At 32.7% G+C, this 288,358-nt stretch overlaps 1 pseudogene; it reads right to left on the minus strand.

Moving 5' to 3' along the window:
* Positions 1-1,802: 1,802 nt before the first annotated feature.
* LOC149528520 (uncharacterized) lies at positions 1,803-3,820 on the minus strand (annotated as a pseudogene).
* Between the last annotated feature and the right edge of the window lie 284,538 nt (positions 3,821-288,358).

Genomic DNA, 288,358 nt, shown 5'->3' on the forward strand with positions numbered 1-288,358 from the left:
GTCATATGATTCTTGCCTGGAAATTGAGAAGCTTTTTCTTTTGATAATCTAGGAACTAAGTAAAGAGGCAAGCAAGTGAGACTTGTATCAATTTGTTTGGTTGTTTAAGCATAGATTAACTAGTGCAATTGATGACAAATCTGGCATACTTTTATACAAAGTTCTTATGCTATGAATCAATAACCAAAGGCATAGTAGAATCTATGTGCCAGGACATGATTAAAAAGCCTGCTGCCTTGGACCTAAGGCTAACTTAGTAATTACTAATTATTAGATAATGAGTACTACATCATGAAAAAAGATAAAGATATGCATCATGTGGTTAAATCTATAATCAAAGATAGTTTTTAACTGGAATAACAAGCCCTTTTACATGAATCTGCCTTCGCATGAACTGCTTTTTGACAGAGCTGTGAGTTCCTCGCGTATTTATTGGCTGGAATTTGGATGTTTGATTGGATTTTCTTAGTTATTCTACTTGGATACACTCTTTCTTTAACACATTTGAACCCTAAATTTACCACAGAAAAGCTTATTGCATAGCCTAATATATAGTTTTATTATTATAATGACAAGGAGTTGGTATAGTTTGGCCAGGAGTTTTCTTTCACAATCAAAATGAATTACGCATCAGCCATGCTAACAACGAACTTTGAACTTGAAATTTATGTATGAAACTGAGATTATATTCAATACTATTGTGTGCCACTATCTTAGGCTTCTTAAAATTAATCACATCTTAATAGTCAAACCATTACATTAGATTCTCAATAGAATCCAACATAAAAAACACTACATAAACTAACTAGATATAAGTGGTAGGTGCTCCAACTACAAACAACTCTTGTTTCGTAAAGCTTTTGTAATATAGGCAACATCAAATTGTGCTACAAAGGTTATTAAGTAGCCTTAGCAAATTGTAATGAAGATGACAGGGAAGCAAATTTAGGTGCAGAGTGTATTTGATTCCTCCTCAAATCCACATCAAGAGTCGAAAAAATGTTAAACTCTAGCGACAATAACTAATGGATGGATGACTAGTATAATTTTGATTTAGTGTTTAAAATGCTCTGTCATGTCTTCTTGACATTCTCTTCTCTCACTCTGTTGACCTTTTTCTTTCAAATTTTAAATTCAACAGGCCGAGTTATCCCCTCTGGTCACTTTTATATATCAGAAGAAGAAATGTAAAAAGTATTGGATAGTAGGGATTCTCAACCATCACATGGAAATAAAAATTCATGCGCAAGCTTTCATCCAATTAAAAATCCATTGAATCAAATAAGTGTTACAATAGAATTATTTTATCCTTTGAAGGAAAGGGAATTGAACAACTAGAGCAAATGGATGTACAACCCTGGAAACTTGATCTTGAATGAGGAAAAACATTTGACGTTTTTTAGATGAATGTTCAACAGTGAGAAACTAAAATTTAGAAACACGTGATATTTGATTGAACAATATTTTTTTTTCACATTATCTGAATAGGCAAAAAATTGCATTTCCCTCCTACATGTGTTCAGAAAGGTGGAGATACCAAGGTATCATCCCAACCAGAAGAATATAGCGAGAAACCATCTGGACCAGAAATAGATTCCTATACACAATGTTATACATTAATAGCAATCAAACAGTTGTATTCAAATGATGTGTTAGAAGCAATAAGAATTTTTCTAGAGCGTTAATCACTGATTTTCTTTTGCAAACTTGCACCATAATATTTTGAATGATGGTAAATGCTAAAAAGAATAAGATACTTGAAATTTACCTCTGAAATCTTCAGGAGCTATAAAAGTATCCCTTCACAAAGTCGTATTCTCCGTCCATGGGAAACAAAATTTCAAGATTGTATCAATTTTCTCAAAGTATATTCTTCTCCAATCCACTCTTACTAAGACCAATGCCAGTATCCCTCCAAAAGCTATTCCATATGCCAATCCCATTGCTATCTCATACCAAGGATATGAGATGCCTTTCTTTCCCTTGTTAATTGAAATCGGAGGAGGAGCAAATTGCCGCCAAGAACACTTTTTTGGTAGGGAACATCCAAATAAATTTGGATTTCTTGAAAAAGAGGATGCTTCAAATGTGCCAGATATATATCATCCTTGTGGTATACTCCCTGAAAGATTATTATTGGATACATTCAATGAGCCTAAATAGCTCAGAAGTTTAAGCTCTGTGGAGATTGTTCCTGAAAATTTGTTTGTTGAAATGTCTAATGACTCTAGCTGCCTTATTTCTTCCAAACTTTTAGGAATGGTTCCATTCAAATTGTTCATTGAAATGTTTAATAGTCTCAACCCCTTTAAGTTCCCAATGTTAGGAGTAAGTAGTCCATCCAACTTGTTGTTTGAGAGATCTATGCATGTGAGGTTGGAAAGGATATATGGGTAGTGCTCATCATTGCCTTTAAGAGTCATATCCAATCCATATTGATATTGTAGCCCACCAGAGAACTCAAAATTGGATAATATAAAACCATCTTGATTTTCTATTGCCATTGCTTGCAATGATGAAATTGTATGTGGAATTGAACCTGGAATATGATTTGAAGAAAGAAGCAAGATCTGAAGGTTCTTTAGGTGACCAATCTCTCAAGGAATACCACCACTAAAATTATTGTTCTTTATAACCAAAACTCTTAGTGCTGAAATATTTGGAATCAACTTTGGTACTTCACCTTCAAACAAGTTGTTCCCAATATCAAGAACTTGCAACTACGAGCAATTTGCTATCGAGCTAGGGAATGGTCCAATCAAATTGTTATTATGAACAACTAATGAATACAATTCACTTAACTTACTGAACTGATGTGGTAATCTTCCTTTCAAACTATTACTTCCCAAATTTAGGACAAGGAGGGAACAACATTTGGACAAGTTGACACGAATCACTCCTGTCAAATTGTTATTTGCAAGATTTAGTAGCTGAAGATTATTTAACTTTCCCAAGCTTGGAGGGATACTGCCATTGAACAAATTGTCATTGAGTAGCAACACTTGTAAATTAGGGGACCAAATTGATGGCACATGCTCGCTCAATGCATTTCTAGACACATCTAGTGTTATCAATTCCATCCATTAAAGCATTTGACAATTAGTTTCCTTCAAGATGATTTCCTAAAAGATTTAGAGATTGCAACAGAGGATTGATTTCCCACAACCAAGAGGGGATCTCACCCACTAGACCACAGTTTACTAAATCAAGTGTATCAAGTGATAATTGGGTTGAAATCCAAGATGGAATTTCACTATCAATCCCACATGACACTAGTCTTAGCTCAGTTAACTGAAAGGACAGAATCCAACATGTGCTAGTATTTATCACAAAATTGTATAAATACAAGAACCTCATGTTAGTAAGGTTTTGAAAAAAGGTTTCTAAAAGCAACTAATGATGGTTTACAGTCAGGGAGAGAAAATATAACGAAGGTGGAAGTGATGATGAAGCGATGGTTTCATGGAAACGATTGCGTCCAACATGTAAATGAGTGAGGGAGGAAAGATGAGCAAATGAAGGCGGAATGGACCCAGACGGTTATTTATAAGATTCAAGTCCACTAGTGAAGTGAGATTGCCCAAGGAATCTGGAATATTACCACTCAGTTGGTTGTCTCGAAGGTATAAGCTCCTCAACAAGGAGAGACTTCCAAGAGAAATTGGTATGCTCCTTGTTAATTGGTTATTCACAAGATTCAACTCCTCTAGAGAACAAATATTACCAAGAGAAGCTGGTATGCTTCCACTAAGTTGGTTGTTAGCAAGATGAAACTCACCTAACAAAGAAAGATTGGCTAAATAGGAAGGTATGCTTCCATTGAAATTATTTCCACTAAGATCAAGGTATGTAAGGTGGGTCAACAAACAAATGAAAGAAGGAACCATTCCTCTCAACTAATTTCTAGATAAGTCTAGAAAATCAATATATGAGAGATTGTCCAAGCAGTGAGGCAAAGTGGTGCTACCTTGTCCTCTAGTTATGCTTAGATATGTGAGAAAATGAAGTTGGCACAAGGTGTCAAAGATCACACCATGGAAGGAGTACACATCAAGAGAGACAACATGGTTGGTTTGATTGTCATAGGATATGCCCTCCTAGTCAGTGCAACAATCTCTTTCCTTCACCCATGAACTGAGAGAGCGCTCAGAGTCATTAAGGCTCGCTTTGAAGTAGAGAAAAGTTTTAGATTTGAGGGAAGAACATTGATGAGAAAGGGAAGGATGCAAAGAGAGGAAGAAGACAAAAAAAACTGAAATCAAAGCTAAAAAGAGCTTCGATAAAGACATGGCCATTTGGGATGCAGGAGAAGAGGGAAATTACATAGGATAATCTTCGGATGGATTATTTTATATAGCCAGCCCATCAATGGTCAATGATTTTTTATTTTCCATATTTGAAATTGGATGGTCATTTGTGAAAGCCTTAAAAAAGGTACAACTTTGTAGAAGCATGTATTGCAAAATGCAACTCCATTGGTTGATTTCACCCAGAAACAACGCAAGAAATAGAAAATTCATTAGCCGATAGGTTTCCTTGTGAGGTTACTTGAAACTGGGAGTTGTCTCACACCTGTAAACAAGAGTACCAAAATGGTTTCTAGATCAAGGTTTTCAGATACTCCAGCTCGTGTTTGGAGCCTTAAATGCAAACACAATAAATTTTAAGGATGCTACTTATTATTGTTTTTTTATGGTTGAATGTGTGCATGGGGTGGACCTACAATAGTAGGTTACACTTTTTTGTCTGAAAAGACATTGGAATATACATTGCGAAAGAAAAAAGAACTTTGAGATACATAAGGCTAGTAAATCATAAGAAGATGAAAGATGAAGTAAATTAGAGTCTTTTAAGATTTTGCATCTAGATTAGAAAATATAGTTTTTAAGAAATTGAAATAAATTTGAATCAATTTTTCTCTCTCCCATGAAAACTATTAAGCTAGTACAAAAAACATTTATAAAGAGCGATATTCATTAAATAGAACATAACTTTCTGCTAAAATAGATATCAATGTGATTCTTTTGAATTTAGTTTCTTAACATCCATATTTAAAATTTGGAATTTGTTTCATGCTTTATCTTTACTATTTCATATTTTATGCTGCTTATTTCACCAAAAGCTAGAATTAGCATTTGACCTTGCTGAATTCATGAATTATAATATTTTAGTAATGTGAAAGATGAGATATTAAATAGCAGCTTGCTAATTTTATTTGATATGGGATGAAATAGGGAAAACAGTTGATGAAAGAGATAAAATGTAGCTTCAACTTGATAAAGTGTTCAGAGGTGTACACACACAAAGTGGATCAAGGACCCAACTTCATCGAATTGTGAAGCATAGGTTGCTTCCATAATTTCAACTTTCGATATCACCTATTGCTCAAGAAGGGTCAATAATAATTTGTTATGAGATTTAGTAAAATTTTCCTTTGTATTTATTATAGGAAAACAATCTTTTAAACATATTATGTGAGATTCTTTAGAGTACTCTAGCTTAGTGGAATTTACAAGTAATTTTATTATTGTTTTTGGTACTAACTTAAATAGAGGAATCCATGCACACACAATGACTATGTAGGGGAAAGAAGGCCATACAACTTTAAGGAATAACTTGTAGTTTTTACTCATCACTTCGAATAAATGTGATGGAGTCAAGAAGACCAGATTAAACAATTTCTAGATGTTAAGACACAAATTCAAAAAAAAAAGAGATGAATTTGTAATAAGCTTTAAAGATGTTAGAGGTCACTCCAAATCACTCCAAATGGGTCTATGTACTTGTGTCTCAATTGAAATAAACTTTTATCTTTTATTTGGTTGCTAATTGTTGGAGACAAAGTAATCATCAATCTTCCAAAAGTGATTCCTATTCCTAATTTACTGCCCGATAAAGCCATAATTTAGGAGAAGTTATTCTTGGTCAAAGCTTTAGAATTTTCATCTTTATCTTTCTATGTTTCTCTTCCATTCTTTAGATGTGTAAAAGGGGCATGTAATAAGATATGGCATGACTAATCTTCAAATTTGTTTTTCATTGGAAAATGTAAAGATTTAAGAAACTCAGTGGTTGTTGTAGCATTGTAGAATTCAAAAGACAACCATCATGAGAAAATGATTGAAGGGAAATCTCCATAACTTTTGGCACAACACTATTGTAACTCACCAAAATCCTCTGAAGGATAACACTTACTATCACTTTTATGGTCACTAACAAATAGTTGACCTTGTTGCCCTTTATTTGCAATTACAATCACAATCTAGCATGTTTGATAAAGATTTGGAGTTGAGTATATGCTATAAACACTAATCATTTACCAATATTATCTATTTTCATTCAATAAGAATATGTATGTATTCAAAATTCTCTTGGAAGAGTATTCTAGTAGAGTTTTATAGTTTTTTGACATAATATATTTAAAAGAGAATTGTATATGTAGGTGCATTTTTTAGTTATGCATGCATGTTTTGTTCTAGTAAGATGTGCACTCATATATATTTGATATTAATTTGCATACAATTTATCTATCTAATCTAAAATGATTTAATTAAAATTGAAAATGATAAAATATTTCGAGAGAACTTGTACAATGATTTTTTCAAGTTAATTTCCATCTTATTCAAAAAGAATTTTGGGTTTGCAACTTAATCTCTTATACATGTTCTGATTATGACATTGTTTAATGTGTTGGAATTAATTGAAACAAGCCACCATTTCACAATTTCACAATTTTTAACACTTTTTCTTACAACTACACCTATTGGCTAGCTCCCTACACCTTCTTCTGCTGCAAGTGCTAGTAATATCATTGACTTCTAGTGGAAACACTTAGAAGCTTATTTTGTGAGACAAAAGTACCTACCATGGCATGAAAAACAATAATAAATGGTATTGTTGTTTTTCAAGTTAAAACATCTTCATTGATTAATTATAATTAGCTGCAAACAACTTGCAATGAAAAATGTTGTGTTTTTCAAATAGAGGCCCCATTACCTACCGCTTTTTCCATATTATAACTTGTTTAGGAATTTTCTCCATCCAAAATTGATGTCATACTAAAAAAGACATGCATGGTGATTAGGTGATAAAATTCCACATATCAGTTAGCTTTCCTCAAATACGTTTTTTTCTCATTTTTCAATTTCAAATGTTCAACGCATTAGAACACCAAAATTAATAATATCAAAGGGAAAGGGACCATTAAAACATTCACTTATAGTTAAGTTCAAACAGAGGGCCCAATCTCCATATTTATTTATCTAAACATTTTACTACTATAGGAAAATCATGTGGCAATGGCCAAGGTCAATAAAAAAGATGCCACATTTCTTTATATCTCTTACATTTCTACCTAGTCAAATGGATATGTTTGAGAAGTTATATACAATTATAATCATTCTTGTGTATGAGATAAGGAAGAGATATTATATAATATAATTATATGTAATAATAATTATTTTTATTGGTTTATTTGATGTTAATTTTCTATTTTGATAAGTAATAGGGGAAGTTTAGATTATTCATTATTATTAGTTGAAATTAATTATTATTATGTATTGAATTTGAGTAGAAGGTCACAATTTACTATTGTATTATATTGTAAGTTCATGCCTAATGTAATAGAATTTATTACTTATTACATATCAATTCTTATTTATATACATTTTTATTAAAACAATTTAATTTTAAGGTAATCATTTTGTTATTAAGTTTAATCTCATCTTATGTGAAATTATTTTGAAGGCACTATATTGAATTCATAATGTTTTTACTCTTGTATGCATTCATTGTTGTCATTAGTGCAAAAAGGTATGCTGGTGAATGAAGTTACTTAATCACAATATCAACCAAGTCAAGGCAGAACATAAGAACAAGTATGAGGCAGTGATAACCAAGTTCTATGTACACCAATCAATTATATATGTATCAAGCATAGAGTTACCTAAACCAAACAAGCTTTATTGAGTCATGAGATTACCAAATGACAACATTTCTGCTTAGCATGAATAGAGTATTTACTGAGTTACATAAGAAACACATACAAGTTTGAAATGGTATAGACTACTGTGTATTTCAATTCCACCATGCAAAAAAAGTATTTGTATAGATAAAGGAAAGTATTTGGTAAGATTTTTTGGGAATAGAGAAATGGTTGTTTATGATTCCAAGGCATATCAAGACCAATGAAAAATGAAAGAAGAAGAATGTGATGATAAGAATTATTTTAGATCATTGATTAATATCAAGAGTGAATTCTAGAAAATTCCTAAACCCTAATTATGTCAAGGATCAAAAGAGACAAAAAAATCATATATAAAGGACCTATAAAGAATAGTTTAAGGTTGTTGATGAAGTTATTGATGCTTCTATTATTGAAGTTATGAGAGGGATGTATTAGAAGATTCAAAAGTTAGTTCTACCAAAAATCAAAGATTCAAGCACGTTGAATAAAAGAGAGATCTGAACAACAAAGTTACAAATACACATATTAGTTTCACTACTATTTTCTTGCCATTGTAGTAGTTAAATCCTTTAACAAGGTAGACTTAATAGTGTGATTGTAAATCTCTTAACTAAGTGCACGCATTATATCATGTTATAAAATCCTTGAGAAAGTTAGATCTTTATAGATTTATTGTATTACTCCTAACAAAGTAAGTCACTAGAATCAAAAAACTATTGTAGCCCTAACAAGGCAACCTCTTACTGCAATAGTGAAGGATTTATGGGTATCATCCCCATCATAGTTTTCCCTCTAACCAAGGGCTTCTATGTGACCAAATCACTATCTCATGTGTTGTGATGTTATGATTTATGTTTACAAGTATATGTTGAAGTATATTAGTTACATTTACTTCTATTTCAATATATGTGCATGTCTATAAAATAGATAAATTGTAAAGGCATAATCCAATTAGAAAGGGTACAATTTTTTTAAAGGATACTGATGCAGGAGAATCCTGGGTTGCCTTGTTATCGTGCTCATTTTTGTTCATTTTTCAAGTTGGTACTGAGTTACTATAGCACTTAGTTGGTGTTGAGTTACTATAGCACTTAGTTGGTGCCAAGTTACTATAGCACTTAGTTGGTGCCGAGTTACTGCAGCACTCCTTCATGTGCTAAGTTACTGTAGCACTTAGTTGGTGTCAAGTTACTATAGCACTACTTCATGTGCCGAGTTACCCAATGTATGCCAAGTGGCTCTTCATGTGTTGAGTTACCTAGTGTATACCGAGTGACCCTTCATGTGCTGAGTTTTCCTACTTATGTCGAGTGTCAGCATTTGCATGTGATTTCTGTGAGCCAACTTATGGGATTTATTTTGATTGTGACATTATGTTAAGATCTTTTTTTGGTATGTGTCCAGACCATTGTTGGGTCAGCCCTCCTCTTATGTAATGTTCTAGAATGATTAGTAAGCCATTTTGGAAAGTATATATATACAGTGTTTAGGCTTAGAGTTAGGCAAGTTTTTGGAAGAGGACAAGAGAGAAAAACTAAAAGTGTGAATTTGCAATTGGATCTTTGAATGTGAGTGTATTTGTAATTGGTCCTAACCTAGAAGGCCTTATAGGTGGGCATGTATGAAGATTTTTTGACGAATCAATAAAAGTATTTCACTCTTCTTCCTCCTTTGGTTGTTGTTCTTGGTGTTTGCTTCTATTGTGTTAACTCTTGCAAGGTGGTTTGGATAGTTGGGTGAGCCTTTGGCCCTAGTTATCCCTTTCCTATGTCATATACTGACTCCCCCCATCTCCCCCTCCCCTCTCCCAACATCCCGCCTTTCCTAACTATTCCAACAATTGGTGTTAGAGCTAGTTCTTTTATTAAGGGGTTTTACCACCTTAGAGAAAATATTTGAGATATGGAAAGGTATAGGCCTGATAAGACTATTAAGAATTAGAAATTGTCTAATTGAAGATGACCCCAAATCATATTAATGAGATGAGTGAAAAGTTGAAGTAGTCACTAAATAGAAGGAAGGAAATCACACACCAAATGAATAACACAACCTATTAGGAAGAAGTGATTGAGGAACTCTATGATGGAAACATATCCAATGAATTTGAGGCTACCACATCATATCTAATGGAAAAGAACCAAAACCTAATCAAGTAAAACTACTGAAGAAAGATCAAGACATCGAGTCTGTATGGTATTGTAAACTGTTGGAACATAAGATACAAGTTGAGGATGAGAAAATAATGATTAAAGATGATAAGAGACAAAATACTACTAGATTAGATGTGAAGGATGAAGAAATCATGAGTTTGACCCAAAATCACTATGTTTTGGTAAATGAGCTACTCGGTGCTAACCATGAAATCTATAGGAAGATGGAAGAAATTGTTTAGCTAAGAACTGAGAATGAAAAATTGAAGAGTGAACTAACATCAGAGAAGCACATCAATAAAAGGCTAAAGAGATCAAATGACAGCATAAGAAAATTGGATGAGTGACTAAGAGGACAAAGATGATCGAGAGATATTTTTGAACAAGGCTATACCGAGCACTCTAGTATTGAGAATCAATACCTAAGGATGAAGATACCAAATGAAAGGGAAAAGTTAATGTTAATGAGATTTATGATCATATGGGAAAGACCTTGAAGAGGAAGACAAAAGAGAGTGGATCATCAAATGCTATTGTCAATGGCACCTCATCCAATAGATTAGATGAAACCTCAACTACCAACAAAATCATGCAAAGAGGTATGGATTTGCATTAGTATTGTCATATCTTACATTAGTTTCTTGAATCAATGAAATGAAGTCCATATCAACATCTATAATATGAAATAGGAAAATTGATGTGATACTAGAATTTAGTGCAGTCAGTGAGTCACACCGAGCACTGTAGTTAGTGAAAGTTGAATGTTTAGTGAGCAAGTAAAGTGGATGGTGTGTTTACCATGTTAAACAAGTTGGTGATAAAAGTGTTTCTTAGCCAAGCATCCTATGCCAATCGAGTGAAGATTGAAAAGGTTAGTATGTTAACCAAGGTCTTGATAAAAAGCATTAATTATGCCTTACATAACATTGAAAAGTTACTTTTCATATAAATTGGGTTTGAACTATTCATTTGTTCACCCAATGCTTTTGAGTTTGCAAAGCTATTTGTGGGAAATTGAGTGATTTGTATGTGGTGTTGAAATCGAGAGCTTGATCTAGTGAATTTGGCATGAAGAAGAACAAAAAAAAACTTGTTTTTGTTACATTCATCAAAACCCTAGTTTTTGAAATGTCATCAAGGTTTGCATCAATGAAGAAAAAAGGGTTGGTAAGGTTAAGTTAATTTGAAATGAAGATTGTGAGGAACCTAAATACCATTTACATCCCAATTTTTCTACTCAAATTGATAAGACTAGAGCACTATTGTCAATTCTCCCAAAGATTTTATTAGTTTATGATGTCGAGCTTTCTACCATTACAAAATTGGTGAAGTGGGTAACTATGAGTTGCAAGAGAGTTACAAGAAATTATGTGTTGATGGGAAATTGAAAGACACAAACAAGAATTTAGAAATGAAGGATTTAACACATCTCCTACATTTTTCCAAATGATTCAAACTTGAATGGATACACATTGTCTTGAGTAGGGTGCATTACATTATAATGTGGTTAAAAAAACAAGTTAAAATCACTGGAGACACAATTCACATGGTGACCTAGTATCCCATCATAGAGAAAGTAAAAAAAATTAAGGATACATAAAAAAGAAAATTGATGATAATACTAGAGCTAAATGGGATGGAAGATCTTTGCAAGTTGCAATGATTACCAATCCAAAGACATGTTTCAACTCATATGTGTTTGTGTACAAGATTTATCAATCTAGTAGGCCAAATAATGTACCATGTGGAGCTACAAACTTAGCCTACAAGATTGTAAAGAAAGGATTCAAACTAGACCTCACTAAGCTACAACTGAAGCAATTGACAGAGAACATGAAGACCATCTGAGTGCAAAGACCAATACTTTTAAATTTGGTTCATTATTGGTATGCAAATTTTTCTATATGTAGAACTATTTCTCCACAATTGGAAATATAAATTAGGCTGTGAAGAGACTTGTTATTCACTAGATAAATGAATAGATTGAGAGGTTAGGAGAGAATTCTAAAAGCATTATGTCTACTTATTTCAATGAGTTTAAAGAGAGAACCCACAAGAGGTACACAAGTTCACCTCGATTGGTTGAGAAATATCATGCTGATATATGTTTTCATGTTGACATCAATTCTACACTTGTCCAAGTCATTGAAGCAAGGGTTGCTTGGCTAGAAACTATGGAATATGAGGTAACATTGATCAAGCTACTAAATCTCTAGAAGCAATACTGAATAAACTTGTGAACAAGTTGGCCAAACCTTTTGGCACCTATGAGAAAGCAAAGGAGAAAATCAAGAGAAACATTACAACCCACAAGATAGAAAGGAAAACAAGGAAGATGATAGATACTATAGAGGGAACACACGATGATAGAAAGGAGGAGCAAGTACCAATGCTTAGCAAGGGAAAAGGTGAAGGCACTGAAGAACAAGAGGTTAAAAGTAAAAAACATTGCTCTTGTTATGGATGAAGATAAGAGCGGTAAGATGAAGTAGCCTACTACACCTGAAGGCCCCAAAGCTACAAGGTCTAGGACCAAAGTTGCATCTATAGTCACTCCACCTCTGAAGAAAGGAGTTTCTAGAGCAATCAAACGTACACAATCCCAAGTCAAGAATTATTAGAAGGGGAAGGATGTTCCTACATCCTCAAGTAAAAAAAATAAGAAGAGAAGAAAGATAATAGTTGAAGAGAAGGATATTGAGAAAATAGAGTCTAATGACGTTAATCATCTTAGAGTGCAAGTAAACTTGAAGAACATAACTATTGATGAAATTGATAATTCACTTAGAGAATTTGGTGGATTAGGAGCTTTCAAATATATTAAGTATTCTAAATTAGAAGATGATGACATATGAACTCTACAATAAGATAGATAAAATATGGAAGTATGCTTTTAAAATTGAGTACCAAATGAGGGAGAGAGCCCTAGCTATTATTATGCTAGAATTTTATTCTACATAAATCAATCATGCAATGAAAATACACAAGAAAATATTGTGAAGAAGTGGAGGGAACTACAAGTTTTAACTAGAATATTCCAAATAGTAAATACAAATGGTCAAAAATTGTGGAAGCAAATCTTCAAAATTAAGGACTCCACGAAAGTCTCATGAGCAATAGATGTTGAGTCAGAACAACATATTGAAATTTATAATCAAGAATATGAATTTGAAAATGTTTCAATTTGGGATTTTGTGAATGAAGTACACAATATGGTTAAAGATATAATTGAAAAAAGATGATAAGGTAATCATTGGAGATCTTACTCAAGAGGACTTGAGAGATAAATTGAAGAAGGATGAAGATGTGATGGTAGACACTGAGCATAACTTTATTGAAGAACCACTTACCTTGTCAACATATGCACATATACTAGGCTATGTACCTCTCATTGCACAAATTAAGGAGTATGAGAAGCTCAAGACACAAAATACTAATCCTATTTATTCTTTCAAAATAGAACTTCCATATAACTTTGTGCTCATCCTTATCCTTCTTTAATCTCCATCATCAAATCATCATTGAATTTTCTTAGTTTTTGATGTTCTAACAAACTTTTATTCATGCCGGGTATGTGCAGGACCATGGTGTGCCAAAAAGTGGCAATCTGAAAAATTTGTAGTTCTGAAATATCTCAAACCATTTCAAAATCTATTCCAACTTTTTTCCCACCCACCCTGATACTAAATGAAAACAATTAATATATTTATAAGGTCTACTATATCTTTTGATACCAAACCTATATGGTCAACTTAAAAACATCCTAAAAATGTGCTTTTGGCCTGTTTTTATGTGATTTTTACTTCAAACATGTAGCTGGTGACCTTTTTTTCACCAAAATTTGATGAAATGAAAAGGGTTTCTTAAGAATGTTCTTATGTTTCCATAAATGTAAGGTTTGTCAAATTACGAGTTTAGTAAGTAATTATTACTTAATTTCTAATGAAGTTACGTATAAAGTGTTGACTAACAGTATACTTGAAAAACAACTATAACTTTCAAATGGTACAATATTTTTTAAATCCAAAAGATCCATCACATTCTTTGTTTCTTCTACTATAAGGAAAAGAAATGAAAAATTGAATTTTGTAGAGTTTTGAATTAGTTAAGGTGGTCAGACACGAGAGTTTTTTAATTCCAAAAATACTAAAGTCAAAAAATAAATAATTATTATTTATTTAGAATTAAAATACTCAAAAATATGTGTCACATATAGGCATGAGTCTACTACTTATATCTATAATATTATTAAAAAAATATTATCATTTGATTTTGATTAAGGTGGTCAGACATACATCTACTTCTTATTTTTGTTCTAAAATTTTTGTAATATTGTATTAAAATTCAAAATTTTGACCAATCAATTTTTTTTTTGAGATAAGTCCTAGTAATTTAGAAACTAGATTCAATTTTCTAGAGATTCTTTTCTTCAACTTTTTGATATAAAGTTAATAACAAGTAGAAAATTGCACATCAATTTGACATAACCCTGATTTTCTAATTTTTTATTGCCACTTAAGAGCATAGTTTGGTTGACCATGATCTTGCACATACCCTGCCTTAGACCATCTTGAACATTCAATCAAAAGTCAGCCTCAGATTCCATCTTTACAATTTTGTTCTTCTTTTTATTACTTAGTAAAAACAAAATTTCACTTGGGGAATATAGTACTCGGTCAATACTAAACTATCTTGGGAAATAATAAGCTTCCAACTTAACTTTTCCAACTTCTCGACTAACACTATTGTCACTTGACAAATATTGTCTTCCTTGTTTAATCTTGTCACTTTTTTCAGCTTGTATACCTCAATGCATTAAAATACTACATGATTATAAAACAATCAAACCAACATTACATTATCACTGTCCAACTTAGTTAGGTGCTCATTGAATACCATACTTATAAATTTTTTTTTCAACATACTTTCTTCAAATTCTCTTCATCAATGAGATCCTCTTCATCAATCTAATGATATGTCACTCTACTGAATTAACATGATGTCTAGCCAACTAAGACTTGACATCAATAACATCATAACAACTGATATGACTTTTTTACATACATTCATATCATTACCAATTATGTTATCACTTGGGGCTAACAATATCCCCCTTTGGCATTGATGAAAATAGAAAGCATATAATTTTACATTAAAAAACATCACATAAGATAATCAAATGTGTGCATTGTCAACAATATAAATTTGTAGCTCCTTGGCTTCATCAACAAGCTCTCTATAACTTGGTTTGTATCTTCAACCAAAAAAAACTTCATCAACATATATCCACCTTAGGATATGATCTTGTTCTATTTAGAAAAATTCTTCTAATAATCACCTCACACACTCTCTTTAATGTACATCTCTTTAATCATCTTGGTAGCCTTCTCCCTCTTTGCATTCTCATAGATTTCTCTTTACATTTTCTCTTCTCCTTTTAGTAATCTTCTCCCCATTTGATAATCTTCTCTCTTAAGTAGTCTTCTCCCCCTTTGACAACAATGTCAAAAGTCATTATAAATTTCAATATGGAACTTCTAAAATCATGTAGTTATCCTTGTACCTTACATGTACACTATACATCAATTTCATCATAGTCATTTTCACATGTTTAGAAATGTTTCTAAAGTGTTAACTCTTGCATCAACTCCACTAAGATAATATAATTCATCCATGAGTTGATGCAATATACATCTTCACTTAGTGAATTTTGGATAGGGGCAGGACCCCCAATTTACCTCTAAAATACTTAGAAGCATCCTTAGACAATAGATTAGTAAATATTTTTGCAATTTCTCTTTAGACTTCACATATTCAAGCCTCACTTGTTTCTCTTGTACTTCCTAAAATAATGATGATTGATATATGATTTGTTTTTTCATGAATCATCATATTTTTTAAATATTTGTTGTACTAGTATTATCATAATAAATAACAACAGACTTAGTCATCTCTTCTTGCACACCTTCCAACAATTGCATAATCCATATAATATTTGAACAATTTATTGTAGCAAAAATATATTTAGCTACAATAGTAGATTGTGAAATACAACTTCATTTCTTGCTTTTACATGTTATCAATCTTCCTCCTCAAAGAAAGCTCCCCCCACTTGTGCTTTTTCTATCATCAACATTACCAACCCAATTAGCATGTGTGTACACTCTAAGAATAAGTTCATTGTCTTGTTTATACCATAAATGATAGTCTTCAATTCCTTTAAGATATCTAAATATTATTTTGACATCATTTATGTGTGTCTCCTTAGTACTAGATGAAAACCTTGCAACTATACGAACATTTGTAATATTTGGTCTACTATGTACAACATGTATACTATAACTTACCAATTATAGATCTTTATTGAGTCTCATTCACCTCTCTAGCAATGTCTCCTTTTGATAATTTTGCTCTAATCACCATAGGTGTACCAACTAGCTTAGAGTCATCCATTGCAAATGTCTTCAAGACTTTTTTTACATTGTTAGACTGAGTCACATATTTACCTTATTTTATGAACTTATAATCCAATGAAAATTTTGAATTTGACCAAACAATGAAATTTCAAATCTTGTACTAATTTTATCAATAAATCTCTTGCATAACATGCCATTTCTTCCTAAAATTAGGTCATTGATAAATATCTCAACAATCAAGACCATACTTTTAGATTCACATTTCAAATATCAAATGTTTAGGGGGGAAAAGGAGACACTTTAATAGGACTTCAGATCTCCTTATTTTTGGGCCACTAAGTCATTAAAATATGTATGTGAGGGAAAGAAGGAAATTTCCAAATATGATTCCACTTATGACCCAAATTAGACTAGTTAGGACCCAAAGGAAGAAGGGGTCTATTGCTAAATGCAAATTATAAAGGAGAATGAAATACAAAGAAATATACCATTTGGCCCTTGATAACATAGTGTGAATATGTAGTTGAACTAATTGCTCATATAATCTAAATCTAGATGCATATCATCTAGATTTAGATTCTTTAAGAAAATCATCTAGATTTAAATAATCTAAATCTAGATGCTTAAATAATCTAAATCTAAAACTAGAAGATAATATACTAATATGATCAAAAGGGTAAAAAAGAGACACCTAGAAGACCATGTTATAAGGAGAGATGTTGAAGAAGAATGAAATAGAAGGGGAGACGAGAAAAATAGACATCAAACTCAAGTCCATCCATGGTTAGAGAAATGAATTATGGAAAGGGTGCTAAATTTCTTAAAATAAAAGTACATCCATTTTAATATGATACATTTAGCCTCCACTTTAGCGGGAGTATGAGTTGCCTCATACTCATAGTAAAGTAGATCAAAATAAAAAGACAATCTTATCACAAGTTAGGAGACATAAATCATCAATTTAAGAACAATACATAGATTTGAAGATAACCTAGAAATCCTACCAAGCCAGAAAAGATAAAGTACTCCAAGCCATACTTAGAATTTTTATTTTTCCCTAAGGAAATTGAGTCATCCTCATATCTCAAAATTATAATAAGAGAGATGTCATTGAAAACAAATAAAGAGATAAAGGGGGGTGTGATAAGCTTTCCTAATAAGGTTTGTATTATGTATTGTGAACCACACAAAAGTGGACAAGGTTGAATAGTCTAGTGGGTTTGTGTGCCTAATAGTCAATCCCATAGAAAAAAGAGGTAGGATCAAATGGTCTAACAAGTTTGTGTGCCTGATAGTCAATCCTACAAAGAAAAGGAAAGGGTGAGATTGGATTGTCTAGCTAGTTTGTGTTCCCAATAGTTAATCTCACAAATTTGCACCTTGTAGTGGTATAGTAATCCTATATCACAAGACTGGTTTATGTATGTTCTTGGATAGGTCAAATGGTCTAGCAAGTGTGTGTGGAATGCTAGTAAACCAATCCAAAAAAAATAAAGAAAGACTAGCTATCCCTAGCAAGTTTTTTCATGCTAGTGTACTCTATAAATAATGTTTTTGAAACATTAAAAAGACATATGAAAAGGATAAGGGGGCCATGTATTCTCTTCCCACCATAAGATGAATTTTTTTTTATTGTTTTAGCATCTTAAGGAAGTGATGAAGAAGGATACAACAATTTCAACATCAAGATAATATCCAAAAGAAGTAGCCAATCTAAACCAAATAGGTCATAGCTCCTATGAGGTCATGGCATGGAAGGGTAGAGTGCAAAGACACCATGCAAGAAGTGAAAAGGAAATCCAATTTGAGATAAGTTATGCTCACCAAAATGTTTAGGTGGAAAAGGGAGACACTTTAATATGTATGTGAGGGAAAAATGGGAGTTTCCAAATATGATTCCATGTATGATTCAAATTATATTAGCTAGAACTCAAAGGTAGAAGGGTGTTAATACTAAATTCAAATCATAAAGGAGAATGCAATACAAGGGAATGTACTCTTTGGCCCTTGATAAGATAGTGTGAAAATGTAATTGAACTAATTGTTTAAATAATGTAAATCTAGATGCTATGTGTATAAAATTACTCAAATTAAGATATAGATCTAGGGTAAAGATATGAGATGAAATAAAATATGAAAGAGTCACCTTAAAATTCATAGAGGAAGATGTATTTTAGCTCCAAAACTCATAGATCTAAACTATTTCTAAATATCTGTCTATGGATCTTATAATAAAATGACAAATGTAACAAAACCCAAAAATCTTCCTTAAAAAGGACAATAAAGGACTAGGTCAAATTGGATAGACATCCTACAATCAGGTTGATGTATTAAGGGGACATGAAATTGACTTCTACAAAAAGCTCCCAAAAAGTAGGTTATAGATCTGTAAGCTTTGATCGATATCTTGCAAATAAACACAAAAAAGAAGGGCTTTGGAGGTTTTGTTGGGGGAGGGATTTACTTGGTCAAACCCTAGGTTAATGAATTAACTGTAAATGATAAATGTAAATATAAAGGAAACAAGATAAATGTAAATATTCATCTTTTTTGTTAAAAACCCTTTTCAATAAGGATTTGTCATATGTATGTTGTAGATCTTGAATTCGATATGAAATATCTAGGATATCTCCACAATTTTAGTGGATCTACCATAAAAACATCATGGACCATGGATGAAAATCCAAATGAATGAAGAAAATAATGAATTCTTCAATGTAGATCTTGTCCCTTAATGGCCAAAAAAGTGCTAGATCTTGAGAAATAAATGCTAACAAAAGATTTTTGAATGCTTGAAGAAATTTGCTTGCTTGAATGCTTAGATGCCTTGAGAACTTATGATATGTGAATTTTTAATGTGTTTTGATGTGAAAATTAAACCCCTTAGCCTCCTTTTATACTATTTTTCTATGGGAAAATTGTTAAAGGCCAACTTAAGGTAAACTATTAAACAAAGAGTTAACTGTAGGGTGATTGTTAAGCAGAGAGTTAACTGTCGGCCGTGTGTTGAGAAAATAGTTTACTACAGGGTGACTATTAAGGGGAAAGTTAACTTTAGGTTGAATTTTAAGTAGAGAGTTGACTGTAGATTGACTATTAAGTGAAGAGTTAACTACAAGATGACAACAAAGAGAGATACGTTATTTGGTAAACTTGAGACCTTTTGAGCCCTAAAACTTGTACTCATTAGGGACTAGGTCAACCTGGGTCGACCTTGTCCTTGACCAAGTAGACATTGACCTAGAAGATGGAGAAAAAGGGCTTAAAAAGTAATAGGTTGACCTAGGTTGACCTAGTCTTGGTCTAGGTTGACTTGGGTCAACCTAGTGCTAGAGATTGGAAACAAAAGGCCCCGAGAAGGCCTAGAAGGATATGTAAATGAAACTAGAAGTTAACAAACTAATATGGTCAAAAGGGTAGCAAAGAGACACCTAGAAGACCATGCTAGAAGGATAGAGATAATGAAGAAGAATGAAATAGAAGGGGAGAGGAGAAAAAGATAAGTTGAGCACAGGTCCATCTATGGTGTAAGAAAAGAATTATGGAATGGGTGCTAAAAATATTTGAAAATATAAGTGCATCCATTTTAAGATGGTACATAGATTAATTTTCTCACTTATCCTAGAAAATCTAATTTTAATCAAATAATAACATGACCTTTCATACCATGCTTTTGATTCTTGTTTCAATCCATACAATTCCTTCTTTAGTTGAGAAACCATGTTCTTTTGATAACGTTCAATGAATCCTTCAGGGTGTTCAATATATACTTCTCTTCATATATTCCATTCAAAACTTTAGGTTCAACATTTATTTGATATAATTTAAACTTCTTCTATGTAGCATAGGCCGACAATTCTCTTACTCCTTCCAATCTTTCATAGGTGAAAAGGTCTCGCAATAATCTATTTCTTCTTCTTCTTGTGCATAACCTTTGCAAACTAGTCCTGACTTGTGTCTTACCACTTCTTCATTTTCATTCAGCTTGTTATTACAAATACATTTGGTTCCTACCACATTCTTGTCCTTAGGTCTTAGCAATGGTGTCGAAGAATTATTCTTCTGAATCTCTTCATTCATAGCATTTAACCAATATTTATTATCTAATGCAATCTTTACTTTTCTTGGTTCAAAATCAACAATAAAACATGTACTATCTCTTAACTTAATTCTTGTTTATACTTTGACACTTCTATCAACAATAATTTGTTTAAGGGAATGATTCTTTTTCACACAATTTTCTAACAAAGGTTCATTTTTTTGATTGTCAATGTTTTCTCCATTCAGTAGGGGTTCAACATTTTCTTGTATCAGGTGACTCTTTGTAGACATATACAAACTTGTTTCTAATCTTCAGGTTCCTTCTTTTTTTCCACATCATTCCTCTCTACAAACTCATCAAACCTTACATTTTCACTTTCAATCATCTTGTTAGTAGCTTTGTTCAAACATTTATAAGCTTTTCTCTTATATGAATAACCAAGGAATATACCTTCATTTTCTTTAACATCAAACTTACCATTCCTGGCATCCTTGTGAATATAACACCTACTTCTAAAGATTTTGAAATAACTTACATTTGATGTATGACTATAGCAAAGTTCATAGGATGCCTTTTTTTTTCCTTTCTTTAATTGATCTTAGTTGAGAGTCTAAAGAAAAATACTAATTGCTTCTCTCCAAAATATTTGAGCAACCTCTTCTTCAACCATCAACATCCCTGCACAATCCATAATTGATATATTTATTCATTCCACAATCCCATTTTTTTGTGGTGTCATTGATGCAAATAATTGTCTTTTAATACCATTCTCAACACAAAAGTTAGTGAATTCAATAGACATAAACTCACCACCTTTATTAGACCTTAAACATTTAATGATTTACTAGTTTCTTTCTCAAATCTATCTTTATACTATTTGAACGTACCAAAAGCATGTAATTTTACCTTCACGAACTTAATAGTCATCATTTTAGAAGAGTCATCAATAGACAATATGAAATATCTATTACCATAGAAACTGTCAACATCTATTGGAGCACATAAATTAGTATGCACTGATTCTAGGATATCATTTGAAGTGTGTTTTTTTCTTGAAAAATTATATTTTGTCATCTGATTGAGTTGACATTCTCTATACATAATATTCTCTAGTTTTTGTAGATTTGATAAGCCTCTTACTTGCTTCTTTATACTGATTTTTACCATGTCTTTAAAGTTTACATGACACAACCTTTTATGCCATAATCATGCATCCTCAACTTTAGAAAATAAGCATGTCTCAATAGTAGGATCAAGATAAAACATGTTACCTCTTGTTTGCATTCTTGTCCCAATTATGTTACCTTCATCATCAAAGATCTAGACCTTTCTATTTTAAAATTCTAGCTTATGACATGAGTTATTGAACTGAGCAGCACTCAAAATAGTATACTTCAATCCTTGTACCTAATAAGCATCATCACATGTGATCTTATCATTTAAAATTACTGATACTTTACCTTTCACTATACATATATCATCATTACCTAGGTTAACAATTTTTCCATCATCAATTTCTTCTAATTTGTCAAATTTACTTAGATAACCAATCATGTGGTCTAAACATCCACTATCTACGATCCATAAATCATTCTTGCTAACATGTAAAATAAGAGTAGTTTCACATTCATACCTTTCTCCATTCGGATTTTCTTTGATTGCAACATAAACCATCTCAGCTACTTGTCATCATAAGAATTGGACTTGGTGTTCTCTTCTTGAGAAATGTAGCATGATTTCTTCCCTTTGTATTTTTAATCCCTATACCTTCTGCACTTGAAATCTTTCTAGTCATTTCTATCACTCTTACTTTTGTTAGAAAATTTAGCATTAGAGTGATCAACCTCATTACATTTGAAACACATTAGGAGAAATTTACTTGTACATTTACCTTTACCTTTTAACAACTTTCTTGCAAAAAATGTTTCAAGTTCATCTAGGTCATCATCAGAGTCAGATTCACTTTCTTTCTTGGAACTTCCAATGGTTACTAGAGATTTAAAGACATTTCCAATTGTAATGATACTATTGTCACAATTTCTCAATTCAAATGTAGTCAACTGATCAACTAAGTTGTCAAGTGTTAATACAATACTAGGCATTTCTCTCACTTATTGAATTTCATAAAATTTGATATCATAAATAGGGGGGAGAGTCCTCATAACTTTACTCACAATTTTAGAGTAATTGATAGCACCTCCAACAATTTTGATTGTACTCACAATTTCTTTGATTGTATTTACAAATTGTGTAGTATTCTCATCTTCTTCATTCTCATGTCATCATACTTTCTTCTAAGAATTTCAGCTTTAGTTATGCTTTCATTATCATCTTCTCCATGTACAAGTGTGAAATTGTCCCACATTTGTTTGGTAGTAGTGAAATCCTTGATATCATCTAACTCGACATCATTGAGTGTAGATGAAATCCCAATCATTAGGCTATTGTGATTCCTCTTCTCATTCATTTTCTCCATAGTAAGAGGACCAAAAGGGGCCATAGTGTATTCATGTTCCAACTAATGTGTGACATTATCTCCAATTTCATATAGATGCAACTTCATTCTTTCTTTCCATGATGAGAAATCCTCTTTGTTTAGTCTTGATACCTCTTAAATACATCTTGTGATCTTTAGCTCAAGTTACTTTAAACTTCTTCCTCCAAGCATTACTCTTTGATACCAATTATTACATAATTGAGAGGGGGGAAAGGGTGGGGGTGGGGGTGGGGTGGGGGTGAATTAGTGATGTCTAGTTATCCTATCATCCCTACGGGTAATTTTAGTACAAAAAAATAACATAACCTTCATAAATAATCACTCGGTGTTATCATTCAACTTCTAAATTAACTATTTCAATCACTTAATTCAAAACTATCCATTCGTTGTTATGTTTTAACTGACTAACAATAATAAAACTTAGTTATTATTGATCATTAACTTAGTTGTTATTGAGTTGCAATAAAATAAAAGCAAACTTGCAACATAACACCATTCACACAATTTGACTCTAATTTTTTTAATGTGAAAACTTTGTAAAGGGAAAAACCACCTGGCACTAGCAACCCAAAACTTTCCCTCTTTTGAAGTGAGCTTGGTTAAGAGCCAACCTTGTTACACATTACATGCACATTTTTAATGTAACCTTGTTAGAGGATTTAAACCAAAAGATCATCTCTACCTTATCACTCCTTGATCCTATTTAAATAGTGGATTTTGTAAAGGACTTACAAATATGACTAATCAATGTTACCATATAGGATTTCATAGAATTGTTAGATCCACTCAGTCTACAAGATTTTTTGCTATGATGGTTAGAAATTAATAGTATAAAAATGACCTATTTAGGTATAAAACTACCTTTCTTGTTCATATCTACTTTATGATCTTGTCCCTATTTGATCTCTCATTGGTTGATTCACTCCTTCAATTCAATCATTTCTTCTTGGTTCATGTGGCATTTCAATCTACTTTCACCTTCTAAAACTTTGCATTCACAACAACCTTATCATCACGTGATCAACTTCCAACCAACAACCTTTTAGCATCATTCAACTAGAAAAAACCAACAACCTAAAATTGTCTTGAACTTATCCTTATATAGTCATCTCTATGCTTCTAGATTCTTTCATTTATTGTCACTTAATCATAATCAACGGTCTCAAAATTTACCAAATACAATCTATCTAGTTGTTGGAATTTACAATTGGGATGATTTACTTTTGAGAGGAGGGGTGAATCAGAAATAACTAATTTTAACTTCTTTAAAATATTTAAACTGAAATCATTCACATGCATCTAATCCATCTAATAAACATGAAAGTAAAAGACATGCATGAAAATAGATAACACAAGATTTGCTAACCCAGAAACCCTCCAAAATGAGAAGGTAAAACTGGGGTGGGGATGACACCCATAAAGTATCACTACAACAATATGTAACTTGTTCAAGGTTACATATTAAAGGACTTTAGTACATTCACTTGGAATGCTACCATGTTCAAGGATTTACAAATGGCTGCTAAGCCAACCTAAGTCCATAGGATTTCCATACCTAATAAATTTTTTAGAAAGTATTAGAAGATCTTTGAATTGATAACTTGCAATCCTCAATTGCTGATTATAGATCCTTGTTCTACTCTAACCGATCTAACTGTTTCTTGATCTGATATGTCACTCTTCATGGTTTTGATACTTTATTCTCAATCAACTGGATTCTGCAATACTACTCTGTTCTTCACTAAGTCTTTTCACCCTTCTGCACTTTTCTATAATTCAGTGATACACTTCTCTCTCACACATATACAATGGGGTTTCATCTTCTTTTTAAAGATTTCAAAGACTTAGGGTTAGGTATGAATCTACAATCCATATTCGCTCTTCATTTCTCGCTTAATTGTTGTACTTTTCCTATTGGTTGCATGCCTTCTCCATTTTCTTATTGCTTACATGCAGATTACATAGGTAATGCAAAATATTTGATCTTATCTTCAAGATCCTTCAAGATTCATCCTATGTTAGCTCCAAAAATGGTTTACATATGAGTTTGTGAAGATACAAACTCATATGTTAATTCTGTGTTACTCAACACTTACTATTTTCTGATCCTCCACACATATAGGAAAATTGGCTCACTTGGCTCCTATAGTAGTTATGTTTCATTCAACATCTATAGTGACTCAACATCTATACTTTGCTCAACACCTAAAGATTGCTTGATACCTGAAGTTCACTCAGCACCTATTGAATTCTCTAGCTCGACATACAATGTAGCTTGGCTTCTGTTTTATACTTGACATAATCTTGAGAATTTGGTTAAGTGTGTTGAAACTCAAATGTCAAAACCAATCTGAGACTAATAATCTCCCCCTTTGACATGAGTGGCAAAATCACTTAACTGAACATTATGCATCTCATCTCTATGAGTATACTACATATTATTTTCGGCATATGTACAAAACTTTAAAACTTGTTCAAAATTTTGTAGTAGACTATATACCTTAAAAAATTTGTTACTCCCCCTGAGCTAATGTGCCAAATCTGTAACCAAAACTCTTGTGTTGAATTTGTCTCATGTTGATGTATCTGATACTCTTTGCCTTGTCTTCCTTTGTTTCTATATCTGTGTACCCTATTTTTTCTTCCTAAACTCTGTATCTATCTCCCTTTCACATCTTATTGTAGTTGTGCATCCTTTTTTATTTGTATTCACTTATTACTTCCTCAAAATGTGAATTGGAATATCTCCCCCTTTGAATATTCATTAACATCTCTCCCTCACTTATTTACATAATGCAATCTACAATATCTCCCCCTTTCTATTTATACACTATATGTCCCCCTTTTTGACACTTACGTCAAAGGGTCCTAAGGATGAATAGAATACTTTTCCAAAAAAAAAATTATTTACCTCCATCTTGAGAGAAGAATCCCAATTATCTAAACCAGTTTCCAATGACTTGTGTTGGATGGCTGTCTCTATTGCAAGATGAACAAGGCCTTCTAGTGTAGAAAGATTAGGGTCTTTCTTTAGAACATTCTTTGCATAGGCTTGTTCCTTATGGAGTACTTCTAGATGTGGGGTAATGGAAGATTGAATTTGCATCAATTTGGCCTTGATATTGCCCTCTTCTACTATCAATACAACTAACTCTTTCCATGTGTGAAGCATACCTGCAAAATGATTCTCACTTTGAGCTGGATCTTTGGGTAGCTGAGTGCTAGAAATCTTGGGATTTTGCTCCAAGATCATTATTCTTTGGCTAGTTTCTTGTGTGAAGTAAGATGAATCGCACAAATTGGTGTGCAATGAGAATACATTCTCTGAAAGTACTTTCTTTACTTTTTCAATCTTCTTAGCCAATTCTACTTGGGAAAGTGCTATTTCACTTGATATTTTCTCATTCACTTTCATCTAAAACTATTTTTTTGACCATTCTAATAATTTAACATTAGTGTCAAGGTCCTCATTCTGTACCTAGTCCCCTATGTTGGACAATTGACCCATGATGGGCTAGGTTTCATCAGGTACTTGTAGGCTGAAAGCATCAAGAAATATATCTTTAATTTCCACCAGTACTTGCTTCTACTTATACTTATTTCTAAGTATCTCTTGTTTCTTCCTTCTCTCTAGCACCTCTTGCACTTCATTTATTTGTGCTAAATTCATAGTCCTTGAGTCATAACTAGGTATGATTATCTCCTCATCAAGTGTAGGGTCTTCATAGTGAAGTACCCTTGAAACTTTGGTGGAGCTTGAGCCTAGTGTTGAAACCTACAATGGTACTACAATAGTACTTGACTTCTTAGTAGGAGTCCTTGAAATAGGCAAGTTCACCAATGTTTGTATTACCTCTTGATCCTTAAGGGTTTTCTCCTCTTCCTTCTCCTCTTCTCTACTGCATTGGTCAATAATGATGATTTGAGGATGTGCACCTTGTGTCTGTGTTGTAGGAACATCCTGTCCTATTTGTTCCTTTGCTGGCTCCTCGAAAGTTGTTGTCACTTTTGCTGTATCATCAACCTTGGAAATTTTATCATGTGCTTCTTACTCTTTAGGTTGATCTATTATAGCCATGGGAGATGGTGAAGGTGGCTCTTGTGTGTTTTCCTTCTCCCTTGTGATTTTTGCTACAACCTTCTACAACTCATCCACACTCACCAAAACTGGATTAGTACATAATTGAGATTACAGTGTAGTTTGGTGAAGAATCTTCTTGAGATCCTCTACAATGAGTGGATTGATATTTTATCCTGAAGTGTCAGGAACATCCTATACAATTACTATTTCTACAGGTGTTTTATGTGGAGGACTTGGTGGTGGCAATTGGGTGTCTTGGACACTTTGTTCAGTCTATTGCTCTTCAACTGTTGCCTCTTCACCCCATGCCTTCTCCACTATCTCCTATTCTATCTCTTTTTCCTCTTCATCTTTTTGTTTCTCTTCTTCCTCATCTTTCTCTTTTTCTTCTTCTTCTTCATCATTTCTCCCCTCAAAGGGGTCTTCTTTCCCTTCCTTTATAGTTGTCAATCCATAAATCAGTTTCCACATTTGAGTGGCCTTTTGAACAACATTTTCTATTTGGTTCTGCAAAATTCTAAAGTCTCTATATTTGGGTGCAAATTTGCTTCCATGGTTCTTGCTAGCCTTTTCTATTTGACTCTTAGTAAGGTCTGGCATTACATGAGCTAGTGTAGACTCATTTCTTTTTCCATCTAAAGATAGTAATGCCATTTATTCTCAACCAATGAGTTTAGCTCCTTAGGCATTGAGTTTTCTAGTTCAAACGGAGTGGTCTTGAACTTAGTCATCATAGTGTAGATGGATTCTTCCACTATGTTTTGTTGTTCACTTGACAACTTATTGAAATCAATGTTCTTCAAGCCAGTTAAATAAACATTATCTCTAATATTATTGCAAACACTTTCCAATTTAGATGTGGTAGAACGACTTACTAATCTAAATTGATCTTCATCAGACTCTATCCTTTCTTCGTCTGATTCAAGAGGTGCAACATACTTTCTTCTCTTCTTTGGTTCTATAGGCCCTCCTTGCTCTATTTCCTTTTGCTTCTCCTATTCTATTGCTACCTAAGTTTTAGCTCTAGTGTCATCCCTTGTAGTTGTCTTGGTTGGGCTTGGCTTTGTAGCCATCTTCTTTCCCTTGGGCTATGCAACTAACTATTTTTGAGCTTTTCTTTTCTTGGGCTCAGCCTTGGGTGCTTCCTATTTGGCACCTTACTCCTCTTTAGCATCCTCCCCCATACCTTAGGTTAAAGAAAGTGCTCCTTGACCTTGTTCCTCTTCATCATCCTCAACTTCTTCACCTTCTTCCTTTACTGCTTCTGTAGTGCCTTCACCAAATTTTGCCTTTAGCTTGTTGACAATCTTATCCTTCTTTTTCAAGGTGGAGGAATTCTTCAAATCCATATCCACTTTTGATCTCACCATGTCATAGGTTCCAAAATGAGGTGCTTCCTTGTCTATTTCCTTTGCTAATAATGTAGTTATTGTTGCTGATGCTCATCTATATTTATTTCATACCCAAGAGGTCTTAACCATCTCACTCTTGGTATGGCAGCTTGAATGTATGTATAGACAATATTTACAACAGAACATACATCATTTACATGTTTCTCTACTAGGGAAACTGGTATTCTTAGCCTTTGCTTCATTGTCTTCTTGAATTCCTCAAAATAGCTAGTCATTAGGGTCTCAAAAATAACTCCCATCTGCTCTATGTATTCATTGACTTGAGCTATGATTGATCTATTAGTTTTCCATGCTACTTTTCCAAAAGAAGGAAACTCATTCTACACATAGAAGAAAATAAAAATCTAAATAGCACCAAATTTGCATTGGGCTCCCTTGGTTCTCTTGATAGTTGCTATATTTTCTTTAATGTGTTGTAGTTGTAGTTTTGCAAGATCATAGGTATGATCCTTTTTCACCAATTTATAGCCTACATCCACTGCAATATAGGGCACACTATTAAGTCTACTGGATAGGTAGAATTTATGTGGAATCACCCTAACATCAAAACCAAATAGAGGGTCTTGAATGGTATCAATTGTCATCCCTCTCTTAATCCACTTAGCACCAACATTTTTCTCAATTGCTTCCTTTGCATCACTCCTAAGTGTCTTTGGCCAATCTAGGTTTGGGTACCCTATCACTCTATGAACAATTCTCTTTGTGATTTTTATTGGGCCATCCTCCAACCATAAGCTTCCATCATGTATTCTACTTAGCACTAGTCTGATCTATTCAATCTTGAACACTATAGGGAATTCTAGGGCACATGTTAAACCCTTGTTTTCAACAATTTTATATTCTTCCTTTAATAGTCCATTATCACACAGTTTCTCATAGGCTTCCCTCATTTCCATGTCTCCTATGGATCCAATTTTGCAATTGTGGCATCTCCTTACATCTTGAACCATAACAACTTTGGGGGGTATGATAGATAGGGCTCCAACTAGGTTATTCTTATATGCTACCTCTAGTATTGGGTGGAAATTAGGTTGTTTCACCTCATTAGAAACTAGTTGGACCTCAAATGGTTCCTTCTTCTAAGTTTTCCTAGAGCTAGAAACCATTTTTGCAATCTAGGGTTTGTACGCAAAGAAAATATGAAACTATGTAGCTCGACACAAATGTAAATACCTTAAGATCGATGAAATCATGCTAAAATGTTGTTGCAATCTACTTAAACGTTGGATTCTCTCCTTTGGACTCATTCAACACTCTTTCTCATTTTTTCTCTTTGTTCATGATGAAGAAAAATGAATGAAAATGTGATAATATACCCTATTTTTACTGCATTTAATGCTTAGTGCAGTTACAGTTGCCCACTAAGCTTATGAAGGATTCTACATTACTTGGTTTCCACAGGAGTATAACTTACTTGGCTTCAACTAATCATTCAAATCCTTCAATCAACTCGACATGTACTAGATTTTTACTTGGCATCTAATGGCAACTCAGAAACACTTGGAAAATCTTGAAATTTTAATTTTGCATCTTTTTTCATGATGATTTATTCCTTTCAATACTTACTTTTTTAGGAATTGATGTATGCTAAAACTTTGTAAATCAGTCCCTCATGCCCTTTTGTTTGCTTAGTTTGATGAAGTGTGATCACTTGACCTATTAGGTGAAGTGATCCCTTCATTTGATGTGCTACACCCATCTTTCTTCTTCCATGTCTCATTCATTTCTCCTTTGATGTGTTCAACATCTACCTTCTCTTTATCTTTATTATTCTTTGGTGCCTTTGACCTTGTAGGGCAATTCCTGCTAATATGACTAGTCTTCAAGCAACTGAAATATGTGGTTTGACTCAACCATCTATTGCAGTTTGCTCTGAAATGTGTTCTTATGCAATTTTCAAGAATGTGGCCATATTCTTGACAGTAATGATAGCTATACCTGGTGTTATAGTCCCAATTGTAGTGATATCCATGATTATTTCCTCTTGTTGGTTGATTAGGTGTCCACATAGGCTTTGATCTTCACTCAAAAGCTCTATGTCTATACTTCTTGTAATTGTAGTAGTGACCTTCAAATCTTGGTGTTCTGATAGTCCTAGTCCTGTAGTTGTGTGCTTGATGTCCTTACTTTTTGCACTTATGATAGTAACCCACATTATTAGGTTTCTCATGCTAATGGGCATTCTTACTGTTTCATACATTAGAGGTATGTCCCTTTTTAGCATATAAATGACAAGTAGGTTTAATGTTCTTACCTTTGTTACTCCTTTCTTCTACAGTCTTGGATGACTCTCCTTGTTTAGTGCTGGTGAATCCTAATCTTGAATTATCATTGATAGCCTTTGGTAATTTCAGTAGCTGCTCAAAGCACTTGATTTCCTCATTGGGTTTGATGAAGCTTTCTACAATCTCCTTTTCTCTTTTCAGATCATTTTGCAGTTGATCATTTTACATCTTCAGTGTAGAGATCTCAATGTCTTTAACATTCAGTTCATGATGTGCATTCATCATCTGGCTTAGGGTGTCTAGTTGCATGTTTGAGATTCTTGCAAGCTCAATTAATTTTCTTCTAGTATGTTGGCAAGGTTTCTCTTGTCTTCTTCTAGCATAGCCTTGTCTGCAATGGCTCTTTTCTTTTGTTCAGTCACCTTACAAAGAATCATGGCTTGTGACTCTTGTTCAAGCTTGAGTGTTATGATTTATTTTGCTTGAGCTCTATTCTTCTCCATTAGGTATGCTATTGCTGTATCAAACTCTTTGCAATCTCCATTTGAGAATAATATTGTGGTATCAATCACGTTGTATTGTGTATCATTCATAGCTATGCAATGTCTCTTCTTCTCTTTAAGGATTTCATATGTTCTCTTTGACTTCTTCCAAAGTATGTAGAGCAAGTTGTATATCAATTGCCTAATTCTCTATGATCTTCCCAAGTTTGTGGACTTCCAATTCCATATCTTTTCTCCAAGTTGTAAGGCTCCTTCTTGAGAGAACTTGGCTTTGATACCAATTTTTGGAATTTAGAAGTGGGAAGATTTACTTTTGAGAGGGGGGTGAATCAGAAGTAATTAATTTAAACTTCTTAAAAATATTAAATTGAAATCATTCACATGCATCTAATCCATCTAATAAACATGAAAGTAAAAGACATGCATGAAAATAGATAACACAAGATTTGGTAACCTAGAAACTCTCCAAAATGAGAAGGTAAAATTGGGTTGGGGATGACTCCCACAAAGTATCACTATAGCAATATGTAACTTGTTCAAGGTTACAAGGTTTGACCACTTCCAATGGTCTACCCTGTGAAAAGCTTATCCTCTAAAGACTTTACACCCTATTAAAAGTGACCTAGTTAAAGGATTTAACTACCCTGCTAAAAGTAGGCCTGATTAAAGGACTTTAGTACATTCACTTGGAATTCCACCTTGTTAAAAGATTTACAAATGGCTACTAAGCCAACCTAAGTCCATAGGATTTCCATACCTAATACAATTGCTAGAAAGTATTAGAATATTTTTGACCTGATAACTTGCAATCCTCAATTGCTGATTATAGATCCTTGTTTTGCTCTGACTGATTTGACCCTTGCTTGATCTGATATGTCACTCTTTGTGGTTCTGATACTCTATTCCTAATCATTTGGATTCTACAATGCTTCTCTATTCTTCACTAAGTCTTTTCACCCTTCTATACTTTGCTATAATTAACCTATACACTTCTCTCTCACACATATACAATGGAGTTTCATCTTCCTTTTAAAGATTTTGAAGACTTAGGGTGAGGTATGAATCTACAATCCATATTCACTCTTCATTTCCTGCTTAATTCTTGCACTTTTCCTATTGGTTGCATGCCTTCTCCATTTTCTTATTAGCTGCATGTAGATTACATAGGTAATGCAAAAGATTCGATCTTATCTTCAAGATCCTTCTAGATTCATCCTATGTTGGCTCCAAAATTGGTTTACATCTGAGTTTGTGATGATACAAACTCATATGCTGATTCTGTATTACTCGACACTTACAATTTGTTGATGCTTGACACATGGGAAAACTAGCTCACTCGGCTCTGTAGTAGTTCTATTTCACTTAGGATCTATAGTGATTTGACATCTATACTTTGCTTGGCATTTGAACTTCACTCAGCACCTAATGATTGCTCGAAACCTAAAGTTCACTTGACACCTATTGAATTATCTAGCTCGGCATACACTATAGCTTGGCTTTTATATTATACATCATCTTGATAATTTGGTTAAGTGTGTTGACACTCAAATGTCAAAACCAATTTGAGACTAACACTAGTCACTTAGAAAATAGAACTTTCAAAGAACTTTGTGCTCATCCTTATCCTTCTTCAATCTCCATCATTAGATCTTCATTAAATTTTCTCAATCATTGATGTTGTAACAAACTTTGGCTCATACCTTAAACCATCTCAAACATTCTATATTTTCATTAAAATTTGGCCTTAGATTCCATCTTTACAATTTTGTTCTTCCAACTGTTACTCAATAAATCTAACATCTCACTTGGGTAATATAGTACTCATCCAATACTAACTTTTCTTGGGTAATACTAAACTTCCAACTTAACTTTTCCAACTTCTCAACTAATATTGTAGTCACTCGATGAATACAATCTTCCTTCTTTAACCTTGACACTCAGTTAATCTTGTGTACATCAATGTATTACAATTTTACATGATTATAGGGTAAAAGCACAAAGTTGTGTCACACTTTAGGAGATATGATAGGGTTATGCCAAAAATTCTTTTGGCTGAACCCATGTGGCACCAAGTGGTGTCAACATAGTGCAGAGGTGGAAAAATGGTTTTGACTAAAAACATTTTAGTTGTAACACTTTTTGATGATAATATTATTTGAAAAATAATAAAAAGAAGTGTTACTCTTATATGAGGTCATGAAATTGGTTAAATAAGTTAGCCTAAGTTTCGATTGAAACCTTTATAGCCGTAACACTTTCGACCTTAATAGTTTCAACCAAGATTGTCTACGTGGTATCCTATGTGGTAGCCACAGAAGTAAAAAATACAATTTTTGAAAGCTTCTCACTTCCAAGGCTATATTCCCCATAAAAAATGAAGTTTCTTCACAAACTAAAAATACCCTATTATAGATCTTGGAGTGAATATTATGGTCATATAAATATTTATAGTATTTTGAGTAGATATAATATGTTATAATTTTAAAATATTACAAGTACATATTTTAATATTCAAGAAGATTTCACTTCAAAAAAGGAAAATAAATAATGAATCATGTTCAAATAATTAAAATTTAATATTTACCTCTAGAGGAGAGAGTTTTTGGCAATATGACTAGGTTTCCTAGTATGATGTTGTTTGTAATGCCCCACTCAGTGATCCTTGGATCAAGGATTAAAAAAGGCTATTTTTTTAGGGTAAGGCATAACAACAACAAGAACTTACACTAGAAAGCAATGAAAGACTAATCATAATTTTTGGCCATTTCACCCCCCATTCAACCCATCATTGATATCCAATTAGAGAAACCTTCAATTGGCTAAGTTCTTTGTAGTGGTCATCACGCTAAGTTTGGCGGCTAACATTTCATCTTCACTCACTTTCTTCATTGACCAAGATGGCTTGGCTATTCTTGGTTGGGTTGACTCATGCTATGAGATTTGATGACTCTCATGATTTTGTGAGCTATTTACCCATCTTCCCAAAAGTGTGAGATGCTACCAAGTGTTACCATTCCAACATATCTTCATATCATAGTGTCTCCATAAGACTTCAAAGCCTAGAATTCTTTGGGATGTTATCACATGTTACCATTGCAATTTTTCTTCATATGCCAAGGTTTCCTCAATGCTTTGAATCCTAAAATTGCATCATGGTGCTAGCTCATTTTTTGTGGGTCTACAGATGACAAAATTTTGTTGTCTACAATTGGTCCATGCACTTCCATGCAAACAATTGGTAGGGTCTAGGGTTACATAGACATGCAAATGAAATCGACATTTTTCTCTTCTTCATGTTTGGCTTAGTGAGGTTTCATGAAGATACAAGATGCTGCCACATGTTGCCATTCTGACATTTCTTCACTCTACAATACTTTCTCAAGGCTTTGAAACCCAAAATTGTACCATATGGTGGAGGGTCCCATCTCTGATGCTTATGCTAGCTCAATATACGCATGCAAAAATTGATGATGGAGATTCAAAAAAGATTAAAACATCGCCATCTGATCTATCAAATGGAAAAACATGCAGTGTTACCGTGTATCGCCATTCCAACATTTCTTCATACTATGGAGTCTCTACGAGGCTTCAAATCCTGGGATTTCATGATAATTTTTGGATCTAGCACATCTTGGGACTCTCCTCACAATATCTCAACTGTTCATTTTGAGGATAGAATCCATGTCAACAACCCACATTTTTTTCTGAGATGGTTTTCTCATCTCACAAAAGAGTGAGATATTACCAAGTGTCACCATTCTTGTGTTTCTTCATACCATAGTGTCTCAACAAAGCTCTATAATCTAGAATTGTGCTATGTGGTGGAGGGTTCTATTTTCTCATTACATCTTAGTCATCCACTAGAAATAAAACTCGTCTACATTGACAATTGTGTTTTAATCCTTTGTTTGGGAGATTTTGACGACATCTAGAATGCCTATTTCAAAGAGATGACTTTCATAAAAAACAAAGATTTTTTTCAGGGAAATTAGATTCTCCCCCTTGTGGTCAATCCTACATGTTGCAAGTGGATAACATGTCCTATTATTCCTCCCCACATTTTTTTCCAGTGACATGAATTAAATATATGTGGTCATTAAATACCATCAGGACCAGTTCTTCAATGCCTGATGACTTCTTGGGCCTTGTTTCCATGATACCAATTCCCTTCATGCCTCTTTAATGAATGAAATGATCAATTTTTTGATGATTTGATCCCTTTTATGGTTGGATGCATTATTTTTTCCCTGCCTGTCACTTCTAGCATTAGATTGCACTTCATGATCAGATTTCTTATGGTATTCAGTTATTGATTTCCTCTGCAACTTGACTCCACCCTGGTCAGGGTTTTTAGTCAATGTAAACACCTAATTTATGTAGGAACTCTATAAAGGAAAGTTGCAAATATTTTCTTAAGGGTTCTTCTCTATTTGAATTTTGCAGTGGTATTATGCCATGCAACTTTTTCCTTTCCATTAATGAAATCTTTGTTCCTTACCTTCTCTTTCCATTTTGTTGTCTAGTGCATGTATGTGCCTTGTGGTGAATGTTTCTTTTCTTGTTTTCTTGACTTAGATGTTGTGTTAAGTTTGATAACAATTAAAACATATTGAAATATCTTTCCTTTCAACACTTCAAATTAGTTCCAAACCTGCATGTGATTCCTTGTGAAATAGAATAGAGTCAAGACTAGTGTATTTTGGTCATTTCATTAATTTTTGTGTGTATCTATAGGAAGAGTTGTAACCATATTTCTATCTCAGTGCATCACATACCTTTCCCTTTTTGCATTTTAATTTTTGTATTCCTTCTCCCTTTTCCTCTCAAGTAGTAGTTTAGGTGCATCCTAATATTGAGGAAACCAACCTTCTTTAGAGATTTAACCTTAGATTGCAAGTCCCACACTTGGAGGTTGTTTCCATGTTACACAAGGTCACTTAAGAGTCATCCCTTAGGAAAGGGTGCATAATTTTGTTTCAAAATGTTTTGGCATGCCTGATGGGATACATAATTTAGGTTCATAAGTCCATTGGCTAGATAGGTGATCTCTATCCATTACAAATTTGGGTGATATTCTTAGTGAAATCATCCTTTAGAGGCATTTCATCTAACACCATGTCAACTCTATGCGTTCACTAGTTTCAATAGACCAAGTGGTTATTGTGTAAAAAAAAACATTTGTTATTTTTTGTCTCTCAGAATTTTTATGAAGTTTCTAGTTTAAATGCTTCAACATGGACCCACTTCATAGAGATCCCTTTTTTTGCCCTCCATATTATGAGAATGAAAATGAGTTTGTGGATCTTGTCCACTCTCCTAAGTGGAAGGTGAAAGTGGCCCAATTTGAGGAGGAGATCATAAGAAAGTTGGCTATCATAGTGGAGGAGACAAGACTCAAACTTTCTTAGTTACAAGTAGTTGAAGTGTAAAACCCCTGAACGCAAAAATTTGCTCACTTTAAATAGAGAAGTGATTTGGAGGTTGTAGAGCACAACATGGTCAAAGATGATTCCTTGGACCTAGTGCCATCAAAAGGATGCACCCAATCAAGCATCTAGCTCTACAAAAATGCAAGTTGCCCTAGGTCATGCTCATTCTAGAGCATGAGGATGAAGATAACAAGAAGGAGCAAGTATGTCTTGCATAACAAGACAATGCCCATGTTGACATTCCAGTCATGTTTGTTATTAGTGACATACACTTATTTAGACTGTAAGCTTATATTGAGCATATTGTACATAGTTAATAGTGTTAACCAAAAATTTTAGTTATTATTGAGTTCTATAGTTGCTACCAAGTCCTTTGGACATATTTCAAATTGCACTAAACAATTACTATAGAGTTGATGATCAATAGTGTAAATCAAGCATCTTAGTGTATGCCAAGTTTACTAGTGCAAACTAAGTTGTGCAGTGCTTATTGAGTTTGAAGTTGATATAATGTGAGTCTAATGTTAATCAAGATACTTAGTATTAACTAGGAGACTTAGTTTATATTGAGCTCAAAGTGATAGCATTGACCAAGCTATGCAATGTGAATCATGCGATTCAGTTTATATGCCGAGTTTCATAGTATTTGTCGAGTCACCAGTGCAGATCGAGTTCAAGACTACTTTGAAGTGATTAGTATGGACTGAGCTTCTATGTCTACTGAGTGCATGGTGATGCTAAGCATTGATAGTGGATTTTGAGTATCAAAACCTCATTGAGTCGATCTTCAGGACTTGACTTTCTACACTCGCTGACTTTGTAATATTTGTGTAAACTTGTATTGTGGCCGACTTTGTAATTATGTAATTAGATTGATATATATGTAATGTATTGTATCACATCCATTTCTTTGAAGAGAAGTAATGTAATCATTAGAGAAGAGAAGAAGAGTGAATCTCATTCAGCAAACCAAGTTGTAGATCAGAGATCAGTTACTGCTTCATCCTAACAGTTGGATCAGTCAAATCCTTTAACAAGGTAGACCTAACAATCTTATGTTAATCTCTTTACCAAGTGCATACTTCATTGTATGTTTGTAAATCCTTTTACAAGGTGGACCTAGTAGTCTTTATTGCTCCTAATAGGGAAGATCATCAGAAGTGATCATTGTACACCTTAATAGGCCAACTTTATATTATAGTACTAAAGCTTGTGGGTATCATCCCCACCCCAATTTTACTTTCTATTTGGAAGGTTTTTGGGTCACCAAATCTTGTGTTAATGTATTGTGTATGCTTTCATAGTTTTTAGTTTTTCATGCATGCAATTAGATCAGAATATACATAAGCATTATGTGCTAATCAAGGATAAAAGTTTTAATGGTTACTAATTCACCCCTCCCCTCTTAGTAACCTAGCCTATCATAATATTTCCAAAAATTGTTAGAGCTTTTTTTTTCTTAGTGAAAAGTTTAACATCTTAATCAAAGATCAAAGGCAATGAAGGTATTCAAACTTGACAACGCTATTGACAATGAGAAGCTAGATTTGGAACTGGCTATTGGACAACTCAAGAAATCAAAAGAACAACTCTCACAATCCCTAAAAAGAAGAAAATGATTTTGCAATCTAGATGAATGATTCACTCTACATTGAAGAAAGAATTGAAGACATCCATTCGAACAAATCAGATGAAGCTAATGAAGCAATCAAAGAACTATTGGAAAAGAATAACACTCTTTAAGAAGAAGTAAGAAAATTGAGAAGAGAGCAAGAAATTCAGTTAGTAAGATTGTGTGAAGTCATGGAAGAGAAAAAAAAGATAAGATAAGAGATAGAAGGAAAGAAAAATGAAATTAGTATCTATCCCTTTAGCAAGCAAACTCCATTGATTAGCTCACTAATGCAAATGAAGAAATCATGAATCTAAGATTAGAAAATGAAATATTGTAGAGTGATCTAAACATTGAAAAGAAAACCAATGAAAGAATGATGAAATCCCAAGCAAACATAAATTACTTGAATGAGCAAAGTCACTTTAGGCAAAAATGGAAAGCATGAATTGTATATACAGAAGAAGGTGAAACATCCAAGCAAGGAGCTCAAAAGAATAAACCTACTTGCAGTCACTATGGTAAGATAGGTCATATATCAAGCAACTATTGGAGCAATGAGAAAGCACGGTTCAATGGGAAATGCTACAATTGTAATGAGCATGGTCATAGAGCAAATGAATGCAAAGAGAAACTAAAATTTGAAGGCAAATGTCACAATAGTAAGAAGCATGGGCACAAGTCATTAGAATGCAAAACCAAGATATTGCATATAGTAGATCAAATTGTAAAAGCTATATTTGGTTGTGACTATAACACTTTGTGTAGATGTCATTACTATGGAGAATTTGGACACATTGGAATGAATTGTGTAAAGCATCATATGAGAAAAAGAGATTTTACCAAAATATGTTTTATTTGTATAGAACTTGGTCATCTTGCCAAGAACTATATGAATACTAGAAGAATAGAAGATGAAAAGAAGGAAAAACCTAATGACATCAAAAAGCAGATGAGACAACAATGGGTTCCAAAGTCTACTGAGAATGCAAGTCTAAGAAATTATGATCAAGTCAATATTGAATTGGGTGACTCCACCATTTCCACTTGATTTCTCAGAGGAGAACTAGAACTAGGCTACTAAAGAAGAAATCTAAAATCAGTTCCAGTTGATTGGACAAAAGATCCATATCAGTATTCAAGATGCAAAGAGATCACCTTGTAAGGAGTACCAATTACTACCAAGTTACGTTCCTTACTGAGTGAGGTCAGGTCACAAACTCTATTGAGCAAGGTTAGGAGTAACTAAGTCTTATGTGGTTACTGATTCATGAAAGACTCCGCCAAGTAATCAATGCTAGTGAAGTGGATGACAGTCTATCAATTTGATCTAACATTCATACTTTGAATTTAAGGTGAAAATCTAATAAAAGGAATGCAATCAAAGTCATTTTTACTGTGAAATTTCAAGAGCTACTTGTGTAGAGCGATCTTCAAGAGCATTTAAATGATTTCAGTGAATTGTTACCAAAAGTTTTTTGAATTATCTTAAACCTTACCGAGTGAAGATGGTAGCTATCAATAGCAAACTGAAATGAGGTTCAAAAATGTTGGTTTTTTGGTGTAGAATGGAAGGCACCAAATTTCAAGCTAATACCTACCATTACAAAAACCCTAGATCCAAGTGGAGCACAGTCTCAAATCCCTCCTAAGGCATTGTTGATTAATGATATCTATTCTCATTTAAAATGTGCAATTCAAGATATTGGTACAATAGAAATGGATGAATGTTTAAAGGAGTTATGCATTGATTGTGTATTGAAACCTGAGCATTAATATCTCAAGGAAAAATGTTTAACTCATATTCCTCACATGCCATAGGATTTCCAAGTGAAATGGATTAGGTTTATCCTCAGTCATGTGCATAGCGGTCAGTTGTAGCTAGAGCAACCAATAATGATAATGAAGAAAATGATCCATAGGATCACCATTCTACCAATGTTGGCAAAACCTAAAATGACCAAAGCCCTAGGTTGGGTTGAACTGGAGAAGAAAACAATAGCCGAGTGGGATGGAAGGGGAATGAAAATAAGAATTGTGACTAACATGGAATTTAAGTTTGGTATTCATGTCATTGCACACAAAATCTATAGCTCAAATAGATTGAATAGTGTGTCATGTGAAGATATAGACTTGGCTTACAAGGTAGTCAAGAATAACCTATCTCTTGACCTTGCTGAGTTACTATTGAATTAGTTAAACAAAAACATAGAGAGTATCAGCACATCAAAGAATAATCCATGGAAGTTTGGCTCACTTTTGACATGTTTATTCTTCTATGTTCAAAAATTCTTTCCATCAAAAGGTACTATTGTTTGGAGGAAAGATGTGCTAGTACTTTATTAGATAAATGAATACATTACTAAAATGGGCAAAAACTATACTATTATCATGGACAATTATTTTGATACATTCAAGGAGAAAATGAATAATAGATTCTAAATCCCCAAGAAACTAGTTGAGGACTATAAAGATGATGTTTGTTTTTTTGTGGATAGTGACAAGGTGTACATTGAAGTAGTTAGGCCTAGAATTGCATGGGTAAAACCTCTAGGATATGAGGTCAACATTGATGAAACAAAGGACATAATTGTGGCACTGATAAATGAACTAGTTGATCCTAAAGCAACCTATTTTGGCACATATGATGAGGCTAAGGCTAGGATATAATTGGAGATTAAGCTTCCTCAGGTGGTTAACAAAGGCAAGATGAGGATTACCAAATTGAAAACAAGTTCCTCTCTCCTATTGACCAATAGAAAAGGTGAGGATGAAGAAGTAGAGGAAGAAGAATCAGAGGAAGAGGAGCCATTGAAGAAAAATGGTAAGGTAATAATTACCAAACCTGCCAAGACTTCCACTACTCTATTCAGTAGGAGATCCTCTAGGATGAAAGTAGATAAAGAAGAAGGAGATATAATTTTGAAGAGCTCTCCACCCACATTTGAGGAGAGAATGAAGGAATTTGAATCAGGTTCTAGAATAAAAAACTCCAAAGCATTGAAATATGAGATCACAACTACTAATGAGTAGAATTAGATTGAAGATATACTGATATCCAAGATGGGTAAGTGGAAATACTCACCTGACTAGCTCACTCAAAAAATTCCTAATGCTTTAATGGGTAAGATTAAGCCAAAATGGGAGCATGCAATGCAAACTACAAAGGATATACAAGAGAAAACCCTGAGGAAACTTATGCCAAATCTAAATGACAAGGGATTGAATGAATCTTTGAAGAAAAAATGAAGAAAAGTTCACATCAAGATTCAATACTTGTCTCGTTTTGTTGAATGATATAGAGCACGTTATGAAGAATGCCACAAATAGATGGAAGAATTTCCATCTTCTTCACAAACTGAGTGATTTTCCAGTTAGTATAAGTGACAAGGATGATGATGATGATCAAGAAAAAGATGAAGCGAAAGATGATGAAAAAGTAACCAATTTTGATAATGTAGATGATGAAGAGGAACATGAGCAAGAGGCTACTAAGGAAGACACACAAGATGTTGAGGAAACTGATTGAGTTTAGATTGCTGCAGTAGTTATAGCATCACTTCCTTATTCTCCAAGAAAAAACTTTGATAACTTCAAGCACAGAGACAGCCTCAATAGGATTGACTATGACCAACACTGCAAGCATAGTCATTCAATCAATCTCTGCAATAGTCCAGCTTAGTACTCCACTAATAATAGTGCCTAGCACTTCATCTATTGAGCTGCAAGTTCTACCCTCTACATCAATTTTGGCTACAATAGTTATTCCTACCACCAGTATATCAATGAGTGTAGTATCCATTTTTGTAGCAAGTCCTACTATTTCAGCTGCTATTTCCATTCCTATTACACAAGAAATAAGTGAAAGGACATGAGACTAAGCCTCAACCGAGCACAAATTTTTTGACTAAAGGCAAAGAAAAGAAGGAAGATATAGATCTTGACAAGGAGATTGTCATTCCAAAATGGGACATCTCTAATATAACTCTAGATTAGATGCAAACCTTTGGTGAACTTCTTCAAAAGAAAGCCAAGTAACAAGAACTAAGAGAAGAAAGGAACAAAGAGTTCAAGATGATTGAGGATGCAAAGAACATTCTAGCAGAGGCCCTAGGCATAGAGGTTGACACTTCTCAACCAATTTTGTATTAGTTGGTAGAGGTAGTCTAGAAATGCAATGAATATTTGGATGGATAGGATAAATTGTTATAAAAAGCTAAGAAAAATTTTGAGAATAAATTTTTAAAACTTATTGCTCAACATATTTCCATTCATCAAGTAGAGTTATCTACTATTTTGGGCTCTCTAGAAACTTCTTGTATTAATGTATCGTTACTTTTTGGCAAGTTATGTGCCACATCAATTTTCACAAAAGAAATCAAAGAAAAATTGTCTAAATTTGATAAATATATGAAGGAAAGTGCACAATAATTGTAGCTTGACCCAATTTCTAGCTCTGCTCACTTCAATAGGATTAGATTTCTAACAGATATGCAGGTAGAACTGCTTAGAGAAGAAGTTAGAATTATATCAACTTTGATAGATATCCATAACATGATTCTCCCTAACATGCATGCACTGTAGAAGCATATTTCCCATTAATAAATGCTCATCCATGACAATAATTTCTCTATTTTAGACAACATGATTGAACTATCAGTAGAAGTGCAAGTGGCATTGCACACATGCAGGGTCTTGCAAGAGAATTGGGACAAGACTTTGGCACTCATACTGAAGGTATATTCACAATTCTTGTCACATTTTGGCATTACTATATAAATACATATAGATTTGGCATTAATATAAAAAAGGAGAAGAAGCTATAAGGAGATTGTTGGTAAACAAATTTTTTCTTTTAGATTATAACTCTTAAATGCCCAAATTGGAACAATATCTTATTACAAATAGTTGAAAAGCCACTTATGGATAGGTTGGCTTCTCTCTAAATTGGTAGGTATAGCTCCCTAAAGTAGAGCTCCCTAAAGTAGATTTGTAATGAATTATGTTTTCTTCCTAAATTAATTTTGGGGTATGTTCTTGACCCGAGAACAAAAGAGGTATAACCAAGCTAGACCTAAATAGAATCTAACTCAAGCGAATAGAAGTTTCTAAATACCAAAATGATTTTATGCATTCACACATCTTATGAATTCATAAAACTTATCTAAATAATAGCTAATACTGAACTAATCGAATTTGAATCTGAATTGTGATTAATAAATTGAAAAATGTTGAAGGGATTTCTCTTGGAATGAATAATGACAACACCTATTACATTCATTCATTTCTTCAAAATAGGGGAGGTGAAACTTTGTTTTTCCCTCGTTCTGACTCAAACAAAAGAGAAAACATAAAATAAATATAGCAACAACTAGAACAAATGATTGACATAAAATACCATTCAATTGTCTTTGCAACAAAAAGTACTTCACACCAAATTTTTTTCAATCTTTCATTAATCTTTCAATTTCATACATATAGAGTTTTGAGATGACCAATACAATGGAAGTTTAATTGGTTCATCTTCTAAAGACGACAAATGACAAGATGCCAATTTTTCATATTACAAGATTACAAAAGAAAATAAAAAGGGGGCATAATATGAATCATTTAGACTTCTTCCCCTTTTCTATTTTAGCCCTATATGCCTTAGTAGCAACTATTATTGGAATTAGCTCTTCATGACTAGGTACGTGGATGTTGGTATACCTTAAGATCCATTTAGAATGTTCTCTAGCTAATTCCTTCACAATATTGGACTGATTTGGCAGTTCCTCTCTAGCCATATGTATACATCCACTTAGTGCCTATAGTTTAATGACCCTACCTTGACTATGGAAGTTTATATCTGACAAACTATCTAGGAATATGGAAAATTTATCCTTCATGAAATTGACTCCAATAAGTGCTTTCCCTTGGCCACTAGTTTGAGAGTTTGTATGTAATCCTCTCATAAGTTCAAATCCTCTATCCTGTGTCTTCTTCACCTTTTCCTCTATTTCTTTGAGCCCTTTTTCTGTAGACTGAATCATTTCAGTTTTAAATTGCATGCTTTGAAGCCACTCGAATAGAGGCTCATCTGCCTTTGGTAAGATTTTAGCTTCCACCACTTCTTTAGCTTCCATTTAGATGATCGTCTTCAAGAGGGAGATACAATCTTTGCATTTCACCCTTTCTCTAGCCAGAGTATTGCTATTTGATATAATGTTATCCTTTTCTATTTCCAATCTTAAGATAACATTACCAATCTACTACATGATTGTGACTCATTCCAATTTGAGTTTCTTGATCCATTCTTTACCAATCTGGCCATAATGCCTATCTTCTTGGAGTTGGAAATTGAGGGCTTGCACGTCAACTCTAGTAGGAGTATAGGTTATAGACACACCAAAGATAGTTGCTCATGGAATGACTAGTTGCCTGATGAATTTGTTGAATTCTTTTATCTCAGCTTTCATCCTGATCTTTGATAACTTATGACTTTCTAATTGTCCTTCTATTACTTCATTACTTGACCTCCACAAGCCAACTTTTGTGTTATGTCTGACCTCTCTAAGATCAATTGAATGCAAAGTGAAATCATCAGGTGTCATGTCCTTGATTCCCCCTCCTTTGTTTGGCTTGGATATTTCCATTTTCAAGTGCCCTATTTCCAGATCTTGCCCAAGTATTAACAAAGTCTTTTTCTTCTTAACTTTTGTCAATGCAGCCCCGGAATGAACTATGAGAGATACAATATCTTTTGTGGAAACACTTTCATCCTTTCTCATTCTCTTCCTTTCCAAAGTATCTTCCAACTAGGAATCTATTCCTATCACTTTGGAAGCTATTCCAAGTGATTCAATACTAAACATCTTTTTCTTAATTAGAGTTATTGTTACAACAATTGAAGAGAAACGATTTTTTGAATGTTTAGAGATGAAGCTGGAAGAAGTCTAGCCCTTCTCCACTTTTGAAGTTTTCTTTGCCACCTCATCTAACTTAGTAGACTAACTATTGGTACTCTTTCCATCCCCTAAGTCTACTATATCTATAGGGGAACCACTTGGCCTCAAAAGTGAAGCACTTATTGATGGTACAGGGCTATGATGAGGAGATGGAACTAGAGTGGTATGAGGGGAAGGAATTGTGGTAGTTTGAGGAGATGGAGCTTGAGTAGTATGAGGGAGGGACTAGAGTGGAGGCACTATCCTTTGGCTCTTTAATCTTCTTCTCTTCAGTATCAGCCTAGGTTCCTATGACTAGGAGAGAATTATTATGATAGGTCTTAGCTATAGGGATATTCTTGTCTAAAGGTTTATCTCCTCCTCCTAAAGGTTGAGCTAGCCCTTGAGTGGAAGCTATGGTCACACCTAGTGTGTCACTCTGAGATGAAGTATACATTGTAGCTACTAGAGAAGCTTGGGTGGCTACACTTTTACCTCGGCTCTTCCTGGTTGTCCACTCAACCCATTTTCTTGTTCTCTTGATGATCCTAGCCATCATGATATCAAGATTCTCTTCCACATCTACATATGGCTTAGAACTGATGGAAATCCCCTTTAACTTAGTCAAATAGGTATTTCTCTACATATTTTGGCCATCATCCTCTAATCCTTCGACATTGATATCAATACCATATGTATTTACTTGTTCCACTGTGAGCTTGACAAAAGCACGATCTTGGCTCTCCAACTCATCTTTGTAATCTGCCCAATAATCTTCTATAGTGGTAACATGCTTGATAACACTCCCAATTTGTAGCACCTCTCTTTCATATCCATTTGGATTGAACATGGGTCTTACAACCTTGTATTCTTCTAACTTGTACTTAGTCTCGAATGCCTTGAGCATGTTTTTGGCATCAGATCGAGACTCACAACTGTAAGCTCCTACCTTCATAGGGAATTTAAACCCTTTCTTCTTCAAGCTTGAGCTCAGCACATTCACCTGGATTGCTTCCCTCACAATCTCTATCAACACAATTAGATCACTTGGGTATCTAGGAAACTTTAGAGGAAATCAGTTGAAACCTACAAGATGCAAATATGAAAAGGATGAGAACTAAATAAAATAGCTATCAAACTAATTGATGTATGTCATTGCTTTCATGCTGAACCTCCTCTCTAGGCATCCTTGGAGTTCTCTACAAATCCTCATTATAATAGAGTCATTAACTCTGACATATTTTGCATAGCTATTCTGTAATTGCAAGCATGGATAAAATTCATAACTTTTCACGTTATCAAGGAAGTTCTCTATTCTGGGAAGACCTAGCCACAATTGTAGAGAAGGTAAAATATAAATCAGGAAAGAAGACATGTAGAAGGTATTGTAAAACTTTGTGGTACTAAGGGCTCTAGATAGATGCTCACTTATCTCATATGCCTAATCAACATAATATGTATCTAAACTGATGATTTGTACCAAAAAGAAATACTGTTCAAGAATATTGAGTGCTTCTACCTCACCTTTAAATCAATGTAAAAGAACCAAAATTTCTATGATCTTGGGCTTGAGATCGGTGCCAAATAGAGTCTTAGGAACCTTACTTTTAGCTCTACATGGCTTTTGGAAACAAGACCTCATAATTTCCTTTCACCACACCATTTTCTTCAAAGAGAACTTAGACATGGCTCCTCCTACTATCAACTCAAAAAATTCTTCTTGCTCTGGAACTTGGAGGCAATTTACTATAGTTTTCCTATCAATCAAGATTAAAACTATATGGGTAGGCAACAAAATTTGTCTGGTGTTTGGGTTGTAGTGATTTATACATTCGACAATAAGTTTGGGAGCTTGAACTGCTACTGAAAATCTAGCTGCTTTCACTAGCACACTTCCTCAGAGTTTCTCTATTAGCCTTCTTTGAAAATCTTGCATGTCAAAGAAATGGAGTGAGGTGTCTATAACATTCTACAATTTTGACTTAATTCCTTTTAGCCCATCAAAACCAATAAATCTAGTTGCCATTTTATCTGAGATAGAGATGAATTGAAACCTTAAAATTGGAAACAATGCAGAGAATAAAATTTTTCAACTATAAGAGCTTTTAAAATGCTATTCAATTCAATAGCATAATAGTTCAATAATGAAAGCGATAATTTGAAAATCTATTATGTTCATCTCTATATAGAAATCCTAATTCACCCGTTAATCTTCAAGATCTGTGCCACACGAGTAAATTAAAGGATAAATCTATTAGATTAGTAAATGCATGGGTTTCTAACAGATTTTTCCATGTCCTTTCACTATTTTCATTGGACCAATGGTAACTTTCTTTTATTATGTGCTTACTTTCCTATTTTTCACCAAGTTTTAGAGAATTAAGAATGGAATACTCCGTAAGGAAACATCTGCTCAAGATACCTTTCAAAATGTGTTAACTTGTTTGTATTACCATTTTTTAAGTATCTTGTGATCAATTTATGTGCCTGACATGCTTGCAAAATTGATTTTTCAATAGATACAGAAAATCGCCTTCCAAGGTTGGAAACCTACCGAGGAGAAAGAAAATTCTATTTTTCCACCCTTGCCTTTATTTTCACTTTACCCTTTAAGTCAATGTGCCTCTAAGATTTGAAAAATCTCAAAAGGGCTATGAAAGTGAAAGAGAAATCCACTTGCTTTTCTCTCTCACAAATTCCTTTATCGAAAAACTAACTTCATGGGTCGAAAGCCCATCGTAGAGAAGTTACTTTAGAGTTTTTTGCTAGATGTGATTCTGAGCACTATAATGAATCCCAAGTGACTCCCAAATTGGAATACTATAATGTAGGAATGATCTATCCATAAAAAAACTCATTTCCTTCTTTCTTTAGCCTATAAACCTCATTTGTTGATCTCTGCGGAAAATCACCCTCATAGGTCAAAAATCTGCTGAGGAGAAGGCAATGTTGGATTGTTCGCAAGCTTCATTTTATTTATGTGCAAACTATGATAAGCCTTGAACAAGTTCATCCTCAAAAATAAATTTGTGAAAATCATTATAAAACACAAGAATCTCTATCAAATTAGGTTCTAGACTACCCAAAAACTCATGACAACAAGGAAAACCCACCCAATTATGTAATGTAGGAGAAGAGAAAAGGCGAAAAACCCAATGGAGAAACTTTTCACTTGAGGGGAAAGAACTAGAATTGGACATACCCAGACCAAACTAAGACACAATATCATTTTCCACTTTGCAGAATGGGTATAGGATGAAAAGTTAGGCAATAGAGATATAAGGTTAGAAGATGTAAAATGATTGGATAAGATATAAAAAGGGGAGAAAATTGCATATTGTAGAGAAAATGTACATGATGCATAGTATATTGTATATTATGTATGGGGGAGCATTACCATGTATAGAAATGTATCCTTTTACAAAGCCAATTTTGAAAAATCTCAAAAATAGTATACTGTACCAAGTTGGAGACATAAGGTGATGAATAATTCAGTTTTGGCTGATAAGTGTTTTTGTCACTAATGCTAGAGGGGGAGATTGTTGACATTCAAGTCATGTTTAATATTAGTGACATACACTTATTCAGATTGTAAGCTTATACCAAGAATATTGTATAGTTAAGAGTGTTAACCAAGCATTTCAATTGTTACCGAGTTCTACAGTTGCTATTGAGTCCTTTGGATAGATTTTAGTTTGCACCAAGCAGATACTATAGTGTTGATGATCAACAGTGTAAATTGAGCATCACAGTGTATGCTGAGTTTACTAGTGCAAACTGATTTGTGCAGTTCTTACCAAGTTTGCAGTTGATGTGATGTGATTCTAGTCTTAACTTAGCTACTTAATATTAACTAAGAGACTTAGTTTATACTGATCTCAAAGTGGTAGCATTGACTGAGCTATGTGGTGTGAATCAAGTGACTCAGTTTATATGCCAAGTTTCATAGTATTCACCGAGTCACTAGTGCAGACTGAGTTCAAGACTACTTGGAAGAGATCAATATGGACCGAGCTTCTATGTCTATCGAGTGCATGATGATGTTGAGCATTGATAGTGGATGTCAAGTATCAGAACCTCACCAAGTTAGTCTTTAGGACCTAAGTTTCTACACTTTGGCTAACTTTATCATATTTGTGTAAACTTGTATTGTGGCCAACTTTGTAATTATGTAATTGGATTGATATATATGTAATGTATTGTATCTCATCCAAATCATTGAAGAGAAGTAATGTAATCATAAAAGAGGAGCATAAGAGAAAATTACAAAGGCTATAATATTATAAGGAGAAAAAAAGATATACCTATCACAACAAGGTGATTTGTACACTCAAAGGAATTTCATTCAGCAAACCAAGTTGTAGATTAGAGATTAGCTATTGCTTCATCCTAACTAGTGGATCAGTCAAATCTTTTAACAAGGTAGACCTAATAGACTTATGTAAATCTCTTTACTGAGTGCACACTTCATTGTATGTTTGTAAATCCTTTTACAAGGTGGACCTAGTAGTCCTTATCACTCCTAATAGGGAAAATCATCAGAAGTGATCATTATAAGCCTTAGCAGACCAACTTTATATTGCAATACTAAAGCTAGTGGGTATCATCCCCACCCCAGTTTTACTTTCTATTTGGAAGGTTTTTGGGTCACCAAATCTTCTATTAAAGTATTGTGTATTCTTTCATATTTTTTAGTTTCTCATGCATGTAATTAAATCAGAATATACGTAAGGATTAATTACTAATTAAGGATTAAAAATTTAATGGTTACTGATTTGCACCTCCCCTCTTAGTAACCTAGCCTGTCATAATATTTACAACAGCCCCAATGCTAGAGATTTTCATTTTTCTCAACACTGGGGAGGTGCTCCATGCAGTAGTATGCTTGTCATACTTGTTGATTCACTTGACTTCCCTTATGCATGGAACAAGAATTTAACTTTTAAGGAAGGGAAGCTACTTCAATAAGCTAGTACATGACCTTGTTTTCTTTTTTGCATTGTAAATACCTATAAATATTAGATTATGTGTTTTCAATCTTTTCAAGAAGTGCATGAGCACAACTATTGCCTCCTAGATATAGAAAATTTTCTAGTTTGTTGTTTGTAGAGGCCAATTTTGTGAATTTATAGGTGGAATGATGTCTTATTCTTTTGGTGACTCCATGTCTAATGGATTTCTTAAGGCCACTAATCTATGCTTAGTAGGCAAGCATCCCCTATGAGTCAACAAGAATGTTGGCCATTTTGTCCTTGATTTAGCCAATCACTGATATCTGATAAGAGAAACCTTCAATGGGCTAAGTTCTTTGTAGTGGGTCATTACATTAAGCTTGCTAGCTATCATTTCATGTTGGCTCGATTTCTTCATTAATTGAGTTGGCTTGGTTGTTCTTGGTTGGGTTGACTCATGCTACAAGATCTGATAGCTCTTTTGTTTTCACGAACTAACTACCCATCTTCCTAAAAGTACAAGATGCTATCAAGTGTCACCATTCTAACTTTTCTTCATACCATAGTGTCTCTACAAGACTTTGAATCCCATAATTGTGTGAGTTACTACCACACATTTCCATTCTCATATTTCTTCATACACCAAGGTTCCCTCAATGCTCTGGAGCCTAGAATCATGTCACGGTGCCAACTCAACTTCTATGGTCCACATATGACATAACTTTTTTGTCTACGATTGGTCCATGTATTTCCATGCTAGAAGTTGGTGGGGTCCAAGTTTTCATACACATGGAGATGAAATCAATGGTTTTTGCATCTTCATGTTTGGCTTAGTGAGGTTTCATGAAGATACGAGATGTTGCCACACATCACCATTCTAACATTTCCTCACTCTAAAATTCTTTTTCAACACTCCAAAACCTAGAATTGTGCCATGTACTAGAGGGTCCCATCTCTAGCATTTAAGCCAACCTAATATACACATGCACAGATTGATGATAAATATTCAACAAAAGACTAAAATATCATCGTTCGATCTATCAAATAGAAAAACATGAGATGTTGCCACATATCACCATTCTTATGTTTCTTCATACTACGAAGTCTCCACGAGCCTTTGAAGACCATAATGATGATAATTATTGGATTGGGTGCAACTTAGGAGTCTCCTTGCTGCATCTTAGCCTTCCATTTTGAGGGGACAATCTATATCTATGACCCATGTGTTTTTGTGAGATGGTATGCTCATCTCATGAAAGAGCTAGATGGTGCTAAGTGTCTCAAGATTTCTAACATTTCTTCATACTTTTGTGCCTCCACAGGGCTCCAAAATCTAGAATATTGCCACATGGTGGAGGGTTCCATTTCCTCACTACATCTTAGTCATCCACTAGAAATAAAGCTCATCTATGTTGATGGCTATATTTTAATGCTTTGTTGGGGAGATTCCTGTGGCATTTGGACCATCTATTTCAAAGAGATGACATCCATTGACAAGCACCATTTTTTTTCAAGGTGATCAAATTCCCCCTCCCCCCCCCCCTTGTGTGGTCAACCCTGCATGTTGCAGGAAGATAACACAACCTATTATCTCTCCCCACATTTTTTGTCAGTGACATCCATCAACTTCATGCAGCCATGGCATGCCATGAAGGCATGTTCTTCAATGCCTAGTAACTTCTTGCGCCTTGTTTCCATATCGCCAATGCCCTCCATGCTTCTTTAATTCATGAAATGATCAAATTTTTGGTGATTTGATCTCTTTTATGATATGATACATTGTTTTTTCCCTACCTGTCACTTACAATATCAGATTGCACTTCATGACAAGATTTCTTCTGATATTCAGTTATTGTTTTCCTCTACAACTTGACTTCACCCTAGTTGAGGTTTTTACTAAATGTAAATGTGAGAGTTATGCTTGATCTCTTTAAAGGAAATTTGTAAATATATTCTTAAGGGTTCTTCTTTATTTTATTTTGCAGTGGCATTATGCTCTACAACTTTTTCCTTTCTATTAATGAAATCTCTATTCCTTACCTTCTCTTGCCATTTTTTTGTCTAGTGCATGTATGTTCCTTGTGGTGAATGTTTCGTTTCTACTTTTCTTGATTCAGATGTTGTGTAAAGTCTACTAGCAGTTTCTGCATAGTGAAATATCTTTCCTTTGAACAATTCAAACCAATTCCAAACCTGCATGTGATTCCTTGGGAAATAGAAAAGAGTTAAGACTAGTGTATTTTTTTCATTTCATTGATGTTTTGTGCAGTTATAGGAAAAGTTGTAACCATATTTCTATCTCGATGCATCACCCCCCTTTCCCTTTTTGCATTTTTATTTCTACATTCCTTCTCCCTATTCCTCTCAAGTAGTAGTTTAGGTGCATCCTAATAGTGAGGAAACTAGCCTTTTCTAGAGATTCAACCTCAGAGTGCAAGTCCCAAACTTGGTAGTTTTTTCCACGTTACACAAGGTTTCTTGAGGATCATACCTCAAGAAAGGGTTCAAATTTTTTGTCAACAAACCAACACACAAGATTCCCAAGCATTACTACTTACAAAAGAAAAAAACATAGATCTCATGAAACATAAGTATACCCAAAGAATATGTTATTTTTAAACCCAAAGCAAAAATTCCTACAATGGTTAAGCATACATGTCCATCTCCAACTAATAATAACAGAATCCAAAATAATAGGTAGAGAGTATCAATTATCATACAAAATATAGAAGCTCAAGGTTACAACTATTTAACTACTAAACACCATGCTGAAAGAAAAATGTTGAACCCTAAACTTTGGCTAATTCCAAATTCCTGAAGCCCTAAAATTTTATGGAATCTTCATCTTTATATATAGGAAGAAAGGAATCCTAAAAGGGTATTCAAATCACCTTCTAGGACCATCTTGACAAGTCAGAAAGTGCCCACTATTGCTCAAGAAGGTCTTCCACAAGACTTGGTATGATAGTTTACCAGTATCATATGATACTACATATAGTACCCATACATACTTTACCAATATCGTATGATAGTACATATAGTACTCATGATAATTTACCAATATTGTATGATAGTACATATAGTACCATGAGATACTTCACTAGTATTGTACGATACTCTTCAATGTTGTGGTGTGATACTTTACCAATATCACAAAATTCTAAGGAAATTTCACCCAAATTTAGAACATAAGGCCAATTGGCCAACTAATAAGCAAAGTAAGGTTACGACCTCCACATCAGGGAGCAGTACAACCATTAAAGTTGAGGAATAGTCACTCAAACACATGAAATGAGATCAATTAACCCTAACATACTTGAATGAATGATTAAAAGCATATATCCATCTAAACCATAACATCGCAAGAAAAAAATAAATGCAAGAAACATCATAGTAGAAGGGAATGAGGAACCAAAAGATACTATCTCAAATTATGATAACAAAGGAACATAAATCACTAGGAAACATACTCTAGAAAACATTGAGAAACCAAAAGAAGCATCAAGCTCTAAAACTAACTAGAAGAAGGCCAAATTTGAATGTCAATCTCCAGTAGTGATATAGGTAGGTACACCGCCCAACCACTTGGAACCCATAGGCCCATTGCTAGCATGATGATGAGAGAGTGGTCCAACCCCAATCACAAAGTATAATTATCCAAAGCTAACACTCATGCCAAGAGAAATAAGTGACTGAAACCAAGACCATGAGACAATGCAATACAATGGGTCCTAGTTAGATACTCTATGGGATAACTATGTAGGGACTCTAGTGGATTTTAGTTTTCTTGTCATCAGAAAGCCCAAGTATGTAGTGCAAAAATATATCCCTCAGAAGGCTAGAACACCATTCTCTCACAATGACTTCTATAGAAGGATGTAGAATGTATAGACACCACACACACTAATGCATAAGAGAATGTTTAGGTGTGCCCTTATCTTGAATAAGTTTTATTACCCATTAGATTATTTTGGCTATCACTTATTTAAACTTCCTTGTGATAACTTTTCAGCCCTAGTCTAGAGTTTCAAGAGAAGTGACTCCATACTTCTACTCTATATACCCATACTCATCACACTAAGTTTTCGTAGGGAATACATTTTTCAAACCCAACTCTAAATGGACAAGCTCTTAACCAACCTCAATCCAAGAGTTCAGGTTATTAGTTTCTGGTGACTGATTAAGGAAGTACTATACTATATCATCTTAAAATGGAAGCACTTCCATGTTAAGAGTGTTTAGCCCTTCGCGTAAGTGGTCTAGGGTCATGTCAAGTACCTTGAATGGGTCTTTGCATGGATTTAGGTATTTTACCCTATTCTACTTCTCTCTCTCTCTCTCTCTCTCTCTATATATATATATATATATATATATATATATATATATATATATATATATATATATCCAACCTATTTATGATAAACTCTCTATGAAACTAAGGACTTCTGCATCAAGGTCAAGGTCAACCCTGACCTAGGTCATGAATGACCTCGACGCTAACCTATGGTAGGGTTGACCTCATCCCTAAACCTACGTCCCATTTTCAATTTTTGGAAGTATTGGGATCTTGGGCTTCAGAAAGTTTCTTTTCTTGGATTCAGGTCAACTATTTTAGGTCTCAGAATGGTAGACCCTTAAATTACATTTAATCTAGGTCTATTCCTAGGGGTTAAGGTTAAATGGGATTAATACTACTATGTCAGCATTTTCTAGAAGTTAGTACCCTACATCTCTATATAAGGAAGCCTTCTTCCCTCATTTTGACATTTACAATCCATTATGCATGCATATATACAAGTTATCTATTATTCATGACCTATGATCAAAAATTCTATCAAGCATTCAAGTTCTCCATTGAAGATCAAGGATTGAAGCATTCAAGATTCATCATTCAAAACCCTACATCTAGCCATTATGGTGGTGTGACCTTCCTTCAAGATCTATTCATTCTTCTTTCAAGGTGGATTCTAAGTATACAATCATGGAGGTTTTGATTTACATTTGTTAATGTTATGTTCAAGCTTCATATCAATATACTTGTTTACATTTCAAATACAATTACATATCTATGAGTATCATAGCTTCATTGTTTGATTTACTTCTACCACTTGTTAGCATTCCTTATTTCAATTCAATTATTAAGGTTGATTCCAAATCAGGGTTTGACCAAGGAAAACCCCTCATCCAAAATACAAAACCATTTTTCCTGTAGATACAAAAGTGGAACAACAAATTGAAGAGCAGATTCATAAACCCTTTTCATCTAGCTTGCAAGATTTGTGAACATAAATTTCATCAGAGCAATACAGGTCAAGGTTAACTTTTTAGGGTACAATTGTGCCCCAAGATAAGATTGTGGCTCATCAATAGGGTCAAGGTAGAACTCCCTTCAAAAAGAAAAAAGATTTCTAGGTTTTCTCAATCTCAACATTTCTAGTCCAAAACAGGTTGCATATTTTATAGGAGATTACATACAGACATAAAAAAATAACATTTTCTAGTTTAGTATTTATCTTTTATCTATTTTAAGATTTAAGCATATACTACCCCATAATAGAAATATCATATAAGCTCCTTTCTCCCTATTTTCCATCACTAGATCCATTTCTACATTGATCACTCTCTTGTGCTTAATTGATTTCGACCATTCCTTTTAAAAATTAGGGTTGATTTGGGTTACCATTTTCTTTCTATTCATTTTGGTGAACCCATGATGGATAACTTTTTACTTTTGGTGTTAGATTTCCATCTTGTGTTGTATCTTGCATGTTAACTAGATTTTGTTCATTTATATATCTCAAAAATACAAAAATCCTCTTTCAAATTATTTCTTGCATTTTGTTTATTATGAGTATTCTGAAGATTCTTTGGTGTGTGGTTATGTTTCTTATTACCCTTCTTTTAGCATCTCTTTGTTGTAGTTGAGAGTATCATTCATTTTATTATGTTCATGATCTTTCATTTTATTCTCACTTATGTTTTTGTGAATTTAACTAATACTACTTTACCTACATTGAAAACTTGCATTAAGAATTCATGTGGTAGACTTATTGTTCTTTTGGATTATGTGAAGGATTTGGTAGATGATACACCATCTCCTAATCTTCCTTATCTAAATCCTACTATTCTTGATACAATGCCTAGATCTCCATCTGCTAATCCTTGTCCTACTTATGATGGAATTCAAGCTATAGTTTAGGATGAAGATGTGCAAGACTTCTTTGATTTACCTTCTCCTTTGATTCATGATTATATTAAAAGGTAAAGGGTAAAGAAACTTCTTTAAAACCTATTATTCCATTTTATACAACCTTTACTCATGAACATGATAGACAATCACATGTTGTAGAAGATTTACTTGATATGTACATTATAGGATATACGATGATCACTAAATAAGGCTATAAAGGTTTAGGTCTTAGAGTTAATGAGCATGGTTTTAAGTATCTTGTTCATATACCCTCTAAACTAGATTTGCATGGTGTTGGTTTTTTGAAATCTCAAGTTAAGGAAGGTGATGATAATAATCATCCTCCTCTTCATAAACTTCTTCCTACACCTACCTTGGATAACTCTGATGTTCATCAAGAGGTGGCTAAATAGGTGCATGCTGAATTAATGAATTCCAAAAAGGAAATATTTAAACCTATATTGAAAGATTCCTTATCCAAGTATAGATATCCTTTTCATTATCGTAACACGCACTTACTTGCTAATTGTAGACATTTTTAATTGCATGTTCATGAATGAGCTGCTTTAGGAATTATATCTCATTCTCATGCAGCTTTACAATTCCTTCATAATTTTGATATAGGGGATTCTCCTCCTGTCCATATAATATAGATCTATTCTCCTCTTATCTCTAGACTAGGGGCCATGAGGTGTATAAAATTTTCATCCAGTCTCTTAGGATCCATTAGGCTTTTAGCATATTTTATGCCTTGAGCTTAATTGGTATTATTTTTATTCTATCTTTCTATTGTTTTGTATTATGTTTGTAATCATCCATAGAATCTATTCAAAAAATATTTTCTATGACATTTGTTTTGCAAAGGATGTCCCTTGTCTTCCTCCCTTGGGGCAAGGTTTTCTCTTCTTTTTCTTTGTCTGAGGAACTACTTTCCTTAGATTGGTGACATTTGTTTATATCATAATATTATTTCTTCATAATTGACATATGTCTTGACTATGGATAATATTTTTATAAGACGTTGTTATCCTAGGTCATCATATCTTCTTTATGTTGCAAATTTTGTTCTTTTAAAACTCTTATCCTTGTTTTGGTGTTAGAGTTGTTTTTCTATTCTAAAGGTTCCTTTTCCTCTTTCTTGGCTAGGGCTTGGTGATTGAATCTTTTTTCTTGCTTGGTTTATCTTTGAAATCTGATATTTTATCTAAAAGCACCCCTATATTATGGGCATCTTGTTAATAAGATCTCTTTCTTTGAGAATCCTTTTTTCCATAAGTGGCATATCCCTTTTCATGATTATCTATACTCTTGAATGTAGGGGTCACTATCCCTTGTTAAGAATATGGTGTACATTGTTGCTAATAGGATATCTCCTTGTTTTGTGAAGTAGGTATCCTCTTCCTCTTCATTATCATGTCTCACAGACAACCATGATAAGGAGGGGGCATATATAGGGTCTCCCTTGTACTATATATTTTATTTTATATGCTAAATCTTGGTAGGTAACACACACAATTTGCTAAATCCTAAAGAGATACACATTTTTCATTTTTATTTTATATGCTAAATCCTCTAAAGGTAATGTACATAATTGATAAATCCTAAAGGGAAACACATTTCTAAATCCTCTGAGGGCAATGCACATAAGTTGTTAAAACTTTCAAAGGTAACACACATAAGTTACTAAATCCTAAGAAGACATGCATTTCATATTCATAGTGATACAAGAAGGTGGATCTATGAATATTCTAGAAGCCATCAGAAGATGCATTTACAATTGCAAACATAGTTTATGGGTGAACTATTAGGTTTGGCCACCTGTTTAGCTCTACCTCTCTTTTTATCATTCATGGTAAGGTGGGCATCTTACTGGGTGAGGTAATCACTTTTTTCTTTTTCTTTTTCGCTTTCATGCTAGTAGGTTTGGATCATGAAACTATGTTACTTATAGATTTTCTCTTGTCTTTCTTATGTAACCACTTATGTTTTTTGATAGTTTTCCAAATATGATATTAGTGTGAGAAATATTTCTTAGTAAGGTTTCTTTTTCTAGTTGATTTGGGTTTGTTTGTACTAACCCTTTTATGTTTATTTGTTTTGTTTTCACACCATCATTCATGTATGTTGAGTTAGAATCCTTAGCCTAGGGGCTTATATTCTTATTTAAGTGTAATTTTATCTTATTATAAATCCACTTGGATCTATTTTTTCTTCTCTTCCTTTACCAAGAGTTTGCATAGAGTCCATACTCTTGTTAAAGTGAGGGTTCAATGTATCATCTTAAAATGGAAGCACTTCCATGTTAAAAGTGTTTAGCCCTTCAAGTAAGTGGTCTCATGTCATGTCAAGCACCTAAATGGGTCTTTGCATGGATCTAAATGTTTTCCTTTGTTTTGCATCTCTCTATCTATTTCCAGCCTATTTCTGATAAACTACTCTTTGAAACTAAGGACTTTGGCATCTAGGTCAAGGTCGACCTCATCCTTGACCCCAGGTCCCATTTTCAATTTTGAAAAGTTTTGAGATCTTGAGCTTCAAAAAGTTTCTTTTCTTGCTTTTGGGTTGGTTGTTTCAAGTTTCAAAATGGTAGACTCTTAAACTAAATTTAGTCTAGGTATATTCCTAGGGGTTAACCTTAAATGGGATTTAATTCTCTTATGTCAGCCTTCTCTAGGAGTTAGTTCCCTAGATCTATATATAAGGTAGCCTTCTTCCCTCATTTTGACATCTACAATCCATTATCCACACATATCTACAAGTTATCCATTATTCATGAGCACATTCATGATCTATGAGCAAGCATTCTATCAAGCATTCAAGTTCTACATTGAAGATCAAAGATTGAAGCATTCAAGCCTTTGAAGGGATTTTGTTCAAGCATTCAAGATTAATCATTCAAAACCTTAGATCTAGCCATCATGGTGGTGGGATCTTCCATCAATATCCTTTGTTCATCTTCAAGATCTATTCATACTTCTTTCAAGGTGTGTTCTAAGCATGCAATCATGGAGGTTTCAATTTACAATTGTTAATGTTATGTTCAAACTTTCATATCAATATACTTGTTTACATTTCAAATACAATTGCATATCTATTGATTATCATAGCTTCATTTTTAGATTTACTTCTACCACTTGTTAGCATTCCTTATGATTCAATTATTAAGGTTGATTCCAAACCAAGGTTTGACCAAGGCAAACCCCTCATCCAAAAGACAAAACCATTTTCCTTGCAGATATAAGTGTGGAAAAATGAATTGAAGAGCAGATTTAGATACCCTTTTTGTTGAACTTGTGAGATCCAAGAACATAAATTTTGTCAGAGCAATGCAGGTCAAGGTTGACTTTTTGAGCTATAATTGTGCCCCAAGGTAAGATTGTGCCCCACGAATAGAGTCAAGGTTGACCTCCTTTCAAAAAGATAAAATATTTCTAGGTTTTCTTTGTCTTGACATTTCCAGTTTAGATTAGGTTACAGATTTTCCAGAGATTACATGCAAACATCAAAAAAACAACATTTTCTAAATTCAAGGTTAGTATTTGTCTTTTATCTATTTTAGGATTTAAGCATATACTCCCCCCATAATAGAAATATCATATAACCTCCTTTCTCCCTATTTTTCGTCATTGTATCCCTTTCTACATTGATCACTCTCTCATGCTTAATCAATTTGAATCATTCCTTTTGGAAATCAGGATTGATTTGGGTTACCATTTTCTTTCTATTCATGTACATACTTTGTATTTATTTGGGATTTGGGCCCCATTTTATTGGGAATTTTGGGATGACATGTTATAATTAATTATAACCCTAAAGCAACAACAATATTGTATAAAAGGGGCTTATGGTTAGGGATTTCATAGTGTGTGATGCGAAAAATTGCTTCTTGTAGCCATATTAAGCTATAAGTGATTACAGATTGTAACCATGTTGTAATAATTGGATTGTAATAATATTGTCCACTTATTGTTTGGTGAGCATAGCCTAGGGTTTGGGTGAACCACATTAAATCTTGGTGTCTTATGTTCTCTTTATGTGATTTATTATTTTTTGATATTGGTTATATTTGCATGTAATTGTTATTTCTATCTATGGTTTATCATAACATGGGTTTCACAAGATCCTGTTAACACACACACACACACACACACACACACACACACACACACACACACACATGTGCTCATGTGTGGGCATAAAATTCCACACCAAAATAAGGTAAACAAGGGTTGGATGAGAAAACAAGACACCAAGTGTAAAAAATTTCTCAACCAAGCATATTGTTAGGAGTACGAGTTTGACACAAATACCAATGAAGTTAGGAAAAAGAAAAATTGTTGGATTAAAAACTTAGAAAATAACCAAATCCATGACCAAAATTTTGGTACCAAGAAATGTTGAAGAAACTGGACGACATGAAAAATGATGTGATGTGAAATCACTCAACAATGAAGGTTGTCAAAACTTGACAAAATTAAAACCCATTGTCATAATGGAACCCAAACTTCCAAAAGTCTAATAAAATTTGAGTTCCAGATTCATATGCAAAAAAAACCTATAGAATGACTCAAAACTTATAAAATCTAGAAAATGAAAACCCCAGTTGCTCACATACATCGAATTAGGTCAAATAGAAAAAAGAAAATAGAGGGGAACAATAGTTCTCAAACTTTGACCATAAAGAAATAAAGAATTGAAGCTAAAATATACCAAATCCAATTAAATATAAATCCCTACCTCACAACCAAAAGGGTCAAAATAGAGAATGACACTTAAAAAAAACCAAAGTGCCTATACTGATAAAAAACTCAATATGGGAAGAGTTTCCCACTCCAAATCCAATGCACCTATCCTCCCAAAAACACCATGATCACAACTCACCCAAAAAGCAAAACACTGGAAACACACATGGGGGTTTGGAGGATTTTCTCCAAATTCCTTTGTTTTCAAATGTGAGAAGTGAAGTCTTTTATTCACTTTTGAGCCATATATGCACTTTTTAAAAAAGTGACAAATATAGGAAAATAAAATAACATAATAAAAAATAAATCCCCTTTCAATTCCAGATAAATAATGCATTTCCAATATAAATGAAATTCAATGATGAAAATATTTTTTGGTAATATAAAATAGTTTAAATCAAATATAAAATTCCCTTAAACACAAAACATAATATTTAATAACTTCCACAACCATTGTTGATTCCTAAATGCATAATGAATCTAGATTTACCAATTAACTAGACGGTTTATTAGTTTTAATTAAACATGACATGTCATCCAAATAGGAATTACATTATGGCCAAACCACTAACTCCACATGCCACTCTCAGGGATATAAGTCATGTGCAATGAAAAATGCAATCAAGCATATATGCACAATAATACTATAGTTGAAGCAACAATGTGCAAAATTATGTAAATAATTTTTTAATTAACTCCATTAAAATAACCTATTTAAATCATTCATTTGCACCATAATAAAAGCTGTTAGAATTATATTAATATTTGTAACACAAACACATCAACCATAATTTGATGGAGTTCATCATATATCCATAAACAAAGTCTATATCCAAATACAAAAATAACCAAATATCATCATAAGGCATCATGTCATATCACTAGCATTATCATGCAGATATGATCAAATTGAATAGCGTAGCATCTTAGATCTATTAGTTATGATACTAATAATAGAAAATAATGTCAAATCATCAAAGCATCTCAAATGTACATAAACATGAATTTCATAATTTGTCACCAAACAAAATAGATTAAGTTACAATATGCAAATACGGGAGGCAATACATTGCTATTTATGGAAACATATAGTTAAGATTAAGTCAACATACCTTGGAGATAAAGTTTTGTGACAAAGATTTAGAAAATTGTCTAAGTACAACAAAATTTATTTGTCAACACAAGAACAATTTTGCTTAACATAGTTCACAGAAGAATTTTTGGCATCTGTGCACTTACTCAAAGGAAGTACAAAATATCAAGATGATTTATGCATGAGTGTAAGGCAGTACAATTAGTATAGAGGGTGACCACAAGAAGTTGGGTTGCAATTTCGTGGAAGTCAGATCCGCGAAATTGTACTTCTCAAAAATGGGTACCCGATTTTTTAAAAATCAGGTACCCATTTCTAAAATTAAGCTTTAGGCACCTGAGCCAAATTTTAAAAATTGGGTAGTCAATATTGAAAATCGGATCGGGTGCCCGAGCCACTCAAATATCGGGCGCTCGTCTTTTTACAAATCGGGTACCCGATTACTTACAAATCGGTTACCCAATTTGTAAAAGTTTATTTAACTGCTTTTTTGGCATTTTTGAGGTCATTTTCATGATCTCAAAAATGGGAGCCCGATTAGAGACACATGCGAGAGCTCAATTTTCAGCCCTACCGACTACCCCCTTGCTACTAGTTTTCGATACACCAGGTATTTTAATATGTTTTATACTATTTTACTTTTTTTTTTTCAATTTTCAATTTAATATGTATGTTAATTTATTGTTTTTTCACTTGTAATATGTGTTAGAGTAAATAATTAATTATTTATTCTATTACTTAAGCTTACTTAGGTAAATGCATTTATTTAATATTTTGTATTTAATGCATGTAGTGGTTAATTGTTGACAACACGGGAGTTTGTTCCCTTCTAGCATGTTCCACTTTTTGTGGATGTGTGTTGGGCTGTCATCCTTATCTTCTACCACCTTCTAGCTTGTTGTAAAAGCTTCCATGAGCTCTTTATAAGTGGGCTCCCTCATTGTATCTCACATCACTTATTGTACATTGTAAATACATTTTTATTGTGTTTGCATACTTGTGGTCTCTCATGTCTATTCAGGGTTTTTCCCTTGCTCCACGCTCTTCCTTCCTTGGCTACTCTTTGATAGATTTTCGCATGCAAGTGATCTTGGGCATCTTCGAAGTTGGATTTCATCAACTCCAACATGGTATTAGAGCCTCCTTGCTGCTTCTTATTCGAAGAATTTTTGAAGTCGTGATTTGAAGTCACAAACCATAATTTATTTGTGCATTTTTTCTTCCAATCAAGGGATCAGCAATTTTTTGGAGCATATTGGGGCCAAACGAACATCACCATTGGATCTGAAAGGTCACTTGCAGTTAGGATTCATATAAAACTTTTCAATTTTGGAGATAGAGCTTCGGGAGGCAAATTTTTTTTAGCCCTACAGGCTGCTATATGGACTGTATAGATGCAGGGTCAAATTTTTTTAAAAATAAATTTAAAAATGTGTCGTCGCCAGCTTGCTGTTGGGCAGCCACTCACACACTGCTTGTTGGCCACCACAGCCAGCTGAGCAGCCGCTGGGCAACCCCGACCCAGTCACTGTCGGTCGGCCACCCCCGCTCTGCGCACCGCAACGACACCACTTCAGTTTGCCACCCATGTAGCCACTGCAGCCAAAAGTTGCCACCTACCAGCTCTACGCCACCCAGTCAACATCAGTAGTCTATGTCAAAATTTTTAGCACAGTCAGTAGTTTTTGCAACCATACAACGCCTGACACATGGCAGGCTTGCCATGTGGCACATTGCCACGTAGCCCTTGCTACACCATCTGATCTGCCACGTGGCACTGCCACTTGGTAGCCACGTGGTTTTTTTTTTGTCGTGACGACTGATGGGATGTCAAATTTTTTCTAGCAATTTGCTGACATCAGCATGATGTCATCAGACCTTCTTGCACATCTCCTTCTAGGTCCTTTTTGACCTACTTGTAGTTTTTTGGCCATAACTTGAGCATACAGAGGTATTTTTCTGATCCGAAAGAAGCGTTAAAAAGCTGGTTCCAAGATAAAGACATTGGTGTAGGTATTTTTAGGTTTTGATGCCTTTTTTATTTCCTATTTTTTATTCAAAGTTTGAAGTCCTATTTTTGACTTTGGCAAGCATATCTTTTGTGTCCCATGCCTATTTTTTGAAAACTTTATATTTTTGGAAAGCTGGTTCTATCACCTTTTCAGAAATGTGTTCATTTTTCTTAGTTTTTGGCTCATGCTCTTTCTATCATAGTTTTATCATTTTTGCTATATGGTGGCTATTTTGAGTGTTTTAGGCCCGAGGATCATTTTTTTAAGCATGGTTTCTTTGTTTTAGGCTGTACTTTCTTTTGTTAAAGCTTGTTTTCAGTTTTGATCATTGTAGCTATCATTTTGAAGCACTTTTTTATATCGCACTGAGATAAAGTGCCACTTTTGCATTCCAAGGGTCATGAACGTTGTTTTGAGTTAGTTGTACATGCACTATTTTCATAAAGCACCATGGGGGGGATAGTTGTTTTCTATTTTGGGCCTTCTCCGTTTGTCAAGTGAGTGTCCCTTCCACGACATTAGCCCATGTAGAATCAGTTTGACTGTGTCTTTATAGGTGTCTATACCTCTTTTCCTCTCTTGTCATTCTTGGTTTGTCTGCAGGAGACTTTGACCCACCTTCTTAGTTGCCTATCATCACACCCTGTCTACATTAAGGGGAGGTTATGCTATTTTTCTAATGCATCCATGGTTTGATGGTTCGATATTGTAAACTATGTATTCAGTGGTTGATCCTATGTACAAGGCAATGGTAGTGGCTGGCTACCTATGCATTTTGGTGAGATGGATCATCTACCATATAGACATGCTCGGTTCATGCATTCTTCTTTCATGGTGGTTCTTCAGATCAGTAGTTTGGCAGATTTGTGGCTTCTTCATGCTTCAGTGATGCTCTTTCATGATCACTCCTTGTTCCTATTTTAGGGGACATTTCCCTAGTTGGAGGCTTCTGTTGAGATAATGGGTGTTGCACACATTGCATAATATTGTTATTTTATTATTTTATTTTGTTATGTAATGTTGTACCTAGATGGACGTGCAACATGTAAAGATTCCCATGGAATATTCTTGATGAGCTGTATTGTAACATTGTGAAAATATTTCATGTAATTATTTAATATCGGGGAAAAATAATTAAATGCCCAATATTAAATGTGGGGTTAGTGGGTTAGGTAGCACATGGTTTTAGCACATGGTTTATGTAATACCACTTAGTGGTTTTGTGGGACTTGCTATTATATAAGCAGCCACAAGGGTAGTTGTTGTAGAGAGAGAGTGACAAGGAGAAGACAAAAGGCAAGAGTCGAGCAGGACAAGGCTTGACAGGTTAGCCAAGGGAACATTTGTGAAGGTTGAAAGCATGGAATGGGATGTGTGGATTCATGCTTGTTCACATAGTTTGCTCGGTTGTGGCTATGGCCATGAAGGCTTTCATGGTTGTGTGGCAATGGTATTTTTACTGAATAATACATGGTGATGGATGCTTTTGGAGGCTGGGTTTTTCCCTCAATTAGGGTTTCCCAGGGTATATCTTGTGTCACATTTTGTGGGTATGTTGTCTATTCTCTTACATGTGGATTTTTAATTTCGTATTTATTTCAAATTTATGATGGGTTATGTGGAAATGGTTATATTCTTTATTGCCAAGTTTCCTTACAAGTGGTATCAGAGCTATAGTTTTATTATTTTAACCCTAGATTGAATCTATGGGAATGCATGAGAGGATAAAAGAAAAGGGCAAGATATATGAATGATTTATTGCAAATTTGAGGGTTTTGAGTTTGTTGTTATGATGGATGTTAAAAGATTTGGGCATGTGAAATTGTTGGACAAAAAGATTTTTTCGGATGTTTCATTTAAATGAGGGTTTTGGGGAGTAGCTTGCATAAATGACCTCCTGGGTAAAAACATACCTCACCATTGGATCCGGATTGACATTTTCATAAAATTTGATATATAATATGCCCTAGTTTGGCCATGTTCAGAGGAAATGAAAGAGTTTTTTGGTTTCAGCCCATGATGGCCATCAAATTTAATCCCGTCGGAATTTTCGTCACCGAAAAAAAATGAAAAATGAAAAATCGTACTAAAAATGGTAAAAAGACTGTCTTAGTAAAATGGCCATAACTTTCTCTCAGAATATCAAATTTTAGAGTTCTTATAGGTGTTGGAAAGCTAATTTAGAGCACTACAACATGGTATAGGTTTGGTTCTGTGATTTTGAAATTTTTTAAGGTTTTAAGAGCCCTAAAGTCAGATGTTATTTATTTTGAGCACGAATTAGGGCATAACTTGGGCATACAGAGTCGGATTTTGGACTTCGAGTAGTCAACAGAAAGCTCTTGGAGAGCTCTACACATTGGTTTAGATTTGGTGCAGGTTTAGCATGATTTATTTGGTAATATATTTATCTGAATAGCTTATAGATATATTTTGACTATGGTAACATTGTGAGTTTATGGCATTGGAGATTTAAGTTTTGATGTCATTGTATACTCAGTTCATATTTCAGATTGGTCTCATGATGATATGGTTATCAGTGTTTTGTTTGGATATGCATGATAACTTGTTGGATCTACAAGTTGTGCAGTGTTGTAAGCGGTCTATACTTACAGGTTGCATTTATGACTTGGTTATGGGTTGTCTTTGCCCATTGATCTTTCATTTTTTAAGCATATTCAGATTGGTGACTTGGATTTGGGTTGTCTATGCCCTAAGTCACATGATTTACTATTTTCTTCATGTAGAAGGGATGAGATGTTGTTACCAGGGACAGTCATGGTGGAGGATTGTGGTTGACTATTTTATGCTGATAGGTTGGACATATTGAGAGACAGATGCTTGGTTCATGGATGTGATCATGGTGTCATGGATTTTTTGGCATGACATGATTGGTTATACAGGTACATCCTTGATGTTCATTAGCTTGGATTTTCTGATTTGGTTATGGTGGTATATCTTCTTGGTTGAGGATCATGGCTATTTGGTTTCTTTTGAGGAGCTCATGATGTGCACTTTGAGTTCTTTAATGGTTTGATGCCTTGGTTGGTTCTCATGGTTAGAAGATAGTTTTTTTCATCATGATGTCATCGATAGCTTGGATACACAGTTTAGTGGGAGCTTGTGACAATGATGGGGTGACAGTGCAGGATTAGTTCCAGGTTTGGTTTATATCTTCTTGGTTCGGAGACGATGGATTTTATGATGCCATAAGTGACTTGGTACCACGGTTGAGTGGGAGTTGTTGGCATTGATATATTTATTGAGTGTTTGCAGATGTTGGAAGTTTTTCTTAGATCCTGTTGCTGCAGGAGCGTCTTTGACATTTGCATGGTGCACTTCTTATCTTCATGGTGTTTGAAGATGGTTAGATCTTGAGGACTCATGGAGTTCTTGGTTATCTTCATGGTGTGTGGAGATGGTTCTTCCTGGTATGTGGAGATGGTTTTCTTCATGGTGTGTGGAGATGGTTGCATCTTGAGGACTCACAAGGTTCTTGGCAAAGGTGTGGTTTATGCTTTTATTTGGCATGTTGTCCTTGGTATGAGGATGGTTTCATTATTATGTCATGGTATACTCTTGATACACATTTAGATTTGTGACATGTTATGGTGATTTCATGTGGAGCATGTTATCTCTTTAGTTGAGATGGTAAGATCATGTTGTCATGTTTATGTTCCTGAGGCCATGGTTGGAACTTTGACGTTGATCTTGGTTTAGTTTCTTGGTATTGAGTACACTGATCATAAGCTGGATACTCCATGATATTTATATGTTGCATTTGGAGTTGGCATGGATTGATTTGTTACAGGTGCTCATGGATACTTAGAGACGGTGGTGATACTGATTTCTCTTGGATTAGAGAAGTATTTGTTGGGACGGTTTCAGTAGGAAGTCCAAGAGGCAGTCACTTGATATGGACTTGAGAGGAGATTATTCTTAGATGAGTCTTGGTTGGAGACTTGGGTATCTTGATGAGCATTCTCATTCCCCACTCTTGGTCTACTTGGCGGTTTGCTACTTGAGAGGTATAGCCCATTGTTTCTCTCAGTTGCATTATATTTATGCTTGTCTTTCATGGATATGGATCTTGAGCTATGGTACATGAGTTAGTTTTGGAGGGTTCATTTGAGAGATGGTTTAGCATTGGTTATCTCCATGTGCATATGTTGTTATGTTGGTTGATTTGGGAGATGGTTTTATATTAGGCATTTTCCTTGGATTAGGAATGGTTATTCCTTGGTTTAGGAATGGTTTTATTGAGTTTGATCTTCTTGTGAGAGGCTTACATCCATGATGAGTTATGTGGTATGGTTTGGGTGTTGTTGAGGCTTCTTGTTGGGCTTTTATGGAGGAGATCATACTTGCACAGTTTACATCTAGAGGTGTGTGTAGAAGGACATGATACAGGTTATGATTTGCATGGTTTCTCTGGTCTTGGTTATCTTCCTAGATGTTCAATTTTTCCTACATTGGATTTGAGATTGGTTAGAGATTGTGATCACTAATTTGTGCTCATGTATGTCATGTGAGAGATGACATGGTTATTTCTTTCTCTTTCCTCTGTTGGTTGTGGTGAACTTGGGAGAGCATTGGAGACTTGTTATGATAGTTGTTCTTATAGGATATCAGTTTATGTATTGTGGATGTCCTTGATGCTACATGGATTCACTTCTTTGAGATGTTGTGAGTGGATTGGTTATAGATTTGACATTATCTTTTGCAGTGGGAGCTTCTTGGTATATATGTGGCAGGTATTGCTCTTGAGGCTTATGATTTTAGGTTGTAGATTGGATATGTCAGTGATATGAGATTCACTTGTTATACCTTTGAGGTATGGATAGTTGGATGGGTTTGGCACTTGTTGTGGGTGCTATTTCAGCTATGGATATTTTGACAACTACGGATAAATGTGATTACCTTTGGATTAGGTTTTTTTTTGTTCTTGGAATTTCAGTTGGTACAAGATTTTATGATCTTCTAATGCGACAGGTTGGGTGGTTTTCTCTTTGGATGGCTTCTATGTATGTCCAGTGGGAGTGGCATAATAGGAGGTGAGATCATTCATGTTTGAGATACTGGATACTTTGATTTTGTCGTGGGTACCAGGATGGAGCACTAAGTGTATTTTGATCCATGATGGTGGATGTGCTGGGAGGGATTGTTCCCTTGTTCATTTATGTGGCTACGGATTGACCCTATGCAATGTATACAACAAGTGGGAGATTGTTGAGATAATGGGTGTTGCAAACATTGCATAATATTGCTATTTTATTATTTTATTTTGTTATGTAATGTTGTACCTAGATGGACGTGCAATATGTAAAGATTCCCATGGAATATTCTTGATGAGTTGTATTGTAACATTGTGAAAATATTTCATGTAATTATTTAATATTGGGAAAAAAAAATTAAATGCCCAATATTAAATGTGGGGTCAGTGGGTTAGGTAGCACATGGTTTTAGCACATGGTTTATGTAATACCACTTAGTGGTTTTGTGGGACTTGCTATTATATAAGCAGCCACAAGGGTAGTTGTTGTAGAGAGAGAGTGACAAGGAGAAGACAAAAGGCAAGAGTCAAGTAGGACAAGACTTGATAGGTTAGCCAAGGGACCATTTGTGAAGGTTGAAAGCATGGCATGGGATGTGTGGATTCATGCTTGTTCACATAGTTTTCTCGGTTGTGGCTATGGCCATGAAGGCTTCCATGGTTGTGTGGAAATGGTATTTTTGTTGAATAATACATGGTGATGGATGCTTTTGGAGGCTGGGTTTTTCCCTCAATGAGGGTTTCCCAGGGTATATCTTGTGTCACATTTTGTGGGTATGTTGTCTATTCTCTTGCATGTGGATTTTTAATTTCGTATTTATTTCAAATTTATGATGGGTTATGTGAAAATGGTTATATTCTTTATTGCCAAGTTTCCTTACAGCTTCTTCAATTCTTTACTAGGTTACCTCTTTTTGGGGGAGGGTTTTTCCCATGTGGTTTTCTCTCTTTCCCCATTTATAGAGGTTGCATTTTCTTGCATTGTACTTGGGTACCTAACATGGCCTCGTTGTTGGGACCCATTCTACATTCATCTTAGTTTTGTGAGCTTAAGGCATTTCCCTAAGTTGAACTTAAGGGGGGGTATTAGAGTAAATAATTAATTATTTATTAATTATTTATTCTATTACTTAAGCTTACTTAGGTAACTGCATTTATTTAATATTTTTTATTTAATGCATATAGTGGTTGATTGTTGACAACACAAGAGTTTGTTCCCTTCTAGCATGTTCCACCTTTTTTGGATGTGTGATGGGTTTTCATCCTTATCTTCTACCATGTTCTAGCTTTTTCTACAAGCTTCCATGAGCTCTTTATAAGCAGGCTCCCTCATTGTATTTCACATCACTTATTGTACATTGTAAATACATTTTCATTGTGTTTGCATACTTGTGGTCTCTCATGTCTATTTAGAGTTTTTCCCTTGCTCCACGCTCTTCCTTCCTTGGCTTCTCTTTGATAGGTTTTCGCATGCAAGTGATCTTGGGCGTCTTCGAAGTTGACTTTCATCAACTCCAACAATATGTATGTAAAAATGTAAATTTACATTGTTAATAAACTTAGATGTTTAAATTTTTGTATTTGTTAATTAAAATATAGTTTCGTAAATGTTTATTTTAAAAATTATTATTTTAGATGTTTTCAAATGCATTTAATTTATGTATTTATTACAATGTTAAATGATTAGATCAGATGTAAATTCATTGTTTAAACATGTAATTTTACAAATAAAACCTTAATCTTAATTTGCTAAAACCTACACTGGGTAATATATAAATAATTAAATAACTTTCCTATCTTACCTTGAATATTAATTTTATAAATGTCAAACCTTAAGATTGAGAGGTAACCTTGGCCCTTAACTAATTAATATTATACTTATAAACCAAATTGAATTAAACCATGATCATAAACCTAATTATATATCCCAACTTAAGAGTAGAAACCTTGAATTTACCTTAAAAATCCTTTCCCCAACCATTAACCAAATTGAACCATTACCCTAGAAGATTGAACCAAGTTAAACGTTGAGCTTAAGACTAAACCAAATCACCCTAAACTAGAACTCAATAATATATTGAACACTTTAAAACAAAATCTAAACCCAACTTTTTTGAATAAATGTTGGTTTTTAATCTAAAAGGTCTAACTATAATTCTATACCTAAAACCAAATTTAGCACTTTAAAAATTAATTCAATTTATTAACTCTTGTCCTAATTGAAACCTAAGCATGTAAACCTAATCAAATAGTACAAACCAAATTGAACCCTAATCCTAAAACTAATTAAACATTGATATCAAGGTCTCAAAATGATACATCATAAAAAAATTAGAAGAGACTTGAACGAATTAGGCATCTAATTAAGTAACCCTCCCTGACCATCAAGAGGTGGAGGTGTCCACATCAGTGCAAGTAGTAGCCCAGACTAGACCCTTGGATGCTTAAAATATATATCTAAAGAAGTGAATTACTTGTCTTTCCACTAGATGCCTAAACCTTTATATCCTAAGTGAGTATTCATCATGTAATATCTAATTAGGAGGGTATTGAAGCACTCTAATGTGAGGCCTCGCCTCGACCCATCCTAGCCTCGATGATACTCTATTTTTATTTTTATTTTTATTTTTATTTTTGTGATACTTATGGCTCGATATGTCAGAGCATTATTTGTGGCACTGAACATTATTTTGCTGATTATGATGTATGATGCTTTATTTCAGATATTTGATTTCTGTAGTTTAATGTTTTATAACGTATATGCTGATAAAATGAATGAATGCAAACTAACACTTTGAATCTCTAATTTTAATGAGTAGAATGAGATGAATGAATAGATTATAGAAGAATGGATGTTTTAAATTTCATGAAATTTTTGATGCGTATTTTTATATATATATGTACATGTGCTTCTCGAATTACTGACGTGTGCAATGAGTGTGCAGGAAATTTAGCCGGGAAATCCAATGGGAAGACAAAAGCTGAACCCCATGTTTATTTTGTGCTATATTCTTTTTTTTACCTAGTCCATCTTTAAGGTGTATTTTCTTTTGGTAGTTTTTTTCCCCTAGTTTTATTGTCCATATTAAATCCTTAAGTCTTAAAAACTTCAAAATTAAGTACCCTAGGGGTAAGGGTATGGGTTGGGAGTGTTTTCCACTCCCCAAGTCTCCTTGGTTGACCTTTATGGTCACTCAAACACTCCATCTTTGCTTGAATTCGAAATTGGTTGTCACTTCATAGGTTGGTGACCTTGACTCCACCAAGGGGTTTACCTTAAGCCTAGTTAAGTAGATTCTTATTTAGAGGCATTTTGGAGGTAGTGGAGGGTTGTTACCCAATCTCTAGTTTTAGAGAGCAAGCTTGAAGATTGAAGGAAGGAGAAAGGAAAGAAGCTCTTCTCAAACTTCCATTGTTGCCATAACACTTGTGGAGGTAGGAATTCCTCTCTCATGGGCTTAGCTTTCATTCTATTGATCATGTTTGAATCTTGTTTATAGTGTTGTGAAGGTTCTTGTCTTTATATGTTTGTGTGTATTGGGAGGATATTGGAGGGAATTTTATCTTGTTTTGGATTTCATTTCTTGCTTTGTTGAGACCTTGTTCTTTGAGTTTTCATGGGGATTGTGAGGGCATTACTCACCCTTGGATAGGGAAGAAGTGGCCATGTACGGGGGTAGGGCTTTAGTTGGACCTCATTGGTGAGAGTCTCCTTTCATGGTGAGAGGAGGGAAAAAGGGTAGGGTGTATGGGCCCCTACTTGTCATCACCTTCCTTATTGATGTTGTGAAATCATGTGTATGAAGAGAAAATGAATACCCTTGTGATTGGAGCCCCGAAAGGGCCTTATAATAGAATGGAAATTCTCAAAATTGAAGCCCCGAAAGGGCTATGTAATGGAATGGTGATTGACTTCTCCCATTAGGAAAATCCACCTCCCCCCTATTTTGATTCCATGTATGGATCTATTGTGTAAACCGGGTTGGGGGGTATGTTTGAATTGTTTCATGTTGTGATTATCCACCTTGATTTAGTTTTGTCTTCCCCATTATTCTTTATTGTAATTTGAAGTTATTTGGAAGATAGCACATGTTGGAAGTTTGTAGAGATTTATTTGAGTTGTAAAATGATGTAAAATGGATTGGATACTTGGAAGTATTGGGCAATGACCTCGGGTTTTCTTACTGGTTCTTTCTCGAGTGGAGCCTTTGAACCAGGATGAATAATAAGAGAAAGAAAAAAAAGAGATTATGAGAATTTCCTTGCATTGCTCCCATGTTTCTTTGGAAATTTGCGTAATGTATGTTAAATGGTCTTCTCATTGTGTGAAATTTGTTATAGCCAATTCCACCATCTTTCTGTTCATGCATGTTATTGTGATGAAAGTAAAAAAATTGGAAGGGATATGTGAGAGAGAATTTTGGTTGTGTTGAGACTATATTATTTACTCTCAAGCCTTGGAATGTATTGAAGAAAGAAAGGAAAAGTGTATTGAGTTATCACATATCTTGTATGATGTATTGAGAGTGTTGAATGATAATCTTGAATATGGAGGAATATGTTAGGAAAGGCTGAGTTCAAATAGACATTAGAATGGTATGGAGAAAATATATGCATATGAATTTATAGAGAATTTAAACATCCATTGCAATCCTTCTATTTTTCCATTCTCATAAAATAATTAGTTGCATTATGTATAAACTTGGATTCATATACAGTTGTTGCATTTGTATGTGAAAGAAAGTAGAATTGTATTGATCCAACAACAAAGGAAGAGAAACTAAAGTAAGTTTATAAAAATGTTATGAGCAAATCATTTGATAAATTTATGGTTGTGTTCAAGATGTAATATGCAATGTATAGACTCACCAATCTATTGACACCCATGTCTCAAGATCAATGGAGAAATTTGATAAAGACTTAAACTCCAACACAAAAAAAAATAGAGGCCTGTAGGTGCTCAAACTTGCTGGAAAATGTATGGGCAAACAAAAAAAAAAAAAACCCCTCTATTACAGTCAATAAAATATAGAAAATCACCCTTTTAATATAGGTATTCAATGGGTGGGGCGACCTACCATATTAATTGCACTCAACAAAAGAAATTTTTTTTTTTTATAAAATATTGAATTTCGGGCAGAGCCTGCGGCTCGTACCCGGCGGCCCCAAAACCCGTATGCGTGGATGTCCCCACGCATACACATGCGTGAGGACCACACATTTTAATGCGTGGGATCCCCACGCATGTGTATGCGTGAGGCCCACGCATATATTGCGTGGTAGCCTCACGCATATCAATGCGTGGGGCAGCGCATTTTATTTTATTTTTAAATTTTTTTTTTAGTTAGAATTAAATTTTGTTTAATATAGTTTAGTTAAAATAGTTGTTATTATTTTTTTTATTTATATTTAATTATTAGTTTAATTTATAATATGTATTAGTGAAGTTCATTAACAACTCATTATTATTTATAAATTTAATAATACTTACTTAACGAATTTAATAATTAATGAATATTATTAATTAAAGATTCTTTCTAAATAGTTTTATCTGTTTAATTATTAATTGTTAATTTGTAACGTTAATTATTAATTTATGTGAATGCAAATATAATAATTATTTAATGTAATTAAGGATAACTTAATTAAGTTTAATTATTCGTTTAGCAATTCTTTAATGAGAAGTTTATTTTCGGGGTTAGTAAAATGTAGTTTAAATTTATATGTCTTAAACATTATAATTATATAGTTTAAAATTTGATCTATATCAATTGTAGGGACATGCAATCCAGATTAACTCATAGATTGAATGATAATTTTATTTTTACTCCTTTGTCGAAGTTGATGACTAATTCATATGCAAAATTGAAATAAATTGTATTTAAGGAATTTATTAATGTTCTAAGAATGTAAATCTTTTAAAGGGGTTTGTTAAATCTATTAATTAATTGGGCCTTCTAATTAAATAAGATTAGTTGTTAACTGAATCAATTGAATTGTTAAGAGTTCGTGTAATCGTCTTCTTGGAATCCTTGTTTCATGTGAACTTAACCGTGTCAACTTAGTGCACTTAAGTTTAAAAATAAAAATAAAAATAAATAAAAAAAATTTGGTGTGTTTTTTTGGCCATAATTTTTTGGGCATGACATTTTGGTATCAGAGCCTAGTTTCAACACTAGGAACCTAAACCATTATGCTTCTGAAATTAATTAAAAACTTTCGTTGTGTAGGATGCCTCCTGTTACTCGAAACAACCGCCGAGGTAGAGGTCGTAGGGCGAGAGGTAGTGGAGTCAGACAGGAGGATGGACCACCACCTCCACCACCACCACCACCTCAGAACCTGAATCAGGACATTTTGGATGCCCTTCAGACACTGATTGGTGTAGTTCAGCAGAGACTACCCCCACCTGTAGCACAACTAGTTCAGCAGATTCCCGAAGGGGAAGCACAGGATCCCGGTGGTAGAGAGAGGAGTAGGAGTCCCCCACTGAGGCAGGTTGAGGGGCAAGGTGAGCATGAGGGGGAATCCATTCATCAGAGAGTACCACCACCCGAGAGACCTCCTAGACACATAGGAGATGACATCAGAGAGCTGATACGTCTTGGACCCCCAGTCTTTGCCGGTTCCACAGAGGGGACAGTGGCAGAGGCTTGGTTGCAGAGCCTCCAGCGGTGCTTTGGATTACGTCCCTATGGGAGTAATCTGAAGGCACGTGTTGTAGTCCATCAGTTGAGAGGAGATGCCTCCAATTGGTGGCATCAGGAGGAGACGATCGGAGGGATGAGCATGGATACTCTCACATGGAAGACATTTTTGGAGAGATTCAGAGAGAGATTCCTGTCTGAGCATTTCAGGCAGAAGCAGATAAAGGAGTTTCATTCTCTTCATCAGAGAGGTCTCACTGTAGCTCAGTATGAGAGCAGGTTTCTCGAGCTCCTTCCATATGTCGAGTACATGAAGGACGAGAAATAGCGTGTGCATAGATTTATGATGGGCCTAAATTTCTCTCTTCAGGGTCCAGTGCGTATGGCTTTTCCTACTACTTTCAGACAACTAGTTGAGATGGCCTTGGTTGCAGAGGATACTCGGAGTAGACAGGAGTCACGAGATCGGTCTCAGAACCGAAACTCTACCCAGCAGAAACCCCCTTGGAAAGGGAATCAGAACTACACAGCAGGGTCCTCTAAGGGCCAACAGTCTCAGCAATAGAAACCTCAGCAGCAGCAGCAGCAAAAATCCTCATAGGGTTATCAGGGCTCCAAGCCCAAGCAGTGGTACTCACAGGGTCTGAAGCAGGATCAGAAAGTACAGGCCCCACAGTCTTAGCCAGCGAAGTCTCAGCAGTCTTCTAGGGGTGGTTTCAGTGGGTCTAGCAGGTCAGGAGGGCCACAGCAGACTGGTTCACAGGGTGCACGACCTTATACACAGGGACCATGCTACACTTGTGGTGGCATGGGTCACATAGCTAGAGAGTGTCCACAGGGACAATCATCCAGTGGTCAAGGAGGGGCATTTTCAGAGCCGACAGTTGGTGATGTAGGTAGATCACACAAAGTATTTGCAGCGGCTAACAACCGCCAGGCTGAGCATCAGGCTACAGTTATTGAGGCTACAGGTATCATACAGGGTAGCATGGTTACAGTTTTATTTGATTCAGGAGCTACTGACTCCTTTATATCTCCTTTTGCTATGGAGCGTTGCGGGCTAGTGGCAGTTAGACAGGATGTCGGTTGGGAGGTAGAGTTAGCCTCAGGAGCTAGAGTGTCAGTTAGTTCCATGGTGCATAGTTGCCCGATTCAGATGGGAGCCACGTTCACGGTGTCTGATCTACGCATTACCCCACTAGGTTCTTATGATGTTGTTCTTGGCATAGATTGGCTTTATGCCCATGGCACCAAGATGGATTGTCGACAGAAGACGGTGGAATGTGTGGATGATGATGGTATCAGTAGAGTGATTCTTGGGGTTAAGAGACCCATATCCCTTCGTATGATATCCACTATGCAGCTTAGACGGTGCATGCGAAAGGGGTGTCAGTTGTTCGCAATCACCATTAGTGATAGAGAGGAAGACTCAGAAGGGGAACCATCCCTTGATAACTTTCCTATATTGCAAGAGTTTGCAGATGTTTTTCCTTCAGAGCTCCTTGGTAGACCCCCACCTAGGGCAGTAGACTTTCATATTGATCTTGTACCAGGCGCGGAGCCAGTATCGAGAGCACCATACAGGATGACTACACATGAGCTTAGTGAACTAAAGATTCAGTTGGAGGAACTCCTAGAGAAGGGGCATATTCGACCTAGTGTGTCACCTTGGGGTGCACCAGTGATCTTTGTTAAGAAGAAGGATGGATCACTAAGATTATGCATTGATTATCGACAATTGAACAAAGTAACCATCAAGAACCGATATCCCCTTCCCAGAATTGATGACCTATTTGATCAGTTGCAGGGTGCTCGTGTATTTTCAAAGATTGATCTTAAGTCAGGTTACCACCAGTTGAGGATTGTGGGAAGTGATATCCCTAAGACCGCTTTCCGTACTAGGTATGGACACTATGAGTTCACTGTGGTGCCATTTGGTCTCACAAATGCTCTAGCTGTATTCATGAGCCTCATGAATGGAGTATTTCGTACCTTCTTGGATAAGTTTGTAGTTGTGTTCCTGGTTGACATCCTGATATATTCTCATGATGAGGAGGAGCACGAGGAACACCTGAGGCAGGTGTTGCAGAATTTGAGAGAGAATCAGTTGTTTGGTAGCTTATCGAAGTGTGCATTCTTCAGATCAGAGATCCATTATTTGGGCCATATCATATCAGGCGATGGTATCTTAGTAGACCCATCGAAGATTAGAGCCATCATGGATTGGCCTGCACCTACTAGTGTCACTAAGGTGAGGAGCTTTATGGGATTAGCAGGCTATTATCGACGCTTCATTGCAGGATTTTCTAGATTGGCACATCCCATTACATCGCTGTAGAGGAAGGGAAAGAAGTTTGAATGGACAGAGAAGTGCGCAAGAGCTTTTCTAGAGCTCAAGAGGGCCCTCACGAGTGCACCTATTCTTGCAGTACCAGACCCATCGGCGAACTTTGTGGTGTGCACTGATGCATCTATGGATGGCATTGGGGCAGTGCTTATGCAGGATGGCCGACCTATTTCCTTCGAGTCTAGGAAGTTGAAGACTCATGAACTCAACTACCCTACTCACGACCTAGAGCTTGCAGCTATGGTTCATGCATTAGTGAAGTGGCGACACTTCCTACTAGGTCACAGATTTGAACTTCATTTTGATCATCAGAGCTTGCAGTACCTATTCACGCAGCCAAACCTGAATTCTAGACAGAGAAGGTGGATGGAGTTCCTTTGTGAGTACGATTTTGATGTACATTACATCAAGGGAAAGGAGAATGTAGTTGCAGATGCCTTAAGTAGAAGGTGCCATGAGCTCTCATCTATGACTATGGGCACCGATTTGAGAGAGCAAATTTTACAGCACTTGCCAGCAGATGAGCTTTATACAGAGGTTAGTCAGGTTGTGCATTCTCAGAGACCCTTGGAGGGGAAGTATTCAGAGTATTCCTTGGAGTCCGATGGACTCTTGCGTCATAGAGGACGTGTGTATGTACCTTCCATAGGGGGTTTGCGCGAGCTCATCATACTTGAGGCTCACAGAGCACCTTATGCGGCACACCCTGGTGTTAAGAAGTTGCATGCAAATTTGAGGCAGTTGTACCATTGACCAGGCATGAGAGCGCAGATTGCCGACATAGTGGCGAGATGCCTCGAGTGTCAGAGGGTGAAGGCAGAACATCGTCATCCCGGTGGGCTCCTTCAGCCTCATGAGATTCCAGAGTGGAAGTGGGATGTTATATCTATGGACTTTATTGTTGGTCTTCCTTTGTCTTCTCGTCGTCATGATGCCATTATGTTGACAGTTGACACATTGACCAAGGTTGCTCACTTCTCACCTGTGCGTACTACATACACAGCACGGGACATAGCTCAGGTGTTTTTGTGAGACATTGTCAGACTTCATGGCATTCCCCGTAAGATTATCTCTGATAGGGACTCACTGTTCACCTCATCCTTTTGGAGAGAGTTGCAGTCAACTTTGGGCACTAGGCTCGATTTTAGTACAACATACCACCCTCAGACTGATGGTCAGACTGAGCGAGTGAATCAAGTGTTGGAGGACATGTTACGTATGTACGTGATGGATCATCAGGTCAAGTGGGAGGAATACCTCCACCTAGTTGAGTTTGCCTATAACAATGGGCACCATTCCTCCATAGGTATGCCGCCTTATGAGGCCTTTTATGGGAGACCTTGCAGGACGCCTTTGAGTTGGGATAGGATCGAGGATTGAGTTTCTATTGGACCTCAGTTAGTTAAAGATATGGAGCAGCAGGTGATTCTGATTAGACAGCGCCTGAAAGAGGCACATGATCGGCAAAAGAAGTATGCTGATGCGAATAGGATGGATCGAGAGTATCAGGTTGGGGATAGAGTTTTCTTGAGGGTGCGGCCACACAAGAGTCTGATTCAATTCGGAAAGGGCTCTAAGTTGGCACTCCGTTTCGTTGGGCCATTCGAGATCCTAGAGAGGATAGGACCAGTTGCCTACCATCTAGCTTTGCCACCTAGCCTGTCACGCATTCACGATGTGTTTCACATTTCAGTACTTAGAAGATATATCTATGATGAGTCTCATATTATAGATTGGGATGCTTTGCAGGTGGAGTCGGACGGCCAGTTAGCGCTGGAGCCCATCCGTATTATTGCTCGACGGACCCTAGCACTTCGAGGTCGAGAGCTGGACTAGGTTAGGGTCCAGTGGGATAACTACGATGAGGTCACGGCCACATGGGAGGATACGACACAGATGCGATCTCAGTACCCATACCTTTTTGATGAACTCTAGGAGGAAGTTCATGCCTAGTGGGGGAGGATGTGAGGCCTCGCCTCGACCCATCCTAGCCTCGATGATACTCTATTTTTATTTTTATTTTTATTTTTATTTTTGTGATACTTATGGCTCGATATGTCAGAGCATTATTTGTGGCACTGAACATTATTTTGCTGATTATGATGTATGATGCTTTATTTCAGATATTTGATTTCTGTAGTTTAATGTTTTATAACGTATATGCTGATAAAATGAATGAATGCAAACTAACACTTTGAATCTCTAATTTTAATGAGTAGAATGAGATGAATGAATAGATTATAGAAGAATGGATGTTTTAAATTTCATGAAATTGTTGATGCGTATTTTTATATATATATGTACATGTGCTTCTCGAATTACTGACGTGTGCAATGAGTGTGCAGGAAATTTAGCCGGGAAATCCAATGGGAAGACAAAAGCTGAACCCCATGTTTATTTTGTGCTATATTCTTTTTTTTACCTAGTCCATCTTTAAGGTGTATTTTCTTTTGGTAGTTTGTTTCCCCTAGTTTTATTGTCCATATTAAATCCTTAAGTCTTAAAAACTTCAAAATTAAGTACCCTAGGGGTAAGGGTATGGGTTGGGAGTGTTTTCCACTCCCCAAGTCTCCTTGGTTGACCTTTATGGTCACTCAAACACTCCATCTTTGCTTGAATTCGAAATTGGTTGTCACTTCATAGGTTGGTGACCTTGACTCCACCAAGGGGTTTACCTTAAGCCTAGTTAAGTAGATTCTTATTTAGAGGCATTTTGGAGGTAGTGGAGGATTGTTACCCAATCTCTAGTTTTAGAGAGCAAGCTTGAAGATTGAAGGAAGGAGAAAGGAAAGAAGCTCTTCTCAAACTTCCATTGTTGCCATAACACTTGTGGAGGTAGGAATTCCTCTCTCATGGGCTTAGCTTTCATTCTATTGATCATGTTTGAATCTTGTTTATAGTGTTGTGAAGGTTCTTGTCTTTATATGTTTGTGTGTATTGGGAGGATATTGGAGGGAATTTTATCTTGTTTTGGATTTCATTTCTTGCTTTGTTGAGACCTTGTTCTTTGAGTTTTCATGGGGATTGTGAGGGCATTACTCACCCTTGGATAGGGAAGAAGTGGCCATGTACGGGGGTAGGGCTTTAGTTGGACCTCATTGGTGAGAGTCTCCTTTCATGGTGAGAGGAGGGAAAAAGGGTAGGGTGTATGGGCCCCTACTTGTCATCACCTTCCTTATTGATGTTGTGAAATCATGTGTATGAAGAGAAAATGAATACCCTTGTGATTGGAGCCCCGAAAGGGCCTTATAATAGAATGGAAATTCTCAAAATTGAAGCCCCGAAAGGGCTATGTAATGGAATGGTGATTGACTTCTCCCATTGGGAAAATCCACCTCCCCCCTATTTTGATTCCATGTATGGATCTATTGTGTAAACCGGGTTGGGGGGTATGTTTGAATTGTTTCATGTTGTGATTATCCACCTTGATTCAGTTTTGTCTTCCCCATTATTCTTTATTGTTATTTGAAGTTATTTGGAAGATAGCACATGTTGGAAGTTTGTAGAGATTTATTTGAGTTGTAAAATGATGTAAAATGGATTGGATACTTGGAAGTATTGGGCAATGACCTCGGGTTTTCTTACTGGTTCTTTCTCGAGTGGAGCCTTTGAACCAGGATGAATAATAAGAGAAAGAAAAAAAAAAGATTATGAGAATTTCCTTGCATTGCTCCCATGTTTCTTTGGAAATTTGCGTAATGTATGTTAAATGATCTTCTCATTGTGTGAAATTTGTTATAGCCAATTCCACCATCTTTCTGTTCATGCATGTTATTGTGATGAAAGTAAAAAAATTGGAAGGGATATGTGAGAGAGAATTTTGGTTGTGTTGAGACTATATTATTTACTCTCAAGCCTTGGAATGTATTGAAGAAAGAAAGGAAAAATGTATTGAGTTATCACATATCTTGTATGATGTATTGAGAGTGTTGAATGATAATCTTGAATATGGAGGAATATGTTAGGAAAGGCTAAGTTCAAATAGACATTAGAATGGTATGGAGAAAATATATGCATATGAATTTATAGAGAATTTAAACATCCATTGCAATCCTTCTATTTTTCCATTCTCATAAAATAATTAGTTGCATTATGTATAAACTTGGATTCATATACAGTTGTTGCATTTGTATGTGAAAGAAAGTAGAATTGTATTGATCCAACAACAAAGGAAGAGAAACTAAAGTAAGTTTATAAAAATGTTATGAGAAAATCATTTGATAAATTTATGGTTGTGTTCAAGATGTAATATGCAATGTATAGACTAACCAATCTATTGACACCCATGTCTCAAGATCAATGGAGAAATTTGATAAAGACTTAAACTCCAACACAAAAAAAAATAGAGGCCTGTAGGTGCTCAAACTTGCTGGAAAATGTATGGGCAAACAAAAAAAAAAAAAACCCCTCTATTACAGTCAATAAAATATAGAAAATCACCCTTTTAATATAGGTATTCAATGGGTGGGGCGACCTACCATATTAATTGCACTCAACAAAAGAAATTTTTTTTTTTTATAAAATATTGAATTTCGGGCAGAGCCTGCGGCTCGTACCCGGCGGCCCCAGAACCCGTATGCGTGGATGTCCCCACGCATACACATGCGTGAGGACCACACATTTTAATGCGTGGGATCCCCATGCATGTGTATGCGTGAGGCCCACGCATATATTGCGTGGAAGCCTCACGCATATCAATGCGTGGGGCAGCGCATTTTATTTTTTTTTTAAATTTTTTTTTTAGTTAGAATTAAATTTTGTTTAATATAGTTTAGTTAAAATAGTTGTTATTAGTTTTTTTATTTATATTTAATTATTAGTTTAATTTATAATATGTATTAGTGAAGTTCATTAACAACTCATTATTATTTATAAATTTAATAATACTTACTTAACGAATTTAATAATTAATGAATATTATTAATTAAAGATTCTTTCTAAATAGTTTTATCTGTTTAATTATTAATTGTTAATTTGTAACGTTAATTATTAATTTATGTGAATGCAAATATAATAATTATTTAATGTAATTAAGGATAACTTAATTAAGTTTAATTATTTGTTTAGAAATTCTTTAATGAGAAGTTTATTTTCGGGGTTAGTAAAATGTAGTTTAAATTTATATGTCTTAAACATTAGAATTATATAGTTTAAAATTTGATCTATATCAATTGTAGGGACATGCAATCCAGATTAACTCATAGATTGAATGATAATTTTATTTTTACTCCTTTGTCGAAGTTGATGACTAATTCATATGAAAAATTGAAATAAATTGTATTTAAGGAATTTATTAATGTTCTAAGAATGTAAATCTTTTAAAGGGGTTTGTTAAATCTATTAATTAATTGGGCCTTCTAATTAAATAAGATTAGTTGTTAACTGAATCAATTGAATTGTTAAGAGTTCGTGTAATCGTCTTCTTGGCATCCTTGTTTCATGTGAACTTAACCGTGTCAACTTAGTGCACTTAAGTTTAAAAAATAAAAAATAAAAAAAAATAAAAAAATTGGTGTGTTTTTTTGGCCATAATTTTTTGGGCATGACATCTAACACCCCAATCCCTAACTAGATAATTATGTTAGGGTGGACTAATTTCTATTTATCTTGGGTTGGAAGTGCCTAAAAGTTTTTTTTGGAGACTAGAGATTCCCCTATTTGTTTCCTATTTTCCTGTATGGGCAGCCTAAATGTTTATTACCTTTGTAGAATGGAAGGCCACATAACAAAATATTGCCTTATTCTATAAAAAGAAATACCCACCTCCTAGTGATATACATAGTAAGATCTTTTTCCTAATTTTACTATCAATTTTTTTGGTTAGAAGATGATGATAGTTCAAAATGATTTAGAAGATAGGGATAAAATGAGAACCATCATTCCTAGAATGAAGATGCATTATTCCAAGTGATAAACCCATTTCTATCATAAATCAACTCCTCCATCCAAAAAATTAGCAATGAGAAATCCCTACGTCAAGTAATCAATTGAGGGCTCATAAAATTGATCAAGTGATCAACAGAGGGCTCATAAAATCCCTAGGTCAAGTAATCAATTGATCCCTACGGGGAGATAAGAATCTCATTAAAAATTAGAGACAGGACACTCCTAAATACATATCATACAAAAAATTATTGCTAAGGTATTAGCCTCTAGACTAGAAGATATCCTACCCAAGATCATTAACCCTACACAAAAGTGTTTTGTTAAGGATATTTATGCATATTGGAGAACTTGATAACCTATTGGAAGACTTTGGATTGAGAAACATTTCTAGGATAGAGTGTAGGCATGCTCAAGTAATTGATTATGAAAATTTCTACAAAAGGGTGGAATGGAGTTTCACTATGATGATGTTGCAAGCCCTCCATCCAATATTAAATTTCAAATGGTGTCCTCTCTTATGATTGGTGTTAGGATTTTAGTAAAGAAATTATGGGGTTAAATCATAATTTTTAGGACTTTCTAGATCAATTATGAAAGGGTGTCCTCTTGCATCCTCTTTATTTTTTATTGTTGAACATTGACTCATTACATTATCTCCTTAGAGATAACCATTTGTTTCTAAAAGTTAGAGGATCTACTCTCCAAATAATTAATAAGTATCCAACGTACATAGTTTGTTGATAATATATTTGTATTCTTTTTAAGCTAGAAGAGTGCAACACGAGTCATTTAATGATCAAATTGGACCTCTTTTCTTTGTATCGGGTAGTAAGATTTATGTCTCTACATCTATCTTATTGGGGCTAAATATTGAGTCCCCTACCTTGTGTAGTAAATATGTTATTGGATGGAGATTTCATAATTAAGTGGTTAGGTACCTAGGGATTCCATTTGTAGCAAACCCTAACATATAAATGAAATGTGTCTTTATATCAACAAGAAAATCTTTGGAAAACTCAACAACCGAAACTCTAATTATCTCACTTTGGTTGGTAGAATTCAAGTATGTTAAAAGATTCTCTCCTTGAATATTGGGTGTAAGTTTCTCTTCTTCCTGCTCATTTTATTTAAATCAATTTGGTCTTCTATATAAATCTATTAGGAACATTTTGTGGATAGCCAAGGGATTACTCTGGTAATAAAATGGATAGCCAAAGCTTCATAAGGTAATGAATTATGGATTATGATTAGAATTAGGATTATTATATGGTTAGGGATAGGGTTCACATGTATTAGTTCATTACCTAACATGATCTACACTTATAGTTTGCATTAAAAAGTGGATAATAGTTAGGATTCAAACTACAATCATAAATATTTTTTAATCAAATCATAATTCTATCTCTAAGCTTTCATTAGATAATTGTAACCTTAACTCTCGTCTTAACTCCATCTATTATATATCCTATACACAATACGACCATAATAAATATCCAAAACCTAAATATAATTTTAACTAAAACCATAATCCTAGGTAAGTTCCCTAACATTAAAGGATCACAATCATTATAATAATCTTAAGCTTAGCCATCATGAAAACTATTAACATAACAAAATTGTAAACCATAACCTTGTCATAAGAAAAGAAACCTTGAACTAACCTAGATATATTTTTTTGGACTATTATTTTATGATTAGACTTAAAAATTTAGTATTTAATGTTTAATTTGACTTAAGTGTTTAACTTTATTTATTTAATTGATATGATTTTAATAAAGATATGCACATTTATATAGATCTAGTTGATAAATTTTAGATTTAAATTTTATTAAATAGTAATTTTGTCATATATTATGTTGTGATGTATTTTTGTCATGTTTTATGTTTTATGTTGTTTAAATATATATGCAAATTATATTTGATGGACCCACCGCCACCCCCTCCCCCTCCCATACCCCCACCTCCACCCCCTCCATATCCACCTCCACCTCCACCTCCACCCATACCTCCACCACCCACCGCAGATGAGCTTTGTGAGACCATGAGGTGTAACCTCAATGACCTCATGAGTGATATAGAGGCTATCCGACATGAGAGGCAATCCCCCCCCCCTCACCTACTAGGTCTTGTAGATAGCATGCAAGGCATGGTTGACTCCATACATCATTTTGATTTAGACATTGATTCATTTAGATTATGGAGGGAAAGCATGAGTGCCTTCTACTTTGACAACTTATCATACAGAGAGGTTTATAACCTACATATAAGTAAAGGGAATTTTCAACATTATTTTGTAAACCCTAAGATGGGTGAACCAATTAGTGATAAGAAGCCTCACATTTCCATTAGGTGGTGTACACATCCATGCATAGCAACACATTTTTGGGAGTGGTGGTGGATGGTATTTGACCATCCACCACACACTAACCATGAGGTGCCCATGTACTTCCTTACGAATTTATGGGCTGAGTCTGAGTTGGGTTTGAAACCCAAGTATTTTGATATGAAAACATTTCAGGGGGTTGGTAGAGGGATGCCTCAGGATAGGCCTGGGGCAAAGCTGAGTGACAGAATGAGAAATCGCAGGTGAGCTGAGCCCCTTGTACCTCTTCCTATGTATGTTGTGCCTGCTCCTCACCATCATCATGTAGTTTCATCTACTTTTACCCATTTGAGTGCCCTTTTGGGCAATTTAGTACAGCAGTGGACGTAGGCGGTACATGCTCCTCCACTTGGACATGTTTGTACTAGCTGTGGAGGCATATGCACAGGCCCCCAGAGTGATCCTGGTGCAGCACACGATGGCCATTATGCTGAGGGTGCAGATTTTGGCAACGTCTATACAGCCACGAAAATGCATTTCCATATGAAGGAGAGGACTTAGTCAATTTTTAAAAAGTTAGAAAAAGAAATGTAAAAGAGGTGCATTTTTGTGGCTGTATAGCCACAGGCGCAGATTTTGATGATGATGTATATGCTGCCTGTGGTGATGGTAGTAACAAGATAGACGTGTTAGCACCTCATGCAGCAAGGAGAGCCTGGAGAGAGTCAAGAGCAGTAGGTAAAATTTTAATTTCAATATAAATATAAAGTGCACATAATTATTTACTTTCTACATACATGTGTAATTGTATTAACTATATTAATTTGTACTTTTCAAATAACAGAGGATAGATGATACCGTTCCTCCTAGGAGGCAGTATAGTCTTTTTTCGAAACCTACAGACGTTGGCATTCCTTATACGGTATGCACTTTGAATTACACTGTAAAAATGTACATTCAAATTCGAATTTAATAACATGTGCGCATATGTTCTTTTTATTTGATTTTGTAGGGATTGTCTGCATCTACACATATTGATGTTAGTACAAGTCCTACTCCAGTTACCACTGAGGCACAACCTCAAATACATGCAGTATGAACTTTTGACTGAAGACAAATAATTTGTATTATTTTTATGTATGTACATTATTATTAACTTATAATCTGAACATTTTTGACTCACATGTATATATATTTTATGTGTTTTGATTTTATGAATAGGAGCCATATCATACTCATCCATACAGGCCTCAGTATAGTCTATTTTCGACTCCATCTTATGATTATCGTGCTAGCTTACCTATAGACACATCTGTGACATTGGCTACCACTCAAGTATGATATATACATTATATATACATGTTAAATTTATAGTGTATAAAAAATGTAGTGTACAAATTATGTACTTTATAATTATTCATGTATATTTAATTTTGACTAAACATTTATGTATCCATAATTTTAGGACTACGTCACCACGAGTGTTGCTGAGAGCACATGACTTAGCTAGATGGAGGTACCTACATCATTATTTGAGGTCAGTATTGTGATTTATGTACATAATGTATAGTTCATTATGCTCTAAAATCAAATTAAAAAAATGTATGTATTGTAAATTAAAGGACCTCACCATTGCTGCATTTGGTAGTTTTTATAGTGTGCCTTCTCTTGTTATTGAGGGACACCCATCTCATGTGGTATAATTTATTTTATTATATAGTGAATATTTAATTTATTTGCATGCTAGATTTTGAGACCCATTTCAATTAAGCATGTACATGATGAGACGTGCCTCATGTTACACATGGTGATACATCTACCTCATAGGGTGTCTGACATGACGAGACGACTCATATTACACATGATGATCCATCTAAGTCCTCTTCACGTGAAGAAAAGAGGACATTCAATCAGATAGATTAGGTCTTGTTGGCACCTATAGATTGTGTTTTTATGATGTATATTATTTATGATGTATACACTTTGTGTTAGAATAGTTAAAACTGTATGTTAGACCATGTACTATTTTTTTACAACTTCTTATCATGCTTGTGTATGTATTACATATATTACTACATTTCACTATGTTTTAGGTATATTCTTGAACCATTTTCTTTATTCAGACATATTTTATTCATGAACATATGACACATTTTGTAAGTATATATGCAAGATGAACAATAATTTTAACAATCTATGGAGCATTATTGGATAAATATCACATCAAATTTATGCATTGAGATTCATACAAATAAAATTGACCTACTAGATTAAAAAATGTATTGATAATGTACCTAACAATGTATCATAAGTGATCTTAATGTGTTGTTTGGTAATGTAAGACTCATTATCACCTAATAAGACCTATTATGTGGTAGTAAACATATGAATACCTATCATAACCTATAATAGACATAATGACCTATTCGGACTCCCATGACCCCTTAAGACACACATGTATGGATAACGTACCTAACAATGTATCATAAGTGATTTTAATGTGTTGTTTGGTAATGTAAGATATAATCAATACAATGAGTAATGATCTTTAAATTATCATGTGCAAGTGACTTGATTTTAATATTACAATCAATAGTAATTTGAAACTTCAAACAAACATTAATTTAAACATGCTTGAATGTAAAAGTAATCGAATAAAATAGGAGGTCATTACTTAAATTGACAATTAACTTATAATTTATCAAGTGTACATACCTTTAACTTTCAAATAGAAGTAAACTCTTATTTTTGAATTAGTTTGTACAACATATTTCACAATATATGTAAGGCAATGTCAATGATATATTTATAGTTCACTGAACTCATTTGAAACATAAAATTGGTTGAACACATCTCTTCAAATGAGGTCTTGTAAAATAAAAATGTAAAACAAAAACACACATGTTAATAAACACATAAATTAATATTCAAGGTATCTGAACTATGTAAATATATGTGTAATTTGTATGTACTTACTGTGTGAAATTGCACAAGATGTTGATGTTTGATGCACTTTAACATTTAAATTTGCATAAATTATAATTCAGACTTGAATAAGAGGTATATAAGTTCTCTAAATTGGTATTGACAACACAAACATACATGTAATTAAATTATATAATTACATCTATATAAAAATAATACAAAAATGAAAAAACTTACATGTGTTTGATTTAAATGTAGTCATCCCACTGTACCATCTGCCTTCTCTCTCTTTTGCAATGCATCTATGATTGTCTCATGCTCGTCCATTGAAATTGTCCATGATACCTTATTGGAAGGTCTCCCTTTGTGTCTTTCTAATTTGATATTTGTTTCCACAACCAAATGAGAATAGTGTAAAATCTTCTTTTCGGTTTGGTAGTCTTCAAATGCTGGCAAACCATTTTTTTTGTTAGGTATCTATGTAGCCAGGTGCCAGCTACAACAACAGACCCGATTGGATACTTTAAACCATCATCGTCTACTTGATGACATGTCAATTTTTTCTTAGGTTTCACACATCTAGCTAGCCAATACTCAGTCTATTCATCATTATCACTAGGTGCAATAACAACATAAACATGTCCTACAAGATAAGATAAAGTATAGAAACACTTTAATCACATGAGTTTACATATGCAAATTATATAAATTGAAGCATGAGATCGCAAAAAAATCTAATTAAATTGTGCATACCAGGTTCTATGAGGTCTGCAATATGATCATAGTCTTTTGATGCAAAAGTAACATTCTGGCCTTCATTTACTATATCATCTTCAAAATGCATGTCAGTAGGTGCTAATGATCTTTGTTGCCAATCTTCAACCCATTATATATTGGCACATTCTTCCCATTCACCTACAAGACAAAATTGACAAAAAGAAGCAAGCTCCCTAATCCATATAGTCCAAGTGTTAGAATCTGAACTCCTAAATGAATGCCATTTAGCTGACCCACTAATTGTATCACAATCATATCTTGAAGGGATATTATTTTCTTCAACTAGGTAGAAGAAATGTTTGATTGTAGAGTTTTGAATTGATCCCGTGTATAAATATTTGTTACACCATTTGACAATCTCATGTGCATTTTTGAATTTATCTTTTTCCTCAAATTTTAATTTCTCTCTACTAATGGCTCTCTTCACACATGCACCAGCACCATCATGTTCTCTTTTACCATGTCCAGCCTCAAAAAAACTCCACACATGTTGGATGTTAGTTTGCTTATGTGTCCTACTCAACCAATAGAACATTCTAGCATTCTTGAATTGTCTTGTAAAATTATCTGAACATATCCAATGTAGAGTCATTTGAATTTGTCTCTCTTTTAAATTATCATAAAAGACCTTGAAACAATATTGGACAAACTCATATGAATGGCGTTTATTATCACTTAAATTACAATGGTACTCTCTCAATATTTTTCAATCCTCCTCTATACTATCAGGTGCATGCCTATAAACTATATGAACATAAATTGTTACTTGCACTGAATTGTAATATTTTGGTTGTACCTCTTCTTGTGGTGCAAGCGTGTAGTTATCTGCAAAGTCAACAACTGAAAGTATAGTACCAATTGGAAATGTATTCTTACATATGTGAAATTGTCCATCAAGCCATCTAGAATATTGAGAGTGTTTAACATATTTTGGTATGATCACACTCTTAAACTCATCCATAAATGCATGACAACTAACTTTATCTATAACTAGATCACACCTTCTTCCAATCTTCCCTTCCTTCAATGGATATTCAATAGTTTTGAATCTTTTTACCTCAACTAATTGTTGTCCAAAAGTAGTCAAAGAATTTTCATGCAAACATTCATCTAACAAAGAAAGATTGCCACACATATCACATGTACTAGAAAGACATGCATTGAAAAGAAAGTATTGATCATTAGCTGGCTTACAAAATAAACCTAATATGAAATCTTTTATAGTTTGAGGTGGTATTTTTATACCACATTCTTGCAACATTTCTTTACTATGCATGGTACCACATATAGATTGAAATATATCATAATGGTAACGAAATTGAATATAAGTTTGACAACAACATATGATTCTTTCCTTGTTAATTCTTACATACCATGTTTTACACTTTTCTAAAGATCTTTGACTAATGATAATATTTAATACCTTACCATCTACAAATTTTTTAAACAATTCAGTTTGAGTCATGTCCAAAAGGTGTTTAGGATGTGGATCACGTATTTTTGACCCAATTCTCAATTTAAGAACATCTCTTGAATTAGGTGATACTCTTGTATTATCATGCCAAAAATTTTCAATCAAACTTCTGATTTCACTAGTAAGTTTCATATCACATCTTGGGAGTCTACCACTAGAAGTCCATAAAATATTTGCTAGATCACATTAAAAGTTAACCCTTCTCTTTACAACTCTTTCTAAATTCTTACGATTCACATTAAGATATCCACTTATGTTGGTAATCAATCTTTTGTCAGATGTTGATTTGTTAACTAAAGTTGTTGTTATTGCTTGTCGTGCTGCATTCTTATCTTTAGACCAACTTCTCTTTCCGATAACATCAAAGACACTAGCAATAGTGGATACAACTTGTTTTAAAGACTCATTTTTATTTTTGGATTTTGTATACATTGCCAACCTTCTCATTAATTTTTGCATTTTAGAGATTTTAATTAGTTGCAACATTAGCTGACATTGAAACCCAAATTTCTTATTATAAAAAAAATGCCTATACAATCTATTAGCATGTGTCCTAATTTGTCTCCATGAAACCAATCCCTCAAGATTATCTAACACATCATTAGGAATATGAAAATTATGTTCAGACACTTTACTATCATCCTGACATGTTCGTTCAGTAGTTAGTGTTTGTATGTCTACATTCATGCAATTTTTATTTTCAGACACTTTACTATTTTCACTGTTGTTTGGGATTTGAATATCATTTTCAAATTTTCTTGGTATTTCTTTCGGGGTAAGAATTTCAATTGGAGTGTTTTGTGCATGATCGTTTGACAATTGCTTCTCATGAAGAAAATTTAAATCCTTTAAATCGTAACCTGCTTCTAAAAAATCACCAATTTCATCACGAGAGAAAATTTGAGGGTTTGGAGACACACCTGTATTGAACACATGATTAGAATGTGCACCTGAATTTTTTTGTATTGGGTTCTCTTCTTTGACCTCTTCATTCATCATGGTATCCTCAATGTCTTTCTCCTTTGAAACATTGTTCAAGTCTCTAATTCTTTGTCTTCTCTCTCGTTGACATTGTGTTTCATTCTCTTTATTTGCTGCAATTTCCTCATCTGTCAGAACTCTTGCTTTCTTCTTTCTTTGTTCTTTTGATCCCATGTTTGCACCAATTTTGAATTTGAATCAGTAGCCTACAAATTGTATAAAAGGACAATAAAATAGAATAAGTGTGACGAAATTCAGTGTTGCAAGTCAAAACTATTGTTCAATCATTTCAATCATTGAAATTGGGTTGGTGGGGTAGCTTTTGGGGACCAACGGATACATTAGAAATGGCTACCTGATTTGTTAAAAATTGAGCACTCAATTCTTTAAAAATCGAGTACCCATTTATAAATCGGGTACTCGATTTTTAAAAGAATCAGGTACCTAATTTTCAAAAAGTTGAGTACAATGATTCAAAGCAATTAGGCACCCGATTTTTGAATTACAAATCAGGTGCCCGATTCGTGAGACATGAGCAGGAATTTGGTATGGCTCTCGACTTTTGCATGGGGTTTTGCCTTAGGAAAAGGCATGGCATAGGCTTGGTCCGACCAAGCCATGCCTTTGTGATCCTTTTTTTTTCTAAGGCATTTAATCGACAATTTCTGGTATTGTCACAATTTTTTTTTATAGTAATTCCTATTGAATTTTTTGACGAGACAAAAACCCGTTATAGGTCTTACTATTCTGATTTCAAAAATGTAAATTTTATTGTGTTATTAGTTTATTTTCTATTTTTCCATTATTTATTAATCAAAACTATCTCCTAAACGTTAAAAAGTGACATTCACTAAAACTTTAATAACTTTTTTATTTTATAATTTTTCTTAAATTAATTTATATGTCATCAATCTACATACAATTCGTTTGATGTTAAAATTTTCTTTGAAAAAAGTGAGATTTTGATCAAATTATGTTGTCCGTACATGAGAGGTTTTAAAATTTACCTTTATAGCCAATTAATAATTAATAATAAAAAAATTATTCAATAAAAAATTAAGAAAAAATATTGTCATCAATCTTAGGTGTATTAGGTAACTCTCTTTAAAAGGATTTGCAAAAAAATATTTATTTGTGTCAAATTATGGTGTCCGTACACGAGCATGGTATGGTCCTAAAACAAGCATTTTGAAAAAGTGGTTTTTAAAGATCCATACCAAAACAAAATCTATCATATGGGTGCACAAATAAATTACATATTCAAAAACTAGATTCCAAACACTAAAAAATTTATTTATGGAGTTTTTTAATATTCAATCTCTAAATACTTCAAATTTTGACATCAATTGACAAAAAATTTCAAAAATAGGAAAAATACTTCCACTTTTTGGCCAAAAGTGAGACCCAACTTCTTGCACTGACCCTAGACAAAGATATTTTAGTTTTACAGTGATAGTGCTGAGTCATCATAATAGTGTAAAAGATATGAAATCAGATTTTTTTATTTCATAACATTTTTTTTATCAAAATATTTACTTTAACTAATTAGGGATGATGTCTTGGATGTTAACTCTAAGTGAGAAAAAGTTTATTTTGTAATTTGGCAAGCATGTGAAGTAATGAAGGCCGACAGTTAAAGTAGAGAAAAGTTGTGAACATGAAGTTAAGTAAGGTTTGTGTGATGAATATATAATTTTTTTGAGATCCAAATTTTGATGTAAGATCATAGAAGTGTGGTTTTTTCTTTTTTTTGTGAAGAGTAGCAAAAGGAAAAACCATATATTGAAGATATCATTAGTAGTAAGCGGGTTTTGTATCTATCTCATGTATTGAATAACTTCATTGTATGTCACATGTTTGGGCAGTGGGTTCATCTTGCATACTTTATTTATCATAATAAAAACTCTTAATAGGGTTGAGGCTTCTAACAATGACTGAGACACTATACATATGTAATAGACTCCTAATAGGGTCAATATATTTCATAAGATACTTTTGATTAGTGGATCATTTTGTGGATACCATCACCACCAATGTTTTCCCTTTGCTAGGGTTTCCTTAGCTAAAAAAATATGGTATTACGTGTTGCATTACTTTATGGTTATGTTTACTATTCAACACAATTAATTTATTTTCTTATGCAAGCTATAAGTTTGTTGATGATATCCATAAGTGGGAAAACAATTTGTTGAATACTGATTCACCCCACCCTCTTAGTATTTCCTATTTCTAACAATTGGTATTAGAGAATAGTTATTCAAAGAAGGCATAACAACTTGAGTAAGATACCTATGGATATGGAATAGTTACATAATAACCTAGAAGAAGCTCTTGAGCATATTGATATTCTTATTGAAGAAAGACATTCATTGAAAGACAAGTATGAAGACGGAAAAGATTACATTAAGAAGCTAAAAGATAAGATAAATTATCTTAAATCCAAGAAAGAGCCTAAAAATTAGAGCAAGGATAGTAATGAAGTTTCAAGCCTAAAGAAAGAAAATAAGGTCATAAAGCATGAACCAAAGATTACAAATCTAAATTGGAGCTTGATGGATGATGATAGTAAAATTGAGTCAAATTTGAAATCTATAAATGCAGATTTGAGATCTAACCTTACCAAAGTTAGTTCTTAGCTCGAGCCTACAAAACTACAATATGCATAACTTGAGAAGTATAGCACTATTGGAAAAGGAGAGCTAACTCGGTCTAAGAAACATCTTGAGAAGCTATATTTCAATAGTGAAAATCTTGATGAACAAATATTTATATAGAGATTGTCTTATGATAAGATAAGTCTTGGATATCTTGGAGAAAAGTCAGCTAAGAAGTTTAAATCTAGAAAAGAACCAAATCCCATGATTCAACAACCGGAACATAAGGAAGATAATCAGAACAAGAGTGAGTCAAATTAATCTAAAGATGTACATTAAAAAGTTGAGCAAGTTAATCAACATGAGAAAATTGATGTACCTATACAGTTTGAGCGAATTGAATCACCTAAGGAAGTAGGAACAAATTCCAAGGTAGATGTTATACATGAAATAAACTTAGTCACATGAAAATGGATTGTATAGGTAAGTCATTTAAACCCCTTTTTGGTTACTATTATAATTGTCATGGTTTTGGTCATAGAGATATTGAATGTAGGAAACCTAGATTTAATAATTATAATAGTAGAATGTTTAGAGGAACTAACCTTACATGAAATATACCTACTTTAGGAACCAATGTTATAAGGAATGACATTATTTTTTATAAGTGCAACAACTTTTACACATTGCTAGAGATTGCAGAGCAAAAATTGTTAGTCAGGACCTAGATATGGAAACAATGTTATAATTTGTCAAATTTGCAATAACATGTTATACACAAGAAGATTTTATAAGATGAACATGCCAAAAAAAATGATAAACAATATAAGGAATCCTAGCTTTAGAAGAAACCTAAAAAATAATGTTAGAAGGAGTCAAAATAACAATGACAATAAAAAAGAAAATGTTAGAGATCATATAGAAGAATTCAATAAAGTGTTTCTCAAAGTTAAAGATCCAAAAAGTTCACAAGTTGTAGTGCAGAATCAGACACTAGGTAACAAATTGAAGTTAGTGATAGTTGGTAACCAATCATTAACTATTTGAGCAACTTATTCTATAAGAAAAACATTAGGATTCTAGAATCAAAAACTTAGTTAAAACCTTAGGAGAAGTCAGGAGACCTATGTAGTTAGTATAAGGTAGAGAAAGATGTAATGAAGCTATGGTTAAGTGTAAATAATATTTGGAGTTCACATGTGATTGTACAAAGAAAAATAAGTTTATTGGTAAACTATAACAACTTTTTGTTGATTGCACGTACTTGCATAATTAATGCAAAAATGAATAGAATCTGATTTAAAGGGTAAAATCAAGTTTTTGTGTACCATTTGACCTTATGATCAAGTAAGAAGCAAATTGAGATCATAGTAAAGGCTTTAAAAGAAAAAATGAAGAGTGTTCATTAGTAAACCATATTTTTGAGACAATTAAGGTATTTTACAAATTTGTGAAATTATGTTCATAATTTATAGTACAGATGGGTAAGTCTATGATTTATAATGTTGAAGATATTCCTAGAACTAAGTTGAAGTTAAATCCAATTCAACCCTTGGAAGATTACCTTGTGACCACATTTTTAGAAACCCCTAACAATGTTATTTACTTAGAGGATACTAGTAGTTACATCTAATGTAAAATTTAAATAGTGGGAGATAGAAATAATACAAAGGAATTTGACATTATCTACAAGCAATAGATGACTTTAAAGGAAGGTTGTGAACACTTAGAACATAATGAGCTAGTAAAATTTATGTTTAACTATGAATTTGAGAATGAAGAATGGAAAAAAATTATTCTAAGTAGGATTCATGATAGTAAACTCTAGATGGTAGCAAAAGTTGTGGATATATCAACCAATGTGATGCATGAAGTTACTATTTAAGGAAAGAGGGCTCTATTGCCTTAAATAAAAAGAATGTAAAGAAGGTTTTGCTTGAAAGCACCTATTCAACCTACAATAGAAAATGAATTATAATCAGTAGCAAGATGATGTGAGATATGTGAGAAAATTATGGAAAACAAGGTTTTTTCAAGCTCCAGGGAAGATGACATGGCAAAAGGTTTTATACATGCATCACATAAACATTATGTTGAAATATCCAAGGTGAATCATTGTGAAATTTTGAGACCACGGTTAATTGACAACTTGACCTAAGGATTAAAAAAGTGAGGAACAACCAATTTAGGTTTCAATCATTAGTCATCCACATATTCTTTCACCTATTGAAAAGATTGCTGCCCATTTCTAAATTGACTAGAATTGATAAGTCTACAATAAAAAATATAACAAATCTACACAAGAAACATCCAATTGATAAGATTCACAATAGTGTAGACCTAATTGTGAAAAAATTTCAAAATGAGATGAATTGAAGGTTTAGAATCCCACCATTTTTTGTGAGAAAATATAAAGAAGACATTTGTTTGATGATTGACATAGATTTCACATATATTGAAAGAGTGGAATAAAAAATATTATATGTAGACCCTCTAGGAAATGAGGTAATAGAGGATGAAGAATTTGACAGAATTGGAACCTATTATGAAATCATGAAGATGATTTATCAAACCAAAATTGAAAAAACAACTAAAAAAAAAGTTGATAATCTGATAAAAAAGAGTATGGAGGAATATCAAATGACTCCCAAGAGGTAAATATAGTAAGAAAGATAATTTGAATGATATGTAAAATAAATCCTTCAATGAGATAAAGATAAAGAATTTGACAAAATTGGAACCTATTATGAAATCATGAAAATGAAAAACCGCTAAAAGAAAAGTTGATAATTTGATAAAAAAGAGTATGGAGCAATATCAAATGACTCCCAAGAGGTAAATATAGTAAGAAAGATAATTTGACAAGAAGACATAATGTTTGTGCCACCATTAGCAACAACATGATCATCACCATCTGGCCAAACATTACCAGAAGGACTAATAGTAGTAGTGTCATATGCACAAACTTCTATAACACCATATACAATAGTTGTGCAAGTGCAACTATAGATTACGAAAATTATGTTGGTAATTTGATTGAATAGATTTTTATTGAAGAAGAGAGACTATTGAAAATATGTAATTGTTGATAAAGAATGTTTTCAATCATTGTTTTTTCATTGATGTCAAACCTGCTATTTACTGGAATGACAATTTCTTATAAGATCCAAGTACTATCACTTAGTTGATTGATGAAGAGGATTTATTTAACAAGATGTAACAAAAGCACCCAAGGGAAAGGTTGAGTTATTATTTTGTAATGAAGTACAAGGATTAGTTAAGACAATGGTAAAATGATGTATTGATAGTATACTTGAAGATACAAATGTTGGCTACACTTAGAAACACTAGAAGAATAAGTTGTAACAAGGCTATCTGCAAAGGTCAACTAAGTTCATTAGTGAGTGTCGAGCAAGCTAGTTCATGCTTAGCAAATTTTTAGCTAGTGCTAAGAAAATGTAAAATCTAGTGTGTGTTGAATGATATAGAAGGAGCCAAGCAAGTTTAGGTGCCGAGCAAAGTAATAGGTGTCAAGCATTAGAAGACTTAGTGGATGCCGAGTGAATCCACAATAGGTGTCGAGCATCAATAAAATGTAGTTGGTGTCGAGTAACATAGTATGTGTCGAGCACTAGAATGTCAATAGTGTTGAGCTACTACATTATTTGAAAAGAGAAAGATTTGCCAAATATGAGTCGACAAGGTTGTTAACTTGAATTTTGTAAACCAGATGGAGGATAAGGATGTTGAGTTGGAGGCACAAAATTTTAGATAAACTATTTTTCGGAAAATTCAAGAGGATTCTTCATGATGTTTCTAGAAGGAACAAGATATGGGTTAGATTCAATGAATCCTACTTAATCCATTTGAATTGAAATTAAAGGAGGGAAGAATCAAGTGGGAAAAGAAATTCTAAACATCTATTTAAGAAGTTATAGGCCAAGAAGATAGAGTTGCTGGTGTGCCAAATTGCATCAAGGAGAAGACATCAAGGAGAAGGAAGAACAAAGCATAGAGACTCTGCTTCGATAAGTGGTCATATAGAGATTGCACTGGTATATCGACCATAAAGACTCAAGGAGACAAAGCTTCAAAGAAGGACAAGCTGTCAGAGCTGCAGAGACTAAAAGCCAGGAAAAGTTATGATTTTAGATATCTAAAATCTGCAAGTTAAGTTGTGAGTTGTATCAAGTCAAAAGCCCTTGTTGTTACTCTTTAACAATTGTACCAGTTAGGGTAAAATCCCATGGAATTAGGTTGGTTTAATAGCCATTTGTAAATCCTTTAATAGGGCAGCATTCTTAGTGAATATTCTAAAGTCGTCTAACTTGGCCCACTTCTAACAAGGTGGTTCAATCCTTGAACTAGGTCACATTTAATAGTGTGTTGTAGCCTTTAACAGGGAAAACCTTTCACAAAGCATCACTTTAGAAGAGTGAGGATTGAGTAGCATGTTACTAGTGGTCTTTCCCAAATTGGGTTTCCACATAAATCACTATGTTATTCTTCATGTGTTATTCTTGCATGTTGTTTTATAGTAACATGCTAAGTAGGAAAGTTTAAACTTGGATGAATGAACAGTTTAATGGGCTCACTTTACTTGATGAAAAAGTTTTATTAGGATATTTGGACCTTGAATAAATGATTCTTTATACAAAACTTTCATAGAGACATACAAAAAATTGAGTATCATAAAACAAAAAAATATTTACCAGCAATTTCTTTCAGCCAACATAACCTTCATATTCCTTTTAAATGTTTTCCATCAAATTTTAGTCAATCTTCCACCATGACAAACCAAAAAATGAGTTTTTCATTTTAAGCAGAAAACCCTTACCAAATAGTTGAAAATACCCACCAAAATAACCATGTTGAATGAAACTTTCAAGTCCACCATAGAGATATGACAAATGGTGCCATAGTTTTTCAAGCACTGCATGTTATTTAATACCATGTACAATCATGCCTGCCTTTTACCTAGTTATTTTAAAAGATTTATAGATGCCTTTCCTTTTACCTATCTTGGTTGACACGTAGCCATTTACAATGTTGTGTTTTGACTACATTTTGCCAATGCCTTTTTAAACACTTTGCTATGCATTTGGCACCTTTTTAAAATGAAATGTTGTCATATAGACCTTGAAAATTTGGTCACATGATTTTCATCAATATAGCCAACAATCTCCCCCATTTTCCTTGAGGCAAAGAATTTAAATTTATCCAGAATGCTTGGTCTGATTTAAGATTGACCACTGACCAATGAAGACTTTCCAATGTTTGATTCAAAAGATGAAATGATGAAACAAAACCTGAAAGCTTGAATATCAAAAAGTTTGAAAGCTTGAATATCAAAACCCTAAATATGATATATTTCTGATTGATATATTTTTGAATAAAATTGTAAGAAATACCAATATGATAAGAGAATACTATAAAACTCTAAGAAATACCAATATGCCAAGAGAATACCTGTAAAACTGTAAGAAATTCCAATATGGCCAATATGCTAGGAGAATATCAAGAGAACATTGATCTCCCCCAAAAGTTTTGCATCAAAGAAAATACCAGTTTTTCTTTTGTTGTCTATTAAAATTGTCTATAAATAGGAGCAGAAACCTAACATAGAGTATTATTTTTAAAATTGTCTATGTTAGCATTGATTGAGAGAAAACCCCCAATCGAGTTCTTAACCTTTCAAAAGACTCCCTAGGTAGAGCTTTAGTGAAAATATCCACTACCTGTCCTTGATTTGGAACATAAACCAATTTAAATTCATTGTTAAGAACTTTATCATGTAGAAAATGTAGCTTGATAGCCACATGCTTAGTATGAGAGTGCAATACTGAATTTTTACTCAATTGGATAACACTCATATTATCACACATGATAGGAATAGGTTTTGAAACATGAATGCCTAAATTAGATAGTTGATAATTCATCCAAACCAAATGAGTACAACAAGCAATAGCTATGACATATTCAAATTCACAAGTAGATAAAGTAACACAATCTTGTTTCTTACTATGCCAAGCAACTAGACGATCACCAAGGAAAAATGCAGTATCACTAGCACTTTTCTTATCATCAGAGCCACCCCAATTTGCATCAGTATAACCAAAAAGTGTAAAATCATCATTGTGAGGATACCACAAGACAAAATCAAGAGTACCTTGAATGTACTTTAAAATTCAATTTATAGCATTAAGATGTGACTATTGTGGATCAGATTGAAATCAAGAAACCATAGAAATTACTTGCATTATATTAGGTCTAGATGTTGTGAGATATGGTAGACTCCCAATCATGGACCTGTATAGAGTTTGATTGACTAAAGGTTAATCGTCATCTTTGACTAATTTGCAACCTATTTCCATAGGAGTACTGACTGATTTACAATTAGTAATGTTGAACTTACTTAACATTTCTTTAGCATATTTTGTTTGAGAAAGAAAAAGACCATGTGCAAGTTGTGATACTTGCAAACCAAGAAAGAACATGAGTTCACCCAAAAGTGACATTTTAAATTCAGATTCCATGATGTTAGAAAAATGTTTTGCCAACTCATCATTAGTTGATCCAAAAATAATGTCATCCACATAAATTTCAATGGCTAAAATATCATCATTTATGACTTTAATATATAAAGTACTATCTGCACTATTGTGAGTGAATCCATTTGTAATCAAATGTTTATCCAACCTGGAATACCAAGCTCTAGGAGCTTGTTTTAGATCATATAACTCCTTTTTGAGTCTAAACACATAATCTGGTTTATTAGAAGATTAAAACCTTATGGTTGTTCCATGTATACTTCCTCTTCAAGATAGCCATTCAAAAATGTTGTTTTAATGTCCATTTGATAAACAGTGAACTTTTTATAACTAGCATATGTAAGAAAAATTCTAATAGATTCTATTCTTGCTACTAGTGCAAAAGATTCACCAAAATCAATCCCTTCCTGTTGAGCATAGCCTTTACATACAAATCTACCTTTATTTTTTTATTACTCCATCTTCATTCAATTTATTATGAAACACCCATTTTCCTCCTATAACATTCTTGTCACTAGGTCTAGGAACAAGTTCCCAAGTTTTATTTTTCTCAATCTAATTGATTTCCTCTTGCATAAGATTTAATTAGCAAGAATTTGATAAATCTTTAGTATTGTTTTAGGCTCAAAATCTGATATCAGACAGAAATGTTCAACAATATTTGCATGTTCATCTATTTTGGTTTTTCTTTTGGTTAGGATTCCGTTTTCAACATCTCCAATGACTTGAGATTCTGGATGTCTTTTAGCAATTATCCTAGATGGAGTCTTTGTCATTTTTAGACCAATATTTGTTATCTTAGAATTTGAACAATTTCCTTATTCAGTTTCATCAGTAATTTCATAATCATCATGTAAAATTTCTGATTTTTGAAACAAAATTTCTTCAAGATTGTCTTTATTATTGTTATAAGATAAAGAGGTTTCATCAAATACAAAATTTATGGCTTCTACTATCTTATTTAGCCTTTTATTGTAGCATTTAAAAACTTTACTATGTGTAGAATACTCGAAAAAAATTCCCTCATAGGAGCTTGAATTAAAATTCTCTAAAGAATCATCATTCTTTTTAATGAAGCATTCACAGCCAAATATTTTAAAATTCTTTACATTAGTTGTTTTACCATTCCACAATTCATAAGGAGTATAAGATGTTCTTATTCTTATTTGAGCTCTATTTAAAATGTATATAGCTATATGAATAGCTTCATTCCAAAATTTATTAGGTAATTTAGCTTCATTCAACATAGTTCTAGCCATCTCTTTAACAATTCTATTTTTTCTTTCCACAACACCATTTTGTTGTGGTGTACGAGTAGTTGAATATTGTCTTTTAATGCCACATTTTTCATAGTATTCAATAAATTCTTGAGTGGTGAATTATCAACCTCTATTCAATCTTAAACATTTCAATTTTAGATTAGTTTCTCTTTCCACCATTTTCCTAAAAATTTTGAAATGTTCAAAGGCTTCTGACTTGTGTTTCAAAAAAGTCACCCAAACCATTCTTGAATAATCATCAACAAATAGCATAAAATATTTTTCACCATTTAATGATGTAGTTTTAATAGGTACACACAAATGAATATGCACAAGTTCAAGTGGTTTGTTAAATAGGTATTCTTTTTTTTTGAAAGATATTCTTGTTTGTTTTACTTTAACACATTTTTCACATATGTTTGCAGGTTTTCTGACATGAGGTAGTCCTCTAACCCTTTTATTCTTACTAATTCTGGAAAGATTATCAAAACTAAGATGCCCCAACCTTTTATGCCATAGCCAATTTTCTTCTACTTGGCTCATAAAACAAGTTTAATTAGTGATGATTCTTGAATTGTAGAATCAATCATATTATTGAGATTACCACCTATCCTCAAGCCACTAGGAATTACCTTATTCCATTAATTTTTGATGGAACATCCTTTAGCATTAAAGGAGATTGAATATCCACTATCATAGATTTGACTAACACTTAGAAGGTTATGCTTCAAACCTTCTACAAAATACACATCATGAATAGGTGTATCTTTGTTTAAGATTAGTAAACCACATCTTGTTATATAGGTTCCTAAATTATCACCAAAAAGAACAAACCCTCCATCAAAATCTTCTAGGGTTTTGAATTTACTTTTACATCTAGTCATATGATGTGAACAACCATTGTCTAGAACCCAGGTTGCAGGTTTTTGGGAAAATAAAGGTTTTTTTTGTAATTAAAGTGTTCTCAAATGCCTTGGCAATAGGTTTCCATACCTTTTTAGGCTTTAAATTTAATTTGCACTGATTTGTGAAGTGACCATAATGAAAACATTTGAAGCATCTGATAATATTCTTCAAGACTAGTACTGTTTATATCACAATAAGATGCCTTATGCCCAAAGAAATTATAATTAAAATAATAACCCTTAAAGGAAAATTTAATTCTCTATTTTGGAAGCTCATTAGATAAATTTTGTAAAGAAGACAATTTTTTATCCTTTTCATCATGTTAAAGCTTTTGATTTTCCATAATTTGATTAACTTCTTCTAATTCTTCTTAAAGTCTTTTATTGACATTATCATGATTTGAAATCAATTTCTTTAACCTCTTTAGTTCTTTCAAAGATTTAAGAAGTTCTTCTTCAAGATCAACTTCTTCATTTAGATTTTTGAAACATTGACTATTTCAGCCATAAACAACCTTTCTCCTTCTTCATCAAGATCACTTAACTCTTCATTTGAGTCCTCTTTTGACAGAAGACTTTTCTTTTTAAAATCCTTGAATCTTTTATGTTGATTCCAAAGTTTCCTTTTTGAAAACTTCTCAATTTTCTCATCATTATCTTCTTGATCTATATTTGGACATTTTTCTACAAAGTGTCCTAATCAATCACAACTGAAACCTTTTTGGTTTTCCTTTGTACCTCTTTTTCATTCTTCTAACTAGTAATGCCTCTAAAACACTTTTTAGATCTGAGTCAATTTCTTCTTGTTTTTCAACCTTAAAGATTGTCTCTTTTGATGTAGAACCAACTTGATTACTAATTCTCATTTCATAAGTGGTTAAGGTTCCTTGTAGTTGATGTAAAGTCAATTGAGGAATGTTTTTCTTTTCTTCCAATGTAGAAATTTTAGTTTCAAAATTTGACAAAAGTGATCGTATAACTTTAGAGACCACATCATGTTCTTCAATTTTTTCTCCTAAACCTTTTCTAGTATTTACTACTTCATCAACTCTCAAAAAATAAGCAGATATGTTTGCATCTTCACTCATCTTAAAGTTATCAAATTGTGTTTTAAGAGTTAACAATTTTGACTCTTTAAACTTTTCATCTTCTTGATAAATAGTTTCCAATTTTACCCAAATATCATTTGTAGATTTACAATAGACAACTTTTACAAACACATCTTTAGTAAGCCCACACAAAAGAGCATATCTTTCCATTTTGTCTCATTCATATGTAAGTTTATCATTTGGATCAGTAGGTACTGTTTGTGGAACAGTATACTTCGTAATGACAACATCCCACATTCTAACATCTAAAGAGTGTATAAAAGCTTCCATCATAACTTTCCAAAACACATAGTCATTTCCATCAAATAATGGAGCCCGGTTAAGGGAATCTCCATTAGCCTATGCCATTTCACTTCCAAAAAATCCCTGGAACAATTTTTATAGGTAGACCTAAAATTAACCCTACACTCTTATACCACTTGTTGGAAGTAATTAAGGTTATGGGGGGGAAGGGAATCTCCATCAGCCTATGCCATTTCACTTCCAAAAAATCCCTAGAAAAATTCCTATAGGCAGACCTAAAAGTAACCCTAGGCTCTGATACCACTTGTTGGAAGTAATTAAAGTTTTGGGGGTGTGTGGGTGAATTAGAACTGGTTTTATTAAAATGAACAAGTGACAAATATCAATTTAACATTTCATAAAACTGAATGCATAATATTTTTCTATTCAACAATCAACATTTAACATGAAAGAGTAAGAAGATAATAACTCACAAAGGATAGAGATATGAGATTTGTGCCAAGTGGAAAACCCTCAAAAATCCTTATGGTTTCATAAGAGGAAAACCACTCCATGAACTTGTAATTTTATTGAGGTTCAACTCTTTACACTCAGTAGTTATTACAACTGCTCAGGGCTACAACCCTTTTTATCTCACTCTTGAATTTGAATTTCAAACACACGTACACATATAACTATATGTTATACACCTATACATGTAGGCAAGTATATAATAAACCTTTCAGATAACCTTTAAAACTTTCTCAACAAGTTTTTGTGTCTCTGCTTTGAACACACTAAATTGTGTTTACAAGTTTCAACATTCTCTTTAAATAGAGAAGCAATTTCATATAAGAGAAACATATGAGAATCAGTTTTTTGAAACAAATAGAACTAGTTAGGGTAGTTAAACAAGAGTTCCCTTTTAATATATCCATCACTAAGATATATTTTTAACAATAAAAAAAAACTTCAACTATCAAACTGCCGCAATCAGCATGATGGTTTTAATTCATTTTTCAAACCAACAAACAACCTATCAAGTCCTTTTAGAAATTTCACAGTATATGCCTTTCGATCCAAAACTGGTTTGGGTTTGTTTTTAGAAACCCTCATTCTTTAAAAAAAATGAAAATCACATTTACCTTTTCTTCAAAGAAAAACTCATGCTTTTAAAAAGCATAAACAAAATTTCAACAAAATCCTTTTGATGAAGAAACGGAATATGATTTATTGCAGTAAAAAAAAATTCTTTCAAAAAATTTCATTCAAACCATTCTTGTTCAACAAAGAATCGGTCAGACATACCTTCCTTGTGCATACCTGTGAAGAAGACACCTTTTCAATGTTTTATTTACCTCTTTCTCAGCAATAATCTTTTTGCCATTTTCATTTTCCTCTGTTCATAGCCATAACCTTTTTCATTTTTATTTACCTTTGTTCTCAGTTGTATGTCATCCATTTCTTTCTTTATACAAAACTTGCATAGAGACATATAAATAAAACAAATAAAATATTTACCAGCAACTTACCAGTAATTCCTTTAAGCTAACATTACCTTCATATTCATTTTAAATGTTTTCCATCAAATTTCAGTCAATCTTTTGCCATGATAGACCAAATTTTTTTTTTTTTCCATTTTAAGCAGAAAACCCTTACCAAACAGTTGAAAATACCCACCAAAATAACCATATTGAATGAAGCTTTCAAGTCCGCCATAGAGATATGACAAATGGAAAAATAGTTTTTCACGCACTGCATGTTATTTAATGCCATGTATAGGCGTGCTACCTTTTACCCAATTCTTTTAAAACATTTATGGATGCTTTTCCTTTTACCTATCTTGGTTGACACATAACCATTTAGAATGTCATGTTTTGACCACATTTTCCCATCGCCTTTTAAAACACTTTGCTATGCATTTGCCACCTTTTTAAAACAAAATGCTGTCACGTAGACCTTGGAAATTTGGTCTCGTAATTTTCATTAGTATACCCAATAGAAATATCAAAGTAGCAAAATTGGACTGCTTTAAATTAGCTAAAGAGAATTGTTTTACTGAAGCTTTAGATAACAACCAAAACATAAAGAAGAAAAATCATGTATTAGCATAGCAAACTAGGTATCTTAATCATAAGAGTTTTACAACTCTATAAATTACTGCAATAAGTTTCATCAGAGACTAAATACCTTCTTCTAGAATAAGTTTTAATGTAACAGGCTTATAATTTGCTATTCTTGACGTAAAAACCAAAACCTAAGCTTTCCTGGATGATGTAAGGAGCATCCATGTAAGTTTTCACCAAGAAAGCCATGTACAACAAGAACAGTTGGGATTTTGGGAGGCGATACTGCTAAATGATTGCCAATGATTCCTTCAAATTGCATGCAATTAGTTGATCAAATAGTCTAATATTTTACCACTTATTTTCTATTAATACTAACATTATTGAAATTTAAAAGAATATATATATATATATATATTTTTTTTTTTTAAAAATAATGTCTAGAATTTACCTCTACATTTTTGTGAGATCCATATTTCTTCATAGTGTCAAATTTCTCATCAATTCTGTTGAAATATGCCCTTTTCTAGCTGATCTTGATTAGTACCAATAATGACATCCCTCCAAAAGCTTCTCTAAAAGACACTACCACTAATATTTTATACCATGAAAATTTACTAACTTCTTTGTTCATTGAAAATCGAGTAGGAGGAGCAAATTGTGGCCAAGAACAGTTTTTAGGTAGAGGAAATCCCCATAGATGTGGATTGTCTAAATAGGAGGATTCTCCAAATGTGTTAAAGTAGGGTGTTTGTTGTATACTTCTAGAAAGGTTGTTGTAGAATAAATTTAATGAACCCAATCAATTTAGAAATCCAAACTCCACTGGTACTCTTCTTGAAAATTGATTTTGTGAAAGATCCAATGAATCCAGCTGACTTATATCTCCCAGACTATTTGGAATGGCCCCATTCAAATTGTTCATTGAAAGATTTAGAAACTTCAAACCCTTTAAATTTCCAAAATTAAAAGGAATTTCCCCCTTGAATTCATTGTTTGACAATTCTATAGATGTGAGAGTAGAAAGAATATATTCATAGTGTTGCATATTGCCTTTCAAATTCACATTGAACTCATCCTTAATAGAGTAGTTGTTAATAAAGTAATTTCCTAATAAGGTCACATCATGATGCCTATCCTTATTTGAGTAATAATATGACACTGATAATTCAAAAGCATCTCAACTTTCTAATGGCATTGCTTGTAATGATACAATTGTGTGTGGAATTAGACCTAAGAAATGATTGGAGGCTTCTTAGGTGACCAATCTCTAGAGGAATACGACCTCTGAAATTATTCTCCATTGCCACTAATATAGTTAACTATGAAAGATTTTTAATTGCATGTGGTATTTCACCTCCAACCAAATTATTCTCAATATCAAGAACTTGTAGCTTTGAACAACATACTATGGAAGTGGGAAATGATCCATTTAGTTTATTATTATGAATAACTAATGAATAAATCTCACTCAACTTACTGAACTTACCAAGTAAGCTTCCCTCCAAACTATTACTTCCGAGATTCAAAACATTGAGCAAAGAGCAATTGAACAAGCTCACAAGGATCACTCCAATTAAATTGTTGTTAGTAAGATTTAAAAGTCAGAATTGAGATAATCTTCCCAAAGATTATGTCACAACCCATTCCATCACATACCGAATAACTCGGTATTGGACTACCACCTGGACTAAAACATCTAAATTATTTGATTAAATTAGATTCAAACAAAATTAATGATGTATTCATTACAATAGATGATGGAAGTTTTAAAAAGAAAACAGTTACAAATATTGTTAAAAAATTTAAATGAAAAGATCTCTCAGACCGTTATAATGGGAGGTATTCACATTTAACAGAGGATATACAATGTTTATCCGTCGGAGGGAGGGGGAAGAGGCAAAGCTTCAAGAGCTTTCACAACATTATGGTCCTGAAAGATGAAAATTTATTGCAAACCATCTATAAGAAAGATCTGAGGTTATGGAATACTATCATGGGAAACAAATAGTTGGGAGCTGGAGAGTTGGAGAAGAAGGTAAAATGAACTTGAGCTATTGTTACCATCGGTCATACCAGGTTCCCATTTCTGACATTTTTACATTTTAAATTTATGCTCATCTCTGAAACTCCAATTGGATGTGAGGACCGATCTTGATACACTTGTTGGATTGAGTGGCATGCATTTATAAACTTTCTTCCTTTCATTTAATCTATCAACCTGTATGCAATTTCACCTATTCCTGGAGGAATTGATTCTAATGGCTGAAAAAACAATGCTCATATAAACCATAAAACTTCTAGAACGATGGGGCTTAAATGAACAACACACCCTGCCTTAGTAAAATTACAGTGAGCTCACTTAATGATAGGTGAGGCCAATTGATTCTCTTTGCCGCTACTTGTATGCAATAAACACCTATGCATTCCAAATGTTTAGGTCCTCATATAGCGGAAAATTATAAGCATTATTCTATGGCATAAACTAGAATACAAGTCTGGCCCTTTCAGATGTTCTAATTTAGTTATTGGTGTTGTGTCGGGTAAGGGTTGTTCTAATGATCTTTTGCAAACACTTTCATTCAATTGTTGATGAAATACCACTAGACGAATAGTGTCTCAATATTGTCGAACTGTCTGAAGCTCTCTCTGCTATGCTAAGAAGCAGTAAATTTAATGTATTTTTGACCATGACCTTTGGCATTGACTATTGTTTGGGGGCATCGATGCTGTGAAGGTGTCATGCCAAATACAATTTCCATGTAGAAAATAATTTTCTCAATGTTAATTTAAAGCTTACTTCTTAAAAGAAAAATGACAACCTTCAGTGCACAGGCTGATTCTCTGCTGGTGATGTTTCTACAGTAGAATGTAATACATGGCTATTTGGACTCTAGATATTACTAGCCGCCAATAAAGACAAAGAAGCTTATATTAAATAGAACCAATGTTTTGTTCTTCTTATGAGTATTATAGTCTGAGATTTTCTTCATATAAATAACATAAGAGTTAGGAACTCAAGTCATAGATGTTTTTAGAATAAATGTGAAGTTCTTCTATACAACGTGGTTTTTAAATTGAGATTCTCATGCAATGAATAAATCTATTACATATTGTATCCTACATATGGAAGGTTTACTTTCATTTTTGTGTGATGGGTATTTGGCTGAATTTTAATCAGTATATGCACATGATTTGTTGATACCATGATTGGTACTTGAATCGCTTATTGAATAATATGGTTGAGTCATATAATCTAATGGTTCTTGCACACTAGACTAGTCCCCAGTTCTTATAAATGGACGTCAATGCTTCCTATAAATGGAAGTCAATGCTTCTGGAGTAGTCCACCTGAGTGTGTATTCAATGAATTCTAAAGCATGGATCATTGAATGGGCATAATTATCTATCCTTAAATAATGTCTTTGGGAATAATTATAATAAGATCACTACATAGCATTCCAGAATTCACTAAGAAAAGTAGTGATTCTGTGTAGAAAATTATTGATGTTATACTTCGTACTAGATGATTTTTTTAAACTTATAGTTGTTTGAAAATAAGAGAATATGCTCATTGTTTTAGACTTTATACTGAATCATTCTTATGTGCAATTGAATGGCCATGCCAAATAGGTCTTGTCTACCATACCACTAGTTAAAATGTTTTCTTAATTCCTTTAATTAGATGCTTAAGATCAGTTACCATTAAATTATCTTCAAGAAGATGTTAAAAATGGTACCAGACTTAATGGCATAGATTTGAATGTATGCATTGAGCTATGCAATAAGTGTTTACTCTCTCAATATTATGAATTATTGAAGCTTAGTGAAATTAGAATCTAATGTTTTATCAAGACCCCCTAGAACTTATTGAATTTTGATTGTACTCTTTGGTGGTTTTGGCTAAGTATTTATGTTTACTTGAGTTGCTCACTAAATATAGTTTGGGCACTTAGGAGTTCCCTTGGAAAATAAGATTTACATGGCCATCTTTTCATATATGATTTGGGGGTTAGTTTTAGTCAACATTTCTTTTATCGTGACTTTATTAACTATGCTTAGGAATTGGTAACTCAATGAAGGATGTTGACCTTTAAATTATCATGTTGCACAGATGTGGTCATTTCATGATGCATATGTGACATTTAAAAAAATTACATTATTGCATTTTCCATTGCTTCGTACATTATATATAAAATCTATAAGTTGGGGGAAAGAATATGATCTCATGATGAATGGAAAGTAATGGTGTCATTCTTTTTGCTTAATATACACCTTGTGTATTTATGTTTTATGAGAGGAATTCAAAATATGATAACATATTAGGAATACTAATTGATGGAGAAATACTTTTATAGTTACCTATGTGATTGGTTTAATATATATATTTATAACATGTGTCAATAGAGAATTGATAGTAGTACTAGTATGCCCTTTTGGAAGTTGGACTAATTTTCTTGCGATAGACAAGCTAAGATCATGTAATTGATTGATGTATGTTGATGGGTATATGTAAATCAATGTTGGATAAACCTTGTTATGTTTTTTTATAAATGATGGAGATGGGACTGTGATATTGAAGTGATAACTAAGAAATTTTTTTTTTTGTTATCTTGTTGACTAATTAGTGTTCTTAACATTATGTGTGTAACATGATTCCATTACTCCTCTAAGTTTTACTTGTATATACTATCTCATTGTCGGGCTAGGTATCTTTCATGTCAAGAAAGATTTTGGGGAAGTTTAACAGCTTTGTGGTAGGGTGGTAAAACACTCCTACAATATTCTCACCCTGTGTTCTTGGATAGGTTCTTGAGCTTTTGTCAACAAGGTCAACATACTTGGTACATCTTGGTATTTTGGTAAAAAAAAAATGGTTTCTTTTAGATTTGAGGATATATGTATATGTATCATTTTCTCAAAGTTAATGATAGTTAATCAACTAATGTTAACTATTCAATATCCATAAGACTTTGACTCTCATTGAATTTTCTACATTTTATGGAGATTGGTGATGTGGCATTGGTTTTGTAGGGGTTCTTTACAGATGGAGGAATATGACCACTCAAAAGAAAAATTTCATGGAACAATAATAGTATCATATTGAGTGAGAAAATTGTTGGGATATGACAACTCAATACATTTTTAGAGACACCTAATATCTTCAATTGTGTCCAAGTTGAATTATTTGAAATCAAATTCCCTTCTAGATGGTTTCATGAAAGATTTAGATATGTAAATAGAGGTCTAGTTTCCCATAACCAAGAAGAATTTCACCCACAAGACCACTATTCACTAAATCTAGTCCATAAAGTGAGAATTGTGTCAAAATCCAAGGTGGAATTTCATCGTCAATCATACATGACACTATTATTATATCACTTAACTTGGAGGATGGAATCTAGGTTTTTGAAATGTTCAGAACATAGTTAGATAAATACAATTTGTAAAGGCTTGTAAGGTTGTGAAAGAAAGTTTTAGAAACTGTTTGGTTATGGTCTAATGAAAGGTGAAGGCCAATCAATGAAGGCAGAAGTGATGAAGAAGTGAAAAATTCATTGAATTGATTTCCATCAACATAGAGTGTAGTGAAGGAGGAAAGCTAAGAAAATGGAGGAGGAACGGTCCCTCTTAGTTGGGTGTCATCAAGGAATAGATCAGTCATTAAAAAGAGATTGCCTAGAGAATTTGGAATGGTACCATTCAATGGATTTCCTCCAAGAAGTAAAGCATTTATCAAAGAGAGGCTCCCAAGGGAAATTGGTAAGCTCTCACTTAATTGGTTATCAAAAAGCATCAGTCTAAAAAGAGAAGAGATATTACCCAGAGAATCTGGTATGCTCCCACTTAATTGATTATCAGAAAGATATACATATTCAAGAGAAGAAATGATGCCTAGAGAATCTAGTATGCTCCCATTTAATTAATTATTAGAAAGATATAGATATTCAAGAGAATAAATGATGCCTAGAGAATTTGGTATGTTCCCACTCAATTGGTTGTTAGAAAGCTCTAGAGACTCAAGAGAAGGAAGACTACCAAGAGAAGCCAATATGCTTCTAGTAAGCTTGTTCTTGTAAAAGTCCAATTATGTTAATGAAGAAAAATTTCCCACACAAGAAGGAATGCTTCCATTGAGTTAATTATAGCTAAGATCAAGGTATGTAAGGCAAGTGAGGGAACAAATCGAAGAGGGAATCATCCCACTCAATTCATTGCTTGATAAATCTAAAGTTTGAATATAAGTGAGATTATAGGAGTAGGTAGGAATAATACCTCTTGCTCCTATAGAAATGAAGAGTGGAGTGAAGTTGGCACAAGTTCTGCAACATCACTGCTACATCAATGGAGTTAACTTGAAGATCAACAATGTGGTTGGATTGATTATCGCAGATTATGCCACCCTTAAACATCACACATTAAGAGAAGAATTAAGTTTGGGAAAAAAAGTCAACTTTGACTATTTAACACTTTTGGTCTAGGAATTTAGTTTAGTGTGATGTTTAAGTTGTTCCCAGTTGATGCCAACCCATGTTGTGCAATAGACTGTTCCATTTGCCTGGTCACAAAAAATAAAATATTATCAGGGTCATTGAAATCTACATTGAAGTAGAGGAGTGCTTGGGATTCATGGGAATGACACTAGACTTGACAGTTGAGAGAAGGATGTGAAGAGAAGATGAAAAAAACAAAAACTAAACATACCTTATGTAAGGAGAAGGCCATTTGAGAATCTAGGAAGATAGAAATACAGACATTCATCTTCTTTTTTTATTAATAGTCTTTTTTTATTAGTAAATAATATACTAGTTACAATTCACAAAAAAGGGCCAAGGGATACAAGATCACCTCGCAAGAGTTCACATGGTCGAAGCTGAAATCAACAACTATTTATCAAAAAAATATAAGTAGCCCTTAGGCTGCCAAAGCAATGCTAGTTGAGGGAGGTGGCTCATCACAATCATGGAAATCCTAGTCATCCTTAGGATTGGCAAGTAGGCTGGGAATAGTTCAGCCATCAACATCATCATCAGGGTCCTGGTCTTTATCTTTTGTATCAACTCACTGGGGTGAAATAGCCAACTCCAAGCAAAAGGGCCATTTTCTAGAAACCACATGAGGACCACTATGAGGCGGAGCCATCAGATCTGGGGACTTGGGGACCAACCTGAGCCATGGCGAGGTGGAGAGGGTGAGAAGCATCACCAACCACCATCACCACCACTTGGAGAGAGGTGGTTGGAAGCCTACGAATGTGGTATGTGAGAGTAGCAGGAAGAAGAGTTATGCCCCCAATGGCAGCCCTTGGGCAGAGTGTGATCTATCAAGGCATCAAGAGGCACTCTAGCAACTATATAGAGAACATTACCCCAATTATTGAGTAGCTCCTAATGGTGGGCTACCTCCAGAGCCACCTTATTGGCTTGGACTTCAATATGCATCATTACATTATTACAAATGCATGCTTTAGTGTACATAGTAACATTTATGTCAAGAAAACGGTGAGTGAAAAGAACAACATTCTTATCTTTCCACAAAGTAATAAAAATCTCCATCTTGAAAGTATGCTAGATCTGGGTAAATTGCCTAGGAAACTTGGAGGAGTCACCCAATAGAACCAAATGCAAGAAAAAGGTTCTCACAAAAATGGCTTAAAAAAGTTATGAATCTAGTGCCAATAGTTTTGAGCATGTCTAAAGAAGGGTATGTGCATGATAATAGTGTGCCAAAAAGTGGCGACCTGAAAAATCTGTAGTTCTGAAAGATCTCAAACCATTTCAAAACTATTCCAACTTTTTTCTCACCCACCCTGATACTAAATGAAAACAATTAATATCTTTATGAGGTCTACTATATCTTTTGATACCAAATCTATATGGTCAACTTTAAAAACATCCTAAAAATGTGTGTTTGGCTTGTTTTTATGTGATTTTTACTTCAAACATGTAGCTAACGACTTTTTTTCACCAAAATTTGATGAAATGAAAAGGGTTTCTTAAGAATGTTCTTATATTTCCATAAATGTAAGGTTTGTCAAATTATGAGCTTAGTAAGTAATTATTACTTATTTTCTAATAGAGTTACATATAAAGTGCTGATGGACACACTATTTGAAATACAACTATAACTTTTGAATGGTACAACATATTTTAAATCCAAAAGATGCATCACATTCTATGTTTCTTCTACTATAAGGGAAAGAAATGAAAAATTGAATTTTGTAGAGTTTTGAATTAGTTAAGGTGGTCAGACAAAAGAGTTCTTTTATTCCGAAAATACTAAAGTAAAAAATTAATTATTAATTATTTATTTAGAATAAAAATACCCAAAAATATGTGTCACATCCAAGCCTGAGTCTATTACTTATATCTAGAATATTAATAAAAAATATTATCATTTGATTTTGATTAAGGTGGTCAGACTTATGTCTATTTCTTATTTTTTTTCTAAAATTTTTGTAATATTGCATTAAAATTCAAAATTTTGACCAATCAATTTTTATATTTTTGAGATAAGTCTCAGTAGTTTGGAAAGTAGATTCAATTTGCTAGAGATTATTTTCTCTCAATTTCTGATATAAAGATAATAACAAATAGAAAATTGCATGTCAAGTTGACATAACCCTGATTTTCTAATTTTTTATTGCCACTTAAGAGCATAGTTTGGTTGACCATGATCCTACACATACCCAAAACCAAAAAAGTGCAAAAATGACTTTGGCTACCCATTGAATGGACACCGAGGGTCCAGAACACTAATATGCTTGAGCTAAGGCCCAAGGGCTTCAAGACCTTGAAACACCATTCACCAAGAAAAATGGGCAATCTTAGGCTCAGTAATCACACTCCATAAAGTGTGAAAACAATTTCTCCACTAAGAAAGGGAAGACTGTAGATGTCAATGCTGATTGAGGGTATCCACCATCGGTAGATGGGGAGAATGCCATTGATACTCCAAACTTGGTTTGTAGCTAGTGAAGGGAGTGGTAGGATGCCACTTCCAGTCTATCCACAAAGGTTGAATAGACTAAATACCCACCTTGTGAATTAAGTGATCTAGAATTGTAGAAAGCAACAGATCAAAAGTCTACCAATTTGAATGGGCAAGATGAAACTGGAGTTGCATATCTTCCTAAGATTTGAGACTCATAGAGACTCTGGAAAAGAGCTTCATAGGTGTCTTGATGCCACATTTGGAAAAAGTAAAGCACTAGGACCTTGAGTCTTGGCTAGATGAACACCTTGGATGGAAAACAATGGAGACCACCAAATGTTCTGCTGATTCAAAGAGAGCCCATCACAGAACCCATCACTAGACCAATGAAGCCAAGGTTTGACAGCTTCCCAAGCTTTCCATATGCTCGTGATAGCAAAAGAGCCATATATGTGCACAAGTTCCTACATGATGAGAAGAGTTTGAAAGCTAATCCCCTTCCATGCAGGTCTATTAACAGGAAACCAAAAGGAAATGCAATGTCAAACCAAAACTTTTATCAGTCCCATAAGAATTTTTATATCATTTTATCTTCCATGAGATATTGCACAGAAAAGTAATTTTTGACACAACATTGTTTATATAAATCTCTTCTTAATAGCTCCATTATCAAGGCCACATAACTCATTTTTGCATGCCAAAAGGTTTCCCAAGTGCTCGTTTGCCTTTCCAATAGTTCACTAGTCCATAATTATACCTTGCTTAAATCATTGACCATGAAATAAAAATTAATGTAAAACATAATTATATTGAACCGTCAAAATTGAAATATTTTTGAAAGGTGTCATTATATATAACAACACTTACATACTAAGTTTACAAATTTAGATAATTTAAAAAAATGAAAGCATTTTAAATTAAAATAGTGTATAGTGTAAATTGAATTTATATTTTCCTCGAATGCAATGAAGTGTCTTGTACAATACTTGTCACATAGATTCAAAAGTGACATATTTCTTTTATAATCTATCTTTAATTTCCTACAAATATCTGCCCTAGTGCTACATGTCACTATATAAAAGCTATTGTATTATCTTAGTTAAATAATGCTATTCTACAAGAAGCTAAAACATAATAATACTGAGTTGTCAAATTTGATATATTTTTGAAAGGATGTGATTCTATATAACAACACTTACACATGTAGTTAAGAAATTTATATGAATAAAAATAAACACATTTTAAAATAGTATATATAGCATTAATTGAATTTATATTTTTCTACAACACAATCAAGCGTCTTGTACAATACTTTCACATAGATTCAAAATTGACATATTTATTTTATTACCTTTCTTTAATTTTCTACAAATCTCTGCCCTAACACTATGTGTCATTATATACAAGCTACTATATTATTGTAGTTAAATAATGTGATTCTACAAGAAGCTGATAAGTAACTTATGCAGATTTTTATTGGACATCGACACTATAGAATGCTTTCCAGTACATAATATGTTTAAATAGGAGACCAATTATCTTTTATAGTTGTAGCAATCGAATGTTATTGCATTTTATCAAGTATAAAATATAAATAATTGATTATTTAAAAAACTTGCTTAACTGAAGATAAAAACTGTATGTTCTAAATGTTGTTTTTAACTTTCTCAAGATTGAAAAATTACAACTAAATTATCCATTTCCATTACATTTATTCTTGTATTATGATTATCGATGTCCTCTTCTACGATTTTAAAAAAAAAAACAAAATCTCTAGCAATTATACCTTAGAGTGGATGTAACGAGTTGGTTGTTTCAAGCACTTGTATGACTCTCTTCAAATGGGGTTGGGCAACCATTTTGGGGTCACCTCCATGCTCCTGCAGGCTAAAGATTGATCGCAGTGGTGTGGGAACCGTGGATACAAAATCATACAGATACCTATCGAATTATTTTTATGACTCAAACTAACATTGTGAAACATAGAAAATCCCTGCAGTTTATAAACGAAACACAGTAAATGGCATCTCAAGAATCAAGAGATATACACATATATAATATAGAATAAACAATTTTCATATGGCCTCAAAATCTATCTAGTCTGATGGCCCATTTTAATAATTCTGAAATGTGTAATGTGCCTTATCATTAGTGTAACGACATCTTGTTAAAAGGACCAACAATCATTCTACACCCTGGACTAATGTAGTATACATTTCTTGGGCAAGTAAACAACCCTTCCTCTACTACAAGTAAATAAATCAGCATAGTACCATATGTGGAATTATTGGCTGGTCAAGCCTACAAATAGCTCTATAGGAAATAACTTAAAAATTTATATTTGAAAAACCAGTACAATAGCCAGAGCCGGTGTAGTTGTATCCACATTCTAACAATCTTTTATCTTCATCCAAACAACTAATAAACTTTTCAATCATAAAATGAGATATTGATCTTAGTTCGTGATTCAGAGGAAGACTATCTGTAGCTGTCGTTATTTCAAGTTCCTTGCCCTCTTTTCCCAGCACCGTAAATCTTTTTAATGGTTTAAGACTGCTAGCAAATCCAGACAATCCGGCCAATGTTCTCCAAGGAGAAGATCCTATTGGCCTAATAATTGATTCCCAATACATATGTGCAAGAAAACAAAGCACGGATTGCAATTAAAAGTCATCTTGATCAGGACAAAGAAAGTACCCCTTCATACAAAACAATCAGCGATAGAAATAACTAGAATTTTCCAATATTTTTCAGTGACATTTGAAACCACTTGTCACATAATATCTCATTAGGTTGACCAATTCAAGTGACTCTAGTATAACTGAAGGAAAAATAGAGGTTCTTAAAGAATATGAGTAGTGAGAAATATGGTTGATGTTGTCCAATTCGGTTAAAAAATTAGAAGATGCTCAATAAATAAAATGTAAAATTCATAGAAATATCATAGCAAAAAAGATGTAAGAAATATTTCATTTACTATAATGCACATCTTGATTTATTGACCACCATTCACATAATTGCAATAAGGATATAAACTTTACTATTTTTTACAAATCCATCTTACTAAAACATAAAACAAAAAACATAAATTTATTTTAAATGTTCCTAGCTCACAATTTTATGTTTGAACCTAGATGCATGTTATTTTAAGTTGATTTGTATACAAGCAATAAAAAACACAACTCTAATGATGAATATTGGAGATCAAAATACTGAAAACATGATAAATCTAAGAAGAACATATGTTATTTGTTAGGGGTCAATACATTTATAATATGAACTAATCTTCTTGTTTGGGTTTTACTATATAAGACAACAAATTTTTGTAGGAAATAATAAGTGAACATCTTTTGATTCTTAAGTTTTAGGGTTCTACATCCAAACAAGGATTACATGTAGGAATTAAATAACAAATCCCAGAGGAAATTTTTTTCTTGCTAGATTTAAACTTTATTTTGTTGTCATAAACAACATAGATAAACATGAAACCCTAAACATGGATACAATTTTGCAATTAGGAATGAAGTCAAAAACCTTACATTACTCAACTCAGAATTCGTCATCAATAAAAAACATCAATATGCATGTTAGGTTCATAATAGTAATATAGAAACAAAGTATGAAACTTACTCAAAGAATTTGATATTTTCAATATTTAACTTATTTTGAAGAATTTGATGCCTTCAATGTAGACTTGTTTCAAAAAGAAATAACAATATTACTGATGTGATTTTTAATTTTTGGATTTGATTGTGTAGATTTTTTTTGTTATCAATGTTTTAATCAAATTGCATGATCCATCATCAAGATGAAAGAGAATAAGAAGAGCATAAAGATAATTGAATGCAGATCTGGCAAACCATAAGAAGGAAATGAGGGGGTGGTTGGAAGAGAGAGAAAATAGGTACAACATTGACAAGACAAGACTCTAACCAAATAAAAAGAATTTAAAAAATTAAAAGAACAAGTAGAACAAAAAAGCTAAAAAATAACAAGATAAATCCAAGGAAAGAGTCTTGTCTTGTTAGTGTTGCACCAATCTTCTCTCTCTTGCAACCCCCTCCCCTCTTCTTATGGTTTGCTAGATCGACAATCTACTATCTTTATGTTCTTCTTGTTCTCTTGCATCCTGATGATGGACCATGTAGTTTGATCTGACATGTTGATGACAAAAAAACTCTGCACAATCAAATCCAGAAATTAATAATAACATATACATGGATTGTGGAAATCTAATAGATTTAATATTATTGATATGATTTATTTTGAATAGTGCAAAATATAATTTAAAAAATCATAATATAGAAGCGAATTATAGAACATAATCAAAGAACTTGATGTCTTGAATATTTAATTTATTAATGCCTTCAACATTTCAAACTCCAGATTTAGGAATTATGTAAAAGTAGTAATTTCTTGTAGATTTTAAGAACACAAAATTTAATCCCAACATTTACATTTTGATAATTTAAGATCTTAAAAGTAATCATAAAATATTGCATTAATGTTATAACTTCACAAATGAACTTAAATAAATATAATTTTATATATTAAAATATTTGTGTACTATGAATAATTAGATGAATAATATGTTACAACCATGCTAAATAGTTCAAGAGATGTATTTAAATCATTCTATATACTGGAAATTAATTGTATTATATTAGTAGCTCGAAATTATTTCCTATATGAAAAAGTTTATCACTTATTTTATTGGTAAAGGAGTTGCATTATTGTATTGAACAAGAGTCAAATTCTATTAAATTCTTTGATTTTAAGACATTATTATGTCAATGTATTAATAAGATTTTTTTATTCAATATAAAATTAATTATAAATAAATAAATAATATTTTTAAATATAGAAATTAGAAAGAATGCACTAAATGACAAAGAATTTTCTTATAGAAAAAATATACAAAATAATGAATACAATATGCAACATTAAATCACAACATTGTTTAGTTTCATTTGAAGAATTATATACATCAAGAATTAAAATTTAGAAAAATGTTCAAAACTCCAAATTATAGTTATATGATACCACATCTAGGCTCAGATCTATGACAATCACAACCACCATAGTTGTAAACATGTAGCCTCCTCCATTATAGTATTCAATAATGTTCATCATTATCTTCTCATTGCTAAAAGCCACAAAGCCATATCCATGGGACCTTCTAGCCTCACAATCACTTAGAATTTGTTAAAAAAGAAACCTTAAATCATATAGGTGCCATATTAAAATATTTAAATACAACCTTCAAATATAACACATGTAATAAAAAAAGTCTAACTCATATAATCTTATAATTAGTTTTCAAAATTAGCCAACAAGCACAATCGTATAATCTGTATAAATAAAATTATTAAAATTGAAAGTCTATGAACAAGCGTATAATCTCTATGTGTCTCTAGATTGAAAATATATAATCTCAAAACCTTGAGTTAAAGGGCACCATAATAACTCTCTTCAAAAATAGTCTCAAAATCCAAAGTCTTTGAAAATGAAACTATAATTCATTAGTATGTGTAATTAAAGCCTCTAATAATGATCTTAAAAAATAAGACCTCTACAGGTTTCAAATTCAAAATATTTTAAAATAAAACACTAATTCATAAGACCCCTCCATTACTCCATTGAAGAAGGATCTCCAAAATTTAAAAGATATTCTCTTGAAGAGTTGTCTCTCAAAGCATAATCCTAATAGTAAAAGTTTCTAAATTAAAAAACTCTAAAAAATAAACTCTAATCCATAAAAGAACTTAATGAAAAAAAGTCCCAAAATTAAGTAACCCAACTAATTTCACTCTTCTGAAGTGAGCTCTACTTACACTTCATTTTAAAAAAAATTATCTTACTTGCTTTTCATCCTTGTTTCCAAGAATCTCGAAGTGGGGCATTACAAAAAAATTCAAGAATCTGGTCAGGAGCCATAACAAAAAATTCAAGAATATAGCAAGGAGCCATAAGGAGTTGTGGATGATGTGGTAGTGTGAGCAAGTAATAGAAGGATGAGTGGCAACATGTGATTGATTAGAGGAAGGTTCACCAAATAAGTTAAGAATGTTGTCAGGAAAGTGAAGGATCCTAGTGGTAGCCATATCGCCACCAGAAAATGTGATGGTCTCATCAGTAGTGACATGGCAACCTCCTAGGAAATAAAAAATCTGACCCAGAAAATTTAAAATCCAGCAGAGTTTGGGATGTGATGGGACCACTCACTGGTTGACACATGGCATTGATTTATGACCAAGGGAGTTATAAGGAAAACAATTTAAAATAGTATAGTTTTTAGTTCTGGTCATTACTGAAATTTTTTATTTAAAAATATAATTTTCTATAGTTTTGATTGTAGAATTTAAAAAAAAAAATCATTTTTATTCTTTTAATGAGAAACACTAGTTTGGAGCTTGCAACTTCAAATGGCTGCTAGAGGCATGTTTTTGGCTCAAAATATAACCTCTAGTATACCGTCAAAATTGAGAAGAGATGAGATATCCATTTCTAAGGTTAGTTTCTACACAACTATTCACCAATTTGAGTTATAAGAAGATTTGTAATTTCTTGGGAATTCTCAGTAGAACAGGTATATTTCATCATGGAGTATCAAAATTGGCTAGGAGACAGATATAAAGGCTTGTTGAAGCCTAAATGTGGAAAAAACAATTTCAAAAAGATTATATTGCATTCTAGAGGCCATTTAATTGATTTTTACCATTGCCTTGATTTGAGAGCTGGTATCAAAAGTGGTTATTTTTCATCAAGCTTTTGAATCACTTTAAGCTTTTGGGAGGAAAAATGATCAAGGATTTGATATGAAATTGTAGAGAGAGAGTAGAGAGATTTTTTTCACTTCTTGAGGAGGTTTTTCATGTGGACACATGTCAAATGCAGAATAGATTTAGGAATTCCTTCCTGTATATCATTCTCTTTCTTTCTCATTGTAATGGTTCTAGCTTTTTGGAGAAAAATTATTCATTGCTGTGATACCATTTGGGGGTTCTAGTTTTTCACTATGAGATCATTGGTTCTAGTTTTTGATATGTTTTACCTACTATGACACCACATTCTTCAGCATATTCTCTCTTGTATGAACAGTACTAGTGAATAGAATAGATAAAGTTTAGATCTATTAGGTGTTTCTATGTTTTGATTTCATGCATTTGAATGTATTGTTTCAAAGAAATGAATACAAATGAGCCAAAATTTCTTTAGCTTCATTATGATTCTTGTCTCCTATCTTAGTAATATATAGTCTTATGTGATATAGGAACAAAGAGCTGAGATTAATTTGCATCCCTTTAAGATTGTATGTCATATATGTTTTGTTGTTGGAACAAAATAATTTTACTATTCTGAAGTGAGCAATTATTTTATGTTTTATTTCACTATGCTACCTAGTCACTATAGTTTCTAAATTAATCCTAACTTTTTAATCTAGTCACTATTCTTTGAAACAAGGATGAAAAGCAAGTAAGATACTGGTGCTCAACACATATTGAATATTCTACTTAGCTTGCATTATTTGACAACTTATGCTCAACATACACTACTTGGTCAACATGCACTTTATGAATATGACTAAGTGTGTAGTCACTCATATGTCAAAATCAATTTGAAATTAACAAAAATAACTAAACAAGCCTTTCTTGATAGAAGAAATTAAAGCGACCCTTTTTAGTATGAACCCAGATAAATTACCAAGTATAGATGGCTTCAAGCCCTTCTTTTTCCAAAAATATTGGCACATATTGGGCACTAATTTACAAAAAGCCATTGAAGAAACTAGGAACTCAAGCTCTATATTGTCAAAAATTAACAACACATTTCTAATGCCAATACACAAAAATGCAACTCTCAAAGGCCCTAGAGACTTTAGAAATATTGCTCTGTCTAACACTATCTATAAAATTCTATCTAAAGCATTAGAAAATAGGTTAAAACTATTGAAAAAGAATATTGTTGAAGTATAGAAATGGTGGAGATTGTAGAAACCTATCATGGAACAATCATTATTTTGTCACTGATGTCAAACCTACTACTTGCTAGTAAGAAAATTGCTAACTTTGGTCTAAATGCTATCATTTGATTGATTGATAAAGAGGATTTGAAAAGAAAGAATAACAAGAGTACCAAGAGAAAGGTTGAGTTATATAGTGTATATAAGAAGAATTAAGACCAAGTAAAACTTTGATGATATAGTGTATTTTTTATCTATTTAAGGCTACAATGAAAAGATACTTGAGTAGAGACAAGAAGAAGACTAAGCAAAAAGAATGTGTCTGCCAAGCCTAACCATGCAAATAATGGATGCTGAGAAATTTAGTTTAGGCCAAGAAGAAAGTTAGTTGTGACTAAGCAAAGAAAAATTCAATATGTGTTGAACAAAGGAAGTTTAGTATGTGCCAAGTGTCAGAGAATGATAGTAATGACCAAGTGAAGACTTAGTGTATGATGAACAATCTATTGTTGACCAAGCATCAGAAGATAGTTATTGTCAAGTAAACATGTTATTGTCAAGTGATAGTATAAAGAGTTTGACAAAGATTCGATGAATCTGAGTTGACAAAGTTGATTTCTTTAATTATGTGAAGTATGTTGAAGATAAGTATGATGAGCTAAATGACTAAAACAAAAGAAAACAACACAATCAAACAATGTTGGAGATTGCATCTGCCCTAAGCTATTCAGAGCTTGAAGACATCAAAGCATCTACTACTTGTAAATGAATGTGGGATTCCATACAAAAGATCTATGGAGGAGACAAGAATGTGCTGAGAGCCAAAGAAGAAAGTCTAAGAGGAAAATTTGATGAAATGATAATGCAAGAAGGTGAAACTATAGTCTAGTATTATACAAGAATCAAAGATGTTGTAAATGAAATCAGAGGAGAAATGGAATTATTGAAGATGAGACTATGATTAGAAAATATTTAAGAACCCTACTGCCTATCTATGCTATTAGAGTCTCTGCTATACAAGAACTAAGATGTACTCTTGGTAGTGATCTGATCCTTGAAGGACTGGTTGGTAGACTTACTGCTTTTGAACTTTCAAATTTTGATAATTTCAAATCTAAGAATATTGATTCTACTTTCAAAGCTAAACTAACACTCAAAGAACCTAAAGGAAAGAAAAAGGTCAAGCATGTTTCTAGTGGCAGTGAAACAAATGGTGAAGATCTAGAATAACTAGAAGTACTACTAGCTAGGAGATTTCATAGAGGAAAAGGTAAATACAAATGCAAGTTACCCATCATATATTTTAATTGTAATGAAGTTGGTCATATTGTAGCAAGATGTCCTCAGAAGACAAAAAAAGGAAATGAAGACAAATCTAGAAGTAGAAAAGATGAGAGTAACCAAGGCTATAAAAAAAAGGGAAACAAAGATTGTTACATTGCTAAAGAAGAATCTAATGATGAATGAGATGATCATGATGATGAAGTTGTCTATGTTATTATGAAAGATGATTCAAATTGTTAGAATTAATAATCTTTCCTTGGTTGTATTTATTTATTTATTGGGATAAACCAAGGTATCAGTTATGTATTATTTATTTTTCCTCTAGTCCACATGTAAAGAACATGTCATTCTTGTCATATTGTCCACTTGTGAGGACAACTCAGTTTTTTATTTCTTTTAATAAATAAAATAGATATTCCTCCTTAAGAGGAACTTGACACTTTGCACACACCTTTTATGAATGTAGCATTCATAGAAATGGGAGTTACACATGCAAAGACATGGAAATCCTTTCTCATCTCTTTAAAAGAGGTGCTTCTCTCTCTCTCTCATTTTTATCTAGTCTCCATTATTCACATCAAGTTTTTGATGCTATTGTAAATGAGCTATTTTGCTCCATTTCTTCTTCTTCTTCTTCTTCTCTCTCTCTCTCTCTCTCTCTCTCTCTCAGGCATTTTCCTCATTCATAATACTCACAAGGGATTTTCTTTGCTTTTCCTTTATCAAATCTTTGTCTCTTGTGTTGCTTCCTAATTGGTATTGCTCAATTGATCTTGTATCATTTGTATGGTAAAACTTTTCTTACTCTTTTGGATTAAATCTATTATTTCATGCTATTTTATTTTATTATATTTTATCATTTCAATCACTTTTTCTTACATGGTATCAGAGCTACTAATCCTTATTTTGAGCTTGTGTGAAGGGTTCATTAGAAGAGCTTGAAATTGTGAAGATCTTAAAGTTTGAAATATTGAAAGTTTTATCTTATTCTTTTGTAGATTTTCTTCTTTCTTATTTATTCTAACCCTCTTTGGAAGGTTTGTTGCCAAAGAGTTCATTTTTTATTTTTTCTAACCTCCTTTGGAAGGCTTGCCGCCAAAGGATTCTTTATTTTTTATTTTTTGTTATTGTATCTAACCCTATTTTTGTTGCAGGTTTTTTAAGTTTTTGAAATTCAATATTTTTATTTATTTATTTATTTTTTTCTATTTTTTGTTTTAGAAAGGAAAGTACAGCAGTTTGTATTTATTTTATATCTCATAATCTATGATCTGGGTTTGGTTGAAATTTTAACAGCATTTAGAAAATATAAAAATATAAAAAACTCTTTAAATTTCATTTGTATCAGAATAGTATTGCAAAATTTATTGTACTATATGTGTAGTATTATTTATTTTTTCAAGTTTTAAGATAGCAGATTATATTTTTATGATATCTCTCAATCAATGATCTGGGTTTGACTAAAATTTTCACAATGTTTAGAAGACATAAAAATGAAAAAACCCTTTAAATTTTATTGAACATAGAGTTAAATAGAAAAAATTTATCGTTCTCTATGTGTAACACTTTTTTTTTTAGATTTTCAAAATTTTATTTTTCCTGTTTCTTCAATCTAACCAGTGGCTTTGCAGGGAACATTTTAGTTTTTAATTTTGACTCTCTAAATCTCTTAATAATTATTTAACATTCTTATGGATAATAAGTATCACTTTTTTATTTCAAATCTATTATTTAAATTTTAAACATAATTTTTAAATCATGTCGGCTTTAGTTCCAGAAATCAAGTTAAATAACTCAAACTATCATGCTTGGAAAACTCATCTTTCATTTATATTCTGTTTTCAGCATATTTTAGATGTTGCTACTAACCCTTCTGTAGTTCCTGGTACCTCAGCTACATAAGATGAAAAAAATGCATGGAGTACTAAAAATGATGAAGCCCTTGGTCTCATTGGTATATCTCTTAACCTAGATTTATATGTTCTAATTTCTCATTGCACTAATACCCATGAAGCTTGGGATATTTTAAAGCAAACATATGATAGGCCATCTGAATCATGTAAGATTCAATTGCAAGACAATTTGGAAGACTTAAGGTATATTGATTTCAAATCCATGGATGATTTTTTACTTAAATTTGATTATATTAAAATTCAACTAATTAGATTAGGAGTTACTCTCACTGATATTAGATTAATTACCATTATTTTAAAGAAATGTCTTCTTAGACAATTTCAATAATTTATTACTAATGTTCATTCTCAACTTGCTATTCCTACTTTGTCTAATCAATTAATGCATAATATTTTTCAAAATTCGTTGCGTCAAGAGGAAGCTAAGTTATTGCAATTTGGTACTCTTATATCTAATGAACATGCATTCGTGTCTAAAACTCAAAATCAAAATCTTAGATCGTCTAATTTCATGCCTCCAATAATAATCAAAATTAAAATTTTAATAGTCACAATTTCAATAATAATCATAACAATCATAACTTTAATAATCGTCACAATAATAGCAACCTATTTAATTCTAGACCTTCTTTTAACAACAATAATAATCAAAATACAAATCGTAATAATAATCATCCTAATCAACATAATAGTCCTAATAAGAAACCTCATTGTACTTATTGTGGGAAAGATGGTCATTTGGCTAACAATTTTTTTAAAAAGCAAAATGATAAGCAACCTATCAATAAAAAATCTCATGGTAATCAATCTCGTCATGCTTTTACTATTAGTTACAATGCCTCTAAATGATTAGAATTGATAGTTGATAGTAGTGTTTCTCAATATGTTACATCTCATAAATAAGTTTTTGATTCTTTGCAACCCAATCCTTCGAATACTCCAATTCAATTAGCTGATAATCATAGTTGCAAAGTTGAAAGATTTGGCGATGTTAATATTTCAAATGGAAAGTTACATGATGTTCTTTATGTTCCCGACTTGAAAACCAATCTCCTTTCAGTTGCTAAATTATGTCAAGATTATAAAGTTGAATTTCATAAGGACATGTGTTCTATTATTAATCCTAGCACTAATGCCATTGTTGCTAATGCTAAGTTGGGTCATGATAACTTATTCAAGTTTTATGAGTTTACCTCTTCAAGGTACTCTTTGCAAGAAAATATTGATTTTAATGTGTGGCATGAAAGGCTTGGTCATTTGAATTCTGATTATATATCATTGATGCTAAAATCACATATGGTTGAAGGATTACCTCATATTGTTCCATCTAAGATTACATGCACTGGGTGCATGAGTGGCAAAATGCATTGAGAGCCCTTTCCCCATGGTCCATCATAGAGGGCATCTCATAAGTTACAATTGATTCATAGTGATCTTTTAGGACCTATGGAGGTTCAAGGTATGCTCTTACTCTCATTGATGATTTTACTAGAAGAATTTGGATATATTTCTTACATAATAAAGACCAAGTACGAGATACATTTTTTGAATTTTATATGTTAGTAGAAAGACAATCTAATTCTAAGATAAAGATTCTTCAAACTGATAATGGTACTAAATATGTTAATAATGCCTTTCATTTTTATTTAAGATCATTTGGTTTTAAACATCAACTTACTATTCCTTATACACCACAACAAAATGGTGTAGCAGAAAGGAAGAATAGAACTATTGTGAAAATGGCTAGATGCATGTTACATGCAAAAAATATGGATTATAAGTTTTGGGATGAAGCTATGTCTTGTGCCACTTATATTCTTAATAGAACTCCTACTAAAGCTTTGAGGGATATAACTCTTGAAGAAGCTTGGTCAGGTAGAAAGCCCAATTTACAACACTTAAGGATATTTGGATCTGTTGCTTATGTTCATACACCCAAACAATAAAAGCATAAATTAGATGCTAAATCTTCTCCATTTATATTTGTTGGGTATGATAAAAATATTAAAGGTTATAGAGTTTATAATCTTCTTACTAACAAAGTTCAAATTGCAAGAGATATTTGTATTGCAGAAAATGAAGTACATGATTGTTCCAAGGTTCAAGATGATGAATTTAGTGGAAGTAAGATTGTAGTAGTGGAGGACCAACCCCCTTATCTAAACCCTACTCCTCAAGTATCTTCTTTTATTCTTCCTATTTCTTCTAATTCTAGTAATGATGTTGATACTAATGATGCATTTATATATCATGTCTCTTTTTCTAGTTATGAATCTATTACTACTAAGAGAAGACCTAAATGGGTTCAAGGTTTACTTAATGAAAGAGATGATTATCTTACTAGATTTGGTGGACTTAAACCTAGGAGAATTAATTATTGTAATTATAGTTTGATGACTTCTTTCATGAACTCTAATGATCCTCAAACTTTTGAACAAGCTAAGATTCAACCTCACTAGGAAAAAGCTATGCAAGAGGAATATGATACTTTAATCTTTAATAAAACTTGGGATTTAGTCTTTTTGCCTCATGGTAAGAATTTAGTTTCATGCAAGTGGTTATATAAAATCAAACTCAATGCAAATAATAAAATTAGTAAGTTTAAAGCTAGACTAGTAGCTAGGGGATTTTTCCAAATTGAAGGTTTAGATTACAATGAAACTTTTGCACCAGTTGCTAAAATGCGTACTACAAAAATTGTGCTTTCTTTAGCTTCAAAAATGAATTTGACTATTCATCAAATGGATGTTAAAAGTGCCTTTTTAAATGGTGATTTACATAAAAAAAATTTATATGGCTCAACCACCAAGTTTTATCAAAAAAGGTAATGATCATTTAGTATGTAAACTAAAGAAATCTATTTATGGTTTAAAGCAATCTCCAAGAGAGTGGTATTCCAAAATTAATGCCTTTTTTATTTCTCAGATTTTGATAGAAGTAAAAATGATTCTAACTTATACATTAAACATATTCAAGATGATATTATCATTATTATTTTATATGTTGATGATTTAATTCTTACTTCAAGTTCTAACAATTTGATTTCTAATATTAAGTTTCAACTCAATCAAAAATTTCAAATGAATAATTTAAGAATTTTACATTACTTTTTAGGAATGCAAATATGGCAAACACCTAAGGGCATTTTTCTTTCTCAAAGAAAGTATGCTCAAGATCTTTTGGATAGGTTTCAAATGAATGATTCTAACCATGTTTCTATTCTATGTGAATTAGGAACTAAGTTAATGGTTGATACAAACACTCCTTTTGTTGATGCTACCTCTTATAGAGAACTTGTAGGAAGTTTAAATTATCTCTCCCTTACTAAACCCGATATTGAATATAGTGCTGGCTTAGTTTCAAGATTTATGTCCAAACCTCAACAAACACACTTTAAAGTAGCTAAAAGAATATTAAGATATATCAAAGGAACTCTTAATCTAAGTTTTATTTTATGATGCTAGTTCTACTTTTACTTTACAAGGATTTACTAATTTTGATTTAGGTAAAGATCCGAACGATGGAAAATCTACTTGTGGTTATTGTTTCTTTGTTGGTTCAGGTGCTATATCTTGGAAAAGTAAGAAAGACACCTCTGTTTCTCTATGTTCTATCGAAGCTAAATATAGAAGTTGTACTTATGCATCTAAAGAAGCTCTATGGCTTAGAAGAATTCTTGAAGATTTGGGTCTACCTCAACAAGAACCTATACCTTTGTATTGTGACAATCAAAGTGCAATAGTCTTGGCAAAGAATCCTATCTACCATGCAAAGTCAAAGCATATTTCTCTCCACCACCACTTCATTAGAGAACACATTGAAGAAAAAAAAAGTGTCCCTCATCTATTGCAAGGGTGAAGATATGGTTGCTAATATTTTGACAAAACCTCTTTCTAGAGAGAAATTTGAATTTCATCGTAATAAATTGGGTTTGATACCCTTTGATGTAATCTCCCCAAGTAAAGATTAAAGGGGGGTGTTATAATTAATAATCTTTCATTGGTTGTATTTATTTATTTATTGGGATAAACCAAGATATCCCTTATGTATTATTTATTTGTCCTCTAGTCCACATGTAAAGAACATCTCATTCTTGTCCTATTGTCCACTTGTGAGGACAACTCATTTTTGTATTTCCTTTAATAAGAAAAATAGATATTCCTCCTTAAGAGGAACTTGACACTTTTCAAACACCTTTTATGAATGTGGCATTCATAAAAATGAGAGTTACACATGCAAAGACATGCAAATCCTTTCTCATCTCTTTAAAAGAGGTGCTTCTCTCTCTCATTTTCATCTAGTCTCCATTATTTACATCAAATTTTTGATGCTATTGTAAATGAGCTATTTTGCTTCATTTCTTCCCTCTCTCTCTCTCTCTCTCTCTCATTCTTAGGAATTTTCTTCATTCATAATACTCACAAGGGGTTTTCTTTACTTTCCCCTTATCAAATCCTTGTCTCTTGTGTTGCTTCCTCATTGGTATTGCTCCATTGATCTTGTATCATTTTTATGGTAAAACTCTTTTTGCTCTCTTGGATTAATCTATTATTTCATGCTATTTCATTTTATTATATTTTATCATTTCAATCATTTTTTCTTACACAAACGAATATGAGGCAATTGCATTACTATCTTATGTAACCAAAAGTGACAAATGGATCATTGACAATTGATGTTCTCATCACATGATTGCTGACAAAAGTAAGTTCATTACCCTTGAGCATTATAATGGAAATAGTGTTTGATTTGGTATGATGCACCCTATCAAGTGAAAGTTAAAGGATCAATAAGATTGACAAACAAGATCACATGTGACAATGCTTACTATGTGGAAGGACTTAAGTATAATCTATTGAGTGTGTCACATTTGAATAGTTTAGGATGGAAAGTTAAATTTGAACACAAGAAGGCTAAGATCTATGATACTGATGGAGAACTCATTGGAAATGGTGATCGAACAAGAGGTTATCTATTTTATCTTGACATGACTAAAGCAACCTATCTTGTTGTACAATTTGATGATGTGTGGCTATGGAACAAAAGATTATGTCATGTAAATTTTGATAACTTGGTTAGTATCAGTAAGATAAAAAGAGTTAGAGGTTTGCCAAAAGTAAAGAAACCTGATAATTTGATTTGCAAACAATATCCATTAGGCAAGATGAAAAAATCTAGTTTTAAGAGTAAGACTCATACTTCAAAATAAATTTTAGAATTAGTTCATACTACTCTATGTGGACCAATTAATGTGCAAAGCTACAAAGGTGAAAATTTATTCTTTTCATTGATGATTACTCTAGAATGATGCCAGTGATATTTTTGAGAGAAAAAATTGGTGCTTTTCAAATGTTTAAGTTGTATCTGGCAAGATTTGAAAAGGAAACTAGTAAAATCTTGAAATGTATGAGATATGACAAAGGTGGAGAGTTTACATCAAATGAATTCAACAATTTCTACAATGATAGAGTAGTCAAAAGACAAAATTCTACACTGAGGACCCCTCCACAAAATGGGATAGCTAAAAGGAGGAACATATATGTGATGGATTTGGCTAGAGCACTAATGATATAGAAGAAAGTTTCTTTGAAATACTGGAGAGAATTTTTTAGTACAACTATCTATACCGTGAACCGAGTAAAAGTCAAGATAGGTACAAATTTCACACCTTTTGAATTATGGTATGAATACTCACCTAATGTCAAATATGTTAAAGTATTTGGAAGAAAGTGTTATATTCTTAAGGAAAATAGAAATGGTAAACTTGATGTAAAAATTAAATAAGGTATATTCCTACGATATTCCACAAGAAGTAAAGCTTATAAGTCTTTAAATACTAACACTAACAAAGTTGCAAAAAGTGGAAATGTAAAAGTTGATGGAAATAGAAAAATACATGAAGATGAAAAAAAGAACCTGAGATTTACAAAACCTTTATGTACTACAATGAAGGCATGTCTGCTAATGTTAATGATACTATGAACCAAGTTTCTAATCAACAAGAATCGGTGAATGACGAGTCACATACAATGGATGTCGAGTTGCATTCAGGAGTCGAGTTGCAATCAGAAGCTGAGGTACATTATGATTTTGAGATTAGTTTATAGGAAAGGAATTCTAAGTTACCTAATAGAGAAGTACACAGTGAACCTAAGATTGAACTTCATGAATGACCTAGCCAAGATTATCAAAATATTTCAGAAGACATCATCCTACCGAATAAATCATTGGAGAAAAAGAGGATGGACCAATGACAAGGAATAGATTAAGGAATGAAACATATTTGTTTAGCATACATGAAACTAAATTAGTGAAGGATGCATTAGAGAATGAAGATTGGATTCAATCCATGAAAGAAGAAATTGATCAGATTAAGAAGAACAAAACTTGGACACTAGTACCAAGGCTAGAGGACAAGAATGTTATTGGAGGAAAGTGGGTATACAGAAACAAATTAGATGAGAATGGTGAAGTAACAAGATATAAGAAAATTTTAGTCTACAAAGAATATGCACAAGAAGAGGGAATTGACTATGGAGAGACATTTTCCCTAGTTGCAAGATTGGAAGGAGTAAGAACTTTTCTTACTTATTCTACTTATAAAAGATTCAAAGTTTATCAAATGGATGTTAATTCAACATTTCTGAATGGTATGCTAGAAGAGGAGGTTTAAATTGAACAAAATGAAGGATTTTTTGATCTAAACAATAAAAACATGGTGCATAGATTGCACAAAGATTTATATGGTTTAAAGCAAGCTCCTAAAGCATGGTATGAAAGATTGCACAATTATATTTTGAAGATTGGTTTTGAGAAGACTAATGACAATAATAATATGTACTTGAAGACAAAAGGAGGTAAAGGAATTTTACTAGCTGAGATATTTGTTGATGATATCATATTTGGAGGACAAAATGCATTGTGTAAGACATTTGCAAATGAAATGATGAAAGAATTTGTGAGGTCTATGTTTGGAGAAATAAAGTTCTTTGTGGGATTACAAGTATATTAGATTAAATATGGTATTTACATTACTCAGTCCAAGTATGTAAAGGAAATCTTGAAGACATTTGGTATGGAGGATTCAAGACCAGTTAGTACTCCCATGCTAACATGACATAAACTATCCAAAACTGATGATTTAGCTGAAGTAAATCAACATTGTATAGGTCTATGATTGGAAAATTACAATATGTAGTTCATAGCAAACTTGATATTGCACTAGCTATTGGGATTGTTACAAGATTTTTTAAAAATCTTAAGAAGAATCACTTAATGGCTATTAAGAGGATTATGAGATACTTAAAAGGTATAGAAAACTATGGTCTATACTACAAGAAGAATGATAAGTTTGAATTGAGAGCCTATACAGATGCTGATTGGGATGGAAACATTAATGATAGGAAAAGTACAAGTAGTGGAGCATTTTTCTTAGGAAAAAGATTGGTTTCATGGACTAGCAAGAAATAGAACTATATTTCAATATCTACTATTGAAGCTGAATATGTGGTTGCTATAATAAATTCTACAAATGTGGTATGGATCAAATAGTTACTCAAAAGAATGAAGGACGAAATCACTAAACCTATGGTAATCTACTGTGACAATACAGGTTCTATAAACATATCTAAGAATATTGTGATGCACACAAAGATAAAGCACGTTGCAATCAAATACTATTATTTGAGATAATTGGTTCAAGACAAAGAAGTGAGAATGGAATATGTGAATACAAAGGAACAGATAGTTGATATATTCACAAAGGCTTTACCTAAGGATGCACATGAATATCATAGAGGTTAGCTAGGGGTGATAACCCTATCCAAAGCTACTTAAGAAGCAAGAGTAGTGCCTTGCATCAATTGAGTTTAATGGCATACTTTACGACTTGATGCAATGGATCTTACTTTAGGAATTGCCTAAAGTAAGCTAGGAGCTGAAACATAAGACTTATAGTCACATGCAAGGTGACAAAGGGAGAACTTGAATTGTTGATATCTACATGAATAGATGACAAGTTTTTGGCATTGTTGTCAAAGGGGGAGAAATATAACATTTCCAAGAAAGAGGGGGATTATTACCAGAAAAGATAGAAGATCAGAAAGAGGGAGAAATATTGTTTTCAAGGTGAAGAGAAAGAATAAAAGTTTACAATGAATATCTAAAGAAGAAGAGAGACTGTAGCCTATACAGAAGAAAGACATATACTGATAAAGAGAGAGATTTCAAAACAAGGCATTAAGTTTCTTTTTGGTATTGTTATTGGTATAAGTGTGCCAATAATTCCAAAGAGGGAGATTGTTAAAGAAGAAGAATATTGTTGAAGTATAGAAATGAAGGAGATTGTAGAAACCTATCATGGAACAACCATTATTTTGTCACTGATGTCAAACCTGCTCCTTGTTGGTAAGACAATTGTTAACTTTGGTCTTAATGATATCATTTGATTGATTGATGAAGAGGATTTGAAAAGAAAGGATAACAAGAGTACCTAGAGAAAGGTTCAGTTATATGGTGTATAAAAGGAGCACTAAGACTAGGTAAGACCTTGATGATATAGTGCATTGTTTATCTACTTAAGGCTATAATGAAAGGATACTTGAGGAAAGATAAGAAGAAGAATAAGCAAAAGGAATATGTCTTCCAAGCTAGACTGAGCAAACAATGAAAGCTGATAAATTAGTTCAAGCCAAGTAGAAAGTTAGTTGTGGACAAGCAAAGAGAAATTCAATATGTGTCGAGTAAAGGAAGTTTAGTATGTGTTGAGCACCAATAAAACTTAGTATCTATTGACCATTAAAGAGTAGAAGTAATGACCAAGTGAAGACTTAGTGTATGCTGAGCAATCTAGTGTTGACCAAGCAACAAAAGATAGTTATTGTTGAGTAAACATGTTATTGTTGACTAAGAGTATAAAGAGTTTGATAAAGATTTGATGAATCTAAGTCAATAAAATTGATTTCTTGAATTGTGTGAAGTGTGTCAAAGATAAGTATAATTACCCAGTGGCACATAATTCAACATAAACCATTTGAAGATGATTGTAAGGGAATTTTCTAGAAGGAACAAAGTTTAAAAGAGGGAGGATTTAATGAATATGACCTAAACCTAAGATGGACGATTGTGATGAAGTGACACAAGATCAAAATTATCTATATAAAGAGATACAAGGTTAGAAGCAAAGTGTGAAGTGTGTGAATAAAAAAGAGGAGTCTAGAGGTGTTGCTTCATATGGTGACTAAAGGAATGAACTTATAGTTGGCATACTAAGCATGAAGGCTTAAGGACGTGAAGATTTGAAGGGTGAACAAGCAATCAAAGATGAAGGGGAATGATTGCCAAGAAGAATATAGAGTTGAATGAGAGATCTGTAATTTGCAAGTGAGTTGTTTTGTTGTCAGATTAAGTCCTACTATTACTTTCTACCAAGTGTATTAGTCTGGATAAATCCTTTGGACTAAGGTTGACCTAACAGTCATATGTAAATCCTTTAGCAGGGTGACATTCTCATGAAATGTTCTAAAGTCCTTTAACAAGGCTCACTTTTAATAGGGTGATTGAAATCCTTAAATCAAGGTCACATTTAATAGTGTGTATTGTAACTTTTAACATGGTTGGCTCCTTACAGGTCTCACTTCAAAAGAGTGAAAATTGGTAGCATGTTACTAGTGGCTTTTTACCAAATTGTGTTTCCACGTTAAATCCTTGTGTCAAATTATGTGATTGAATTTTGGGTATTTCATGTTTACATTTATGAAAAGTTCATTTGACCTAGGACAATAATATACTAAGGTTTGAGATATTTGATGATCCAATCAATGCATGCACATGTATTTGCTGAATACTAAAGAGTTTTATCTATACAATTTTGGATCTTGAATAATTGATTCACCCCCCCTCAGTTATTCTAAATTCTTCCAACAAAAATAGGTGCTACTTAAACTAATATCAAAAGAGAAAACATGATTCGATCTAGGAGTCTGAAGGACAGAGTGTCATAGTGGTAGTAGTTAGGTTGATTGTAAATATGATATGAGCCCAAGTCCATTTTGTTTGTATGTAATGAATGCATTACTATTATACAAAGGGCAACACTCTAGTTCTTGGCTAGTGGGCTTTTCCCAAAAGAGTTTCCCATGTAAATATTGGTCTCCTCTGTATCTTGTGTGCATTGTTGTTTTTTCTATGTTCTTTATTTTTCCTATACATCTCTATAGATTTGAACCTTTTAAGTTTCTCTATAAGTTGACAATTGGAAGGCATTTCTTCAAGTAGCTTTCCTAAAAAATTTGACCTTTAAGTTAGAATGGAATCCACCATTGTCTTGTATCATGCTTATGAAGACTAAACAGTGGTTTTCACTAGTTTGGTTAAACTTGAAAGGTGGAATATGATGCTAAGGGAGGTGGATGATATGCCAATGCTTGATGTCATTAGGGTGATAGGTGAGAAATCTTTTAAATATGATTTCACCTAGAGAACCAATAGTGCAATGATAGGTACCATTGTAGCTTGCCTAGCTAGAGCCCAAATCATCTCTCAATCATTATCTCCCTTTGCAACATTTTTTTTATAGATACCTGGCTTGGGGTTTTTGACAATGTTGTTCTTAGTATCTCTCCCAACCTAGAAATCTCTTACCCTTAAGATTACATGACTAACCCCTTGGGAAACTTACTCCTTGCCATAATCAACAAGAGACCTATCCTGCACTTTACAGACCAAGCATATTTCAACTTGGTGTGGCCCAAGATGCATGCTAGTGTTCAATTCCTCTTAAGGTAGAGAGATATCATCTAAGATGCAATCTGTTACTGGATGATCAATTATCTCTAAGTCTTTGGTTATCACCCAACATCTATAATTGACTTTAGCAACCTAGACGACTTGGATTTCATCCTTGGAAACTACAATAAGCCAAGAAAGAAAAAGAACGTGTTGGTGCATATGCAAGGTCAACATGACATCAATGAAGAGGAGGCTGCATAGTACATTCTAGTTCTCTCAAAATTTTAGATTCATGAGCTCTTTGGCTAAGATGGTCTATTGATTGATCATCTATATAGTTCTTATTAGTTCCTGCCATGTAGGAAACTATTGCCTAGGGTCTTGCTTAACTTGTTATTAAACTTATATTCTACAACCAATCTCTATTCCCACCACATGCCATTTTCCATTTATTAATCTTCCACCAGTGGTGAAGATGATCGATATTTACCACTGACAATGCTAAAGAAGAGGGAAGAATCAAGGTGCACACCTTCAAATAAAGGTTATTTCAGGCTTTTCCATACAACAAGGTCTAGGGCTGCCCATTGCTATGGGATTATCCAAAGTACCACCTGGCTGCTAGGGCTTCCCCTCCTTTATGTAGTTGTGATGATTGTCTATATCTTACAACTACACTGTAGTGCTTTGACATTACAAAAATGGAGGACCATACCAGCTATGAATACTTGTTCTGTGCAAAATACGTAGGACATACGGGTTAGAGGAAAATGCCAATGTGTTTGTGGAAGCCACTCAAAGGTATTGTAACCTTTTCTATTCTACTGCTTGTAAATTTTTTGATTGATCTGCTCTTGATTCCTTCCAATTTTCTTCTTTGACCACTAGTGGCATTTGGCATTAGGGTTTGACGTAGAACACTGTTTGTTCTTAGGACTAATGAAATTTCCCCTTCTTTGATAATTTTAGAGCACCCCACGATTGTTAAAGTCTTCAAGCAGGGAGACTATAATAGGTTTTAAACAATCTCCCCATTAAAAAGTGAGTAATATGTTTTTTAAAAGAGCAATGATTCACATAACCGAAAATGCAAAAAAACCCCTAATCCATTCTTAAAAAGTAGGGTTTTTTGTTACTAGTTTCTAATATTCTTGTGATAGCCTCTCTTTTAATAACTCATACGATTTTCCCCTATATTAATGATAGTAGTTTAGAATAGTTTTTTGTACATGTCTATTCAAAGTAAGTTGTTATACCAATCATAAAAACAATACTGTTAATAAGACAAAATTACTCTATTTTTGCCCTAGATATAACTAGTAATGCTCAACTGAGAATTGTATCCTCTGGCTTCTGCCTAATGAGGACTTGTAATGTTTGATTTATTTAAACTACTTTAAAATAAGTTATGTAGCTTTGGAATACAATGAGTGGCTTTTTCCCTCAAATTTATTAAATTACAATTGCAAGCTTAAGTTGGGTGTATCCGCATCTGATAGCTCAAGTTTTCCCTGACTAACTTCCTGGCAGATTTAGATCTGTGTCTGAATAGTCCAAAAATGTGTCCTTCACCTCTGTGTTCATCTACCCGTACTATCCATTTGCTTCTCTTATGACCATTTTTAACACGACTTTGTCTCATTCTCGCCTCTCTCTCTGAATGGCACTTTAGAGATGGACTCATTAATATTATTACCACTTTTGGTGAGTTGAATTCTATACCAGTGGGAAAGTGTAGTAGATTTAACACACATTCTTCTTCCACGCAGCACTAAAATTTCAATGAAAATGTTTGTTTCTAACCACCATCGCCCAAGTGGGATTCACCATCAAGAGCTTCAAAAGGCCTGGGTAGTCTTCGGTCTTGTAGTCAATCAGAGAAAAGTCTACATTTATGTACTTGGGTAGAATCTTTCTGGTGTATCCTAGCATGAATTTTGTTGTGTTTTCCAAGCACAGTTCTTTGACGACCTTATGGATTTCTGTTTGGATTTGAGCCTCTGCTATAATGCAGATAAAATGACTCCCAGTTTGGGGAGTTGAATTTTCAAGGCAAATGGTATTGGTGGATAGTGACTGGGTATAACAAACTTCTACAATTAGTTGTGCGCTAAAGCTGCTAATTTAGATATGCATTAACCGTGAATATACAAGATTCAATAGCAAGCAACAACGTGTCTCCCATCATTGGAATCACCTATGCCATTTTCTCATTCCACACAAAATATTTTCATAGTTTATGCTAGAAAGATAGTACTATTTAGAATTACTATATTGAAATCAAAAAATATAAGATTTTTTAATTCTAGTTCTGAGATATATATTGCAGACATAATAATTTTATATAAAGGTTCATGTCCAATTACACTAGGTTTCTCTTAAATTATAATAAGTAAAGATACTATTATAATAATAAAGAGGATGTTTGTTTATAATATAAAATATTTCAAAGCATGCACTCAATGTAATAATTTTTTAACATTTATCTAGATTTATCATAGCAATAGAAATTAAAGATATTTAGCATATTTTTAATTTTAATTTTAGATTTTAGGTTTCAATTTCTGTTATGAAATTGTAATTGAAGATAAAATTAAAAAAATTACAAATTTTATATTTCATATCAAACATGTAAAATCATCTGTTAAATAATTATTTAAATTTTATAAATTTTAATAATTTATAATAATATTTTACAACAAGAAAGCCTACACTATAGAAAATTAAAACTTAGAACACTATCCATCCAACAACTTCGGTGATAATCAAATGTACTTTTATTGTTTATCACAGACCATTATGATCCAAATCCATGATTTCCATAACACACTTTATTCTTTCAATATAGTTTCAAATGCTGGGTATGACATTTAAATCTTCAAAATACCACAAGAATTATGGCGTTAGAAGAAGGGACTGAGCACAATGATGGGAACTCTTTCGTAGATAGATACAACTCGGTGTTCCATTACCACATGGGGAGAATAATCAATATATGGAATTGAGGAAGTATAGGTCAGCAAACATTGACATACAATAGGTTTTGGTTTTAGTTTTTTTCTACATTGCTACTTAGATGGTAAATACAATGAAATAGTGTCAAAATCATCATTAGTTCACTATACACAGCCTTAGTAACTATTCCCCTATATTAATGCCAGTAGTTTAGAATATTTCCCTATACATGTCTATTTAGAGTAAGTTGTTGATACCAATCATAAAAACAATAGTGTTAATGAGACATAATTATTCAGGGACTTACAATTTTATTATTATTTAAACTACCTTTAAAATAAGGGATGTAGCTCTGGCATGCAATGAGTAGCTTTTTTCCTCAAATTTATTAGCTTACTATATCAAGTGGCTATTGTTTATTTCATTTAGAAATTATTGTAGAACACAAAGCTTCCTAAAGCATATAAAAGCATATAAAATTGAGGTTTTTTTAAAACAAAGATGATAAATAGATTTAGAAATTATTGTACAACATGAAGCTTCACAAAGCATATAAAATTGAGGTTTTCTTTAAAAGAGAAGATGATAAATAGCTATTTTCCCTGATCAGAAATTAGAGAACAACCTTTCATCAAAGTTACTATTATGCAACCTTCTTGAACAAAACAAAGCAAAATATTCTAGGGAAAAAGTAAAATCCTCAGTGCTGAGAAAATTTAGGGAATCCCAAGCTTATCATTACAATTGAGGTTTTCTTTTCATCCCAAGATCATCTCTTTTAAAAATAAAATCTAAAACACATGATTCTTCAACACATAGTTTATACAAGTAGATGGGGGAGCTACTATAGGAAATGTTGAATAGGTGAACCAAGTCGAACCTAAGAATATAGAACAATTGCCAATCCAACACATCTTCAAGTCATGAATATGGTTATTGAGGTTAAACTTGAATCAAAACAATGAAAAGGTTTAGGGGATGTATAGAGAGAACAATGCCCCTTCAACAACAATTACTAAATTTAGAGTTCAAAGACTCCTTTACAAAATAAAGAGGCATTTGTTTACATTTATGTCATATGTAAATTGTGTCGACAATAAAATATGAATGAATAATTAGACTTCACATATTTTTTCCTATTTTTGAGATTTTTGTTTTTTTTTTTCCCCATCCACCTATAGGAGAGGAAAGTTCTAGATTGGTTTCATTTTGCAATGAAAAGGTAGAGAACTTTAGTCCTGTTGAAGATGGTAGCCGTGATAGAGATCTTTTATCTCTGGAAATAAGGATGTTATTACCATTATTGTTACTATTAGTTGAAAAGGACACTTACATTTAAATTATAATATTAAATGTAGTGACATGTGTCTTTCACATGCATTGAAGCATGAATATTTGAAGAGTTATAATTAATTATAGGTGTTATGAGAATCTCAAGAGACCTTCGGTTTTAAATGTGAGTTTCTCCTATTGTTATACATTTGCATCAAGCAAATGATATTATACACTTGAACTTTTATAATCAATAATTTTTTTATTTTTTTTTGTGTGGCTGGGTTTTCCCTTCATTCTAGAAAGGTTTTCTTAGGATATTTCTGGTATTTATTGTATCAATTTTGAATTTTTCTTATTACTGTTTATTTTCATTGATTTCTGAGCTCTAGATTTAACATGGTATCAGAGCTAGGTTCTGATAACAACTGTAATGGAGAATGCATAAGGCCTTGTGAAGGCTCTGATGCATGTCTCCATAATATGAATTAGCTTGATGTATGTTTTCATTTGGGATGAAAGGAGTGATCTGATACAAGTCCTGCATCATGGATGATAACTCTGTTGGGCAGATAAGTTTTATTTTATTTATACAATTTTTGCTATATTGAAGGATTCATATTTTTTTTTCTTGATAGTAGACGAATAGTTTCTTTTATCTATGTTGACTGTCATCTTCATCTCGTACTTTGTATATATGCGTTGATATTGGAGCGGTTTTTTTAATTATCTGTTATATTTTTTCAAAGAGATCAGAATATTTTCCACGGTAGAGATTTTTTTTTGGGCTTTTTGTTATCCTTAATCATGAGTAATCAATTTGGCATCTAATGTAATCAACTATCAACTGTGGTGTTTTGTATTTGTCGCTACTTCTTGGTAGAGCATAGCCGCAGAAAATTTGGAATCAGAGATGGTCCAGAAATATCTCGATGCCATAGAAATCTCATGGAAATCTTGTCTAGGCTTTCACAAGAGGTAGGATTGATGTTGATAGCATCAAAGCGTGCTGAAGAAGTCACTTTGTAGGAACCAACGCCTTTATCACAGATGGAGTCTCCATTTAAGGCAGTCAAATATTGAGTTGAAAAGAGGATGTTGGAAATACAAGATGTACACGAGCATCCGAAAAAATGATAGCCTCTCCTCATATTCTTGTTTTCATCCATTTTGATATGTTAATTTCAATAACAGTCAATGGTGATGATTTCAGTTTCGTTGTTTTCTTAGTGCTCACATGCGTTAGACATCGTGTGTAGGTTGATTATGATATTGTTGGGACCATTCTTGCTCTCTTTTTTCAATGCGCACTAGGAATGAAGTTGGCAATTTTTTATTTCTCCTCTACGTCAAATGCGACGGTTACCTGATCCTTGGTGTAAGTTTGATATTCGCCTACTCTACTATACTAGCTTATTCCTCAACGTCGGTTTTGTATAGGTAAGAATGTTAGCGTGGCAGTTTTATCACCGTTGCATAACAGTCAACATGGATTTTGTATCGCCAGGTCAGAGGTGTTATGCGAGCATGCCCATGGGTTGTTGGGAACAATTCACAGTCTTTTGGTGTCCCATGGTTCAGTGAGATCAGTTTTGAATCATCAATAAAAGAACACTTCTCTTCTTTTTATAGCATGATAAAGGTTATGCAAGAGAGTAATTATCAAATCTGATAATTTATCTCTAACAGATAAGTTTCATATGTCTGCTACAGAATTCTGAAAATTAGTCTTTTGAGAAAAGTGTGTATCAGAGGGTGAAAGGCTATGACTAATAAAATTCTAAAGATTGCTGATAGCAACTGAATTTCACAGGAATGCTAGACTTCAAAGAGGTGAAGTAAAAGTTTCAACAATTGGGTGGAAAGATATGAAATTCAAATCTGATAAGACAACTAGGGATAAGTTTTTTATATTGGTCATGAATTTTTATATCTAATAATAGTGTTTCCTTATAATATTTATTTCTATATGATAAATAGATTCTATAGATATTTCTTGACTACAGGATGCAACAAGAATCATAAGATGGGAATGTTGCTTCAATTAAAGATAAATATTTCTGTTCAAATATGAAATTCAAAGGGAGTTGTTCTTGGTTGAGAGGGAGTCTATAGTATGCCTTCATTTCTTATACATGCTTTTAATGCTTGGGTTTTTTTTGTAGAATTTGAGACTTAAATGGAACTATGTCTTGTCTTTTGTTATGCCTATTTCTTTTCTTGTGTGAATAAATGAGATTGTAAGATCAGCTATGATAACTGTTTCACTATGTGATAGTGAACATCATGTTGATAGAGTCCATGATGTCATCATGTTGAGAGATTTCGTGATGGGAGTTGGATGTCATGTTGAGAGATTCCATGACAATTCACGTTGAGAGAGTCTTTAAATAAAGACTCAGCTGCAAGTCTTGCAAATCTTTTCATGTTGAGTGATTCCATAAATATGAGTAATTGTTATAGGCGTTCATGTTGAGTGATTCCATGAATACAAGTAATTGTTACAGGTTTTCATGTTGAGTGATTCCATGAATATGAGAAATTGTTGCAGGTTTTCATATTGAGTGATTCCATGAATATGAGTAATTGTTACAGGTTTTCATATATTTTATAGGATATATGGGATGAGATTTTATCATTGGCATTTTGGTTGTAGTCTTGCGTGATTGTTTAGCTAAAGATCTCTCTCTGGCTAAGAGGGAGTGTTGAAGATGGTAATTGCTATAGAGATCTTTATCTCTAGAAATAAGGACATTATTACCATTATTGTTACCGTCAGTTGAAAATGACACTTATGTTTGAATTATAATATTAAATGTAATGACATGTGTCATTCATATGCATTGAGGCATAAATATTTGAAGAGTTATAATTAATTATTGGAGTTACGAAAATCTCAAGAGACCTTTGGTTATAATGTGAAGAGTTTCTCCTATTGTTATATATTTGTATCAAGTAAAGGATATTGTATACTTGAACTTTTATGATTAATAAAATGATATTTTTTGTTGTGTGGTTGAATTTTTCCCTTCATTCTAGAAGGGTTTTCCTAGGACATTTCTAGTGTTTATTGTATCAATTTTGGATCTTTCTTATTGTTATTTATTTTCATTGATTTATGGGCTCTAGATTTAGCAAGTCCATTCTCCAACAATCCTAGAAATCTCTCCTAAAGAATAGAGTTTATTGGTGCATAAATAAGGATGTAGCCACAAATTAACTATATATGGTGACCAGCCAGTAGGTGTGAATCTTCGAAGAGTCTTTTGTAATCCAAGTTTCCTAATGACTCCATTTCAATACTCTCAAAAATTTTTGGTATACACAATAAAACTAATGCTAGGAGGAAGAGACTAATGTCATACATGCTTATGGCACATTTGAGTTTAATTGAATCTCTACTATTAAAGGATTGTGAACTAGTCATATACAAATAACAAATTCAGAGGAAGAGACTAATGTCATATGTGCTTATGGTACATGTGAGTTTAATTGAATCTCTACTATTAAAGGATTGATCTAAACTAGTCATATACCAATAACAAATTCAGTTCATGCCAAGTTCCCCAGATCCCAGAAAAACAAACCTATTATTTGTTAGCTAAGAAAAAATTTCCATAATCAAAATCCTCATTGTTCCTATATCTAAAATTTGAGAACCTATAATCCCTATATTCATGTAGTTCTAGTTGTCCTGATGTCGAAATCCACTTATCTTGATAGACCATTTCAGATTGCCAATTTCATTCATTTCTAAAAAATTGCTAGTTAAAATGGATTTAGCTATTTAACATCTGCAACTTTCCTATGCAAGAAATATTATGGAGAGGAACATATCTATTGGAGACTATTCTTTTCTCAGAGTTGACTGACTCAATGCTCTTTTAGTTGCAGTTGTTAGGTTTTATTAAATGCACATCAATTTTAAAGGCCAAAATGATGATGGTATTTTACAAAGGTTTAGGTACCTTCAAGGATTTTTGGGAGGGACTAGATATTTTCTTTAGGAGTACAAATCAGTCATTCTGCATGCCCTAGAATGCTTAATGAAGCAACTATATTTTGGGGAAGTTAAAGCAACTATGCACGTGAAATGAATTCCAACTTCAAGGCATGATTGGTGATAGATTTCTTCATATATATTTAAAGTTTGGATAGATTTAGCCACCTTCAAGATTTAAAGTTGTATTAGATTATATTTATGAGATAGTTCTTCAAAACTAAATGTTTTATAAATGTTGAATCTAAACTTTGAAGAATCTTCTTGAATTTGAAACAGAAAATAGCCACATTGAACCTAACCCAAGTTCATGATTCTTGAATAATAGATCTAGGCATTCTATGTTTGTTTGCTATATTGAAAATGCAGATTACTTTTCCATTGTTGCAATGATTCAATGTTTAGCATATGGTCTCACTCATTGATCATTATATCGATTTTTTCATGTAGCCTTGTAGATTTCCATTTTGGGTCCACAACTTTAGAATACTTGTTGGACACGTTCCACACTCCAACACTCATTGAGGACTAGCCAATTGGTTGTATTCTTGGTGAGTTTCCATACACCACATAAAACATATGTTGAGTATTTTGAATGCATTTACCTTCTTCATTTCTTGCAATGCTCTATCTGATACACAATCCAAATAAATGTCTACTGTAATACATATTGGGTTTCAATGAGCACAATTGCTAAGATTATTAAAGGAACAATTTACTTTGAATAATATTGCATCTATTATTACTTGGCCTAAATATGCTACATCATAATTACCCTCCATGGTAGATGAGTAGCATTTTTCACTCTTTTGAAATTTTGTTTATATCCAATGACTATAAAATAGTTACAATAATTGTGCTCCTCTATAGGATATAGACTTCATCTAAGATACAACTAGAACATGTATTATATGACTATAAAATATGGATGTTGATTAGGTGCCATATCATATGATGCCTCAAGTTATATTTTTTGCACACTCTTTTTGATTTTATGTTTTAGTTCTTATGATTCATTGTAGGAGTATAGGATATTTCGTAAACATCAAGCACTATAACTCAATTTATTCTAAATATTTAAGTTTGGTTAAATTTAGGTCTTGGAGCTGGTATACATTTTGGTGCCTCATATGGATGACAAATATCCATTGTAGGGGCCTCCTTGACACAAGCACATGTGAAATTGGATTATTAATTCCACTAGGCTCTTATGGTTTTCTACAGTCTAGTGATTGGGAAAATATCCATTGCAGGGGCCTCCTTGACACAAGCATATGTAAAATTGGATTAATTAATTCCACTAAGTTCTTATATTTTTCTCTAGTCTAGTATGGAAAATCTTGAACATTTGTTTTAAAATGCTTTGAACTAAGATCTATATTACCATTTGTTACCATCATTGATGAGCTATGATAAATAGATAGCTAAGGAAAATAGATCACTCTTTAGAGAAGATTTTAATGGTCCTTATTATGTAAGAATCAAAATTTGCAAAATTAGATCAAGTTTATATGTTGACTTTCTTTAGTATTTTTTTCATATGTTTTATTAAAAAAGACTCGTGAAAAATCAAGCCACTATACATTTTGCTGGGCAATTAGGTTTCCAAAATGTATTTTATTTTGCCTATGGTGGGACCACTTTTTTAAAAACAAAGATCCTATGAATGAGAAGCCGCATAGATTCAAAATAATTTGACCTATTCATTAAATATTACAAAAACAACAAAGTATTTGAGGCCAACTGTATATTTGAGGCCAACAGTAAAAGATATAGTAAAAAATTGTTATCTTTTCTACTTAATATTAGTTGGTTGTGTTTGAGCATAATAGGAAAAAATGTTAACTTTTCTAATCAACATTTGTGTTGAAGCATGAAACAATTATTGTTGCAATGGTGTGGTGTGGCATGAATAGAATATGAAGAGCCTTACTCTAAAACCATGTACCCTTTAATCTAATACATAATCAACCTTATCTCCTCTTTCTCTCTCTGTACTTGGAAAGAACTAAGCTACTCTACAACCCTTACTTCTCATGCTCCTTGTATTAATGATGTTGATCTGCTATTGTTTTGGTTTGGCTAAATTTTTGTAAAAATAATCTTATGTATAAATGGTCAAACTATATAAAGATTCTGGTTGTATGTCCCTTACATATCCTTAGCCCTTTTCCTTTTCATGACTTTCCCCTCTAATCTAAGTCAATTGTTAGCTTTTATCAGCTTAGGACTTTGTCCTAGAGATCTTGTAACCTCATCATATATTGGTATCTTGTTTTGAATTTGTATAAATTAAGATATATCAAATATATATACTACTACAAATAATACATAAACAATGTAAAATATAGTAATCTATATAAAGAATTTAAAATATGTTCAGGCCTCATTTTTGTTTACTATTGTTAGGAAAGCTACTTGCAGAAATGCCTTCCAAATGTCAATTTATATGGGAAACATAAAGGGTTTGAATCTATAGAGATGTATAGGAAAAATAAAGAATAGAGAAAATAATGGCACATAAGATAAAATACAAAAGACCAAAATTTATGTGGGAAACCCTTTCGAGAAAAACCCACTAGCCAAAAACCAGAGTGCTGCCCTTTGTATTATAGTAATACATACATTACATAAAAACAATAATAGACTCAGGCTCAGATCGTCTTTACAATCAACCTGACTACTACCACTATGAGCCTCTATCCTTTAGACTCACAGCCTTAGCCCTTACAGCCTCTACAACAATATAACCATTACTATCAACCACAGACTTAGCAACGTTTTGCCAAGCATTAGGCTTGTCCTCCCCTCAATAAATCTTGCATACATTTATACACTATGTAATTTGTTAGGGAGTTTGGTATGTCAACCATTATGTTACATAACCGGTCAACCAATTCTACTTCACACCATAACTATAACCATATTGTCTGTCACCACTATACTCTCTAACTTCACATACTATCCATCACCACTGTACTGTCTATCACCACTATATTGTCGGGCACCATGACACTGCTATATTGTCCAATACCATGACTCCGACGCCACGACTCTGACACCATGACACCTCTGGCACTACAACACCACCGTACTATTGAGCACCACACCTCTAGTACCACGAAACCTCTAGCACCTCGACACCTCCAACACCATGACACCTCTGGCACCATGACACCACCATACTATGGTTTTCTCGTATGGTGAGGCTCACTCACCATACAGTGCTCTTCACTATACTTCGTCATTCCAACAATCTCCCATTTGATGAAGTATGGAGTCACTTGACATGGTTAACATGAAAAAAAAATCTACACCTTTACCAAGGACCCATTGAATCCTCAAGATGTCAACATCTTCAGTCACATGAAGATAACATCTCCAAATAGTACTTTAGCAAATGTGAAAAGATCCTTTTGCCACACCAGAATCTCATGCCTTGAACATCTATAATACTAATGAAGACCATTCACTACATCATTGCCAACAACTCCCACTAAACTGTGGTGTCGAGTTGCACATGGCATCATGAAAAACATCTTCCACACGAAGATTAAATCACTTTAACTAGTCTTCATCAGATGACTGATTAGCGAAATCAACACTAGTTGCATCTTCATCATCACTCTAAGAAGACTAAAAATATGAAGAACTCTCCATTTTATTCTTCTTCTTATTTTCTTTATAATCCTTTTGGATATGACCAGTTTACCCACAGCTCCAACACTTCACTTTGGAATTTTTCCTAGAAGATTCAGGCTTTGTGTCCTTATTTCTTTTTTCCTTCACTCTGCCTTGAGTGATGAGAGCCTCCTTAGCCACCTTAGAAGATTTTTTCCACATCTCCTCTGATAGAAGTGTATCAACCACTTCATCCATTTTTAATTGGGTGGTAGTCCTTCTAATGACCATCACAAGATGATCCCACGAATCAAGAAATGAGCACATCAGTAGCATGCAACACTCTTCTTCACTAACAGACATACTAATAGATATTAGTTGTGCAATTACCATATTGAACATGTTTAAATGATCCCATGAATCAGGCAACAAGCACAACAGTAGCATGCAACACTCTTCCTCACTAACAGACACACTAATAGACATTAGTTGTGTAATTACCATATTAAATGTGTTTAAATGATCTACCACATCCATTCCTTTATCCATCTTTAAGAAGTACAACTTATTTCTCTGGAAAAGATTGTTTATCAAGGATTTACACTAATAAATATCTCCCAATTTCTTCCACAAAGAATCTGCAATTTTCTCCTCATGAACATTCAAGAGAACAAAATTTGCAAGACATAGCCTTATCAGTCCTTTGGCCTTTCGATCTGTTAAAACCAAATCTTCTTGCTTCATGCCTGAAGGCTTGTTATTAGTCACATCAACCCACAAATCTTGATCTAACAACATATCCTCCACTTTAAGTTTTCATAATTCAAAGTTTGTGCCATCCATTTTTTCAATCTCTATTCTCCCTAATGTACTCACCATCTCAATTTCTAGATGAACACTTTATAAACTCCCATTGGAACCAAATTGACAACAAATGACCAACCCTACCTAATACAACCAACCCTACCAACAAGATAATGGTAATGGATAATGTCTCTGAGACCACTTGTTAGGAAAGCTACTTGTGGAAATGAACAAAAGGGTTTGAATCTACAGAGATGTATAGGAAAAATAAAGAACAAAGAAAATAAAGACACACAAAATAAAACACAAAAGACCAAAATTTATGTGGGAAACCCTTTCGGGAAAAACCCACTAGCCAAGAACTAGAGTGTTTCCCTTTGTATTACAATAACATATACATTACATACAAACAATAATGAACTCATGCTCAAATCATCTTTACAATCAACCTGAATACTACCACTACATGACACTCTATGCTTTAGATTCACAACCTCAGCCCTCACAGCCTCTATAGCAATACAACCATTACTGTCAACCACAAACTTAGCAACATTTTGCTAGGTATTAGGCTTGTCCTCCCCTCAACAAATCTCACATACATTTATACACTATGAAATTTGTTAGGGAGTTTGGTATGTCAACCATTACGTTACATAACCATTCAACTAATTCTGCTTCACACCATAATTGTCACCATATTATCCATCACCATGTACTATCCATCACCACCATACTATCTAGCACCATGACATCACCGTATTGTCTGGCACCATGACTCCAATACCATGACACCTCCAGCATCACGACACCACTGTATTGTCTGGCACCACACCTCTGTCACCATGATATGACACCTCCAACACCATGACACCTCTAGCACCACCCCTCTAGTACCATGATGCCACCATACTATGGTTTTCCTATACAAAGAGGCTCATTCACCATACGGTGCTCCTCACCATACTTCATCATTGCAACAACTATCACATTTTTCTACCTTTCATAACAAGAGCTTTATGGACTTGTATTCTCATAAGAATCAATAGTCCAATTTGAATCTAAATTATGATCAGATGCATCTTGGATGATGAATCTTAATGAACTGAAGTAAAATAAGTAGCAAAGTTCCCTAATAATTAAGTAAGATCTTAAAATTAAGATGCATTTAACACAATGTGGGAAAAAATTTAACAAGACCAACCAACTCTGGTTAAGGCCCTTAATAGAGTAAGAAAAGAATTTGCAAAATCCAATAAACAAATTCATTATCCATTCAAAAGTATTATTCAATTTAGGCACAAACTATAAACATCAAAATGAAGGCATAACCAATGATAGGAGCAAACCCCTATATCATTGTTTCTCTAAATGATATGCCATAATATCTGAGCCATGGTTCATAAAATTTTTTCCATATAATTACTTATTTAACATCCATTAGACCTTCTTAATACTATTACACTATCCTTTAACAAGAATAATAGTCTCATTTGTGATCAATCTTATAGTTAAAAATGAGACATATTAATGAAAACTAGATAGGAGCTTTAAGAAAATGAATGTAAAAAAAACAACAATAACAATTATATCTCGGTATCTCCCTTGAAAAATTATTCCTACAAGATTGACAGCTAATAGTAATTTGATTTAAAATTCATCTTCCAATTGACCATTCACATAGCAAGATGATTCATATTCCATCGACTTTCAAATATGCATTCTCTTAGACTAACCCACAAGGAAATAAATAGTAATAATATTATACCATCTAAATATCAATAGATTGCCAGAAATATAAACTTAACCCCAGATCACTATTGGAAACTTTGATCGATCCCCTAATTAAGTAGACTATCAAGTCTTAACTTGATAGAATAATTTCATTATTAAAATTCTATAAATCCACAATCCCTTAAATATTTTGAATGATCATTATTGACAATAATCATTCTAACTTATGTTGTCAGACAAGGGTATGTAAAACAAAAACCTTAGTATTTTAAAACATAATGAAAATGAAAATAAATTAAATTTGGGCAAGAGTAAGGAGATTCTTTCAGAAAATGGGTCTGCCTACTGAATCAAAGAAGTGCACTAGGAGAAAAAAAGGTCACAAACTAGATCCAAGTCTTGTGCATAGGAGCTTGATGATTTCAAGGATTCTGAATATTGTTGTTTGGACAAAACCATCTTATTAGCTTTGAGTCCTATTCATTATGACACAACAATATGGGTGAGTCTATGAAAGCTAGGGAATTGTAATGTTGCAAATTGCAGAGTCGCATCAAACGAAAGACTAATATTTGATCCCCAACTCACCACTTTCAATAGCTCTTAAACAATGTAAATGCCTACCTCAGCTCTACAGCTGGATGAATTTAGAATACATTGAAAGCTTCATTTTTAAGGAAGGAAACTATAATAAGGCTACCTTTTAGAAGATCGTGGCATTGAAATGATAATTGCCACATCTCTTGAACATGTAGACTCATGTGCATATGTTATGCTCTTAGCTTACAGCCTTTGCAGTCACTGCTCCCCATAAAATTATGATAGAACAATGTCTTGAGGAACGTGTCTTCTCTTGCATTGGGAATATGAAATCTTTCTTCCATTTGTATAGTCTAATAGGAGAACAAAAAAATATATTAATTAATATGCATGTTAAGAAATATGCAAGTTTCCTAGTAAAGATGAGAATCCAAAGAATATCTTAAGAATTATTTTTGATGATTGGTAGTTGGAACAAAATTTAATCACTAGTTATGATACATGCCTTAGCAATAGTTTCATGCTACGACAAGAACTAAATATAGAACTAGGTAAAGCAGATAGATACTAATAACACTACTAGATTGCTTCCATCCTTATACTCACTAAGTTAAATCCTCCAGCACTAGTCACTTTAGAAATCCAATTTTTGAAGTCAAAAGACAATAGCAACCATTGGTAGATTACAACACTATTATTGAATTATAAAAATAGGGGGACAAATAAGCACTTTGAAAGGTCAAGTTATAGATTCCCCTCATCATTCCAATGAGGAAGGCTTAACTTCTAATCCATAATCCACTCTCAAAGCATTAAAATAATTGTTAATGCAATGTTTAAAAATATGCCTAAATTAAAGGCTTTTTAATAATTTAACTCCAAAAAAAATCTAATATGAATGGAAATATATCAAATTAACCCCAAAGAAATAAAGAATGTGAAAAGGTAAAGATCATTGTTTGAAATAGACTTACTTTCTTAATGGTTGAAGGTATCCTAATTGATAGATTGTATCTTGATTTTAAGAATAATGGTTATAAATGAGCTTGAAGTTCTGGTAGATGTAGAGATTCATGGAAGATCTATTAAATTAATAGCAAAGCTATTCACATGTCACCAATGGACTCGTTTCAAGCCTTAATAGATTGACGAAAAAACAAGTAAGAGAGAGTATATTTATAAAATCAAGTAAAGGAAGAAATGCTTTCCTAAATCCCAAATGTGAAAGGGGCATTTGTATATAATCTTTATAATCTTAAAAGAAGTTACGATGCATGGTGTGAACAAATGTAAAAAAGGGTTGCACCTCATTAAGCTTGTATACTAGGGTATGCCCCTTTTAATCCTATAATTTGTATAAGACTAATTTCTAGGACTAGACTAGAGGTTTTCTTCTCCATTCTTTCCTACTATTGCTCACTTGAATGGAGCCTTTGTAAACATTGATTTTATTAATAAAATTTATTTGGCTTTGGCCTTTTATATATATATATATATATAGACTAATAATAATAAATATATTTTGAATACAGTTATTATTTCACTTTACAATTTTATATATTATTTCTAATTTTTATGATTTTAATAAATATAACACATACATAAAAAATATATGTTTTAACTTAAAAAATATAAAAAATATGAAATACTATGAAAAAATGGCACTTATGCAAAAAAAGTAGGAATTATGAATAGTCAATCTCGAAACCCTAAATGGGCAATAATTAGTAAGAATACATTGTATCCAATCAGATTGAAGGCATTTAATTAGCAAGATTCCCTCCCTATGACTACCAAAAATAACTTTGAAGCCTTAATCAAACTTCATGAAGATCATAATGCAAAGCTCAAAACTCACAAGATGATTCAAAAACCTTCCATTTAGAGGATTTTAGAACCAACATGTTCAGGGAACATAGATTTGAATGCAGTGGAGGAGGATGGATGGCAAAGTCTTAGAAACCCTAGAAATATTTGAATATAGAAAACATCAATAGTTAGGAATCCAAGCGAAGGAAATTTTAGGGCAAGGAAACTATCAAGAAATAGAGCAATAAATTTAGAAATGGAGAAATAAAATGCTTTCTTTGCTAAAAAAAATGCAAACTAGACACCAAACAAAATATGATCTTAGAGTGTAGCTAAGGAAAAAACTATCAACATGCAAGAGATCATAATTCCAAAGCCATCCAAGGTATTAGACACCAATAAAGTACCATCAGGATGCAAATTTCCTCCCTCAGAGCTATATATTCTATTGCATAGGAAAACCCTATTGATAATTGGCTAATGAAGATATGTAATTGTTGTCATTTATGAAAAAACATGATGTACATGCTTACAGGAAACCTCAAAAACAAAAATACTTAGCTTTTGGTACTCATAAAATTGTCTAAGTATGAATTAGTTTACAACAATATATTATTTTGTATGTAACTTGTTACTGACATCATATTATGACTAGTGAAGTTAGATGGAGATAGTACACATATATATGATGACATGTACAACCTCAAAAATCAATATTAACTATATGGAAAAGAGATATTGGTGTTTTACCAATGAAGCGAAACAACAAAATTATAGGAAGGAATTATTATTTTTACAAAATAATTAATTGACCAATTAGTGCCAACATCCTAGATGTTTACTCTAAGTTGGAAAAGTATATTATGGTCTTAGCTGACCTAGCAAAAGTTTGTCAAAAGCCATGGTATTTATGCAAATGACATCTTGTGAATTCAAATGCAAAAGTTGATATGTTGTGTTGAGAAATTGTATGCAAACTTTCTATGAAGTGATATATGCAACGTTTTGTAAAGCTATTTTGTGATCTGAGATCGAGTTGAAGATCAGAGATTAGTCAAGAAAGAAGTAACATCACCTATATACTAGAAGTATATGTTGGAAATACAAATGGGAAACATATACTTCTGAGAGGGGGGTGAATCAGAAGTTCAAACTTTAATACTTAAACCAATTTTTACCATTCATTAGATGCATGCAAAAATTGAAATGAAATATAAAGCAAATGCATCAAACATATAATCATACACACACTTGACACTTGATATGATTACCAAGAAAACCTCCAAATGAGAAGATAAAAATAGGGTGGGGATGACACCCACATTTCTTCACTATTGCAGAAATAAAGTGTCACCTTTTAAGGTTACATAGTTTGACCATTTTCATGATCTACCCTATGAAAGGCCTACCCTATTAAAGACTCACAAAGGATTGTTAGATCCTACTCTATTCAAGGATTTTAACTGAAATTTCCTACTCTCTGATTTTATATGATATTTCAAGCCTCAAATCAGATCTTTAAAATCAAGCAACCAATATTTCAAAGATCCACCAATTTCTCAATAAACCCCAAATCGAGTATGCCAAAAATAGTGCCAAAAGCTTCACAGCTTCACCTATTATTAATAAATCTGAAAGTGAAAATTTTTACAGAAATTTGAGCAGCATAACAGCCTATAAAATGATATTTCTAGATCTTTATAACATTCACACAATAGCTCCCAAATGGAGGACAAAAACAATGCTCATCGGGCTCCTGAAAATAGCACAAAATAGCCCGAAATCACCACAAAAACTTAATAATCTATCACAGAAGTATAATCATATCAAAATAAATATATTAAAATCTATTTTAACATCTTAAAGTCTGATATACAGAAGCAACCCAAACTGATATGAAATACTCAACCAGAAACACCAAACTCTTACAAAAAACACACTCGAAAACCCACAAATCTGCACTGTTCAGCACAAAGGCAAACTTTGCATGAGCATGCACATGGAATGGCTTCAAAATCCCATCCTTAGCATTCTTGGAAACTTAAAAACTCCCATTCTTGGGTCTCCTTCTCCACAGGTTTGGCAGCCTCTGAAGAACAACAAAGAAATGAGCAAAAATCAAGTTCTGGAATCAGCCCAAAATGCCTCCAAACCCCTTAAAAGAGGGAATAAACCTAACTCACATCCAAGAGGGGCTAATAAAACATATTTTAATAATAATTTTCATTTATTATTCCATTAGCTTCCAAAGATTATCCCCTTTTTCCAAAACTTCACCTTTTTGGGCCTGCCTGCCTTAACAAAGATTATTATTTTTAATTATTTGAAAAGGGGACATGACATTAACACCCTGCTAGAACTTTTCTTGGTTAAAGGACTCTAAAAAACTCATGTGGAATGCCACCCTATTAAAGGATTTTATAATGCCTATTAAATCTATCTTAGTCCAAAGGATTTCACCGTACTGATATAGTTTTTAGAAAGTAATAGTAGAATGTTTGATATGATAACTTACAACTTTGCCTTGCTGATTTCAGATCATAGTTCTATCCATGTTGATCCTCTTGATCTGTTATAACAATGCTATATAGCTTCTCCTCTATTCTGAAAATTGATTTTGCAATTCTTTTACACTTCTAAGTCACCTTGTATGCTTTCTGATCAATTCACCCCTTATAGTTCCTTCAATTCTTCTCTCACATCATTTCCTCACATATATAAACATACACTAAATTATGGGGCTTCGTCTTTCTTAAAAAGACTTTGATGGTTTAGGGTTAGGTATGAATCTATGATTGATATTCATTCATTTTCTTACTTAATTCCTTCCATTTTTCTAATTGGTTGCGTGTTGATTGCATAGGAAAACCAAATAAATTTGATCTTATCTTCAAAGCTTCAAGATCTATCCATAAGTCAACATAAAAATGGTTTACATAGTTGTTTGTGCCATCAAAAACAACTAGGTCCTTTCTATGGTACTCAGCACTTGATAATACTAATGCCTAACAGTTACTGTAATTCTATCTTGCTCGGCACTTGAACTTGCTCAGCATAAAATGTTTAGTTGACACATGCATGACTCGACACTCATTGCAACTTTTCATCTATACATATTATACTTGGCATGCGTTACTAGCTTGGCATGAACTTAGTAAATATCTTATTTGTGTTGACACTCAATTTTCAAAGCCAATTTGAGATCAACAATCTCCCCCTTTGACATGAGTGTCAAAAACACTTAACTGTACATACAAATCTAATTTCCTCAAGTATAATATATATATAGTTTGACATATATACAAAAACTTCAAAATTTCCAAAACTCTGTAATAGACTCATATACCTCAAAATTTTGCAACTCCCCTTGAGTTAATGTGCTCATTCTATGTCCAAAATTTCTTCTCTTTTTTGAATAGATTTTCTTTATGCTAATACTCTTTATCTTCAAAAGTACTGACACTATGTTTTTGTCTGATATACTCTATTTTTTCTCTTTTGATGTTTGCTCCCCCTTTGTTTTCTCTCCCCCTTTTTGGGTTATCTCCCTCTTTATTCTTTATTATCTCCCCCTTAATATTTGTCTCCCCCTTTATTTGTTATTATCTCCCCCTTTTTGACATTGATGTCAAAGGATCTATAAATTGATTGTGTATTTGTCCAAAAATTTCTTGTGGACTTCCATTATAATCTTCAAAGCGACATCCCAGTTGTCTAATGAAACATCTAAGGACTTTATCTAGATGGTTGTTTTTGCTGCAAGGTGAACTAGTCCATCCAATGTTGAAAGATTGGGATCTTTCTTTAATACTATTTTTGCATATACTAATTCCTTTTGGAGTATTTCCATATGAGGGGTAAGGGAGGCTTGCATATTAATCAACTTGGCTCTTATGTTAGCCTCTTCTGCTGTTAACATAGCTAGTTGATTTTGTGCATGAAGCATTGAATTAAAATGCTTCTCACTTTGAGCTAGATTTTGGGTTAGTTGCATACCTGAGATCTTCAAGTTTCTTTCTAGGTTCATAATTTTGTGGCTCATTTCTTGTGTGAAGAGTGTGGTATCACACAATTTTGTTTACAATGAGAATATGTTCTCAAGTACTTTCTTCACTTTCTCAATTTTGGTAGCCAATTGAACTTTTGATAGTGCTATTTCACCAAATATTTTCTCATTGACTTTCCCTTGAAATCTATTTTCAAACCATTCCATAAGTTTAACATTGGTATCCTAGTCTTCACTAGTCACCTGTTCAACAATTTCTGATAGTTGTTCTAATATAGGTTTATATTCATCAGGTGTTTGCAAGCTAAAATAATCTAAAAAGATGTCTTTGATCTCCTAAAGTGATTTCCTCTATTTGTACTCTTTCCTGAGTATTTATTGATTCTTCTTTCTCTCCAATGCTTATTGTATTATATTGATCTATTCTAATGTCATGGTTGCATAATTGTATTTTGGTATAACTATTTCTTAATCTAAAAGTGAATCACCATAGTGAAATACCTTAGCAACCTTTGTTGAGCTGGAGCCTGGTACTAAAATATGCAATGGTATTGCATTAGTTCTTGACCTCTAAAAGACTTTAGTAGGAGTGCCAAAGGTTGATAAGTTTACCGATGTCTTGATGGCTTCTTGATCCTTTTCCTTGATCTTCCTTGATGAATTAAAATTAATTGGGGTGCAAATTGTGTTTTTGCATTAGGTACAAAAACATCTATCTATCCTACTTGTTCTTTTGTAGGCTCCTTTTCTTATGTAGTTTGAGTTTTATCAACTACATCAATTTTTGTAGTAGTGTCAACCTTTGTAGATTTTATCCTCTGGTTGTATTGTTGATTGAGAATTGGTAGTTGTAGGGATGGTAGAAGGTGGTTCTTTTGTGTTCACCTTTTCCTTTGTTATATTAGCTACTACTTTTTGAAGTTCATCCACACTGACTAATATAGGATTTTCACATAATCTTGCTTGTAATGTGGATTGGTCAAGTATCTTTTTCAAATCCTCTGTAGTTAATGGATAAATGCTTTGAGTGAGTTATCAGGAACATCTTTCATTGTTATGGTCTCTGTAGGTGTGTTTGTGTCATGTGGAGGGCTCATAGCTGGAAATTATGAATCTTCCAGACTCTATTCTATTTACTGCTCATTAGTTGTTACCATCTCATCTTTCTTTTGATGTGTCTCCTCCACAGTGGTGTCTTCTTTTTCCTTTTCCATTTCTTCTTCCTTGTCCTCACCTTCTTCCTCATTGTTTCTTCCCTCAAAGGGATCTACTTTTCCTTCTTTAATAATTGTCAATCCATATATTAACTTCCACATTTGGGTGGATTTCTTGACAACATCCTCAATCTTGTTCTGCAAAATGTTGAATGCCCTATACTTTGGTGCAGATCTACTACATATTACTTATTAGCCTTAGTTATTTGTACCTTTGTTAACTCTAGTATCACTTGTGCTAATGTTGATTCTCTTATTTCTTTTTCAATATTTAGGCAATGATGCCACTTATTCTCAATATTGGTGTACAATTTCTTTGGCATTGTATTATCAAATTCAAGAGGAGTGTTCTTAAATTTTGACATCATGGCATATACCGACTCTTCTATCATGTTCTGGTCATCTCTACCAAGTTTTCCAAATTCAATGTTTTTCAATCTTATCAAATTTGCATTATCCCTAACATTATCACAAATGTTTTCAAGATAAGATTTGGGAGTATGACTTACCATTCTAAACTAAATTGTGTCCTTAGACTCTATCTTCTCATCATTTGTCTTTGGTTGTGCTACATATTTTCTTCTTGGTTTCTTCTGCACATGATTAGTCTATTTAGTAGCTTTAGTTTTCTCTTTTCCTTGCTCCTTGGCTTTTTGAGTAGTTTCCCTTGTAGTGGTTCTTATTGCTAGAGCTATAGGATTTGTTGCACTTGGTTTTACAATCTTCTTTGCCTTTGGTTGTGCAATACGTTGTGTCTTTGCTTCCTCTTCTTTCTCTTCTTCCTCTTCATCATCTTCATCATCTTCTTCATCATTATCTCTTGCACCTTCCCCAAACTTAGCTTTTAGTTTTCTCATCATTTTGTGTTTCTTTTTCAAAGTTGAGGCTATCTTCAATTCCATCTCAACCTTTGAATTTACAACATCATAATTACCAAAATTTTTGGTATTCCTATCAACTTCTTCAGCAAGTAATGCAATGATAGTAGCTGAGGCTTCATCAATATTAATTTCATATCCTAGAGGCCTTATCCATCTAACTCTAGGTACATCAGCTTGGATGAAAGTGTAGTCAATGTCTACAAGAAAGATAATATCATTGTAATATTGCTTCACTATGGAAAAATGAATTCTCAACCTCTATTTCATGGAATTCTTCAAGTCTTAAAAATAGCTAGTCATTACTAACTTGAAATTGTCTCCCATTTGTTCAATGTACTCATTAATTTACACAACAACTGACCTATTGGTCTTCCATCCTATCTTGTCAAAAGATGGGAACTCATTTTGTACATAGAAAAATATACATACTAGTATTAAACCAAATTTACATTGAGCACTCTTTGAATTCCTTATTGCTCCTAGGTTTTCCATTATCTATTGCAACTAGAGTTTTGCAAGATCATAGGTATGATCCTTCTTGACAATCTTGTAGCCTACATCAACTACTATATAGGGAACACTATTTAGTCTACTTGACTAATAGAATTTATGTGATATGAATTTAATGGAAAATTCAAGAAGTGGATTTGTGATAGTGTCGATAGTCATTCCATGCTTGTTCCACTTAGCCCTCGTGTTTCTCTCGATTACCTCTTTAGAATCGCTCCTTAATGTCTTGGGCCAATCTAGGGTTTCATATCCAATAACCTTATGTACAATTCTCTTTGAAATTTTGATGGGTCTACCCTCTAACCATAGACAACCATCATGCATTCTTCTTAGAACAATTTTTATCCATTTAGTTTTGAAAACTGTTGGGAAATCTAGGGCATGGGTTAAGTCCTTCCTCTCTACAATTTTAAATTCCTCCTTCAATACACCATTTTCACATAATTTGTCATATTCTTGTCTAATTTCTATGTCTCCAATTCCTCCTAGCTTGCAATTATAACACTTCCTCACATCTTGGACCATCAAAACCTTAGGTAGAATAACAAATAGCATGCCTAGTGGATCATTTTTATAAGTGACTTTTTGTATAGCCTTGAAATCTGGTTGTTTGACCTCATTGTTGACTAATTAAATGTCAAAATTTTTTTTGTCTCCTTTACATTTTTTGAACTTGAGGCCATTTATGCAAGCTAGGGTTTTAACAAATATGAAAATGCCTGGCTTGACAGATGAAGAATACCTTTAAAATTGATGAATTGATACTTGATCTTCACTATGATCCATGCAAATGGTTCAATCTCACTTGTGAATCACTTCTTCATTCTACTCACTCTTTCTTTGTGAAATGAAAAAAATATGTGAAATTTGACCTTATACCCTTTCAAAATATAGTATTTATTACATGGTAAATGTATAGTTGTAAACTTGGCTTCAATACCATTTCTATTTTACTTGGCATCCATTTATTTTACCATCACCCATTAGCTATTAGAATTACCTTTACTTGACACCTATAGAAATTTCCCTCACTTAGAAGCTACTACTGATTCCACTTCAACTAACTTTAGCTGACAACCTGACACATACTAGTATTTTACTCAGCAATTGAAGATAACTTTTCACACTTGGTAGTAATGTGAAAACTTTGAAGATTTAACCTAGGATTTCCTTATTATCTTGCATCTTTCTTCATGCTAATATATATTTTCCATACTAACTTCTTTTAGAACTGATGTAACATAAAACATTTTAAATATCAGTCCCACATACCTCCTTTTAGCTTAATTTGATGAGATGTGACCACTTGACCTATCAGGTGAAGTGATCCCTTCATTTGATGTGCTGCATCCATCTTTCTTCTTCCATGTTTTGTTCATCTCTCCTCTAGTGTGTTCAACATCTACCTTACCTTTTCATTTTTTGAACTCTGAATTGGGTGCCTTTGACCTTGTTTGGCAATGATTACTAATATCACTAGTCTTTAAACAACTAAAGCATGTAGTTTGACTCAATCATTTGTTATAGTTACCACTGAAGTGTGTTCTTATGCAATTCTTAGGGATGTTTCCATACTCTTGACAATAATGATAGCTATGTCTTGTATTATAATCTTAGTTATAGGAGTTTTCATAGCTTCTTACCTTTATTGGCTTTCTTGATGAACATGTGAACTTGGATCTACATTCAAAGGCACTGTGTCCAAACTTTTGACAATTGTAGCAGTGTCCTTCAAATTTTGGTGCATACATGGTTTTGGTTCTACATTCATGTGCCTGATGACCTTGTTTGTTACACTTGTAACAATGAGTCATGTTTTTTGGTTTAGCATTCTGACTAGTATTCTTACTCCTACAAACATTGGCTATATGTCCTTTCTTACCACAATGATGACAAGTAGGTTTAGAGTTCTTACCTTTATTGTTTCTTTCCTCAGCAACTTTGGATAATTCTCCTTCTTTAGTGCTTATGTAGCCCAATCCTAATGTATCTTTATTGGATCTAAGGGATTTCAACAATTTCTCAAAGTACTTGATGACTTCATTTGGCTTGTTGAAACTTTTAGCAAACTCCTTTTCTCTTTTTAGGTCATTCTATAGTTGTTCACTCTGCAACTTTAATGTAGTTATCTCAATGTCCTTGACATTCAACTTAAGATGAGCATTCATCATCTGACTTAGGGTGTCCAATTGTATGTTTGAGATCCTTGATAGCTCTACTAAATTTTCTTCCAATCTATTTGCCAAAACTCTTTTGTCTTCTTTAATCATGGCCTTGTCTTCTATAGCTTTCTTCTTTTGTTCAGTCACCTCACATAGCAGTATAGCTTGTAATTCTTGTTCCAACTTGAGATTTCTGATTTCTTCAACTTGTGCTCTATTCTTTTCTATGAGATCTACAATTGTTGCAACAAATTCATAGGAGTTACCATCTAAAAATAACTTTGTGGTCTCAATATCTACCATAGCAATCTCTTTCCTTCTCTTTAGTGAACTCCTCAAAGCATCTCTGGCTTCATTTAGTTGTTGTAGTATGAGATGTATCTCAATCTCCTAGTTTTCAATGATCTTTCCCAAATTGTAAACTTCCATTTCGAGATATTTTCTCCAAGTTGTAAAGCTTCTTTTCGTAAGAACTCAGCTCTAATAACAATTGTTGGAAATACAAATGGGAGCCATATACTTTTGAGAGGTGGGGTGAATCATAAGTTCAAACTTTGGTACTTAAGCCAATTTTTACCATTCATTAGATGCATGCAAAAAATGAAATGAAATATAAAGAAAATGCATCAAACATATAATCATACACACATTTGACACCTTATATGATTACCCAAAAACCCTCAAAATGAGAAGGTAAAACTAGGGTGGGGATGACACCCACAATTCTTCACTACTATAGCAATAAAGTGTTACCTGTTAAGGTTACATAGTTTGATCATTTTCATGATCTACCCTATGAAAGGCCTGTCCTGTTAAAGACTTACAAAGGATTGTTAGATCCTACCCTCTTAAAAGGAATTTAACACCCTATTAGAAGTGTGCTTGGTTAAAGGACTTTAAAACACTCACTTTGAATGTCACCCTATTAAAGGATTTTGTAATAACTATTAAATCAACCTCAGTCCAAACGATTTAACCCTACTGATAAATTTTTTAGAAAGTAATAGTAGAATGTTTGATCTAATAACTTATAAATTTACCTTGCTAATTTTAGATCATAGTTCTGGCCACCTTGATCCTCTTGATCTATTATAATAATGTTGTATAGCTTCTCCTATGTTTTGTAAACTGATTCTACAATTCTTTCACACTTTTGAGTCACCTTGTATGCTTTCTGATCAATTCACCTCTTATAGTTCCTTCAATTCTTCTCTTGCATCACTTCCTCACATATATACACATACACAAATTATGGGGCTTCATCTTCCTTAAAAAGACTTTGGTGGCTTAGGGTTAGGTATGAATCTATGATTGAGATTCATTCATTTTCTTGCTTAATTCTTTCCATTTTTCTAATTGGTTCCATGTTGATTGCATAGGAAAACCAAATAGATTTGAACTTATCTTCAAAGCTTCAAGATCTATCCATAAGTCAGCATAAAAATGGTTTACATAGTTGTTTGTACCATCACAAACAACTAGCTCCTTTCTGTGTTACTCAACACTTGATAATACTGATGCTTAACACTTACTATAATTCTATCTTGCTCAACACTTGAACTTGCTTGACATCAACTATTTGCTTGACACATGAATGACTTAGCACTCATTGCAACTCAACATCTATACATATTATACTTGACATGTGTTACTAGCTTGGCAGATTGGTTTTGACAATTGAGTGTCAACAGTCTAATTACTTGTTTGTGCAATGATCTCTTCTTGTAATTGGAAGTGTATATTTTGGCAGTGGGCTCATCTTGTATCTACTATACTACAACTCCTAACAAGGTTGGAATCTCATAATAGGGATTCAAAGTCTCCTAATAGGGACTCGCTATACTAAATTGTATGATCGACTCATAATAGGGTCCATCCTCTAACAAAGAACTTATATATCAATATATTATCTAGTGGGCATCATCCCCACCAGGGTTTTCCCTTGGCCAGGGTTTTCATAGTTAGAAAAATATGGTGTTATGAATTATCTTTGTGCATGGTTACTATTACTATTCAACATTACTTGTTTACTTTGTTATGTATGGTTTAAAGTAATAAACAATATCTAGTTGGCAACTAAAGTTTTTAAATTACTAATTCACCCCCCTCTTAGAAATTTATATTTCTAATAATTGATATTAGAGCACAATTACTTAGAAGAGGCTTAATAGCTTTAGTAAGATCTCTATGGATATGGAACAATTGATGAAAAACCTTGAAGAGTAACTTGAACAAATTGATCTTCTTATTGAAGAAAGAGATAAGCTAAAGGACAGATATGAAGACTCCAAAGTATATATTGGACAATTGAAGGATAATATTGAGCATCTCAAATCCAAGCCTAAATATACTGAATCTAAAATTTGTGATGATGATTATTCAAAGTTGAAGATATAGTACAAGATCTTGAAGCATGAATTGAAGATTATGAATCTAAAGTTGACCTTGAAGAGTGATCCTAGCAAAATTGAATATGATTTGAAGATTGAGAATAGAGGTCTTAGAGAAACTCTAGCAAAGAAGACATCTAAGTTTGAAACATTGCAAGAAGATCATGAAGAACTTCATATGTACAACACTATTGTGAAAGGTGAATTAACTCAGTGTAAGTAGCATCTTGAGAAGCTTTATTCTAGCAGAGAAAAGCTTGATGATTCAATGTCAATACAAAGACCTAATTATGATAAGACAAGTCTTGGTTATCTATATAACATGTCTACAAAGAAACCTGAGATTAGATTAGAACTAAAAGAGAAAGAAAAAATTGATAATAAGATTGAATCTAGTCAATCTTTTGATAAACCTAAAGAAGTTGGAAAAGACAAGGAAGTTGAGATATTGGATGAACCAAAGCAAGTGGAATCTCCTAAAGAAACTAGGTATGAATTTAGAGGTGGGTTCTTGTCATGTAATGAAATAGGTCATATGAAAAGAGATTGTAAAAATAAGTCATTTAATCATGTTAAGAATTTTTATTGTCATAAATGTCATGGTATGGGTCATAGATCAAATAATTTTAGGAAACCTAAATATGATAATTATAGAAGGAATAGTAGAATGTCTAGAAATACTAACCCTATATATAGAAGAAGATCTAATAAAAAGGACATCGAGAGAAGGAAGATCTTATGAAGAAAGAAGAAAGATCCTATCTTATAAGTGCAACAACTTTGGACACATTGCTAAAAATTGTCATGCACCTAATGATTAATAGAATCCTAGAAGTAAAACTCTAGTACATCAGTTATACAATAACTTTGGACATAGAACAAAGTATTGTAGAATGAATATAAACTTTGGAGATAGAAGGAACAATTGAATAAACTTTATAAATAGAAGGAAAGATGGAAGAAACAAAAGAAATGGTAGAAGGAACCATGAAAGGAGCTTCAAAACTAAGAAAGACAATGAGAAACAAAGAAATGTAGTCAAAAAACATTGAGGAGAACTTAATTAGGAATTTGTAAAAGGATTAGACATCTCAAAAGAAAAGTTAGAAGATGATGAGACAAGAAGATGGAAATCAGTAATTGAGTTTGATTTAATTAAGTTGAAATAAGCTTGTTCACAACACTATAATTTTACACTTCATCTAGAGATCATACTAGAGGTAGCGAAGTTGGGAAAAGTTGTATTGAGATAAGTTTAGATTGTATCTAAGCTTGCTTGAAATTTGGATCTTATCTGAACTAGTTACGAAGGAATTAAGAGTTACTATTATTAAAAGGAAAGTAAATTCTATAGTAGAAGATTAAAACTATGTTTTTATAGAGAACTTTGTAAAGTGAAGTTTTGTGGAGCATCATCATGATGGAAGGAAGCTATGAAAAACCTTGAGTAGCATCTAAAGATCAGATAGAAGACCTTGAGCAAATATTTGATTTCAAAATGTAATTGACAACATTTTCGTGTTTGCAAAGTATGTAATTAATGTAAGTTTGATCCGAATGAATAAAATGGATTACAAACTTGATTACCACTTTATTGCGATTACATTATTAGCATAAAACACTTAGAAGTGACTTGAGAAGGTGAATTTGAAGAAAACCCTATTTTTAGAAAGAGGTATTTTATCATTTGTCTTCAAAATTTATTCAATAAAGTTTATATTTGATAAAATCATGGATATGTTAGTAGTTCATAATGTTGAGAATTAGAAAAGACTAAAATTGAAGGTTGTTTCCATAAAACTTTTAGAAGGAAATGCTAATTCAACATTATCCATTACTCCAAACATATAGTTTATTTGGAAGATGTAGGAAGTTATCTTAACAACAAGTTTGAATCTATTGGGAGTGAGTATAAGGACAAAGATATGGAATTAGTCTTTAACCATGATATGATTGCAAAGGCCAGATTTGAACATTTGAAGGAACTAGACCTTTTCAAATATCATTCCTATCGAGAATTGGACATCGATGAATGGACTTAGATCATACTAAGTAGAATATATTATGGAAAATCATGGATGGAAGTTAATGTAGTTGATATTTTAGTCGACCTTATTCATGAGGTAACTGATCTTAGCAAACAAGGTAGTGTACCTATAGGTGAGAAACTTGTTAAGAAGAAGGTTGAGAGCTATACAAAAGCAGTTTATACTGGGAAGGCCATGGTGATCAGCACCATTAAACAAGATGATGTAAGATTCCTGAGTAGAATCATTGCCTACTCTACATGTGTAAGTTCTAAAATTGATGAGTTGTTAGATGGATTCATCTAGGCCACGTATAAGATATGTGTTGAGAAAGAACAAGTTAACCTTAGTTCTAAGAATGCAACTTTTTAAAAACCTTGAGAAAATCAAGAGGACCATTAAGAGATTTCCATATTTGTCAGTGACAAAGATTATGAGTAGTGAGAGATGTACAATGAAGAAAATTACAGATTTATGTAGAAGACATCCAATAGATAAAATCTTGGATAGTGCAAATTTGATAATGAAAACATTTCAGAATAAGGTGAGACAAAGATTCAGAATTGCACCTGTAATTGTACACAGATTTAAAGAAGATATATGTGTTATTGTTGATATAGGTTTTACTTAGATTCAAGTAGTAAAACCTTGGGAAACATTTCTTGATCCGTTAGATTATGAGCTAAGTGATGAAGTAGTAGTTGGATACATTGATTTATTGTTGAAATTTGAGAAGGACCAAACTTAGTATAGATTTGGTACTTATGAAGAGATTACCCAATCAGCCCATCAAGCATCCCTAGAGAAGGTATTTCATAAGAAGATAGAGACAATAATGAAGAAAGCTTTAACAGAGGCCAATATGACACAAAGTGAGTTGCAGGTAGTTAGGAAGACCATAAAGCAAGGAATAACATATGTGCAACCTTTATCAGTGTCTATTGTAGAGACATCTTCAGAAAAATCATTACTTATGCAGCAGTGTCAGATGTATAGCCAAGTGAACTGAAGAGGAAATAAAAAAGATTAGTGGAACCTGTGACCACCAGGACAAAAAGGGCCAAGAAACAAGCCACCGGACTAGGAAAGAGAGAAAATACATTATTGACAATTGTCAAATCTAGTGAAGAAGAAGAAGAAGAAGAAGAAGCTAAATAGGTAGAGAGAGTTACTACTTCTAAACAATCAACATGAAAAGCTCAAAAACCCTGGAAGCCAAAGATAGAGAAGATTAATTCAACTATTGCTAATGAAGGAAAATTTGTTTAGATGAACAAATTTTATGACAAGTGTATAATAATATTGAGAAATATTAGATTGATATCTCTACTATGAGATTTACAATAACTAACAATATGAAACTTAAGGATATTGAAGGCATGGTAAATCAAAAAGTCTATGATAGAGTTATTGAGAAAAAGACACTAGCTCAAGAAGAGGAAATAGAATTTTGGAAGTCTATGATAAGGACAATATGCAAGACTGATGATGAAGAAGAAGTCAAGGGATTATCGAACAATTTAGCATATGTTACTTGAGAAATAAGGTGAGACCATTTCTTTTCATGGTGGGTGAGATAGACAAAATAAGGAGTGAAATAGCTATGACCATAAGTCTAATGATGAAAAAATCTAAGGCAACACCTTTACCAACACCTAGAACCTTAGAAGTGTTAGTAAGTGGTGACACAATGTAAATTGATCAGACCAATGTTACTATTAACATTGATGGTACTAACCCTTTTGAGAGTTCTGAATACATTGAATCTCATACCAAGGGTATACAAGATTAATGGAAACAAATTAAAGAGAAGAAGAGGCTATTAGAGAAAGAAAAGAGGAAAATAGAAGAAGCCAAGAAAAAATTACTTGAAGAAGAGATGAAGAGAAGAGTTGAGGAAGAAGAGAAAAAGAAAATAGAGGAAGAGAGGAAGAAGAGAATAGAGAAGGAAGAAAAGAGAGAAAAAGAAAGAAAAGAGAAAGAAGAGAAAGAGAAAGAAGAAAGAAGAGTCAAAGAGGTAGCTAAGTAGAAACAAAGGGAAGATGAATCTAAACCTTCTAATTCATCTACTCTGCTTTCACTTGCTAGCCTAACAAGTGATGATGATGATCAAATAGACTTGATCTCATCTCTAACAAAGCTTATTGCGAAGAAAAAAATAGTGAAGAGTCTACAGAGAACCTTGATGGTGGTTACTGATAGATTACATAGTACTCTAGGAGTCCAAAATTTAGAGATAGATATTGAATAGAGTACACAAGTAGTATTGAAATCTTTTGATGAAGAATTTAAAAATTTATTGAATTTTGCAGAGCGAAAAGCATAGATTTCACATGATGCTAATTTATTTAGCACCATTTATTAGAACATAAAGAATTATTTGCTAAGTCTCGATAATTGTATCAAGGAATTTTGGAAATTTTAATAGGATGGAAAATTATTGTACATCAAGTGTACCCTATCTCATAAATTGACCAAGGGTTTTGATAGTCAGATTGAAGGTAAGATGAATAAGCTAGAGGCTCTATCTAGCTAGATACAACAACCATCTAGTAAAGTTGATGACTTTGAAGGACAAGTGGCCAATATTCATAGTGATATCAAGAAACTAGAACTTTGAAAGGAAATTTTTTTGAGGAGATTATTAGATTTTAGAGAGTCTATTTCTCTGGAAATATCTATTGTTAAAAGACAATTGGAGGAGTGTGTCAAAGCCAAGGACAACTACTCAAACCTTTTATATTATGATCTTAATGCAGTTGACATTGCATCATATGCTTTATGAGAAATTATCACCTCCACTAAATCACCCAAAGATACATGGAATAAAGGTTTAAACAATCTCAAGGTAGGTTATGATGATTGCATGAAGATACTATTAGTTTAAGGCAGAAGAACATAGTTTTTGATAATAGTTTTGGGACAAATTTTCACAAACCTTTTTCATTGATGTCAAAGGGGGAGAATATGCATGAAAATTGTAAATCAAGTATATTAGTTTGTGGTGATTGATCAGGAAAGTATTGTACATACTTCATGAATTCTTTGGGGTTTGGGGCATCACATTGAAAAATAAAATTGGGTTGTGGTTGACATTGTGGCTGACATATGGCTGACATATATGGCCAAAATCTTATAACCCTAAAGAAACAAAAAATTACTTATATAAAAGGGCTTAGGGTTAGGTATTTTCATTAAATTATGATGCAAAATTGGTTCTTGCAGCAATATTTAGTTGTAAGGGATTATAGATTATAATTAGGTTGTAATCATTGGATTGTAATAATATTAGACTTGTTGTTTGGTGGACATAGCCCAGGGATTGGGTGAACCATGTTAAATCTTGGTGCCTTGTGTTCTTTTCTATGTGATCTATTATTTTTTGTTATTGGTTATATTTGCATGTAATTGTTATTTCTGTCTATGGTTTAATCCTAACAAGTGGTATCAGAGTGAGGTTTTTTTTAAAGTTATCCTTTGTAGGAAAGTCTCACGATTGAGTGGGAGTCTCATGGTTGAGTGGGATCGATGGCAGACGAGGGTAAGCTAAGGGTTGATAGGTTTAATGGGTAGAACTTCCAATTATGGAAGATGCAAATAGAAGACTATCTTTATCAGAAGGATTTATGGAAGCCATTAGAAGGAAAATCCAAGAATCAAGGATCTATGTCAAATGGTGAATGGGATATTTTGGACAGAAAGGCACTTGGAAACATTCGATTATGCCTTGCACCATCGGTGGCATTTAATATTACAAAAGTGAAGACAACATAAGAGTTGATGAAAACCCTAGCGACACTATATGAAAAGCCCTTTGCTTCAAACAAGGTATTTCTCATGAAGTGTTTGTTTAATATGAAAATGGTAGAAGGTGGATCTATTGAAAATCATTTAAATGAGTTAAATACTACTACTAGTTAGTTATCTTCTATGGGTATCAATTTTGAAGAAGAAATTAGGGCTCTCTTAATTTTGTGTTCTTTGCTCGAAAGCTGGAATGGCTTGGTAATGGCTGTGAGTAATTCTATTCATGGATCTAGTACCCTAAAATATGATGATGTGATCGGTATTATTTTGAGTGAGGAAACTTGTAGGAAATCTTCAAGTGGATCTACATCAGGAAGTTCTTTGAATGTGTCATGCCCAAAATACAAGGGTAAAAACACACGTAATTTTTTTTCTTTTAGATTAATTCCACTAAGTTTGTTTCATGAGTTTAAGTATATGAACAATGTTAGACAGAATAGGTTCTCCTATGGATAACTTCACATTCTATTTAAGTTTAAGGTCAATGTGTAGGACTAGATCGATAATTTAAACTTTTATTATTGGATCAATTTCAACATTTGCTTTGTATTATATTAATTTTAAAACAATAGATAATTTTTCATTTATCTTTTAATAACCCCTACAAAATTCAACTTAATAAATCATTCAAAGTTAATCCAATTATTTTCTTAACATTTAAAGTCTATAATAAACCATTAAATTAACACTAATTATTTCCCAAAAAAAACTAAAAACTATAATCTTTATCTAATTTAAAATATTTGAAAATAAAGATAAACAAATCAAAAAAATAATAAATACTTAAAAATAACTAATTAAAATATACTTAACTAAAACTAAATTATACTAATTAACTAATAATTTTAAAAAAATACTAATCTAAGCAAACTCTATTTATTAACTTCAATTAAAAAACAATAAAAAAACTTAACAATAAAATATACTAAAACTTCTAAGTTAATAAAAGTTAACTAAAATCTAAAACTACAATAAAACTTTAATATTAAAATAACAACACTAACCTAAACAAATCCTAAAACTACCTACCACTAACATCTTTTTTAATACTAACCCACATACCCATACTCCCAAACAACCACTTAAAATCTAACATCAAACTAAACAATCCTAACATTATGACTAACCCCTTTCTACACCCCTACATCCTTCCCCTCCCACACATGGCTTAAGGCCCAAAACTGCCCACACTGACCAAGATGTAAGAAAAACACAGCCCAAGATATTTTCCTAGAGAATGTATGCTAGTCTAGGGAAAAGGGGCTAAGAAAAAAAGAAGTTTGAAACTTAAACCAACCTACACCTTTTAAAATCTGCCCCCTTAATATCATTTGCTAAACAATAAACATGTCAGTCATGACATAGGCCCATGTGATCCAAGTCAAATAAGTTGTTGGCTGAACAAATTTGTATGAAGGCAATGGAGAAGAGGGATTAAAATCCCAAGTTCAAAAAGCCTTTTTTATTTAAAACCAAATCCCCCACCTCAAATGTGATTTGATTGCCTCTTACATCTGACATGGGCATGTGAGATACCATTTTTGTTTGTAGATTTTTGGGGCTTTAATCAACACCCTGCATGGGAAACAAGTGGGTAGAAATTATGTTAAAAAATTTTCTTGGTGGGATGGGGTAGAGGTAAGAAGTTATGTGCTAAAGTTAAGTAGGTAGGTTTGCTAAGATATTCAGGATATATGTTTTAGAAATTTTAGTTTTATTTTCTTTGTTTCATTGTATTTAAATATTTAATATTTAAAAAGTCCACAAAAATGATAATTAAAGATTCTTTGAGATTCTCTATCTCAAAAAGGAATGAATTAATTTTTCTCCATACAAAATCCAGTGAGCTTTTTGCTCAAGGATGCAAATTTTTTTTTTCAAGTGTGGAAATTTTCTAACTTGTATAATTTTCCACGAGGAATATTTTTTTGTGCCTATATTTTTTTTCTAAGTTTATTTTAGGGTTAAATGTAAAACATGAATATTCAAGTTGAACATTTTAACTTCCTAATAATCACGAAAATAACTAAATGAGATACAATTCAACCAATGAATCTTCTTTATCATATTTTGATTTTAAAATGAAAAATTATATATATCAACATTTTTACCCATTTAACCTTAATCAAATAAGTAAAATTTTGAAAACACAAGATTTCCATAGGAAGAGGAAACATCATTTTATCTCATTTTTGATACGCATACATATAATTGAAAATATGAGAATCTCATAAGCAAGGATATTACTCAATCATTTTTTTTTATTGACCACCTAATTCAAAGGGTCTACTGGGAAAGAACTAGTAAGAAAAGTTGACATCATTGCCACTTCAACAAAATGTTTAAATACATTTTACATAGGATTTCAATTCTGAGGAGAAATCTCCCAACATAATTGAAATGCATTAACCATTTTGAATTTCCTTCTTGGCCCTTAACAAGGGATCCATTATGTATTTTGCAATACATCACAGTGATCATGGAGAGAAAAAAAACTAATCGGGAGACAACCAATAAAAACATGAAGACAAAATCAAACATTCACTCCCATCCCAAGTTTACACAACAGGTTTGACATTGAACTAGACTAAGGAGAAGGTCTTTTCCAATAGGAGACATCAACCTCAACACAAAAATAGGTGCCCTTTCAGGGCTAAAAACTCAAGAACTTCCATTCTTCCATTCCTTAATTTTCCAAACTCATACACATGGTTTGAGCTACCTAGTAGGGGCCCATAACACCCTAGCCTCTCTCTCTCTTCTCATCCTAAGAAGAGACTCTACAGTGTTGAAGTCCAACTAAAGACCTTCCCCTATACATGGCCACTTTTGCTCTATCCAAGGGTGAGTAATGCTAATACACCCATACAATCCCTTTGAAATTCAAAACAAAACACAAAGGAAAGACATTTAAGAAAACCAATTTCAATCCCTCCCAAGCATACTCAATACACACATGAATATACATATGCAATAAAACTAAAACATGAAACACATATGAACAAAATGATGTGAAGTATTCCTACCTTCAAAATCAGGTTATGGAAATTGACCAAGTTTGAGATGGGCATTCCCTTCCTTCTCCTTCTCCTTCAATTTTGATTTTCACTCTAAAATTAGAGGTTGGGTGAGCACTCAAAACCTTCTCAAAATTGCCTCTAAATAAGATCCTAAACTCAACCACCTCTAAAAGCTATAACTCCCTAACTTGCCTAAAGTTCTAGAGGCTTCTAACTCAACTAGACCTAAGGCTAACCTCAAGGTGGAGTTAAAGTTATCCAACTCATGATGAAACACTCAATTTTCGAAATAAAGCAAAAATGGAGTTTTTGAGTGACCATAAAAGTCAACAATAGGGGCTAGGGGGGTGGAAAATGCCCCCAACCCATACCCATACCCCTTGGGTACTTAGATTTCATGATATTAGGCCTTTAGGATTAATTAGGGACCTATTAAAAGCTAGGAAATTTTAGGACTATCTAACAACCATCAAAATGCAGATTAAACACTAATCTAGATAAGGGGTAATTAATCTCAATTATAAACTGATTAGAAAAAGAGTCACTAACCTAGTTTGACTTAGATCTTTAGGTTACATGGTTAACCCTAATTATTATGTTGGAATGCATATATAATTCACGAGTGTCAAGTGACACTATATAATCACTATTATAAAACATTAACATTTAAAGATTACAAAGTGATACATTCATTCAAACTATGATACAAATAAAATATGAACAATGAGGTTTGCATCTTTCATTAGATTTAACCCTAGTTTCCACAAATGGTACATAGGGTTTAGTTTCGTTTCTCCATTAGATTTTTCGATTAAAATATCCTACACACTCATTGCACACATTAGTAGCTCAAGAAAATCACATGCATATATGTATATAATGTATCAGGGAAATCATAGAAATTAAAACATCCATCTTTCAAATAATCAATTTTTTATCTTGTTCTACTCATATTCTCAATCATTAAAATTGCATAATCAAAATGTTAATTCTGCATTCACTTTCTACACTACTTCATCAGTATATATATGTTCATAAACTTTAAATAACGAAATCACATATCTAAAAGTAAAACATCAGATAACATGAAATAATATAATATGTTCAGTGTATTTGATAGTGTCTCAACATATTGAGTCATGAGTATCAAAATAATAATGTATCAACTATGCTACGATGGGTTGGGGTTAGGCCTCACATCCTGCCCCACTAGGCATGAAATTCCTCCTAGAGTTCATAAAAAATATAAGGGTACTAAGATCACATCAATGTTGCATCCTCCCATGAAGCTATGACCTCATCATAACAATCCCACTAGACCCTAGCCTAGTCTAGCTCTTGGCCTCGAAGAGCTAGGGTCTGTCAGGCAATAATATAGATAGGCTAGAGTGCTAGCTGGCTATCTGAATCAACCTACAAAGCATCCCAATCTATAATATGAGACTCATCATAAATGTATCCTCTAAGTTCTAAAATGTGAAACACATCGTGGATGCATGATAGGCTAGGCAGAAAAGCTAAATGGTATGAAACTAGAGTCCTATTCTCTCTAGGATCTCGAACGATCCAACGAATTAGGGTGCCAACTTAGAGCCCTTTCTGAATCAAATCAGACTCTTGTGCACTCACACGCTCAAGAAGACTCTATCACCAACCTGATACTCTTGATCTATCCACTTCACATTAGCATACTTCTTCTACCTATCCTGTGCCTCTCTCATGTGTTGTCTAATCAGGGTCACCTAGTGTTCCATCTCCTTTACTAACTAAGGACCAATAGATAATCGATCCTCAATCCTATCCCAACTCAAGGGCATTCTACATAGTCTTCCATACAAGGCCTCATAAGGTAACATACCTATGGATGAATGGTACCCATTGTTATAGGAAAACTTGACAAGATGTAGGTATTCCTCCCATTTCACCTAATGGTCCATCACATACATATGTAACATGTCCTCCAAAACCTAATTCATTCACTTAGTTTGAACATCAGTCTAAGGGTGGTATATTGTACTAAAATTTAGCCTAGTTCCCAATGCTACTTGCGACTCTCTCCAAAAAGTTGAAGTGAATAGCGAGTCTCTATCTGAGATGATCTTATGGGGAATGACATGAAGTCTAACAATGTCCTACAAAAACACCTAGGCTATGTCTTGTGCTATGTATGTAGTTCACATAGGTGAGAAATGAGAAACCTTGGTCAATATGTCAATTCTCACCAAAATGGCATCATGGCGGTGAGATGACATGGGGAGACCAATAATAAAATCCATAGATATAGCATCCCACTTCCACTTTGGAATCTCATGAGGCTGAAGAAGTCTACCAAGATGACAATGCTCCACATTCACCCTCTAACACTCGAGGCATCTTGTAACTATGTTAGCAATCTACACTCTCATGCCTAGCCAATGATATAACTACCTCAGATCTACATGTAATCTCTTAACACTGGGGCCTGCTACATAAGGTGCTCTCTGAGCCTCAATTACAATGAGCTCATGCAAACCCCCAATGGAAGGTACATACATACATCCTCTATGACATAAGAGTCCATCAGACTCCAAAGAATACTCCAAATACTTCCATTCTGAGGTTCTTTGAGAATGCACTATTTGACTAAATTTTGCATAAAGCTCATTTTCTAGCAAGTGTTGTAGGATCCACTCTCTCAAGTTAGTGCAATTAGTCATAGATGAAAGCTCATGGTGCCTTCTACTTAAGGCATCTACAACCACATTCTCTTTTCGCTTAATGTAATGAACATCAAAATTGTACTCACAAAAGAACTCCATCCACCTTCTTTTCCTAGAATTAAGGTTTGGCTAAGTAAATATGTATTGCAAGCTCCAGTGGTCGAAATGAAGTTTGAATCTATGACCTAGAAGGAAGTGTCACCACCTCACTAACACATGAACCACTATTGCAAGATCTAGGTTGTGAGTAGGGTAATTGACTTCATGAGTCTTCAACTTCCTAAACTCAAAGAAAATAGGTCATCCATCCTACATAAGGACTGCCCCTATACCATCTAAAGATGTACCGGTGCACACCACAAAATCCATAGAAGGATTTGGTATTGCAAGAATTGGTGCACTTGTGAGGGTTCTCTTGAGCTCTTGAAAAGCTCTATCACACTTCTCTATCCACTCATACTTCTTCCCTTTCTTCTAAAGAGATGTGATTGGGTGTGCCAATCTAGAGAATCCCACAATGAAGCATTACTAATATCCTGATAGTCACATAAAGCTCCTCACTTCAGTGACACTAGTGGGTACTGACCAATCCATGATGGCCCTAATCTTTGACGGGTCTACTGAGACACCATCACCTGAAATGACATGACCCAAATAATGTATCTCAGGTATATAGAATGCACACTTTGACAAGCTGCCAAACAATTGATTCTCTCTCAACTTCTGCAATACTTGTCTCAGGTGCTCTTTTTGCTCCTAATCACGAGAGTATATATTAGAATGTCATCAAGGAAAGTGACCAAAAACTTATCCAAAAAGGTATAGAATACACCATTCATGAGGCTCATAAATACAGTTGGAGCATTCATGAGGTCAAATGGTACATAGTGAACTCATAGTGACCATACCTTGTATGGAATGTAGTCTTGGGGATATCACTATCCACAATCCTCAACTAATGATAACCCAAATTCAAATCAATCTTTGAAAATACTAGGGTACCCTATAAATAATTGAAGAGATCATCAATCCTAAGAAGCAGTATCGGTTCTTGATGGTTAGTTTGTTCAACTACTGATAATCAATACACAACCTAAGTGATCCATCCTTCTTCTTTACGAATATCACTAGTGCACCCCAAGGTGACACACTAGGTCAAATATGCCCCTTCTTTAAGAAGTTCCTCCAACTAAGTCTTTAGTTCACTGAGCTCATGAGTAGTCATCCTGTACAGTGCTCTCAATACTAGCTCAGCTCCTAACATAAGATCAATATGAAAATCCACTACTCTATGTGGAGGCATACTAGGGAGCTCTGAAGGAAACACATCTGCAAACTCCTACAAGATTGGAAAATCATCAAGGGATGGATCCCCTTTTGAATATTCCTCTCTGTCACTAATGGTGATAGTGAACAACTGACATCTCTTTTGCATGCACCATCTAAACTGCATAGCAAAAATCATATGAAGGGATACTAATCTCTTTACACCAAAGATCACTCTAAAGATTCCAAACTTTTCCACACATTCTACCCTCTTTTGTTGACAATCCATCTTGGCACTGTGGGCATAAAGCTAATCCATGCCAAGAACAACATCATAAGAACCTAGAGGGGTAATGCATATATTAGACATTGTGGACATGTCTCCAATCTGAATTGGGCAATTATGCATCATGGAACTAACTGACACTCTGGCTCCTGAGGCTAACTCTACTTCCCAATTGACATCCTATCTAACTACCACTAGCCCACAATGCTCCACTACATATGGAGATATAAAAGAGTCAGTAGCTTTCAAATCAAATAAAATAGCAATCATAAGACCCTATATTAGCTTGGAGGTTGTCAACCACTACTCACCAACTATTGGTTCTAAAAAAGCCCCTCTCTAACCATCATATGATTGTCTTTGCAGACACTCTCTAGCTATATGACCCATGCCAGCACAAGTGTAGCATGGTTCTCAAGTATAAGACCATACACCCTATGATTTAGACTACTGTGGGCCTCCTGATCTACTAGATCCACTATATCCACCCCTAGAAGACTACTGAGTCTTCACTGACTATGACTATGGGGCTTGTAAATTCTGATCCTACTTGGGACTCTGTGACTGCCATTGCTTGGGCTTGGAGCTCTGATAACCTTGTGAGGGTTTCTACTACTTCTATTGCTATGGTTTTTGCTATTGAGACTGTTGGCCCTTAGAGGACCCTACTGTATAGTTTTGATTCCCTTTCTAAGGGGGTTTCTATTGGGTAGAGTTTTAGTTCTAAGATTAATCTCATGACTCCTATCTACCCTGAGTACCCTCAACAACTAGTGCTATCTCAACTACCTGTCTGAAGGTAGTAGGGAAGGACAAATAGACTAGACCCTAGAGTGAGAAATTTAGTCCCATGATGAAGTGATGTACTCATAGTTTCTCTTCCTTCTTGTATTCAAGACATGGAAGGAGCTCAAGAAACTTGCTCTCATATTGAGCTATTGTGAGACCCCTCTGATATAGAGAATGAAATTTCTCTATTTGCTTCTATTTGAAGTGCTCAGATAGGTACCTCTCCTAGAATCTCCCCAAGAATGACTCCTATGTGAGAGTATCCATTCTCACTCCTCCTATAGTCTCCTTTTGATGCCACCAATTGGAGGCATCTCCTCTTAGCTGATGGACTGCTAGACGTTCCTTTAGATTACTCCCATAAGAATGTAATCCAAAGCACTGTTGTAGACTCTATAGCTAGGCCTCTGTTACTATTCCCTATGTGGAACTAATAAATAATGGTGGTTAGAGTCATATCAACTCCCTAATATCATCTCCTATATGTCTAGGAGGCCTATCGAGTGGTGGTCCTCTCTAATGTATAGACTCACCCTCATGCTCACCCTGTCCCTTTACCTACCTCGGTGGGGGACTCCTACTCCTCTCTTTGCCTCTAACCCCGAGTCCTCTAGGTCCCTCTGCTTCCACTTTAGGAATCTACTGCCCTGGCTATACTACAAGTAGTATCCTTTGCTAGACTACACCAATCAATGTCTAAAGGGCATCCAAAATATCCTGATTCAAGTTTCATGGTAGTGGTGGTGGTCCATCCTCCTATTCCGCTCTACTACCTCTCACTTTACAACCTTTGCCTCATCGGTTGCTTTGTGCAACAGGAGGCATCCTACACAATTTAAAGTTTAAGTTTAGAAGGATAATGGTTTTAGGTTCCTAGTGTTGAAACACAGGCTCTGATACCAAAATATCATGCCCAAAATACAAGGGAAAAAACACACGTAATTTAAAAAAAAAAGGTTAATTCCACTAAGTTTGATAAGTTTGTTTCATGAGTTTAAGTATAGGAACAACGTTAGATAGAACAGGTTCTCCTATAAATAACTTGACATTCCATTTAAGTTTAAAGTCAATGTGTACGACTAGATCGATAATTTGAATTTTTATTATTGGATCAATTTCAACATTTGTTTCGTATTATATTAATTTTAAAACAATATATAATTTGTCATTTATCTTTCAATAACCCCTACAAAATTCAACTTAATAAAAATTTTAGAGTTAATCCAATTATTTGGTTAGCATTTAAAGTCTATAATAAACTTTTAGATTAACACTAATTATTTCCCCAAAAAAAACTAAATACTATAATCTTTATCTAATTTAAAATATTTGAAAAAAAGATAAAAAAATTTAAAAAAATGATAAATACTTAAAAATAAAACTAATTAAAATGTACTTAACTAAAACTAAATTATACTAATTAACTAATAATTTTAAAAAAAATACTAATCTAAACAAACTCTATTTATTAACTTCAATTAAAAACAATAAAAACACTTAACAATAAAATATACTAAAACTTCTAAGTTAATAAAACTTAACTATAATCTAAAACTACAATAAAACTTTAATATAAAAATAACAACACTAAACTAAAAAAATCCTAAAACTACCTACCATTAACATCTTTTTAAATACTAACCCAAATACCCATACTCCCAACCAACAACTTAAAATCTAACATCAAACTAAACAATCCTAACATTATGACCAGCCCCTTTCCACACCCCTACATCCCTTAACCCCCTATAACCTTCCCCTCCCACATGTGGCTCAAGGCCCAAAACTGCCCATGCTGACCAAGATGTAAGAAAAAAATAGCCGAAGATATTTTCCTAGAGAATGTACGCTGGTCCAAGGAAAAGGGCTAAGAAAAAAAGAAGTTTGAAACTTCAACCAACCCGCACCTTTTAAAATTTGCCCCCTTAATATCATTTGCTAAGCAATAAACATGTCAATCATGATATAGTCCCACATGATCCAAGTCAAATAAGTTTTTGGTTGAACAAATTCGTACAAAGGGGGTGGAGAAGAGGGATTAAAATCCCAAGTTCAAAAAGCCATTTTCTTTAAAACCAAATCCCCAACTCAAATATGATTTGATGGCCTCTTACATCTAACATGGGCATGTGAGATACCCTTTTTGTTTGTAGATTTTTGGGGCTTAATCGACACCCAGTATGGGAAACAAGTGGGTAGAAATTATGTTGAAAAGTTTTCTTGGTGGGATGGGGTAGAGGTAAGAAGTTATGTGTTAAAGTTAAGTAGGTAGGTTTGCTAGGATATTTAGGATATATGTTTTAGAAATTTTAGTTTTATTTTCTTTGTTTCATTGTATTTAAATAATTAATATTTAAAAATTCTACAAAAAGGATAATTAAAGATTCTTTGAGATTCTCTGTCTCAAAAAGGGATGAATTAATTTTTCTCCATACAAAATCTAGGGAGCTTTTTGCTCAAGGATGCAATTTTTTTTTTTTAAGTGTGGAAATTTTCTAACTTGTATAATTTTCCAAGAGGAATATTTTTTTGTGCCCTATAATTTTTTTCTAAGTTTATTTTAGGGTTAAATGTAAAACATGAATATTCGAGTTGAACATTTTAACTTCCTAATACTCACGAAAATAACTAAATGAGATACAATTCAACCAATGAATCTTCTTTATCAGATTTTGATTTTAAAATGCAAAATTATATACATCACCATTTTTACCTATTTAATATTAATAAAATAAGTAAAATTTCAAAAACACAAGATTTCCATAAGAAGAGTAAACATCATTTTATCTTATTTTCAGTACACATATATATAACTGAAAGTACAAGAATCTCATAAGCAAGGATATTACACAATCATTTTTTTAATTTTATTGACCACTTGATTTAAAGGCTTCACCAAGAAAGAACCAATAATAAAACTCAACATTGTTGCCACTTCAACAAAAAGTTTAAATACATTTGACATAGGATTTCAATCTCGAGGAGAAATATCCCAACATTACTGAAATCCATTAACCATTTTCAATTTCCTTCTTGGCCCTTAAAAAGGGATCCATTATGAATTTTTCAATATGCCATGGTGATCACGGAGAGAATGAAAACTGACCAGGAGACAACCAATCATAACATGAAAAAAAAATCAAACATTCACTCCCATCCCAAGTTTACATAACAAGTTTGACATTGAATCAGACTAGGGAGAAGGTGGATTTTTCCAATAGAAGACGTCAAAATCAACGCCAAAATAGGTTCCTTTTAAGGCTAAAATCTTAAGAACTTTTATTCTTCCATTTCTTAATTTCCAAAACTCATACACATGGTTTGAGCTAACGAGTAGGCACCCATAACACCCTACCCTCTCTCCCCCTTCTCATCTTGAGAAGAGACTCTACACTGTCAGAGTCCAACTAAAGACCTTCCCCTGTACATGACCACTTTTTCCCTATCTAAGGGTGAGTAATTCCAATACACCCATACTATCCCTTTGAAATTCAAAACAAAACACAAATGAAAGACATTTAAGAAAATTGGTTTCAATCCCTCCCAAACATACTCAACACACACATGAACATACATAGGCAATAAAATTGAAACATGAAACACAATATGAACAAAATGAGGTGAAGTATTCCTACCTTCAAAATTAGGTTATGACAATTGAACAAGTATGAGATGAGCATTCCCTTCCTTCTCCTTCTCCTTCAATCTTGATTTTCACTCTAAAACTAGAGGTTGGGTGAACACTCAAAACCCTCTCAAAATTGCCTCTAAATAAGATCCTAAACTCAACAACATCTAAAAGAAATAACTCCCCCACTTGCATAAAGTTCTAGAAGCTTCTAACTCAACTAAACTTAAGGCTAACCTCAAGGTGGAGTTAAAGTTATCCAACTCATGATGAAACACTCAATTTTCATAGTAAAACAAAAATAGAGTTTTTGAGTGACCATAAAAGTCAACAAAAGGGTCTAGGGTGTGGAAAATACCCCAACCCATACCCATACCGCTTGGGTACTTAGATTTCGTGATATTAGGCCTTTAGGATTAATTAGGGACCTATCAAAAGTTAGGAAATTTTAGGACTATCTAACAACCTCCAAAATCTAGATTAAAAACTAATCTAGATTAGGGATAATTAATGTCAATTATAACCTTATTAGAAAAAGGGCCACTAACCTAGTATGACTTAGATCTTTAGGTTACTCGATTAACCCTAACTCTCATGTTGGAATGCATATACAATTCACGAGTGTCAAGCGGTACTATAAAATCATTGTTATGAAACATTAACATTTAAAAATTACAAAATGATACATTCATTCAAACCATGATACAAATAAAATACGAACAATGGGGTTTGCATGTTTCATCATATTTAACCTTAGTTTTCATAAATGGTACATAGGGTTTAGTTTTGTTTCTCTGTTAGATTTCTTGGTTAAAATATTTTGCACACTCATAGCACACATCAGTAGCTCAAGAAAATCACATCCATATATGTATATAATGTATTAGGAAAATCACATAAATTAAAACATCCATCTTTCAAATAATTAGTTATTTATCTCAATCTACTTATATTCTCAATCATTAAAATTGCATAATCAAAATGTTAATTTTGCATTCACTTTCTACACTACTTCATTAGTATATATATGTTCATAAACTTTAAATAACAAACTCACATATTTGAAAGTAAAACATCAGATAACATGAAATAATATAATATGTTCAGTGTATCTGATAGTGTCTCGACATATCGAGTCATGAGTATCAAAATAATAATGTATCAACTATGCTATGATGGGTCAAGGCGAGGTCTCACAGAATGCACAAAGTAGGGGTAGAATGACTAAGAGAGGAAGTAATTTTGAAAATTGTGAGAAATCAAGAGGAAAGTAAAAGGGGAGGAGGTCTCAATCGAGAGGACTGAATGACTGCTAGTACTATGGGAAACTAGGTCATAAAAAGAAAGATTGTTGAAATCAAAAAATAAATGAAGGAGATAAACTAGATGGAGACAAGGAGGAAAATGTGGTAAGTAGAAAATCCAAAGAGAATTCTTTCCTTGTTTCTTTAGAAAGTGTTGATGATTCATGGGTTTTAGATTCTAGTTCTTTATTTCATGCTACACCTCATAGAGGTTATTTCATTGACAATGTCCAAGGGGATTTTGGGCTTATTTATTTGGGGGATAATGAACCCTTTCAGATTGTTGGAAATGGAAAAATTAAGATTAAGTTGTAGAATGAGAATTATTGGCTACTAGATGACATAAGACATGTTCCAAGGCTGAGTAAGAATTTAATTTTGGTAGGGCAAATCGGTGATGAAGGTTGTATAGTTACTTTAAATGATAAAAATTGGAAGGTTTCAAAAGTTTCTCTTGTAGTAGCAAAAGGTGTGAAAGTAGGTACCTTATATCTTTGTAAAAGTCATATTGTTCCTTCTACTTTAATTATTTCAAAGAAAAATAAATGTTTAGGAATAATTGCTGCATTTGAGTAGGGAGAACAAATAGCTACTGTAGATTTTGATACAGTGCTATGGCATAATAGACTTGGGCACATAAGTGAGAAAGTTATGAAAGTACTTCATTCAAAAAAAGTTTTACAAGGTTTGAAATGTTTTAATATGGATTTTTATGAAAGTTATGTATGGAAAATAAAAGAGAGTGAGTTTTGTAAAGATTAGGAAGGAAAACAAAAAGGAGAAATTAGAGCTTGTGCATACAGATGTATGGGGACCAGCTTAGGTATCTTTTCTTGGTGGCTCTCATTATTTTGTTACATTTATTGATGACGTAACTAGAAAAGTATGAGTTTATTTCCTTAGAAAAATATCTTATGTATTTCAAACTTTTAAAAAATGGAAATGCTTGGTTGAAAATGAGACTGGTAAGAAATTAAAATATCTCAAATCTGATAATGGTGGTGAGTATTGCAATTGTGAATTTTAAGATTATTTCTCCACTAATGGTATTCATAGATAGAAAACTATTCCAAGGACTCCATAGGAAAATTTAGTGGCCGAATGCATGAATAGGACTATAATGGAGCGCGTAAGGAGCATGAGGTTGCATGTTGGGTTTCTCTTACACATTTGGGTAGAGGTTGTCAATACTATTGTATCTTTGATTAATAGATATCCCTCTACTCCTTTGGGTTGTAGTATTCTAGAGGAACCATGGATTGGTAAGAAGGTGAGTTATTCTTTTCTCAAAACCTTCGGTTGTGAAGCATTTTCTCACATAGATTCTAACAATAGAACCAAGTTGAAAGCTAATTAAAAGAAATTTGTATTTTTTGGATATGACATTAATGGATTTGGTTATAGGCTTTGAGATTTTGAAAATCATAAAATTTTAAGAAGCAGGGATGTCATATTCAATGAGAAAGTGTTGTACAAAGATCTGTTGCAGCCACATGAGAAGAAAGAAGATGATTATGTAGTGTTGGATGATACCCCAAAAGCTAATATTCCAGCCATTCCTCATGATGTGCAACAACTGCAACAAAAAATACCACACACACTGGTGAATGTTAGATAGTCAATAAGGCAAATTAAACCTCCAGAAAGATTCTCTCCATTTTTGTCTTCAATTTTACTTATTGATGCCGGTGAACTTGAATGTTATGGGTATGTGCAGGATTATGGTGTGCCAAAAAGTGGCGATGTCAAAAAAAAAGAGTTTGAAGACGCCTAAAAGCACTTCAAAATCCGCTCTGACTTTTTTTTACCTATCCAAGAACCAAACCTGGAAGGTTAAGCCAAGCCTTATCAGATATCCGATATCATATTGGATATCCGATTTTAAATCCAATATCCGACTAATAATTAAAATCATATAATAGTATGATATATTATTTAATATTATTATTATTGATATAAAATAATAATAATAATATTAAATAATATATCATACTATTATATTATAATAATAATATTATTATAATAATTATTATACTATAATATAATAATAATATTATTATTATATTATAATCGTATAATATTTTACTATAATAATAATATTATAATAACATATTATATTATAATAATATAATATAATATTTCATATATTATAATATATAGTAATGTAATATAATATATATATATATATAATATAATATAATAATAAAAAGTAATATCTTATAATATAATATATAATAAAAAAGTATAATATATTATAAATTATAATAATATAGTATAATAATAATATTTTATATTATAATATATAGTAAATTAGTATAATAAATATAAAATATAATATAAAAATATATAAAATGTAATATATATGTTATATTATATATATTATAATATCAGATATCCGATACCTGTGCATGGATTAAACACAAAATCACAGACCTGCAGCCCTTATTTTCATGCGAATTTGGGCCAGTCAGATTGGATATCAGATAATAAATCAGATATCAGATAGCAAATTGGATATTAGATATCAGGTATGTTCCCCCCCCCCCCCCCCGACTCATTTTTAACCTAAATTTAATAGATTTTAACAAGATTTTGTTTGTTTTAGTTGAATCTAGGGTTTTTTTGACAAAAATGGTTAAAATTTAGATTTTTTTTTAAATATATATTACGTTTTGCAATTCAATAGGAATGGCTAATCAAAATGATGACACTAAGGCAGGGAATAATATTCCTCGCAACCCACCACCAAACGATCTAGTATCCCCACAAAACCGTCCACCAAATGATCCTCTACCTCCTCAAAACCCTCCTCGAATCAAGGATTTGATAAATGAAAATCTCACTGAGTTGAGAGGTTTGCATAGAACATACAATAATGTACCTGCACTGGCTCCTATGTTATCCATGTTAAACACCATAGTGGATAACATTGAAACTCTTACAAACCAACAAAATGCCGCTCTTCGTTGGCGTGATGAAATGCATCAGATGTTTGATGATGGTTTGGATTATGATGAGGTCGCGGCCCTCAACATAACCAAAGACGATTTGGCAAGCCTTTTTGCTAACCCAAAAACGGGTATACCAGTTGACCCAAAAAAAACCAAACTATCGATTAAATGGTGCACAAATGACGCCATACGTGCAAATTTTTGGGACCGTTGGTGGATGGTCTTTGATATCCCTCCACATGGCAATTTAGACATACCATTTTATTTCCTTAAAATATACTATGCAAAATTTTTGTTGAAACTTAAAGTGAACTATTGGAGCATGAAGCCCAACATGGGCTTAGGACTAGGAGCTCCTCAGGATAGACCCTCTTCCCAGCGGAAGAAACTTGGCACTTTTGTCCCCCCCCCTAATATCTCCCCCCCTCCTTGAGTGCAGCATCCAGATATTATGACAGAGGCTAGCTCTCAGACCATCAGAGCCATTCATAGGCTGAGTAGCCTAATGATATCTCAGGCTAGGTCAGTCTTGCCTCCTCGTGTTGATGATGTTGGTGCCAGTTCATCATCGGCTAGCTCATCACATGTTTGTGTGCCTCACACTTGCATTACATGCAAGAATATTTTCCTGGGTCCCATAGGTGATCTTCCTGAGTATCATTTTGTATTAGACGAGGATACACCAGACGCACGTACAGAGGCTACAGACCCTGATGCGAGAGAGGAGGGGAATGTAGAGGCATGGACTCCTTCGGTGTCGGTACGTGTATACATTTTTTTGTTATGACATATGTGATTTAAAGTTAATTTTTATAATAGAGTAATTTTAATTTTTAAGCCATACTGACTTTTACATGTATGTGATTTTCATTCATGTTTAGTTGATGACCGAGAAGGAGCTTAGATAGATAGATGATGGTACACTCTTAGCCATTTCATTTGGCCTTGAGACATCTACGGTACATTATGTTGTGTTCGCATTTCTTTTTTCTATTTGATATTGTAGCATATATGGTTGCTAATCTTTCTTTTTTATCTTGCAGATACCACCTGCCCCGGGGGGACAAAGTGCGGGGGGTGAGCCAACATGCATTGACAAAGGAAAGGTAATTAGATGTTTTCTAATTGATTAAATATTGATGCATGAACTTCTAAAATGTTTGTGGTAATCTTATTTAATTACATTATTTATTGTATATAGGGTGTGGCTACTGGCGATGAGCCTGCATAGATTCGGCGTCCTAGATCATCAGGGGTTTTCATTCGCACAGAGAGCCCCATTGTATGTATAAGTATCATTTATTTTTTATTTTTTTAATTGATGCAGAGGAAAGTATGATTGTTGTTCTATACAATTTCTATGATTTTTTCTGTACCAATAATGATTCATGTCTTGCATATGTTCATTACAACTTAAATAGTCTTATATGCACCTGTCCAACTAACCAAGTTGGTTACAAAGGTTTATTTAATCAAACAAATACCAAATTACTACTTTCCCTCCAAAACTAATATGACCGTTTGAATTTGAAATTCAAATTTCAAACTATAGTTTTTATTCATTCCCTAACTTTCTAAACTATTCCATTGACTTAAAATTGGTCATATGGATTTATTAAATGCAACTAAGTAAATTTCCAGAAAATTGAAGTTTTTATTATTTTTTCTCCAAACCACCCTACACTCTGATCTCCCCCTTTCAACTAAGATCACATATGACATATATAAAGGTCTACATGACCATTGGAACAACCATATAGGCGTTCCCAACCATAAAACAAACAAACAACCACTTTTTGCTAATACTGTTTAGACTCTAAATACCCTATTCTAAGGCCTTTTTATCCCATGGAGTCACTTGGTTTATAACCACACCAAAATGCTTGTGGGCCTTACATGTGCCTTTATTACAAAACATAGACCAACTTGTAAAATATGGACCAAAACTTTATTCCAACTTCCTAATCTACTTGAATCCTCGCTTTCATGGAGTGGCAAGGTGTTCGGCAACAGAGATACTTGTTCCCCCCTGCCACATAGGTTAGGTGCCCTGCACCACCTTTCCTCTCTCTCATTCTGAACACTAGTCCACCAAGTGAGTGATGTTTCTCTCAGTCTTGTTGTTGCTACTTTTACCTTCTTATCTGCCTCTATTTCTTCAAGATCAAAGTAGTTCTCAAGGGCCTCTATCCACCCTAGCACTTCTTCACTATCCATTTTACCCTGGTATATTGGAAAATCAATATGGTTCTTCCCACCATTACCTTGTACTGCCTTAATGATTCTCATAAATCTCCTTTCTTCAGGATCATCTGTTGTCTCATGCTCTTGCCTTGCATTACCAACCTCTTCTTCTTCATGGTTCTCTCCATGATTTCTTCCTCTAACCTCTTCTCCTCTAGGTTCTTGCCTTTCCTTTTCTAAGGATTCTATCCTTGCAATAAGCTTCAGCCTCTCTCTTCTCATCTATCTTTCTTCCCTCACTCTAGATGCTTCAAGTTCTCTCCTCTCTCTTTTCTCTTTTGCCAACTCTTCTCTCAATTCTTCAAGTTCTCTAGCCATTTGATTTTGAGGAGGCATTTTCACAACAAGTTTTCTTCCTTCCCAAGGGCAAACTTACTGATTCTCTTTCTTTCCTCACCAAGAAATCTCTGGACACCACTTATGTACCTTTCAACTCTGGGACACACATGGAGGAATTAGACACACCAAGGCTTCAACAAAGGGAGCAACACACTAAGGATTTTCAAGATTATAGGTCTTGGTCACACTCCTAAACACCCAAACTTCAAAACCCTCCTTAAAATGGCTTAAAAATCAGGGTCTGCTTGTTCAAACCCCAAAACTCAATTCTGGAACGTTTTGACTTGTCTAATGACAAGATATGATCATGACAACCTACATGAACCTATCAAATGACACATCTACCATATGAAATCCTAAAATCCTATCTCATGCCCAATTACAACTTTCTTCCACACGAGTCCAACATTATAACTTTGTATGCTTCCATGAGCCATAATTGGTGCAAGGATTGCCCAATTGACTTAAAGAGATGTTCCATGACCTCTGTAATGCCTTGGATCTTCAATGTTCCCCTGATGAGCATGGGATGCTCTTGCATCACTTATCTTCATAAATAAATTCAAAACTAATTTCCGTGATATTAACAACTACTATTTTGTATCTCATAGGAGACTCCTAGTGCACATGAGGTTCGACGGGACAGTTATGTAGATTTGATGACGCGGCCACTCACTCCTGAGGAGGAGCCTACAATAGTAAGTTGTAGTTTGAATTCATGATTAAATATGTTATAAATTTAGCATGCTATGAATTATAATGTTATAGTTTAAATTGTAGATTCATCTGACAAAGGTGTTTGAACATATACAACCCACAATCATAGAGGTACCAGCATTGTCGAGGGCATACGAGAGGACTCCTGACCGGCGCAGGAGGTCGACGAGAGAGGTATTTATTATGAAACTTTCGTAAAACTAAAGATTCCATAGTATTGAAACATAAAATCCAAGATCTCATTTATGATGGGATTGTTGATACCTCTAATGACTCATCCACTCATAGCCTTCATATCCAACTTCATATCATGTCAATATGCATGCACTATCTTGCTTATTGGCTTTAATTGCTTATCCTATATGCTATCTTCTTTCATGGATTTTATGGCTTATCCCAAATGTGCTTCATACAACTTTTCAATATGAAAGTCTTTCAAAACATTATACAATATTATGACTCTTTATGCTTTCAAATGCTATGATTGGTTGTAAAATGGAAGAAATCAAGTATTCTAATTGGTCATCCATACTTGATGGATTTTTATTATTTGATTAGTTTGATAAAAATAGTTTTAATAATCATAATGTCAGCTTTATGTCAAATAAGGAAAAAACCAAATTTGTAATAAGATATCCGCATGCAATTATCTTTCATATAGTTATAAATGCTCTTAAAATTGTCGTTATAGCCTTGTATCACATGCAAATATGATTTGGAAGAACTTGTTCAATATCTTCCTCTTATAATTCCTTACAAAGAACCTACCAAAATACAAAAATCATATACAAAAAACTACACATTTTACATCATAATACATCATAAATTTTAGAAATTCTCCCCAATACCACCCCCCTCCAACTCTTCATGATGTACCTACATTCTAATATCATACAAAAATTAGTAACTTATTGTATTAAACAAGATAATCATCAATTCATTAAATCATTATGAAGAAAATAACATAAGAAGTATATATACCTAGTCAAGTATTCCAATAGGGTCCTCTCTCTATTTTAGGGTCTCCAACAAGGCTTCATGATCAGCATTAGCAATAGTAAAAAGTTCTTTTCCTTTTGGTCTTCTTTGACGCTTCAATAACTTTACATTTGTTGCTATAATAAGATGCGAATATATGAGAATTAATTTATGCTTCTGATAGTCTTCGAATGCAGGAATTATGTTCCTTCTAAGCATGTATGTCCGCAGCCATGTTCCAGCAACAACCACTGAACCAGTAGGATACGTGAATCCATCATCATCTGCGATCGGTTGTGCAAGTTTTTGTTTTCCTCTTACACAATGTGCTAACCAATAATCGAATTTCTCATCATTCCCCTGTGGTGCAACCAATGTAAAGACATGTCCTAGCTGAAGTAGATCTGATAGATGATTATGCTCAAGTGAACTTTCCATGTCATCATTTTTGATAGAGGGTATGATAGACAATGGAGTAAGATAATGTGGAGCCCATGTGTCCACCCACTCACTTGACTCACAATGATCCCAATCACACTGAAAACAAGTACGACAAAAACAAGCTAGTTTTCATGTCCAAATGGTCCATTTACTAGAATTAGAGCTCCGAAATGAATGCATTTTTGATGAGTCGGTCACTGTAGCACAATCTGATCTATCACCTATGGACCCTTCCTCAACCAACCAAAAGAACCTGCGTACCACTGAATTAAGAGTCCCCCCCTGTGATAATGCTAAACTACACCAATCAACAATGCTACGAGCATCAAGAAGCTCTATTTTTGAAATCTTCAGTTGCTCCTTAACTAGAGCTCTCTTCACACATGCCCCTGCTCCATCATGTTCCCCTTTTCCATGGCTGGACTCAAAAAAACTCCAAATATGAGGCACCCCTCTCTCTATGTGCATCCTACACAACCAATAAAACATGCGAGCATTCTTGAATTGACCTGTACAGTTACTTGACCAAATGATATGTCTATCCATAGCAATTGCATGCTCGTGTAAGAAATAAAAAAAATTCTCGAAATAATGTTGCACAAACTCGTGAGAGTGAGATCTATCATCACTCATATAAAAATGATACTCTCTAATAATCTTTCGATTATCTTCTGCACTATCAGGGGCATGTCTGTATGTTATGTGAACAAAAATTGCAATCTGAATAGAGTTGTAATACTGAGATTGTGTCTCATTTTGAGGTTGCAATGTGTAGGTCTCAGAAAAATCAATAACTAATATAATAGTGCCAATGGGAAAAGTCTCCTTACATGTTCTAAATTGTTGATCCAACCACTGAGACCTGTGACTATGTCTTGCATACTTGTAAAATAGATTTGCCTTGAAATCTGAAATAAAATTAACCACATTGATATCTTTTCCAACCAATTCACATCTAGAGCTCTCACTCCCACTCTTCAATGTGTATTACACCATTTCATAGACCCCTTTTTTTCACTATTGTCTTTCCAAGATCTTGTTCACACCCCTCATGGAAACATGTGTCAAACTTGGATAAGCCACCACATTCTGAACACTTCTCATTTAAGCAAGCATTTTTATAAAAGGAACAACCATCAACTATACGACACAAGAGTTGATCTAAAAAGTCTCTTGATGATTTTGGAAGCCCACTAGCCCCACAATCCTCCAACATTTCTTTACTATGCAAAGTAGAACGGATGGAGCATAATAGTTCATGGTGCATAGAAAACTCAACATGATATTTGCAACAACATGTATTTCGAATTTTGAGTGGCACACAATAAAATGGCTTCAAAGATTCAAAAGCCCTTTGTGATATATGAACACTTGGATGACTCTCTCTAAATTGTTTGAACAACATAGTTTGACTTACCTCCAAATAGTGTTTAGGATGTGGTGTGTGGTCTCTGATGCCAATTCTCAACTTTAAGACATCTTTAGCATTGGGTGATACTCGTGAGTTAGAGTGACAAAATTATATAATTTCTTCCTTCACATCGTCGGATAGCTTCTTATCAAAATGTAGAAGTCTCCCACCAAATGCCCATGTTTCATTTTGAAGAGGATCATCAATTTTCTCTCATCGACTAAGTGCTCTTCTCAAAGTAGTATGATTTAGATTCAAATCAATACAAGTTTGTCTCATATATCTACCCTTTCTCAAATGATGACTTACCAAAGAGGTTGTAATAACCCTTCGAGCAGCTCTATTATCCTTCTCTCTGCTATTTTTCCCAACGCTATTAGGAGGACTAAAAAGATTCTTCACAATAATGGCATTTCTTTCCAACTTTTTATTGACACGAATTTTCAATTTGGAAAGTATAGGTCTCATCTTTTGCATCTTTAATAAGTGCATGAAAAGCTGACATTGCTCTACCACTGTCTTGTTGCCGAAAAATATCTGATATAGTCTTGAAGCCCATAACCGAATGGTTCTTTCTGATTTTTTTCCTTCCAAACAAGTCATAATCATTTCATCAATTTCAATTATCCATTTTGGTGTTTTAGAACCTTCATGTCGATTATAATTAGGAGATATGTAAGGTTCTTGTGCATTAAGTTCCTGTGCATTGTCATCTTCGACATGGTCAATTATGCAATTTGGATTATGACTTGGTGGCATTTCTTCTTCAAAATTTTCAATCTCTACATTTTCAATTTTCGCATTATCATTTTCAATAGGTACATTTTCATTCCCCAACTGTACATTTTCATTATCTGACTCTATGATTTCACCTTCTATTAATTCATCGTCAACTTGATTGATATTTAGCATACCTTGTCTTTTTTTTCGGTGTTTCATTTTGTCCTTTTCCCTATATGCTGCAATGTCTTCATTGGATATCTTCCTTTTACGTTTATTCTTTCGACGACTGCTGCTCCCCATTCAAATGACAAATTTGAACACCTAAGGTTATATTTTCGAATTATTTTTGATTGGTTGGGCCCCAAAACACGACTTTTTACAAATCCCATGAAAAAAGAGGTAAAAAAGTAATGTTGTCGGGTCTGTAGGGATAGTCAAATATTTGAAATTGATGCCAGTATAATCGGATATCCGATATAGGAAAAGGACTTTTCAGGGGAAAACTTGCTAAGGTTTCAATCCTTTGCAACAATAATATTAATATTATGAAAATATTCGGAGGCAAACGACTTTAATTTATAACTAATTTAATAGTATATTAGTATTAGTATAAAATATCAATAATATTAATATAAAATAGTATTAATATACCTATAGTATCAATATTATTATTATACCTAAAATAGTATTAATATTATTAATATAGATATAATAGTGTAAATATATAGTGTTTATTTATATTAAGCTACAATATATAGTATTAATATACCTATAGTATCAATATTATTATTATACCTAAAATAGTACTAATATTATTAATATAGATATAATAGTGTAAATATATAGTGTTTATTTATATTAAGCTACAATATATAGTATTAATATATATTATCATTATAGCTATAATAGTATTATTATTATTACTATACATATAATAATATTAATATTTAGTGTTTATTTATATTATAATTATTATCCTAAAATAGTATAAATAGTATATCCTAAAATATTACGTTATTATATAGATATATTAATAACTTATATATTAATATAATAATATTTATAATATATATTATATTTAATACAAATATTACGTTGTTATATATATATTATATTATTATACATATTAATATAATAATATATAATACAAAGAGGGTCGTCATTTAATGGGTCAAAGGGGGTCATAGGTCACCCTATGACCCCCTTTGACCCATATGAACGACTCGACTATGTCCCTAGGGGTCCTAGGACCCCTAAGGACATATGTCATCGTTTAATGGATCAAAGGGGGTCATAGGTCACCCTAAGACCCCCTTTGACTCATATGAACGATTCAAATATGTCCCGAGGGGTCTTAGGATCCCTAGGGACATATGTCATCATTTAATGGGTCAAAGAGGGTCATAGGTCACCCTATGACCCCCTTTGACCCATATTACCCATTCGAATATGTCCCTTGGGGACCAAGGACCCCTAGGGACATATCTCGTCGTTTAATGGGTCAAAGAGGGTCATAAGTCACCCTATGACCCCTTTTGACGCATAATACCCATTCGAATATGTCCCTAGGGGTCCTAGGACCCCTAGAGACATATGTCGTCGTTTAATGGGTCAAAGGGGGTCATAGGTCACCCTATGACCCCCTTTGACCCATATTACCCATTCGAATATGTCCCTAGGGGTCCTAGGACCCCTAGCGACATATCTCGTCATTTAATGAGTCAGAGAGGGTCATAGATCACCCTCTAATCCCCTTTGACCCATATTACCCATTCGAATATGTCCCTAGGGGTCCTAGGACCCCTAGAGACATATATCGTCGTTTAATGGGTCAAAGAGGGTCATAAGTCACCCTATGACCCCCTTTGACCCATATTACCCATTCAAATATGTCCCTAGGGGTCCTAGGACCCCTAGAGACACATATCGTCGTTCAATGGGTCAAGAGGGTCATAGGTCACCCTATGACCCCCTTTGACCCATATGTACGATTCAAATATATCCCAAGGGGTCCTAGGACCCCTAGAGACATATTTCATAATTTAAATGGTCAAAGAGGGTCATAGGTTACCCTATGACCCCATTTGACCCATATTACCCATTCGAATATGTCCCTAGGGGTCCTACCCCTAAGAACATATGTCATCATTTAATGCATCAAAGGGTGTCATAGGTCACCCTATGACACCCTTTGACTCATATGAACGATTCAAATATGTCCCTAGGGGTCCTAGGACCCCTAGGGACATATGTTGTCGTTTAATGGGTCAAAGGGGGTCATAGGGTGACCTATGACCCCCTTTGACCCATATGAACGATTGGAGTATGTCCCTACGGGTCCTAGGACCCCTAGGGACATACATCATCGTTTAATGGGTCAAAGAGGGTCATAGGTCACCCTATGACCCCATTTGACCCATATTACCCATTCGAATATGTCCCTTGGGGTTCGAGGACCCCAAGGGACATATGTCATCGTTTAATGGGTCAAAGAGGGTCATAGCTCACCCTATGACCCCCTTTGACCCATAATACCCATTCGAATATGTCCCTAGGGGTCCTAGGACCCCTAGAGACATATGTCGTTCTTTAATGGGTCAAAGGGGGTCATAAGTCACCCTATGACCCCCTTTCACCCATATTACCCATTCGAATATGTCCTTAGGGGTCCTAGGACCCCTAGCGACATATCTCGTCGTCTACTGGGTCAGAGAGGGTCATAGGTCACACTATGACCCCCTTTGGCCCATATTACCCATTCGAATATGTCCCTAGGGGTCCTAGGATCTCTAGAGACATATATCATTGTTTAATGGGTCAAAGAGGGTCATAGGTTAACCTATGACCCACTTTGACCCATATGTCCGATTCAAATATGTCACTAGGGGTCCTAGGACCCCTAGAGACATATGTCATCATTTAAAGGGTCAAAGAGGGTCATAGGTTACCCTATGACCCCATTTGACCCATATTACCCATTTGAATATGTCCCTAAGGGACCTAGGACCCCTAGAGACATATGTCATCGTTTAATGGGTCAAAGAGGGTCATAGGTTAACCTATGACCCCATTTGACCCATATTACCCATTCGAATATGTCCCTAAGGGTCCTAGAACACCTAGGGACATATGTCGTCGTTTAATGGGTCAAAGGGGGTCATAGGTCACCCTATGACCCCCTTTGACTCATATGAATGATTCAAATATGTCCCTAGGGCTCCTAGGACTCCTGGAGACATATGTTGTCATTTAGTGGGTCAAAGAGGGTCACAGGTTACCCTATGATCCCATTTGACCCATATTACCCATTCGAATATGTCCCTAGGGGTCCTAGGACCCCTAGGGACATATGTCATCGTTTAATGGGTCAAAGAGGGTCATAGGTCACCCTATGACCCTCTTTGACCCATATGAACGATTCGGATATGTCCCTTGGGGTCTAAGGACCCCTAGGGACATATGTCATCATTTAATGGGTCAAAGAGGGTCATAGGTTACCCTATGACCCCATTTGACCCATATTACCCATTCGAATATGTCCCTAGGGGTCCCAGGACCCCTAGGGACATATGTTGTCGTTTAATAGGTCAAAGGAGGTCATAGGTCACCCTATGACCCCCTTTGACCCATATGAACAATTCGAATATGTCCCTAGGGGTCCAAGGACCCCTAGAGAAATATGTCGTCGTTTAATGAGTCAGAGAGGGTCATAGGTCACCCTATGACCCCCTTTGACCCATATGACCCATTCGAATATGTCCCTAGGGATCCGAGGACCCCTAGAGACATATATCATCGTTTAATGGGTCAAGAGGGTCATAGGTCACCCTACGACCTCCTTTGACCCATATGAACTATTCGAATATGTCCCTAGGGTCCTAGGACCCCTAAAGACATATGTCTTCATTTAATGGGTCAAAGAGGGTCATAAGTCACCCTGTGACCCCCTTTGACCCATATTACCCATTCAAATATGTCCCTAGGGGTCCTAGGACCCCTAGGGACATATGTCGTCGTTTAATGGGTCAAAGAGGGTCATAGGTCACCCTATGACCCCCTTTGACCCATATTACCCACTCGAATATGTCCTTAGGGGTCCTAGGACCCCTAGAGACATATATTGTCGTTTAATGGGTCAAGAGGGTCATAGGTCACCCTATGACCCCCTTTGACCCATATAAATGATTTGACTATGTCCCTAGGTGTCTTAGGACCCCTAGAGATATATGTCATCATTTAATAGGTCAAAGAGGGTCACAGGTTACCCTATGACCCCATTTGACCCATATTACCCGTTCGAATATGTCCCTAGGGGTCCTAGGACCCCTAGGGACATATGTCGTCATTTAATGGGTCAAAGGGGGTCATAGGTCACCCTACGACCTTCTTTGACTCATATGTACGATTCAAATATGTCCCTAGGGGTCTTAGGACCCCTAGGGTCATATGTCGTCGTTTAATGAGTCAAAGGGGGTCATAGGTCAGCCTATGACCCCCTTTGACCCATATGAATGATTTGAATATGTCCCTAGGGTCCTATAACCCCTAGGGATATATGTGATCGTTTAATGGGTCACAAAGGGTCATAAGTCACCCTATGACCTCCTTTGACCTATATTACCCATTCGAATATGTCCCTTGGGGTCCGAGGGCCCCTAGGGACATATGTCACCATTTAATGGGTCAAAGAGGGTCATAGGTCACCCTATGACCCCCTTTGACCCATATTACCCATTCGAATATGTCCCTAGGGGTCCTAGAACCCCTAGAGACATATATCATCGTTTAATGGGTCAAGAGGGTCATAGATCACCCTATGACCCCTTTTGACTCATATAAACGATTCAAATATGTCCCTAGGGGTCCTAGGACCTCTAGAGACATATGTCATCATTTAATGGGTCAAAGAGGGTCATAGGTTACCCTATGAGCCCATTTGACCCATATTACCCATTCGAATATGTCCCTAGGGGTCCTAGGACTCCTAAGGACATATGTCGTCGTTTAATGGGTCAAAGGGGGTCATAGGTCACCCTATGACCCCCTTTGACCCATATGAACAATTCGAATATGTCCCTAGGGTCCTAAGACCCCTAGGGACATATGTCATCATTTAATATGTCAAAGAGGGTCATAGGTCACCCTATGACCCCCTTTGACCCATATTACCCATTCAAATATGTCTCTTGGGGTCCAAGGACCCCTAGGGACATATGTCATCATTTAATGGATCAAAAAGGGTCATAGGTCACCCTATGACCCCCTTTGACCCATAATACCCATTCAAATATGTCCCTATGGGTCCTAGGACCCCTAGAGACATATGTCATCGTTTAATGGGTCAAAGGCTGTCATAGGTCACCCTATGACCCCCTTTGACCCATATGTGCGATTCGAATATCTCCCTAGGGGTCCTAAGACACATAGGGACATATGTCGTCGTTTAATGTCCCTAAGGACATATGTCATCGTTTAATGAGTCAAAGAGGGTCATAGGTTACCCTATGACCCCCTTTGACCCATATTACCCATTCGAATATGTCCCTAGAGGTCCTAGGAGCCATAGGGACATATGTCATCGTTTAATGGGTCAAAGGGGGTCATAGGTCACCCTATGACCCCCTTTGACCCATATGAATGATTCGACTATGTCTCTGGGGGTCTTAGGACCCCTAGGGACATATGTCATCATTTAATGGTCAAAGGGGGTCATAGGTCACCCTATGACCCCCTTTGACCCATAATACCCATTCAAATATGTCCCTAGGGGTCCTAGGACCCCTAGAGAAATATATCATTGTTTAATGGGTCAAAGGGGGTCATAGGTTACCCTATGACCCCCTTTGACCAATATGAATGAGTCGGCTATGTCCCTGAGGGTCTTAGGGACATATGTTGTCATTTAATGGGTCAAAGGGACCCCTTTTGACCCATTAAAGGATGACATATGTCCCTAGGGGTCCTAGGACCCCTAGAGACATATATCGTCGTTTAATGGGTCAAAAAGGGTTATAGGTCACACTATGACCCCTTTTGACTCTTATATATTAATAATATACATATATATTAATAATATACATATCAATATAATTATATATATATATATATATATATACACATATACATATACATATTACATTATTATATTTAATGAAAATATTACGTTATTATATAATTATATTAATAACATACATATTAATATAATAATATATAATACGTATTTTATATATATATAAATTATGTTATTATATTTAGTAAAAATAAAAATAATATATATTATATTTATAGATTGTAATAAGATTAACATAAGATATTATTATATATTACTAGATTATATCTTGTATGTTTACATTACATTATTATATATATATAATATATCAAAATATGCCTTTACATATTAATATAAGTGAAAGAATTTAGAAATAAAAAACTAGAACGTTTAAATTGAATTTCCCTCCAAAATTTGAAGATTTTTGGAATTTGACTACCGATCCATATCGAATATCTGATGTCAAATCGGATATCCGATTTTGAATCGGATATCCGATCAGGCTTGGTATTTACCAAGCTTGCCCGGTCAACCCGAAAGACGTGTTTATAGAGAGTTTTAGTAATACTCAGACTTCAGGTAGCCGTCTGACAATGTTATTTTGATCGAAATTGAATGAAACGAAATGGGTTTTTTAATATCGCTCTCTAGATTCTGTCAATATAATTTCTGTCAAATTCTGAGTTTGATAAGTATTTATTAGTTAATTATCAATGAAGATTATTGTAAAGTGCTGATTGACATACTGAATGAAAAATAGCTATAACTTTCAAACAGTATAACATTTTTTAAATCTAAAAGTTGTGTCACATTCCATACTTCGCCTAGTATAAGAAAAAAAAAAAAAAGGAAAAATTTGATCAAATTTTCTATTAGCCAGGTTAGTTGTGAAAGGATTTGCATAGAAAGAGGGCATTGATTTTGATGAGATATTTTCTCTTGTTGTTAAGATTACTTCTATCCATACTATTTTAAGTCTTGTGGCTTCTAAAGATTTGCATTTAGAGTAGCTTGATGTTAAAACAACCTTTCATCATGGTCATTTCGATGAAGAGATATATATGGCTTAGCCACAGGGATTTGCAGTCAAAGGTAAGGAGAACTTAGTGTACAAATTAAAGAAAAGTTTATATGGCTTGGAGCAAGCACCTTGGAAATGGTATATAAAATTTGATAGTTTTATGCATGAGCATGGATACAATAGGTGTCATTTAGATCATTGTGTTTATTTTAAGAGGTTGGATGATGATAACTACATTAGTTTATGTTTATATGTTGATTATATGCTTGTAGCTGGGTCTAACATGGATCACATTAAGGAGCTGAAATACCAATTAGCACATGCATTTGCTATTAAGGATTTGGGTCCAGCAAAACAAATCCTTAATATGAAGATTTGTAGAGATAGAAAAAATAGAATATTGATGCTATCTTAGGCTGATTATGTTGAGAGGATGTTACAACATTTCTCTATGGAGAATGCTAAATCTATTAGCACACCTTTACCTGGTCATTTGAAGTTCACTTAGAAGGAGATGTGCCCTAAGATACAAGAAGAGGAGGATAATATGTCCAAGGTACCCTATGCTTGAGCTATAAGAAGCTTGATGTATGCTATGGTATGTACTAGGATAGATATTGCACATGCAGTGGGATTCATTAGCAAGTATATGAGTCATCCATGAATTGAGCATTGGAATGCCATCAAATGGATTCTCAGATATTTGAGAGGAACATCTAATAAGTGTTTACACTTTGGGAGCTCTACTACCGATTTACAATGCTATGTTGACTCAAATTTGGTAGGGGATATTGATACTAGATAGAGTACTATAGGTTATGTCTTTACTATTAGTGGGGCAGCCATGAGCTAGATTTCGAGGTTACAAAAGGTTAATGTTTTATCCACTACAAAGGCAGAGTATGTTGCTACTGTAAAAGCAACCAAGGAGATGATACGACTTCAATTCTTCTTGGAAGAATTGGGACATCCTAAGAAGGATAATTATTTTTTTATAGATAGTCAAAGTGCCATTCATCTTGCTGAGAATTCAGCTCTGCATTCAAAGACCAAACACATACAGTTGTGATACCATTTCATTTGGTCAGTTTTGGAGGATGGATAGTTAAAGCTGGACAAGATACATACAGATGAAAATCTAGCAGATATGTTTACAAAGGTAGTAACAAGGGAGAAGTTGAACTCTTCTTATGGCAACACGTGATGTACATATTGATGCAAGGAAGGATAGGGAAAACTAGGACCAATGACACACCTAGCTCTTTGAACCACCTGCAAGAGTTAACACAATGGTAGAAAACATAAAGAACAACAACTAAAGGAGGAAGAAGAGTGAAATAATTTTATTGATTCATCAAAATATCTTCATACATGCCCATCTATAAAGAATTCTAGCTTACAACCAAATACAAATACATTCACATTGAAAGATCCAACAACAAATTCACACTTTCTAGCTTTGCTCTACAATCCTTTTCAAAACTGCCTAAAAACTTAGCCCTCTTCACTATCCAAAAATGTCCTAGATCTAAGCCTAAACACTCTATTTATATAGCCAAAATACCTTACAAAAAATTCTAGAACATGGAGAAGCCACAAGTCAGCTCTCAGCAAATATTAAATAAAAATAAACCTAATATTAAATACATAAGTTGACCTGCATTAGCAATTAACTATCCTAAAATTGATGTCTAAGAAAAATCACAATATCTCTTATCTTCTATTGAGTTAGAACTTGTGCTTCAAATTTTGGTTATATATCTAGGTTCTCTACAACTCCTTAAGTTCACTAATTTGATTCATCAAGGAAATGTGCACATCCATTATAAAAGTTGAGCATAGAAAACTTTCGCACAGAACTGCCAAAAATTGATGTTCCAAAAGAATTTTAATAACTCAAAACTTATAAGGAGTTATAACTTGTTCTATAGAACATAGATATTAATCTAGGTCCTCTTAAATACTTGAATTTTTCAGCCCTTCATTCATTATGGAAAATTATTTACATAGTCTATAACAGGCACCCAAAAATCAGAAAATACAACTTCAGTAGAACCCAGTTTCAACAACAAGATAAAAAGTAAAAACATATATGATAGTAGTGCAACCCAAGATGATCCTACATTATATAGCTAGGGTTGGAAGAAATTATTCTCTTGAAATATTGATATTTCATAACCTAAGCTAAATCAAACATAGATTGTGAAATCTATGAAGCATCTTCCATAGGTCTATTCTTCCACTTCAGCAGATATTCATAATAATCTTTTCCTCTTGTTCTCTTACCAATTCTTTGATCCAATATTGCCTCAACTTTTTCAATCTACTTCTTAGGATAGTCCTCTAATACACTAACTTCATCATTTGACTCATGATACTTGTATAAATCAGCAATGTTGAATATAGGAGATATATCAATGTCATTAGGTAACTCAACTTAATAAGCATTTCAACTGTCAAATTTCTTAAAGATCTTACAAGGTCCAAACTTCTTTATCTTTAGCTTACTTTATGTTCCAATTGAAAATCTTCCTTTCTTCAGATGAACCATCACCTCATCACCAACTTGAAAATCATGATGTCTCCTAGACCGATCAGCATTCTCCTTATACTTCTAATTACTTTGTTCTATCCTCAACTTCACTTCCTTATGGAAATACTCTATATAATCAAAAAATTATTCTCCAATAACACTTCTCTTTTCTTCACTAGTAATCTCAAATCCAATACTTCTATAGGCTTCATTCCAATAACAATCTCAAAAAATTTCTTTTCTATAGTCTTATTCATTGACTTATTATATGCAAATTCAACTTGTGTCAATAACATCTCCTAATTACTTGGCTTATTCCCAACTAAGCATATTAGCAAGCTACCCAAGCTTCTATTCACCACCTCTATTTGTCCATCTATTTGTGGATGGAATTTAGAAGTAAACTTCAATTCAATACCCATCTTCTTCCACATAGCCTTCCAAAAAAATCAACAAACTTACTATCTCTATTAGAAATAATACTTGGTAATCCATGCAATCTCACAATCTCTTTGAAAAAAAGTTTAGCAACATGCTCAAAATCTAATGTCTTCTAACATGGTATGAAATGAGCCATTTTAGAAAAAAATTCCATCACAAAAAATATGAAATCATACCCCTTCAATATCTTAGGCAGTCCAAGAACAAAATCCATACTGATCTCACTCCAAGGTTTCTCAAGAAAATAATAGTTGTATGCAAACTAGTATTTGACTCACTCCTTTTGCAACTTGACAAACTCTAGAACTCCTTACAAATTTTTGAACATCCTTATATATTTGTGGCCAATAATACTGAATGTCTTATCAATTCAAAAATGTCTAGCCAATCCACCACTATGCTTTTCCTTAATTAGATTCAACCTTATAAAACTTCTAGGAATACATAACTAAATACCTTTGAACAAAATACCTTCTTGAATGAAATAATCATCATACTTACTTATGTGATTGGTCAGATTTGGTACTTTGCACTCTCTCCATGCCTTAGAAAAAATTAGGATCAACATCATAAAACTCTTTCATTTCATCAAAACCAAGAACTTCAACCTTTATTTTAGTCAACAAAGAATGTCTTCTACTCAATGCATTAGCATCTCTATTAGTAACTCCACTCTTATGCTTAATTAAAAATGTAAAATTTTGCAAATACTCCACCCACTTAGTATGTCTCTAATTCAATTTACGTTGACTTCCCAAGTATTGTAAAGCTTTATGATTAGTATACAACAGAAACTCCTTAGGAATCAAATAATGCTCCACTTCTTCAATGCTTGAACAATAGAATAAAATTCTTGATCATACACATAATACTTCCTTTTAGCATCATTCAACTTTTCACTAAAAAAAGTAATAGGCTTACCTTCTTGACTTAATAGAGCTCTGATTGCATTACCACTTGCATCACATTCAACTTGAAATACTTTGTTGAAATTAGGCAAAGCCAATACAGGTAATTCAACAACCTTTTGTTTTAAAGTTTCAAAACTCTTATCAGCTCCATGTGTCCACTTGAATTCCTTTTTATCTCATCTCATTGTCTTAGTCATAATATTACAAACATAACTAAAATTCTTTATAAAATTTCTATATAAAGTAGCCAAACCATGAAATGATCTTACCTCATACACATTCTTAGATGTAGGCCACTCCAAAATTGCTTTAACCTTCTCTGAATCCATCTTCAAACCATTAACTAAAATAAAAAATCCCAAATATATAATTTTCTCTTGCATGAAAGAACACTTTTTAAAATTAAACAACAACTTTTCCTCTTTCAACCTCTGTAATACTTATCTAATATGCTCAAGATGTTCTTCCTTAGTCTTACTGAATATCAAAATGTTATTCAAATAAACAATCACAAACTTACCCAAGAATCTTTTTTAGAACTTTATTCATTAACTTCATGAAAGTACTAGGTGCATTAGTCAAACCAAAAGGCATAACCAACCATTCATACCAACCATCTTTTTTCTTGAAAGCAATCTTTCATTCATCACCTTCTCTAATTCTAATATGATAATAGCCACTCTTCAAATCAATCTTCATAAAATATTTTGCTCCACTCAAACAATTCACTATGTCATCCATCCTTGACATAGGAAACCTATATTTCATTGTGATCTTGTCAATACACATTCTCCATTCTCCATCCTTTTTAGGTGCTAATACAACTGGTATAACACATGTACTTAAACTTTCTCTGATCAAACCTTTCTACAATAACTCATGCACTTTTCTGTTAAGCTCTTCACTCTATGTAGGTGTAAATATATATGCTACTTTGTTTGGTAAACTAGCTCCAAGAATTAGATCCATAAAATGACTTATACTTCTTACTAAAGGTAAACCATTAGGAATATCATCAACAATAATATCTTTATATTCATTCAGCAATTTTGCAATTTCTATTGTCATACCAACTTTTTCTACTTGGTCATTTCTACCAACACTTGGTCCTCTAGGAACTATATCAAAAAAAACTTGATTCTTCTTTACTTCCTTTTCAAATTGATTTCCATTAACCATGCAAAATTTTGTTGCAGTATAACGGACCTAATATGGACTTTCAATCAAAGGTAGGGATGTTTGTTTCTTCCCATTTACGCAAAGAGTATATTGATTCAATCTTCCATAATGCAAAATATATCTATTATATTGTCAAGGTCTACCTAACAAAATATGACAATAATTAATGGGCATAATATCACACAAAACTTCATCAAAGTAATGTCCAATTTTGAGCTTCACAAGGCATTTCTCACTTACCAATATCTTATGCTCATCTTTGATCCATGAAACATGATAAGGTTTGGGATGTTTAAGGCTCTACAACTATAACTTTGTAACTAGCTCTTTTGATGCCAAATTTTTGAAAATTCCACTATCAATGATCACCTTGCAGCATTTTTCATTCATCTTATATTTGGTCTTGAAAAGACTCCTTCTAAGGATAGGTTCCTCATCGTTTCTCTTATTACGTAAGGTTCTTCTCACCATCAAATTTTCTCTAGCCTTAGGTCCACTTGGTGAACTCTCAATGTCTTCTTGAATCATAATATTTCTATTATTCTACCCACTTTCAGAAGATCCACATTCAAAAGATCTATGCCCTTCTTTGCCACATCTGAAATGATTACCATAGAAACCACCTCTAGGATAAGAATTATCTCATCCTTGGTAAGATCCAGTACCTTCTTGATATGAGCTACCACTTTTCCACTCGGTCTTGTCTTTTTCATCAATCTTCCATTTAGATTTTTTTTATCCTATAAAAAATTATTAGATCTACCACCTTCACCATAAGATCTACCTCTACCTCTCTGAGATCTACCACCTCTACCTCTTTGTCTTTGTTCATGCTTCTTTGTCAAGGTCTCCTCATATTTCAAGGCATATTGATATGCTTCTTCCACACTTTCTAGCTTCACAAAACTTATCTCATCTTGAATTCTATATCTCAATCAATTTATATACCTTGCAATTTCTCAACATCATCATCCCCATATCTAGATCTGATGTCCAATCTATAGAATTTCTTGGTATACTCTTTCACAGTCATATCCTTTTGTTTCAAATTTTGCATCTTTTCGAACAAGCTAACTTGGAAATTAGTAGGAAGGAATTTTTTCTTTACCTTGTTCACCATCTTTGGCCAAGTTTTAATCTTCTCATTTCCTCTCCTTTGTCTATTAGTTTGCAAGTGCTCCCACCATAGTAATGCATGACCTTTCAACCTAGTGACTACAATCTTCACCTTTCTATTATCAAGAATATTTTGATACTCAAAGAAATTTTCCATATCTAAGATCCAATCTAACACAACATTGGCATCTAATTTTCCATCATAAGGAACAACTTCTACTATAGTCTTTGAATTTTCCCTAGACAACACTCGCAACAATCTTTCCTTATCTTGATCTTCCTCAAGTTCTAGATTATGGTTTGGTGCTATTTCCTCATCATCCCTTACATCATCAAGATGTTCTCCTCTCCTTTGGGTTGTCTCCAAAACATCTAATCTAATCCAATATAGCATTATCGACTTTTCCTCTACCACGAACCATCTTTACAAATTAGGTTCCTACAAGATCGTAACCCTCTGTAAGTTATAGTTTAAATCCATAGATCTGCCACCCTACAACCAAATCTAAATTAGGGTTCTACACAATTTGATCTCCACAAGGATGAACCTAAAGCTTTGATACCACTTGACACAAGGAATAATAGGGAAAACTAGGGCCAATAGCACACCTAGCTCTACAAACCACCTTGCAAGAGTTAACACAATGGAAGGAAACACAAAGAACAACAACCAAAGGAGGAAGAAGTGTGAAATAATTTTATTAATTCATCAAAGTATCTTCATACATGCCTAGCTATAAGGACTTTTAGGTTATATTCACATTCAAAAATCCAACAACAAATTTGCACTTTCTAGTTCTGCTCTGCAATCCTCTTCCAAACTACCTAAAAACTCCTCCGTCTTCACTCTCCAAAAGTATCCTAGCTCTAAACTTAAACACTCTATTTATACTAGTCAAAATGGTTTATAGATCATTCTAGAACATGGAGAAGCCACAAGTCAGATCTCATTAAAAATGAAAATAAATGTAATATTAAATACACAAGTTGGCTTGCATCAGCAATTAACTGTCATGAAATCAATGTCCAAGAAAAATTGTGATATCTGCTAGCTTTGATTGAGTTAGAACTTGTGCTTCAAAATATTTTTAGATATCTAGGACCTATAAAACCCCTTAAGTGCACAAAGTTTGATTCATCAAGGAAAAGTGTGCATCCATTCTAAAAGTTGAGCACAGAAAACTATCGTGCAAAACTACCAAAAATTGATATTTTAGAAGAATTGCAATAAATCCCAACCTACAAGGAGTTAGAACTTTTTCTCTAGATCATAGATATTAATCTAGACCCTCTTCAATTATTGAAGCGTGAAACCATTCATTCATTATGAAAAATCAGTTACGTGGTCTATAACAGGCACCTAGAAACCAGAAAATACAGCTTCAACAGAACTCAGTTTCAACAAGATAAAAAATTGAAAACATGCATGATAGTAGTGCAACCTAAGATACTCCTGCATCACATGCTTACTAGAAACCTTAGAAATAAAGATATTTAGTGTTTGGTACACCAGAAATTGTAAGTATGAATTTGGTTTACAACAATATATTATTTTGTATGTAACTTGTTATTGATGTCATATTATGACTAGCGAAGTTAGATGGAGATAGTACACATTTTTATGATGATGTGTACAACCTCAAAAATTAGTAAAAATTGTACAAAAAGAGATATTTTTGTTTTATTTGTGAAGAATAATAGCAAAATTAAAGGAAAGAATTATTTTATTTACAAAATAATTACTTGAATTTTCTCATTGACTTCTAACAGGGTCCATCCTCTAACAAGGAACTTATATATCATTATATTATCTAGTGGGTATCATCCCCATGAGATTTTCCCTTGGCCATGGTTTCCCAAGTTAAAAAAATATGGTGTTATGTATTATCTTTGTGCATGGTTACTACTACTATTCAACATTACTTATTTACTTTGTTATGTATGTGTTAGAGTAATAAACAATTTCTGGTTGGTGACTAAAGTTTCTAAATTATTAATTCACCCTCCATCTTAGTAATTCTTGTTTCTAACAAATCCTATATCAGACACAAGTGCATTTGAGGTCAATATTTGACCTTTAATTTTGACCAAGGCCTTTTTTTGGGTTGTTAAATTCTTTTTTGAAAAAAAACAAAAAAAAAACAAAAAGGTTTGCATGATATTTATTTCATAATTTGGGTATTGTGGGTGGGAGCTAATTTGGAGGTCTAGAAACTTTAGCGTTCTATGAATTTGATATTCAATTGTATTAATCCCAACAAAGAAGATGTGAATGTGCACTTTGTAGGTTTGTGAGTGTGAGATTCAATTGTATTAATCCTAGCAGAGAAGATGTGAATGCATGATTTGTAGATAGGTCTACAATTTATGTGAGTTTTAAGACATTTGCCTTCACACATTTATTGCACATTGCTACATGTTTTCCTTTAGTGTGAGATTTATTCTTGATCTTTCTATAACATTAGAAATCTCATTAAATCAATTCAGTTGTTTTTCTAGAGCTTCACGTGATTGGGAACTTTCTCTAGTCAAGACTTTATTTCTCTCCCCACACTGTTACAAGTTTATACCTAGGATACCACATTTTTATCTGTGTTTTATTATCATCACCGACTATCAATTTATGTGAATATAAGGTCACATGAAGTTATCATAAAAGTCACAAGTATTTTTAAAGGTGTCACTTTTGGCTAGTGGGCAGGGGTATCAGATTCCTAAACCATAGCTAAGAAGGTTCAGTGACAAAGTGTGTGTTTCTTGTGTAACCTAATGTTAGGTTAGGGACAATGAAGTTTAAGATGTGATCAGTAAAGTAAGATAACAAAGGACAAAAGACCAGTATTACAGAGGAGGCCTATAAATCCACAAATTTTTTTTAGTGAATTGATGATAAGTGAACCTAGATTATGAAGATAATAAAGAAAACCTTCGTCATGATAAACCAATATGAAAAAAGGAAGAGTGTGTAGAATTGTATTAAATTTGGATGCTTGGCTTCCTTTTAAGTGTTATGTCACTTCAATATTGTAAAGTCATGTTCAGATTATGGTTCCACTTTGAGCATACAAACATGTATACAAATATGAAACATTGGATTTCTATGAAATAATTTCTCTAGTATATTTTGGAAGATGCAAATAAATATAGATCTAATGTAAGTTGATATACATGTAAAGTTCAATTCTAGAGCATGAGTTATATCCTAGTCATATTTAGGCACTTGGTCATTTGGCTATGTTTTTTTCCTGAAGAAGAAACTTATTCTACACCTAATAAAAAATATCACCAGAATTCACAACAATGAGTGAAAGAGAAAGCCAAAATTTGTATGATTATTCAACTCAAAAGGGTTGAACATAGACTCTATGACCTTGCTGGAGGATATTTCTAAAATGGAACAAATTCAAAAAATAATTCCATTCATTTCTTTAGAATCATCTTCTTAGGTTATCTTCTTTCACTAGCTTAGGCTGAGGAATGATACTTACATATTCAATATGTTGGGCCTTGTTCTCAACTTTGCGAGCTTGTGACATTAGAAGTTTCTTTGGTTAGAACATCAAGCACATCTTGAGCCATAACATGTAGATTAAGTGAAGTTAAATCTACTTGAGGCCTTTGATATTCGTATCAATTGATAGAAAGGAAGAAAAAACTATTGAGCATCTATTAGGTGCACAAAGCTTCTCCTAAAGCTTATAAGGAAATATCAAATCAAGGCCCTTGGTTTGTATTTTTATGTTATGGTTGGGTGCTCTCTATTTGAAGCTTTTGAATTTCATATGAGTGAGAAAGAACTAGATTTGAGATTAATTTTGGATCAGTGATTGTAATTAGATGTTTTAATACCAACTATTGTATGGGAATCATTTTATTAAGCTTTTCCTTCCATTTTATATAGTTTCCCTTTGATTATATAGTAGGTTGTTTGAGATGGCATTCCCATGAGAGAAAGTGAATTGAATTCAGCCTTTCAATTCCCACTGTGTATAAAACAATGATTCCTCTATAACAATAGAATGAGCATAGAAAATGTTGAAGCCTTTTTCCATCTATCCATGTGAATACTACACCTTTCTATTATTTTGAAAACCATTTCAAGGCTATCCTTCATCACTAAACTTCATAGAACCATTTGTGGAACCTTTGTATCACTTGCCCAAAATGTTGCATATGCAAAAAATTATTTCCTCTTTTCCTATCAAAATACCATGGTTAAATAAGAACTTCTCTTCCTGTGCGAGATTAGACAAAGGTGTGTTTGGGGAAAAGTAGAACTATTATTTCTTGTGGTGGGTCTTCACTTTATTCTTATTTCCTTAACTAACTACTTGATTTTTTTAATGTTATTTCGTTAAGGAGGGGTAAATGATAGGTGATGAGGGTGAGCTGAGCAAGGGGTAGCTAGGGGGAGGTTAGGTGGGTTGGAATACATGAATTGTTAGTGTCAATCTTGCTTTTGAATTGTCTTCTTTATTTCGATGAATTAATGTTGCTTCACTTGTCTCTATTTTTTTAAAAATAGAATGAAACTTTTTGAGAGAATCAAAATTATATGATATGGATAGTCTATGAAAAAATTATAGGCTTCAAAAAAGGAAATACATCAATCATCAACTTGCACTAAATGAATGACTTCATATTAAAACCACCATCATGATTTCTTTGAGAAATATTTGAGGAATTTAAATTTAAATGACATAGATGGAAGGGTTGTACAATGGAGAAAATTTTAGTGTTGGCTAAATAATTTAAGGCAAGAATGAATTAACACCCTCAACTTTTAGTGAGATTAAAACTATCCAGCTACACAACAAAACTAACAACACTTCACAAATTTGAATAAATATGTACACAACTTGATGAAAAATAACTAAAACGTATAAAAAAAACAAAGCCAACTACTATATCTAACTCCTATTTATATTAATATTATTCCATCAATCAATTAAAATGTGAACAAAAAGAAGAGTGCATCAAATTCACTGGTAAAACACAGTTTTTAAAATCCAGCTTTGCAAAAACTTGTTGTTAACCTGTACATTGCCTTTGTAAAGGCTTAAATAGGATTTTTAATATCATTACCACCTTAGGAAAGGTAAAACTATCTCACATTGAAAATATCTTACTTATTTAGCCAAGCTTGCACAAAGTTGCAACATGGCAACTTTATCAATTTTTGCAACTTTGTGAATTTTTGTAAATTTGTAATTTTTGTAAAATTGACAATTTCATTACAACTTTGGGCTTCCTTGGCCCCAACGGAAGAAATAATGAAGTCTTATGATTTTTCAATCCTTATTACACCTCATTCCACCTTATTTCATGCCTTGTGACTATGTTGTGGTTGTTTGCCCATCGTTGACCGTCTAGGAAGCTTTTTGATGTTTTTACCAAAAAGGTAAATGAAATGAATGTAAAATGCAATTTAAACCTAGAATTTTTGTAAAAAAACATGCTTAAATTATCAAGAACCTTTATCCCATAAACAAGGCCCAAATTTGAGTGTCTCAAGCCAAAACTAGGGTGCTCTTTTACTAGTTATGGTGTGAATCCATGAGAGAGCAATCTCAAACAATAAGTAATACCTTTAAATATTTTCTAACTCAACACAATGAGATCATATAGTCACCAGGGTACTTCACTATGAAAATATACATAGATTTTTGTCTAACTAGTGAGAAATGAGATCTTTATTATTTTCCACCTTTAGGGTCTTTTACTCACTTTGACCAACATTGACTAAAACATAACCTTGGTCTACATGACCTTAATCGAACACATGGAATTGAATAAACTATTTCATTAATTCTATCATGAGTTAAAACATACTAGAATGACTCAAAATTCAATGGAGATGGTAAGGGTGCTCCTATACCACTATTCTAAGAAGTCATTACTAGAGTAAGCCCTAGGTTAATGTGTGGGATGAAATGAGTCTAAGAATGTGCAAATTGGTTGGCCTAATCTTGTGAGCATGATTTGTATATGTATTTGTAAATCTTGTATAATATTGTAATACTTTATTATTTTTGATAATATACAAGATACTACTAATACTTGTATGTTTACATTTTGTATATGTATAGCCCAAATATTTTTCTATGAAAAAAGATTACACTTGCCAATATAAAATCAAAACAAAATAACAAGACAATTGCTAGATTGTGGTCTTAGTTTTGAAGAAAAGTTGATAAATGTAATTGTCCTTGAAAAAAGTGTAAGTGCTTAAAGAATAAAAGAATTCTAATCATAATAGCCCAAAGTTATTGTAGGAAACATGGTCACATTGGAGGGGGACATGATTTTGGTTGATTGACCAATGTGGATTTCCAACTAGAGGAACATGGAGGTGTGAATATCCGAGCCAAGGATAACATTCCCATGGAAGAAGATAATCCCGTGATAGAGAACACAATTAAAGATGATGGTATTGGCATAGCTAATAATGTGCGAGAGGACATGATTGAAGAAGATTATATTGGAACAACTAATCAAGATGATCATAGTACTAGCACATCTAATAATAACAATGGAGATGGTCTTGATATACCTATACTTGAGAAGGCATATGAGCCCCTACACCAAGGATCCCAAACAACTCTTCTCTCTACTATAGTGTCATTGGTGAACTTGAAGGTTATGAATGGTTTATCCAATATAGCAATATCACATATTCTAAGATATGCCATTTTTGTCATCTTCAATGTTAGCATACCATTACTATTCATTATATTAACAGATCATATTTGTTTTTGTAGGTTGATAGGCAATTTTTTGTTACTACCATCAAAAATTCAACCTTGTTCGTACCAAAAATGATCTACTATTATGAAATTAACTGGAATGAAGTATCAGACAATACATGCATGTCCCAATGATTACATTCTATATCATAAACAACATAAATTCACAACAGAATGCCTTGATTGTCATATAGGTAGACATTGGTCAGATCAAATAACAAACAAGGTGCCTCACAAGGTTATTTGGTACATTCCCATTATTCCACATCTTGAATGATTGTTCAATTGTACTAGCTTGTAATAATTTATGGATTTCCATGCACGTAATAGAAGTGAAGATAAAATTTTGCAAATTTGTGCAGATGGTTCTGTATTTAAGGACATAGAAGATAGGTGGCCAATACTTAAAAAAGAATCTCATAATCTGAAGCTTTCATTAGAAATAAACAATATCAATCCTTTTTGAGATATTAGATCTATTTACTCAGTGTCACCTATTATTATTATTAACAATAAAATTCCTCCTTGGATGTTCATAAAGAGGGAGCACATATTGTTGTCAATGATTGTACTAGGTATTTTTTTATTTAATAGATATCTAAATTAATTTATAAACACCACATTAAAATGGTCATAATAATTCTGTAATATTTATGTTGATTCAACTAGGTAAGTACCAAGTTAAAGATATGAACGTGTATATTGAGCCCCTTATTAATGAGTTGTTGAAGTTATGGAATTTGATCACTATGTATAACATCTTTAGACTAATAAGAAAAAGACAATTTCAATTCCATGCAATGCTTGTATGGACAATACATGATTCCTCTGGGCTAACTCATTTTTGTGGTATGTTATATTGTTAAGGTCATATATTTTTGGTACGTTATAGTTCTTACACATTATTGCTATATGTTTAAGTTACACATGGTAATTGTACATGATCTTTTAGGTCTTTAGAAAAAGGAAAAATTCACATGTCTAGCTTGTGGTTCGAAAATGAAATCTCATCATTCAAGAAGTTTAGGAACTTTCTCCACAATAATCATAAGTATCAAATTACGACAAAACTTATTTTTAATGGGAAAGAAGAGACAACATCAAGGCCACAAAGAATTATACCTCATTTGTAAAATTTGGAATACAATAGACTAAATCATCGAGATAATGTCATTCTATCAGATGATTTTTGTTTGAAATTTATATTTTAATATTATCTCTTATTTAGTAATGATGTAATCGATGCTCGTAAAGGTTGTTAAGGCATCAATAACCAACTTGCTAGAGGAATAAAAAATTATCCTACTCAATTTAGTAGGTCGTCTTGCTACAAGGATGTCCCAATTGTGCATTTGTTTAATGCTATGCTTAGTGGAAAGAGTGTAATAGAGACACTATAGAAAATATTGGATGGAAGGCATGACAAAGAAAAAATTATCAAAATTTGTAATGACATTCATGAATCTAATCATGCACTAAAAAATTTCATTGGATTAAACAACAATGAAGACCATATAAATATGAGTTCCCTTCCTTGGTTATTAACAGAGCAACAAAGTGATGCATTAAAAGAATTCATTAAAAAAACAAAATTTCCCATAGAATTTGCTACAAATATAAGCGATCTTGTATCAAAGAAAGGTGATTTTGGGCTAGGGTTGAAAACATATGATTGACATACCTTCGTCAAGGTAAGTCATGTTCTCTATTTACAATATATTTATTAAATTAAATGTACCTTTTATTATATTATTTCATAATATATTGAAAAGATAAAATTTTAATTATTACAGTACGTCCTACCTTTATCCCTCCCACACTAGTTTGACAACAATTTTAAAAAGATTATATATGATCTTGGAAAATGCATGAGGTTAGAAGTTTTATTTCTTATATTTGTTGTACGTATATTATATTTATAACTTTCTTTACTTTTATGTAATTTATTATATATATTTTTCTAAAATCTCATTTATATGTTCTTGCACATTGAATCTCTTTTAGGTGGTTATCATCGAAAGAAATTGATAAAAAGGATATAAAAATTTGGAAAAGTAAAATTCCCTATCTTATGTGTGAAATGCAAAAGTGTCTTTTTTTCAATGCTCAAGAACACTACTTCATACATCAAGTTGAGGAGATTGAATTGTATAGGCCTTTATAAACTAGGTCAATGTGAATGGTTGAGAGGCACTTGAGATTTATGAAGGGCTTGGTTCGACAAAGAACAAGTTGTGAGGAATGTATGGTGGGGGGATATATGATATACTAGACCATGGTGTATACTAGTGAATATCTTCCCAAGTTTACAACAAATATTCATGTAGATTGCATTTGAGATCCCAACTCTATTAACAAATTTGAAATGGAGTAATTGATGGAGAAAATGAGATTGAGGAAATTATAAGATGCTATTGTAACTTATTAATTCTTATAAATCTTTAATATAAGTTGTTTCTAAGTGGTCTATTTGTTTTTGTTATAGTTGGTTGTGTGTGGGATGCACTACATTTGTATATTGCAAACAATCTTGATTGGATGATGATATGGATTCAACAATCTTAAGAAAATGGTCACTCATTAACATGGGATGCTATTGCATCATTGGTTAAAAAAGCTCATCATAATGGAGATCCCAATGTTACACCAATGGTACTTGATCTACCATATGGTTTTAGAGGTAGAAAGATATGTATAAGATTACCAATCATGACCCATAAGTTTAATATTAACTACATGTTTGAATTATTGTAGATCAAACACCAAAAATTTATGTACTACCATGACTATAAATTTTGCATAAAAATGTTAGACAAAATGAAGAAAACTTGTGATTCTTGGATAAGTGTACTCTTTGAGGTAATTAATGTTTTATCTATAAATGACATACATCCTCAAAAATCTAAAAATTGATACTATGGCATTTTGGACGATTTACATGAGTGCGACTTATATTCATTCAAATTAGTTCTATTTGTCATCAAATGGTGTATGCTATGACTGAATTAAAATGATCCTAATAGGATTGTTATTGAACATGATAGTGGATTTACAATGATTAATACAAGGTGATTTGAACCAGTTGGAGACGAGCCCTATGTTCTTCCAAGCCAATGTGAGAAAGTGTTTTGCTTTGGCCTTCCACATAAACCAAGTTGATCATTTGTCATTAGACATGATCCAAGAGGAGGCTCGGTAAAGTATAATGTGATGGAAGAAGAAGATGCTAAAGAATTAGAAGATCAAGTAAATAATGATTACAAATGACTGTTACAAAGTGATGATGAAGAAGAAGAAGATGATGATTTTGCTAATGCTTACAATGATGCTGATGGTGATGATGATCATGATCATGGTGATGATCAAGGTGATAATGGTCATGATGATGATGATGACAATGATGGTGATAGAGGGGATAAGTATGATGATGGTGATGAATGATGATAGCAATGATGACATGGATGAAGAGGATGATCAATGAAATGCATACCAAGGTTTGATTACTGTCATGTATGAGGTATTGATTTATTCATAGAAATTTTTATGACTTGTATATTTTTATAATTAAGTTATTATGTGTTGAACTTTAATGTCATGGAGTATATACAATAATTTTGCATAGGTACCACCCATAAAGTAGAGGTAAGGAATTAAAAAATATAAAATGATTTTGATGAATGCATCATGTAATTTTTGTCTTCTATGTAATTTTTAGCATACATATCATGTAATTTTTGGATAACTCAAGATAAATGATTTAGATATGCAAGAAATTTAACACCTTTGACTAGGATCATGCATAGTGACATGGATTGACAAGTATAAGTCAATAGACCCTATAGATACAATTTGTTATGTGTGTTGACTCTTTACTATCCACATCAACTTTAGTCCTACTATATCTCTCAATTGATGAATTTTAGGTATCAACAAATAGGTATTTGTCTAATATGTCTTTCTCAAGTGAGGAAAATGCTGGAATAGAAGACAAAAGTGAGACATCTAGTAGGTCTAAAATAGGGAGATCAACTAGAGGTCAAAAGATTAAAATAAGATTTAGTAAATGAATGAAACTTTTCCTTTCTCGAGGGGTGGGGTCATGTTCTTATGATAATGAGACCAAAGATGATAGGAAGGTTCCATTATGGTACATGCATCTTCAAAAAGAATGGGTACCCAAGGAACTACCTCCATTTAACACTGATTTTTCTGTTAATGAAAGGATATTTTGCATAACTTGATTTTCATTACATGGTTTGGGCTTATTTTCCATGGATGGCATAAAAAAGGTAATTTATAATAAAGTTGTTGAATTGATGGAGCATGTAGGACCTTGTTACAATTATAAAATTGGATGTAGATTGTGCAATATAAAAAAGTATGTGTAGGTATGCATTGTCAGCAAATTATATACCATGTAAAGAAAATGATCAAAGTAAAAGGCTCACTATGTATATTGATGGAAGGCCAAAAAAAAAAAAGGGGAATATTGTAGGTTTTATAAATAGTTCTCAACCTGTGTCAACTAATAAGTGGTCGAATTGTATATTTCAGGCACACAAGGGAAATCATGTTTTTGTATGTGTGATAAAATCAATAAGTGCAGAGGAAGATCTTTTGATAGATTACAATTTGAATCATGTAGATGCAAAAAAATCACTATCATGGGTTTGGAAAGTATAACATATTTTAAACTAATTACCTTTAATTAATATTGACTCTAATATACAATCTAATATTTTATTAATTTTTTTTTTTAGTAAGTCTATTATTTTCATTTCACTGTTGATTGCTAAGAATTACTAATCTTTTTCATAGGGCGACATGGATCCTGTAGTGCCCGCCCCTAGTTTACATTTTTGCTATCATTGCTAATTTCTTTTAGGCCAGTTTTATGTGTGATGATTAGTGGCATTATCTTGAGATTATTAGATATTGTTTTAGACTTAGTTGATATATGATGAGATTACTTGGTACTCTATATTTCATGTGTGCATGATGATTATTACAATGCTTTTTAGTTATTGATGATGTTTAGTTAGATGGATTATCATATGTTTTTTTTTATGGATACTTACCCCATACTACATGTGTATGGCGTGTGTATTTGTTTTCTTTATGTATGGTGCGTGTTACCTACTAGTCAGGATCTACATGATGTACCACTTCCTGCCATTGCCTGCTTAGCTTAGTATATATTGTGTATGTACATGCATGGATTTTATGTAGGTTGCAGGTACCGGGTATCCACTTCCCTGAATTGCTAGGATGAGCATACCTTATCGCATTATCTCAATGGTAAGAGAGGGGAGATAAATTCTTGAGTCCAAATCATAAACCTCTGAGCCATTTTTCCTAATTGACAATTAAGACAAGTATCTGAGTCATTTACCCTCTGAATACATCAGATGATGTTGATTCATGATTTTAACCTTTTAGTTTGAATTTGTATGTGTTGTACTATGATGGATTTTGTATTTTACTTTATGAGTCTTTGGTGGATTTTCTATTAATTAAGTCTAATTAAAAGATTAAAATTAATGATTTAATTTAATGAGAAAATTGCTATGATATTTTAATATTTAATTAATTGAGAAATTAATTAAATAAAAGAATTAATTTTGAATGTAAAAGTTGTAGTATAAATTTAGAACATGATAATATTTATTTAACTTAATAATAATATATTTAGAGCTCATTTCTAAATAAATGTTAAATAATATTATTGTTTAAGTTAATAAATAGTTATCGAATTTAAAATGTTTGAAGATAAATTTAGAAGTGGGAAAAGAAATTAATGAATTAAAGTTTCTTGATTGCATGATACGTGCATGAGAATAAATTTAATAAATTAACTTAAAAGGGTCAACTGAAAAATTAAAATAAATTAATTTAATTAATTAATCAATGTGCATGGAAAAGATAAAAAGAAAGATAAATAAAAGTTAATTTTGAGTTAAGAGTTGTGAACAAGAAATTCTCTAGGGGAACGCACAATTAGTGCCGTGATTTTTGGGAGAGAGCTCCATATCAGAACTTGGGGGTTCATTTTTCATTTCACCATGATTTTTTGGAGAAGGAAGGGATTTTCAGAAAAGAGGAGGTTCCAAAAGGAGGAATTCTTCTCTACAGTTTCTGGGGCATTGCAATTAGCATTAGTGTCTACATAGATGCTTGTGAATTTTGCATATCTTAAAACATTCTTTTCTTTCCTATCTTCATCGTGCCTATTGAGTGTTTTTTGTAGAATTCTTGTGTCAAATGTTTCCCATAATATGCATTCTTAATATGGGTAATTGATCATCTGTTATTAAGAAATCAGATATGTTTAACCCTCTTCAGTAGATTAAAGTAATGAGAAAAATTATTGATAGGGTTTGAATTTAAATGAAAAATCGGCTTAGAGGAATAATATAATAAATGGGTATACTATTAGATTAATTCTAGGATTTGATAAAAAAAAATTAGATAAAATATATACATATAAAAAAAAAATTGTGCCCTGGAATCTTTTATTTACAATTGGGGATTAAATACATTTCATGGAAAACATGTATTTAGAAGGACGTTAAAAAAAAAAAGATAAATAAATAAATAGACCAATCGGTCATATTTTTCCTATTAGACTAGGCTTGGAGATCTTGTTTATATATATAAAATATTATGAAAACCATTTTTGGTAAAAATGTATCATATAAAAAAAAAAAAAATTAAAAAAATAATAATATAATGTTTTATGGGGGGGGGGAGGGAATTACCCCATACCCCACCCCCTGCCATAGCTACGACAGTACCTGTGTCAAAGGTACTATGATGATAGGTACTAAGTTCCTGTTGCCCCAGGCCCTACAATTGCAGGACTGCAGCAAGCCTCGAGCTTGTACTAAGTTGATGAGATTATATATATATATATATATATATATATATATATATATATATATATATATATATATATATATATATATATATATATATATATATATATATATATATATATATATATATATATATATATATATATATATATATATATATATATATATATATATATATAAGTTTTAAATGTTATTTAAATTAATTCATTTAAAGTTTTTAAAAATTATTTAATAATATAAATTGTTCAATATTAATTTTATTAATTAAATGTTATTAAAGATTATTATTTATGATAAATAATTAATTTTATTTAAAAGGTAAATTTATTTATTTAAAATAAATTTATTATAAACAATTAAATGTTATGTAAAAATGTGTTAGTTTATTTTAAAATGAATTTTAATTTAATTTATTATAGGTATTAACTCAATGGGAGACCTTTAATTTTGTTGAAGATTATTCAAATTATGACTCAGTGGAAAAACAATTATCTCATCAGTAACACTATGAATTTATCTTAGCAAGTTTATAAAAAACTTATAATATACCCTTAGTAAGCTTTAGAAAGGTTGATTTCAAATATTACAGGGGGTTAAATCTTAAATTATTCAAATGTATATACAAGATATCTATAGGGTAAAAGAGAGTCTTCTCACTTGTTAGTAAACTTAGAAACAAAAACTGAAACCTCAAATCTAACCCAATCACGTGACTCAAAACAACTAAAACATGTACTTGCTATCTATGTTTGGGGTTTGGGGTTGACTAGATTGTTGACTAGTTATAGGATGTCTAGCAGAGGCTCGGGAGTTTTGTGAGTGTGGTATCATGCTGACTCGATCTGATTTCTTTTACTTAACCATGTGTGCAATAGTATGCTCTATGTTCAGTGCATTATATTGTTGGTTATTGTGCTTTAGTGTTTTGTGGGATAGTGTGATTTATGCTTTGAGATACCTGACTTGATCTTTTGAGTACTTGATCAGTATTGTTGGGATACCTTCCAGTTGCTTGATGAGAATCGATGGATTTTATGATTTATCTTTGATGTTTTTCAGTTACTTGTAGAGGACTGATGTGATTACCATGATTATCTTTTATTATGGATGGATGTATCATGTATGGTGGATGTTTTATTTTATTGCATTGTACTTGTACCATGGATACGAGGAGGATGATGTATTTCCATTTCTATATATGTATATTCTTTTAAGCCTTTCATACCTTGTGACATGTACAGTGGATGATTGAGCATTCTGAATTAATTGCCAAGAGGCATTCAGAACAAATGTATATTAAATGGACATTGGAATTTATGATTATTCTTTCATATGGATGTGGTATTGATGGACTTAGATTAAATTTATATGTAATTCAACATCATGGGATCCTTAAGAAATGTAACCTATTATGTATGTTTTAATTGATTGTATGTTATTTCTTTCGCTACTATGTGTATGATGTGCATGTTATACTTTCTTACTTCAAAAAGAAAAAGAAAAAAAAGTTGGAAAACTTAGTTAAACTTTAGGTCATTTCTTTTGGGTCCCTTGGTGAGGTGTTATAGATCCACCACAAGGCATTGGTAGCGATGTTCCTCACACACCTTCTTTAGTAGAGGTAAACCTTAATTAGTGTAATTGTATAAATTATATAGAAATAAATGTAATATTATTATGTTAATTTTATTGATATTGATGTCACAACTTGACACATATTTAAAGGGAAAAGAAAAAATGACAACAGATGAAATGCGATCTGAAATTGAGGTGGCATTTTTATATGACATTGCATGTAGCACTAACCCCAAATTCATATCTACTTAGATGATAAATAGATATAGTAAATAAATTCTTTCCCTTTTCCTAGACCAAAACAAAACCAAGGAGATAGAGGCACTCAAAGATGAATTGATATGTAGAGTCAATTGTATGAAGGTAAGCATGTAGTAATTAATCTTAAGCAATAATAAAAGTTCAATAGAAGTTTATATTTTATACTATCTTAATGATCATGATCTAAAATATGACGTGTTCTTCTTATAGGAATTTTTTACACCAGCGAAACGTGGTCAACATGGTGAGGGTTGTAGTGCACAACCTTCATGTAAATAATCCTTATACCTTTAACCATTTATTCAACATTTTCATGCATTTTTTCCTCAACTTATTTTTGGGATGCTTCTAGTACCGTATTTGATCTTTATCAATTGCAAATGTCTTTGCTAACAATGTATTTTTTAGCTCATGATGAAGTGTGGATGCCTCCTTCAATCAACACTCCGATACTATCAACTATAATGTCAGTAATAAGGAGTTTGTAGACATCTTTGTCTGTATTAAATATAACTAGTAAAACCTTGTTTTTGTTATATTTAGTTATGTTCTAATCATGTATCAAGATTGTTTTTTGTTGGGTGCATTTTATACTCATGGACCTATTTTGTTCACTAATATATATGTAGACACCTAAATTTGATTACATCACTAGGTAATCTAATTTGGTCATCTTCTAGAATAGATCATTGATTAAATATTGTTATATTTAATTAATTAATTTTCATACATTAGTGACTTAATTAATTTAATTAACTCTAGTCCAATTGATAAAATCAAATAATAATCCAAAATTAATTTATCAATTAAATCCCCATTCCTCTATTAAATTAAATAAATACATAAATCTATTTAATTCAATCTCACATACCCCTTTTATTAAATATAGTATTTAATAAATTAATTCCAAATCTCTAACCATCCTTAAACCCTATCATTATCCTGATCCAAGCCATTCACCCATACTAACCTTACTTAGCTAGCTAATTAACCTACCTCATTAAGCCCCTACCCACTTTCCTCCTAATCCCATCCTAAGCCAACCCTAAACACCCTTCTAAACATGTGCACAACTTTAAGCATGGGTTAAGACTTTCTAACCCAAGCCAAAGTCAAAAGTCTTTTTTATCCACTTTAATTCCTATCCAAGAGAATCTATAGCTCTTACATGCAATAAATGCCTCTTACATCCCTCTTCCACACCCCTCCTCCCTCATGATTCCATTTGACCCTCCATTTTGACCATCTAATTCCCTTGTGACACTTGTCACAAGTCTGGGGCTTTGAAGAAGCATAATCTATGTTCTCTCCCTTCCCTGAATCCTATCCCTTACTCATCTTTTCTCCATCCTCACATCCTGACCCACCATCTTACCACTCTTTAACCTATTAATTGATCCCTTCCTCTCTCAAAAATCATTCAACTTCTATGCAAATTTATAAATTCCCCATTAACCACTACAACATAGCCATTTACATCCTTATCATGGTAGAATCATTCCACACCCTCATTATTGAATCCCTCATCCATCTCTATGCTTGATCACTTACCACTTGAAGCTTGAAGCACACTTGAGCACACATCCATCCATATTCAGATATATCAACAACACTAAGGTCACACTTGGGGAGCTTACCATTCTTGATTTTCCTACCTCAACGATGTTTCCTTCATCTTATCATAAGTGTAGCTAATTTACTTAGTTTGTGAATGTTAGTCTAATTAGTAATGTTCTTTGCACACTATTTTAATATCTCTACTTGATAAATACACCTACATTTGATACAAGAACAAAGACTATTGCTACAAAAGTAGAACCATTTCCTACATCAGCCCATGTTACTAGTACTAGTTCATTTGTGGGGTCATTCTTGTTGAACAAGAAAAATACGTTTCTGTTAAAAGTACCAAAGCTTCCACATGCTTTAAATTGTAATTATTTACATTGTAATTGTAGTTTAATTATACATAAATCAATTTGGACTAATAATCCCATGATATTTTTGTAGGAAATGATATTTTTTATGATACTCTTTTTCAAATGACATTGAAGATATTTGGGCCCACCATACATAAAAGGTACATAGCTTCATATCATTGGTACACTATTTTTCTTTTCTTGAATTTATTGTACCATATTAATGTTATCTATCTAACAATTTTATTTTTTCAAAAAATGTGGAATGAACAGGGTCGTAGATTAAAAATTAAGTCATTACATCTTTAGAGAACCTCTTTGGAAAAAACATTTTTGATAGTTCCCTACTTCTTAAAAGAGCATCCAAACATATAAAGATTGTGAGTGATCAATATAAAAGGGCTCTAAATGATAACCCAAAGTATGAGCATCCTCCTATGATTCCACTAATGGAGTGGAATGAAGTAATAGAAGATGCAAAAGAGAAAAGGGCTATAGGGTAAAGGAATTGAACCAAAAGAGGAAAAAAGAAGGCATGTAATGATAGTATTATTAGAATGTAATCATGCCCTAATTTGTGATCTTTGTAAATATATAATCTAATATGTTTAAAACATTTCATAGTCTATAGGACACATCAAAAGCTATAGAAGTGAGAGTACAAAACATTGGCCAACACAAAATTGGTTTTGGTGGCTATATGAAAATTCACTCTTGATTTATAAGTAGAAGAAATGGAATTTCATATAAATTTTTTTTATATAAGGTTGCAAAATTGTTTTTTTAATCAAATCATACATGCATAACTTATGATATTAAGCAAAAAATTTCAATGTAGAGCCCATGGATGAAGACAAAAAAATTACCTTGAAGGAAGGCTATAAATTCATGGCTTCATCCTTATGCCAAGAATCTGAAAGCCATAGTAAAGAATTTGGTGCACTAGATGAGACATGGATAAATTCGTCAAATAAAAAGTAAAAAAAATTGAATAGTTGATAAATTTCAAGTTTGCTGTTAATTTCCAAGATAAATTGAATATTTCTATTTATATATCAAACAATGATAACAATGTGCATGACATTTCATTGTGGCCTTCAAATCTTATAACAAAACCGATGCATGATAAAGGCCATGATGTGCATCACAGTGGTGGATGTATTAATTTTTTATTAGAAATAAATTATGTAATTATTAATACAATTAAACATTTTCAATTGCAATTGGTTGTCCATGTAATTTTTTAAAAATATTTTAGAGCATCTTGAACATCATGGTGAATGAGTGGAACATGTTCGAAGTGTTCAACATGTTTCGGTGGTAGCCAATCAAAATGCTACTATACATGATGTGGCATTGTGAGGTAAATAAAAAATGCATGTTATGTTCTATTCGTTAATGAAATACTTGTAACAATACAAGAAAAAGTATGTGAATTTAACCCATTTACTTGTTATTATAATAGATGCCCTTTAGTGCAACATCCTCGTGCTCTTCAAAGCAGGATGAAGCATCATAATTTGACATTACAACCACAAGAGGAGGAGAATGATGAAGATATTGATGCTCCTATCATCCTTTTCCTTAAGAAATCTAAGAGAAAAAAAGAAAATGACTTTAAAAAATGCTCTTTGATAAATGTTGTTTGATAAAATTTGTTGGATGATGAAAGAACATTGTTTTAAGTAATTATCTATGAATTTTGCATATTAATATTGATTTTTTTGTGATGTTAATGAATATTTTTATGCATTAATGAATTATTGATTAGTTTTTAGTATTAATAAATTTTAAACCATATTAATGAATGTTATGTGATTGTATTTATTGAATGTTATAGTTCATAAATGGATGAATGAATGAATGAAGAATGTAATTAGATGGAGGCTAGGTGAGCTTCCACCTTCACATGGATGGCCTTGTTAAGTAGAGAATATTGAAGTATTCTTGAAACCAAGTAAAGATCAAACTAACATACCTTCATTATTTAATCAATTTCATTTATTCTACTTCTTTGCTCATAGGTGCATTTTGAATTTTTCATTGTCAGGAAACTATCAAATAACAAAGTAGAAGGGCCAATACTCAACTTGTTTTGCATGATTTGGCTTCATTTTGTGTAAGTATTCTCTTCTTGAATGCGTCACATCTACATAGTTTATAAAAAGTTTAAGATCTTATTACTCTATTTCATTTTTCAAAACTCTCTTTGCTTCTAAAAAATCTAACATTAAACTTGTATTTTATTTCATATACAAATAAATTAGTATATGGACACATTGACAAGGCTTGCATATAGTATTATTCTATGTTTATTCTTGAACAATTAATTTGTACTTAGTGATGATGCTTGAGTTATTTGATCTAAATTTGACTATAAATACTCTATTCACACTTATGCTATACTGAACTAATTTTATTAGCAAATCATATGTAGTATGCAAACACCAACATAATTTGATAGAGTTTTAGATTTGGGTAGATTAGTTTAGTAGCTATTTTGATGGTATATTTAGATAAAATGTGGACATCAAATATTCTTTGTGAAATTCATCTTGTACTCATTTTACAACCATATCATTCATTGACAAGACATCTGATTGCAAGATTCTATCCAAAAATTTAGTTTCTTCATCTATGCTTTCACATTTAAGCATGTGGAATTATATCTATCTAATCTTAATTCATGATGCAGTTTAGTAGAAATGAAAAATCTATTTAATACTTGGCCAATCTATTATAAAAGATTACATTCTTTTAAAAACAACTACCATCTAAAGAGAGAAAATAATGCATCTTTAAAACTTTAACTTCATTTAAATAAGTGTTCATGTTATTAGAAAATAAATGAGATTGGATCTAACTCATTCATTTTCTAATTTATCTAATTGACTTTTTATGTGGGATTCTATCATTATTTTCAAATCTATTTTTTAAATCTAATTGATTTATCTAGTTTCATATGTGGGATTCTATTGTTATTTGCTAATGTATTATTGGTCCTAATTTATATGTGGAATTTTATGATCATTCGCAACCTTTCTCACCCCATGGACTTCTAGTCATTTAGTAGAGACTCTCCTTTCTGTCTGTGCACTATTTGGTGTTGCTAAAGGTTTAGCCTTGCCCTATATGAATACCACATTTTCAAGGTAAGACTTCAAAAAAATCACTTTACTAAATTAATTCAATTCCTTTTCATTATCATTTTAATGAACTATCTTCATCATATAGTATTAATGCACTTTTACCCATGGTATATAGTTAAAGTGTCCCATCTCTTTGTTTTCACTATTCAACTATAGATGCTTAAGCTAACTTCAATATGTTAACTTTTTTTCTTATTATTCAAGTTGGTTTCCTAGTATGAAATGTGCTACAATATTGGGCCTCTCAATGGCTAGATTTCATCTGGATAATGTGATAATCTTACTTGCTTCTAAAATATCAAAATCATAACTTTTTCTTATTCATGACAGAATTGAGTATTCTCCAATGTCCACTTAAAAGTCCACTATCTAGACTACTAAAAGAATGCCTACTTTTCATCTATTATTTTCCAAGTAACCAACATGAGAAATAATAGTTGAAAATGTTGCAAATAATTGGGTAAGATATATAGAAAAGGATATATTTAATTGAACATTACAAGTCCATCTCTTTTTTGCATCTTTTTTTAATGTCTAATTATTTTTTCTTCTTTTATCTTTAGGGTTATTTTATTCTTCTCTCTTGGATGCCAATATAATTCAAAAATATAATCTTTCTTCTAATTGCGATGCGTACTCTCTTTTAAAAATAATTTTAATCAAGGAATATGTTAAACCAAAATCACAATTGTCATGAATATAGTTTTAGTTCATTCATATTGAATTTTTCACTACATTTGAATTCAGGATTAGATATGATGAAGTCACTTTAATCTTTACATATAGGTATTTAATGTAAATTTTAAGCAAGTTGAATGGTTTAGTGCTATTCCATGGGGGACAATGATAGTTACAAGGTATAGTGTTGGTGCTATTTTAGACTTTTTGGTTCAATCTAGCTATCTAGTCACTATAGTGTGCACAATCATGTAGGCTAGTTAAATCTTATTTTGGTTATAGGTAAATTTCTTATGTATTCATAAGATTATCAAGTAAAAGCCTTACATTATGACAATTTTAAATAATGATTTTGTTGCTAAATTCTATCTCAACTGCCAATACCATGTTTATCACCAATCTTCCACTTTTACAATGAGTTTGGTTGATTTACAATATTTTAAAAAAATAGATTAGCTTGAATTTCATAAAAAACATCGACGAATATTTTATTGATTATATTTTCATAAAATTTGGATTGTAAATTCTCAAAGACAAAGAAATTAGAGATGCCATACATGACAAATTACACAATTTGTAGTCCTTCCGATATTTGGACTATAAATTCTCAAAGACACAAGTGCAAGTGATTCCAATGTCATAGTACCTACTGCAACACTTTCTTGGATTCTATCTAGTGCTCCCATAGTATCCTCTATGTTGTCTACCTGTTGTTTCTATTGTGCAATCTCTTTCTGAAGTCACTTCCTCTCCTTCTGGTATATTGCCATTGCCACAAAATCAATCTAAATGCCTTAAATTTTGATCAAAATTCAAAATGAAAAGTCTTGACTGGCTTCTCATGGATTGGGTATTAATAATTCAAAGTAATACCTAAAGATAAATATCCAGACTAATCATTGACTAGGATGTCATTGGTGATCAGTCTAGATATTTATCTTTAGGTGTATTTATTTTAAACCTTCTATATTCATAGAACTTTTGACCAATCTTGGTCAAAACCTAAGAGAGCTTGGTCAAAATTTTGACCAAATATAGTGGAACTTTTGAGTAGGCATACTCAAACTTTTGACCAACTCATCGACAAGGGAATCATTATGGGTTTGGCATCCTAGTTGGATGGGTCAGCCTTTTCAACTAGCACTGGTCGAAGTTTTGACAACCATAATGCCCAAATGTTGGTGCTGATTTCAATGAGGACTTGGGTGAAAAGTTTGACTTGAATAAGAATTCATTATAAAATTTTGATAGGAAAAATACTGACAAGGCCATTTGCGGATCATTCTACCAATTTTTGTTGTAAAAAGAGAGTGAGAAATCAACTCAATTTAAATTTAGTCCATTCAATGTAGAAACCTTAGAAGATAAAACTAGCATGATCAATTTCTTGGATTCTTTTAGGAAACCCTTTTATAAGAAAGCCAACAAATATTTAGAACATAATAAGTTTGAAAATTCATCCATAGAGGCTACTCCAAAATCCAAATCATCAGCAACCAACATCTAGGAAAAGGGTGGAATGAGTGTTAGAGATTTGGAGTATATGAGTATTGGAATGTCCCAGGTAGGAAAATTTACAAATTAACTAGTTGGATACAAGGAGTATGCAAAGATAAGGTAAGTATCTTTATCATCTCGAGTAAAGTGATTTATTTTCATTGTAAAAATATGGGTCTTAGAAAAAAGATGATTTCAAATTCAGATTGGTTTTTTAAAAGGTCATGCTTTAATTTTTTTTCCTTGGGAACCCAACTTTAATTAACTCAAAGAAAATTTGAACATGATTCCAACATGGCTTTGCTATAAATCCATTGCCCTAGAATTAAATGATTCTCATATTATAGAAAAAATAGGTAGAGACCTAGGCAATATCATAGGTTTAGAAGTAGGAGATCATACATCAAGTGACATCAAAGTATTACTGAATCTAGAAGGAGAAAATAATGAGATAAATAAAAAGATTATAAGAAATAGATCAATATATAATCTATATTTTACCAAATCTAATGGTAAAATCAAGAAAATAAAAAATATGGACTCTGTACTAGACAAAAAAAGATACTAAAACAAACTCCTCATTTGGAAAAATGGTTAGAAATTAAAAAAGTAAGGTTTACAAGGAAGTGCTAGATAGTAGAGGGACAATAAAAAAAGAAATAGTAGAGGAAGTTAGTATAGATAGAGCAATAATAGGAACTACAAAGTATTATGCAAATAGTGAAACATAAAGGATTCTAGCTTCAAACATTGCTAATTATTACCAAAAATGGAAAGCCTTTAGGATTGTGTATTTTTTCAAGCAGAAGTAGTAGATACAGAAAAAATTTTAAGAGATCTTAAAAAAATGATTCATAGTTTGTTATTAACATAAACTGATATAAAAGAATAATTAGAAGTATTAGAGAAGGCACATTTAAAGCATAAGGATTGTAATCAAGAAGAAATACTCAAGGAATAGGAAAGAATAATAACACCAGTTCAAGAAGTAGAGGAAAAGGATACACTTTATCAAATAGAGATAGAGGAACTAACTCTGAACAAGAATCAAGGTAAGGTAGAGCAAAGTGAGAATGGTAAGACAAATAATACAAGATATAGTTTTATATATAGAAAAGAGGGAAAAATTACTCAAAAGAAATAGATACTACAAATAATAGTAAAGAGGAGGTTCTTAAGTCAATAAACAATGAAGATTAGTGTGATAAGGAAGCCACTATTCCATTAGCTATATCAAACCATTGGAGTAATGTGACTATTAGAAAGAAGAAGAAAAATAGATCCCATAATTTTTGGCAGTAGCTAGAAAATGGTGAGGACCCTTGGGTAAGTAACGATAACAAAAATCAATAAGAGAAAACAAAAATATATGTAAACAAAGATATTCAAATGCCTATTGAAGTCGAAACCTTCCTAGATAGAATAGAGGCTGCAACTATAGATGATCATAACTTGAAAAGGAGCAACAAAGAATGGACATGAATGGACAAACATAAAACTCTCAAAATTGGAAGGAATTTGGTGTTTTATCAGGGGAATAATCTTTGAAAAAGAAAGATATTAGAGTAGAGAAAGAATAGTAAAGAAAAAATGATCATGACTTGACTAAAATTGAGATAGAAGAAAGGATTTGGAAGGAAATAGAAGAAGAAGAAGAAATAGATTCAGAAGAAGTTAATAAAAAAAAAGGCTTAATTAAGGACCAAAGCTATTTGGATAAACTTGGAATAGAAATCAATCAAGAAGGTATGAAAAAATCAAAGTGTGGTAAAGAGAAAAATAAGAGGGGGAGGAAATCACTCCAAGAGCTAAGATCAAAAATAGAACAAGCTAAGGATTAGAAAAATATTAGTGAGGTTATGAAAGAAGGGAAGGGGAAGGGCCTTCCCATAGACCAATGATGATTACATCATGGAATGCTAGAGGACTAAATGCCTCTAGCAAAAAATGAAAGCGTTAAAGCAAAATCTACATATATTTGAATCAGACATAATTCAAATATAGGAAACTAAACTCAACAAAGAAGAAGGCAATAAATTAGAAAATAAAATAGGTAATTGGAGTATGGATCTAATAGAATCTAACAGAGCCTCAGGAAGCATAGGAATAATATTGAACCAAGGGAAAATAACTTATACCAAGATTATTATTGAATACAATTGGATGGGGAACATAATCAAAAGTTTTAGACATAATATATAGTTTATACTCATCAACATGTATGGGCCAATACAAACAATAGAGAAGAAAGAGATATGGAATGAAATCAGTTTCTTTATGGGAGACATCACCAATGAAAGCTTTATCATGAGAGGTCATTTTAATGCTATCCTAAAATTGGAAGAGAAATTTGAAGGGATACAATCAATAAATTAGGTAATGATAGATTTTAAAGATTGGGTATAGAACAACAACTTAATGGATATACCTACCAATAATGGGGTATATATGTGGAACAATAGAAGGAAAGGTTTTTATTATATAGTAGAAAGAATAGATATGTTTTTTCTTTAGAGGTGACCTTAGTGACCTCAAATTGATGCTTCAAGCATCCATTCTTCCTTTCTTAGGCTCAGATCACTTTCAAGTCATAATTGAGCTTTCAGAGTCAATTAAGCCTACAAAGAATCCATTTAAGTGCAAAAAAAATGGTTCATAGATGACAACTTCATAGATAATATAAGAAGTTGGTGGCAAGAAGGTAATTTTAAAGGATCAAGAATTTTTTTTTTTGTATCTAAACTTAAAATATTAAAAGAACATATCCTCAAATGGAGCAAGACTCATTTTAAAAACATCTTCAAAGAAAAACTAGAAAATGAAGAGGACGTTAAAAATATAAATGAGGAGATCATCAAAAGAGGTATGGATAATGAGACATATCATATAGAAAAATAATTATTAACAAAATAAGAGTCTATATTAAAAAAAGGGGAAATCTACCGAAAACAAAAATCCATAAAAAACTAGTTACAGGAAGGGGACATAAATACAATTTTTTTCACAATAGTACCATTACTAATAGATCTATAAATAGAATTCAAAAAATTAAAAACAATGAAGAAATTGTAGCAGAGGAACCCACCAAGGTAGTAGAGGTTTTTGTAGAATATTATAAGGCCATTCTTAATAACATTGATTACTCTAATCTAAAAGCTCAAGAAACTATGCTAGAAAATATTCCCCAATTGGTCAGTGTCATATACAACCTATTGTTAGATACACCTTTTACTTTAGAAGAAATAAAATGAGCTTTATTTAGTATGAATCCAGATAAATCCCTAGGTCCTCATGGTTTTCAAGCATTTTTCTTTCAAAAATGTTGGGAATTCATAGGGGTAGATCTATGGAAAGTAGTTGAATAAATGAGGAACTTAGGGTCAACATTATTAGAAATAAATCATACTTTCTTAAGAAAAATTCCAAAAAATGTGAACCCTAAAGGACTTGGAGATTAAAGAACAATAGAATTATGTAATAATTTATCTATAATATCTTATCCAAATCACTTGTTTTAAGACTTAAGAGTATACTCATATTGGAAGAACAAATCATTTTTGTTCTCGGTAGATCTATTTTAGATGGTATTACTATTATTCAGGAAACCATACACTTAGCTAAAACTAACAAAGAAGCATGTATGCTCATGAAACTTGACATTCAAAAATCCTATGACATCGTAGACTAGAAGTTACTTTGCAAAACATTAGTAGTCTTTGGATTCTCTCAGCAATGGATCAATAACATTTCCACATGTATATCAGCTCCAAAGATCTCATTGTTGATCAATGGTAATCTAGAAGGTGTTTTTGACATCTCTAGAGGGATTAGACAAGGTCATCCTATTTCACCCATTCTATTTATTATCAGAACAGAGACATTTGGTAGAGCAATAACTAAAGCACAGTCAGATAGGAAAATTCAAGGAGTGATGGTAGCAAAAAATATCTTGAATATCACACATGAACAATTCACAAATAAACTATCTTACCAAGGGAGAGAATACTAATAGAAGCACAAAACTTCAAACATATTATTCTTAAATACACTAAGGTGTCTAGACAAAAAGTAAATGTGGAAAAATTAGAGATACTCTTCATCAATACATAAAAAGAGTTGGAAGAAGAAATAAGTAGAGAAATGGGATTTAAAAAAGGTGTATTCCCATGCACGTACCTAGGGATATATTTGGAAAAACACACTAATAGTACCAACTCCTAGAATAACATTCTAGAAAAAATAGAAAAGAAAATGTAAAATTGGAAAGGGATATGGTTGACTAAGGGAGGAAGAACCCTCAAAATCAAATTAGTTCTCTTAGCTATCCCAACATACCAATTGTCATGTCTACCTTCACCTAAAAATGTGAATAAAAAATTGGAAGGAAAATTTAGGAACTTCTTTTGGAAAGGATCAGAAGAGAATAATAAAATGGTACTCATTCAGTGTGATAATATATGTAAACCCAAAGAAATGGGAGGGCTAGGAATCAAGAACATGAATTGACAAAATGAAGCATTAGGTGCAAAATTAGTTTGGAAGTTGTACCAAGAAAGAAATAGTAAATGGGCCAAGACTTCATATCACAAATACTTAAACAACTCTAACCCTTCATCAGTATTCAAAGCTATGGAAATTTATGATGAAATTTTGCAAGATTATTAGTAAATTATTAGCACGAGATATAGGAAAGGGGAATGAAACCTTATTTTGTGAAGGCTCCTAGAATGGACATCCTACCTTAGACTCTCTCAACCTCCCAATCAATTTGAAAAATTCTCTAATAAACTAATGGGGGAAATAGTTAGGCAACTATAAAACTCAAGAAATGGTAAATGGAGAGATTATATGGAAATGGAGAGCTATGGAAGAAATATATGGAAGAAAAGAAGAAAAAGAAATATTGGAGCAAGCCCTAAATTAGAGACAGATCAATCATATAAATAGAGAGGATCTAGGCTAATATGGGGGGCTTCTAAAGATGGGAAGTATAAGGTAAATAGAGGATATGAAATTATAACCTCATTACAAAGTTGGGAAAGAGCATGCATACCCTTAAAGCTCTATTGAGATTGATCATGTTTACCAAAAGTAGGATTATTTCCATGTTCAACAATTCAGAAAAAGATTCTTACAATGGATAGATTTGGAAAGATGAGTTTCAAGGGACCATCTAGATGTTTGTTATGTAAAGAAAACTCAGAAACAATTGAACATATATTATATCTTTGTTCTTTCACACAGTTTTGGTGGAGATCGATCAATAAGATGTTAAATTGGTCTTCAACACAAGCCGCGAATCTAGATCAACACTTAATGAACTGGCCTACTAAAAATAATATTTTGATATATGATAATTAATTGTATATTTCCCTATTAATCCTTCTTTGGAAAATTTGGAAAGAAAGAAATAGGCATATTTTTGTTAATTTTGAACTCAACATCCACTCCCTTCTTAGTAAAGTAGAAACATGTATAACAGAAGTTATGAATCGTCATTTGAGAAAAGTTGCTAAACAAGAGGGATCCTTTCCAGATTGGGAAGCCAATATGAAAAAAATATGGAAAAATTTAATTAATCCACCTCTAATTTATCCCAAGAAAAACTCTCAAGATTGAAAGGATTGTAGATGGGTTCCACCTTCAAATGGATGAAAAAAGCTAAACTTTGTTGGAGCATCAAGAGGAAATCTAGGAGTAGTAGGGATAGGATTGTTTCATTAGCTCAGAAATAGTTTGGATACTCAAGAGAGCTAAAATTATTGGGATGGAAAAAAATAATATGGAAGAACTAGAAGTGCTTTAGGAAGGGATTTTTGAAAGTTTAAAATTAGGAATTAAGAAACTTATCATAGAAGGGGACTCTCAAATCATTATCAATGCTCTCAAAAAGATGATGACACTAAATTGGATCATTAATTCAAAATTAGAGACAATTTTAAATAGCATAGATAAATTTGAAGAAACAAATTTTTTACATATTTATTGAGAGGGAAATAAAATAGTAGACCATTTGGCTAAAAAAGGTGCAAATGGTGAAGATATCACTATAATTGTATCCAACTCTTAGTCTTCCTTCACATTTAGCACATAATACAAGTAGTTTTCTTTTAACTCTATTTATATTTGTGCACCTCATATTATTATATTATTAGTTAATAATTTAATGTAATAAAGTAAGGACATTACACTTATTATTTAACCTATTATCCTTTCTTCAATTCCATCATAAACTAGCAAGGTTTGTAGTCTTGAGGTGCTTTGCATGATCTCCCTCTAGAAGCATTGTGCCCTCTTTGCTATGGGATTTATTTAAGTAGTTTATTTCCATTAATTAATGAGAAATTTAGCCTATATATTTCTCTTTCAGCACTATGGTGTTGACCATCACTTTGTTTCATGTGACCGAGGCAAGAACCATGACTTTCATGGGTTTAGTTAAGCTAGAACATTGGAACAAGATTCTTAATCCCATTGATGATATGACTAGGGTGGCTAGTAGTAGAGCCCTTGGGGAAAGGGCTGTTGATTATAACTTTTTGTGGTGTAGTAATAGTGATTCTATAGGGTCCTTCATAGCATGTTTATCTAGGGCATGCATTGGTCATAGGAAAATTCTATGACTTTGCTATAACATCTTTGACCACATGTGGTTAGTAGGGAGTGAAGAAGCTGTATTGAGCATCAATGGGTGTCTATAAATTCCCCTTATGAAAATTTATATAGTTAATCCCCCTAGGGGCCTAGAGCTTTTAGATGTGATTAGGCATCCTATTCAGCACCTCAGAGATGCCAATATTTTTAACTACATTTGGCCTAAGATGGAGGCTAGTATCCATTTTTTGATACACTAGAGGGGAATAGTAGAGGTTTAGGAAAAAGGTTGGCTACTTCATTACCTTCACATTTTTGACTCGTACATAGATCCTAGTGTAGTCTTCAAAGACTTTAAGAAGATGGGTTTCTCTCTTCTGAACCTATTCACATATATTAGGGAAAACACAAAATGGGTATTGGATCCAAGGACCATGGGTGTAGATTTGGAAGAAGTAGATGACTTGATCATGGTTTTTTGGAAGTCTAAGGATATTGAATAATTCCCTATCCTATTTGGGCCCTTTTCGTAAAGTATAGGTTATAATTTTTGGGGCTTATATATATCATTAGTTTTAATCCTTTTGTTGATCATTTTGGGCTTACGACAATTTTGTATATGGTAATATGGTTTCAAGGTGATCCTTCAGCTATATTTTGAGGGTTTTGTGTTGTAATTGGGTTGTCAAATTGGGCCCTTTCTCTCATCTCCTCTCCTAAGTTATTTTGGTTCTTGTTAGTTTTGGTTTATACAGTCTCAGCTATGTTAGTGCAAATAATTATTATTTACACATTACTTAAGTTTACTTATGATAAATGCATTATTTTTTAATTTCTTAGGTTAGACACCTAGGAGTTTGTGTACTCATATGATTTTTCTTGTTGACAACACTCGAGTAAGAAAATCAACTCTAATTTAGCATATGGTGTCTACATCATTGGAGTTTGCATAAATAGCTAAGTTGTCATGTAGACAACACGATTGTTCACACTCTCAATTAAGCACATAGTGTCTACAACATAATTTTACATGACACACCTTTGTAGGCTTATCCTATCATCATTGCACTAACTCCTGTGCTTAATGGAGGATAACCCATTCCTTGTGGACATATGCTTAGCTGTGGAGCTTATCATATTGCTAACTCCTAGACATTATAGATGCATCATAGAGGCATTTATATTCATGCACCTCTAGTGTACTATACAATGAATTGAATATCATATTGTTATTATGATTATACTTTGTTGTTCTATTGTGCTAGTTAATGTGCTTCTTGGTCTTGGGTGAATTTTTCCCTAAGGAAAATTCTTATAGGCTATGTATATCTTTATCACTAAGTAATGAAATTAGCCCTAAAAAACATGGTTTTGGATATGTTTTAGTTTTGTTCAATATTTTATGTTGATGGATGGTGGACAATATTTATTAATTTGGAAGTTGGCGTTGAACCTATAAATAAGGAGAGTTAATCTATCTGGTACCTTGATAAACTAATTCTAGGATATATTCAATTCAAATAATGCTTTAACATAAGATAATTGTAATTTATAACCATAAATATGAAAAAAGATCTTGAGCTACATAATCATAAATCGTATTGTCAATAGTAAGTAGAATATTTAACTAGTAGGAATTAGAGTGGATATGTCTGGTTTTTCTAGTAGTTATCCATCTATCAATAATTTGGAGTTTTGTTCTCTGTTGATTCAGCTTCCCCCTTTTTATTTCTTCTCATTTAGTCACGCTTTAATCATGCTCTTTGTTTAACTCTTTATGCTCATTTCCTTGATTCTTTAAGTGTTTTTGACTCTATCATTTGGGTTAGCCCTTTTGATCAAGTACTAATTTGTTTAATCTAGCCAGTCATAAAATTTATCCCTCTCATGGAAAGTTTAGTTTCCAATCTAAAATGGGTAAGTAAAATTTAAGTTTTGAATTTTTAGAATAATCCTCATTAGTTATCACATTCTAACCTATCTGTTCATTTTAGACTTTGATAGTTTCATGTCATCTTGTTTAGTGTGATGCCTCTTGATTGAGTCTAGAGTTGTAGATTTAACCAAGCAGTTCATATTCATATTAGTTTTCAAGAAAACATCTTGGGCTACAAGAGACTATGGAGTATCTTGGTCCAGTGTTTATTCCATAAATTTTATCACTTCTATCATGGTTGTGTTTCTATATAGGAAGGACTGCCTTCCTAAGACCCCTATTAAATTAGGGGCCTTGTAATTTGTTTCTTTTAAATTCATCTAAAATCTAACTAAGGTATGCCCCTTTTAATAATATAAAAAATAGGACTAAGGTCTCGGGTAAGACTGGAGGTTTTCTTCCTCTTTTATTTCCTACTAGTGTTTTCTTGCTTGAATTAAGACTTTGTAATATTATTTATTTATTTATATAAATATAGGAATTCATCCTTTTATTGATGAATATATATATATATATATATATTTCAATAATACTGTTATCTTACATCTTAACTAAACATATAGGTAAACAATGGTAACTTGTTGATAAATATATCTTTTAAATCATACTACTAATAGGTATTATTATTCACAAATGAATTGAAATAAATAAATAATTATGAGTTGAGTGTTTTTTTTTAATAGGTTTTATTTTACTTTTAACTTTTTAATTTAAATTTTTTACATTAAAGAGTATGGTTTATTTTATTTTTACTTCACTTTTCTCACCCTCCCTAGCTCCACTTGGCCCCCTCTCTCTCACTCTCATTTTATCTTTAACTTCTATTTTCTCTCCTCTTTTATCATTTGCTAGCCAAACCTTTTCATAGGCTTTTATTTAATGACCACCCCCCGCCTCTCTCTCTCTCTCTCTCTCTCTCTCTCTCTCTCTCTCTCTCTCTCTCTCTTTCTCTCTCTCTCTCTCTCTCTCTCTCTCTCTGACACACACACACACACACACACACACACATTTCCCTCCTCTATCTCTCTCTCCTCCTATTTCTCTCCCTCTTTTTATGGAAAACATAACAATAGAATACTAGTAATGGAGCTTGATAATATTTCAAACATTTTGTTGAAGCTATTAGTTCTCCATTAAGAAATTTGTGGGCTTAGCAATTGATCTATTACAACACACATGACTATAAAAAAATCAAAATTTCCCTACTAGACATTTTACACCTTTTCAAAAAATTTGTCATTTCCCATTTACCTTTCCATCATAGATTTTGTGCAACACAAATCAAAATTTTCTCTATTGCGCCTTTTACAACTTTTTAACAATTTTTTCATTTCCCATATACTCTTCCATCATAGATTTTGTGCAAAAAAATCTTGCTCAAAGAGACGATTTCAAATTTGTAAAAAAATCTTAAATAACTTCTTTAGTAAATTTTAATTAAAATAAACATAAAATTTGTAAAATACTATTTTTTATTTGCAATTTATAAATATGTCAATAAATTAATACTATTGATTAATAAAATAGATGGAAAAATACTTTTAAAACATATATTAGTTTTCATAAATCAAATGTATGTTTTTAAAAAAAAAATGATAAATGTTTAATTTTAATATTATTTTTCTTTTGATGATCTAATAAGATTTTTTTTTAAAAATTTGGTAAAGTTTTTTTTCATGTCAAACTTTTACATTTAATAAGTATCATTTTTATATTTCAAATTGATACATTCATAATCCTCCACCAAATTCTAATAATATGAAGGTAATATATAATTTTGATGGAATGTTTATTTATTAAAGAGCTTTTACCATGACTGTGTGTTGAAAAATCCCAACATACAAAATTCTCAACCAAAATGATCCAAAGCTATGAACTAGTTAAAACCTTTTTTCATTATTGTAATAACTTTTACTTTGGTTAAGCAATCCAGTAATTACGTAGGTTAACTTCGCACACCTAGATCTCCTAATTTGTAAGTCAAATTATGCTAATTTTTTTCGGTATACCTCCATTGGTAACCCAAGATCTTAAAGCCAAGGTTTCAATATTTGGACATTTATGGATCTCTCTATAGAGGCTATAGAGTGCGATGTGGTAAAAAATGTCATTCTGAAACACTCATCCATTTTGTTCACCTCTAATAGAAACTCACAAAAAAATTAGTACTTTTGGTACAAATAGACCAAGCAAGTAAGAAAGCTAAAAAGGATCAATTATTAGTACACATGTGATCAATTATGAATACATGTGTTATTGACTATTAGTACATATGTTATCATTTTTTGAGTCCCTACCTATTTATTATGCCGAGAGGCATATACAATGGGAGAAACACTTCCCAGCACAAAGAATATTCTAAGGAATAACCCGTGTAAGGAAAAAAGATTTGATAAGAGTTACAAACGAAATTAAAATATGGAATGCCATTTGGCAATCAAAAAGATTTGGTGAGAGTTACAAACGAAATTAAAATATGGAATGTCATTTGGCAATCAAAAAGATTTGGTGAGAGTAGCAAATGAAATAATAGGCCCGAAATAATAGGGCCCGAGAAAGTAGGGCCCGAAAAAGTAGGAGCCAAAAAAATAGGGCCCAAAAAAGTAGGGCCTGAAAAAATAGGGGCGAAATAATTTCAATATGATTTTTTTTTGTTAAATATAATTTTGCAAGCACATTCATACTTGTTTTTTGTGGGGAGTCGAGGAATTTGAAACAAATTCGTGGAATGTGAAGAGATGTTTGTTGGGGGATATGAGGAGCCTCTCAGAAGTTATAAAATCAAGGCTCACCATTTCATTTTCATTTTATGTTTTTGTAGGAAGGAAGAGGTGGAGGTTATTGGAGGATTAGATTGGAGTTTTTGAATAGGAGTAGATTGAATTTTTGGAGTAACATTTTTGGAGGTGAAATTTCTATTTTTTATTCACATTTTCATTTAGATTTAGATGTAGATGTAAATTGAAATTCAAAATTAGTTATAATATTCTACTTTGATTTAGATTTCAATTTTAATTAATTTGATTTAGATTTAGAATTCTGTTAATAACTATTTAGGCTTGCATTTAATAGTTTAGTCTTGCATGTTTGATTTAGATTTAGATTTGTATTCAAAATCTATTTGATTTATATATTTTATAATACTTTTCATTTACATATTTTAAAAGTGCATGTTTCAAATTAGTTTTATATTTGCATGTTTCATATTAGTTTTAGATTTTCATATTCCAAAATAGTTTTGGTTTCCATGTTTTAGATTTGAATGTTTCACAATAGTTTCACATTTGCATGTTTCTAAGTATTTATATTTTCATGTTTGAAAGCATAATTTTATCATTAATCTGGATGAGAATGCCACCATATCAATACAATTTATAGTTTATTAAAGTTAATTATTTATTTAAAGTAGATAAATCATATATTTGGTATATATTTTAACATTATTGAATTATAAAATAAAATAAAATATTCAAAATTATAGCTAGCCAAAATAATATTAAGCCAAATGGATGTTGAAATAATAGAACCTGAAAAAATAAGGCCAAAAAAATAGAACGCAAGATAATAGGGCTGAAATAACTTAATTAATTTTTTTAATATAAAATATTTTCTTTTTGTTAAATATATTTTTGCATGCACATTCATGCTTATTTTTTGTAAGGAGTGGGGGAATTTGAAACAAATTCATGGAATGTCAAAAGACATCTATTGGGAGATATGAGGGTTCTCTCGTAAATTATAAAACAGATGCTCGTCATCTCATTTTCATTTTGTGTTTTTGCACGGAGGAAGAGATGGAGATTATTGGAGCAATTAGAGTTTTTTAACAAGAGTAGATTAAAGTTTCCTATAGTTTAGCCTTGTATGTTTGATTTAGATTTAGGATTCAAAAACTTTTTGATTTAGATATTTGATAATACATTTCTTTTGCAGACTTTTAATGTGTATGTTTCAATTTAGTTTTACATTTGCATATTTTACATTAGTTTTAGATTTGCATATTTCAAAATACTTTTGGTTTCCATGTTTAGATTTGTATGTTTCATAATAGTTTTATATTTGCATGTTTCAAAATATTTATATTTTTAATGTTTCATAATTAAATTTAATCGTTGATGCGGACAAGAAGGTCACCTTATCAATAAAACTTGTATTTTATTAAAGTTAGTGATTAATTTAAAATAAACAAATCATATATTTAGTTTATATTGTCATTATTTAATTAGATTATATATGTGGCTACTAAATATATTAATTAAGAAAGAAAATCATAAGTCTAAATAGATTCCTTAATGATAGGGAGATTTATTGATTACAATTCTTAATCATTGCAATAAAAATTGCATTAACATTATTAAAAATTCAACAATATATAATGTTCTCACATCATCATGGAGAAATAATTTTCATAAAATTGACTCTTATATATTCTTTCACACTTTTAACATCATCTAAATTGTTGTGTTGGGACTTATAACTTCCCTTTCATGAATTAATTTTTCCACTATTTGAGTCATTTGTATAACATATATCCCAAATTTGACCATAGTTGTAGTCCAAATACTCCAACACTACACCTAAATCTCATACTTTCCTTAACCCTGTCCCTTATTTTAGCGTAACATTTAACCACTTATTAACCCTAACAATAACACTCAGTGTCATATAAATGAAATTATAAACCTTGGATCCTAACTATAACTCTTACTCTATATATGATTATACTAATCATTTAGTAACTTATATACCTTAGCCTAACCCTATACATATAAGTATCTAGAAATTTTTTTTTTTATAAGTGATAATATGTATATACACACACCCACAGAGAGAGAGAGAGAGAGAGAGAGAGAGAGAGAGAGAGAGAGAGCATATATGTAGACAAGAAGGAGCTCATATTATGTTTCTTATAGAGGCATGTTTTATGTAGAGAGATAGAAAAAGAGATTATGAGGTGTATCTAGAGAGTAGGCACAAAGAGAGTTAGGGTTATGGTTAGGTTTAAAATAAGAGTTAGAGTTGGGATTAGGGTTAGGGTTAGAATTAGGATTAGAAATATAGTTAGGATTAGAGATAGAGTTAGGGTTAGGGTAAGGGTAAGAATTAGGGTGAGGGTTAGAATTAGGGTTACAAATATAGTTAAGGTTAGGGTTAGGGTTAGAATAAGAGTTAGGGTTAGGGTTAGAGATAGAGTTAGAATAAGGGTTGGAGTTAGAGTTAGAGTTAGAGTTAGGGTTAGGGTTATATTTAGGGTTATAATTAAGGTTAGGATTAGAATTAGTGTTAGAGTTAGGGTTATGGTTCGGGTTAAGATTAGGGGTAGAATTAGAGTTACAATTAGAGTTAGAGTTAGAATTAGGGTTAGGTTTAGAATTAGAGTTACAAATATAATTAGGGTTACAGACTGATTTAGAGCTAGAGTTAGGGTAAGGGTAATAATTAGGTTAGGGCTAGAATTAGGGTTACAAATAAAGTTAGGGTTAGGGTTAGATTTAGAGGTAGGATTTGAGCTAGATTCAGAGATAGAATTAGAATTAGAACAAGAGTTGGAGTTAGAGGTAGGGTTAGAATTAGGGCTAGGATTATGGTTAGCATAAGGGTTATGGTTAGAGTTAGGGTTAGCATTAGGGTTAGAATTATAATTAGTGTAAGTTTTAGTGTTAGTGTTAGGGTTATAATTGGGACTAGAATTGAGGCTAGGGTTAGGGTTAGAATTAGAGTTAGAGTTACAAAAATTGAAGTTTTTTCTCCATTCTCATTTTGCTATAGCAATTGTGTTTTTGATATTTTTGATAAGTGTTGTAGCATGTTATATTTAATATTAAATTAATCTTTATTATTATATTTAATAGTAGTTTCAAACATTATTAAAAAGACTCTAAATACAACCAAATCACATAATCTAAGAACTAAAACATAAGTACCCATCATAAGAACAGTTAGAATGCCCAAAATTGCTAAAATAATTGCACCTACAACTGCCGTTACAGAAGCAATTTGTTACTCCAATCTGTTATCTTTCTTAGACTAAAGGAGCACAAGAAAAAGTGAGATTGATATTATGATTTACAAAAGAAATTTGAATGTATTTATGAGCATTTTTGCTCAGATATTTCCTATAACATTTTGTTAATACCAGATTTCCCTTTTTTTCAATTGTATTGCTGAGAAAATCACCATGGTCGCATTCTATATCTAGAGCAATTATCACATTAGACAAGTCATTTTGCATTGACATAATTATTTGCACGATTTTCCAATAAATAATCCCATCAGAATGCCACATGCTAGACATTGTGACAAAATTACAAACTAGTGGTAATGAGCCAGAACCTCTCAATCTGCACTTAACTAGACTAAACCATTGAAAGAATAGGTAGCGGGAAGGAACCTATAAATTGGAGCCACAATAGAGCCAATTCCAAATGCATATCCAGATCCAAAGTCAGTCATTTATCTTTAATCCATCCCCATTCAGTCCAAGCAATGTGCTAATAGCGTTAGGAGGCTCCATGCATGAATCAAAAGAAAATGGATAGATCAAGTTAGGAAAGTACATATTGGACCAAAATATTTTAGAAATAGAAAAGAAGACACCCCTAAAACACTCCCATCAAGCACCATTAACAATGAAAAATATTATAAAATATATATAACAAATAGATTTTGAATACAAATCTAAATCTAAATCAAACATGTAAGACTAAACTATTAAATGCAAGCCTAAATAGTTATGAACAAAATTCTAAATCTAAATGAAATTAATTAAAATTGAAATCTAAATCAAAGTAGAATATTATAACTAATTTTGAATTTCAATTTACATCTACATCTAAATCTAAATGAAAATGTAAATAAAAAATAGAAATCTCACCTGCAAAAATGTTACTCCAAAAATTCAATTTACTCCTATTCAAAAACTCCAATCTAATCCTCCAATAACCTCCACCTCTTCCTTCCTGCAAAAACATAAAATGAAAATGAAATGAGAAGCCTTGGTTTTATAACTTCTGAGAGGCTCCTCATATCCCCCAATAGATGTCTCTTCACCTTCCACGAATTTGTTTCAAATTCCCCCACTCCCCGAAAAAAAAAGCATGAATGTGCATGCAAAATCATATTTAACACAAAAAAAATCATATTGAAATTATTTCACCCCAATTTTTTCAGGCCCTATTTTTTTGGGTCTTACTTTTTCGGGCCCTACTTTTTTGGGCCTATTATTTCGGCCTCCATTTGGCTTCCTATTATTTTGGCCAGCTATTATTTCGGGAATTCTTTTTTAATATTTAATTTGGAAGTTTGTAATTGCTCCCAATTCTTTTTTATTGACAAAGAATCTTGGCATATTCATGTGCTGGGCATATTCTCGTGCTGGGTTAGAATTAGGGTTAGAGTTAGGGTTATATAGGTTTGGGTTAAGATTAGGGGTAGAATTAGAGTTACAATTAGAGTTAGAGTTAGAATTAGGGTTACAAATATAATTAGGGTTACATATTGAGTTAGAGCTAGAGTTAGGGTAAGGGTAATAATTAGGGTTAGGGCTAGAATTATGGTTACAAATAAAGTTAGGGTTAGGGTTAGGGTGAGATTTAAAGGTAGGATTTTGGCTAGATTTAGGGATAGAATTAGAATTAGAACAAGAGTTGGAGTTAGAGGTAGGGTTAGAATTAGGGCTAGGATTATGGTTAGCATAAGGGTTATGGTTAGAGTTAGGGTTAGCATTAGGGTTAAGGTTATAATTAGTGTTAGTTTTAGTGTTAGTGTTAGTGTTAGGGTTAGTGTTAGGGTTATAATTGGGGCTAGAATTGAGGCTAGGGTTAGGGTTAGGGTTAGGGTTAGAATTAGAGTTAGAGTTAGGGATCAAGTTAGAGTTAAAGTTGGAGATAGAGTTAGGGTTAGGGTTAGATTTAGGGTTAGGTCTGGAGTTAGGGTTAGATTTAGGGTTAGATTTAGGTTTAGAGTTAGAGTTAGGGTTAGAATTAGGATTGGGTTTACGATTAGAATTAGGGTTAGCATTAGAGTTACAGTTACATATAGTGTTAAGGTTAGTATTAGCATTATATATAGTGTAAGGATTTGGATTATGAGTATGATTAGGGTTAGAGTTAGTGTTAGAGTTAGGGTTAGTGTTAGGGTTACAATTAGAGTTAGAGCTATAATCATAGTGAGGGTTAGAGTTAGATTTAGAGTTAGGGTTAGAATTAGGGGTAGGGTTAGGGTTAGGGTTAGAGATAGAGTTGGAGTTAGAGTTAGGGTTAGAGTTAGAATATGGGTTTAAATTAGGGTTAGATTTAGAGTTAGAAGTAGAGTTAGGATTAGAGTTATAGTAAGGCTTAGGGTTAGGGCTAAAATTAGGGTTAGGGTTAGAATTAGCATAGATTTAGAATTATAAAGAGTTAAGGTTAAGGTTAGGGGGAGAATTAAAGTTAGAGATAGAGTTAGAGATAGAGTTACGGTTAGGGTTAAACTTAGATATATATACTTACATATACTTATATATACTCTTATATATATATATATATATATATATATATATATATATATAAACAAATAAATCGATACTAATTTTATCAAAAATAAAAAATTAGAATATATATTATTAAAATTATTATCATATCTTCCGTATCTGCAGCGATTACTACTAGCTTATATATATATATATATATATATATATATATATATATATATATATATATATATATATATATATATAAAATGCCGAGAGTCATCCTTCTTGAGGCACCTATTTTAATTCAAATCGTATCGAACACAAGAAAACCATTACGATTTAAATTTAAATAGGTGCCTCAAGAAGGATGACTCTCGGCATTATATATATATATATATATAAGCTAGTAATTATGCCGAGAGGCATATACAATGGGAGCAACAATTCTCAGCACAAAGAATATTCCAAGGAATAATCTGTGTAAGGAAAAAAGATTTGGTGAGAGTTACAAACGAAATTCACTTTTATAAATCAATTTAAGTAACAAATGTCATTTGGCATTCACAAAAGAAAACCAAATTAAAATATGGAATGCCATTTGGAAATCATAATTATTAACAAATAGAAATAGAAAACATATTTGATAGGAGTTACAAATGAAATTTAGTTTTAAAAACCAATTTAAAATAGAAAATGCCATTTGGCATTCACAAAAATCTTAAAAACCAATTAAAATTTGTATGCCATTTGGCAATCATAATTATTAGCAAATAGAAATAAAAAACAAACTTGATGGGAGTTACAAATGAAATTTATATTTAGAAATCAATTTAAGAAAGAAAATGGACTGGTTACAAAGCATTCCAAATACAATCACAACACAAATACCCAGCATGAGAATATGCAAAAAAATATTCTCCATCAATAAAAAAAAATTGGGAGCAGTTACAAACTTCCAAATTAAATATTAAAAAAAAATTTCAAAATAATAGCTGGCCGAAATAATAGGAAGCCAAATGGAGGTCGAAATAATACGCTCGAAATAATAGGGCTTGAAAAAGTAGGGCCCAAAAAAGTAGGACCCAATAAAATAGGGCCCGGAAAAGTAGGACCCGAAAAAATAGGGCCCGAAAAAAATAGAGCTCGAAAAAATAGGGGCGAAATAGTTTCAATATGATTTTTTTTTTGTTAAATATAATTTTGCATGCACATTCATGCTTTTTTTTTGGTGGGGAGTGGGGGAATTTGAAACAAATTCATGGAATTTGAAGAGATGTCTGTTGGGGGATATGAGGAGCCTCTCAGAAGTTATAAAACCAAGGCTCCTCATTTCATTTTCATTTTATGTTTTTGCAAGAAGGAAGAGGTGGAGGTTATTGGAGGACTAGATTGGAGTTTTTGAATAGGAGTAGATTGAAGTTTTGGACTAACATTTTTGTAGGTGAGATTTCTATTTTTTATTTAAATTTTCATTTAGATTTAGATGTAGATGTAAATTGAAATTCAAAATTAGTTATAATATTTTACCTTGATTTAGATTTCAATTTTAATTAATTTTATTTAGATTTAGAATTCTATTCATAACTATTTAGGCTTGCATTTAATAGTTTAGTCTTGCATGTTTGATTTAGATTTAGATTTTTATTCAAAATCTATTTGATTTATATATTTTATAATACTTTTCATTTACATATTTTAAAAGTGCATATTTCAAATTAGTTATATATTTTCATGTTCCATATTAGTTATAGATTGGCATATTTCAAAATAGTTTTTGTTTGCATGTTTTAGATTTGAATGTTTCACAATAGTTTTACATTTGCATATTTCTAAGTATTTATATTTTCATGTTTCAAAGCATAATTTTATCATTAATTTGGATGAGAATGCTACCATATCAATACAATTTATATTTAATTAAAGTTAATGATTTATTTAAAGTAGATAAATCATATATTTAGTATAAATTTTATCATTACTGAATTATAAAATAAAATAAAATTCTCAAAATAATAGCTAGCCAAAATAATATTAAGCCAAATGGATGCCGAAATAATAGGACCTGAAAAAATAAGGCCAAAAAAATATAACCCAAGAAAATAGGGCTGAAATAACTTAATTAAAAGTTTAATTATAAAACATTTTCTTTTTGTTAAATATATTTTTGCATGCACATAATTTAGTTTTACATTTCCATGTTTTACATTAGTGGTAGATTTTCACATTTCAAAACACTTTTGGTTTCCATGTTTTAGATTTGTATGTTTCATAATAGTTTTATATTTGCATGTTTCAAAATATTTATATTTTTAATGTTTCATAATTAAATTCAATTGTTGATGTGCACAAGATGTGAGGCCTCGCCCCGACCCATCATAGCATAATGATGCATTACTATTATTTTGATACTCAGGACTCAAGATGTCGAGACATTATCTGAGGTTTAGAACATATTATATTATTTCATGCTGTGTGATGTTATTTTCAGATATTTGATGCTTGTCATTTAATGTTTCATGTATATGTATGTTGATGAAATCAGAAAATGTAGGATTGATACTTTGATTTAAGAGATTTTAATGGTTAAGAAATGAGAGAAACCCTAATTGATGTATGTTTCAATTTATGTGAATTTCTAATATGTATATATATATGTACATGTGATTTTATGAGACTACTAATGTGTGCAATGAGTGTGCAGATATTTTAGCCGAGAAATCCGACGGAGGAACAAAACTAATCCCTATGTGCTCATTGTGGAAACCTTGTTGTTCGTAATTCAAGTATTTTATTGTGAGATGTGTGAATGTGTCTTTCTGTGATCAGTAAATGTTGATGTTTGTAACTATGTTCTTTTAGTGTCGCTTGACACTCACGAATTGTTTATGTTCTTTAGCATGCTAGTTAGGGTTAGCTGTGTAACCTTTGGACCTAAGTCAGATTAAGTTAGTGCCTTTTTGTTAATTTGGTTCTTAATCGAGTTTAGTCACCCTTAATTCGATTTAGTGCTTAGTCTGCATTTTAGAGTTGTTAGTTGGTCCTAATTATTTCCTAGCTTTTTTTGGTTCCAAACCTATTCCTAAGGCTTTAAAACATGAAATATATATACCCAAGGGGTATGGGTATGGGTTGGGGGTCTTTTCCAACCCCTAATCTCCTTTTGTTGACTTTTGAGTCACTCAAAAAGTCTTGTTTTTCCTTTGTACAAAAATTGACTATGGCTACCATGAGTTGCATCACCTCACCTCCACTTAGTGGTTAACCTTTGTATGGGTTGAGTTAGGAACTTCTAGATCTATAGGTGGGTGGGAGAAGTTATTGATCCTTTTCAGTGGTTGAGTTTCAGGCTTATTTAGAGGCCCTTCTTGGAGTGGTTTAGGTTGTTACCCAATCTCTACATTTAGAGAGGAGTCATGGAAGATTGAAGAAAGGAAGGGAAAATCTCTTCTCAAACTTATTCATTTTCCATTATCTCTTTGTGAAGGTAGGAATTTTCATCTCCCTTGTTCAGATTTTCATGCTTGTTTCATGCTTTGCTATGGTGTTGTTAATTGGATGCTTGTATGTATGTTGGGTATGTTGGGAAGATTTGAAAACCATGTTTTTTGAATGTTTTCCTTCCATGTTTATGTTTGAATTTTGAGATTTTCTCGTATGGGTGTTTTGGTCTTACTCACCCTTGGATAGGGCAAAAGTGACCAATTTTTGGAAAGGTCTTTTTAGATGGACTCCAACCAGTGTAGAGTCTCTTCTCAGGATGAGAAGAGGGAGAGAGGGTAGGGTGTTATGGGCCCCTACCTGTCAATACACACCTTGTATGAGTTTGGCATGTTAAAATGGAAGAGCGGAAGTTCTTGGTTTATAGCCTTGATTGGGCATCTATTTTGGTATTGTGCCTAACTTCTCCTATTGGAAAAATCCACCTTTCCATAGTTTTGATTCATTGTGAATCCTATTGTGAAAACCTTTAATGAATATGTATATTTGATTGTCTCTTGGTCATGCTTGTTGTCACCTGATCATATTCTGTTACCTCCATGGTTATTAGAAAAGTGTTGCAAAAATTGTTATGGAACCCTTGATGAGGGCCATGAAGGAAATTCAATTAAATTGTTGTAAATTCAAGAATGAAATCCTATGTAATTTTTATTTCAAACTTTGTTGTAATGGGAACGAAGCTGGGTTTTCTACCTGCTTCTTTCTCGGCTGAGCCTTTGAATCAGGTTTGCCAATAAAATTGGTGATTGAGTATAATTGTTTATCATGTGATTTAATTGTAATTTTAAATTAGATGGATGCACATCAAAAATAGGATGGAAATGATGTTGATTTAATTAGGAAAATATTTCAAGATTCCTTATATGTTGAAAACAAAAAAAAATCATATTATGGATGTAGATTCAATTTTCATGATTTTTAGAATCAAACAATTCTTGCATTATTGAATAAAATGGATAATTCAAATTCTTGGTATAAAAAAACCATAACTCTAACCCTAACCTTAACCATAAATCAAACCCTAACCCTAACTCTAGCCCTAGCCCTAATGCTAACCCTAACCCTTATTCTATCCCTAAGATTAATATTAACTGTAATGGTAACTTTGTCCCTAACCATATATCTATATTTGACTATAACAGTTTACATTACAATATGCCAAACAGAAAATTACTTTTTTTAAAAATATAATCCTACCCCTAACTCTAACCCTAAATATAACCCTAACTATAAATCTAACTCTACTATAATTAGAGTCTAATCCTAATCCTAATCCTTAGCTTAACCTTGACTAAAACTATAACCTAACCCTAACTCTAACCTTAACCCTGACTCAAAACTCTAACTCTATCCTTAAACCTTACTTTAATGTAGACGAAAATCGTAGCCCTAACCCTAACCCTAACATTAACCGCGACTCAAACCCTTACCCTAACCTTAACCCTAATGTAACTCTATTTACAACCCTAACTCTAAATATAAACCTAACCTTAACCATCACCCTAAAAGTAACCCTTTCTCTAACTCTAATTGTAAATCTAATTTTAACCCTAACCCTAACTCTAATTCTAACCCTAACTATATTATATATAGTTATATATATAATATGCCGAGAGTCATCCTTCTCGAGGCACCTATTTTATTTAAATCCTAAACTTTAAAAAAACCCATAGGATTTGAATTAAAATAGGTGCCTCGAGAAGGATGACTCTCGACATATTATATATATATATATATATATATATATATATATATATATATATATATATATATATATATATATATATATATAAGCTAGTTATGCTGAGAGGCATATACAATGGTAGCAATAATTCCCAGCACAAAGAATATTTGAAGGAATAATCCATGTAAGGAAAAAAGATTTGGTGAGAGTTACAAACGAAATTCATTTTTAAAAATAAATTTAAATAACAAATGTCATTTGGCATTCACAAAAAGAAAACCAAATTAAAATATGGAATGCCATTTGGCAATCATAATAAAAATAGAAATAGAAAATATATTTGATACGAGTTAGAAATGAAATTTAGTTTTAAAAACCTACCCCTAATCCTAACCCTAACACTATATATAACTTTAACTCTAACACTAACCCTAATTCTTATCCTAATCCTAGCCTTAACTCTCACCCTAATCCTAAATCTAATCAGGTAACTTTAACCCTAACCCTAGTCTAACCCTAACCAAAACTCTATCTATAAATTTAACTCTAACTCTAACTGGAACCCTAACTCTAACTCTAACTCTAACTCTAACTCCAACCCTTATTCTAACTCTAATTCTAACCCTATCTCTAACCCTAACCCTAACTCTTATCCTAACCCTAACACTAACCCTAACTATATTTTTAACTCTAATTCTAACCCTCATCCTAATTCTTACCCTTACCCTAACCCTAACTCTATCTCTAATCCTTATTATATTTCTAACCCTAATTCTAACCCTAGCCCTAATCCCAACTCTAACTCTAATTTTAAACCTAACCCTAACCTTAACTCTAACTCTAACCCTGACTATAATTCTAACCCTGACCCTAACTCTAGCTCCAATTGTAAACCTAACCCTAACAAGAACCCTAACTCTAATTCAAACCCTATCCCTTACCCTAATTTTCATCCTAATGCTAACCTAACTCTAACTCTAACCCTAACCCTAACCTTAACACTAACCCTAACCTTAATTCTAAACTTAACGCTAACCTTAACTCTAACTCTAACCCTAACCCTCACCTTAACACTAACCTTAACCATAAACATTAAGTTGTCCCTAACTCTAACCCTAAATCTAACTCTACCATAATTGGACTCTAACCATAACCCTAACCCTAACTTTAATCTTGGCTCAAAACTTTTCCCTAACCATAACTCTAGAACCCCTTACTCAAGCCCTAACGATAACCCTAACCCTAACCTTGGCCCTACTATAATCCTAACCCTAACAATAACCATAAGTCTAACCCTAACCTTAACCATGAGCATAACTCTAACCCTAAACTTAAGCATAAACATAACTCTATCCCTAACTCTAACCTTAAATCTAACTCTACCATAATTAGACTCTAACCCTAACCTTAATCCTAACTTTAATCCTAAGTAAAACCCTAACCCTAATCCTAAATCTAACCTTAACCCTGACTCAAACCCTAACCCTATCCCTACAATAACCCTAACCCTAACCATAGCCATAACTCTAACCCTTAACTCTAACCCTAAATCTAACTCTACCATAATAAAACTCTAACCCTAACCCTAACCCTTACTTTAATCCTAACTCAAGCCCTAACCTTCAATCTAACCTTAACCTTGACTCAAACCCTAACCCTAGCCTTACTATAACACTAACCCTGACCATAACCATAACTCTAACTCTAACCTTAACTATGACAATAACTCTAACCCTAACCTTAATCATAAACATAACTTTAATCCAAACCTTAACCATAACCATAACTCTAACCCTAACCTTAACCATAAGCATAACTCTAACAATAACCATAACCATAACTCTAACAATAAATACAACCATAACTCTAACCATAACCTTAACCATAACTCAAACCCTAACCCTAACTCCAGCCCTAACTCTAATACTAACCCTAACCCTTATTCTATCCCTAAGGTTAACATTAACTGTAATGGTAACTTTGTCCCTAACCATATATCTATGTTTGACCATAACAGTTTACATTACAATATGCCAAACAGAAAATTACTTTTTTTAAACTATAATCCTACCCCTAACTCTAACCCTAAATATAACCCTAACTATAAATCTAACTCTACTATAATTAGACTCTAATCCCAACCCTAATCCTTAGTTTAACCTTGACTAAAACCATAACCTAACCCTAACTCTAACCTCAACCCTGACTCAAAACTCTAACTCTATCCTTAAACCTTACTTTAATCTAGACAAAATCCATAGCCCTAACCCTAACCCTAACCTTAACCCCGACTCAAACCCTTACCCTAACCTTAACCCTGATGTAACTCTATTTACAACCCTAACTCTAAATATAAACCTAACCTTAACCATCACCCTAAAAGTAACCCTTTCTCTACCACTTTCTCTAACTCTAACTGTAAATCTAATTTTAACCCTAACCCTAATCCTAATTTTAACCCTAATTTCAACTCTAACTCTAGCCCTTATTCGAGCTCCAATTCTAACTCTACCTCTAACTCAAACCCTAACTCTAATTCTAATCCTAACCCTAACTATATTTGTAACCTAAACCCTTATTCTTACCCTCACCCTTACCTTAACCCTAACCCTAACTCTAATTCTAACCCTAACTATATTATATATAGTTATATATATAATGTGTTGAGAGCCATCCTTCTCGAGGCACCTATTTTATTTAAATCCTAAACTTAAAAAAAACCCATAGGATTTGAATTAAAATAGGTGCCTCGAGAAGGATGACTCTTGGCATATATATATATATATATATAAGCTAGTTATGCCAAGCGGCATATACTATGGTAGCAACAACTCTTAGCACAAAGAATATTCGAAGGAATAATCCATGTAAGGAAAAAAGATTTGGTGAGAGTTACAAACGAAATTCACTTTTAAAAATAAATTTAAATAAAAAATGCCATTTGTCAATCATAATAATTCACAAATAGAAATAGAAAATATATTTGATAGGAGTTACAAATGAAATTTAGTTTTAAAAACCAATTTAAAATAGACAATGCCATTTGGCAATTATAATTATTAGCAAATAGAAATAAAAAATAAATTTGATAGGAGTTACAAATGATATTTATATTTAGAAATCAATTTAAGAAAGAAAATGGACTGGTTACAAAGCATTCCAAATACAATCGTAGCACAAATACGCAGCATGAGAATATGCCAAAAAAGATTCTTCGTCAATAAAAAAATTGGGAGCAGTTACAAACTTCCAAATTAAATATTAAAAAAAAATTCTCAAAATAATATCTGGCCGAAATAATAGAAAGCCAAATGGAGGTCAAAATAATAGGCCTGAAATAATAGGGCCCAAAAAAGTAGGGCCCAAAAAAGTAGGACCCAAAAAAATAGGGCTCAAAAAAGTAGGACCCAAAAAATAGGGCCTGAAAAAATAGGGCTCGAAAAAATAGGGGCGAAATAGTTTCAATATGATTTTTATTTTTTGTTAAATATAATTTTGCATGCACATCATGCTTATTTTTTGCGGGGAGTGGGAGAATTTGAAACAAATTCGTGGAATGTGAAGAGATGTCTGATAGGGGATATGAGGAGCCTATTAGAAGTTATAAAACCAAGGCTCCTCGTTTCATTTTCATTTTATGTTTTTGCAGGAAGGAAGAGGTGGAGGTTATTGGAGGACTAGATTGGAGTTTTTGAATAGGACTAGATTGAAGTTTTGGAGTAACATTTTTGCAGGTGAGATTTCTATTTTTTATTTAAATTTTCATTTAGATTTAGATGTAGATATAAATTGAAATTGAAAATTAGTTATAATATTCTACTTTGATTTAGATTTCAATTTTAATTAATTTCATTTAGATTTAGAATTCTGTTCATAACTAGTTAGGCTTGCATTTAATAGTTTAGTCATGCATGTTTGATTTAGATTTAGATTTTTATTAAAAATCAATTTGAATTATATATTTTATAATACTTTTTATTTACATATTTTAAAAGTGCATGTTTCAAATTAGTTTTATATTTTCATGTTTCATATTAGTTTTAGATTTGCATATTTCAAAATAGTTTTTGTTTGCATGTTTTAGATTTGAATGTTTGACAATAGTTTTACATTTGCATATTTCTAAGTATTTATATTTTCATGTTTCAAAGCATAATTTTAACATTAATTTGGATGAGAATGCCACCATATCAATACAATTTATATTTAATTAAAGTTAATGATTTATTTAAAGTAGATAAATCATATATTTAGTATAAATTTTATCATTATTGAATTATAAAATAAAATAAAATTCTCAAAATAATAGCTAGCCAAAATAATATTAAGCCAAATGGATGCCGAAATAATAGGACATAAAAAAATAAGGCCAAAAAAATATAACCCAAGAAAATAGGGCTGAAATAACTTAATTAAAAGTTTAAATATAAAACATTTTCTTTTTGTTAAATATATTTTTGCATGCACATAATTTTTTTTTAAATTAAATAATTGAGAGAACAAAAAAAAGGTATAGTATGAAAAGAGGGGAGGAGGCAAGCCTCAACCACGCAGATCAAAGTCCAACAATAAGCTAGAAATAGCCAACTAACACATTAAGTAGCGGTTCGAGTGAGATTACAAAAAGAGGAGATAGAAAAGGTATTCCAAAAAATCATCATGATCATCAAACCAAGTTGTCCATCCCAACTCTCCTTCCATCCACACGACTTTCTTCTACTCGAGAGTGTGAGAAAAGAAGTCATGTTCATTAGAAAAGGGGCCTTTGTTCTCATGTATTTCCTTGAGTAGCTCCTTAAGAGCTTTTCCAAAATCAGTCTGGTTATCAAGAATGCTGGCCAATTCCATCCCATGCTTCATCTCATAAATGAACATCATAGTGAGCCCATCATGGATGAATCCTTTTAGCTTGTTCATCTCGAGCTTCATAATGCAACAAATCTATGAGACAATCTTAAAACGGATGAGTTTCAAATGAAACAAAGTAAGGGATCTACCAATATCTTGAAATTTGTCCTCATTTCTACATTTCCAAATAAACCAAAGAATGTGAGAGGATAGAATGTTCCAAAAAAAATTAGCATCCTTTTTAAGACCAAATAAGTTGCCAAGAATGGTATCTAAAATAGGAACATGATCAGCTATAGAAATTCCAAAAAATTTCCATATAATCCTAGCAAATTGACAAGTAAAGAATATATGCCTTAAATTTTTAGGAACCCTGCAAATAGTAAAAGGTTCAGCATCACCAACATGACTTTTAATAGGAAGTCTATCGAGAAGGAGCTGCCATTTAAAATGTAAGATTTTAAGGGGAATATGTGATTTCCAAAATCTGTCAAGAATTTTTTGCCATTCAAGAGAGTTCAAGTTCATATACCAAGTGGTACTAAGGTGAGAAATAATAGAGTTGTCTTTATTGAGAACCTTATATATATCTTTAGCTTTAATTTATGTAGGAGAGATCCATCATCCCAACAAAAATTCAAAAATCTATGAGAGTCCACATCACACCTAGAGGGAGGATTAAAAGTACGACAAGCATTGTCAACCATATTATATGTACGTTTATGGGAGATAGGAAGATCGAACTTGATTCTAATATCCTGCCAACTAACAAGGTAATCATTCTCCAAAATGTCAATAAATCTCTAGATGCCAAGGTTGTTCCAAAATTTTGCAGAACAACCTTGAGTCATGGCAAGAGGCTTACCATTATGATGCAGATTTAATGCTCACCGTGAATAGAGTTATTACTAGAAAAGTTGCAATTATAGATGAAACCCCTCACAAGATCCCAAGCTTTCTAGCTAGAATTGATAACCATGGAACCTTGGATAGAGATAGGGAATGACCCAGCAACCAGATCAGTAAAAGGAAGGTATTTCCAATGTTTGGCTTGCTTAGGATAACCAGACTGAATGTTGTTTCTATGAAGAATCTTCCAAGGTTCCTGACCATCAAGAGCCTGAAAGATCCACTTAGCAGCAAGGGAAATTCCTCAGATCCTAAGGTCAATTAGGCCTAAGCCACCAGAGTTCTTGGCATATGACAACAACTCCATTTAATAGCATGTTTCTTCCTGTGACCTTTTCCATCAAACCATAAGAATCTCCTAATGGCTTTTTGAATCTCAAACACTTGGTAGTTACTAAACATCCAGACAGAGGAGTAGTATATACTATAGGATGACAAGATTTTCTGACACACCTCCACTCTACCAACAAGTGACAACACCCTATTATCCCACTTGTAGAGCTTCTTAACAATTTTATCCTTAATCCAAATCCACATGTCTTTAAGAGATGGGGAGATGGGAAAGGGAACCCCCAAATATCTAACAAGCTTATTAGGTCCACCCCATGAGTATCCAAACTGGAGAAACCAATCAGGAGGCTCCTCTTTCCAACCAAGCATAATAGATTTGGATTTGGAAATGCGAGCTCTAGAAATGGTCTCAAACAAGTCAAGTTTAAGATTAAGATGCTGAATATTACTACAAGATAGTTCAAGGAAAAGAGAAGTATCATCCGCAAACTAGATATTAATGAGCTCATACTTATTAGGGAGAGAAATCCCATTAACTTTGTGAGAAATAGTGTTATCTCTAAGGATATACTACAAGGCATCAGAAGTGATGAAAAAAAGAGCAGGAGCAAGGGGACATCCTTGTCAAATGGATCAGGACAAAGGTATAGGATTAGAAAGGAAACCATTGATTTCAATTCAAGAAGATGAGTCCTTAAGCAAGACTTGAATATACCGAACAAATTCATCAGGGAATCCAAATGCCTAAAGAATAGAGAAGATAAATTCCCATTCAACATGGTCGTAGGCTTTCTCAAAATCTAGAAGAAACATAGAAAAGTTTTGATGCAAAGTTTTAGCCCAATCCATTGACTCCCAACTGGTGACAAGGTTCTCTAAAATATATCGACCCTTAATAAATCCTATTTGAGCGGGACATATGAACTTAGGAAGAACATTAACAAGCCGAGAAGCCAAGGCTTTGGCCATAATTTTATATGAAACATTAAGCAAAGTAATTGGCCACCAATTCTTGATAAGGGACTTATCTCCATTCTTAGGGCTAAGTTTGATAATCCCCATATTGATAGAATGTCCAAGCATGCCATAATCATAGGCTTCTGAATATAGGTCAAATAAGTCCTTGGCAATCCAATCAATATTGGATTTGTAAAATTCAGCAGGGAGATCATCAGGCCCAGGTGCTTTATCTTTTTTGAGAGCTGATATAGCATTAGAGATCTCCTGAACTGAGATCCTAGCCCTAAGGATGGAGGCAGCATCCTCATTAATTTTCTTGGGAATAAGCTTCTAAAATCTACTTCTGAGCTCTTTGGCTTATTTGCTGTCCTCATACTTGACTAAGGCTTTGTAGAACTTCTCGAATGTAGCAACAATGTCATTAATATCACTGAGCTCCTAATTATCAACTACAATTCTATCAATTTTCTCCTTACTCTTCTTTTGTTTGAGGTAATTAAAGAAAAATTTAGAACCCTTATCCCCATATTTCAACCATTGCTGACGGCTTCTAATAGAGGCTCCAATGGTTTTAATATGTTGATGTTTCCTTAGCATATTTTTGGCAATTAAGACACGTTCAACATGAGGAATGGATGTGGGATTAGCTTGCACATCTATTTCAACAAGATGAAGGCGTTCATTTAATACACTTTCCACTCTTCTATAGTTTTTTTGCTTTCCTTTGGCCAAGGGTTTGGAAAATTTTCCTCCACGTGGAGAAATTTCTATTCCACCTATCAACTTGGGAGGAAAAATTATTAGCAAGATTGAACAACCTAACCATCTTAATAGCAACACAAGTATCCTGGTCATTAAGCAATGAAGTATTAAGGATAAAGTTTTCATTATGATGAATGCAAGGAGAAAGAGCATTTCTAATGTTAATGAGAGCACTTATAGGGAGATGATCTGAAAGAGTAGAGGAAGAGGCAAAAATAGGAGAATGTTGTTGGTTAGGAGAAAAAGAAAAAAAGTCAGAGTTCACATAGAATCTATCAAGCCTGGAGTAAATCCTCTTAGATCCCTATTGAAAATTACACCATGTGTACCAAAGGCCAAAGGTATCCCTTTTACGCCCTTCCATAAGATTAAAAAAATTAAATTTATGTTTACAATGATCTCAATGTGACTTGTCTTGATGTTTCCAGGCAAAAGGAAGACCACCAAACTTATCATCTTGATCCTCGACCATGTTAAAGTCTCAGGCAAGGATCCAGGTAATGTTAGGAAGATTATACAACCAATTCCATAAAGTGATCCTATCCTTAACCTCATTAGGAGCGTAAATAGAACAGACACCAAAGGATGAACCTTTAAAGTGAATAACAACCCAAGCTGCTCGGTTACAAGGGGAGCAACCAGGTGAGTTAATATATTTTCCCTAGTAGGGATTGATGAGTAAAGCAGCACCACCTTTCCCTTTAGGATGATTAGTGAAAATTTTAATAGCACCACTCCAGATAAAGTCTAGAGAGGAGCTAAGAAGAAAATTAACAACTTTAAGCCCTTGCATCATAAAAAAATCTATGTTTTTATTCCCCAATAGAAATTTCTTAATGATAGATTTCCTATCAGGAGACTCAAGGCCTCTTATATTCCAAGATATGCACTTCATGATGAAGAATGCAAAGAAGGGCCAGTAAAAGGAGCCGATATCTCCCCATTCTTCTTTTTACTTTTAGAGCCTATGGGCCTGCCTTTTTTCTTAGAGCCATTAGATCCTATGAGGGAATCATCCTCTTTCTCACCAATAAATGTCTAGGTAAAGTTGGGTTGGGGGCCAAACAAGTCGAAATCCCCAATAGCATGAAATCCATCCAAGGACTGGGTCATCATGCAATTAGAATGTCCAAGGTTCCCATTAAACTTAGCACTAACCTAATTCAAAGATTTAGTATTAATAAGACCTTTGTTAGCAAGTATGACTTCAATGAAGCAATCATCATCCAATTCGTTAAGGGTAGAGGTGGGAGGGTTGATGGTGTTATCATGAGAAGGGGAGACAACATTCAGAATAGAACAACTACCCAAGTCTGTGGTGACATCGCTCATGGTAGCATCATCAGACCTACCATGAATTAAGCTCTAGTCTTCTGAAGTTTTCTTACTGGAGGTCATACTATCAATAGGGGGTCCATCTTTAATCAACAAAGAAGGAGAAGCCAAAGTGGCAAAGGGGTTAGTTTTAGGGGTAAAACAGAAATGATCAAGGGCCAATTGTTGAGCATTCTTTTTCCTAGGTTTCTTGTTTTTAACAACTTGAAAACCCTCATTATCCCTCAAAGTGTTTCTTTGGTCAGAGATGGTAGAGTATTGAATCTTACTAGGTTGATTAACTATAAAGTTATTAGTGTTGGGTTTATCATCACATTTTCTAGTGAGAGGACCAGAAAGTTTATCAACATTCCTATTAGGGTTCAAGGTAGAGGGAATAATAGCCAATTCTTTGTTATTAGGGATGCTACTCTCAATGTCCCCTTGAGTCAATTTAGTCTTCTTCTTATTAATAATTGGGCAGTTTTTTCGAATATGTCCTTCTTTTTTACTTAAGTAACAGGCATTAAGACCCTCGAGGATTTCAATCAGGTAGGTAATAGTTTCTCCATGAATTTTCAAGGTAAGTTTATGAGGGATATCAATTCATGGTTTTAGAGAGACTAAAATCCTAGCATCCAGATTAGACACAAGCATGGAGGTTTCATCGATTCTGATAATGGATCCGAACGGTGAAAGTAATTGAGCAAGAAATTTCCTTAAGAAAGGAGGAACCTCCTTTATAATCATCCATCAGGGTGAAGACAAAGCAAAAACTTCTTCACAGACTGCATTAGGTGAGCAGGCCAAAGCCCTAAAGGAGGTTTTACCAACATTTTAATATTGTCACTTTAGGGCAAAGCATGAGATGGAGGTGATAACATACCATTATCAAGTTTAATAGGGCCATCAGAGCCTGTTTCCATAGGAAAAGTAAATATATAACTGAAAATAAATGAGAGCAGGTGAGAAAACTCAAACCAAAGTGGAAGAGCATTCTCCTCCATAAACTATATCCACGCTTCCAGGAACCAGAGATCTCGAAGGAAACCTGCCACAAACCCTGCTTAAAAAATGCTGCCTCCTCCCGTTGCTAAAATTTGCTGCTTTCGCTTGCAATATTTTAGAATGTTGTGTTCGATCAGTGCATTCATACATTGATTTTCCCTGCTTCCGATCGCTACTTTTTCCTGCGTATGTTCACTTTGGTTTTGTTGCTTGCTTCGTCAGTCACACCGTCAAAAGCGCATGCAATACTAGAAAATTCAGATTTTTTAGATCTAAAAATGAGTTAACATGTAACGCGCTTTGTTTGAATGCGCAAGTATGATTCCAATAATTGTCTGATTGCAGAGCATCAACTACATTTCTGAATCTTTAGACAACATTTAACTAGCCTTTATTCACTTTTCTTTCCTTCGCAAAATTTTTTGTACCAGACTGATAATAAAAAGTGCAATGCAAATGACTGCTTAGGTTTTGTTTTTCCTGTAGATTTATTCAACCAGATCTTAATTTTGGTCTGCCAAAATGCTGCCTCCTCCCGCTCATGCACATAATTTAGTTTTACATTTCTATGTTTTACATTAGTTTTAGATTTGCATATTTCAAAATACTTTTGGTTTTCATGTTTTAGATTTGTATGTTTCATAATAGTTTTATATTTTCTTGTTTCAAAATATTTATATTTTTAATGTTTCATAATTAAATATAATCGTTGATGTGCACAAGATGGTCACCTTATCAACTAAATCTATTGTCAAAAATTTCTTTAATTATGTCAACTTTTGAGCATGATTGACACACTATGCTTTTTGGAAAGTCATATACACTTTTGCACAATTCTGGAAAATTCATGCACATTTATGGAAAATTGCTAAGGTTTTTTTTAAACCAAGTTTATAACTTTTTTTAAGACCTTTTGAATAATTTTTTTTTTAATAGATTTTAGGTTTTCAAAATCTCAATATAATGATAATGATAAAAGCATTTATTAGGATTTTCTTGAATAAAAATATGTTAGAAACATTACTATATATATCTTTAAAAAAAAAATTAAAAATATTATGCCAAGAGGCATATACAATGGGAGCAACAATTCCCAGCACAAAGAATATTCCAAGGAATAATTCATGTAAGGAAAAAAGATTTGATGAGAGTTACAAATGAAATTCACTTTTAAAAATAAATTTAAATAACAAATGTCATTTGACATTCACAAAAAGAAAACCAAATTAAAATATGGAATGCCATTTGGCAATCATAATTATACAAATAGAAATAGAAAATATATTTAATAGGAGTTACAAATGAAATTTAGTTTTAAAAACCAATTTAAAATAGAAAATGCCATTTGGCATTTACAAAAATCTTAAAAACCAAATTAAAATTTGTAATGCCATTTGAAAATCATAATTATTAGCAAATAGAAATAAAAAATAAATTTTATGGGAGTTACAAATGAAATTTATATTTAGAAATCAATTTAAGAAAGAAAATGGAGCGGTTACAACGCATTCCCAAAATAATAGTAGGCCAAAATAATAGGAAGCCAAATGGAGGCTAAAATATTAGGCCCTAAAAAATAGGGCTTGAATAATTTTATTTAAAATTTAAATATTTATATTTTTAATTTTTTTTTTTGCATGCACATTCATGTTTTTAATTTTTTGGAGAGTGGTGGAATTTTAAACAAATTTGTGGAATGCGAAGAGACATCCATTGGGGGATATGAGGAGCCTCTCACAAGTTATAAAAAAGGCTCATCTCTTCACTTTCATTTTGTGTTTCGAGGAAGGAAAAGGTGGAGATTATTGGAGGAGTAGATTGAAGTTTTTGAAGAGGAGTTGATTGAAGTTTTTGAAGAACTTTTTTTGCAGGTGAGATTTCTACTTTTATTTTTTTAATTTTGCATTTAGTTTTGCATTTACTTTTAGATTTAGTTATGTATTTACATTTAGATGTAGGTTTATTTTTAGAATTAGTTGTAGTATTCTACTTTGATTTACATTTCAATTTCAATTAGTTTCATTTAGATTTAGAATTGCATTCAATATTGTCTAGATTTGCATATAATAACTGGCCAAAATAATGGGAAGCCAAATGGAGGCTAAAATAATAGGGCTCAAAAAAGTAGGGCCTGAAAAGGTAGGACCCAAAAAAATAGGGACCAAAAAATAGGGCCCGAAAAAATAGGGGTGAAATAATTTCAATATGATTTTTTTTTGTTACATATAATTTTGCATGCACATTCATGCTTTTTTTTTTTGTGGGGAGTGGGGGAATTTGAAACAAATTTGTGGAATGTGAAGAGACATCTATTGGTGGATATGAGGAGCCTCTTAGAAGTTATGAAACCAAGGCTCCTCATTTCATTTTCATTTTATGTTTTTGCAGGAAGGAAGAGGTGGAGGTTATTGGAGGATTAGATTGGAGTTTTTGAATAGGAGTAGATTGAAATTTTGGAGTAACATTTTTACAGGTGAGATTTCTATTTTTTATTTACATTTTCATTTAGAGTTAGATGTAGATGTAAATTGAAATTCAAAATTAGTTATAATATTCTACTTTGATTTAAATTTCAATTTTAATTAATTCCATTTAGATTTAGAATTCTGTTCATAACTATTTAGGCTTGCATTTAATAGTTTAGTCTTGCATGTTTGATTTACATTTAGATTTGTATTCAAAATCTATTTGATTTATTTATTTTATAATACTTTTCATTTACATATTTTAAAAGTACATGTTTAAAATTAGTTTTATATTTGCATGTTTCATATTAGTTTTAGATTTGCATATTTCAAAACAGTTTTGGTTTGCATGTTTTAGATTTGAATGTTTCACAATAGTTTTACATTTGCATGTTTCTAAGTATTTATATTTTCATGTTTCAAAGCATAATTTTATCATTAATCTAGATGAGAATACCACCATATCAATACAATTTATATTTTAGTAAAGTTAATGATTTATTTAAAGTAGATAAATCATATATTTAGTATATAATTTATCATTATTAAATAATAAAATAAAATAAAATTCTTGAAATAATAGCTATCCAAAATAATATTAAGCCAAATGGATGCCAAAATAATAGCACCTAAAAAAATAAGGCCAAAAACACTAACTCAAACCCTAACTCAAACTCTAATTCTAACTTGAACACTAACACTAACACTAACAGTTCCTCTAACACTAACACTAACACTACCTCTAATTTTAACTCTAACTCTAATTGTAACCCTAACCCTAATGCTAATACTAACCATAACCCTAACACTAACCCTAACCCTAACCATAATGCTAACCTTAACCATAACCCTAACACTAACCATAACCATAACTCTAACACTAATTCTAATCCTAAGCTTAATTCTAACACTAAACATAATCCTAACTCTAACTCTAACTCTAACTCTAACTCCAACCCTTATCCGAACTCTAATTCTAACTCTATATCTAACCCTAACACTAACTCTTATTCTAACCCTAACACTAACCCTAACTATATTTGTAACCCTAATTCTAACCCTCACCCTAATTCTTACCCTTATCCTAACCCTAACTCTATCTCTAATCCTAACTATATTTCTAACCCTAATTCTAAACCTATTCTAATCCCAACTCTAACTCTAATTTTAAACCTAATGCTAACCCTAACTGTAACTCTAACCCTGACCCTAACTCTAGCTCTAATTGTAAACCTAACCCTAACAAGAACCCTAATTCTAATTCAAACCCTATCCCTTACCCTAATTTTCATCATAATGCTAACCTTAACTCTAACTCTAACCCTAACCCTAACCTTAACACTAACACTAATCTTAATTCTAACCTTAATCCTAACCTTAACTCTAACACTAACCCTAACCGTAACTTTAACACTAACCTTACCCATAAACATTAATTTGTCCCTAACTCTAACCCTAAATCTAACTCTACCATAATTGGACTCTAACCATAACCCTAACCTTAACTTTAATCTTGGCTCAAAAATTTTCCCTAACCATAACTTTAGAACCTTAACCCTTACTCAAGCCCTAACCCTAACCCTAACCCTAACCCTGACCCTTCTATAACCCTAACCCTAACCATAACCATAAGTCTAACCCTAACCTTAACCATTAGCATAACTCTAACCCTAAATTTAAAAATAAACATAACTCTATCCCTAACTCTAACCCTAAATCTAACTCTATCATAACTAGACTCTAACCCTAACCATAACCCTAACTTTAATCCTAACTAAAACCCTAACCCTAATCCTAAACCTAACCTTAACCTTGATTCAAACCATAACCCTATCCCTACAATAACCCTAACTTGAGCCGTATAATAACCCTAATCCTAACCCTAACCTTAACCATGAGCATAACTCTAACCCTAAATCTAACACTACCATAATTGGACTCTAACCCTAACCCTAACCTTTACTTTAATCTTGACTCAAACCCTAACCTTCACTCTAACTTTAACCTTGACTCAAACCCTAACCCTAGCCTTACTATAACACTAACCCTAACCATAGCCATAACTCTAACCCTAACTTTAACTATGACCATAACTCTAACCCTAACCTTAACCATAAACATAACTCTAATCCAAACCTTAACCATAACCATAACTCTAACCCTAACCTTAACCATAAACATAACTCTAACCCAAACCTTAACCATAACTCTAACAATAACCATAATCGTAACTCTAACCCTAATCTTAACCATAACTCAAACCCTAACCCTAACTCCAGGAATAACCCTAATGCTATCCCTAACCCTTATTCTATCCCTAAGGTTAACATTAATTGTAATGGTAACTTTGTCCCTAACCATATATCTATGTTTGACTATAACATTTTACATTACAATATGCCAAAAAGAAAATTACTTTTTTAAAACCATAATCCCACACCTAACTCTAACCCTAAATATAACCCTAACTATAAATCTAACTCTACCATAATTAGACTCTAATCCTAAACCTAATCCTTAGTTTAACCTTCACTAAAATCGTAACCTAACCCTAACTCTAACCTTAACCCTGACTCAAAACTCTAACTAACCTTAACCCTTACTTTGATCTAGACGAAAACCATAGCCCTAACCCTAACCCTAACCCTAACCTTAACCCCAACTCAATCCCTTACCCTAACCTTAACCCCAACTCAATCCCTTACCCTAACCTTAACCCTGATGTAACTCTATATACAACCCTAACTCTAAATATAAACCTAACCTTAACCATCACCCTAAAACTAATCCATGTAGTGAATTCTGATCTTCCAATTTTGTCATTTTACTTTATCTATATAATTGTACTATGACATATAATTCTCATTTCATTTAATTTTACTATGAGATATAATTTTGTCATTTTACTTTATCTAAATATTTGTACTATGAGAATAATGTCTCTAACCCTAACCTTGATTGCAATTCTAACTTTGACCCTAACTCTAATTCTAACTCTAACCCTAACCCTAATTCTAATCCTAACTCTAGCACTAATTCTAACTCTAACTCTAACTCTAACCCCAGCTCTAACCATATTAATAACCCTAACCCTAATTGTAACCCTAACACTAACCCCAAATCTAACCCTATTTTTAACTCTAATGTTAATCATAATCCTGATCCTAATCCTAACTCTATCTCTAATTCTAACCCTAACCCTAACTCTTACTCTAACCCTAATCCTAACCCTAACCATAAAATAAACAAATAAATCGATACTACCTTAAATATATATATATATATATATATATATATATATATATATATATGTATGTATGTATGTATGTATGTATGTATGTATGTATGTATGTATGTATGTATGTATGTATGTAAATTAATTTTTTAAATTAATAAATAAATATTTTAACTCTAACTCTAATCATAATCGTGACCCTAAGCCTAACTATATCTCTACTCCTAACCATAACCCTAACATTGACCCTGACTGCAACTATAATTCTAACCCTAATCCTAACCCTAACCCTAACTCTTACTCTCACCCTAATCCTAACCCTAACCATAAAAATAAACAAATACATCGATACTAATTTGATAAAAAATAAAAAATTAGAATATATATATATAATATTAAAATTATTATCGTATCTTCCATATGTGTGGCGACTGCTACTAGCTTATATATATATATATATATATATATATATATATATATATATATATATATATATATATATATATATATATATATATATATATATATATATATATATATATATATATATATATATATATATATATATATATATATATATATATATATATATATATATATATATATATATATATATATATATATATATATATATATATAATGCCGAGAGTCATCCTTCTCCAGGCACCTATTTTAATTCAAATCATATCCAACACAAAAAAAACCATTACGATTTAAATTAAAATATGTTAGAAACATTACTACATATCTTTAAAAAAACAAAAATTCAAATTATAGATCTATTTTAAAATAAATTATTTTAAATTTTTCTCCATTTCACATTGTACTTTTAAATTTTTAAAAATAAATAAATCCCTTCTTTATTATTTATAGGTTTAAAATAATTATATTCAGGGATGTATATAAGAACTATTGAAATTAATAATGTATGAAATATTTTACAATTTACTATAATTTTTTTTCTTTTGGGTCTTTTATTCTTAGTAGAGAGAAAAGAAGAATGAATTATTTTAGAATTGAATAAAAAAATATTTGAAAAAATTCTTCTTACTAATTTAAATACAATCAAAATATGTAACATAAAATTATAAGTGACCTCTCTCAATAATTATTTTCTTATCATTAAAGTGGTTTGATTCCTTCCATATGCTTCTTTATGCCTCTATACTTTCTATGTTATGCTATAGCTATGATTTTGAACAAAACTAGAGAATCTAGCTCAATTAGAACTCTTGTTGAAATTGGTAATTGGAGAATATGTATCACAAATCCTCACTATCATCAAACTCTTGATGACTACTAAGTTTCTTCTCCTATTAGAACTTTAATCAAAATATTAAAGTTGATGAATTACAAATATCTAATACACCCTTAGGATAGATTAGTACCCATGTGTGCTTGGCATAAATGATAAACTAAGGAATTGCAAAGGGAAACTAAAGTTCAACATTCACATTCGATAAATAATGTGCAAATGCTTGGAGAAAGATAATCATGGATGATGATTGTAACAGAGGAGAACTAGATGCATTGAAGATAAAATACATGGGTATATTTGCAGTATAAATCTTTGTGCTAATTTTCATTTTATGTTTTCTATTTTATTTTTAAAATTATTTTCTCATAATGAAGAGGATTAAATTAAGATTTTATTTTACAAACCACATTTCTTTGAATAGTGAAAGCTTTGACTAAGTGTGTCTTATTTAATATGAATCCACATTGGTCTACCCTGAACATTACACACTAAGTTAGAAAATAAGCTTAAAAAATAAGTCAAAATTGACTATCTAACACTTTTAGTCTAAATCTATGTAGAAACTACTTGCCAAGGTTGATTCCCACTACAATTTGCAATTTACAGTCTCTTCTCTAATATGTCATCTCATAAATTAACTTATATAGTCAAATTTTAGTGAAAAATGTGAAGTGCAACAATCTCATGTGGTTCATTGTCCTAGAATATCAACTTCTCAGGTGATTCCTCAAAATATTGGGTGCATAGGAGTAGACTCTAATAAAAATTTCGATAGGAATAAGAAATTTTTTGTCATTTGTATCAAATGGTGTTTAAATGTTATAAAAGCTAGAGTCACATGGTGTACGAGGTAGTCTTGGCTGGTAATTAGGCTCAAACTCTATTTTTTGACTGATAGATGTCATGGTAAAGAATGGGTATCCTTTATGTACAACCATTGGTCTCACTTTTTATTGTTGTTGTTTTGGACAACTTGGTAAAAAGCATGCTGATGTGATATTATAATGGTTGATGTGGACTTGAAACCTTAGTTATAAGTAGAAGCCTCATCAAATAAGCCACTATAAAAAATTTGGAGCAATTTGAAATTTTTGCATAGGATTTTGATAAGCATGAAGTTATGGTTTTTATTAAATATTGGGTTAAGTACTGTGTGAAATCTGGTACTAGCTATGGTGCGACTTATTTTAACCTAGCTCCTAGACCCTCCATATGCATTTTTGATAGTATGTTGTCTTGTTTAACTTATTTTGTACCTTTCAGAAAGAAATGCATCTCAAACAACATTTTTTATTTCACTATTTATATATTGAATTGATAATATTTAAAGCACACCACCCTAAAAACTTCATAAATTCATCTATGGTCAAAAGTTCATTAGGCTAAATGTAAGACTACCAAAATGAACTCATCTATCTCTTTCTTTTCAATTAATTAGTCCATTTTTCTTGTTGTTAGGTAGGGGTCCCATGGGGGGGGGGGGATGCTTGAGCTCTATATTTAAGGAGCTGGAGGTCACATGATTATTTTTTTGGGGGGGTTAAAGCTTAATTTGGAATCTTTTCCTATTGAATAGGAGCCCTACTTTTTAGTTCAGCAGACAAAAATGGGGTGGCGCTGGAAATATCCCCACCAGCTTAGGGAAGAATTCTACCACTTGGTAAGAACCTACACTTCATTTTCCCTCCAAACTAAATCATCGTACCAAAAAATTTGAATAGAATAATTTATAATTTTAATAATTCAAATGTTGCTTGTACATGATCATGCTTGCACAAAACAGAAAGGAAAATGATACAACAAGTAGAAGAAAGGTACCCGCTAATTTTATTTTTTTTGTCTTCGTTGATTTAGTGTCACTCCTAGTGAATGTATATTATTTCTACTTTCTCCTTACAGTGCATTCTCTATAAAATGTTTTAGTTTTTTAGACTTATGTGTGTGCATTTACAATTTTTTTGTCAAGGGAGAATGTATTAAGTGTGGGTTTTTTATGCGGGTATGTTTTCAACTTGGGTTCTATGTGATTTGTTTTGATTTTTTTGATTTGATTCATTTATTTGGTTAGTGTATCCTTTGCCTTGTGCCACATGCCATAAAAAAAAAAATCAATGCCCTAGTATATACTAATGTACCTATTCCCTTCACTCATGTAAGCCCAAATTTCATGAATAGACCAATAGAAAGAGTAGTATTATTATTATTGCTACTACTATTGTTGTCAGATAGTTTTGTGGACAGACCCAATTGTCTTTTTGGATGTAAAATTGTAACTTGGCAATCTAGGTTCCTCAAAGTAGTAGGTTTGCATTCATTGAGAGAGTGGGAAGCCATCTATAGGTCTCTAAAAATTATTGCATGAGACATTGACAAAGTCATTTTCACTCTTATATTTGTTGAGCTAAAAAAAATTATAGATTGTTGATTCACAAAAGTAATAGATTACATGGTTGTAAGGCCTTAAAGCCTAATAATATGGCCTAGATAATCCTAACATGTACTATTCTCGGTGCAAACAATGCTTGTGGGAGCACTAGCAAATTCCTGCCGGTGGATGCAAACACAAGGGAAAATTGCCAGATTGAGCCCAAATGAGTGAAATTGTATAGGGGTACAATTTACAACACTACAATTTACTAACATTAGACAAGCCTACAAACATCCCAATCATTATCCTTCACCATGGTACCCCTGTTTTTGATACCTATAATTATAATGAAAATTTTCAATGTCAAAAATTCTTCCCAACTGATTGAAAAGATTATTTCCAATAACATGAGAGATCCTATAGTGCTTGCCCCTTGCTTGCATTTCTATTATCATTTCCAACTCTTTTAGGCCATTTTTATGCTTGATTACTACTAGTATTGCTTTGAGATTATTAGATATTGTTTTACATTTAGTTGATTATATGATGAGATTACTTGATACTCTATACTTCATGTATGCATGATGATTACTACAATGTTTTTAGTTATTGATGATGATTAGTTAGATGGCTTCTTATCATATGTGTTTTCTTATGGATACTTACCCCATACTGCATGTGTATGGTGTGCGTGTTTTTTTTCTTTATGTATGACATTTTTGATGTGATTAAGGAAGGGATTCATAGTCACCTGCTAGTCAGGATCTACACGATGCACCACTTCTTGCCATTTCCTATTTAGCTTAGAATATTGTGTTTGTACATGTGTAGATTTTATGTAGGTTATACGTACCGAGTACCAACTTTCCTGAATTGCTAGGATGAGTGTACCCTATCGCATTATCTCAATGCTAAGAGAGGGGAGATAAATTCTTGAGTCCAAATCCTAAACCTTTAATCCAGTTGTCCTAATTAAAAATTAGGACAAGTATTTGACTTGAGTACCCTCCGAATGCATCAAATGATGTTGATTCATGAATATAACCCTTTAGTTTGATGTTGTATCTATTTTTATATGATGGGTTTTCATTTTTTTTTAGGATCAGTAAATGGTCGAAGCCTAGATTAATTATTGTTATTTATTGTAATTAATTATTTTATGTGTTAAGTGAATTTGAACCCAAGACCTCCCACATAAGAGGCTCACAAGTTACCATTGTATTGTAGGCTCTTGCCTGATGGGTTTTCATAGTTTACTTTATGAGTCTTTGGTGATTTTTCTATTAATTAAGTCTAATTAAAAGATTAAATTAATAATTTAATTTGATGGAAAATTATTATGATATTTTAATATTTAATTAATTGATAAATTAATTAAATAGAAAGAATTAAATTTGAAGATAAGAGTTATAAGGATAAATTTAGAACATGATAATATTTATTTAATTTAATAATAATATATTTAGAGTTCATTTTTAAATAAATGCTAAATAATATTATTATTTAAGTTAATAAATATTTTATCAATTAAGTTTTGAAAATAAATTTAAAAGTGAAAATATATTAATTTATTAAAAGTGTTAAGTTTGCATGATGCATGCATGAGATTAAAATATAGGAAATTAATTAAAAAGATAAAACCAATGAATTTAATAAAGATATTTTAATTGCATATAGTGTGCATGGGATTAAATTTAATAAATAAATTAAAGAAAAGTCAAGTAAAAAGTAAATAAATAAATTTAATTAATTGATGAATGTGCATGGAAAAGCTAAAAGAAAGATAAATAAAAGTTAATAGGAGTTGAGGTCTGGTGAGCATGAAGTTCTTTTGGGTGAACACACAATTAGTGCCCCAATTTAAGGAGAGAATTCTTTATCACAATTGGACGGTTTATTTTTGTGGGACATGAATTTTGGAAGCAAATTTGGAAGTGAATTTTGGAATGGAAATTTTGGAAAATTGTTAAAGAAAAGCTCTTGGATCGAAGCAAATTCCTTCAAAAATATTTTGGGCATTACGATTCTAGCATCAAAACTAGGTAGGTTCTTGACTTTTATGCACCCAATTAAATTATGTTATTTAGATAATCCTATCTTCTTTGTGATTGTTGAGATTGATTTTTTGGATTTCGTTGCATGAATCTATCGCTCTCTTGTTCTAAATCTTTTGTTATTCAATTCCATCTGTAGATCTGGATTTAAAAACTATTTAGAAAACCTCATTCTACAAATTGAAAGAAATTAGTTTTAAAGTTGGGAGGCTTTGAGATTTAAAAGAAAATTTGATTTAGAAATTCAAATGTTAATCAAAACTTTTTATCAGATGATTTTGGAAAGATTTGAATTTGAAATTGAAAATTCATATGGTTGATAGTGATTCTTCGATTAGACTAAATTTGCAAAAAAAAGAAAAATAATAATAATACATTTATATACATAATAAAAAAAAATATAATATATCTATATGGGAAAGTTTGGGTTGTTAATGTTAAAACAAAATTATATATATATATATAGTTTGTAATGAGTGGTGAGGGGGATACCTCAACACACACATCCCTTTGTTGATGCTACCAATAGTCACTGCTAGTGTAGGGACTGTGTCAACAAGTCTATTGCAGGCCTTGTGTTAGCAAGCCTACCTTGCACGATAGCTACCATTTATAAGGTTCAACATTTATTTTAAAGCCATTTTGTTTTTTTTAATAGAGTTTTATTAATATATTTTTATTATTATTTTAAAAAGTTAAAATTAAATTATTAATTATAAATTTTATTAAGGATTTAAGTTAAATTGTTAATTATAAATTTAATTTGATAAATTATTAATTTATGAATAATATAGTTTTATGTATATAATTATTAATTAATTTAATTAAATATATTTTAATTAAAATTTAATTAATATTAGAATTTATTTTTAAAAAAAAATTCTAGATTATTCAACTATTATTATGATGTTATTTTAATAAAATTATAGTTTATTCCAAAATCAATATGTATTATTTTAGTGATTTAATCATACAAATATTGTTAGGTTGTTTTGGGATAATAGACTTAAATTGAATTAGGGTAATAGTACCTTTTATTCAAATATGGGAAATGGGTTAAACTATAAGGATTAAGATGTAATCTTTTAAGCTCGAATCGCACATATGTGAAAACTAGAAAACTTAAACCTTATTGTTTAAATCAAAACTTTATGTTTTTTAAAATCAAACCGAGCTATAAGACCATTATGTTTTCTATGTACTATCTATGCTTTGGGGTTTGACCTAGTGTTGACCAATCTTAGGTTGTTACTAGAGGCTCGAGGGTTATGTGCATGTGATGTCATGCTGATGTGTGATCTCGATCTTTTTAACCCAACCATGGTAATGTGATGATATGCTCTATGATGAGTTTGTATTTAATTGTTTGTTATTACTTTCGAGTCTTTTTGTGTGAAGCTAAGGTGTATGTTTATGAGATATTTGACTTAACTATTTTTTAGTCCTCGATGAGTTATATTTGGGTTACTTTCTAGTCACTATGATAGGACTAAAGTGTTGCTATGTTCTTGATGATGTCATATTTTGACATGTTTGACTTGACCATTTTAGAGCCTTCGATTAGCATTATTTTGTGATACTTTTCGGTTTCTTGTTGAGAACTAATGGGTGTTCTAATTTATTTTGAGATACTTCTGGTTGCTTGTTGAGAACTGATGGATAATGTGATTTATCTTTGATGTTTTCCAGTTGCTTGTTGAGAATTGATGGATATTGTGATTTATCTTGGGATGCTTTCTAGTTGCTCGTAGAGAATTGATGTAATTATTATGATTATCTTTTGATGCTTTCCAATCACTTGTGTATGGTTGAGGTGATTTTTTAGAATATGATTATTGATTTGTGATGTTATGAGCCAAGGCTAGGTTATCTACATGTTGTTTCAAGAAGTGGATTGCAATGGGGTCTAGGGGCCCTTAGTGGCTCCGAGGATAACCCATTGTAAGTTGTCTAATAAGTGAAAACATTACACTAAATGAGGATTAAAATGAGACTAATAAGAGTCTCTGTATGTTCTCACCCATGCCTCAAGTGCTAGTATAGACTAGGATGGGTGTAGAGAGAATGCTTGGTTGCGACCTTACATTCCATAGTATGCCTTGTTAGTATGAGAGGATACTAGTGGTCGCGTAAGGATCACTAGGGACCTTGGAGTCTTAAGAGACTACTAGGGTAACCCTAACATGATTCATGCAATGAAACTTGCCTTCTTATATAGTAGGTTTCCTACGTGTCTTTGTGTACCTCTGGGAATTAGATGTTGATCTATCTCAGAACCTTTGAGTTAGTATACTTTTAGGATTTTTTGGACTTAGAGCCTATTTTGATATTTGGTTTAATATCCTATTTGGGACTTGAGACTATCTCCTCAGTGCGGTGGGAGTGGGCCATTTAGGTTCCACGTGGTTAGATGGTAGTGCTTTTTACTTTTACCATTGAGATCCATCCATAGTCACTGTGGCTAGAGCTTCTTGGGATACTTTTTTATCATGTTTAGATGATGTTAAATTTACTAATGCATTTCCTTATATTGATGATTAGCATGGGACAAGTGATGTTATCTACTTTGTAGGATCTTCTTATGCTTTATTCTAGCATGTTAGATTTCCTTATGCTTATGTTGTAGCATTTTTTAGTAGTGATGTCCCTATTATGATAGTACCAACAATCTGATCGGTGGCTTCAGATTGTACACATAGGGGATGGCTAGAGTCCATGATGGTCTTATGATGCTATTGATGGTTGGGAGAATTTCGTACTTAGTTAGTTGTATTTTATGATGGATAGTTGTGTTTTATGATGGATGGATGTATCATGTATGGTGGATGGTTTCATGTATTTTACTGTACTTTGTATCATGGATCCAAGGTGGATGATGTATTTCTATTTCTACGTATGAATATTTTTTTAGCCTTTCATACCCTGTGACATGTACAATGGATGACTGAGCATTCTGAATTTAATTTGCCACGAGGCATTCAGAACAAATGTATATTATTTAAATGGACATTGGACTTTATAATTATTCTTTCATGTGGATGTGGTTTTGATGGACTTAGTATTAGATTAAATTTTATATGTAATTCAACGTCTTGGGATCCTTAAGAAAGGTAACCTATTATGTATGCTTTAGTTGATTGTATGTTATTGTTTTTGCTACTATGTGTTTGATGAATATGATTATCTTTCTTGTATTCTTTTTTTTTAAAATGTTGGCAAACTTAGTAAAACTTTAGCTTAATTCTTTTGGATCCCTTGGCGGGGCATTATAGACCTGAACATCATTTTTTTAAACCAAAGAAAGTACATTATTTCAATACACTTTCTCCCAGTCAAATAAGAGATCAAAAGATTTTTTTTTTTAAGTAGAGAAAGTACATTATTTCAATGCACATTCTACTATAACAAACAATTATCATCAACTTAAGCCTACAACTTCTATCATGCATCCTTCGCACAATCAACATACTAAGACCGTCAAGTCTTAAAAGATTACCATATGAGAAATCACTATTTTTTATCACTATTTACAAAGAGTAGCAAGTGTCCTTATGAGCCTCTACATGTTGGGTACCTTTAAATAGCTCAAATTTTAAGTTACACAAAAGTAGTAGCCTTTTGATTAATAGAAAGGTTGATTTATTAAAAGAACCAACACCAAGCCCTCATATAGAAATGTGTTGAAATAGTAGGCACACAACTAATATGAATATCTTCATTCAAAATACTGAAAATGATTATAAATATGTACCATATTAATATTATAGAGTAATTACATATGTCAGAGCCTAGGAAACCTTCTAGTAAGGTTTTCCAACTTGTAAATGGAATTAATCATTGAAAAATTGGTAGGTTAGGAGGCAATATAAGGCTATACAGAACAAATTTGATAAAAGCTAACCTTTCTTATTGCAACAAGAATCCTTGAGAAATACAACAACTAGATAGGCATAAAATAATATAAGGTAGGGGTCAAATTATAAGATGAACTCTAGAATCAAATAGTTACCAATCTAGTTAAGAAGATGATACATGATTCATTCAACTAGAAACCTTCGAGTTGTAATGATTATTTTGATTTACCTAATGAAGGATGATGTTGGACTCCCCATGATGGGATGTTGGCCAAGAAAAATTCATTTTAATGATGGATATTTGTTTTGTGTTGAAGATTTTTTATTGCAAAAATAATAAGTGATTTTGATTGCAAAAATAATGTTGGTATGTATCTTATAGTAAATAAATTATTTATATAATAACAACCACAATCTAATTTGCAAGAAAATCTCAACCTATAGTTCTGATTGTTTAGATTGGCTAAAAATTGATCAACATAATAGTAAATTGATTGAATAATGATCAATAGAATTATTGGTCCTAGTGAGCAAGTTTAAAAGACAATTTTTGATGTCAGCAGAAATGCTTGAGTATTGCTATGAGCCTAAGGTACTGGGAACTTCTTTTTGTAGTTTAGTAGGCCTGTGCCAATGTATTAAAGTTAAACATTGTGTTAGTTTGTCACTTTTAGTTCTTTTTTATATAAATTCTGATGACAATCTTGTCAGTTATACAAAACTCAAAGTTTTTAATCATAATAGTTTTTCCTTATGTAACTTATGTCTATCACTCCAATCTTGTTACTAAAAAAATATAAATTATCATCATTTATTTGTAGTGTGGAGCAAGATATTTTGTTGGAAATGGATAGAAATATACATCCTCCAATACCAACGAAGAGTGGTTTTAGGAGGTTTACAGCATTGTTATCCCAAAATGATATAGAAGATGATGATATATATATATTCTATTAATAAAGAATTCATTGGTTTTGCCCCAAGCTCTCAGACAATGAATGGAACATTTAGCTCTGATATTTCTCAAAATATAGAGAGGGAAAATGAGGAAACAATACCATGTACTTCATTTGAACAACAATCAAAAGTTCAAGAGAAAACACTTATGCCTTCTTCTACACAGAAAGGAAGGACACGATGGATCATTTCGGACACCATAGTCCTCATAGAAGAAAAGCACAATGAGAAAGACACACTTTCAAATGGTGGGCCAATGAAGAAGGCTACAACATCCATTGAAAAGTGGAAAATTGTGGAGGAATATTGTTCTCATCATGGAGTCTTTCGAACAACAAATCAATGTCAAGACCATGGGGAGCATGTTTTACTAGACTACAAGAGAGTAAGACATTATCAGTTGCATATTCCATTTGGCCATGATGGTTACTAGACTATGAAAACCAAGGAAAGAGTAGAAAAAATACTTCCATCAAACTTCCCAAAGGAGCTTCTGGATGCAATGGAGACAAATTTTGGGATTGATAGAGTTAATGATCTAGGAAATATTACTATTGACACTTCTTACTACACCAATACATCCAATGACAAAAACACTATCCCAAATGAAAATTATCTAATGGATGAATTTGATACAATGAATGGAACATGTCAAGGGAAAATACATACTAAAAATGAAAGTGAAAAGGGATAAACCAGGAAAAAATGAAAGGCAACTTTGAAAACAATTGGCATGAAAGATGTAATTCTTGAAAACAATAAACTAGTTGTTTCTACATTACAACTTGCTGAAGATGGCCACATGAAATGTCATGAAAAATAGTCTGCTTTGATGGAGATGTGTCACATAAAAGACTATGGTTTGATGGAAAAGAAGTTGAGTAAAGAAGAAAAAAATGATGAAAATTTTATCAAATTGGAAGAACAAAAACTCAATGTAAAAATGAACCTAGTTGCTGCCCTTAGTTCTATAGGCCAAGCAATGGTTAAGATATCTGAATCATTTTCAATTGAAAAATCATTTAGCTTAATTTTATTACTTATATAGGTTATAGTGTTGTATGACATTCAAATAATATTTTGTTTGACATTTGAAATCATTTCACTTGCTCGTCTTGTGCACTACTTTCATGGAACAATTGTCCTTGATTTTTAGTTAAATATAAGTTCAAAATTTAATATTCTATTACATGGTTCTTGCATGGAATTCAATCTGTTAGCAACTCTTCTACATTGGGATCTTTGGTGTCATATTTTTGAAAGCTTCTCTATTGAGTGGTGTTCTTATATTGTCTGTATACCTATTAATGAAATTCTAGGATGGTTCATAAATGGGGAGAAGTTTAATTTTGCAGATGAAATTTTGGGAGTGTTCATATATGGGGAGAAGTTTAATGCTAAGAAAATAAAGTAGATTTCTATTAATTTGCAAACATATTTGCTTTGATCCATTGAAGTAAAATCAAAATGTTTTATTGTTAGTTAAATCCTTTACTGAATAGAGTTGGGAATTGTGAGAGTTCTAAAATAGAAAAATCTCTAAAAATGTTAAATTTGAAACCAGCACCGTCATAGCTCTAAAAGATTTATGTCTGAAACTAGTACAGTCATAGCTATAAAAGCATTAAATTTGAAACCAGTACAACCATAGCTCTAAAAGGATAAAATTTGAATCTAGTATAGCCATAGGTCAAAAAGCATTAAGTCTAATTTTGAAAATAGGAACTAAAGTGATAAATTATAAGTTTCTTCCTAGGTACATAGAGTCCAATTACTTATTATTATTTTGGAGCCAATTGCCATGTGCATTTTTAGGAAGCACCTTAGGAAGTAGAGTTAGATGTCTTATTTATGTAGCTATTTGCAGTGATTATAATGAAACTTAGATTAGACTTATTCATGGATGAAGAAATATATATTTCATAAAGTATTAGTAGCTTAGAAAATCTGGCAAGAAGTCATAACCTTAAATGGCATGGAATGCGAAAATAATTGCTATTTTTTTGGGTATGTTTTTGGTTAATAATGATTTATGATTCCATGTTGATATATAATATTTGGAGCTATTATTTATGATCTATTTTTTTCTTTTATGTCTTCATATTAAAAATGTATTTCTTACCATTTTTAATGTAAGTTTTGAAGTGTTAATATTTTTTTTGTATTTTGTTTTTGGCAGGGTGGACTTAACTACTACATAATGACTTCCAATTTAGCCAAAAAAATGAAATTTCTTCTTGTTGTTGCATCAAATGTTATCTAGTTGACATTACAAATTTGGAATGAAACTCAAAGCTCAAAAATTATACAGAACAATTATAAGAAACATAGAGTAGATTTCTCTAAAATGATACAATTGACAAAAATGGACTCAAATGACATGGAAATAGTCGTTCATTCAATTAGATTGTGAGATTATTGGAAATGATTTATCTATTTCTTAGTGGGAAGGAAGAATTCAAGGTGAGTGGTATTGGAAATAGCTCTAAATGCTTACATTGGTAGAACCACTATATTTTTCAAGTTAGATGTGATGATGAATATTTTCGTAGCATTTTTAGGTTGCCTTATGCATTGTTTAAAAATCTTTGTGAAAATTTGAACGATGAGTTGAAGCAAGGTGTAATACCATATTCAGTTTCTACTAGCATAAAAAGTAGGGTACTGATAGTTGAGAAACAGGTTGTTATTACAGTTTTACGATTGTCATCTGGAATGACAATGCTTAACATTAGTGAACTGTTTGGCTATGGTAATTCCACTATGGTAAGAATTGTAAATAAATTCATTATTGTCTTTTATTATCAATATCAAAATCATATCCAATGGCCTAATAACTAGATGTCACTTGAGCATGTGAAAGAAGGTTTTCGTCAAAAATGAGGATTTCCAAATTGTTGTGGAGAAATTGATGTAACTCATATTCAATTTCATCTTCCACCTAATGAGTTCACTTCTGATTGGTTTGATCATGACCATAATTATAGCATGTCATTACAAGCAATCATTGACAACAATATGTATTTCATGGATATTTTTATAGGATGGCTTGGCTTTGTAAATGATTCTAGACTTCTATGAAACTTAGGGTTCTATAGAATGTGTGAAGGTATGGAGAGATTAAATGGGCATTCAGTATCAATTGGATCATTGAATATGAGGGAGTACATTATTGGTGATGGAGGATATCCATTATTGCCATGGTTAATTACACCTTTCAATGGAGGTCTAACAACTAGTCAAAGAGAATACAATTTTAAGTTGTCATCAACATGTACTGTGGTAGAACGTGCATTTGGGAGGCTAAAAAAAATGGCAGATTTCGAAATAAAAATGTGGCATCCAAATTTGGAAGTACTTCCAAAAACTATATTTTGTTGTTGTATGTTGCATAACATGACATTAAATGTGGAAGATGAAGATGATACATGTGATGATGTTTTTTATGAAAGTGGAACAAATATGCCAACTAATGAGTGGGTAGATCTAGGTGCAACAATTGCTCAAGAAGTATTAATAGCTTTTGTAAATGGTGATATGAATAATGTAAGCATGTAGAGCTATTAAGAAATCAAAGGTTAATGAGAATTTGACTCTGTTTTGAAATAGTTTATATTTTTGTTTAAGTTTTAGTTATTATATGAATACTAGAACTTTGATGTATACAATTCAAATCAATTTACATTATACCTTTCATGAGCACCTATTATTTTAGGTTTATGATAATGTGTTAATGAGCTTCACATTCACAAATCAACAAAATTGGTTGAATGTGTGGCAATATTGTTTTTTCATGTTGTTTAATATAACAAAAATGTATGAAGATAAATACAAAAAATTGATAAATGTGAAATATCATATATTCTTCGAACAATACAAACAATTATTTTTTCTATATTACTATATTTAAATAAATTACAATAGACATTGTTCAAATTTTTTAATTAAGTATCATGATTCTAAAGAATTCATATATATGCAAAGTACACTATTTATAACATTAAAAAAATTAATTATATGTTATTATCATAAATTTAAAAGTTTAAGCTGATTTCATTTTTAAATTCATTGGACCACCCACTTTCTTGAATTTAGGAGCTAATTTTTTTAAGCAGATTTATATCTAATGCCTATGGGACCACTCCCCTTTAAATTTTCCTTAAAAAGCTCAACGACACCTTCTCTATTTTTAAGCAAGTGGGTGCCCATAGAACCCCAGCCTGATAGTGGTCCTTCCTGAATGTAGCAAGCTGCTCGTCGTGCCACAAAGCTGATTTACCGTAATTGCACTGGGGCAAAAATGCCACAGAGCTGATTGGCGCTTGACAATTGAATTTTGTAGGAGGGTCTATCGCCTCAATAGCTACAAAGAGGACGACCCTTATCTTTACCACAACAGTACCACACAGATTCTCCCTCTCCACCATGGCATTCATACGGCAATTGTTTGAGTGCTGCTGGTTTTCCAGTTTTACACTGGTTTATTTGGAACTTGTAAACAACAGATAGTTGTCCCTTTGCTGATTCAATCCACAGATTGATGTGTGGAATTTTAATTTTTTTCCTTTGCTGATTTATCAATATTGTAGATGACAAATAGTCTGTAAGTGCTTATTTCTAGATATGACAGAATTGGGTGGGTTGGCCCATTATGCCAGGCGGCTAACCTCGGCCCAAAATATGTATCTCTTGAATTTCTATTTTGCCCTAAAATATTTGGCTACTTTTTCCAGCTTTCCATAATATGTTTAGAGTTCAATCATTAAGGAAGGATTCAATCAGAGATGTCTGCCATTTAAATTTATGCACGTAAGGAGAAAACACAAACATAAAAAATGTTCATAATTAATTTGTTTGGGTTGTATTATGATATTCCTGTTTAGAAAAAATCAAGACATAAATGGCAATCATATGAGCCCGCAATGCTTTTTAGGGTGTTAGGTGTAAGTACTCTCGCAATACTTATTTTAATTGGAATTGAGATAGTGTTTTATTTCTGCGGTTTAGATATGACTCAAAATAATTCGAGCACATCTTTTTTACCTCCTTAGAGTGTGGGTGGAGAAGATCTCACGTTCAGCTGACATGCTTTGTTGGAGCAGGTACTCTGTTCCCAGCCTCCGTTTTAGAAGCACTAACACATAACTTTTGAGACTCATAAATTTGATATTTGGGAGTAGAGGACAAATGCATAGCAAGCATTTTCCAATTCTTCAACGACACTCCATTAGTACAAAAACCTTAAATAGTAAGAACAGAAGGATTTTCATTACCATGCATAAATTTTCAATGTTTTGCCCGATCTTTCCACATCTGGTGCAACTCCACTCTACCCCGCAACTAAAATGAATGAGATGCCAAAATGCAAGGCGTCCTTTGCTAGCTAATCCTTAGGCGGTTTATTTTTATTTAGGAAGTAGTTTTCTTGTAGTTAAATTATGTAACTATTTATATAGTTTTATTGAACTGTCTGAATTATTTTAGGTTGTATATATTCACTTCTTTTTAATAATAAATCAGTTGGTGTGTGTGCATTTCATTTCATATTCTTGAACTTGTTACTATAGTATCAAAGCCAAGTTGTTGGAGAAAAGAAAGAATTTAGATTGAACAATGATTCAAATGCACTCTTTACTTTCAATTGTTGGGATAGTTCTTTCTAGAAAAGAGAATTACCATGATTAAAAATACTCTTATTTTTAATGATTTGTGGGATGTTGTTTGTGAAAACAAAGATTAAAATGAAGAGCTAGAGCAGCCTTCAGACGAAAAAGAACTTGTCATCTGGAAGAATAAAGAGAAAATGGCTTACGCTCTCACTGCTGCCTCCATTACTGAAGAGGTAAGTAGACATATAATCTCTTGTAAGAGTGCATTTGCAGCATTAAAGAAACTCAAAGATCTATATGATTCTCATTCAAAACTTGAAATCATTCAATTATTAATGAAGTTATTCAACTTCGAAATGAAAGATAATGATCTGATGAAATTAGCCTCTGAAATTAGGGCTTTGTTTCATGATATTGAAGCTATGGGTGTAAAAGTAGATCTACAACTCACTAGTTTTATTAAAGCTCTTTATCTTACCTATTCACACTATCTTGAATCTCTTCAAGCTAGTGAAAAGATGAAATATATAACATTTTACAAACTTGTGAAGAAGATTATAGAGAGAGTAAAAGTATTTGGGAAGAAAGAATCACTTTCAAATGCTGAAATTTATGTCTTGCACAACAACAATTGGGGAAAACATCCAAAGCTAAGTCTTCTAGACATAATAGTAGAAACAAAGGTAATGGAAGAAGACACTCTAGAGGTAGGGGGAGTTAAAATTATCAAGGTAATAGAAAGAGTTCTTAGCCACAACACTAGCATAAAGATTATCAACAAAAAGAGAGACAATCTATACAATGTTATAGATGTGGAAAAATGGGTTGTAGTGTCAATCTTTGTCAAACTCCATGGGAGAAGATTTGTGACAAGAAGGAGAAGCCACCAAATAGAGGTAGCCCTCCTAAATCTGCACATTATGTTATAGAAGATTGTAATGTTGGGATTGAAGAAGTTTTTAGTAGTTCAAATTCTACTTTCAATGATACTTGGTTATTAGATACTAGAGCTAAATGTCATATGAAATTTAGAAGAGATGTTTTTGAGACATTCAATGATCATGTGGATGGAGCAGTATATTTTTCTAAAAAATTTGAGTTAAAACCTTCATGCATTGGATCTATTAGACTTAAATTACCAGGTCTTGTTGATTACATACTTTCTAATGTTCTTTATCTTCCACAATTGAAGAGAAATTTAATATCACTTGTGCATATTAGACAACAAAGTCATTCAGTACATATCTTTGATGGTATTATTGAGATTAGAAGAGATGTTCATCATATGATTGTAATAGCTAGAGTGGAAGATGGTAAACTGTTACCATCAAGATCTCAAAATTATATAAATTTTTCATGGCATAGTGGTAATTTTTCTTCCAGCCTGTTATGGCATGTAATATTTGGTCACATTAACTATGATAGTCTTAGAATTATGAATAAAAATGGAATTCGAGGACTTCCCACTATCTTAAAACAAATTTCTCAATGTGATGCTTTCATTTTACACAAACACAGTAAACAACTTTTTCATGATTCTATGTTTAGAGCTTCTAGAAAGCTAGGCCTCATTCACTCAGATTTGTATAGCCCTATGCCTTTTCCATTAGTAAATGGAAACAAATACATAATGAATTTTAGTGATGACTACACCAGGATGTGTTGGGTTTCTTTATTAAAAGAAAAATCTCAAGCTTTTGATACCTTCAAAAATTTCCATTTTTGGATTAAAATGAGACTCAAGACAATATTGGAACCCTAGGAAGTGATAATAGTGTTGGGTACACTTCTAAATATTTTGAGAAATATTTGTAGGAAAATGATATTAAGCATCAATATACTATTCCTTATAACCCACAGAAAAATGTTATGGGAAAATGTATGAATAGAACACTCCTAAATATGGTAAGATCTATGATGTTTTTCAAAAATGTTAAATTAATATTTTGGGGAGAAGTAGTTCTTTGTGCTCTCTACATAAAGAACATAAGTTCCTCTACTGTACTACAAAGTAAAACTCCCCTTGAAATGTGGCATGGCCATCTTCCAAGTGTCAAGCATGTTAGGGTTTTTGGTTCCACCTATTATGCTTTAATTCCTACTCAGCTAAGAAATAAATTGGAACGTAAAAGTAGAAAATGCATTTTTTGGCAATATTCTTCTACTTCCAAAGCTTATTGCCTATATGACTGGATAACAATTTTTTTTCTGTTATTTCTAGAGATGTTATATTTGAATTTGAAAAAGATGCACACACTATTGACAAATAACTTGCTCATCTTGATAGATTTCAATAAAAATAATCCATCATGAATGGTATAATGAAATTTCAACTCTTGAATGGGGGATTCCCTTTCTAGGTCAATCTTTGGAGGTTATAGAGATTGAAGACAATATGAAGGTGAATAATTCTAAAGAATCTAAAATAGTTTGTGAAGAACCTATTGAAAGAGAAGAGAATAGTTTTTAAAAATCTGAAATTGTTTGTGAAGAACCTATTGAAAAAGAGTATGAACTAGCATGTGAAGAATCTAATTCAAAGGCTCTTGAGATTGAGAAAAAGTCATAACAATCAATCCATAGATCAATACAGACCAAGAAAATTCCAAAAATGTTTTTTTTTTTTTTCTATTATTGATGAACTATTTTAATTTCAAGAAACAAGAAATGGTGCATGGAGAAGTGCAATACAAAGACAATATTCAATGCTCTCCTAAAAAAGGGAACTTAGAGGTTAGTGGACCCTTTGAGTGGATCCAAACCTATTGGCTATGTAAGTGGGTATACAAGGAAAAAATATAAAGTTGATGGTTCACTTGAAAAACACAAAAAATACTTGTAGCAAAAGGTGTTGATCATACTGAAATTTTTTCTCTTACATCAAAGTGGGGAACTATCCTATCATTGTTTTCTTTAGCAGCACAAAAAGGATGGAATATACATCATATGGATGTTAAAACAACATTTTTGTACAAAGATTTAAAGGAAGATGTCTATATGTTGCAACCTCAAGGTTTTGTTATCAAAGGTTAGGAACAAATGATATGTAAATTGATAAAATATTTGTGTGGTTTGAAGCAAGCACGATGTGCTTGGTATGAAAAATTAACTTAGCACCTCCTAAATTAGACTACAAGCATTTTTTCCTAGATGATCCAACTCTCTTTTTCGAGAAATTTGGTAGATCAATTGTATATCTAGTTGTATATGTTGATGATCTTCTCATCACATGCAATAATGATGATTATATGGAATCCATTAAGAGAGAGTTGAAAAAGTGTTTTGATATGAATGACTTGGGATTACTGCATTATTACTTAGGTATTGAAGTCATTCAAAATCCTTAGTTTATTTTTATTTCTCAGAGAAAATATATTGGAGAGTTATTACATATATTTGGTAGGAAAGATTGTAGTTTTGTTTCCACTCCAATGGAACAAAATTTGAAGATTTAATCCAATGAAGGAAATTCTTTTGAAGATCCAACAAGTATAAAAAAATTGTTGAAAGTTTGATTTATCTCACCACTACTTGTCCTGACATTACCTTTATAGTAGGAATTTTTATTTATGTATAAACAATGTGAAGGGCATTGTATTGCAGCACAACAAGTAATAAAATATCTAAAAGGAACT

This window comes from Cupressus sempervirens, chromosome 11, assembly GCF_028749045.1.
Source record: "Cupressus sempervirens isolate cs-2001-9-10 chromosome 11, ASM2874904v1, whole genome shotgun sequence".
Taxonomy (NCBI): Eukaryota; Viridiplantae; Streptophyta; class Pinopsida; order Cupressales; family Cupressaceae; genus Cupressus; species Cupressus sempervirens.